This window comes from Schistocerca nitens, chromosome 2 (genome assembly GCF_023898315.1).
Source record: "Schistocerca nitens isolate TAMUIC-IGC-003100 chromosome 2, iqSchNite1.1, whole genome shotgun sequence".
NCBI lineage: Eukaryota > Metazoa > Arthropoda > Insecta > Orthoptera > Acrididae > Schistocerca > Schistocerca nitens.
In genome coordinates, this window is record NC_064615.1 from 871,446,936 (window position 1) to 871,735,293 (window position 288,358).

General features: G+C 39.2%; 1 protein-coding gene and 1 pseudogene across 1 annotated transcript; one reads left to right on the forward strand and one right to left on the reverse strand.

The window, feature by feature from the left end:
• Positions 1 to 673: 673 nt before the first annotated feature.
• LOC126237152 (uncharacterized) lies at positions 674 to 235,690 on the forward strand. The gene is made up of 11 exons (XM_049946997.1): positions 674 to 825; positions 42,949 to 42,988; positions 75,469 to 75,689; positions 83,321 to 83,531; positions 104,052 to 104,320; positions 126,965 to 127,088; positions 159,633 to 159,871; positions 164,678 to 164,834; positions 199,084 to 199,302; positions 215,512 to 215,739; positions 235,355 to 235,690. The coding sequence occupies exons 1-11, from the start codon at positions 745 to 747 to the stop codon at positions 235,585 to 235,587; spliced, it is 2,022 nt and encodes a 673-aa protein (XP_049802954.1). The 5' UTR covers positions 674 to 744; the 3' UTR covers positions 235,588 to 235,690.
• Positions 184,064 to 184,181, reverse strand: LOC126237841 (5S ribosomal RNA; annotated as a pseudogene).
• Positions 235,691 to 288,358: the final 52,668 nt, after the last annotated feature.

The window sequence follows — 288,358 nt, forward strand, 5'->3', positions numbered from 1 at the left end:
ACTTAAGTGAATTAATGACCTGTTGTCACTGGAATGTAAATTATTTTAGTTTTCCTTTTTTATTCACTGCTTAAAATCTATGTGACAATTCATACACATATGAAAATTAAGAAGTTGACATTTGGGAACAGAATTTATGGGATTTTCATTAAATTCAGATGTCTTCTCATGTTGCATGCCACTGGACTACTGCCTTGTTTCTTCCATCTGTTTCTGTAATATATGAATTGTTGATAGAAGTCATCTCACACACAATTTATAAAGGAAAACAAATTCCACTTTAGTGCTCTACTTACCAGTGACTAAAGTGTTCAATAATTAAGAGACACATCTGGAACTATTAAACTCAGTTCCCATTTCCTTGTTTTATCAACTGATTATTAACATTTTGTATAATCAGTTTCTTAACATCATTTTTCAGTTTTTATTTCCATCTTCCATTAATAAAACACTACACATTAATTTTTCTTTCTTGGTGCTGTGCATGATCTTGTATATCTCTTCATCTCATTTACAATTGCTGATAACATGAAGTGTTATTGAGTAACTTATCTTATGACTTTTATCACGACTGAAGTACTCATGTAATGCCCCATCTGTCAATCATTGTTTTATAAAATCCAAATGATAAAATATCTGTTATCTCTATGACTACATAAGTTGCACATATCTTTGAATAAAGCTCACATTGGATAGTTGCAGCATTTTGATTAACTGTTCCTTAAGGTATTTTTTCTTTTGCGTATGGTGAGACTTCAAAGCAGTATGAAGATTTTAGCAATTTTTGTAACAACTGTACTTCACTACTCCATGATTTTAGGATTTGTGAGTATACTTTGAAATTCACTTTGTCTTATTTTAATAGTAAGCTGAGCATTGTAACATCATTTTTCATGCTTCTGCAAACGTCACTCTCCTTACACGTAACTATCTCACAGCATTATGTTAAAAATCAATGTTTTTCAATAAATCTGCTGCTTATGTTATCCGGTTTTATCTTATGGATTAGATGTTACTTCTTGTAACACAATATGTCCATAATGTAAGCAGTCTTCTGTATTAACACCAATAACCTGCTGGACTTTGACCTAAAATATTTTGAATGATTGCTGATATTTTTCTGCGAAAGGAACTCTTCAATCTGATTTAATTCAGCTACATTCCATTACCAATATTTTACTTTTACTCTAAATCTACATCTACATACACACTCTGCAAACTGCTGTGAAGTGTATGGTAGAGGATACTTAGCATGGTGCCACATGTTAGAATTTTGTCCTATTCTATTTGCGTCGTGAGCATAGGAAGAATGACTGCTTAAATTCCTCTATGTTTCTTGAATTAGTATAATAGTGTCTTTTTTATCCCTAAGGGAATGATATGCAAGGCTGAAACATATGTCTGGATTCTTCACTTAACATGAGTTCTCAAAATTTTGTACTAGATTTTCAAGGGGTAACTGACATGAATCTTCAGGGAGCTGTCAGTTCAGGTTTTTCAACATTTCTATAACAATCTCCAATGAGCTAAACAAATATGTGGCCATTTGTGCCACACTTCTTTGTACACATTCAATATATACTGTTAGTCCTATTTGGTATTGTTCTCACACACATGAACAATAATCTAAGATCTAAGGAATCTGAGAGCTGTTCCCTTTGTAGAAGGGCTGCATTTTCTTAGTACCCTGCCAGAGAACCAAAGTGAGTCATCCACTTCATCCACAACTTCAACTGTATGCTCATTCCATTTCATAACCCCACAAATTGTTGCACACAGGTATTTGCATGAGTCAACTGATACCGTTTGTAATTCATAAATGCTGCAGTCATGTGATGCTGTGCTTTGCATTTTGTGAAGTACACTATTTCACATGTAGCCAGTCTTTGCACAGCTTTGAAATATTATCCAGATCTGAATGAATGTTAGTGTACTTTTCTTCAGACAGTACAGTACTTTATTGTAGATATCTGCAGCACAAGCAAAAAGCTTGAAGTCACTACTAATATCATCTTTCAGGTTATTGATACACAACATGAACAACAAAGGTTCCAAAACACTTCCTTGGGCCACCTGATGTAACTTCTTTTTCTGGAAATGACTCTCCACGTCAGATAACATATGTATCCTTCCTACCAAGAAATCCTGAATCAAGTCACAACTCTAGTTTGAGACCCCATATTGTCATATGTTTATTAATAAAAGTTGGAATGGTACCACATTAAATTCTTTTCAGGTGTCAAGAAATGCTACGTCCACATGATTGTCTTGATCCATGGATTTCAGAACATCATGAGAAAAAAGCATAAGTTTGGTTTTAAAGGATTAACACCAATCCTGTAAAACCAAACTTAAGAATCCATGCTGGTTGGCAGGGACAAAGCCAATACGTTTGAGAAACTTCATTATGTTTGAGTTCAGAATGTGTTCTAATATTCTACAACTGATGGATATCAATGAGACTGGACAGTCCTTTTGTGAATTACTTTTGCTAACCTCCTTGCACACAAGTGTGATCTGAGCTTTCTTTCACTCGCTGGGCACAGTTCTTTTGTTCTACGAATTTCCAGCTTTTTTATTTTTATTTTTAATTTTTTTTATTTATTAAAAATTGGTGTTTACTCACTGCAAGACAGGCATATCATCAAGCTTTGGGGTCTTCTTTAGATTTAGTGATTTTAGCTGTTTCTCAAGGCCACCAACACTAATATATATTTCACTCATTTTTTGCAGTGCTGCAAGAATTAACTGGGGCAATGTTCATGTGTTTTCCTTTGTAAAGGAACATTTGAAAATGGAGTTCAGATTTTCTGCATTTGCTTTGCTGCCCTTAATTTAAATTCTGTGCATCCATGAGTGTGTGAACACTAATTTTGGTATCACAAAAAACCTTTACATATGACCAAAATTTCTTTGGCTTTTGTAAGAGATCTTTTAAAAAATTCTTCATGTATTGCCCTCTTGACAGCTAAATTCATTTAATTCAGCATATCTCAATCAATGGTCATATATTTTGTTGTACACCTGTTGTGCAGAAGTTGCTATTTCTATAGAAATTTCTTTACGATAGCTGTATGCCATGGAGAGTCGGTACTATCATGAACTACTCTTCTAGGTACATGTATATCCAGTTTATGATCAACTATTCTATTGCATTTCAGTCACAATTCTTGTACATGCTTCTGCCCAGATGTTTAAGTCTGGAACTGACATGTGAATCTTCCTGCTTGTTTGACCTACTCTTTGTTCTTTAGTTATCATTGTTTCTATAATGGCTGCCTGGTCTCAGTTTCAGTAAGAGCATCCTCAGAGCAGCCAGGTCTTTTTATTGCCATTAGAGCGAGTATATTTCCATCATGAGTGGGCTTCTGAACTACTCTTATCTGGGGTAACATTGCCCCTTTGTATGTAACATTGGCCCAAAGTAAAATAAAGTTTCTGTCACACACAAGTGATACCTATATAAACAGATATCCATGTTTCTTCATGTAAACAATGGGTAGCAGCACTAACTATGTTGTTTATGCATTCATTATGCAGTTCAAAAATTTGCTACTACAACTGCTGTTGTTATGTGACAGGTCTTTTAGACGAAGCAGAACAGTGACGTTTGAGCTTTCATCTGCTCATCTGTCTTTTTATTTTTGGTTATGAATTTTTGTTATTGCTGCATTTGCTTTGACTTAGGTGTGAAACAAAAACTCTCTAATTCTTCATTTTGGCACATAGTAAAGTCTATATTTCCAATAGGGTAACATTGTCCTAAGTGGTCCTAACAATTTTAGGCTGAAGAGTTGGTTATTTTGTTACCTGCCAGGACGTATTCTAAAAATGTATTACTCTTTTAAACAGAATTATTTCCCAATACATTGATAATAGTTTCCTGTGCTACTAAATGAAATGGTTAATGGCCTAAGAGAGACCTTAGTACAAAACCTTATCTCCAGGTTTGAAAATCATAATACTGTCTCAATAAATAGGCAGAAGCTTCTAGAACACTTACCAGTCATCACAAATAAGGTTGATATGGTAGGAGAGGCAGTCTTAGAACTGCTAGAGAAAAAATAAGTGGGCATTTAACATCTTCAACTAATGCTAAGAAGGTGTATTACTGGGAGGATGTTGCACAAAATAAAACAACCCATAAAATCTCTTAAAGGAACCTATTTTCTGTTCCTGAACTGCACAGCTTTGTGTAATCATTTTTTGTTACAATTTAAATTCTGGTTTTATTTTGAAAGAACCTAATAAAAATAAAGTAATTAGAATTTTTTGCTGTTTATTTTATCTCTTTAAATCAAACAATGAAAAATCCAGGATGGAATGTAACAATATTATGAAAAGGAAAGTTGCTACTCACCATGTAGCAGAGATGCTGAGTTGCTGAATTGGTTTCAGTTGCCTGAGACTGCAGTCGTTTGTGTGAGTTGCGTTTGTGTGTGTGTGTGTGTGTGTGTGTGTGTGTGTGTGTGTGTCTATTGTTGACAAAGGCCTTAACAGGCGAAAGCTATAATTGTGAGTCTTTTTGTTGTGCCATCGTTTGAGTTATTTAACTCAGTTTCTGAAAATAAATAAAATACTGAGCTTTAGTAAATATATTATCATTTTTGGTTGGTTTAACATGGGCTCAGTACATTTTTAGCTTACTGTGAACAAATTTGAACATGTGGGGCAACGTTATCCCAAGGAAATTCATCCCAATTTTCTGAAAAATTGTTGCAGGTGTAAACAGTTTCCAAAATACGATAACATCAGATTGGTTCAGTCACACATGAGCTGCATCTACTAAAAACATTATGCTGCAGTTTACCAGCACTGTATCAACTAATCAAAGCTTAACATAACAAAGAAGATGGAACAGTGGGCTAATGTAACCTCAGACGATGGTATCCATGCTACGAAGTTTTCAGACAAGGCATTTAACAATGTTTCATTGGATGTCTTGCCACACTCACCATTTACAAAACTGTAATTATCCCATGGGATTCTTAGGTAATTGACATCTCCCCAATGAAGACAATGTGATTGGGATACAAACATACTAAGAAACTGCGGTTTTCTCTAAAGTTTTGCATGCTGGTGTGAGTCAAGTGATCATTAATAAGTTTCAGTTACAAGTTTATGCCCACCCCACCATGGATACAGAATCTTTATCAAATAATCTTGCATGCAGCTTAGTTTTTATGTTGGTGGATTTAAGTTTGCTGTCTACTGCAGCAAACACACTAACTCCATTTCCCATTAGGTTATCCCTCTTGGATTTAACAGTTTTTCTGTATCTAGTACTACATTGGCTCCATTGCAGTTTAGGACTGCTACTAACCCTGAGACTTCATTGTGAATGTTTCAGTGATTTAAATTCAATTGTTTCATCAGTGGAGTACACTTCTTTGAGTCTTATAGAACTGTTTTGGAGTTTCTTACAGCTGTCATTATTTTGACTGGATGGCGAGCTGCCTAAGATAAAAAGACCCTTGTTTATACTCCACCCTCAGTCAGCCAACTGAGTAGCAGCCTCTAACATGTAATGCACCCCTAATGTTCATCTTCAGCTGCTTTTTGAAACACTGCTGCTTTTTGAAGTCATTTTCCAATCTGACAGAATTACAGTGTCACCAGAAAAACTAAAAATGCTTTAATTGCTTCAATTGAAACCTTGATTCTCTTTCAAACTTTCTCCTTGTTTTCCTTCACAACTACTGCTTTTCAATGACATTTGCCATCTCTGATGGCATTGCAGTGGCATCAGCAAACTTAAAAATGTTTTAATTCCTTCATCCCAAACTCTAATTATCTTCCCAAAGTTCTTCTTGATTTCTTTCACAACTTTCTTAATGAGGAAATTACAGAAAGGCAGGAAATTAAGGATGGGAAATGTATAAACTGAAAGATCCAGTGGTTCTTAGGGTTTCAAAGGGAGCATTAGGCAACAACTGGTTGAAACAAAAGGAACACAGTACAATAGAAAACAAATGAGTAGCCTTGCAAAATGAAATATTGAAGGCAGCAGAGAATCAGATATGCAAAAAAACACAGCCAAATAAAAATTCTTAGATAGCAGTTGAGGTACTGAATTTAAATTGATAACAGAAGAAAGTATAAAAACGCAGCAAATGAAACAGACAAAAGGGAATACAGACATTTAAAAAGGGAGATTGGCCTAAAGTTCAGAAATGCAAAGCTGGAAGGCTAAATTAGTTACAATGTTGTCTCACCCCCTTCTCAGCCATTGCACCACTTTTATGTATATCAGCTCGTAACTAAAGTTTGGTTTCTATACCAACTGTGAATAACGGTTGGCTCCCTGTACCAAACCCTTGCTATTTTCAGAATCCCCCCAAGAACCATGGACCTTGCCATTGGTGGGGAGGCTTGCATGCCGCAGCGATACAGATGGCCGTACCATAGGTGCAACCACAACGGAGGGGTATCTGTTGAGAGGCCAGACAAACGTGTGGTTCCTGAAGAGGGGCAGCAGCCTTTTCAGTAGTTGCAGGAGCAACAGTCTGGATGATTGACTGATCTGGCCTTGTAACACTAGCCAAAATGGCCTTGCTGTGCTGGTACTGTGAATAGCTGAAAGCAAGGGGAAACTATGGCCGTAATTTTTCCTGAGGGCATACAGCTTTACTGTATGGTTAAATGATGATGGCGTCCTCTTGGGTAAAATATTCCGGAGGTAAAATAGTCCCCCATTCGGATCTCCGGGCGGGAACTACTCAAGAGGACATCGTTATCAGGAGAAAGAAAACTGGCGTTCTACAGATCAGAGCATGGAATGTCAGATCCCTTAATCGGGCAGGTAGGTTAGAAAATTTAAAAAGGGAAATGGATAGGTTGAAGTTAGATATAGTGGGAATTAGTGAAGTTCGGTGGCAGGAGGAACAAGACTTTTGGTCAGGTGAATACAGGGTTAAAAATACAAAATCAAATAGGGGTAATGCAGGAGTAGGTTTAATAATGAATAAAAAAAATAGGAGTGCAGGTAAACTGCTACCAACAGCATAGTGAACGCATTATTGTGGCCAAGATAGACACGAAGCACACGCCTACTACAGTAGTACAAGTTTAAATGCCAACTAGCTCTGCAGATGATGAAGAAATTGATGAAATGTATGATGACATGAAAGAAATTATTCAGGTAGTGAAGGGAGACGAAAATTTAATAGTCATGGGTGACTGGAATTCGGTAGTAGGAAAAGGGAGAGAAGGAAACGTAGTAGGTGAATATGGATTGGGGCTAAGAAATGAAAGAGGAAGCCGCCTGGTAGAATTTTGCACACAGCATAACTTAATCATAGCTAACACTTGGTTCAAGAATCATAAAAGAAGGTTGTATACATGGAAGAAGCCTGGTGATACTGATAGGTTTCAGATAGATTACATAATGGTAAGACAGAGATTTACGAACCAGGTTTTAAATTGTAAGACATTTCCGGAGGCAGATGTGGACTCTGACCACAATCTATTGGTTATGAACTGTAGATTAAAACTGAAGAAACTGCAAAAAGGTGGGAATTTAAGGAGATGGGACCTGGATAAACTGAAAGAACCAGAGGTTGTACTGAGTTTCAGGGAGAGCATAAGGGAACAACTGACAAGAATGGGGGAAAGAAATACAATAGAAGAAGAATGGGTAGATTTGAGGAATGAAATAGTGAAGGCAGCAGAGGATCAAGTAGGTAAAAAGATGATGGCTAGTAGAAATCCTTGGGTAACAGAAGAAATATTGAATTTAATTGATGAAGGGAGAAAATGTAAAAATGCAGTAAATCAAGCAGGCAAAAAGGAATACCAACGTCTCAAAAATGAGATCGACAGGAAGTGCAAAATGGCTAAGCAGGGATGGCTAGAGGAAAAATGTAAGGACATAGAGGCTTATCTCACTAGGGGTAAGATAGATAATGCCTACAGGAAAATTAAAGAGACCTTTGGAGAAAAGAGATCCGCTTGTATGAATATCATGGGCTCAGATGGAAACCCAGTTCTAAGCAAGGAAGGGAAAGCAGAAAGGTGGAAGGAGTATATAGAGGGTCTATACAAGGGCGATGTACTTGAGGACAATATTACGGAAATGGAAGAGGATGTAGATGAAGATGAAATAGGAGCTGCGATACTGCATGAATAGTTTGACAGAGCACTGAAAGACCTGAGTCGAAACAAGGCCCCAGGAGAAGACAACATTCCATTGGAAGCACAGATGGCTTTGGGAGAGCCAGTCCTGACAAAACTCTACCATCTGGTGAGCAAGATGTATGAGACAGGCGGAATACCCTCAGACTTTAAGAAGAATATAATAATTCCAATCCCAAAGAAAGCAGGTGTTGACAGATGTGAAAATTACCAAACTGTGAGTTTAATAAGTCACAGCTGCAAAATACTAATGCGATTTCTTTACAGACGAATGGAAAAACTGGTAGAAGCTGACCTCGGGGAAGATCAGTTTGGATTCCATAGAAATATTGGAACACGTGAGGCAATTACTGACCCTACGACTTATCTTAGAAAATACATAAAGCAAAGGCAAACCTACATTTCTAGCATTTGTAGACTTAGAGGAAGCTTTTGACAATGTTGACTGGAATACTCTCTTTCAAATTCTAAAGGTGGCAGGGGTAAAATACAGGGAGTGAAAGGCTATTTACAATTTGTACAGAAACCAGATGGCAGTTATAAGAGTCGAAGACCATGAAAGGAAAGCAGTGGTTGGTAAGGGAGTGAGACAGGGCTGTAACCTATCCCCAATGTTATTCAGTCTGTATATTGAGCAAGCAGTGAAGGAAACAAAGGAAAAATTCGGAGTAGGTATCAAAATCCATGGAGAAGAAATAAAAACTTTGAGGTTTGCCGACGACATTGTAATTTTGTCAGAGACAGCAAAGGACTTAGAAGAGCGGTTGAACGGAATGGATAGGGTCTTGAAAGGAGGATATAAGATGAACATCAACAAAAGCAAAACGAGGATAATGGAATGTAGTCGAATTAAGTCAGGTGATGCTGAGGGAATTAGATTAGGAAATGAGAAGCTAAAAGCAGTAAGTGAGTTTTCCTATTTGGGGAGCAAAATAATAATGAAGTAGAGAGGATATAAAATGTAGATTGGCAATGGTAAGGAAATCATTTCTGAAGAAGAGAAATTTGTTAACATCGAGTATAGATTTAAGTGTCAGGAAGTCTTTTATGAAAGTATTTATATGTAGTGTAGCCATGTATGGAAGTGAAAAATGGACAATAAGTAGTTTGGACAAGAAGAGAATAGAAGCTTTTGAAATGTGGTGCCACAGAAGAATGCTGAAGATTAGATGGGTAGATCGTTTAACTAATGAGGAGGTATTGAGTAGGATTGGGGAGAAGAGAAGTTTGTGGCACAACTTGACTAGAAGAAGGGATTGGTTGGTAGGACATGTTCTGAGGTATCAAGGGATCACCAATTTAGTATTGGAGGGCAGCGTGGAGGGTAAAAATCGTAGAAGGAGACCAAAAGATAAATACACTAAGCAGATACAGAAGGATGTAGGTTGCAGTAGGTACTGGGAGATGAAGAAGCTTGCGCAGGATAGATTAGCATGGAGAGCTGCATGAAACCAGTCTCAGGACTGAAGACCACAACAAACAAACAACATTTTCAGAATATCAAAAAGTGAAAAAGTGTGCTCCAGTTAACATTGTCAAAAGCTTTCTCTAAACTGACAAATGCTGCAAACATATGTTTGTTCTTCTTTAACCTATCCTCCAAGATAAATCATAGGGCCAGTATGCCTTGCTTATTCCTACATTTCTCTGGGATCCAAACTGATCCTTCCCAAGATCAGCCTTTACCAGCTTTTCCAATCAACTGTAAATAATCCATGTCTGTATTTAGCAATCATTGCTTATTAACCTGACAGTTCAGTAGTATTCACACCTGTCAGCACCAGACCCCTTTTGGAATTGGAATTATGACATTATTCTTGAAATCTGAGGGTACTTCATCTTGTTTCAAATATCTTGAACACCAGGTGGAACAGTTCTGTCATTGGTAGCTTGCCAAAGACTCTCAGAAACTGTGGTGATCAGCCCTCTATCAAATTCTACCTGATTATTGTATCTCCCACTTCATCTTTGTTTATATCCTTTTTCCTTGCTGAAATGCTGTCTTGAAGTTCATTTCCCTTGTATTGACCTTCTATATACACCTTTCACCTTTCCCTTCTTTGCACAGTACTGGTTATCCATCTGAACTCTCGATATTTATACAGTTACTTCTCTTTTCTAAAAAGGTCTCTTTAATTTTTCTATAAGTGGCAGCTATTTTCCTCGTAGTTTTACATGCTTCTACTACCTTGCAGTTATTGTCTAGGAACACCTGCATATTAGTTTTGCTTTTATTGTCAGTCTCATGTTTTGGATTTCTGTATTCCCTTTCGCCTGCTTTTTTTTATGTTTTTTTTTTCTTTTGTTGATTAAATTCAATTTCTCATGTGTTAGTTAACCATTTATATTGAGCCTTGTCTTCTGTCAGTTTGATGCTCTGCTGCCTTCTCCATTTTATCTCTCAGACATATCATTTGTCTTCCATCATATTGCTTTCTCCTCCTTCAGTCAGTTGTTGCTTTATACTTCCTTTGAAACTCTCAACAACTTGCGATTCATTCACTTTTTTGTGTCCTGGCTCCTTAATTCCCTACCATTCTGCAATTTCTTTAGTTTTAATCTACAGTTGATAGCAATACATTAAAGTCAGAGTCCATATCTGCCCCTGCAAATGTTTTGCAATTTAGAATCTGGTTTTCAAAAATTTATTTCTTGTCATTATAGAATCTGATGCGGACAGTGGAGGTTTGCTAAGAGAGATTAATAAAGCTGTGTATGAACTTATTTTATTAATTAAAATAACTGGCTTTCTTTATAAAGACTGACTTTTCACATGCAACAAGAACAATACAAAGAATACTACTACTGCAAAGAAGACACAGATAAACAGCTGTGCTTACATAACTAAACACATAAATAAACGCTATGCACTAGTGGTCAGAATATGAGCATAAATAAGAACAAGAACTGCAAACACACACAAATGCAACTACGCAAAACCTTTCTGACACTCCCACTGTTTAAATGATTGCATTTACCAATTAACAACTTTTAGCTTTGAGCACAAATATACAAATTTTTTATAGTTAATGTTTCAGTCAACAAATCAGCAAGTTGTTCTTTGATACACATATAAACAACTTCTCTCTCTTTATACTGCACTTTTTCACATAAGAAATGATAGTGTACATCTATATGTTTGGTCCGAATGAGATATTCAGGATTTTTTGACAACTTGATTGGACTCTGGTGGTCATTTTGTAACATAGTTGGTTCTTTACACTTGATTCCCAGGCCACCTCATAAATTTCTCAGCCAAACTGCATCCTTAGCAGCAGTAGCATCAGCTACATATTCAGATTCAGTTGCACTTAGAGCAACAACCTTTTGCCTCTGAGAAGTCCTGGTTACAGGACCACCAGCCAAAAGAAAATCAAATCCTGTTGTTGACTTTTGTGATGCAAGATCACCTGTGTAGTCAGCAGCAGAGAAACCAAACAGCTGCATTTTGCTAGCACTGTTTGAGTGCTCTGTACCATAATCTGGTGTTTCAATTAAGTACCTACAAATTCTTTTCACTGCTTGCCAATGTGCATAAGTATGGCTGTTCAAAAATATGCTCACACTGTTCACTGTGAATGAAATATCTGGTCAAGAGAAACTGACAAAGACATAAGAGATCCAACCGCTTCACGATACGGTACTTTTTCACCACTAAACTCTTCATCATTAGGTAATAGACTCACATGAGTATCAGCAGGAACACTTAAACCTTTTGCTTCAGACATTCCATTCAATTTCTCAAGCATTCTTCTCACATACTGGTGTTGACATAAAACATTTCTTTGCCACACAATTTCGCTCAATTTCCACTCCAACAAGCAACGACCTTCACTCACAGTGATTTGAAAGACTTCTTTTAGTGATGCAACAACTTTATGGATTGCTTCCGTTGACTTTGATGCAATAAGACCATTAGCTACAAATAATGCTAACAAGATACCATCATCACTGAATAAACAAGGATCAGCATCAGTTGCTTGAAACCTATAATGTGAAAGAAAGTCTATAAATTTCTTGCTCGAAAACCAAGGAGCTTGCTTAAGTCTGTACAGTGATTTCTCAAGTTTGCAAACTACAGGTTTCTGTGTTTGAACCACCATTCCCTCAGGTATATCCATGTAAACTTCTTCTTCAAGTTTTACATACAGAAATGCTGTGCGAACATTGAACTGTGACAATTGCCAAGAAAACTCTGAGTGAATCATATTGTATCACTGGTGAAAATGTCTCATTGTAGTTAACACCATAATCCTGTTTGAAACATCTTGTGCACAGCAGTGCTTTGTACCAAATAATCTTACCATCTGTGTCAAATAAAACCTTGAACACCCAATCTGAGTCAATAACTCTCTGGCTATTAGTTCTAGGAACTATCCTCCAGTTTTGTTGTCTTCATGAGCTTTCAGTTCTTCTTCAATTGCTTTGTTCCAGTGTTTTGAGTCAGGACCAGAAACTGATTCTTTGAAGCTGTGTGGATTATTATACTGAGCAAAACCAGCTTCATATCTTGCTGGTTTGTTGATAGCAGAACGATTGACAGCACTTTGGTAGGTTGGTCTTCAGTTTCCAGTTTAGCCCTATTTACATCATTTTGTGAAATGTCCATCTCTTTCTGTGCTTGCCCTTTTCCACCATTAATTTGCTTGTGCCAATCCATGATATCTTGTTCTTTGTCAGTCTTGAAGTTTAAGTATGTGTTATCAACTTCTTGTTGTGCAGACACCAAGCTGTTGCTAACCTCATTGAATGTGACATCCGATCTCAACTTGGTCCACATTTTGTGGGCTGTCTCACAAACCAACAGACCATGCATTTGTGTATTGTCTACTGATGTGGAAATCAGTAACATACCTTTTGCATTTTCTTTTGCCCATGCTTACAAGGCAGCATAGTTGTCTTCATTAGGTTGACCTTGAGTACCAATTACAACATTGAGAATTCTGTAAGCTTTTAAGATAGCAGTTATCTGGATTTTCCATATCTGATAATGTTTCGTGTCCAGCTTCTTGTTGTGCAGACGCCGAGCTGTTGCTAACCTCATTGAATGTGACATCCGATCTCAACTTGGTCCACATTTTGTGGGCTGTCTCACAAACCAACAGACCATGCATTTGTGTATTGTCTACTGATGTGGAAATCAGTAACATACCTTTTGCATTTTCTTTTGCCCATGCTTACAAGGCAGCATAGTTGTCTTCATTAGGTTGACCTTCTGTACACCTTTAAGATAGCAGTTATCTGGAATTTCCATATCTGATAATGTTTCGTGTCCAGCTTCGAGATGTATTATGAAGACACTTCAGCCATTAGAGATTCCTTCTCCCTTCTTTTCATCTGAACATGTCACAGTCAAGATAGGGAAAATTTACATCAAATAACAACTTTCCTCATGCAAACCAAGCAATGCCTGCACCCATAACCTGATGTGGATAGTGGAGGTTTACTAAGAGAGATTAATAAATCTGTGTATGAACTTACTTTATAACTTTTTATAACTGGCTTTCTTTACAATGGATGACTTTTCACATGCAGCAAGAACAATGCAAAGAATACTACTACTGCAGAGAAGACAAAGACAAACAGCTGTGCTCACATAATTAAACTCTAAGCACCAGTGGTCAGAATGTGAGCATAAACAAGAAAAAGAACTGCAAACACATGCAAATGCAATTATGCAAAACCTTTTCAACAGAATCTATCTGAATCTGACATTATCCTTGAAAACAATGTAGTTTAAATTGATTTGAAGAGTGGTTCAGATCACATATATTCTGACCAGATCTATTCAGACTGGGCAAAAGTTTAAGTTTGTCTATATTTCCAGTTTGACAATACCTACTGGATATTTCTGACTGGGCAGCGACAATTTCAATGTCTCAACATAGTCATATAGAATGTGTTCCACTTGCCATGAGATGCTTTCAGCTGTAAACAGAACCCGTACCCTCTACTGATAGCTTTTTTTAAGATCTACACCTACATCCATATTTGCAGTTTCTTAATCATGGTGGAGGTATGGCAGAAGGTATGTTCCATTGTTTCACATATTAGTCCTTCCCATTCCATACAAGTCTGGAGTCAAGGAAGAATGAATGCTTAAAAGCCACTTTGTGTGCTGTAATTAGAATAAATTTGCCTTTCTGGTCTCCATGGAAGTGACATATATGGGACTATATCATATTGCTAGATTCCTCACTTAATACTGACACTTGAAACTTTATAAATAGGCTCCTGTGGATAGGTGGCCTGTATCTTCAGTTGTCCGCCAGTTCAGCTTTTTCATTATTTCCATGGTTCTCTTTCATGTATCAAACAAATCTATGACCATTCATGCTGTCCTTCCTTGTATCCATTCAGCAACCCTATTTATTGTATGCACATAAAGCAAATATAACAGCCTTTGAACACACCTCTGAAGTTTTAGGAAGTTGATTTATGTAGGATCCAAACAGCAATGGATGCAATAGAGACTCTTATAGGGTTCATCATTTTATGTCTCTCTACTGCGAATTACCTTTTATTTCCATGTTGTGGTTTTTCAATGTGACAGCCTGCTTTCCACTTTCAGGAGGAGTACAGTTAATGCTGCAATGGTTTACTCAAATTTTAAATCCACACAATCATAGACACTGGTGAAGGCACAGAGTATATAAATAAAACAGTTTTGGTTATTTATCAATGTAAGGATTTTGTTTTTGAGATAAACAGCTTCCTCTGCAGAGAATCCCTGATTAAAACTAAACAGAGAGGCATTTAGTATCCTGTGGGGTGAAAACAAGGAAGTGTTCAATTGTAGTCCATTTTTTCAACATTTTTGAAGGCACTACAACAAGTGAAAATTATCTGTAATTGTAAGTCAATTTCTTTTCATTTTTAGTAGATCAGCATGACTATTGCATGCTTAAATCTGCCAAAAATATGTCTAGGTTGTTGAATGATGACTAAGATTACTCATAGTTAGTTCTGTTAAGTTGGCGTAGAAATTCTGTACTCTGTCAGAATAATTAACAATTACCAAAAGAATTGGCTCCTTTTAGCAGCATAATGATTTTGATCATAACTTGGATTTTACATTTTTGAAACATATTATTTTGGCCACATCTACTATTTAGGAACTTAATTTAATTCATATTATTACTGTTTTCATTTTTTGTTGTTTAAAAGCTCCTGATTGTTTTTTTTTCTGTACTCTCAATGACTTATTTTTTGAGCAAATTGTATCTATATCTCATTTCTGTTATGAGTAAAAAAGTGGACCATTTTAAAATTTTTTGTGGTAGTGGAGTTTACACTTTTGGATACAGTCTATCTTCAAAGTTAGGTAGCAATTTTTCCCTGGTGCAAGATGCCTTAATCACTTGACCCTGCTCCTATTTAATTATATAGCCTTGTACTAGTTTTGACCGTGTAATAGAAAATACTGAGATAGTGACCAAGGCTTTGAGCGAGGAGGGTCAGATGTTGATAATTGAGGGAGCAGGCAGTAGCCCAACTGAGAATATAGAATATAAAATTAACAGTGATTGTAATAAACTAGGCTTAGCATTTCCACTTATGAACGTGAGTTATGTTGAGGTTTTGTGGTAGCATCATCAATCCTGGATAAACTGAGCTGCCAGGTAAGAAAACCAGAAATTAGCCAGGTTGCTGCTGACATCAGGTGGCACTCACATCAGTTCTGTGGCAGTTGCTGCTCTTAGGACGTGGGAAATGGCCTTCACCTTAGCAGGAAGGGGAAAGGTAGATAGAAACAGTAGATGAACTGACAGCTGAAAATATAAGAGGGGGAAATGAGGAGAAAGGGAGACCGTCACCAGTGGTGGAATTCCTGTGATTACAGGTGTGAGAAGTGATACCTTTTTAGGGTCAATAATGCATTAAGATAGAAAGTTTTAAATGAGGTTGAGATGCACTAAAGAAACTTGTTTGAATTTACTCACTGTAATATGTCATAATCTTAGAGGACTAAAACCTGGTTAATGAATTTCTTGTATCTTCACCTGATCTAGACCATTAAAAGGAACATGTTTGTTTGTCTGAGCACCAAGTAAATTCAGTAATCCACATCTTAAACAAAGAAAACTATTTATTAAGAGTGTATATCTCTAGGGAAAATACAGAGAAGCACGGAGTCATCTTGTATGTAAAAAATAACATGAAGTTCATGCCCATTGAAACTAGTAATTTCCACTTACATCAACAACTGGAGGCATGTGCTTGTGAATTGCTGCTGTTGGAAAACTCATGTATGAGGGTTGATTGAAAAGTAATGCCTCTACCTTCATTACTTGGGTTTGGTTGGGAATATTGTAATAAAGCAAATGCAGAAATAATCCTTAGAATGTGATCTTTAATTACCAATATTCACTTTTCCACATAATCACCAGTCAATTGTATACATTTCTGCCAATGATGAATAAGTTTTCTGAAGCCTTCATGGAAGAAGTTGACACTGTTTCTGCAACCACAGTCTCACAGTTCTCTCAACATCTTCATCAGAAGCATAATGATGGCCCCGCAGGTTGTCTCTTGTCAAAATTGAATGGAGAAAGGCATCAATTTCATTCTCATAATGCAAGAGGAGTTCCTGGCAAATTTCAGGTACGTGCGCTTTTGTTTCAGGAGTCAGCATCTGGGGTACTTATCGTGCACAGATCTGATAGCCAAGGAAAGTGATAATGTGACCCATACGTTCTTGTGAAATGCTGATTGTGCTTGCAGTTTCTCTCTAAGTGATATGGCGATCATCCTGAATCAATCTGTCAACATTTTCTTATGAAACTCAGTAGTTGGTATCACAGGACATCCAACTCTTTGTTTTTCATGCAGATCAGATGTTCCCGCCTCAACATCTCTAAAGGCACTAACCCAATGATGCACAGTACTCACATCAACACAAATTCCTTAAACTTCTTTCATTCTCTGATGAATCTCCTTTGGGGTGACACCTTCTGCTGTCAAGAATTCAAAGACTGCATACTGCTTAAATCGCATTGACTGACCATCTGCACAGTGTTCCATACTTGACACTGTAACAAAACAACTGTTCAATGCTAAGACTTCCCACCAACTGGAGCTGTAGAGAAGAGGCTACAGAACAAGCCAGTCCCTGCCACATACCAATGCAGCCAAATGTTGAAGAGTTATGAAGGTGGAGGCATTATGTTTCAGCCAACCCTCATATAATTGTATAGGGCAAATGTTGGTGTGGGGACAGCAACCAGCCACAAATTTACTTTCTGTTCTTTCATTCAAAGGGTACTGTTACCAGTTTTGAATCGTTATGATTCATCTTCAGACGGTTTACACCCTTTCCTTATAACATGTGGTGCATTTTTTACAGATTAATTGTCATAAAATATAAATAATACATAATTATAAGCACACCACACACAGATGGTTGCTTAACAGATTTTCGTTGGATGTGACTTATGTGAAATGTCGGTTTGGAGTGTTTGTTTTCATAACATTCATTCAACAAATGTGGATACATTCCCACTGCATTCTTATTGTTGCACACTTAAATTTTTCTTACTGAACACTTTAGACTTGTCACTGAAAATATTTCTACTATGCACCACATGTTTTGAAACATACAAAGAGCTTACAAACATATGAATATCAAAGATGCTATGATATATTGTAACATTTGAAGACATTCTACATTTGGAAAAGGATCATATATTCACTTATGCAACTGAAATGCTTTTTACACTAGTACAGAGACATTGATTCTGTTACATTAATTATGAAGTTGTTCCTCCTTTTTTTAAAGTACTGTATAGGTAAAATAGTACATTATTTCATTGCATTTAGCATCATGAGGATTATAGTAACATATAAATTTGCTACTTGATCTGCAGATAGGCGTAGGAATATTATTTGCTTTTGAGGTTGGAAAATATTTTGGAAATTTTTCAGGAAAGGCGTGTTAGCTAACTCTGTTTGTTCATTAAGGATATAGTTTGGGGTGCTTTTTTGTGTATATGTATTTCTATTTCTTCTAATGTATTCATAGTGGCTCCTTTTTCTGCTAGATTTAAAATTTTTAAGTTGTTCTCAATGCTTCTCACTGAATGGTTAACTTCAGCAATATGGGCTGCAAATGCAGATTTGTTCAAGTTTCCATTTCTTAAAGCTCAGTGTGTTCTTTGTATCTAATTTCAAAGCATCTGCCTGTCTGTCTAATGTAGAATTTTGGGCATGTATCACATTTGATTTTGTTGCTGTCCCAACACCAACATCTGTCTTCAAATAACAGCCACGTTCTCCAACCATGTCATCATGTGACAAAATTGAATTGTATAGGGATTTTAAAAAGTAAATATATTTAAAAACAAAGATGATGTGACTTACCATACAAAAGCGCTGGCAGGTTGATAGAAACACATACATACACACAAAATTCTAGCTTTCGCAACCAATGGTTGCTTCGTCAAGAAAGAGGGAAGGAGAGGGAAAGACGAAAGGATGTGGGTTTTAAGGGAGATGGTAAGGAGTCATTCCAATCCCGGGAGCGGAAAGACTTACCTTAGGGGGAAAAAAGGACAGGTATACACTCGCACACACACACACATATCCATCCGCACATACACTGACATCTCTGCCCAAACTCTTTGTCTTTAAATATGTCTGCTTGTGTCTGTATATGTGTGGATGGATATGTGTGTGTGTGCGAGTGTATACCCGTCCTTTTTTCCCCCTAAGGTAAGTCTTTCCACTCCCGGGATTGGAATGACTCCTTACCATCTCCCTTAAAACCCACATCCTTTCGTCTTTCCCTCTCCTTCCCTCTTTCCTGACGAAGCAACCATTGGTTGCGAAAGCTATAATTTTGTGTGTATGTATGTGTTTGTTTGTGTTTCTATCGACCTGCCAGTGCTTTCGTATGGTAAGTCACATCATCTTTGTTTTTAAATATATTTTTCCCGCTTGGAATGTTTCTTTCTATTATATTCATATCATTGATTTTAAAAAGTAAATCTATCTCTATCCCTCTACTATACTCATATTTTAAAAAGTAAGTTACACATGTTGAGTGTCAGAAGAGATTATATATTCCTTGTTTCCTACAGACACAGATCTGTTATGGTATAGATAACAGGGGCATCACAGAATATGACTGAAATTGTGTGGCAATGTGCAACATACTCTGAAGTTGATGTACATGGGGCATTACAGGTCTGGTGGATAAAACACCTAAATTTCATACAGATTCACCATGAAATTCACCATATAATGCAATATTGTGCATGTTTGTAGTGAAATGGTACCAATAATTTGACCAAGGTTGCACAGACATGAGTGATGCTGATAAGGAAGTCCAGATTTTGCTCCAAGCAATTTCTGTCTTCTCTGCAAGTTGAAAGAACATTTGGTGGTGGTGGAGGAGGGGGGGGGGGGAGGGATTTCAACAACAAGGACATTCACATAGCAGTTCTTGAATTGCTCTATGACCAAGGAATGGCTTTCTGTTGTTGAGGAACTGAACAATTACAGGGACTTGGTGACAATAGAAAAATAGTTATCTACTTTTGTCACTTTGATGTGCAGTGTGGTATTCAATAAAGTCTATTTGGCATGCCAAAATGATGTGTACTTCACTTTTCAAAGTTCCCTTGTATTTTTGCGTGTACACTGATGAATTAAAGCATTACGAGAGTCACATTGAGAAACTTGGGCAGTGTACACAATGAAACAGCATCTTCACATCTTCAGAATGGGGAATAATCACTACAGATGTACAACAGGAACAGAATAGATGGAATTTCAGCAGACTTGTCTTACATTCCAGAACATCACATGGAAATCACTGAACCTGAACAGATTTGTCTTGATGGAAAAAAGGAACTATCATATTATGATAGAATCAATAAGAAGAACGTTGGAGTGACTATATATGCAAAAGATGGAGTTATGTCCCACACCCTTCAGATTCACTGTTGTTGTGTTGTATGGCTTTTTGAACACTGTACCACAACAGTTGATCAGCTTGTAGAACTGTTACTTGTAGTACTGGCAGTTTAAAGGCCAGCAGGATGAAGTATCTTATGTTTCATAAAACAGATAGAAACAGATTTAATAAACTTATGCAGACTTAAATGGAGAATCATTACTCGTAGAAACTTTAGTGTTAATTCCCTGTTAGGTAGTATTGACAGAGAGCACATAGAGTTGTAGATGTTCAGCTTTGGATTATTTGCCATAGGAAAGTTCCTTACTAGTATTGCAGTGCATAGTTCAACAGCTGCTGACAGTTTGTTTGTACATCCAACTGTCCATTGTGATTTAGCTGTGAGCCCAATGATCAGTGATTCATGGGAGCATGATGATCAGCTCTTGATAAAATATACTGGTTATTTTGGTATACATAACCAAAGAGAAGTATAATGTTGCAGAATCATAAATAATAACTCAGTCAAAGTGTTTACAGAGAAATCATGAGAAAAATGCTGGAAACACACTTATAAAACAGTATTACTGGAAAATTCAACTGTTTCTTAAAACATATTCCTACAGTGTTTTGAGTCTTGTTTTATTCTAAAACATAAGGCCAAAATTGAACAGAAGGAAGGTAATGGGTGGATATTTTCTGAAATTTGGGTAGCTTGTTCTGGGAAGAGATAACTTTATTTAGTTCAGAGGACAAACTGTAGTCCAGATTTCAAACTCCATTAGCACATGTGTTGTACAATCCTCCAGTCAGTCAGTAAAAAAGCAAAACTCATGTGCTGCACTCAAAAAATAAAACCAGCCAAACAGTCAAAGAAACTGTTTTAGAATACTGTTAAACAAGAAACACCAGACAGTGGCCTACATAAAATAGAGCCCACACAAAAGAGCTGTGCTAGAAGTAGCGACACTTTCAAACTTGGCTGCTAAATTCAATGACAGCTTCCTTGCAGTGGCAGCAAACACTGCAATACACTAATAAACAAACCCAGTACAGAAGCATTAGATATACTTGTGCAGACCATGCATATGCCATCAATAGGTATTATTTAATTATTGGTCCAAGAATCAGTTCCATACATTGTTTGTACATGTGATATAGGACAGTGGTAAACTTAGTTAGTTTACAATACAGTAGTCATTTTGACTACATTGTTGACATAATAAAAATGCATAATAATGTAGGTTGGTGTACTACATTGCTTCTACATGTGATAACAGCGGTTATTAAGTGAGATGACATGATAAGCACAATGTAAACTATATTATGAATTGACAATTAGTGAAATTTGGTAAATGACGTTTGCTTATTATGATGTTCCATAAACTCAGACAAAGAATAGAAGCAGTGGTCAAGCAAGAACTGTTTTAACTTTATTTTAAATGCATTTAATGTTGGTATGCATTTTAGGTAAGAAGGCATATGGTTATATAACATAGCTCCAGAATGATACACTCCTCTTTTGCATAAGTTTGTATTTACTGTGTTCCTTGGTAGGTTCATCTTCTGTCTAGTTTCATATGTGTGTATATCATAGTTGTGTTTTAAGAGATTTTCCTTTTTTAAGATGCTCCCTTTTGTGAAAATTAGTATTTCATATATATACAAGCAAGGCAGTGGCAATATTTTCAGAGTTTTGAAAAAGGGGTCTACAGAAATCATTACATTTAGCATTTTTTATCACCCTGATAATATTTTTATGCATTTTAAATGCTTTTGTAGTATTTGTGGAATTCCCTCAAAAAATTATTCCATACATAAGTAGTGAGTGTATACTCCAATGATAAATTGTCAGCACTGATGATCAGCTTGTATTTTGAGTGAGGATCCTAACAGCATATGCTAATGAATACAGTCTCTTATTTAAATTTTCAAAGTTTCAAAAATACAGCTTCTAAGGAAATTACAAATCAATCAGATCACTAAAAAGTAATAATTCAGCTTACTGTGATGCTATTTCAATTTGACTATTAAAATCTTGGCCAATGGCCTTACCGCGGTGGTAACACCGGTTCCCGTCAGATCACCAAAGTTAAGCGCTGTCGGGATGGGCTAAAATTTGGACTGGTGACCATCTAGTCTGCTGAGGGCTGTTGGCAAGCGGAGTGGACTCAGCCCATGTGAGACAAACTGAGGAGCTATGTGACTGTGAAGAAGCAGCTCTGGTCTCATAAACTGGTGTACGGCCGGCAGAGCGTTGTGCTGTCCACATGCGCCTCCATATGCACATCTAGTGACGCCTGTGGGCTAAGGATAACATGGCGACCAGTCAGTACCTTTGGGCCTTCCATCTACATCTACATCTACATTTATACTCCACAAGCCACCCAACGGTGTGTGGCGGAGGACACTTTACGTGCCACTGTCATTACCTCCCTTTCCTGTTCCAGTCGCGTATGGTTCGCGGAAAGAATGACTGTCTGAAAGCCTCCGTGCGCACTCTAATCTCTCTAATTTTACATTCATGATCACCTTGGGAGGTATAAGTAGGGGGAAGCAATATATTCGATACCTCATCCAGAAACGCACCCTCTCGAAACCTGGCGAGCAAGCTACACCGCGATGCAGAGCGCCTCTCTTGCAGAGTCTGCCACTTGAGTTTGTTAAACATCTCCGTAATGCTATCACGGTTACCAAATAACCCTGTGACGAAACGCACCACTCTTCTTTGGATCTTCTCTATCTCCTCCGTCAACCCGATCTGGTGTGGATCCCACACTGATGAGCACTACTCAAGTATAGGTCGAACGAGTGTTTAGTAAGCCACCTCCTTTGTTGATGGACTACATTTTGTAAGGACTCTCTCAATGAATCTCAACCTGGTACCCGCCTTACCAACAATTAATTTTATATGATCATTCCACTTCAAATTGTTCCGCACGCATACTCCCAGATATTTTACAGAAGTAACTGCTACCAGTGTTTGTTCTGCTATCATATAATCATACAATAAAGGATCCTTCTTTCTATGTATTCACAATACATTACATTTGTGTATGTTAAGGGTCAGTTGCCACTCCCTGCACCAAGTGCCTATCCGCTGCAGATCTTCCTGCATTTCGCTACAATTTTCTAATGCTGCAACTTCCCTGTATACTACAGCATCATACGCGAAAAGCCGCATGGAACTTCTGACACTATCTACTAGGTCATTTATATATATTGTGAAAAGCAATGGTCCCATAACACTCCCCTGTGGCACGTCAGAGGTTACTTTAATGTCTGTAGACGTCTCTCCATTGATAACAACATGCTGTGTTCTGTTTGCTAAAAACTCTTCAATCCAGCCACACAGCTGGTCTGATATTCCGTAGGCTCTTACTTTGTTTATCAGGTGACAGTGCGGAACTGTATTGAACGCCTTCTGGAAGTCAAGAAAAATAGCATCTACCTGGGAGCCTGTATCTAATATTTTCTGGGTCTCATGAACAAATAAAGCGAGTTGGGTCTCACACAATTGCTGTTTCCAGAATCCATGTTGATTGCTACATAGTAGATTCTGGGTTTCCAAAAACGACATGATACTCGAGCAAAAAACATGTTCTAAAATTCTACAACAGATCGACGTCAGAGATATAGGTCTATAGTTTTGCGCATCTGCTCGACGACCCTTCTTGAAGACTGGGACTACCTGTGCTCTTTTCCAATCATTTGGAACCTTCCGTTCCTCTAGAGACTTGCGGTACACGGCTGTTAGAAGGGGCCTGTTCGGTCAGACACCTTTTGGTGTCTGTATATGTGTGGATGGATATGTGTGTGTGTGCAAGTGTATACCCGTCCTTTTTTCCCCCTAAGGTAAGTCTTTCCACTCCCGGGATTGGAATGCGTCCTTACCCTCTCCCTTAAAACCCACATCCTCTCGTCTTTCCCTCTCCTTCCCTCTTTCCTGATGAGGCAACAATTTGCTGCGAAAGCTTGAATTTTGTGTGTATGTTTGTGTTTGTTTGTGTGTCTATCGACGTGCCAGCGCTTTCGATTGGTAAGTCACATCATCTTTGTTTTTAGATATATTTTTCTCATGTGGAATGTTTCCCTACTAACCAAATGAAAGTGCTGGCAGGTCGACAGACACACAAACAAACACAAACATACACACAAAATTCAAGCTTTTGCAACAAACTGTTGCATCATCAGGAAAGAGGGAAGGAGAGGGAAAGACGAAAGGATGTGGGTTTTAAGGGAGAGTGTAAGGAGTCATTCCAATCCCGGGAGCAGAAAGACTTACCTTACGGGGATTAAGGACGGGTATACACTCGCACACACACACATATCCATCCACACATATACAGACACAAGCAGACATATTTAAGATTAGATAAAAAAGCCTGTAGTGCCATACCTCAATAAGGAACTTGAAACTTTCAGCACAGGGCAGGAGCCTGTAGATGCACTCTAGCTCAAGTTTCAAATAATAGTTGACCATACACTGGATAGACATGTACCCAACAGAACAGTTCATAATGTGACAGAACCTTCATTATCTAGAGTCACTGTAAAGAAGCTTCTAAAGAAACATAGATTACTTCATAACAGGTGTAAAAGAAGGCATAGGGTTATTGATAGAGAGATACTGGATGAAACACATTTGGCTGTCAAGAGAGCGATGTTTGATGCCTTCAATAACTACACTACCAGGATAGTGTCAAGTGATCTTTCACAGAACTCATCAAATTCTCGTAGTATGTAAAGGCTGTTAGGGGCACCAAAGCTAGTGTCCAGGCCCTAGTCAATAAGACAGGAACTCAAATTGAGAATACTAAAGCAAAAGCTGAAATGCTTAACTCCATTTTCAAATGTTCCTTTACAAAGAAGAATTGCCCTAGTTTAATTCTTATAACTCTGAATAGAGGAATGAAATAAGTATTAGTGTCAGTGGTGTTGAGAAACAGCTGAAATTGTTAAAGTTGAACAAAGTTTCAGGACCCTATGGAATTCCTGACAGATTCTACACTGAAATCTGGCTTATATAGGCCTTCTTCTAATTATAATCATCATAGATCCCTCGAACAAAAAACCATGACCAGTTTGTGGAAAAAGGCACAGGTCACACCCATCTACAAGAAGGGTGGTAGAAGTGGTCAATAAAACTACTGTCCAGTGTGCTTGACATGAATTTGTTGTAGAATCTGAGAACATATTCTGAGCCCAAATATAATGAAGTATCTCAAACAAAATGATCTCCTTCATGCCAACCAGCATACATTGGAAAAACATCAATCACATGACACCCAACTCACACTTTTCTCAGATGACACATTGGAAGCTTTGGATCAAGGCAACTGGGTAGATGCAGTATTTCTTGATTTCTGAAGAACATTTGACTCACTACTGTACCTACACTTATTATCAAAAGTATGATCGTATGGGGTATCAAGTGAAATTTGTGACTGGCTTGAGGACTTTTTGGTATGGAGGACCTAGCATGTTATCTTGGATGGAGAGCCATCATCAGACATAGATGTAACTTCAGGTGTGCCCAACGAAGTGGCTGAGTCCCATGCTGTTCATGTTGTATATTAATAACCTTGTAAATAATATTAATAGTAACCTCAGACTTGTTGCAGGTGATGAAGTACTATGTGAAAGAAGCTACATAAATATTTAGTCAGATCTTGATAACATTTCAAGTGGTGCAAAGACTGGAAACATGCTTTAAATGTACAAAAATGTAAAATTTTGCACTTCACAAAATGAAAAAACATAGCATCCTCTGACCATTATATCAGTGTGTCACTGTTGGAATCAACCACCTCAGGCGAATACCTTGATGTAACACTTTGTAGGGATATGAAATGGAATGATGACAAAAGCTCAGTCAAGGGTAAAACAGGTGGTAGACTTCAGCTTATTGGTAGAATAATGGGAATGTGCAATAAGTCTACAATGGAGACTGCTTATAAATCACTTGAGAAACCAGTTCTAGAATATTGTTCAAGTGTGTTGGGCCAGTACCAGATAAGAGTAACAGGGGATATTGAACATAGACAGAGAAGAGCAGCATAAATGGACACAGGTTTGTTTGAACTCTGGGGGAGAGTCACAGAGATACTGAAGGAACTGAACTGGCAGACTTGAAGATAGACCTAAACTATCCTGAGAAAGCCTATTAACAAATTTTCAAGAACTGGCTTTAAATCATTATTCTAAGAATACACTTACATAGGGATCATGAGGAAATATTAGAATAATTACTTTACAGAGGCATTCAAACAATCATTTTTCTCATCCTCCATTCATGAATGGAACAGGAAGAAACCCTAATAACTGGTATGATGGGACACACCCTCTGCCATGCACCTCACGATGATTTGCAGAGTATGTATGTAAATGTAAGAAGACACAAAATTGCGACCTGTAATGCACTATGCAGACTCGCTTGTAAAAGACTTTTGGCTGCCTTATGATTGACCAAGGGCTGTCATAATTTATATTGCAAATTTTGAATGTTCCATAAGTCTGTTTTCAAATTTTCAAACTCAAGATCCAGTATTGTGGCTTGTATTGTAGTATACAGTCATAATCATGCACAGCCATTTGACTAAATTACAATTGCCTGATAGCAGTCAAAATCTATACAGTATGTTTCAGGTTTCTCAGAAGTCCATGAAGGAATTATCCCAATGGGACAGAAATCAATAGATGTGGAATACATATTAATAAAACAAATACAATTAAAATTTCATAAAACTTGTATGATTTATTCAAGAGAAAGAGCTTCACAAATTGAACAAGTCTATAACACACAGGTCCACCTCTGACCCTTATGCAAGCAGTTTTCAGCTTGGTATAGATTGATAGAGTTCCTGGAAGCCCTCCTGAGGGATATCATGTCACATTCTTTGGAACTGATGTGTTAGATCACCAAACTTCTGAGATGATTGGAGGGCCCTGCCTGTAATGCTCAAAACATTCTCAATTGGGAGAGACCCAGCAAACTTGCTGGTCAAGGTAAAGTTTGACATGCAAAAAAACAAGCAATAGAAACTTGTGCCATATGTGTGAGGACATTATCTTGGTGAAATGTTAGCCCAGGATCGCTGACCCTGAAGGGTAACGAAACACAGCAAGTTATGGACGTTTTGAGTGTTATGGGCAGGACCCTCCAACAAGGTGCAGTTTTTGATGTTATAACGCACCAGTTGAGCAGAATTTGTCACAGTATCCCTCTGGAGGACATCCAACAGCTATATCAATCAAGCCACAAGGGTGCCCATACTATAGTTTCTAAGGATTAGGTGGGGGAGTGAAATATTTTTAATATTTTGGAAGATGAACGGTGACTTGTTTCAACCCTGTTAAAAACCTGTGTAATACTGACGTTAAAACCATTTTTTTTTTTGGAGAAAAACACTTGATTATATTATCTTTTTGCTTCCCTTGACAGCCAGGGGGGACGGCGGCCCCCTCTTGTGCCCAGGTATGGGTGCCCTTGCTGAGCCAAATAATTGCTTGCATAAGGGCCATAGATGTACCAACACATTATTGACTTTCTCAGTTTCTGAAGCTCTTTCTCTTGAATAAATCATTCAATTTTTCTGAAATCTACTGATTTGTGTGCCACTGTCTCATGTGGATAGATCCTGCCTGTATTCCAGTATGCAGTCATAATCATGAACATCCATTTGGGTACATTACAATTGCCTGACAGCTGTCAAAATCTATACAGCATGTTTAAGGTTTTGCATTAATTCCATGAAGGAATTATCCCTATTGGACAGAAATCGATAGACATGATGTTCAAGTTAATAAAAACAGATGATTAAAATTTCAGAAAACTTGTATGATTTATTTGAGAGACAGAGCTTCACAAATTGAGCAAGTCTATAACATGCTGGCATGCTGGTCCACCTCTGGCCCTAATGGAAGCAGTTTTTGGCTTGGTATAGATTCACAGAGTTGATGGATATGTTCCTGATGGATGTTGTGCCAAATTGTGTGGAACTGACATGTTAGATCACAAAACTTCTGAGATGATTGGAGGTCCCACCTTTAGTGCTGAAAACATTCTCAATTGGAGAGAGACCCAGCAACTTTGCTGGCCGAGGTAAAGTTTGGCATGTGCAAAGACAGGCAAAACTCATGCCATATGTGGGAGGACGCTATCTTGCTGAAATGTAAGCCCAAAATGGCTTGCCTTGAAGGGCAACAAAACAGGGCACAGAATACCAAATCCTGGTATAAAATAAAATGGCACTGCAGGCAGTATGGTGGGCGATAGGTTGGTATCCTGCCACAGTCAGGGCATCTCCAGAGACATCTTGTGTGGAATCTCATTGGCTGGAGCACAGTTGTCTTCAGTGATGAGTCCTACTTTGAATTGAGCCCTAATGCCTGGTGAAAACATGTTTGGAAATGCCCTGGACAGTAGTGGGATACCGACCTTACTGCTGTCCGCTCTAAGACCCAACAACCAGGACTGATCATCTCGGGGGCCATTTCTTTTCACAGCTGGGCCCCGTATGTTGTCAAATGCAGCACCTTTACAGCACATTGGCACATCATCAATATTGTAAACCCCTTTTGATGATACAATGCACCAATTGGACAAACCTTGTCATGATATCCCTCTGGAGGATATTCAACAACTCCGTCAATCAATTCCAAGTCACAAGGGTGCCCATAATATAGTTTATAAGGAGTAAGGTGGGGGGAGCAAAGTGGGGGGTTTGAAACATTTTTCATGTTTTGGAATATGAATGGTGACTTTTAAGGAACCATAAAAAAATTCCAGTTTCAACCCTGTTAAAAACCTGTGTAATACTGACTTTTAAAACATTTTCATGGAGAAAAAAAACACTTGATTGCACTATCCTTTTCCTTTCCCTGAGAGCTAGCAATCTGCACAGACATGACAAGGAGAATGGCACTGTATGCTACTTCAGCTATTTAATCTCAACTCAGTTTATGCAAATTTTCAACTCAGTTAACTCAATTTTGTGTAAAGGTGAGTTGAACCATCACTGCAATTAATGAAAACAATAAGCAGTGTTTCCACACCTTGTGTCATAAGTTGTACTACTTACACATAATTTTATTTAATACAAATATTAATCTCAGTTTTGATAACATAAAGTATATAATTGATGATTACCTGCATTGTGCACATTACTGATTCTGTGGAAGCTCAAAAAACAGGTTTGTAATACCTGCACTGTTCACTTAGAGGTGGAGTTTGTTGTCTCCCTCCCCACTTGAAGGATTTTGAGTTTGTGAGTGCTGTAGCCAGCACACTGTATGGGCAAAGATGTGTGTGTGTGTGTGTGTGTGTGTGTGTGTGTGTGTGTTTATACTCTAGCTCAATAAAGTTTTATTCCTCTTCTATGTGTGCCTACTGATGATGACTCAAAGCTTCTCCAATTCAGTGTGTAGTGCCCTTTTGCACCTAAATTATACAGAGAATATTCAAATGCATATACAAAAATGTTCATTGCAAGTCTGAATGGGATTACGAACAATGAACATAGTTGCAAACAGATTGCAGATATTGACAGAAACAGTGGTGTAAAGAAAAACATATGAACATCGGATCACTGGGGATTGCACAATCAGTTGCCCACTTTGATCCCAGCACACATGAGAGATGTACCAAACAATAACAGCAGACAGCAGTTACTTTCCACGTATCCACCATAACTTTTGAAGCAATGTTACAGAATAATTTACATTAAGTTTTTCATGAACATCAAGTGTCTTATGTCTATGTGGGCAGTGTTCCAAAGCAATTTAATTTTCATTTAATACTGGTAGTCTTACAGTTTAACTGCAAATATTTACAGAATAGTTTTGCAATTCCAGTACATCTTTAATTTCAGGGCATCAAAGCCCTGATGAAGGATGTGGTTTAGTTGTTCCAATCAGGGGTGATATTGGGTAACATAGGGGACACTCCTTAATAGCTGGTTCTTGGGGGATGGTTGGAGGATTGTATGTGCATAGCGAAATGGCATGTGAGGTCTGTTTTTGGGCTAGGTCTGGGTGATAGTGCCTGACTGTGAAGGCCTCTGGGAGACCTTCAGCATAATGGGCAAGGAAGTTCTTGTCATTGCAGATATGACATCTCAAGGTGGGCCAGATGTATGGGAGGGATTTTTTGGCATGGCACGGATAGCAGCTGTTGAAAAGCAGGTCCTAAGGTGGGTTTAATGTGGGAGCCATCAGAGAGGAGGACTTAAACATCTGGGAGGTGACATGCTGGCTTTAGGGGGACCAGGTGAAGTAGATGGGACAGGAGGGTTTATGTTGTGAAGGAATGAGGATAGGGTGTCTTGGCCCTATGTCCAGGTCATGAAAATATCATCAATGAACCTCAACTAAACCAGGGGTTTGGGGTTTTGGGAGGCTCGGAAGATTTCCTCTAAATGCAACTTAAACAGGTTGGCATAGGAGGGTTCCATACAGTTGTCCATGGCTGTGCTGCAGATTTGTTTGTATACTTCCTTTCAAATGAGAAATGTTTGCCTGTTAGGATAAAGTTAGTAGGGTGCAAGAGGGTTGATCTAGGTTTGGAGTCTAAAGGACATTGACAAAGATAATGTTCAACAGTGGAAAGACCATGGGCATGATGGATGTTGGTGAACAAGGAAGTAGCACCAACAGTGACCAGAAGGAAACCAGGAGGTAAAGGGGTGGGAATGATGGAGAGTCAGAAAAGAAACTGGTTGGTATCTTTGACATGGGAGGCTATATTTTGGGCAACTGGTTGGAAGTGTTGGTCAAGAGGGCCAAAATTCCTTCAGTGTGGGAGCACAATAATCAGCTACAAAGGGCCATACAGGATTGTTGGGTTTGTACATTTTGGGAAGCATGTAGAAGGTGGTTTTTTGGGGTGTCATAGGGGGTGAAGAAGAAAGTGGATTCAAGGGAGAGGTTCTGGGAAGAACCTAAGGCAAGTTATGTTAAATTTCTGGGATGGGATCACTCTGGCAAAGTTTATAGATGGATGAGTCAGATAACTGGCAAAGGCCTTCCTCCAGGTAGTTGCTGCAGTTCTTAATGACAGTGGTGTAACCTTTGTTGCAGGTAGGATGATTAGGTCAGGATTTGCTTTGAGGCTGTGAATGGCTGTTCTTTCTCCCACTGAAAGTTGGTTTTCTCAGGAAGGGACCTGGGGAAGGACAGTGAGGCCATGTGTGAGCTATGGAATTCCTGGAAGAGGACCAGGGTGTAGTTAGATTGGGGGGGGGGGGGGGGAGGGGGAAGATCACGATCGGATTCTGGTGTGAACTGGAGGAGGTGGGGTTCAGTGATCATATTAGGGTGTCTTTGGGTGGAAGGATTAGTGGCAATGAAGTATTTCCATTGCACGGGTCGGAAGAAAGAGAGTAGGTCTTTGACAAGTCTAACATGGTTCAATTTGGCTGTATGGTTAAAGGTAGGGCCTTGTATAGGACTCAAACTTCCGTGGGTCTGAGGATTTTTGTGGAAAGGTTAACAACAGTGTTCTGGAATGTTTTCAGCTCTGAATTTAGTGGAGGGTTGATAGGAAGTTTTGAGGCTGCGGCAAGCTGAAAAGGTCAGCTAGGCAGAGTTTGGGAGCTATGAGGGGTTGACAAGAAGGAACACTGTGAATTGGATAGGTATTGGATAGTGGTGCACCAAGATGGTAGTAGGATGTCAACAGGTTGGTGGTGGTGTCTAGAATGCTCTTCCATGTGCTGGAGAGCAAGGGATTCAATATCAGTGCATATTTTCACTTTCTCTTCTCACTGACCTGTTTTTCTAAATCACAGACTTAAATGTAGCTCTTATGAATTCAGTGTCCATGTTGCATTGAGTTGCGGCACTTCTACATGCTCGCAGGGGTCCTACATGATATTAAGTAATTTGGCTCTTTAGTGCAGTTTTGCAGGTAAATTCTGTGACATTTGTGGATACTATATGTAAACTGTGTTGTAAACAGAGGTAACAGTAAAGAAGTAATAAAGTCAAATGTCAGACCTAATGCCGAAGGTTGAGTGCATGAACAGTGCAAATGTTGTAAGTGATAAAACTTTTTTGTTTTCACAATTTTGTGAGAGCTTCAGTGAGAAATAGTTTTGTAAAGGTTTGAAATAATGTGTCAACTTTGTTGGAAGTTGCCAAGTGCTCTCATTCTCAAATACCATACTGGATGAATGAAGTGAGTATATTTGCACACCAGCAGTTATGCTGCCTTAATACGAACAACTGTAATTCTTGTCTTATTGTGTTATGCTTTTAACATAATACCTCTTGATGAGTAGATTACAACATTTTAAAGTTTTAAATTTGGTGAATAATTATGTGAAATATTAAAAATCTAGCGTTTGTTGCCCCTACATTGCAACTTGAACCACGTTCCATGACAGCATTTCAGTAATATGGCTATAGGTGTGTGTGTGTGTGTGTGTGTGTGTGTGTGTGTGTGTGTGTGTGTGTGTGTGTGTGTGTGTGTGACATTTGTAAAGTTGCTGACTCCATCCACATCACATGTGAAATATTGACATTGGGATCTGTGGAGCTTTGAAATAACTAATTACAGTGCATAGAAATTTATTGCAAAATATGGTGCCTATTTAGACCTAGTTCTATAATGAATAAAAGAAAATGAGGGTTACATGAGTCTCCTCCCCCCACATTAAATATATTTCCCCTACCACATAATTATATTAGAGAAATGTTAGTATTATTTAAAACTGTTATCTAATTGATAGAGACAATAGGTTTCTAATAACCAGTGATATTCACAAACACAGTATCTTTAACAAAAATCTTCATTTCTCACACTGTTACTTTATTCAGCCAGAAGGAAACATTTCCCCTGAATTTCAAACCTTTTAACAAACTTCCTGAGGCAACCAATACAATCATAAATTTGCTTATCAAAATATCTTTAGAATCAAACACACACACAAAATTCAAGATTTCACAACCCACGGTTGCTGCATCAGGAAAGAGGGAAGGAGAGGGAACGATGAGAGGATGTGGGTTTTAAGGGAGAGGGTAAGGAGTCATTCCAATCCTGAGAGCGGAAAGACTTACCTTAGGGGGAAAAAAGGACAGGTATACACTCACTCACACACACACACACACACACACACACACACACACACACATATCCATCCGCACATATACAGACACAAGCAACATACATAAAGGCAAAGAGTTTGGGCAGAGATGTCAGTCGAGGTGGAAGTACAGAGGCAAAAATGTTGTTGAGTGACAGGTGAGGTATGAGTGGTGGAAACTTGAAATTAGTGGAGGTTGAGGCCTGGTGGGTAACGGAAAGGGAGGATATATTGAAGGGCAAGTTCCCATCTCCGGAGTTCTGATAGGTTGGTGTTAGTGGGAAGTATCCAGATAACCTGGACGGTGTAACAATGTGCCAAGATGTGCTGGCCGTGCACCAAGGCATGTTTAGCCACAGGGTGATCCTCATTACCAACAAACACTGTCTGCCTGTGTCCATTCATGTGAATGGACAGTTTGTTGCTGGTCATTCCCACTTAGAAAGCTTCACAGTGTAGGCAGGTCAGTTGGTAAACCCCGTGGGTGCTTTCACACGTGGCTCTGCCTTTGATCGTGTACACCTTCCGGGTTACAGGACTGGAGTAGGTGGTGGTGGGAGGGTGCATGGGACAGGTTTTACACTGGGGGCAGTTACAAGGGTAGGAGCCAGAGGGTAGGGAAGGTGGTTTGGGGATTTCATAGGGATGAACCAAGAGGTTACGAAGGTTAGGTGGATGGCGGAAAGACACTCTTGGTGGAGTGGGGAGGATTTCATGAAGGATGATCTCATTTCTGCTCCCGTGATTGGAATGACTCCTTACCCTCTCCCTTAAAACCCACATCCTCTCGTCTTTCCCTCTCCTTCCCTCTTTCCTGATGAAGCAACCGTGGGTTGTGAAAGCTTGAATTTTGTGTCTGTGTTTGTGTTTGTTTGTGTCTCTATCAACATACCAACGCTTTCGTTTGGTAAGTTACATCATCTTTGTTTTTAGATATATTTTTCCCACGTGGAATGTTTCCCCCTATTATATCTTTAGAATCATATTTACAATTTCTCATTTACAGAATACAAGGGCATCTTATATAATTCATTCCTGTTTAATTTTTTCTGTATCATTTATTTAAATGTAAATTTTAAGTTTTATATTAATTCAGAATTAAAGTAGATACTTAATACACATAGTTATTTAAAGTATTACTTATGAGAATCTGGTGCCTAATTCTAATGTATTGATTTATTCATTATCTATGGTATATAGTGATACTGTATGTGAAAACGACCACTAATAAATATTTATTGCTACACAACTGGGAATGTATGTAATAGGATTAAAAAGAAATTTTCAGATCTCAGCAGCATATGGGTATTGCATTAAAAGCAATGGCAGCATATGAATGTTAGTTCCAGACTGGGCCGCAAACCCAGATCCTCTGCTCCTGTAGAATGGTCGCATTAATCTCTTAGCCATTCGATATGCCTCCCATCCAGCCCAAATTCCCATGTGCCACATACTATGTAAGTTGTGCTCACTGTCCTTTATCCTCTTTTTTGCTCACAACTTTTCAGCCAAATCCCACAAGGCCTCAGACGATTGAATGAATCCATATAGGAGATATTTCACCATCAAAGTGCAGACATGTACATATTTATATGTGTGGTATTAGTTCTTTAGGATATGTTTGAAAGAACAGACAGATTTGTGTGATTCAACAGGTGTACCTGTAAAATGGAAGAGAAATTATCAGATCTGGGCTACCATGAGCACTGCAGGAAATGCAATCGCAGCATGTGAAAATTTGTGCCAGACTGGAGCTCAAACCTGGATGCTCTGCTTCGCTAGAAAGTTTGCCTTTAACCGCCTTGGTCATCTGAGCATGCCTCCCTCCCAGCTCAAATTTCTGCATGCTGCATACTAGAAATATTGTGTCCTCCATCCATTATTCGCTAGTTGCTCAGGTGAGTCCACAAGGGTTGAGACGAGTGAATGCACCCACACGGAAAATATCATTTTGCCATCAAAGTGCATATATGTACATATTTATATTGTGGTGTCTGTCCTTCAGATGTGTCTGAAAGAACAGCCAGCATTTGCATAATTCAGCAGCCATATCTGAAGAATGAAAGAGAAATATTCAGATCTCAGCTACATGTGGACATTGCATTAAATGCAACAGTGACATATGGAAATTTGTGCCAGATAGGACTCAAACCCAGTACAGTTGCTTAACTGCCTTAGCCATCTGAGCATGCCCCCCATCCAACCCAAACTCCCACATGCTGCACAGTAAAGATGTAGTGTTCTCTGTCCCTTAAACCTTATTTGCATGCAGTTGTTCAGCTAAGTCCCAGAAGGGTTCAGGCAAGTTAGTACATTAGCACGGAAGATATCATTTTGATGTCAAGGTGCATATATGTATATATTTATATTTCTGGTCTCTGCCCTTTTGGATAGCACAGCAACACCTATGTAAGATGGTACAGTGGAGAAGGCAATCGGCTCATATTCAGAAAGATGAAGGTTCAAATCCCTGTCCACCCATACAGAGTTCGGATTTCAGTGACTTTCTTTAATGCTTAATGTAGTTCCTTTGAAAGGGCGTAGCCAAATTCCTTCCCTATCCTTCACCAATTTGAACTTGCACTCTGTATCTAATACATTGTTGCCAGTGGAATGTTTGAACCTTAATTTTCCTTTTTTTCTTCTACTATGAATAGTCAGTGATGAATTTCTTCATTTAATTATTCTGCCACTAATTTTTGAACTTGTTTTATCTATGTTTGTCTCATTTTTCATTTACTTCTACAACATCAATCCTTACTTCTCAACACATCAATCTAAGATGGTTATCTAAAAAAGGAGTTACATTTTTCATCAACATTGTCTACTTTGTAAATCTATTCCCCACTTCTTACTGCTGGGCATGTTTGTCAACACTGTAACATCATGGTGAGATAAATCAGATACTACTTCTTTCATATTAAAATTGCAGAAGGTATTTGAGTCAAAGGGAAAATTATCAGTGGCTGCTGTGTTATGACATTCAGTCCTTATTCGCAAAATTACTATGATAAATAATGTGGAGCCAAACATTAACAACACTAGATCTCTTTGATCAACGCTGTCAGGCAGAAAGTAATACACAATCTACCTAATGTTATGGACAATCTCTCGAAAAGCTTAAAGGAACCACCCTTCATGTGGTGTCTAAACTGTCAGCACCACTCGTATGTGTATTTCCAAATCTAATGTTTGGCACCACTTAGTGAACTTAGTTTAATTATTTGTGTTTCCCATGGATCACAAATGCAAAACACTATGATGTGGAACATATCAGTTGTATAAATGCAGAGACTTGACAAAAATATGGAAACACCAAAAGCACAACACATTACCATGCCTACCATGGTGTAGGAAACCTATGGCATTCAAAACTGCTTCCAGTCATCTTGAAATGGTTAAATACAGGTCCTGTATGGTTTTCAAGGGAATCTTATACCATTCTTCCTGCAGAATAGTGTCAAAATGAGGTGATGATGATGGAAGTGGATAGTGATGCTGCACCGAACCATCCAAAGTAGATCATGAAGACTCAATAATATACACTCCTGGAAATTGAAATAAGAACACCGTGAATTCATTGTCCCAGGAAGGGGAAACTTTATTGACACATTCCTGGGGTCAGATACATCACATGATCACACTGACAGAACCACAGGCACATAGACACAGGCAACAGAGCATGCACAATGTCGGCACTAGTACAGTGTATATCCACCTTTCGCAGCAATGCAGGCTGCTATTCTCCCATGGAGATGATCGTAGAGATGCTGGATGTAGCCCTGTGGAACGGCTTGCCATGCCATTTCCACCTGGCACCTCAGTTGGACCAGCGTTCGTGCTGTACGTGCAGACCGCGTGAGACGACGCTTCATCCAGTCCCAAACATGCTCAATGGGGGACAGATCCGGAGATCTTGCTGGCCAGGGTAGTTGACTTACACCTTCTAGAGCACGTTGGGTGGCATGGGATACATGCGGACGTGCATTGTCCTGTTGGAACAGCAAGTTCCCTTGCCGGTCTAGGAATGGTAGAACGATGGGTTCGATGACGGTTTGGATGTACCGTGCACTATTCAGTGTCCCCTCGACGATCACCAGTGGTGTACGGCCAGTGTAGGAGATCGCTCCCCACACCATGATGCCGGGTGTTGGCCCTGAGTGCCTCGGACGTATGCAGTCCTGATTGTGGCGCTCACCTGCACGGTGCCAAACACGCATACGACCATCATTGGCACCATGGTAGAAGCGACTCTCATCGCTGAAGACGACACGTCTCCATTCGTCCCTCCATTCACGCCTGTCGCGACACCACTGGAGGCGGGCTGCACGATGTTGGGGCGTGAGTGGAAGACGGCCTAACGGTGTGCGGGACCGTAGCCCAGCTTCATGGAGACGGTTGCGAATGGTCCTCGCCGATACCCCAGGAGCAACAGTGTCCCTAATTTGCTGGGAAGTGGCGGTGCGGTCCCCTACGGCACTGCGTAGGATCCTACGGTCTTGGCGTGCATCCGTGCGTCGCTGCGGTCCGGTCCCAGGTCGACGGGCACGTGCACCTTCCGCCGACCACTGGCGACAACATCGATGTACTGTGGAGACCTCACGCCCCACGTGTTGAGCAATTCGGCGGTACGTCCACCCGGCCTCCCGCATGCCCACTATACGCCCTCGCTCAAAGTCCGTCAACTGCACATACGGTTCACGTCCACGCTGTCGCGGCATGCTACCAGTGTTAAAGACTGCGATGGAGCTCCGTATGCCACGGCAAACTGGCTGACACTGACGGTGGCGGTGCACAAATGCTGCGCAGCTAGCGCCATTCGACGGCCAACACCGCGGTTCCTGGTGTGTCCGCTGAGCCGTGCGTGTGATCATTGCTTGTACAGCCCTCTCGCAGTGTCCGGAGCAAGTATGGTGGGTCTGACACACCGGTGTCAATGTGTTCTTTTTTCCATTTCCAGGAGTGTAGATATCTGTTGACTGTGGTTGTCAGGGGAGACGTGACAATTCTACCTTGTACTCACACAATCACACCTGGAGGATGCAAGGTGTGTGGACAGGGGCCTTGACATCTTGCAACACAGCATCAGCATCACAAGTGGGAAACAAACATTGTGCACTGGGATGGGCATCATAAAATAAAATAGTCACATACACCCTGACAGTAATCCAACCTTGTAGAGCAACCATGGGGTCCATGCAGTACCATGAGAGACTGCCCATATCATCACTAAACCTGCAATATGTTTCACTCTTTTGAGAATAACTTGCCCAGACTTTGCAAACAATGTGAAAGAAGATTCATCCTACCAAATGACTTTCTTCCATTGCTCCATAGTCAAGGATTTTTGGCTTTTGCACTACATTTTTCAGTTAATGGGCATTTCTATCATTCAAAAGTGTGTTTGGAATTCCGTCTCACCCTCTTATTCCATGCTTATGGAGCTGCCTTGGTGTCTCTTTGATGCAGACAGGGTTCATGATATAACATTCAGTTCTGCAGTGACTTTTCAAGCTGTCATTTTCTTATTTTCTATCACAATCTGTCATGAGCACTTAACGCAAACTTTCATTCATGTTGTTACTTAGCAGATGATATTTCTCCACTTTCCCTGATGTGATATAAATCTTCCGTACAGTGCCTCTTGAAACACCAAACATTTTGACTCCCTCAGTTATGGAAGCACACACCATATGAGCAGCAAAATTTACCCACATTAAAATTCACTTAGCTCTGACTCAAAGTACTCACAACTACACAGAACACTGTTCTGAGCATGACTGACACTTGCAATTTATTCAGGACATTGCACAGGTGCCATGCATGATCAACAACAGCACAACTTTCAAGCACCTGCATTTATGTTCAAGCGTACTGCAGTGATGCACTGCAGTACATACATGCCCATAAGCTGTCTACTTCAACAGATATCAGCAGCAGAATTGGGACACAAGTGAAAGTGGACCCAAGAGCTGAAGTCTTTCTCCATCTTGCACTTCCTTGCAGCAGCTTGGAGTTTTTCCCAGAAAGGCATATAGCATAAAGCGCTCCCTGACAAGCATTTCTTACATGCCCAAATGCCATCTTCATTTAAATGAGATAACATTTTTCTGAGTGTTGATTCCACAGTGTTTTGTGTTAAAAGAATGAACATTTGTTGGCTTGCTGCAACAGTGCTCCTGATAGGTACATGTCAAATGAAGACAATGCTTGTGGGTCGATATCACACATTTTGACTGAACTGTAATTGCTGGTATCTGTGAGCTGTATTGCGAGCTAGTGTCAGAGTCCTTCATGTATTCTTGACACACACCATGTTTTGCAATTGACCTGTACACACTGCCAAGCAGCTTCATTTTAACAGCTTACTACATCCACCTCATGGAGTCCCTTGTATTAATGACTACAGCCTCATGGACCATATTACTCTTCCCAGGCGTATTATCAAAACAGTGCATATGTGCAACAGCATGGAATTTTCTTTTCATCAATGATAGTGAGAGTATTTAATCATACTGCCTTGCTCCCATTGTAATTATTATAAATTCATACATGGCTGTCCTTTAATCTGTGCTTTTCCTTTGTGTCTCGTGTGTGTTAAGGCATTAGTTAGTAAGTACACCCTCATGGATAGCACACCATTTCCTCACGTCTGTAGCAAGAGCATTTAATTATATTGTTTCTATCACATGTGATTAAGTTTAGAGTAAATTCATCCATGGTCACATCAACAACCTCGTCTAGTATTACGAACGATAGTGTTTTTGTTGTCACCATAACATTGCATGTGCTGAGTATGATTATTACTATGTGCTGATGTATATGTCTATGTTACAGAGACTGCCATGAATGTGAGTGCCTTGTTGATAGCCTTGTGTGTGATAAACGCTATTTACACCTCAAACTGCAAGCACCCACTCTACGTCACCCACCGTGACTTATTCATGGTTTGCATATGCCCTCTCTAAACCAATACAAACAGCCCCCTGAAATCATGTGTACATCGAAGGGTATTATGTCAAATGATATGGACACTTTCAAGCTAGTATCTAGTTTCACTTTGGTATGGACACCAGAACCAGGTGTACAATAGTTTCCATAAGGAGAGAAGTAGCATTTTTCTAAAACATCTGAATTTAGTACATTATCCTATGTAATTCTACTATATGTTATATATAGTTGTGTACAGTTCCAATAAGGGACCATCAAAACATTTCTGTGTCTTTTTATTTCACTCTGCAGACCCAGTGAACAGCACAAGTTGAGCTCATGTGTAGTGAAATAGTGAGGAATGTATTTCTCACAATATATTGCTCATAGTGTTAGCATATTTTTGTCCAACCCCTGTATAACACACCTGCTCAGTGAAAAGTGAGGAAACATACTGACAATTCACGTGATTGTCATAAGCTTTTTTCCCTGTCTTTTACAATTTTGACAATGACATGTCAGTTTGTCTCCAACCACATTTGTCTATTCAGTTTATTATTTATAAGTGATATTCTGACAAGTATAACAATTCTACTGATGTTTCACTTAAAATTTCACTTGCTCTGTTGATAATATATTCTTTTTTATTTATTTGTGTTTTGATGAAAGAAACTTAATTTGTCCTCTGTACAGTTTCTCTTTGCAAATAGGTTTTTTAACAGTAATCGTGGGTGCCCACAGAAGTTATTGCAATAGGGGACAAGATTCTATAATTTCTAGTTTTGGTGTAACTGATTCAGAAAGTTTGAAAATATGCAGTATCCCAAGAACTAAATTTTATGAGATGTACACAAAACTTACTGTATCTTAAACCATTGTTAGTTATCCATTTAATATGTTTAGGGCAGTTTACTTTGATACATAAATGAAGGACATCCTGTTATGAATATAGATGCCATTTTTTTATTCAGCAATCTGAAATTACGTTATTAAATCAAGATTATTCAATGTGTTATGAAATAAAGTTAGAAAATAGCAATATTTCTAAAATATTGGGTTCAAAATTAAAATTAAAAATCTGAAATAGAAGATTATGCTGCCTTGTTTCCATTGCGCTAGGAATACAAGCACCAGGGTGAAGCTCAATAAGGGCTGTATGAGAAAATGACAGAGAAAAGATCAGGAACTCTATTTTGGCACTGTTCAGTAAAGGTTTGCATCCATCTTGACTGCAGAACAGCACCACAACAGCCACAGCACCACAAAATCAGCATAATTTCCTGTGAACTGCATGAGAGAGACAGAGACAGAGACAGAGAGGGAGAGAGAGATAGAGAGAGAGAGAGAAGAGAGAGAGAGAGAGACAGAGAGGGATAGAGAGAGAGAGAGAATTTCAGGTATATAGTGACTGTATGTGAGGAGGGGGACAAATGCACTCTGCTGTTCCACACCCTTTTGGATTCGAATGACTTAAATTGACTTTGCCAAGCAGTTCTGTCTACCTGAAGAATTTACCCTGAAAAGCCTTAATAAACCTGCTGGAAACCACTAGAACAGATTGGACACAGCTTTTATTTGAAATGACAATGCTGGCCTTACCATTTAATCATGAGAATATTCTAGGTTTGAATATAATAAATTGCCTTGAGACAGAAAAGGCTCTGTCCACAAATCAATACACATTTAGAAGGCATCACTCATAAAAAAACAAAACTTGCCCTTTTCTCTCATGACAAGCAGCAAACCATAGATGAAGAGAAAGAGGCAGATTCCATGTTCCGAGATTCCCAGAAAGAATTTGATACAGTGTGCTGTTGCAGGCTATGGCTGAAGGTCTGAGCATATGGAATAGGTTCCCAGCTATGTGAATGGCTCTAAGATGTCTAAAGTAATAGAATCCAGCACATTGAACTTGATGATGAGTATTCATCAGAGACAAAGGTATCATCAGGAGTGCTCCAGCGAAATGTGATATTCTTGTTCTTGTTCTATTTATGCATAAATTTTGGGATGGGACATGGTGAGTAGCAATCTATAACTGTATGCTGATGGTAATGTCATATACAGGAAAGTATCATCATTGAGTAACTGTGGAAGAATACATGATGACTTAGAAACAATTTCTAATTAATGCGATGAATGGCAAATTGTAAAACATGTTAGTTAAAGCAAATGAGAAGGAAAAGAAATTCTGTTAATGTTCCAAAATAGTAATATAGGTGAGTTGCTTGACACAGTCAAGTCAATTAATTAACACTGCAAAAATAAAATGAAATGAAATGCTCATGTAAGGACAGTAATATGGAAGGTGAATGGTCAACTTCAATTTATTGACAGAATTTTAGGAAGGTGTAACTCACCTATAAAGGAGATCATGGATAGAGCACCAGTGCAATCCATTCTTGATTACTGCTCAAATGTTAAGGATCCACATGATGTCAGATTAAAGGAATACATTGAAAAAATTCAGAGGCATGCAGCCAGATTTACTACCAGTAGGTTCAATCAACAAGTGAGTATTACGGAGATACTTTGTGAACTCAAATACAAATACATGGAGGAAAGAGGATGTTCTTTTCATAAAAAAACTGTTGAGAAAATTTAGAGAACCAGCACTTGCAGCTGACTCCAGAACAATTCTACTACCATTGATGTACATTTTTCATAAGGATGACAAAGACAAGATAGTGAAATTAGGGCTTGTACAGAGGCCTATAAACAGTTGTTTCTCACTCACTCCATTTGCATGTGAAACAGGAAAGAAACTGACTAGTTGTGATGCAAGATACCCCCTGCAATGCATCATAGGATTGGTTTGTGAAGTGTGTATGTAGATGTAGATATAATTTATTTTCGACTAAAGAGAATAAAATTATATTCAGTATCATATTATTTTTGTTTCAGAATGGAAAGGAACTATCTTCTGATGATTATACAATCTCAGGTATGTAAATTAAATTAGCAATAATATTTTTATATCAACTGCTTTTCTCTTGTAATGCCTTGCATCAGCCTCTCATCTTCTGTCAGCTGCCCCCCCCCCCCCCACTCCCCCCCCCCCCCCCCAAATATTGATCTTTACATTTAACAATTGTGCTATATTTTTTGTAAAATCTCTATAAGTAGCCAATAAGTTTCGAGATATCTTTGACTTCCTACACTTTCTGCACTTAGGAATAGTTGTAGTAGTACTCAGGAGGTTCTAACTGAGAAAGAATGGAACTGAGGTGTGTGGACAGTGACAATTTAAAAGTAGCGGAGTGTGTTATTTGTATATTTCTGCGTGCAATTTTGTGTTAAGGAATAGTGATCATTAATATCTTGAGTTTAAATTAAAAATCTGGGCTTGGTAATAATTCAATATCATGATTGAATGTGATGTGAATGTGGAACTGTGAAATTATATCTACGGGGATTATGCTAGCTTCAATAATAACAGGTTAACTTAACAGTATTGTCATGTTTATTTCATGTAATCTGCTTCTTATAATGTAAGATCATTCAACATTCCCTTTCCTACACTTTTTACCTTGCTGAATTTTCCTCAGCAAAAGTTATTCATACTCATCGGATTTTAGTAATGTCACGATGCAATAAATCTTTATAGTTACTGTTTTGCTGTTTTCTTCAATTTGTTTATTATGGCACAAGTATGTTCATGATGCACCTTTATTACCAAGAGTCTCATAAAAGAAAAAGAAGAAATAGAAGTGCAAAACTGTATATGATGTGATAAAATATGTAGAGAAGAAAACCTAAGATGAAGATAAATTAAATAAAAATATATGGATCAATGAAACTGAGCACAACCTGGAAAGACATTTTCATGTATGATTTTAGCATGATGTTAAAAAGGGGACAAATGTATAGAGATTATAGAGTATTTGAAATAAGTGGTAAAATATGCATGAAGAAGCAGAAAAAAGTAAAGAAGCAGTAGCCCCTAGCTTTCTCTGATCACGGACAAAAGTAAACATTGGAAATATGTCAACCATTAAAGATACAAGGAGCTATGTATGACGATTCTGTTATTTTGCACATTCATACCAAATCCATTGTTTTAACAATTCTCACTGTTGAAGTACACTGAGGTGACAAAAGTCATGAGATATCTCCCAATATTGTGTCAGACCTCCTCTATGTCAATGATCTTATGTACAACAAGTATTGCCAAACTACCCTCCAATTTGCAGATGATACAAACTTCCTTATTAGTGGTAAAACAGAAGAAAAACTTAAAGACTCCGCTATCCAAACAATGAACAGTGTAGAACAGTGGTTCAGCTACAACAAGCTAATTATAAACAAAGAAAAGACAGTAGCACTGAATTTCTATAATGTAAAAGGAAGACACCACCCAAACATAGAAATAGAACTTAGGGACAGAGTTCTTGAAAGTGTTGACAGCACTAAACTTCTGGGACTCTGGCTCCAGAACAACACAAAATGGGAGGTACATATTGAATATTTGCAAAGAAAACTAAGCAATGTTGCAGCAAAGCCAGCCTGTTAAATGTATACTACTCCTATGTGCATTCTGTAATTAAATATGGCATAATCTTGTGGGGCAATACAACAACAAATATTAAACTTTTCAGGATGCAAAAGAGAATACTAAGAATTATTGAAGGGGTAAACAATACGAAATCGTGCAGACCCATATTCAAAAAACTGTCAGTTCTTCCTCTTCCTTGCATTTTTATCTATGAAACATCAGTTTTCATCAAACAACATATCGATAGACACCCAGATATCTTATTAAAAAATGAAGATATACATGCACACAATACAAGGCAAAAATCTGACCTTCATGTGAAACAGGTGAGAACATCATTGTGCCAAAAAGGCACACTACACACTGGGATAAAGATTTTCAATAATCTACCTAAACATATTAAATCAATAGGTAAACTCTGTAGTTTTAAGGCTGAAGTAAAGGCATATTTAATTGATCATTGCTTTTACAGTCTGACAGAATATATAAAAGCCAAACAACAAAAATAAAGATGCATTATTAATATTCTACTTTGTATGTTGCCTGTAATGTTTGTTGTATTTATGAATCTGTGCTAAATTACTTCAATATCTAGTCCTTAGGATTGCAATACAAACTGTATTTTATCTTGTAAATACCTAACCATGTCCAATATCCTTGTATATATTCTATACATATAGGATTTGAAGGACTAAATAAAATAATAAAAAAATAAAATAATAAAACTGAACGTGCAATAGATTTAAAAAGTCATTGGAAGTCCTCTGCAGCTATCCATAACTGAGAAAGTGTTGCCAGTGTAGGATTTTTTGTAAGGACTGATCTCTTGGTTATGTCCCAGAAATGTTTGATGGATTACCAAATCACTTGCTCAAACTGTCCAGAATGTTCTTAAACCCAGTGGTAAACAGTTGTGATCTGGTGACATGGTGCATTGGCATCCACAAAAAGTCCATTGTTTTTTGGGAGCATGAAGTCCATGAACGGCTGCAAATGGTCTCCAAGTAGCTGAACATAACAATTTGCAGTCAATGATGGCTGGACCAGAAAATCCAGCCCATTTCATGTAAAGACAGCCCACATCATTATGGAGAAACTACCAACTTGCACAGTGCCTTGTTGACAACTTGGATCCATGGCTTCATGGGGTCTGTGCTACACTCAGACCCTACTATCAGCTCTTACCAATTGAAATTGCAACTCATCTAAACAAGCTACAGTTTTCCAGTCTTCTACAGTTCAAACAATACGGTCACGAGCCCAATAGAGGTGCTGCAGGTGATGTCATGCTGTTAGCAAAGGCATTCATGTTGGTTGCCTGCTGCCATAGCTCATTAATGCCATATTTCACCACATTGTCCTAATGGATACATTTGTCATACATCCCACTTTGATTTCTGCAATTATTTCACAGTGTTACTTGTCTGATAGCACTGACAACTTTATGCAACTGTCGTTGCTCTTGGTCATTAAGTGAAGGCTATCAGCCACTTCATTGCACATAGTGAGAGGCAATGCCTGAAATTTGGTATCCTTGGCATGCTCTCAATACTGTTGATCTCAGAATATTGAATTCCCTAACAATTTTTGAAATGTAATGTCTCACGCATCTAGCTTCACTACTGCATTCACAGTCTGTTAATTCATGTCATATGGTCCTAATCCATTTGGAAACTTTTTCACTTGAATCGCCAGAGTATAAATGACAGCTCCATCAATGCACTGCCCTTTTATACCTTGTGTACATTGTACTACCACCACCTGTGTATGCAAACATCACTATCACATAACTTTGGCTCCTCAGTGTACAAGATCTGAACTTTGGTGCTTCCCATGCCTACTTTGAATGTGTGAGATTTGAACTTAATGGCAGCTCTGCTACTAAATGGATTAAGGCAAATTCTACTATGGAAACTAAAATGACATGGCATTAAAGACATTCTCCTACATTTAATGGTGTCTTTTCTTTACATGACCAAACAGAGGGAACAAATGGTGCAATGGGAATAAAACTAAATTAGGAATGGGGAATCCCACAAGGTTTGGTGATTCTATGTTTTATCTACATAAATGAATTACCTGGAACATTTGCGGAATCTTGAAAAACTGTAATATTTGCTGATGACACAAGGATACAGATAAAGGACTGAGACACATTCCTATCAGATATAACCAGGAGAACAACAAAACTGGCTTACAACAAGGTCACAGAAAACATCTTAAGTCTTAATGTTACAAAGACTCATGCAATTTCTAACAAAGCAAAATGATTCACAGGAAACAGATGTACAGATTCATTCATTTATTTATTGAGCATCCATTTTATCATATACACTCCTGGAAATGGAAAAAAGAACACATTGACACCGGTGTGTCAGACCCACCATACTTGCTCCGGACACTGCGAGAGGGCTGTACAAGCAATGATCACACGCACGGCACAGCGGACACACCAGGAACCGCGGTGTTGGCCGTCGAATAGCGCTAGCTGCGCAGCATTTGTGCACTGCCGCCATCAGTGTCAGCCAGTTTGCCGTGGCATACGGAGCTCCATCGCAGTCTTTAACACTGAGAGCATGCCGCGACAGCGTGGACGTGAACCGTATGTGCAGTTGACGGACTTTGAGCAAGGGCGTATAGTGGGCATGCGGGAGGCCGGGTGGACGTACCGCCGAATTGCTCAACATGTGGGGCGTGAGGTCTCCACAGTACATCGATGTTGTCGCCAGTGGTCGGCGGAAGGTGCACGTGCCCGTCGACCTGGGACCGGACCGCAGCGACACACGGATGCACGCCAAGACCGTAGGATCCTACGCAGTGCCGTAGGGGACCGCACCGCCACTTCCCAGCAAATTAGGGACACTGTTGCTCCTGGGGTATCGGCGAGGACCATTCGCAACCGTCTCCATGAAGCTGGCTACGGTCCCGCACACGGTTAGGCCGTCTTCCGCTCACGCCCCAACATCGTGCAGCCCGCCTCCAGTGGTGTCGCGACAGGCGTGAATGGAGGGACGAATGGAGACGTGTCGTCTTCAGCGATGAGAGTCGCTTCTGCCTTAGTGCCAATGATGGTCGTATGCGTGTTTGGCGCCGTGCAGGTGAGCGCCACAATCCGGACTGCATACGACCGAGGCACACAGGGCCAACACCCGGCATCATGGTGTGGGGAGCGATCTCCTACACTGGCCGTACACCAATGGTGATCGTCGAGGGGACACTGAATAGTGCACGGTACATCCAAACCGTCATCGAACCCATCGTTCTACCATTCCTAGACCGGCAAGGGAACTTGCTGTTCCAACAGGACAATGCACGTCCTCATGTATCCCGTGCCACCCAACGTGCTCTAGAAGGTGTAAGTCAACTACCCTGGCCAGCAAGATCTCCGGATCTGTCCCCCATTGAGCATGTTTGGGACTAGATGAAGCATCATCTCACGCGGTCTGCACGTCCAGCACGAACGCTGGTCCAACTGAGGCGCCAGGTGGAAATGGCATGGCAAGCCGTTCCACAGGACTACATCCAGCATCTCTACGATCGTCTCCATGGGAGTATAGCAGCCTGCATTGCTGCGAAAGGTGGATATACACTGTATTAGTGCCGACATTGTGCATGCTCTGTTGCCTGTGTCTATGTGCCTGTGCTTCTGTCAGTGTGATCATGTGATGTATCTGACCCCAGGAATGTGTCAATAAAGTTTCCCCTTCCTGGGACAATGAATTCACGGTGTTCTTATTTCAATTTCCAGGAGTGTACAATGATATAGGAGTTGTCATGTTACATTATATGAGTTTGTAATTATACAGTAAATTAATAACATAGGCCTTCGGTGGTAAAACATATATAAATATATATCTCATGCAGCGTATAGTAGATAATAACAAAACAAACACTAATTAATTATTTATAGTGCATACTATTACATACATTTGTTTTTCAGATATGACTTATCATTATCATTGACCACTCTAGTAGAGAATAACAGAACAAACAATAATTAATTAATTATAGTGTGTACAGGCAGACTATTTTCATACATTTGTTCAAATATGAATTATCATTATCATTGACCACTATGTCACTATGTTCTGAAAATCCATGTACTCTGTAACACTGTAAAAACATTATCTTAATAACATTTTTTAAGCTCTTTTTAAAAATGTAAGACTTTTCTATCTTTTTGATGCTTAAGGGAAGAGCATTAAAAAGGAATTTGGGGTGATATATTGCACTTTTGTGATATTGGGCTGTTTTGTGTGTTTCTCTGTGGAAATCATTCCTGTGTCTTGTTGGGTAGTCATGGCACTCACTATTTAAAGAAGAAAATTGGGGGTGAGATTTGAAAAAGCAGATACTTTCGTAGATATATAAAGATGGAAGTGACATTATTTGAAATTCTTTGAAAATTTCCCTGCAGGGCTCTCTTGGTGCAGCTCCTTCCATTATTCTTAATGCTCATTTTTGAATAATGAATGACCAGTTTGCCAGACTTGAATTACCCCAAAATAAGACACCATACCACAACAGACTATGCATAAGAGCATAATAAGCACATATTACTGTTTTTTCACTGCAGCATTTTTTTAGCATTCTGAGTATATAGCAGCATTTACTTAGCTTTTTATTGAGCATTTCAATATGTTTATCCCACTTTAGATGCTCATCTAACCAGATACCTAAAAATTTTGTGTTTGAAGTTTGTAAAATCTTCTGTTCACCAAGTTTCAAAACTATATTGGGCTTTACTTTATTCGATACATGGCTGAAATTCATCCATACTGTTTTTTTTTCTCATTTACAGATAAACAGTTATCTCTAAACCATTTTCCTGCTTCTTCTTCTGTTACTTCTACTTTGTGTTGCAAGTCAGTCTCATTTTGAGCTTTGGGTCCCAGCACCGAACCTTGTGGCACTCCACTACTAACTTTCTTATATTCTGAAAAGTAAGAGGTTCCTTCGTGAACTATTTCTACTTTCTGGTATCTGTCTGACCGGTATGATTTAAACCAGCCGCGAACAGTACTATGTACACCATAGCAATATAGTTTCTCAAGCAATAATTCATGATCAATAACATCAAATGCCTTTGATAAATCTAAAAACACCCCACAATTTACTTTGTAATGATCTATAGAGATCAGGAGAATTTTAGGAAATTATATACAGCTGTTTCAGTTGAACTATTTTTTCTGAAGCCATTTTGCTCACTGACTAATATTCTACTTGTGTTCAGGAATTATGCATTATTCTTTCAATAACTTTTGAGAAGCAGGATATCAAGGATATGGGTCTGAAGGTTTTTACGTCATTAGGATCACCATTTTTATATAATGGTTTTATTATTGACAGCTTTAGTTCTTTAGGGAAAGTGCCAGTGCTGAAAGAGGCATTAATTATGTCTACAAGGGACGAGCAATATTTATGCTGTGTTTAAGTACTTTATCTGGAATGCCATCAGTGCCACAAGACAATTTATTTTTTAGTTTGTTGATTGCATTCTGTACTTCTTGTACACTTACAGGGTATAAGAACATAGTTTGAGGATTTTTGCAGATTTTATGTTTAATCTTTGTTTGTCTTTGGGTTTTTATGAGGCTTTGTACAATACTTGCATAATGAAGGTTGAATATATTGGTAAACATAAAGGATCACTTATAGATAATGGGCACATACTAAATGAGGCTCCATGTGTGAAATTCCTAGACATCCAGATGGATAATAAAGTAAGGTTTCATCAGCACAGGGTTATGCAAAGCAAAAAGCTCAGTTCTATGTGATTTGCACTTAGAAATCTTCCCATTGTGTTGATATACAGACGGGATTAATTAATAAATTCATTTACTTGTCCTTTGTACTCCATAGATCCCATAAAGAAGAAGAATCTTCATTAATGTGCAATGTGTTGAGATATACATTACAAAAAAGAGAATTAAATCACAGATCATATCTGTATTCTGTATTAAGAATAAACTATTACTATACTGCTAGATGCTATTCATATTTGTGACAGCTATGGTTAAGCAAGTAAATTAGAAAGGAAGCTGCTGTTTTTTTTAAAAAAAAGAAAAAAAAAGAAAAAAAGAAAAAGCTGCTACCTCCTCAGTTGTACTAAACACCTTTTGTTTATCTCATTTTGGTAGCTGAAAATTTACTTGATTACAATGGTATTTTTCACAGAAAATTGTTACTTACAACTTTAAGTACTGAATCCTTTTTGCAGTACATTCTTACTTTGCTACATTTCCTGCTACGAGCCATGTAGTTAACAGAATTTTTCAGACTCTGAATCTAGATGCTCGAATGATCTTAGAAAGAGTGGTTCATGAGGTAAGTTTTCTTTTGAATTTGTTTGGATTTCCAAGTTCTTGCTTTCTGTTAGTTGAGAGCCCATCAAATATCCATGTGCCACATGATGTAACTCTACTCAGAATCTAGGAGAAAGAGGCCAATTCCAAGCGACAATTAGTTTTGTTTCTCATAATTTGATAGTCTAGGTAAAAGCAAATTTTTAGTAGCAGCAATTAAAAGCCTTTAAGGAGCAAGTGTATTGGGAAGTGAGTAATAGAATTCCAAGTTTGTTAAAATTGCTTTTAGAAAAGGCATGGTTGTCATCAGTATTTTTATTGCATGCTTCTGCTGAGTTAACACCTTATTTACTTAATGTGTGCAGCCTCTGGTGATAATTCTGTAAGACAACAACAAGTAAACATATGCAAACTAAGCAAACACTCTCACCTTCAGGTCAACACTGAGAGATGTAAAATGGAAATGAGCGTTTGGCGTCATTGGCTGGGAGGCCCCTTACAGGGCAGGTCCGGCCACCTTGGTGCAGGTCTTATTACATTCGACACCACATTGAGCAACCTACACACCGGATGGGTTGAAATGATGATGAAAACAACACAACACCCAGTCCCTGAGTGGAGAAAATCCCTGACCCAGCTGGGAATCGAACCTGGACCCGTTAGGACAGCAGTCCGTCACGCTGACCATTCAGCTATTGGGGTGGACAACACTGAGAGATGCTTCTATGGTTGAAACATGCTGAACTGCTCTGACTGATCAGTTTATCTGTGTTGATTCCTTATTAACTTTTTGTACAATTGGACCCAAAAGAACTTTACAGTGTAGCGTAGTTTTCTATTGATCATGATGGGAACTGTTGCGTGTGGTGACTTGCATAGAGAAGCAAAACTGTGAAAATAAATCTGTCAAAGCAGTTCCTCTACATTAGTATGAGATACTGAAGCTTGAGGCAGTCCAACTAGCTATTAGAGTGCCACAGTAGGTCAGTAGAACAAGTAAAAACAAAAAACATACAAAGGCAATATAAACTATGTCTGTAATGCCAAGAGAAAACTGTGAGAACATAGTCGCAAGTGATGCTGCATTTACTGGGACTGGGACTGTTATGGGGAGGTGTTGAAGGCATCTCCAGTGAGCAGGGGAGGGCGGCAGGGCTTGCATGCTCGAATGAATTCAGGGACTTTGCCATTGGTAGCATAGATAATGGCAGGGTCACCCAAGACAGAATGGTCCTGACAGAGAATTCAGATGCAATGTGTCCTACAACATAGGATAAGGAGGTCTTGAGAGGCACGGGGAAGCCAGCTTCCCTAAAGGAGTAAACCTCGTACAAATCCTGGTCCTCCAGGTTGTATATTGACCATGGGCTGATGATCCCATGTCAGAAAAGACATGCTGTTACATATCTCAAAGACAGGAACAACCATACTGATGATATGAGGAACAATTCATGCAAGGAAGGGGATAACACAAACAGAAAACTGACATACAGGGTGTCCCACTCAAACCTCCCTGATTTCAAGGACCCAGGAGAGAAAAACACAGTAGACATGACAATGAAAAATGCACCACATTATAGAGCATCTCATAGAATTTAATTCCCCCATCAGAAGTGCCAAGTATTGTCACCAGAGTACAGCATGGTCACATGAAGTGAAAATGGTGACTCGACAGCACCGTGCGCAAGCAGTAGTGTGGTTTTCAGAAACAAAATCACTGATTATTGTGCAAAGAAATTATCGTTGTATATATGAATGTGATCCACCTGATGTGAAAACAATTAAGGAATGGTATAGGAAGTTTCTGGCAACAGGAAGTATTCTGAAACATTCTGGCAGTGCACATTCCATAGTTTCAGAAGAGACAGTGGAGGATATCAGACAAACGTTTCTCAGAAGCCCATGTAAATCAATTCCTCAAGGATCTAAACAACTTGATGTACCTCAAACAACACTGCATTGTCTAGTTCACCAGCGTTTTTGTACGTGTGCTTACAAAGTCCAAATCCCACAACATCTGACACTGAACAACAAGCCACGCCAACAGCAATTTGCTGTGGATATGCTGCAGCGTATTGATATGGATGCCAGCTTCCTGGAAAGATGTTTATTCTCAGATGAGGCAACCTTTCATTTATCAGGAAGGGTTAATAGGCATGATGTTTGGATCTGGGGTTCACAAAATGTGCACGTTGTCATTGAACATGTTCGTGACAGCCCTAAACTAAACAACGTCTGGTGAGGGCTAATGCACGACAGGATTGTTGGACTGTTCTTCTTTGACGAACAAACAGTGAATGGGTCAGTGTATCTGGACAGTTTGTGTACCCTCAGATACAAGACATGCAACCCAACACCATTTTTCAGCAAGATGGAGCTCCATCACATTGGCCAATGGCTGTTGGCAAATTCCTGGATAGGAAATTTACCAGTTGTTGGATTGGACACGGAGGACCCATCGCCTGGCCACCAAGTTCACCTGACAATACACCACTTGATTTCTTCATTTTGGGGATTCGTGAAGGACCGCGTGTATGTGACCAAAGTGGGCAACACTCTTATTTTGCAACATCATATCACTAATGCAATTGCAACAAAAACAGAGGAAATGTTGCAAAGAACTTGGCAAGAAATTGAATATAGACTCAATATTCTTCATACTACAAATTGCTCACATGTAGGGGTGTATTGATGATAAATAAATAAATTCTTTGAGATGCTCTACAATGTGGTGCATTTTTCATTGTCGTATCTACAGTGGTTTTTTTTCCTGGGTCTTTGAAATCAGGGGGGTGTGTGTGGGACACCCTGTATATCAGCAGGAATCGGAATGTAATGAGAAGTAATTTTATTACCAAGAAGTTTAATATGTAACAAAACAAAACAAAAAATTGCAAATGAACTTACATCTTTCACCTACTTTTCTACATAGTCACCAATGTTTTCAACACATTTCTCCCATCACAGTACCAGTTTCAATATGCCCTCTTTGTAGAAGTCCATTTGGTCGGAGTAAGCCATCTATGAGCTACTGATTTCACCTCTGCATTTGTCACAAAGCATTGGCCAACCAGGAATTTCTTCTTGGGACCAACAGTTGAAAGTCCAATGGTGCAAGGTGTGATGGATGCAGGAGCACCTCCCACCCAAAGTTGGCAATTTTTTCACAAACACAAGCTGCAACATGTGGGTGAGCATTGTCATGTTTGACACCATCAGCATTAATGTTGTGGTGTTTGTCATGAAGGGCATGGCAGAAATTTACCAAAGTTTTAATAAAGGCTGCAGCATTGACAGTGGTCTTGTGTTGAGCAAAGTCCACAAATAACACACCATGCACAATCCAGATCACTGTCAGAAGCACTTTCCTAGCAGATTACATCACTTTGATTATTTTTCATACTGGGGAACCAATGTGTTTCCAATGCATAGAGGCCTGCTTGGTTTGGATATGTTGTGGTATGCCCATGACTTGTCATCAATGATGATTCCTTTCAGAAAGTCAGTACCTTCTGCGCTGTAATGTGTTAAGTGATCCAATCATGTAATCATTCACTCACCCTTATGGTTGTCTATCAGGTTCTTATGCACTCATTGAGCACTAGCTCAAAATTACTGCCTCCAACATTCTGCATGGTTGCAGCTGTTACTGGCTCTCCAGGGCATGGTAAATCACTAAGGTTCACACGGCTCACTTGGAAGAATGCACACCACCTGAAAACATTGTTATGGTTTCTACAGTCATCCACATATAGGTCATGTATGTCCCTGTGAATTCCACTCGGTTTATGCCCTTGGCCCACAAATATTGAAACACACTTTGTTGCTCTTCACAAGCAGATGATAGTAACATGCACACCATTTTTGTTTTGTAGTTCAGACTTCACTCACTGCACATGAAAACAAAATACCCTCTGTATCACAAACTTCAAACTATATTGTCACGAAATTTCAACATTCCAGTTGCAATACCAAGGAAGAAAAAAAATTATTTTGCGTTACTTTCCAATCCTACCTCATATTTGCTACCGGTACTTGAATGTGAGAACTTTGAACAAATCAGAAGCTCTACATAGATTCACACAAGAGATGTAGAAATACAGCATAGCAGTTGCAGCAGTTTAAGAGATCAGATGCATATCAAATGGTTTCCCAAGAAGTGGCAACTACACAATTCTGTATAGTGGAGGGAACAGTATTACAGTAGGTGGCAAAGGCTTTCTTGTAGACAATAAGCATAAAGCAGCAGTTCTGAATTTTAACGTTTAAATGAAAGGGTATGCGCTTTGTATGTGTGTATGCACCTACAGAAGGTGATGAGGACAAAGTGAAAGATGAATTTCATGGTTGATTAGAACAGGAATTAGAAGGTTTATCAAGGCAAGATATGAAGATAGTGTCAGAAGACTTCCGTACAAAAGTGGGAAAAGAAGAAGCCTTTAGAGAGATAGGAAAGGTAATCCTGCATGATACGTCAAATAAAAATGGACAAAGACTTATTGACTTTGCCATGAGCAGTGCAATGGTTGTGAAGAGTACATGGCTCCAGAGAAAGAACATAGGGAAAGCCACATGGAGCTCACAAGATTGTACCACTTTCAATCTAATCAACAGTGTGATAATTGACAGGAGACATGTGGCTGACATCCTTGAGGTTGATAGTTCTAGGGGAGTTGACTGTGACTCAGATCATTATATGATAAGAGTGAAATACAGACAACACATTTCAGTCTTTATATCCAGAGTAAAGTGGAAAGCTCCAAGAAGATACAACGTTTCCAAATTAAAAGAGAAGGGAATATCCAAATTGTACAACACAGAAGAAGTTGGAACTAAACAAAACCAGACCTTGGAAAGTGTCAAAGGGAGTATAATGAAAGATGTTCTACAAGACACTGTATAAGAAGTTTGAGGCTAAACAAAACCAGACCTTGGAAAGTGTCAAACAGAAATGGAGTATAATGAAAAATGCTCTACAAGACACTGTAGAAGAAGTTTTGGCTACAGAAGAAATGTTGGAAATGGCAGGAAGGTTTGTTGAAAATTGTAAAAAAGCAGCGACAGAGAGAAATGATGAAAGAGAGAAAATGATAAACAGGGCAACAAGAGCTAATACAAAATTAATGGAGGAAAGGAAAGAGGCAGACAGAATTTGTAAACAAAAGAAATAAGACTCACAGAAGAAGTGGGTTACAGGGCTAGAAGAATAATATAATGACAAAGAAGCAAGAAAATTCTACGAATGAGTTCATATTGTAGTCTACAGAGATGAAGAAGGAAATATTATGGCAGGAGAACAGATTCTTCACCAGTGGACTGAATTTCAGTGAACTGTTGAACACTACCACACAGATGGTAATACCAGAAGAAAATGGAATAGAGGATGACCAACCACAACACAATGATAGCCTAGATGAAATACCTGTACCCATACCATCAACAGAGGTAGTCATGTTGGCAATCAAAATCCTGAAGAATTGAAGAATAATAAGACTCCAGGGAATGATAATGTTTCAGCAGAGACGATAAAGGTTGGGGGTGAATATCTGATGAGGCTTGTCTACCTGCTGATCATTGAAACATGGGAAAAGAAGTGATGCCAGACCAGTGGAACTTGGCCATTATTTTTGCAGTTCACAAAAAAAGGGCAAAGCAAACAGTGGAAATTACTATAGCATGGCTTTACTCAGTATTGTCTACAAAGCATTAGCCAAAGTCTTTGCTATGAGACTTGCTCCAATTACAGAAGAGATACTTGGAGATTACCAGTGTGGTTTTTGACAGGGCAGAACAATGGCTGATCATATCTTCAACATGAGACAAATGTGTTATGAATATGATGTGGATGTTCATCAGCTCTTTGTAGATTCCAAACAAGCTTATGATAGCATTAAAAGGAAAAAGCTATATCGGACCATAATGCATATGGAATTTACACATAACCTAATCAGATTGGTGCAAATGACCCTCACCTGCACAAAATGCCACGGGAAAGTAGAAGGAAAACTCCCTAAGGAACTTAAAGTTAACCAAGAGTTATGACAAGGTCATGCATTATCCACATTATATTTAAACAAAGGGTTGGAGAGAATGATGAGAAGGCAGGTGATAAATAACCCAGGTGGCACTCTGACTGTATGAACCAAACCGTACCATATACCGATGATGTATGTATGCTGTCAAGAAGATTGTAGGGGCTGGAAGAAGCATTTGGCAGACTAGAAAAGGAGGCAGAAGAGCTGGGGCCTTGAGTAAATTACACCAAAACATAATATCTTTTTGCTTCCAGGAGAAACACTTCTATTAAAGAGAAATACATCGAGTTGAATTGGGCCCACTATGATAGATGTGCAAAGTTCCAGTACTTGGGGGCATTGGTAACTTATGATAACAGGATAAGTGAAGAAATAAAAGCAAGAATCGCTGCAGGAAAGTGATCTTACTGGGCCCTGATTAAGATTATTCAGTCATGTAGACTGAGTAGAAAATGTAAGGTGACTGTCTGCCGAACAGTTATAAGACTGGTGATAATGCAGGGCTCTGGAACATGGACAGTGGCTTTGGTAGAAGAGGAGTCCCTGAGATGATGGGAGAGGAACGTATTAAGGGACTGTTGTGGTTAATGATCAGTATCTTCATAAACAGATAGCAATTAATGATTTGGAGGGCTACACAGAACTCTAAAGCGACTCATCAGAGACAGTATTTTGCTAGTGCTCACTGGTACAACATGTGAATGTAATCTGAAGGTGCTGACATGGATACAGCTTAACCATTAGCTTCCCAGGTGTGGCCTCACAGACCACTAGCATTTATTGTTACTCCGTTACTAAAGCATGGAGGTGAAGCAGGAGATACAGTCGTGTCAAGTTGTTCTTCCCCAAAGCTGCTGTACTTCCTTTTGTCAGTAGTCACTTGAATGTGATGCAGACCAAACTATTATTGCTTCTTTCATGCTAGCTGTCTCTGAAATTGCACCTGAGACTTTGAGTTATGGATTCAGTAGCCAAGTCTTTGTCTGCTGATTCTGAGGATACTGTTTTAAAAAGGTTTGAGGACAGTGCAGGAAGTGAAGTCAGACTGAATAGTGACAACAAAATTGAAAGTGAACATAATTCAGAGTAGGAACAGTGTGAAAGTGAAGATAAATTTGTTTTGCCACTGAGAATTCCTTGAAAGAAAAAGGTGATCAAAGTGATGAAGACAGAAGTGTAGACACAGAATCTTTAGCTACAAGTTCTGCTACAAATATGTTTAGCTGAAACAAATATCACTGGTTGTCAAAGCCTCTTCCAATGATGGCCAATGGCATTATTTTTCCACATGTTGGACATAAGTGGGGTGAATGTGTTTGCTCTTCACAATTCCTATGAAGGCAATACTCAGCTGAGCCACTTTAATTGTTTGAAGAAGCTTGCAAACACATTGGTGACACCATAGAAAAAATGTGAATCAACAACTATCACATATCCTGTGAACTTTGTGCAACCATTCACCATGTTTTGGGTATAGCAGAACCAAGAGTAAAAGTCATTTTAGTTTTTTATGTATGTGGTTTTTTTATGTATGTGGCTAGGCTGGAAGCCCCACCTTGAGGGAGCCTGGCCACGTGGTGCAAGTCTTTCTTCACTTGATGTCACTCCAGTAACTTGGATGTCGATGCCAATGAAATGATGATGATGATGACAACACAACACCCAGTTCCTGAGCGGAGAAAATCTCTGACCCGGCCACTAATTGAACACAATCCCTTCCATGGCAATCCACCTCACTGAGTGTTCAGTTATGGAGGAGACCACCAGTCAATGAGAACACATGTAAATGGTAGTCATCAGATTTTGTGTTATGGGCAAAATGACAGAAGAAGTGAAACAATATTATGGCATCAAATTTTGTTTTAAGTCTGGAAATTCTCAACCTGAAACAATCTGCAAGTTTTGACAAGTGTTGGGGGACAAAGCAATGGATACCACATAAATAAAAGAGTGGTACAACTGCTTCATAGAAGGTTCCTCATCTGTGAAGAGTGAAGCACATTCAGTTATTACCTCATTATCTGCAAATAGGATTGTTATTGATCACATAAAGACCCTGGTGATGCAGGATACAACCAGAGAACTTGCAGACAGGGTTAAAATTAGTTCTGGATCCATTCATTTAATTTTAATGAAAATTTGGAGCTCATGAAGATCTCAGGAAAATTTGTGCCAAAGTTGCTAAATACTGAGCAGAAGCAACTTGTAATCTTCCTCCTCCTTCCTATGTTGTAGCTATTGTCCACAATGAGCAAAGTCTTTTCTGAAGATTTGAGAGGAGAAAGATTACAATAAACGTTTTGTTCGCTTATCTTTTCATGTTGATCTGGCTCCAATTCTTCTTGTCTAGGGGTCTGAAACTTTCTCATTTTAGGCCCTCATAGTTGAAATGATCTAAATAATTTTTAAGATTGTTGCTGCAGAATTTTTGTTTTTTTCATTAATTTATTTTGTTACATTTTAGTATATCACACAGTCTTTTGAATTTTCACATTAAGAAAGGCATAATTGCATTGTTCGCCAAAAATAGAAAAGTAGGTCTGATCACTTCAGAGGCATGCTTACTACTACTACTTCACTCTGCACTAATAACCATATTCCAAAGGGTTTACAATTTTTCTTGACAAATGAATTTCTGTTAGTTTCAATTATTATTTCATAAATGAATCCAGAAATAAACATAAAAACAGTACTAGATTGTGTAATTAATAATAGAAATTTTAAGTGTGCCAAATAATTCATAATTTCAAACGTTTCTAAAAAAATAATTTTAATTGTACATTCAGAACTAGTATTCGTTGTTTATAACATCCAAAATAATAACTCCTATTCATAAATTTTAGCTTGAAATATGAAATATTGTGTATAAAATTATATGAAATTTTTCAGAAAAACAGCTGAGATAATATTGACCCATCCAAAATTTGAAAAATATTACTTGTATTGACTACTACTGTTGAGGAAAAGTAGTACTAGAGGAGGATGTCCCATTACAAACTTTATTCGGAGACCATACAGGACATGTTGGATACCATTAACAGCAATCCCAACTTTCTTACCACAGTGATCACTCGTGATGATTCCTGAGTTTATGCGTATGACCCAGAAAAAAAGTTCCAATTGTCGCAATGGAAGCCTGCGGACCACCTTTTTCTCATCATGAATACACCCCAGAAGAATAATGCTTTGGCTCATCATTCTCAATTAATTCAGAGTTTTTGTACAAACACAACAAGGCTGTGGTTTGTAGGACTCCATATTCCCTGACGTGGCACTGAGTGGCTTTTGGTTTTTTCCTAAACTGAAAAATACTCTGAAAGGGATCAGATTTCAGAACATGGAAGATGCTATGCTGAATTTGATGGAGCAGCTGTGCAGCATACCAAAAGACACTTTCCAGTGATGCTTCCAGCAGTGACAGCAGCATTTGGAGAGATGTGTAAAAGCTGAAGGGGACTATTTGGGGGGGAGACTAGCAGCAGATAATTGTATCTGACTAAAGACTGATTTTATGAATAAATGTCAGATACTTTTTAAAGAAGTTTGCCTTACTTCTTTGTTACAAATTGTTAGTTATAATTTTAGACATCAATAATGTCACGTAGAAATATGCAAGTACTGGGAACTACATTGTTTATGTAATGTAAATCCTAAAATTTTCCATTAATTTGTCTGTTTATTAAACTAAAATTCATTAGAAATATAGGTCTATATTAAATTGCTTTATTGTCACAGACAAGTATTAAAGCCTGTAAAAAGTGTAAAAATTATTGTATCAAACTTAACAAACATTGTATAAGAGGTAAACATTTATTTATGTTTGTAAAAATGAAGAAATCTCTTGAAAATGAGGAAGTCTCTTGTGAAACTGTCTATAAGCAATAAAAACAACTGTGACTGATATTGTAATAAATAAATATATAATAGGAATTGCTGAGGAAACATGTATATGGTGGAGGCAGAGCCCTGAAAGAGTTGTTAATGGGATCTTCGCTATTGGCTTTTGACTGACTGTGCATTTTCAACTGTCACAATAAACAAAAGTAGGAGCATGTAGCATAATTTTACTTTATGAAAGACTCAGGATCATCTTGCTACCAAAGCAAAATACGCAAGTTTTATCTTTAAATTGCCTTCTTCATCACTGGCATGAGCTGTTAAAAATGTTATTTTATGCCATTACATTCACCCACTAAATTATTAATTTTGAAATATACTTTGATAGGGTAGTGATTTAAGATGATGGGATGCTGGACATATCTGATGCCACAATGATACATTGCTCCTTAAGAGGTCTGACAAAATCTTTGTTAGTTCTCACTCATGGTTGAGTAGGTTTAGACCAAGCGGAGAAATACAGTGTCAGTTATGACTGGTTTCAGGGATAAGTGTGACACGATTGGATTGCATGTTCTACTGCCACACAGATTCTGGCCCAGAACTCGCATAGATGCACAAGTGTCTTCATTATTGGTAGTGTCGAGCGTGCTGTGTGACACAACAGATGGATGGAGCAGAGTGAGGGCAGAATGATAAACTGGCACCCAGCTTCTTCTGTCATCATTAGTATGGTATACTAATGGGGTGGGGATGGGGATTTGTCGGGGACGGCCAGCTTGTGCCACACATCCCCCAATCAGACTACGGCTGTGGCTGCCTGGGATACTGCCCACATTGAGGCTGGCCCCTCACCCATGTTAGAGTGGGAGGTCGTCTCGAGGTGTGGCAGGGGCTGATAGACATTCCGGAGGACTGAACGGAAGGCCTCTCCAGTTTGTCTGACGAACCGGTTTCAGGCTCTGTTTCCAGCTGATACTGATCTTCGGCCAGACATGGCTGCTTGTCCTGTTCCAGAGGTTGCCCCTCAGTCTGCAAGATCCAGGCGATCGCAGAGGGTGGGCTTACTGGTAGTTGGGAGCTCCAACGTTAGGCACGTAATGGGGCCCCTTAGGGATATGGCAGCAAGAGAGGGAAGAAAACCAATGTGCACTCCGTGTACATACCAGGGGGAGTCATTCCAGATGTGGAAAAGGTCCTTCCAGATGCCATGAAGGGTACAGGGTGCACCCATCTGCAGGTGATCGCTCATGTTGGCACCAATGATGTGTGTTGCTATGGATCGGAGGAAATCCTCGCTGGCTTCCGGCGGCTATCTGATTTAGTGAAGACTGCCAGTCTTGCCAGCAGGATGAAAGCAGAGCTCATCATCTGTAGCATCGTCCACAGGACTGACTGCAGACCTTTGGTACAGAGCCGAGTGGAGGGTCTGAATCAGAGGCTGAGATGGTTCTGCGACCATGTGGGCTGCAGATTCCTCGACTTGCGCCATAGGGTGGTGGGGTTTTGGGTTCTGCTGGATAGGTCAGGAGTCCACTACACACAGCAGGCAGCTACACAGATAGCAGGGGTTGTGTGGTGTGGACTGGGTGGTTTTTTAGGTTAGATGGCCTCGGGCAAGTACAGAAAGGGCAACAGCCTCAAAGGGTGTGGGGCAAAGTCAGGACATGCGAGTACCAAGCAGCAATTGGTATTGTAATTGTAAACTGTCGAAGCTGCATTGGTAAAGTACTGGAACTTCAAGTGCTGATAGAAAGCACTGAAGCTGAAATTGTTATAGGCATGGAAAGGTGACTGAAGCCAAGGATAAATTCTGCCAAAATTTTTACAAAGGCACAGACGGTGTTTAGAAATGATAGATTGCATGCAACCGGTGGTGGCGTGTTTGTCACTGTTAGTAGTAGTTTATCCTGTAGTGAAGTAGAAGTGGATAGTTCCTGTGAATTATTATGGGTGGAGGTTATACTCTACAACCAAGCTCAGTTAATAATTGGCTCCTTTTACCGACCTCCCGACTCAGCAGCATTAGTGGCAGAACAACTGAGAGAAAGTTTGGAATACATTTCACATAAATTTTCTCAGCATGTTATAGTCTTAGGTGGAGATTTCAATTTACCAGATATAGACTGGGACACTCAGATGTTTAGGATGGGTGGTAGGGACAGAGCATCGAGTGACATTATACTGAGTGCACTATCCGAAAATTACCTCGAGCAGTTAAACAGAGAACTGACTCGTGGAGATAACATCTTGGACCTACTGGTAACAAACAGACCTGAACTTTCCGACTCTGTAAGCACAGAACAGCGAATCAGTGATCATAAGGCCGTTGCAGCATCCCTGAATATGGAAGTAAATAGGAATATAAAAAAAGGGAGGAAGGTTTATCTGTTTAGCAACAGTAATAGAAAGCAGATTTCAGACTACCTAACAGATCAAAATGAAAATTTTTGTTTGGACACTGCCAATGTTGAGTGTTTATGGAAAAAGTTCAAGGCAATCGTAAAATGCATTTTAGACAGGTACGTGCTGAGTAAAACTGTGAGGGATGGGAAAAACGAAATTAGGAAACTACTGCGAAAGTAAAGAGAGCTTCACTGCAAGTTTAAATGCAGCCAAAACCTCTCAGACAAACAGAAGCTAAAAAATGTCAAAGTTAGCGTAAGGAGGGCTATGAGTGAATCGTTTAGTGAATTCGAAAGTAAAATTCTATGTACCAACTTGACAGAAAATCCTAGGAAATTCTGGTCTTACGTTAAATCAGTAAGTGGCTCGAAGCAGCATATCCAGACACTCCGGGATGATGATGGATTTGAAACAGAGGATGACACACTTAAAGCTGAAATACTAAACACCTTTTTCCAAAGCTGTTTCACAGAGGAAGACCACACTGCAGTTCCTTCTCTAAATCCTCACACAAACAAAAAAATGGCTGACATTGAAATAAGTGTCCATTAAATTGAAAAGCAACTTGAATCACTCAACAGAGGTAAGTCCACTGGAGCTGATGGGATACCCATTCAATTCTACACGGAGTACGCAAAAGAACTTGCCCCCCTTCTAAGAGCCGTGTACTGCAAGTCTCTAGAGGAACCGAAGGTTCCAAATGATTGGAAAAGAGCACAGGTAGTCCCAGTCTTCAAGAAGGGTCGTCGAGCAGATGCGCAAAACTATAAACCTATATCCCTGACGTCGATCTGTTGTAGAATTTTAGAACATGTTTTTTGCTCATGTATCATGTTGATTCTGGAAACCCAGAATCTACTCTGTAGGAATCAATATGGGTTCTGGAAACTCACTTTATTTGTTCATGAGACCCAGAAAATATTAGATACAGGCTCCCAGGTAGACGCCATTTTCCTTGACTTCCAGAAGGCATTCGATACAGTTCCGCACTGTCGCCTGATAAACAAAGTAAGAGCCTATGGAATATCAGCCCAGCTGTGTGGCTGGATTGAAGAGTTTTTAGCAAACAGAACACAGCATGTTGTTCTCAATGGAGGGACGTCTACAGATGTTAGAGTAATAGAATACATAGAAAGAAGGATCCTTTATTGTATGATTATATGATAGCAGAACAAACACTGGTAGCAGTTACTTCTGTAAAATATCTGGGAGTATGCATGCGGAACGATTTGAAGTGGAATGATCATATAAAATTAATTGTTGGTAAGGCGGGTACCAGGTTGAGATTCATTGGGAGAGTCCTTAGAAAATGTAGTCCATCAACAAAGGAGGTGGCTTACAGTACACTCGTTCGACCTATACTTGAGTATTGCTCATCAGTGTGGGATCCGTACCAGGTCAGGTTGACAGAGGAGATAGAGGAGATCCAAAGAAGAGTGGCACGTTTCATCACAGTGTTATTTGGTAAGCGTGATAGCGTTACAGAGATGTTTAGCAAACTCAAGTCGCAGACTCTGCAAGAGAGGCACTCTGCATCACGGTGTAGCTTGCTGTCCAGGTTTCGAGAGGGTGAATTTCTGGATGACGTGTCGAATATATTGCTTCCCCCTACTTATACCTCCTGAGGAGATCATGAATGTAAAATTAGAGAGATTCGAGCACACACGGAGTCTTTCCGGCAGTCGTTCTTCCCGCGAACCATACGCGACTGGAACAGGAAAGGGAGGTAATGACAGTGGCACGTAAAGTGCCCTCCGCCACACACTGTTGGGTGGCTTGCGGAGTATAAATGTAGATGTAGATGTAGATGTAGATGTAGACCTCAGCCACATTTTTAATTGCACGAATACTGTTCAAATGTGGAACATCCCATGAATATTATACCCTTACAACAGAGTCACTTCAGCAAATGTACAATTTATGTCACCATGGATATAATTTCTCTTTATGGTTTAGATTACCATGGAATGATTATAATTTTTACCGTTATGTCATAAATGAATACATTTTTGATTGTGGGTGTGAGCTCCTTTTTTACTTGATACATGTACTAGGTATTACAAGCTCAGCTGAAAAAAACTCACTTGTCAAGCTGGTATTTTAACCTGTATTTTGTAAATAGTCTAACAGTGCTTGGAGGCTAAGCATTTGTTGCTTCCATGTAGGTCCTGTTACCTCATTATTATCTATATAACTATCACAATTACAGATGCCCCACATTACATGTTTGAGATATCTTTGGGGTATAATGTGGCCGTAGCTACTCCAAATAGGAAATATTTGTACTGAATGGCCTATTAAGAACAAGGAGCTTTGTTGACTCCATGCCTAAGAAATTGGTAAATATGCATCCATGAGATTGACTGTACAGAAAAATTGAGCCATAGCTAATTTTTGCCAGCATCTGCTTCTGTCATAGCATCTGATGAAGATCAACATTACGAGTTCAATAAAAAATGCCCACAACTTATTTCTTAGAACATATTTATTCTTTAGAGCTAAAATTTGGTGACCATATTAGTCAACATTTCTTTTACATTTACCACATTCCATAATTTCATTGCCTTATAGGAGAATGTGTTTCCTGTTGGTAAAAGTTCTTGTCTTTTTGTTGTAGCCACATTTTCACTGTGTGAATTACTGTCCCATATCCTTTAATCTTCATAACATGTCCCACATTGACAATTCATACAAGGCCCAAACTGATGGAAGTCTGAGGGCACCAAATCTGGACAGTAAGGTGAATGAGACAATAATGTCCAACCAAATTTGGTGATGCGTTTCCAGGTTCTGAGTCTTACGTATAGTTGTTCATTGTGATGCTGAAATATGATTTATTTTGGATTCTTGTCAGTCGGAACTTGTTGGAAATGATTATATTCAGACTTCAATGGTTGACCCTTTTGACAACAAATCCAAGAGGCTGAACCATCACTATCCCAAATTACTGTCATCATGACTTTACCAGCAGTGGGAACTGCCTCAATTTTTTTTCCTTTTTTGGTGCTTTCAGTTGCTCCCAGTCCAGTGACTGCCTTTTTGTTTCCAGCTCAATGTAATGCATGCAGGTTTCATTACCTGTAATGATCCATGACAGAAAGGCCTTTCCAGTGGCCTATAGCTGCTCCAACGGTTCAGATGAAATGCCTTTCCTTTGAATCTTGTGACATGTTGTAAGTGTTCATGACATCCACCTTGAGCATCCCTTTTACTATCTAAGTTCCTCAGTCATTGCACACCCATTTCTAATCTTCACCGAAAGTTGTAGAGACAGTTGTTGGGTTATGGTGTGCTGTTGTGCTGTCTGAACAGACAATGGCATCTGTGAAATTCACCATGTCAGCAGCAGTGGCTGTGACATGATGTCCTGAACATGGCTGATAATTTAGTTCAGTTTCTGCACTTCATAATACTTTAACTTTCTTTGCTCATCACCCAACAGTATTCCTCTGAACTACATCATTAACATACACTGCACACAAACATTTATGGATGTTTCTTTTTCTGTAACCCGAAACTGAATTACACCCCACTGCTTATTCTGAGTGTCTTGTGTAGATGCTATTTTGACGATACACTATGACTCTGTCATGTATTGGAATTGTTTGAAGCTATACAGATAAGCAGACAAAATATAAAATCTGACGCACCTAAAAGAACATTTTCCAAAGTACAGAAAAATAAACTGAAGGATACTGTCACTTTAAAATCACTGCATATGTGAAATGAACCAGTAGGCTTTCTAATAGTAACCAGTGATGTTACATACTGGCTATACAGTAGGGGTGTGATAACCCAAAATTCTTGGTGCCTTTGTAAATATATCTGAATGACTTCACACATAGCAAATGGAATCAGCCATGCTTGGCAGAACAGTGGCTGCATAATAGTGAATGGAATCAGCCATGCTTGACAGAAGAGTGGCTCCGCTGATAGTTTTAATGTAATGTTCACTATAAAATATTTTCTGTGCCCAAAAGATGGTTCAGATAACTACATTTGACCAGCACAAAGTTTTCATAATCAATTAATGGAATTTTTGCAGACATTAATGCTACTTTAACTAAAATAAATCAAGAGCATGTAGTCTGAATATTTTTGTTCCACTGGAGAACTAACTGTTGTTGTTGTTGTGGTCTTCAGTCCAGAAACTGGTTTGATGCAGCTCTCTAGGCTACTCTATCCTGTGCAAGCTTCTTCATCTCCCAGTACTTACTGCAACCTACATCCTTTTGAATCTGCTTAGTGTATTCATCTCTTGGTCTCCCTCTACAATTTTTACCCTCCACACTGCCCTCCAATGCTAAATTTGTGATCCCTTGATGCCTCAGAACATGTCCTACCAACCGGTCCCTTCTTCTTATTAAGTTGTGCCACAAACTCTTCTTCTCCCTAATTCTATTCAATACCTCCTCATTAGTTATGTGATCTACCCATCTAACCTTCAGCATTCTTCTGTAGCACCACATTTCAAAAGCTTCTATTCTCTTCTTGTCCAAACTATTTATCATCCATGTTTCACTTCCATACATGACTAAACTCCATACAAATACTTTCAGAAACGACTTCCGGACACTTAATTCTATCCTCGATGTTAACAAATTTCTCTTCTTCAGAAATGTTTTTCTTGCCATTGCCAGTCTACATTTTATATCCTCTCTACTTCGACCATCATCAGTTATTTTGCTCCCCAAATAGCAAAACTCCTTTACTACTTTAAGTGTCTCATTTCCTAATCTAATTCCCTCAGCATCACCCGACTTAATTCGACTACATTCCATTATCCTCGTTTTGCTTTTGTTGATGTTCATCTTATATCCTCCTTTCAAGACACTGTCAATTCCATTCAACTGCTCTTCCAAGTCCTTTGCTGTCTCTGACAGAATTACAATGTCATCGGAGAACCTCAAAGTTTTTATTTCTTCTCCATGGATTTTAATTCCTACTCTGAATTTTTCTTTTGTTTCCTTTACTGCTTGCTCAATATACAGATTGAATAACATCAGGGAGAGGCTACAACCCTGTCTCACTCTCTTCCCAACCACTGCTTCCCTTTCATGCCCCTCGACTCTTATAACTGCCATCTGGTTTCTGTACAAATTGTGAATAGCCTTTCACTCCCTGTATTTTACCCCTGCCACCTTTACAATTTGAAAGAGAGTATTCCAGTCAACATTGTCAAAAGCTTTCTCTAAATCTACAAATGCTAGAAATGTAGGTTTGCCTTTCCTTAATCTTTCTTCTAAGATAACTCGTAAGGTCAGTATTGCCTCACATGTTCCAACATTTCTATGGAATCCAAACTGATCTTCCCCGAGGTCGGCTTCTACCAGTTTTTCCATTCGTCTGTAAAGAATTTGCGTTAGTATTTTGCAGCTGTGACTCATTAAACTGATAGTTTGGTAATTTTCATATCTGTCAACACCTGCTTTCTTTGGGATTGGAATTATTGTATTCTTCTGGAAGTCTGAGGGTATTTCACCTGTCTCATACATCTTGCTCACCACATGGTAGAGTTTTGTCAGGACTGACTCTCCCAAGGCCATCAGTAGTTCTGATGGAATGGAGAACTAACTACTAGCACCATTAATGTGAGAGTTACTTGCTAGCAAATTACTGGACTCTTAATTTGTCATCTATATGATCTATATGGTACCTCTGATTACTATATGATAACATTGTCATCTCTGCTTTCTGAAGCTGAGGGGTGCTGATGAGATGGCATGGGTACCAGATAATCAGTGACACCATGTTCCCTGTGGCCATATGGGACTCTTTCTGCTAGCTGTTGAAAATTAGATGAATCATAGGCATGGTAGGAGTTCCATATGCTGGTGCTGAAAGTATAATGGTGCGACAGGCAGTGCAATGTTAATGGTCACTTGCTCAGGTACACATTGCCAAAGAGGCCTGATTTGTGGCATGGATTGCACTTTGCACCATAATATGTAAACTGGTAGCATTCATGTTTTGTATAGCATTCACCACATGATTTATTAACTTAAGGCAATGATGTGGAGGAGCAACTATGACACTGTCCTACATGCTGATGATGGTGAACTATATGCTACTACACTGAAACATCTACCAATGCAGGAGTGCCAAAATTATTGGTTCTTTATTCCATACTGACAGACTTAGAACTAATGAATCTAAGGATGATGACCATTATTATGTGTTGTAAGTTGATTGACAACATTGGCTACTGGACAGTCAGCAGATATCAATACTGTTTTCAAATATTTCCTAAGTGGAAGTGACAATTGCAAATGCCTAAAGTTTTTGTAAGACCTCAGCAAGTGAATAATCTGAAGATTCTAATGCTTTCATCTTAACTTTTTTGTCTTGTGTTAACTTGGCAATCAACATCATACAGGTACATTAGAGATTGTGCATTACACATTACCAGCTGAACAGAAAAAATTACACTGGCAGGATATGCCTTGCAATTCTGTGACTCATGTTGCACAAGCTGTTTAACAGTTGTTTGAATATGAACCTAGCAACTATAATATGAGTTTGCTGACTGTAATGTTACGTCAGCAAATCACAGAAAACAGAAAATTCTAATGCTCTGAGATCTACAAGAGGCCACAAATTTTGAATCAGTTCATATATAAATAACTATTGGAAAACATCAATAAAGCACACCAATAAACTGAGTTATGAATAACATTTGGCTTGAAAGAGAGTAATGAACATTGTAAACAACTCTCCTGTGTTTTCTAGGCTTCACTGAAAGTAGTAGAAGGCAGTGGCTATGGTGATTTACTACTGCTGTCTCACTGCCATTTCTTCTATCACTCATGTTAGAAAGACTTGTTTCTGGTGTCTTCCCTGGGGCAGTGTGAAACTGTGAAAGTCAGGAGCTGAATTGGTGAATCTGCTGTACCATGAGATGCAAAAGCTGTAGGATATTCAGCCAGCAGATAGAGTGACAAAGTAGATTGGCAGTAAAACCAAAAATAGATACAACCCCAAGTCATCATGTGCCAAGTCCATGGTAACAAGACACAGTTCCAAAAGTATAGGCCAAATAATAATGATGTGTCATTATAATGGTACTCTTATGGCACACAACCAGTAGTTTCATAGACAGACAGCAAGTTGAGTTGCATGTGACTTTAGAGGTGCAACTGGAGGCTGTACATTGATAGCACTGGCTTTCTAGAGGGTATCCCCAGCACACCCACAACTGGCACCTCACATAGATATGACATGAGGATAAATACTCATGTACAGATAAATTTTGTACTCCCAGTCAATATCAGCATTATAGGATACTAAGTATATAACTGTTAGTATCTACTTCTGGTGCTGGCAGATAAAATTTAATTGTTTGAAACTGCATAACATGAGACTTTGTGAGATTAAGACTTAAACTGTTGTCTGTGAACCATTCATTCAGAAATTATCTGAGCTGTGTCTGGTAAGGTTGAGGTTTGACCCTTGATTAGTATGTTTGTGTCATCAGCAAACATTACAGTCTTAAAACTGCCTTTTAAAGTTATGCAAGACCATTTATGTAGGTTAAGAACAAGAGTGGGTCCAGTACTGATCTTTATGCACTCATTTCTTTCACGAAATTAATACTCCATCATGTAAGAGGGCTGTCATTAGTGCATAACACTTTTGTGTTCCAATCAGAACTTTGTGTACTGGGGCACTACAAATGTTTTTGCATGGTCACAAAATACATCAAAAGGATAATTTTTCTTGTTTAGACCTGCTATCACTTCATTTGTGCAGTCTTGTATTGCTTTTGTGTGGGGAGTCCTTTACACAAAACAAACTGAGAGGCAGCTGACAAGTTCTACTCAGTGAAAAGAGTTCATATTGTATCATAGACCACACTCTCACATACTTTTTAAAATTCTGGAGTGAGTGAAATGGATATGTGATTAAAGATGGTTTGCTTAACGCTCTTTTTATAGATGCAAGTGTATGCAGTATCTTACTTCTGTTGGGAAATATACCCTGAGACATAGATTACAAAAATAGCTTCATCATAATCCCATCAATTCAGCACAAGACATTAATATTCTTCTAGAACCACCCTCATAGCCACTAGAATTTTTACTTTTTGTGATCTGGTGAATTCTATAATCTCCTCAGTGGCCTTATTTTTGAAGTTAATGTCTTCTGTTGGCACATTCAATGTTTTGTCAAGTAAAGCCAAGGCATCTGTATTTCATTTTTTATTAATGAGTGCAACATTTGCTTCTGCTGTAAGCAAACATTAATTTAATTTGGTGTGTAATGATTTGAAAAAGCTGCCATTTCAACCAGAGCTATTTTCTGGGATTTCAGTTTTGTTTTGATCACTATTTTTGTTCATTTCTTGTTGAATAATGTTCCAAATTGTTTTTGTCTTGTCCACATTGTTTGACCAAAGTGACTATGTATCACTTTTTTTAAAAAAAACTGGAGTATACTACAGAAATCCTGGTATGGAGTTTCAGTTCTTGAATACAGCTTGTTTTCTGGATGAAGTAGAGCTCTCTTTTCCTAACACAAAATACTTAAATTTCAAGTGTTATCCCTCCTTAAACATCTCTTGTATTCAATTTTACCTTTACTTGTTTTAGGGGAAAACAAGTCTCAAAGTGCTGAAGCAATATGTCTATGAAACAGCTAAATTTTGCATCTACACTAACAGCCTTATAAATTTCTGTGTAGTGATCAAATAAATAATTGACTATTTGTTTTTCATCTTCTCAGATGTTACAGCCAAAGTCAAAAAAGTATTTATTTTGTAGAAAAGAGCTGTAAGAATATTGTATGAAGCTGGTAACTGAACATTATACAGAAAAATTTTCATGGGGCAGAGATTCTTACTCTTATGTGCAATACATGTACTACTAATGGTATTTATGGTTAATAACAAGAGTGAATAGAAGATGAACTGTGTAATTTACAACCACAATACAAGAAGTAAAAATTATATCTCTTTAGACTATTTATCCCTCTCTATGGTTCAGAAAGAGTTTAATGCTCTAGTGCAAGAGTCTTTACCCATAGACACAAGGTCTGAGATTGAAAATCTTCAGACATTCAAAAAGAAAAGTAAAAGAATTCCTCCTTATTCCCTGCTTCAAGTCATAGAATTTTTTTTCAGGGATTTAAGCTCTACCCAACTCCAGTGCTTATATTAAACAGATATTACGCTGTCAGTATGTAGACAGCTGATCATGGTCAGTGTAAAGTACATAGCAAGCCATTAAAACTGCAACACTGTCGTGATTAAAACAGCAACACTATTGTGATAGCACGCAACAAATCTCAAACTGCCATTGCCATAAAGTTTTTTTCTTGGTTGCATATGAAAATTATTAAGATTTCAGCAAAATACATTTACATAATATATATAAAGAAAGATTATGTACTGAGTTTCACATTCAGAAATCACATTTCTGTATTGGCTGTTTGTGAGAAGACCATATTGTGCCTCAAGTAAGAAGGAGATCCATTTACCAGCAACTGTCAGAATTTGAAAACAGCAGGATGTGTCCCATGGTTTATTGTTCAGTGATATCACTGATGGCGTTGATTGTGAGTATGGAATTGTCTGATTCCGGGGGGGGGGGCGCATCATCAATGCCCACCAAGATCACAGGGGCCCTGCACAGCTTGAGCCTGAGAGAACAGACATACTGTCCACTTGACCATGCTGGATTCTATAATCACATCAGATATCTTGACTCAAGAAAAGAGCTTGTTTGCAGCAAGGCAAATATTCATACGGATAGTGTGACAACATCTAGAGCATCAAAGACTCCCAGAGCACAGTGAACATTGTTGCACCTTCCCGTGATGCAGCAGCACATAGAGCAACATTCGTGAGTGCAATGATAACATGGGACAGAGGAGTAGCATCAATTTTATTATTTCAAATGAGTCCCAGTCCTGTGTGTTGTGTTGTGATGTGTGTATCCATGTGTGGAGGTTCCAAGGAGAATGAATGTTGTCATGCTGCTGTTTTCATCATCATACACAGCGAGTACCTGGTGTGTATATATACACACCTAAAGATGAGCAGAAAATACTCCAACCATGTAGTGTTATGTTCAGTTAAATTTAAATAAATACAGGGTGCTCTAAAATTCCCCTTACAGCTACAGTGACATGTAGAATAAACTGAGTAGATAATATTTTGAATGAGAACCCATGTCGAGAAATGTATTGTTTCTGTGCTACAACCATTTGGAACCCTATTAGTAATGTGATCACTTTAATAAGTAATTTATTATGCATGACCCAGCACATCTTTTTTTTTTACAGTTCCACTTATTAATAACCAAATAATTACCTATGTACTCATTGATGTGTTCTCTTTAATGTGATGCAGTACAGCCTCTTCCGGTTCAGATGAGTGGTATCTCCTCAGAGCTCCCCAGTCGCACCTGCTGATGGTGAAGGCTTTCTTGAAGCCATTGCATAATTGTGGTGGAAAGGATATGTGATAGAGCAGGATGTTATGGACAAAGATCTTAAAAAAGGTGATGAGTAGCTCTTCCATTACCATGAGCATCACCACACAGAAGGATAATGTCAGTGTGTTCTGAAAAATGTGTACTCAACTGTGTTGCTCTAACACTCCTAGACACATGAATGAGGCTGAAGGCTTGAACCAAGTCATAGAGGTAGAAAAGATGACAAATGACATCAGCCAGTCCAACACAAGTACCCCTCACTGTGACTACGCTGTTGTACTGTTGCATAGCTACAAAGCAAACATGTTTTCAAAAGTCTATAGCATGGAAATGATATGTTTCCAGACATGGGTTCCAATTCAAAATATTGTCTACTCAGTTCCCTCTACAAGCCTTAGAAGTTTGTAAGGGGAATTTTAGAGCAGTCTGTATAAATGTAAATAGTAGCAGTTTATCACAAATAATTATTTCACACAGTCACAGTCCTTGCACTCAGCCAATGTGGTTACAGTTAATAAAGATAATACGAGTCTGCATGTTGCCTTTGCTGTTCTGACCTACCTTGATACAGAGGGTGTTTGACTGCTGCCCTATCTATCATTTTCTTCTGACCTTTCACCCATTGAAAACCTGTGATCGTAGATTGTAGGGAGAATGACAAGCCACCACTCATCAGCTAATGTATAGCTGTCATCCAAGCTCAGTTCAACTCTGTGCCCTGTGAGATTAGGGCCATTATTGTTGCCAGAAGTGGCAGCTTTGTGTATTAAATTTCACACCTGGTACACCACAAACCAATATCAAATTTAATAAGGTATTCTTCCTACTATGCTGTTTACGTACAATATGTAAATTTTGTTATTTGCTATCATTTTTGGTGATGTAATGGTCAGCAGTGTAAATGTTTTGTCTGCAGACTGGACAAAAACATCTGCTGAGTAACGTAAGGAGCAGCTTTTCCACAGTAGCAGCTTTTTTCCTAATATTCATATTAAAGTAATCTAGAAGTAAGTCTCTTTATTATGAGAGTGAGAAGTTTATTACTAGTCATAATTTGTTGTTAACCTCCAGTGGCTGATTCTGATTGTCAATGTATAGCTTGATTGCTCAGCATTGCTGCAGGCTTTCTTTTATGATGGGATTTATGGTATAAGATGTATGACAATGAATAAAAGAAAGATTTTGATAAATTCTGTACACAGGCAATGACTATCAACTGTGGTCTTGATCTCTTCAAGAGTTTCAGTTCTATGAATACAAAGGATAATAATATATAGAAACTCTGAATTAAAAAAAAAAACAAGTATTTAATATGAGTGTTAAGTGGATGAAGTTCATTTTAAATAATAGGAGCAGCAGTCCACCCAGCAGTAAAGGATATCTCAAACATTACAAACAAAAACCAGCATTACTACAAAAATAAATTAATAACTCTTTTTGTACAACAGTCAAATTTAGCAGATTCCTTACGATTCAGAAATCAAGTCTTTAGAAATTCTGTTGAGTTTCATCCCTCCAATTAATGTCATAAGAAATCTGCTCTTACAGCATGCATATTGATATTAATTAGTGCTGTATGGAAATATAGTTTATTTGTGGTGTTGTACATCCTTTGTGTTCTTTTTACTGGAAAGTTCTCCATTCTTAGATCTTCTGAACATAAACGATGTCATAAAGGTCTATTTATCTTCAAAATATCTCATAAATTGATCATAAAGTAAAACTTTGTATACTTCCATCATTTGCATGAAAAATCACAAATCTACAAGTAACAACATTTATGTAACATATTAAAGATACTTCATTATATACAGTTTTCCATTTGGAGCTGTACACAAAGAATATTAAGCTAGCTTTTGATTCCAATGCATTTTCTTCAGTTGTTTGTTATTCTATATTTTCTTTTACTTTAGGTGGACCAGCACATCCCTGTTTCAGAGAATGCAAAGAAAATGAAGATCCTATGATATGTCACTACAATTTTACTGTTAGCTTATTCACAACAATGAGCATACAATGTGGAGACTGCCCAGATGTTGAAGAAGACTGCAGCAAGCCTGGATGTATTACAGCTGGTGGTGCAGTGCGTTCTGTGTCAGTTGTTAACCAGCGCATACCAGGGCCTGCAATATTGGTAAAATTCCTGTAGAAACTCACTTACATAAGAAAGCTTCAAACATGTTATTTTCAGACTGGAATTTTGTAACTTTAAGGTAGAGATACAACCAAACAATCAATGTACCGAGCGAGGTGGCGCAGTGGTTAGCACACTGGACTCGCATTCGGAAGGACGATGGTTTAATCCCGCGTCTGGCCATCCTGATTGAGGTTTTCCGTGATTTCCCTAAATCGCTCCAGGCAAATGCCGGGATGGTTCCTTTGAAAGGGCACGGCCGACTTCCTTCCCCATCCTTCCCTAACCCTATGAGACCGATAACCTCGCTGTTTGGTCTCTTCCCCCAAACAACCAACCAACCAACCAATCAATGTACTGGAAGGTAATAAATACAGAAATGATCAAACAGTCTATCTACTGAGAGGTGATAAATACAGAAATGGCCTTTAGGCAGTAACTCTTAGCTTTCAGAGACATCTTCATGTGACAAAAGAGAGAAAAGGAATAGATTTCTTGCCTTATTCAAGCATTAAGAATCAAAGTTACTCACAACATAAAGCCAAAGATACATAGTAGTAAAAAAAAAAAGGATAAAGAGGAGTCTTGGATATGAGTAGTTGGCTTTGGTGAGTGACGTAAAAAACATGCAACAAATATCGTACGTATTATGTACAACTTGATGTCATATCAATGCAGATTTCTTCAATATAATGGGTAGAAACAGTGAGTAAAAAAGATTGACAACTTCACAAGACAAACACTTTGTATTATGAATATTCTAATTAAAGAAATACTTTTTAGAACAAAAAAGGAATCAAGTAGGCGCTATCGTAAAAACACACTCTGTTGCTATAATTGACATCAGAACATAAAATATGAAGTGGAAAGAAATGAAAAGGTCATTTCATTACGAATTTACAAATACTATAGATGAACTGTTGTGCACTAAATCAACTCTTAACCAAGAACTTACCTACCGGTATCTGTTGGAAATCCTGGAAACAACAAAAATAAAAAGTTACACGTTAATTTTCTCAAAATACAGCCCATGTAACTGAAAAAACATGCTACTAAATGAAAGAGCCAAAACTATCATATGAAAAAGCAAACTAAAAAACACGTACAGGCTCAGCTACTTTTCCAAAGTCTGCTACTGTTGATAATGACTCCCATGATTCTTCGAAATAATATTTGCTTCCCAAATAACTGTAGCTCATATTATACTCAGAAACAACAAAATATTTCTAATAAATAATTACTTGTAAACATATATCTAAAAACACAGATGATGTGACTTACCGAACGAAAGTGCTGGCAGGTCGATAGACACACAAACAAACACAAACATACACATGAAATTCAAGCTTTCGCAACAAGCTGTTGCCTCATCAGGAAAGAGGGAAGGAGAGGGAAAGACGAAAGGATGTGGGTTTTAAGGGAGAGGGTAAGGAGTCATTCCAATCCCGGGAGCGGAAAGACTTACCTTAGGGGGAAAAAAGGACAGGTATACACTCGCACACACACACATATCCATCCGCACATACACAGACACAAGCAGACATATTTAAAGACAAAGAGTTTGGGCAGAGATGTGTATGTTTGTGTTTGTTTGTGTGTCTATCGACCTGCCAGCACTTTCATTCGGTAAGTCACATCATCTGTGTTTTTAGATATATTTTTCCCACGTGGAATGTTTCCCTCTATTATATTAATTACTTGTAAACAGAATGATATTCGGGATTAACATCACAATGAACAAACTGATAATGTTAAATCCTTAGTATGTTCTCAGCCAATGACAACTGTACTCATTCGTAGATAATATCAGCTGCAATTTTCTACTAATAACCCATAATTGAACCACATAGTCCAAACAAACAGTAAAGCTGTACATACAAGTAGGATACTGTGAAGAGCACCATATAACATGACATATGATGCAGATCAACCAGGCACCATACACCCATGTTGCCATTTGTTTCCTTCAACACCTCAGTGAAATTTAACGTTACACCTGACACATATCTGTTGGTACACTACAGGTGAGTCTCTGCCAACATCTAGTTTTCTTGTCTTTAACAACAAACCATTGAATTATAACCTGACATAGACCTCAGGCTGCACTACAGATAAGCCTGGCACTACAGAAAGCTTTTCTGCTGTCATATTCATTGGCTTCTCCAACTCACAACCAAACTGTTGCATTTAAATCTCACCTAGACATTGGGCTACACTACAGATCAGTTTGTTGCCACAGAAATCTTTTCTGCTGTTAGATTTGTTGGCTTTGCCAACTCACAACCAAACTGTTGCATTCCAACCTAACCCAGACACAGATCAGTCTATCACCACAGAAATCTTTTCTGCTGCCAGATTTGTTGGCTTCACCAACTCACAACCAAACTGTTGAGTTCCAACCTACCCTAGACCCCAGATTATGCAACAGGTCAGTGTGTCACCACAGTCGCCTTTCCACTGCAAGATTCGTTGGCTTTGCTAATGCACATACAAATCATCACACTCCATCATAAACTAGATCTCCAGTTAAACCAACCCATTATTGTGACATTAAGCTGTTCTACTGACTCATGAGGTAATCACTCTCTTAGAAATTGTGATTTGTCGATTTCTGTAATAACACTCGATCCACCAACCTTGCCCCTTCTCATAATAAAATCCAAACAAATTCCCGGCAAAGCGAATTCCAGTCTATAATAGTTTTATGGTCCATTTCTGTTCCATGAGCTGCAATCCAAACAGGAATTCTTAAACAAAAAAAGTAAGAAAGTAATACAATACTTTTCATAGGAAACCTTGATTTCTCAAACCACATCCATCTAACAAACAGACTGCCACACACGATATTTGGCAGGGTGCCACATAAACAAATTACTTGCATGTTTCTTCGAAACCAAGGAAAATGTTGTATCGTTGCCACAAACACTAACTTGCAATAGCACCAAATCAAATTGTACTGTCTGGCGAAACTCATGACTTTCATTGGTTCCCTCAGTTCATCAGCCAATTTCACAATAGTGAAACAGACATGAGGAATATATTGTTCCCCATTCCACTAATTTCCATATCTTCAAAATCATGAGCAGAATTTGGCCCCACACTTGCCTTTGTATTTCATGATGCTAGTAATACATGAAAAGCAATTTCAGATCCCACACAAAGATTAACAAATAACTTTCTGTATAAACGAACAAGATTATGATCGATAGAATGTAAGGTACATTAGAGATTAAATTCAAAATGCACATCAAAACATGACATTACAGCAACCATTACATCACAGGTAAAAGCTGATGGTTAGTATTGAACATTCCTCTTGACCCAAATAGAAAAGAGGAACTGGGTTGCAGCATCCCTGAAAGAATTAAGAGATAGTCCTTCATGGACTAAATGTTATGCATAATATGGTCAGAGAATATAACTTCTAAGACAGCTTTTGTGGCAGGCTTGTTGCTCATACTCTTACAGATGTGAAGACTGTGTATCTGCCTTTTAGATGTTTGCCTTAAGACCTTATAGACATACATTTTGTCATGATTTACAAAAGAACAGAGTAATTGTTTTAGCATCATGTTTATTCTTTTTGAGGGGGGATGTTTACTGCATACAGTCAAAATCCTGACAAAATATTAACCAAAGAATGGATTTATCAAATTTTATGTGCGACTGAGGAAAAAGTTGAGCTAGAAAGCTCTTCTGCAAACGGCTTTTGAACATGCACTTTTTATTTGTGGAATCCAGGTAACACTGGTTTTATGAAATTTCTGGTCAAGAATTTGACTGAATTGTGGCCTTTTGGACTTTTCATCAAGACCGAGCGAGGTGGCGCAGTGGTTAGCACACTGGACTCGCATTCGGGAGGACAACGGTTCAATCCCGTCTCCGGCCATCCTGATTTAGGTTTTCCGTGGTTTCCCTAAATTGTTTCAGGCAAATGCCGGGATGGTTCCTTTGAAAGGGCACGGCCGATTTCCTTCCCCATCCTTCCCTAAACAGAGCTTGTGCTCCGTCTCTAATGACCTCGTTGTCGACAGGACGTTAAACACTACTAACCTAACAACTAACATTTTCATCAAGGTCCTAACACTTGTGGATTTTAAAGAAATGGTTGAAATAGGGCTCATAAGAGACCTTGATGCTAATTATGCTTCCTACAAATGGTGCAGAATTACCGCTTCAGAGACTTATTGTAGCTGTGTAAATTCCAGTGATTTCATCTGAAGTGGTCATCCATTTAAATCATACATGTGCTGAGGCTGGTCCTAGCCATGTGTAAAAGGAAGAAGAAGAAAGGTTTAATGTGCTTATGTGCAGTGAAGAAACACAGATACATCTGCTCTTGAACATTAATCTTTTTGTTGTTACAAGGAACTGATGAGGAACAGAAAACTGTCCCAGTGATGAAGATAATTTTCCACCACAAAGAGATTCTGGACTGACCAAGTACTTTAAAAAGAAAATTTAAGACAAATGCAGAGATGCATTTTGTCATGAGATACAAATCTTGGAAAGCCTTATTTACAAAAACAGAAGAACTTGTTAAGCATGAAAGAAGAAGAAAAAGCACGAGAGGAATGAAATGATGCTAAACCAAAAAGGAAAACAGAGAAAGAGAGATGTGAAGTGGAAGCAAAAGTGTTCTGTAGGTGACAATAGTGTCACCTACAATTATAAAGGAGTGATATGCTTTGAATCAGCCACTGGCAACCTTTGGTGACCCATAAGCCTGATTAACCTACTTACTTGAGCTCATGGGCTGCCTAGTCATGTGACAAAATAGCAGTGCTCTTGGTGCACAAAGTCAAAACTATTGCGTCTGTGACATTAATGTTTATGGGGTAAAGCCTCAATATGAAACACACTCTTTTCCCAATGTGCCACAACAGCAAATTGTGATTCAAAACATAGTTTTGAGAGTTAATTGTTTTTATGTGTATCTCATCTTCATATATACTGTTTAAATTTATTTACATATCATGAACATTGTGCCTTATGATGTTTTACAATAGCTGTTTTAAAAACTTCCATTGCAGAATTCTGCAACACTGTTAGTAAAGAAACAATGTTCACAACATGTAAATATATGTAAACAACTGAAACTGGGATGCCACGCATCTTGAAAAGGCAGCATGGAAAAATAGATGCTTATAAAAGCAACTGGCTGCAGCCAATTCTTTATAAATTACCTTCAGCTTCAACAGTTACAGTGTTATAATATGTCCATAATGCACAAGAACTATTTACTAGTGTTAATACCAGAAATAACAAAAAAAAAAAAAAAAAAAAAAAAAATACAGCAATGAGACGGGCAATGCCAGTCAACAAACAGATGGGAGTAACTTTGGAATTTTTGGCCACAGAAAGTTCATTTGAGTGCTGTTCAAATCCAGTGGCAGGGAAATTGAATAGTGCATGCATGGAGAAGCAAAACTTTTCACTGGTCTGTATCATGAGCTGCGAACCCGAGGCAAGCCAGTTGTTGGCAGAAATATGCAAAAATACATCCCGGGCAGAGTGCAATATGAGCGCCTCACAGGTCAGATTGAAACAAACTGCAAACTCGATCCAGCCTGTGGGCCACCAGTTGCTCATGCATGTTATGAATGTGTGAATGGTGTGGAACCAATAGATTTCAGTGTGCAATAAGCTGTTTCAAGAGAGGTATGTGCCAAAAATTCATAAAGTGCATATCCCCAATAAGATGATACCTTATGTTTGCCAACTGTGCTTGAAGTGTGCTTTTAGTTCATGTGGTAAAGATAATAGTGAGGCTTCCTCTGACTGCCTTAGTTATCACTGTGTGTTCTGGTGGACATAAGTAATGTTCATCATTCTTGTAGGAATTTCATTCATCATTTTGTGGTACATTCCATATAAGTTTTATGGCAGCATGTTCCAGAAGGTGCCAATGACTGTGTTGTCTTAATGACTGTAATTTTTAATTCTATATATTCAAACAATTTTAAAAAATAAAGTGAAAACAAAGAGAGATGATAAATCCAATTCTTATTTTACTAAAACTACGTGTATTCAGAACCCATGATACTGACTACTTCTAATGTCACAGTGTTAGTTGCAGTGTCAAGAGCATATATGAGGTGATGGAGAAAAATAATGAGGCTGACAACACTGTGAGCACTCTGGCAATGTTGTGTTGTTCTACTTTTGTAGACCAGTGTGCTCATCTCTTCCACATGCTCAGTCCAAATTTCAGCTCTGTAGAGTCTTCACATGAATTTTGAGAGTGCCATTAGTCAAGCTGTGTTTTCATTGTGTGGTACAAAAATGGAACAGAGAAATTTAGAGTAACATAATGCCATCAGGATTGTGTCAAACTTGGGAAATGCATGAGTGTGACCTTTAAAAAGCTGAGGCACACCTTTGGGGAACATTTCTTATTAAGAGCACAAGTTTTTCTCTGGCATAAATCATTTTTGGAAGGCCGAGATCACATTGAAGATTAACCTCACTCAGGGAGACCTTCAATTTCAAAAGCAGATGAAAATGTCAAACATATGTATGCTCTTGTTAGATCAGACTGATGTTTAACAATAAGATTGATAGGTGGCCTGTTAAATTTAAACACTTTCACCACATATCAAATTTTGTCCAAAGTTTTGCACATACAAAAGATTTGTACCAAAATAGTGCTGGAAAACCTCACAACTGAGCAGATGGACAGTTGATCTTCTTGAGTGGACTTCCAATGGCCGTGAATGGTTCAGTCATGTGATCACAGGTGATGAATCCTAGATTTTTTAGTATGATCCTGAGATAAAGTGGCAAAGTGAGGAATGGCACACTGAGACATCTCCTTGACTGAAAAAAGCTTGAATGAGCAAATCTAAAGCTCAAGACAATGCTGATTTTCTTTTATGACAGCAGGGGTATCATATGAGAAGAATTTGTTCCTCCAAGAAAAACTGTCGACAGAGTGTTTTACGAAGACATCCTTGAAAGGCTCAGGAAAATGGTGAATCAAGTTAGACTGGACACTGCTGACAAATGGATGCTGCACCATGACAACACCCCATACCACATAGCCTCTTCCATCAAAGAATATTTTACCTCAAAAGACATACCTGTTGTTCCACAGCCACCCTATTCACCTGGTCAGAGTCCTTGTGACTTTTTTCTTTTCCCAGAATTGAAAAATGTCATAAAAGGAGTCATTTTTGGACTCTGGAGAACATCTAAGACAATGTGACCAACATATTAAAGGCCCACGAATTGAACCCTTTGAGAGCTGTTACCAAGGCTGGGAATAATGATAAAAGGAACTACTTTGAAAGGGACAACAATGTTGTATAAAAAAAAGTACAATAAAATCTTTCGTGGATAAAAAACCATTCTTGTTGCTTTTCTCACATACCTAGTAAAAATGTGTCTTATCATTGCCAGCAACTATAGCGTCTACTTTGCTTGGTCATATTCTGACCTAGATTTTCTGTTGCTGTATTTACCTTACAGATTCAGAATTTGAACTGAGTTTTAAAGTAAGTTAATCTTTTCAGTAAATTTTGCCTCTAATTGTGTATTGAAATCCTATTTTTTTAAGAGATATCGATACAATATTTGAAAGTGCAATAATGATGTATGTATTGAATTTGACATTTTTTCCGTATTTTCAGGTATGCCATAATGACATTGTTGTAGTCAATGTCCTGAATTCTTTTGATAATGAGGGTTCTGTGATACATTGGCATGGTCTACGGCAACGTGGAAGACAATATATGGATGGTGTTCCTTACATCACACAATGTCCTATTCAGCCATATAATGAATTTCAATACAGTTTTAAGGCTGATGTTGCAGGAACTCATCTTTGGCATGCACACATAGGTAAATTATCATAAAATGTATAACAAGAATGGGAATTCCTTGATGGAACAGTATGTAAAATAAGGGAAAAGCAACCACTCATCTATAGCAGACTGATGTGTGGCACAGAGAAGTATGTAAGAGAAAACAGTATTCACACTAGCTTTCAAGCTGTTTCTCTTTTTCTATCAAAAATACTTGCATTCACACCAACAACTACACAGACATCCAATTACACATTCATGCCCTCAGTGATTATTGATTATTGAGAACAGTTGCCTGGGCAGGTGGAGGTGGATAGTGGATAGGGAGCATTGCATAAGGCAAGGAGGGGGTAGTGTGTAGTGTGAGGAAGATGTTTCAATGGATGACTCAGCAGCTGCACAGCAAGTTGAAAAGAGTTCAGGGAATAGAGCCTGTATGAGATAGCGGGGTGAAGGATGGGAGGGTGGAAGGAAGAGATGGAAAGAAGAGGGTTGTGGAGATGAAGTCTGAGACAGGAAAAAAGGGTGGGGTGGAAAAGGGGGAGGGAGGGAGAGGGAGGGGGGAGAGAGGAGGGAGAAAGAGAGAGAATATCCACATCTGGGGAGAGGGGGAGGGGGGAGTGGCAGAGTGGAGAGTGGTGGGAGAAGGCAATACATGATCTGGACAGGGAAGGAGTGGTGTTGACAGAAAAGAAAAGGAACAGGTATACTGAGACAGTGGAAAACAGGTTAGCTGAGAGTTAGGCCAGGAGGATAGTGAGAGGGCAGAATGAACTTTAGTGACAGTTTCCACCTTCACAGTCCAGAGAAACCTGTGATGAAAGGTAGTATCCAAATGGTCCACATAGTGAAGCAGTTGTTGAAATAATTTGTGTTGTGATGTGCAACATTTTTGGAACTGGATCATTAAGATCGCAGTTAGCTACAGTTTGGCAGTGGCCATTTGTGTGAGTAGACTGTTGGTTACATGGTATGTCCACATAGAATAGTCTACAGTACTTGCAGCATAACTGATATACAACATGGCTGCTTTCACATGTGGCTCTGCATTTTATTGGGAAGGGAATGACTATGACTGGAGCACAGTAGGATGTGGTGGATGACTGTGTGAGACAGGTCTTGCACCTTGATTGATCGTAAGGAAATGATCCACTGAATGCAGGACTGGGAGCAGGATTCAAACAGGGATGGGGAAGGATATTCTGTAGATTGGTTGGGTAGGAGTTTTTGGTAGAATATCCCCCATCTCAGTGCATGACAAGAGGTAGCCATACTCTGGTGAAATATGTTATTCAGTTTTCTAAGGCCATGGTGACAATGGGTGATCAGACGAGTGCCAATCAGTTGCTTGTTAATGGGTTTACTGGTGTCAGAGGAGAAGATAGCATGGGTATCTGTTTATGGATGAGCTGAATTGTCTGTCAATAAAGGCTCTGGTAAGGTTATCAGTATATTTCAACAACTCCTGCATTTCACTACAGATGCAGCATCCATGGGTGACAAGGCTGTAATGAAGAGACTTTGTGGAACAGATGACAGCCATCATAGTGGAGGTATTATTAGTGGTTGGTGCACTTGATATGACCATATGTATTTATGGAGCCATCTGAGAGGCAGAGATCAACATCTAGAAAGGTGGCTTATTGAGCTGAGAAGGACCAGTGAAGCAGATTTGGAAGTAAGTATTGAGGTTATGGAGGAATAATTGGAGAATGTCCCTGCCATGACTCCAGATCATGTAAATGTCATCACTGAATCAGAACCAGACAAGAGATTTTAGGTGTTGACTGCATAAGAAAGATTCTTCCAGATGCCCATAAATAAGTTGGTATTGGATGGTGCCATGCAAGTAGCCATGGTAGTACCAGACTTCTTTATAGTTTTGGCCTTCATATGTGAACTATTTGTGGGTCAGAATGTGGTTGGCCAGGAGGATTAGGAAGAGGTGGTGTGTTTGGTGTCAGGAGGGTGTGGAGAAAGTTGTGCTCCTTAACCACATGACCATGGGCATGGGGATGCTGGTTTATAAGAACAGCTCACCCACAGTGACAAACAAGTGGTCTGTTGATAATGGAACAGAACTGTGGAAAGGCAGTGAAGGAAGTATATTGTGTCTTGAAGATATGCTGTGAGATTACTGACAATAATTTGGAGATGTTCATCAACAGAGGCAGAGGTTCATGCTGTAGCAGAATTGTTCCCAGCTGCAATGGGACAAACAGTAGGGAAACGTGAGATTGGGTTTGTGGCGTTGGGGGAGATAATAGCTGATTTTTTTTTAATTTTTTTATTTTTCAGCATTCTTTATTTGAGAGACAATTTATGGTTTAATTGGTTTTTGAAGGATCATGTATTTATCACCAATGAACTGCAAAATGTATCACAAAGCTGAGTTATATTTCAGAGGGACAAAACATTACATTGTATATGATTAATGTAACTTGAAAGAAAAATATCTTTAGTATGAGAGCATGTGGTAATTCTAGTGTAAACTGCTAGGTGATACTGAAACAATAAATTTTGACAGGAAAAAGAGGCACTTTACATTAACACAATGAGGAGTCAAATTTATGGAAACCAATGTAGGGAGAGAGACCTTACATTAAAAAATGTGGCATATTATATTTATACAAAAACTAATTGAATTAAATAGAATTAGTAGACAAAGAGAGAGCACATTTATAGAAAGAAACACTGACTGAATACACATTTATACAAAGAAAGCATAAATTAAATGCACTGATAATTGGTAGTGATGATGAGTGGACTTTGTTTTGTCACATATTAAGTTTGAAGATGAGAAAAGACAAAATTACAGTTGAGGACATGAAATATGCTTTTAAATTGGGAGAGATGAAACACTTTCACTGATAAGTAAAGTACATCACTTTTGCTGGGTGTGGGAAGGTGGGAGGATTGTGGCAGCGACAGAGGGTGTGGGTGTTGTGATGGGTGCCAGCAGTCATGAGTTGCAGAAGGCAGCATGCAGTTGAATCTTCAATAAGTTCTGAAACATCTCCCAGTACTTCCTGTGCCATTTTGGGCTCTTATGCTCTTCCCACAAACCAATCAAGTAGCTCACTTTGTCTGCCTGTGGTTCAGTGAAAAGGGCGTGAGCTGTTGTCACGAGTGTCCACATTGTGGCAATCTGCTTTGGCATCAGAAAAGTTTTAGCAACAGGGACAGAGAGTGGCATGACTTACAAGGTTCAGTCATCAGTTCTACTAATATGGGCTACCATTCTTTTGCTGCTTTGCCTCCATGAAAGGTGGTGCTCTAACATGTCCTTTCACTGCAAGTTTGTAGTTCTCTGATTTTTGCAGGTTGATCTGTGCCATCTTTTCTTTTGTGGGTACAGTTTTTTGTACTACCTTGCACCACTAGTACTTGGCATAGGCTGGCATGGCATGTTCTGAGAACTCCTCCCAGACCTGTGGTCAATTGAGAACTCAAAGTTTTATCTCAGTTTTGCTTTTGCTAGTGTTCCCCCTTAGTGTGACATATTTTCCATGTTGACCTATGGTCTGGATTAGACACAGTGAGAAGTGTGTAGCTCTTTTCTTGTATCAGCTATTTGATGCACTGCAATTTAAAAGGGATGTGGCTGATGATGACAGGTGCTTCTTCTGACTGCAGTTGTTGTCCTCTGAGCAGGCTGCTCGCAAGGGCACCCACATGATGGTTTGTAGGGGTGAGAAGGGGGTGGGGCAGGAGGAGTGAGGGGTGAAAACCTTGTGATATGAAGAATTTATAATATTTTGGAAGATGAATGGCAACTTGTAAGTAGCTATAAAAAAGTTCCAGTTCCAATCCTGTCAAAAATCTGGATAATACTGACTTTCAAATAATTTTCTTGAAAGAAAAGCACCTGACTACATTATATTTCTTCCTGTCTCTGAGATGTGGCACAGCATCCCTTGCCCCCAGGTATGGTCACCCTTTGCTGCTCATTATGCAGGCTGCCCACACGACAATGAGCATTGTACCATAGTGCCACACAGCATGTCAGAAAATATAACATTGCTTTAGGGTATTAAAGATGCTCAGAAAACTTCAAAGTCAATTTTATCGAGAATTTTTTACAGTTGCATTGAACTACTTAGGTTAATTGATATTTGAGTTCTGAACTTCAGCTATGTACCATATATATAAAAAAACTACAAAAATCTGATTGATGTGTGGTCTCCTTGTTAGTCTGTATGCTGTATTAATAACAAATTAGTAAGCTGCATTAATAACAAGTGAGCACCTAGACATCTGTATGAGAGGTGTGTTTGTGTGAATGTATGTATGGTTTTTATTTCAGAAGAACTTTTTGTCAGAAATCTTAGAAGAGTAGCAGTAGTTTTATTGTGCCTGTCTTGATTCAACACCTCCTCTATGTGGTGGGTAGCAAACTGTCCTTTTCATACAGTTGTTGTTACAACACTCCTTAATTATTTGTCTTTGAAGCAGCCAAAATTTAACCTTGTAAATAAGAAGGAAAACTCCAAGTCTGGATAAAACTGCTGTTTTCTAAGTTTTTTAAACTTGAATTGGTAGCCTAACATTTATTTGATTAAACTGATGGTAATGAAAGTTTCTTCCATGATGATGGATATGTGAAACAGGATCTGCTTGCTTGCACACCTTTTACTTTTCCCTCCTTGGGGAAGTGTATAGAGGAGTTTATAGACTGTTGGCTTTTACACCACAATGTGTGTTGTGAGTGTGTGATTATCTTTGATTGCTTTGGCTGTCTGTGGATTGTTGTGGTGTTCTGGTGGATCTAGTACTTGCCTGAGGTTGGCGAGATGTTGGGTATTTTAAGGATTGAGGATTGGTATTAGGATTGGAGAGTTTTGGGATTTTTCTCTTTGACTTAGACATCGAAGATTGTCATGGGGCTTTTGTGCTTATCGTGGGAGATGTCATACTGACCTAAGGAGTGGATGAGGTTATTTCCAGATCTGGAAGTGCTCTCGTAGAAAGCCCTTGCCAGATCTTGGAATCTTTCTTTGAGGAGTGGGATTTCGGCAGCGGCGTGCAGATCACCGGTGGGGAATCCCATGGGTAGGTGCAATGCCCTCCTGAGGGAGCTGTTCTGCAGCCTCTGGAGTTTATCCAGATGCTGCTTCACCGCATATCCCCAGACAGGGCATGCATACTCCATTCCTAGCCATATAATGGCCTGATAGACGTTAAGTCCTACAGAGCAGGAAGGGAGCTGGTTGTGTTGAGGACTGGGTATAGGATGGACATTCTGGCGCAGACCTTCCTGTGGATCTTGTCTATATGGGGTTTCCACGTTAGTCTCAAATCCAAGGTTATGCTGAGATACTTGGAGGATTTGTGCCAGGGGGGGTTGGGATCCATGTAGGTGCAGGTGAAGGTGGGGGCAGGGGGGGGGGGGGTTGGGTGTTGAGGGCGTCCACGTCTCCTGAGTCTCCAGGTGATCAGCATAGCCTATGTCTTTTCAGGATTTATGGTGATGTGCCAGCAATGGGCCCAGGTTTCTGTGTTATCTAAAACCCTTTTTAGCCTATGAATGACCAGGTTCTTATTCGCATTACGAGTGTAAAAGGTGGTGTCGTCAGCGTATTGTGTGTGGGGGCCATGGGAGTGTCCGCAGTGTACAGACTGTACAAAACGGGCCCCAGGACTGATCCCTGTGGCATCCCAGCAGGAATATGCCTTTTGATGGAGGTGGCTATTTCTACCTTGACAGAGAAGGTTCTATTCATGAGATAGCTCTGGATTAACCTGGCTATGCTCCCAGGGAACCCCTGTGTGTACAACTTGCATAGTAGCCCTTTATGCCATACTGAGTCGAAGGCTTTGACTACATCAAGTAGCACCATCCCACAGTAGCCTCTGTGGTTGAAGCCCTCTTTGGCTGCTTCTTCCAGTCTCATGATCTGTTGTGGGGCGGAGTGCTTCTGTCGGAATCCGAATTGGAAATCTGGCAAAAGTCGCTCATTGGTGATGTGGTCTCATATGGGAATAAGCAGGAGACACTCATAGATCTTGCTGAGATTTGGTAAGAGGCTAATCAGCCTGTAGTGCGGCGGGAATAAAGTATCTTTCCCCGGTTTGTGTATCGTGACTACTTATGCGTGTTTCTAGTATGCTGGGAACTTGTGGGTACGAGTAATCTCGTTGAAGACATTCACGAGGTGTTCGATAGCCAAGGGCGGGAGATTTCTAACTAGCTGGTTGATTGCACTGTCGTGTCCTGGCGCCTTTTTTGTAGGGAGGGACCTAATTACTTTTGCCATGTCTTTGGTGGCGAGAAGTGGGAGTCCATCCTCTAGGTCCTCCTCAGCGTTGAGGCGGGAATAAAGTATCTTTCCCCGGTTTGTGTATCGTGACTACTTATGCATGTTTCTAGTATGCTGGGAACTTGTGGGTACGAGTAATCTCGTTGAAGACATTCACGAGGTGTTCGATAGCCAAGGGCGGGAGATTTCTAACTAGCTGGTTGATTGCACTGTCGTGTCCTGGCGCCTTTTTTGTAGGGATGGACCTAATTACTTTTGCCATGTCTTTGGTGGCGAGAAGTGGGAGTCCATCGTCTGGGTCCTCCTCAGCGTTGAGGAAGACAACCAGTTGACGACAGACAACCTCTTCATGTTATTCATCATGTGGTTCTGCCGCTTGAAACTTCTTCTCAAAGGTGTTGCCGAGGGTGTTGGCCTTTTCAGCAAGGCTGTAGGCCAGACCCCTCTCGCTGTGCAGTGGCGGCAACCTAGCACATCTTTTGGTAAATTGTTTGGTTGCTTGCCTTAGTGTGTGATCGTCTACTTTGAGGGCTGTGAAGCTGTTTTGGCATTGCTGGTTTCTGTGCTCATTGGACCTTCAGCTCTCTCTGTAGATGATTGAGCAGCCTCCTGGTGGTCTGATTTCTGGTGATCTTCCACTCTTTTGCCACTCTGTTCTTGTGACGGATTTGGGCTAGTAAGTGTTCCAGGAGTTGTACTTGTGGAGGCAGGCCATCCCTTTGTGGGAGAGTGGCATCCTTTGCTGCCAGCAAGATGGTTCCTGTTAGGTCTTGTAGCACTTGTTCTACTGTTTTGGCAGTAGGTGGCGGAATGTGAACAATATCAGAGGCGACAGTTTCTTGGTATTGCTCCCAGTCTGTACGTTTGTAGGACATCTGGTACCGTGGGAGTGCTACCCATTCTCCCACATCGACCTCTAAAATCACTGGGTTGTGATTGGAGGACATTCTGTTGATTGTCCTTGTGGCCACAAACCCTGCGATCCTCCTAGTGAGGGCTATGTCTAACACGTCGGGCCTACCTCCATTTTTTGGAAAACGTGTGGGCTCGACCGGACCCCATGTTTCGAAGTGGTGGTCGCGCGCTAGTCGTTGCAGTTCGACGCCTGCTCTGGAGGTTACCTAGAGTTCCAATCAGGGTGTTTGGCATTGAAGTCGCCCCCTATTATGAGTTTGCCTTCAATTTGCCCTAGAGCAGCTATGTCTCCCTCATCTATCTCATCTTGTTGGAGTTGGCAGATTGCAACAATTGTTAGGGGTCCGATGGCAGTGGTTACTTCTATGGCCACTGCTTCCATTTTATTGGTAGCTGATATGAATGCCTGGTGGTGGGAGATCCCTCTTTTTATGTATATGACCACTCCTCTGCCTTGGGTTGGCCTATCGTTACGGTAGCTAGGGTCTACAATCCGTTCATCACAAGAGTAAATCTGACGTTATTAAACACAAATGCTATGACTGGTCAGAAGCCAAAGCACACATACACTGGTGTTGTTATGCTCTTGGAAGTAGGTTCTATTTGTGTATTAGATATCTTATTACTAAATTACGTTAAATGGAACATTAAGATATTCAAATGTATTAACAGCCATCAACATTTTTCTTAATCATGCTTTAGCTATGTACTTTTTATTTCAAAAATTGAGTACAGTCACAGCCTCTGCAGCATTGTGCTCCGATTGTTGCACTGTTAATGTGCAGTATCAAAATGGCTGAGGTTGCTTTATGTTCCATAGTGAAACATGCACTTGGAACATGTGCCAAGAAATAAGCTGTTCTTAACATTTTTCATAAATTTATGAAGATAATCAGCTCTGAAGTTTTCACTGCGTGATATATAATGCAGTTGAGTATGAAATCCACCACGAACATGAGGTGCAGTTGGTAGTGCAATGGAATCTGAAATGGTATTCGTGTGTTGGTTCGAATCTCTCCAGTAGAATTCCAGGAATTTTTTATTACCTTTTCCTAGACCTCTCCTTTTCCTTCACCGTTCTTCCTTTCCCCTTCAACCCTTCTGCCTGAAGAAGGAGGCCAGTGGCTCCGAAAGCTTGCCAATCACAACAGTCTTTTATGCGTGCGTTCTGTCGCTGCTTGGTGAGTAGATTTTTTATCTATCCAATTATATAATTTATATCTAAAAACAAAGATGATGTGACTTACCAAACGAAAGTGCTGGCAGGTCGATAGACACACAAACAAACACAAACAAACACAAACATACACACAAAATTCTAGCTTTCGCAACCAACGGTTGCTTCGTCAGGAAAGAAGGAAGGAGAGGGAAAGTCGAAAGGATGTGGGTTTTAAGGGAGAGGGTAAGGAGTCATTCCAATCCCGGGAGCGGAAAGACTTACCTTAGGGGGAAAAAAGGACGGGTATACACTCGCACACACACACATATCCATCCACACATATACAGACACAAGCAGACATATTTAAAGACAAAGAGTTTGGGCAGAGATGTCAGTCGAGGCGGAAGTGCAGAGGCAAAGATGTTGTTGAATGACAGGTGAGGTATGAGTGGCGGAAAATTGAAATTAGCGGAGATTGAGGCCTGGTGGGTAACGGGAAGAGAGGATATATTGAAGAGCAAGTTCCCATCTCTGGAGTTCGGATAGGTTGGTGTTGGTGGGAAGTATCCAGATAACCCGGACGGTGTAACACTGTGCCAAGATGTGCTGGCCGTGCACCAAGGCATGTTTAGCCACAGGGTGATCCTCATTACCAACAAACACTGTCTGCCTGTGTCCATTCATGCGAATGGACAGTTTGTTGCTGGTCATTCCCACATAGAATGCGTCACAGTGTAGGCAGGTTAGTTGATAGATCACATGGGTGCTTTCACACGTGGCTCTGCCTTTGATCGTGTACACCTTCCGGGTTACAGGACTGGAGTAGGTGGTGGTGGGAGGGTGCATGGGACAGGTTTTATACTGGGGGCGATTACAAGGGTAGGAGCCAAAGGGTAGGGAAGGTGGTTTGGGGATTTCATAGGGATGAACTAACAGGTTACGAAGGTTAGGTGGACGGCGGAAAGACACTCTTGGTGGAGTGGGGAGGATTTCATGAAGGATGGATCTCATTTCAGGGCAGGATTTGAGGAAGTCGTATCCCTGCTGGAAAACCACATTCAGAGTCTGGTCCAGTCCCGGAAAGTATCCTGTCACAAGTGGGGCACTTTTGTGGTTCTTCTGTGGGAGGTTCTGGGTTTGAGGGGATGAGGAAGTGGCTGTGGTTATTTGCTTCTGTACCAGGTCGGGAGGGTAGTTACGGGATGCGAAAGCTGCTGTCAGGTTGTTGGTGTAATGGTTCAGGGATTCCGGACTAGAGCAGATTCATTTGCCATGAAGACCTAGGCTGTAGGGAAGGGACCGTTTGATGTGGAATGGGTGGTAGCTGTCATAATGGAGGTACTGTTGCTTATTGGTGGGTTTGATGTGGACAGACGTGTGAAGCTGGCCATTGGACAGATGGAGGTCAACGTCAAGGAAAGTGGCGTGGGATTTGGAGTAGGACCAGGTGAATCTGATGGAACCAAAGGAGTTGAGGTTGGAGAGGAAATTCTGGAGTTCTTCTTCACTGTGAGTCCAGATCATGAAGATGTCATCAATAAATCTGTACCAAACTTTGGGTTGGCAGGCCTGGGTAACCAAGAAGGCTTCCTCTAAGAGACCCATGAATTGGTTGGCATACGAGGGGGCCACCCTTTAATTGTTGGTAGTCTGGCCTTCAAAAGTGAAGAAGTTGTGGGTCAGGATGAAGCTGGCTAAGGTAATGAGGAAAGAGGTTTTAGGTAGGGTGGCAGGTGATCGGCGTGAAAGGAAATGCTCCATCACAGCAAGGCCCTGGATGCACAATGTCCTACTCTCGTACTCTGCTGGAAATATCACTTTGCCAGGAAGAAAAATGATCCTAATCCTATAACCAATTATATAATTTAATCAATAATTGATCATTTTTTGTTATATTGATATTGGTGCCATCATGTCTATTATTGTTCAAATATGGATTTGAGTTTTGTCACTGTTGCAAAAATATTAATTGTGTATATTAAGATTTTAGTTTAACTCAGGGCTGAACTGACAAACTGAGCAAAATGCTGTATTTTATTCACTTCAAATACTTAACACTTTTTCATTATTTACCATGATAGCATCACCCATCTATCACTATTTTAGATAAAGTTATTTAAAAACTAAACCATATAACTGTAATCCATGGGTCTTCAGCTTATTTAATCAGGGATAAAATCTAATGGCCAAAAGTACTACTCATCTATAATTTTAACTATTGTTTATAAAGTTTAATTAATTTTTCAAATATCTACTGCAAGAACCATATACTGCCAAAACATAACCATTGACACATATACTTTATCTGACTAGCAATAGACTCATAAATAAAACATAACTGTTTAACTCTATGCAATCAAATAGCACAATAGCAACTGGTGTAGACTTAGAAGAGACACAGGAGACTCTCATATGGGTAAATGAATGTAGATGTATAACACAGTTAATCACTTTAGCTGTCTGCCCTGTTAACTTAGTGTTCAGTACATTTGACTGCCATGCAGCAAGTCCAAGTTCAATTCCCGCCTGGGTCAGAGATTTACTCTGCTTGGTGATTGGGCATGGCACATGTGAGCATTTGCAAGTGCGCGCGCTTACACACACACACACACACACACACACACACACACACACACACAGGTGCGTGCCCACACACACATGCATGCACCTGTGCCTCTAAGTAATGCTAGCTGGACATACAAGGCAGGGATTGCAGTTCAGCAGTTTGGTTGATGGAGCAGAGGTGGGTAGCAGAAGAGGAAGGCTGGAGGCAGGAAGAATCATTGGGAGTGAATAACGAATAGCTCAGAGGGAGACACTGGTTTGCTGGCTACGAATGTGGCAGGGAGGGGTGGCAGGTACATGGGCTAGGCATGTGATGCTCAGTGCCAGAGCTGGTGGGGAGTAGTGCATAATGAAGGTGATGTGGATGATAGGACAGAGGAAGGGGAAACTGTTGGGTGGATGGTTTGGTGACAGCATGTTAATGGAGATTAAGGCCTCAGGGGTTATGGCAACAAAGGATGTATTGCAAGGACAACTCCCAGCTGTATAGTTCAGAAAAAGTGGTCGCAGAGCGGAGGACACAAATGGCGTGGGTTGTGAAGCAGCCATTGAAATTGAACATGTTGTGCCACCAGGTGGTCAGCTTTGTTCTTGGCCACAGTTTGATAGTGGCCTCTCATTCTGCCAGACAGTTTGTTGGTTGTCATACCAATATAAAAAGCTGTGCAGTGGCTGCAATAGAGTTGGTATATGACATGGCTGCTTTCACACAATTAATGATCTTAGTGAGGTTTACTCTTTTTTGCGTATGATTATCATGCTGCTTTATTCTTGTTACTTTTTTCATGATATCTTTTTCTTAACAATCTATGCAAAAAATATTTGCTGTTGTCTTCATTCCAAATAGGAAGCACAGAAATAGGAAAGCACATTTTTTTAACTGACATTAACAGATGTACTCAGATTTTTAATACTTATGTTGTTATTAAAGCCCTCTTTATACTGCTTCTGTCATATAATTGTGCTCCATATAATGTCCACAGTTAGTGTCAGTCTCCCATGTCAATTTTTTGCAGTCTTAATACTCCAAAGCAAAAAGATTTAAATATTGCACTATAATATTCAGTTTCACCTTCTGATTACACACCATTAAAAAGATATGGAAGCAAATGACAATATAAACACAATGTGCTTTCACACTTCACTCTAGATGAGGCACATCAAGCATATAGTAAACAGGTAGGAGCATATTTATTGCAGCCCAGTGTCATCCATCACAGCTGCAGGGGAAATGGAGACACTGGGTGGGATGAATGAGTCCCAGGGGCTGAAGTGGCAGTATCAGCTGCAGCAAACTATGGGATGTTTAATGTCTCATGAATACACAAATAGGGTGAGTTCTTGGTAATCATCACTTAAATGAAAATATTGAGAAAGACCAAATCTAAATGTTACTAATTAAAAAGTACAGATTTAAATTTTAGGATGCATATTGCAATTTGCTGGAAAACAGTGGAGGATGTGCAGTCCACTGCAATGAGCCACCCCCAGTATAGAGTTGTATAGTATTAGTGGTTATGAAGTGATGTGAGAATGAAGTAGAATGGCAAAAATTTCAATCACATCACATTGTCTTCAAATAAAAACGAAACCTTTGGAAAAATAGAGTATAAATACTAATTAACAGAGATGGCAACAGATTTAAGAGTGTGCTGAGATGAATAACAACAGAGTTGTGGAAGAAGTCATTATTTGGACTTGGATAGAATGACAGTGGAGTCATCAGCAAATATATAATTTCATACAGAAACATATATAAGTCTGAAACATAATGAAGTATGGAATGCTAGCAATTACAAATGTAACACTATAGTAATAACAGTACCATCTGAATCCTTCCCCCAAACACAAACTTCTATGAATTACATAAATGGGAGTTTCCCATGCTTCACACCCTACAATCCTATAATCCTCCTGGCCTCAATCTCTGCTAGACCCCCTACAATGTTCCCTTTTAAATATATGTGTGTTTAGAGTAAGATTTGTTGTTATCTTGCAGTTCTGAAATGCTGCACCTGTAAAATAACTTTCTTCATGGACTGTGTTGGCAGAACTCTACTGAACTTGTCACTGGTGCAGTTATTCTTGTGCTGAAGTCATAGAATCTTCGAGCAATTTCAAATTTCTATGAAGGAATAAAATGTACTTCTTTTTCACAAATATTTATATCGTATTCAATGTACAATCACTTATTGTAAGTCAGTGGTTAACAACAGGGAAATATTGTCCAAATACAAAATTTTAAGATCGTAGATTCGACTAATAACAAGACAGTTCTCTAAACATCTTCTGTTCTGCCATGACATCATTCATCATTGTCACAATGCATGCATTTATTCAATGGTCCAATGTGCTAGTCGGAACTGAGACACCAACTTCACATAAGTAATGCAATTCGTGGTAATAATGAGATCACAGTCCCGCTTTGAAGACACATGGTGTCCATCCACATAAGCATGCAAAACAGATCACAAAAACCCACAAAGAAGCTTTCCATTCTTAAATACCAAATTATTTTATGGTTTCATCTATTGCAGACATCATTTGTTGGCTATGTATACAAAGGGTTGCATATCACTCTGACAGAGTCATATGTTACACCATGTCCTGCCTCACAACCGCCTCTTTCCCCTTCCCCAAGACCCTGACTTCACTCATCTTGAACTCACACTCTCCTATCTGTAGTCTCCCTCTTCTTCTGTTGTATCTGCCCCTCATAATCTGATCCTCCAATCACTGTGCTCTGCCCACAACTCCTCCTGTCTGTGGCCAGAACAAGCTCACGAGTGCCACACTCTAGTCCAATTTGTTTTCTGTCTCTCCCTCTGAGTTAAGCCTCCTCTTGCTGCTCCCTGCCTCCTTTCTCTCCTCACATACTCTGTCCAGAACAACCTTTCGCCCAGTTGAGTTGCAGTGCTGGCTCAATGTAGCCAGCTGCAACAATAGCTGAAGAGTTGTATATTTGTTTGTGTGTACTCTATAGATCTGAAGAAGGCTTCATCTGAAAGCTAGCAATGTTCAGATTCTTGTTTAAGTGCATATTGATGACTCAGCATGTCAACAATTTAGTGTATTGTTACTTTGATTCATACATTATTTATATTATACCAGAGACTTTCCATTATTACACTGTAGCAGTTACAGTGGCTACAAAATCACTTATTGGATATAATTTCCTGATAAAATGTAATTTTCATTTTTATTTTGCTTGTTTAATGAACTGAATCATTTATTTTAAGTTTCTGCTACAGTGTTCACACCACTTTTGTTAAATAATTTTTGTTAGCTGTATTACACTCATTAGCAACTGAATTAGAAACACACGTTACCGTTACAGTTGCAACACCATAAAGGTACCATACAAAAAACCTCAGATTGGTATAAAGTGTACTACAAGCTTGAATATGCAAATGATAAGCATTACAGCACAACCATACAATGTTCGTAGGAGTTCTGCCATATACATTCTGTATATAAGGAAATATTATCCAACAGGTTTCTCATTGAGTAATCTCAATTAAAAGTTAGTTACAGTATTTGTGAGAAGATTGTGTTAAGTGTCATGTAAGAAGGATAAATGTCTACCAGCAAGTGTCAAACTTTGCAGCAGCAGAATTGTGAAGTGTTGAGAGCGCTGTTTATTAGTTCACGATGTTGCTGCTCACACAGGTTGGGATCTAATGACTGTTATGTGAATAAGGAAGTGAAGTATTCAGGAGGGCCATACTCAATGTCATTCAGGAGCTCTATAGCCAAGTCACACATGACTTTCATCCAAGAGGGTGATAGATTGTCCACCCAGTGGCACAGGATAATAAACTACTGCATGTACATTGAATCAGGAAATGGGCTCATTTGCAGCAAGATAAATATCCGTTGTCTGGAGCACAGCTGACTGTCAGCATGGAAACCACTATTCTGGCTTCCATTGACATGGCAGTAGGGAGAGAAGTACCAGCAGTCTTGTCATACATGACATGCTGGACACAACTCGTCTTTTCAGTCTTGGTTCTGTGTACAGCATTATAATGGATTTAGCCATGTGTGGAATCTCCAAGGAGAACGAATCCTGACAGATTTTATCCTGACAGTAACAATAAGATATGTAAAACCTTTTAAAAATACTACACAATTTCCATGTCAGTGTGTGTAAGTAAATGGTGTAAAATTGATGCTGAACTTTTTGATACCACTATAGCAGCAGTGTTTACCATTTGTACTACGCCATGTTTGGGAAGTTATTACTAATTTCACCCTCAGCGCCTGTACTGATATTCATGTCTCCATAGATTTTTTTTTTCCAGAGTTTCAGATTATTTGTTGAAGAAAGTTTCCAGATTACCACTAGGTGAACAGTATATGCACAGAAGAGTTAGCTTTTTATGGATGCCTAGCTTTGTTAGTTCAGCATCTGATAATTGAAAGAGTTTATCTACATTAACTGGTATAAAATGTGTGCCACTTCTGATATAAAGACATGGTTCTCCACCCTTTAAGGCAGTTCTGCAGCAACAACTTGTACTTTCATATTAAGAGTGGAAATGGAAAACTTTATAAATGCCAAATCCAACAATTGTCAGGTGAATTAAAAACAATGTATTTCTGTTTGTGCATGAATGATTTGTATCTAAAAAACCAGAGAAGGGATTCTGCTCAATGCAAAAAATAATGGGACAATTTAGAACATAAATACTTTAATAAGAATGTTGTAAGTGCCTTACCAGTAAACTGACTGGTCCTAGGTGCCAATAAGAAAATTTTTATAAGCTGACTCTTGCAAAGAAAAAAACACAACTGGCATCCATAAACAATGCTGCATATTTGCACAAATAGTGCTGTTGCCATCTTCAGATTATGGAATGTCAGAACTGGTATTCGCTGCTGGAGAGTACTTATCCAGGGCACCAATTCTGTGAATGTGTTCTGTCAGTCTTATGTTTATAATTACCTTCACCTTTAAATTTTCTCTTTCTGCACTTGTGCCACTCCTAGCAGTTGTGATCCTGTTATGCAGGGCCACTCATAACTATATTGAACTTTTTCACCATCTGCAGGAAAGTGCTGTGATAATGGAGGATTATGTTTGTTACCTACTAGTTACAAAATCATTTAACCACTTCTTTTCAAAATCCTTCTGTATTGAACAGACATCAAAATACTTTCAACATATCAATTAAATATTCACATTTAAGCTCTTAATAACAAAACTGATCAGACAGATCATTAGTAACCCAAAGTCAAGAAGTAAGTCAGTAATTAATTACATAATTCCACACAGTCTTATTTTGACCTCCTCTTCAATGGTGTCCATGGCAATGCCAAGTCATGACATCTAGGTGTAAATCGCTCCTTACTCACCAGTAAAATACTCACACTCCTTCATGCCTTGTAGCTGTACTGTGCTTGCATTTGCATTTTGTATCTGCATTTAAATAAAAAATGTGCCAACAGTGTGCAGTCTTTCCTGTACCACTACTACCAAAAATTAAGGTTTCTCCTTGACCATCTTCCATTGGCACAGTAGAAAGGAAGTTGGCCGTGTTGCTACCTTGACTAGCTACATGTACCGCCACAATGGCTCTTCATGATTATATCAGATTTTTTATTGTTTACATCAGTTCTTGGTCGATTTTTCTCAAAAACTAATGTAAACAACAAAAGATATAATATAAATGTATACAGTGATCTGAATATGAACATGTCAGTTTGAAACCGATAAAGGAACTATTTGTGTAAATAAATAGCAATGATAACAGTGGCTGGTTGCTATTTTCTTCTTTACAAGAATCAACTAGTGTTTTGTACACGATCACCATCTCAAAAATGCCAGTTTTGGACAAAACAACAGGAAGAAGCTTTTTGTTTCAAGTGCCACTGATACTGAGGTACTACATTTTATACAAGTACAGAAATGCAGCATTAGGTTTTTAACTAGTAGAACTATAGACAACAAAAACCATTACTCGTACCTTTTAAATTTTGAAACTGGAGAGGGAAGCACAGTCTGGCACAAAGGCCATGCACCATGTACTAATGTATGTTTTAAAGATTTCTCCATTGTTTGACATCTGGATCAAGTCTATGGACATGCTACAGAGTACCAAGACCATAATACCACTGAAAATGCTTTTTTGAAAAACAGAAACTTAGAACATTTTCCATTTCCACATTTAATATGACAATAGCACTATATGCTCTAATTCAGTGTCTCTACAATATTGCTGAGTATGCATACCACTGTGCTGTTTAAAGACTGCAATTCAGCTTCAAATAGGTGTCCCTTATTTTTAACAGACTGCATGTTTTGTTGAACAACAGATAATTCTGGGCAAAATTCTGTGGTGTTTGTCCTTATAATTTCTTTTTCACTCTGACAACTGGTGAGTGGACATCAGGTGTGATATTTTCTGTTGTATGTGTGCACAATGAAAAAAATTTCTTACCATTGAGATGAGTTTAAGGGAGGCCAGCCTCTTGCTATGATTTATCCAAAATAAAGCTAGTTGTCCTACCCATGACAACTGGCATTTGATCATGTGTGGCCCCATGCCCACCTGTTGAACTCCAACTAACTGACCTCATCAAACTCCCCTTACCAGTCTGCTTGAGGTGCAGACCATACCTAAAGTAACCCTGTCTCCTGATAGTCCCCACTGGAGCCAGTGCAGTGTGTGCCTGGTCAGCAGTCATCAGCATCATTTCCAGCTTCACACTGACTCACTCACTACACAGTACTGACAAGACAAGTCTGATCATGGCAGGGGAACAGTTCAACCATGCACAGATAGTTGCCACTGGTTTGGGAAGCTATCTTGCTCAGGTCCCTTTCCAAGCTGTTCCCTGTCCCACACATTATTATTGTATGATCTCCTTTTGTGAAATCCTTGCAAAAATACCTTAATCCCTCAATCATTTTATTCAACCTAGAACTTGGCTCGAAAATGCTGGTAAACTGTTAATCTTCCCTGAATTTGTCCTGCAATTGAGGGCCCATCCCTGCTGTAATGGCTACCTAGTGGTAGAACTCCCTTCTTCCTACTTCTTTTGGTATTACGAGGATTCCTACATATGGGCAGAGTCTGCTGCACATTTACTACTTCTGCACCATCCTGAGGCTCCTCTCCCCTCAATTCTGGCAGCTGGAACCTGTTACTTTTGTAAGCACACCAAAGTCTCAGACCATGTCTTCCTCTTCCTCCTCCTAGCCTTCCTACCACCTGCCAATTTCCAACCACCCCCTCACCACTGCCTTCCTGCATCTCACTAGTTCTTTCCTAGCTTGTTCTAAATGTGCCTGAAGGGCAGAGATCATCCTTTTTTGCTCCTCTATCAATCTATTCTTGACAGATACTGTATTTTGCTGTTTAAAGAGAGATATTCAGTAGTGATGTAGCCAGAGTTCTCCCCACTACATCCCCCCCCACCCCCCACCCCACCCCCTCCCACTCTTCCCAGTGAAACCATTTGCCGCAGCCCTGACAATATATCTCACTGCTCACTTCCCTTTGGCAACTCCCACACTTTTCATTCATTGTCAAACAAAATAACTTTGGAAAAGAAAAAACACAAAATACATCAAACTAAAGAATATTCAGAAATATATTATTTTTATTCTACTATAAAATTGCGTAAATTTGTGATAATGTGTTAACTTTGGAACAAATCTGAGTTCAGTAATGTTAAATGTAAGTAAGTAAACAAAGGGAATTGTATCGGTTGGTAAGAATGAGTGAAATTACTGCAGTGATTCCTATTCAAAATTTCTACAAAATGGCATTAAATAATCAAGGAACATGCACTTTATGTCAGAAGTCAGTAATCCTTCCAACAGATGTAAGTCTATAATGAATGTAGTGACAACAGACAGGACAACAGGCCACAGAAGGGCTATAAATTATCAGTCTCCAGTAGCAGGTATGTTTAATAGTCACTTCTTAAGTGTAGTAGAGAATGTAGGGACAAATAGTTCCAGAGAAAATCAGAGCAGTGTGTCTCACACACTTCTACTTCTGAAAGTGAGTAAATTACATATCTCAAAAATGAAAGCTTATCTGGATTTGATAGTGTTTCCAACAGAATATTAAAGACTTTTTCCCACACAATAAGTACTGTCTTTTCTGAAATGCACAATGCATCACTAACTCTGGGCATTTTTTCAGAAAGATTGTTATACCACTGTTAGACCTCTCAGAAGGGAAGGTGAGATGTGAGATGACAATAACCTTTGACCTGTTATACTACTAACATTTTCCTTCAAAATTTTTGAGAAGGTGGTTATATTAGAATAATGTTCCACCTGAGCAACAAGAATCTACTCAGTAAATATGGATTTCAGATGAGTTGCTCATGTGCGAATGCTACTTACATATTCACTTACCAAATTCTATAGGAATTAAACAAAAAAATAAAAATAGTGCTGGTTGGTATTTTCTGTGACCTCTCTAAGGCTTTGACTGCTTATTACGAAACTATCCTAGATAAACTGGTGTTTTATGGAATTGATGCTACAGCCAACCAACGGATACTGTCATATCTAAAAACAAAAAAAAAAAAAAACAAAAAAAAAAAAAAAAAAAAAAAAGAGAGAGAGAGAGAGAGAGAGAGAGAGAGAGAGAGAGAGAGAGAGAAGAAAGTTGTACTTAATAATTGAAGGAGGAGAGATTTTTCTGATTAGGGTCTTAGGTTGACTATTGTTTCTTGTGTATGTAAATGACCTTTCAGCTAAGAAACAAGTGAATTAGTTCTTTCTGCACAAGACACTGGTATTGTACTCAACCCAAACATACACACAGCAACAGAAGAAATGCTATATAATATTCAGAAAAGTATTATTGACTGGTTTTCTGTAAACAAGCTCAATCTCAATTTCAGAAAGATTCAACATATTCAGTTTCCACATCCAGAGGTGCTACACCAACTATAAATGAAACACAATGAAGAAGTAATAGATAGGGTGGAAACTTCAAAATTTTTAGGTGTCCATATTGATGAAAACTTAAACTGGGAAATGCACATTTTTGAATCCCTAAATCAACTTAGTTCAGCTACATTTTCACTTTGAATTATTGCAAATCTTGGAGGGAAGCAAATCAATAAGTTAATATATTTAGCATATTATCATTCAGTAATGTCATATGGAACAATGTTCTATGGTAACTTACCTCTTAAGGGAGAAAGTCTTCTTGTTCAAAAACATGCTGTAAGAATAATACATGGTGCTCATGCACTATCATCTTGTAGACATCTGTTCCTGTGAATGATGTAATAAACTATTAGCTGAAAAAATATGTAAATGAATTTGCCATTTTCCATACACAGTTGACAGTAAGAAGGTGTTGAATTTTTGTTATTGCTTCGTAGAACTTTCCTCAGGCAAACTAGAATAACATAATGAATTTTGCAATATATTTTGCTTCTTTGTTGGTACCTCAGTGCTTCTTGCCATCTGTGTTTTTAACCTTTATCTGTGTTTGTGATATCTGCATAAAATATCTCTAAATTATTCTGTGGACTCACAACTGTATGTGTTTTCGTATGTGAACACCCTAATGTCTTGATAGAAAGCAACTCGTTTTTAAATGTACAGTTTAGTTTACAGAGATACAAGTAAGACATTAAGATTGTGGTAAATCAAAATAAAACAATTTTTCTTTGACAGGTTTTGAAGAGGCTGATGGGCTCTTTGGAGCTATGGTTATTCGCCAACCTCCATCCAAAGAACTCAATAATTACACCTATGACTATGACCTACCAGAACACACAATTGTTGTTTGGCATTGGTTCAGTCAACCAACAAGGGATGTGGTTAAAACAGCACTGAATAGAAATGAAAGTGTTTTTGGAAATGGCTATATTATAAATGGAAAAGGAAATTTCCTTGATAATGAAAACTTCAGAATGCCAAGAGAGGTGTTTAATGTTTCACAGGTAAGCCAAAAACATTCCTTGCTTTTAGAAGTTGCCAATTCTCTAAACGCCATTTATGAAATCATACTAAAAGCTTCAAGTAGAGACTGTGGCAGGTTGATGACTGTTTTGTATGAGGGTCTTTCAATAATTAAAAATACAAATTGGTCTGGAGAAAAAATGTTTATTTTTGCAAAACAATACTTTTTATACTTTTCAACATAATCCTGTTGAACATTTATGCATTTGTTCCAACAGGCTACAGGCATTTTTAGTGTGGCTGCAAAGAACTCTTTATCTTGATGTTTGAACCAATTTCCCACAAACTTTTCATGTCCTTGTTGTCCTGGAACCTCTTCCCACATAATGCCACCTTCAGTGCACCAAACAAATGCAAATCATTAGGTGCTAAATCAGGACTGTAAGGTGAATGAGGCAGTACTTCCCAGTACATTTTGTCGATGGTATCATGGGTTAGTTGAGCAATATGAAGACGTGCATTGTCTTGCTGGAGAATCGTACCTCTCCTCTGAGATCCATGACGTCTCTCTCATGGCTGGCTTCACCTTGTTTAAAGGCAAATCCAAGTAGTATTAGCTGTTCATTTTGTGTTGCTCTTTGAGATAATCACAAAAAAACTGGACCTTCAGCATCTCAAAAATGTCATCATGACTTCCTGCTGATACTTGGGTTTTGTATGTTTTATTGTCGGGTGAGTTGGTGTGCTTCCACTCCATGCTTTGTCGTTTTGATTCTGGCTGACAATAGTGAACCCAAGTTTCATCACAAGTTAAAATTTTATTGAGGAAGTGCTCACCTTGTCTTTCATAATGTTCCTTTAGCTCCTGTGCACACTCTCAACCTTCTTTCTTTGTGTAGCCACGTCAACTCCTTTGGGACCCATCTTGCACGTTGTGCAGTACTTCAGCTTGTTACACATAATGTTATGAACTGTATCAGTACTAACTTGAACCTATCAACTATCATTTCCACAGTCACATGGCGATCAGCATGAATAATGTCATCAATTAAACTTTCAAGTGATGGAGTTGAAACCGCAATTGGTTGGCCAGAACGGTGTTCATCAGTCACTGAGTTGTGACTATTTTTAAACTGCTCTACCCACTTGTAAAAATTTGCATGATTCATACAACCTTCACGATAAACTTTAGACATTCTACAGTATATATTCACTGGTTTCTTGCCTTCAGCAAGTAAAAAACAAATAACAGAATGTTGTTCAACTAATGTGGGTGTTTCAAGCAGACTCGCCATCTTGAAATGTATTTTTGAGGTTATAAGCAAAACAATGTTCACACATCAGCTGATTAGGGTTCATCCCAGTGATGCCAACTTAAAGCCATAAAAGTACCAAACTTGCCCTACTAACATATTTTCCCCAGACCAATTTGTCTCTGTAATTATTGACTGTCCCTCATAATATGATGAGTTCAGAGGATAGAAATGAGACAGTAAAATAGGCAGTACTCCTAGAGCATGTGAGATTGTAATATTTCTAGCAGTACTATTAAAAGTGGCATTCAAATTGAATCTTTTTAGACATTCTAGAACCAAATAATGTCCTCTGAGGCTGTTTATTCATTGAAGTAAGTGAAGACTTTTATACTTCATGTGTTCCAACCAGCATCAAATCAGCCGGAAGCATAAAGCAGGTTTTGTTAAAGTAGACCGATGAGATGATTAATAATCCTTTTGCTACAGAAAAAGTATATATTGTAAAATTACACAGATAATGTCTTGAAATTATGGCAATAATGAAGAAAATAGCTTGAACAACTACAATGAAGTAAAAGTTATTTTAAAATACAGATATGCATCTGTTCTACTATCCACAATGGCCGTTTATATGTAAAATTCTGCATTTGTGTACAACTGATGTTTTGACTACTAATGAATCTAAATTCAACAGAAGCACACGCTGCTGAGAAGATAGTACAATGTGACAAAGTTGTGACCAGTAGATCACAAGAGGCATAAATGTGTTACTTGATGCAAAGATAAAGATTTGATGAAACAACATAGATTGTACTTAAGGAGTCATGTGTCCAAAACCAGAAATTTCCTTTTTACCCTAAATTCTTCCCTTATTCACCATTCTGAAGCACAATCTGCAAATTGAAGGTAATATACAGGGCTACTTCTCTTTAAGGGACAACTAAATGTAACATAATGTGTTACTTAGAAAACCTGCTTCTGTAACTAAATCACAAATTCTGATTTACTACAAACTGGTGGTGGATTATGCAAAAGACAATGACACTTTCTGAAAATTCTCAAAAATGCACATTTATTTGTGTCAATATGTAATGAAGTTCAAGGGTGATGTATTCATTGGCAGAACCGTGACACACAAATGCAGATTTTGCTACAAAATAAATTACATCTCCAAAACACTCGTACTGGTAACTTATGAAAATATAGTTTTGTAAGCTTCCAAAAATTCTCAAAATAACCTATTCCTCACATAATTGTACAATGAAATTAGCGAACAATTTTAGGCCTATTGTACTCAAAAATTTTAAAAGAACACAATTGAGTTTAGGCTGACAATTAACAATAATGGTACAAGTTTATAAGGGCACTCACAAATGTTAGAAATTTCACAATGTATCACAATGCAAACAAGTGTTGATACAGTCAATAAAAGATTATGCAGAATCAATGCGAATAGTAAAATATGTGAATCTAGAACTCTAAATCAGCACACAAACTTGTACACAAGATGACACAAAGGAAAATTCCTAAGTTGGCTTTTACCTATAAATGAATATGTGTATTGTGCATATTTTCCACCTAGCTGATTCTGTGCACTTCTACACTTGCATTCTGAAGAAGAACACTGGAGCATGAATTTATCTCGATCAAAATCACTAAAATATGCAGCACCAATGAAGTACACCTTTTGTCTGTTGCAGCTAACAATCGATAAGACTTTGCATCTTGAGCATATTTGACATGTGATGGAGATCCCCCACCCCTCCCCCAATAATTGATACACAATGCAGATAACCCCCTCCCCCCACCCCTACCCCCAAGTGCTAATGGTATCTTTGATGGAAGCACACATGGTGCCCAGATCGTGTGACAATAGGATTTGCTGCAGCCAGGGCGTCAGGGTCAGCATTTGATGTCGGTTATGGTTTGTCCATGAAGGGCAGTGGAGTGGCAGGTGATTCTGTCCTGTCTGTGGCTGGAGTATCAGACAATCACTAGCATCACTGTAGGCAGTGCCAAACAGAAGTTTAAGAAGGTCAACAAAGATTGTTGTTGGGGTAACCATGACATCAACCTTAAACGTTTTGTCATCTCTGCTGGGGGCTGGACATAGTCCATGATATGGTGGCTGAAGAGGCTTGCAGACAGCATTGTGGTGGAAAAAAAAGAAAAAAAAACTTGCTTACATTTGCTGAGTTCGGCAAAGACAAAAGGGTGGTGAGTCTGTAGGTCTCTCAACACAGTGGGTGGGAGCTGCTGTGAGGAACTCACTGGGAACTAGGTTTTGCTGCTGCCAGGGCGTTAGAGTCAGCATTTGATGTCCGTTATGGTTTGTCCATTAAGAGCAGTGGAGTGGCAGGTGATTCTGTCCTGTCTGTGGCTGGAGTTTCAGACGATCACTAGCATCACCATAGGGAGTGCCAAACACAAGTTTAAGAAGGTCAACAGAGATTGTTGTTGGGGTATCCAAGACATCAACCTTAAATGTTTTGTCATCTCTGCTGAGGGCTAGACATAGTCCATTATATGGTGACTGAAGAGGCTTACAGACAGCATTGTGGTGGAAAAAAAAGAAAAAAAACTTGCTTACATTTGCAGAGTTCAGCAAAGACAAAAGGGTGGTGAGTCTGTAGGTCTCTTGACACAGTGGGTGGGAGCTCCTGTGAGGAACTCACTGGGCACTCATATTGGTCAGCCATAGACGAGATCTGCTACTGTAGATTTCACATAATCCATGTTGGATGCACAGAGGCCCAGGAGGATGATCGGCTGTGTTTCCAACCAACACTGCAATTCGTGGCAGTGAAAGGGTACCTTCAACAATCAGTACAGACATTCCACTAAAACATTCAGAGCTGGGTGATAAGCTTTGTTTGCATCTCCTGCCTAACAGGGAGGATAGTGCTTCAAACAGGCAGGATTCAAATCGCCTTCTATGGCCAGTGGTAATGTGAAGGGGCACTCTGAAATGAGCAATCCATCCACAAAAGAATGTGGTTGCAACTGTTTTGGTGGCAATGTCAGTCTTGGGAAGACATCAGGCCAATGAGTGAATGGGCCAATGGCAGTTAGTCAGTAAATGTATCCTTCAGACGATGTTAAAGTCTGACAGTGGCCATAAGTACATAGTCAAATCACTGGTTAAGTGTGACAAATGTGCAAAGGGGTGCACTGACTGACACAGTGAATGATCTTGTTCTGCTGATAGGCCATGCACTGGTGCACAGTTGTCTCACAGTCTTTGCATATGATTGGCACACAAAAGTTCTGTTAAGCAAATTCATCATACATCAGACCCCTGGATGAGTCAAATCATGTAAGGATATGATTTTCTGTTGTTGGAAGTTAACAGTCACAAATGATCATGGCTATGACATGGAGACATCACAATACAACAGCATGCTTGATGGAGGTACTTGGACATAATGGAGCTGCAGACTAGATGGTTGTGCCAGTAAATATTGGAACTCATTGTTGGATTGCTGTGCCAAAGCACTTACTTCATAATCAACTGCACCTTTAATTGCTTCTGCATGAGACAGGCATTGGCTGGTACATTCATTTTCACTAACATTGACTATATGAGTCATAAATTGTTCGATATAGACTGGTGCAGTTGATATGGCAATGCTTTGTTAGGTTTCTGGCAGAAAGTGTACATCAGTGGCTTGTGGTCAGGGATGAGAGTAAAGTGTTGACCTTTAAGTACGTGATGGAACTTCTTGATTAAAGCATATGCTTCTACTTGTTGAAATGTGGCACCTATTGTTGTAACAGACATGTCAACCTTTAAGGTGAGTGGCGATTACGGGGAAAGGTGTGTTAACAACCCAGCCTCAGTAAGTTTTCACATTTTTGAAGGCCATCTCAGATTTACTTGTCCATAGTAGTCTGTCACTTGATCTTGGTGAGCCTTATAAAAGTGGGTGGCCAAGAGTTCATGGTTGCACATGAAACAGAAGTAGAAATTAGCAAAGCCAAGGAATCGTTGCAACTCACAGGCAGTAATATGCTATGGGAAGTTCGTTATAGCTTCTACTTTCTCCAGTGGTGGCCACATTCCTTGGGTGGAAGTGGACTTCTGGTGCATCAGAGATGCCATTTGACAGATTTATCGGTAATCAATGTGAACATAGGTGAGTAAAGATCTGGCATAAATGTTCCAGGTGTTCAGTTTTTGAAATGGACGTCATCAAAACATTATCAGTATAAACTTAACAGAAGTTGAGATCTCATGAAACTTCATCCATAAAATGCTGGAAGGTCTGCACAGCATTACATAGTCCAAAAGGCATTCCCATAAATTCAGAGAGACCAAATGGAGTACAGACAGCAGTTTTACCTCTGCCTTTTGGAACAAAAAGGTATTTAGTAAAATGTATGTAACAAATCTTATATGGAAAAGACATGCCTGCTGTGGATGTTGAATGCAAAGTGTTCAGTGTGCAGGGCCGGATAGCTATCAGTAATTGTTCTAACACTGAGCTGCCAGTGAGCATCACATGGACACCATCCAGTAACCTTCTTGGCATCTATGTATAGTGGTGAGGCCCAGCTACTGTTTGACAGGTGGCAGATTCCTTGCGCAAGCATAAAGGAAACTCTTGGGTGGAACCACCAAAGCTTCTTGGCTGAGGGCTATCAGCAGCAGTTTCTTGTTGAGCAGTGACATCATCGCTGGCAACTGGAATGCTGTGTTTCCAGACCAATGATGTATGTAGTGAGTTCAGCAATGTGTGCCTTTAGGGAATTGATAGTATTATCTGACTGTGAGCCAGTAACTGCTATACCTGTGGATAGATACATTTCTGCAATGTGGTCTACTGTTTGTGCAAGTGCATCAAAATCACTGGCACACAGTGAATGTCTTCTGTGCATTTGATGATAGGCACAATGGCCTCTGATACCCTCATTGATAGCGTTATCTCCTAGAGCCATAGCCAGTGCACCAAATGCGAGGGAGTGCGGTCACCAAACTCCTTGGTACCCACTAACTTCTCTAGACACTTTGCTTCAGACAGTGACAGGCAAGTGATAGGGCATTCTTGATGTTCAAGTGCTGGTCAGTGCTTGGTGGTAAAGCCAAAATGTCCTGCACTCTCATAGTCATGTCTTTGTTTAACAAAGTGATGGTGTAACTATACTTGGTGTACACCAAATTTGCTAGCACACATGGACTACACGGCTTTATAAACTATAAGACAGGATTTTACTGCTACAATGGTGGTGGTTTCACTGTGACCCAATTAATCAGCATACTCAGAGGCTTTTCAACAGTCAATAGTGGATCCAACATTGCAAAACTGTAATTCACTACAAAGACAGAGTGCAGTGTGGCTGGTGCTATTGTTTTATGCTTGACACTTGATGAGGAACTGTGGTTCAACATGCAGATGGCACATGGTGTGGCTGGCATGGTTGATTTGTGCTTGACATACAAAACTTCTGTATACTCTGGGGAACAACAAAAATGTTGCAGTTTGGGGTAAGTCAGCTTTATTGCAACATTTAGTAACCCAGCATGCAAAAGTGTAAAACAGTCTGAGAACATAAAGCACGAATCATTACAAGGAATGATTACAAAACCAAAGAATAAATGAATGTCAGCAATAATGTTGTTTAGCATAAACACTTTGGGCCTTGAGCATATTTGATACACAATGCACAATCACTACAATGCAAACATATATGTTAGTCAGCTTTGCCATACATGAATTTTGTCAAACTACTCATGTGTATGTTGCTAAGTGACATTTGTTGTGAAATCTGTATCACATTATAAGCATGCTGATCATTGTGGGTTAAGTGACAATAAATATGAATGAACTTGTGGTTATCACATATGGTTGGTCACTAATAACACATACTAAGTATTGTATATACATTTATTAAACACTGAGACAGAAATAACAAACACGGGAGAACACAAGTTGCGCGCTGAGAGGAGAAGACATAAAACAAAAGCAGTTCAAAGAAATAAGAGTCAACGATAGGGTACTCTGCACCAGCGATGCCACTGAGCCCCCCCCCCCCCCCTTTCCCCCCCAGTAGTGCAGAGCATGCCAGAGGGAAGCTTCATCACTCGAATTCATAATCTTCATGCCAGTGGCCAGCACGAGAAGTATGCGCATCAGAAATTGCGCTGCAAAAGTCCCGTGCGTCCAATGGTTGCACAGGCAGTGAGACATTGGTCAGCAGCATTAGGATGCAGGGTAACAGCATCGGGAGGCAGGTCGACAGTGTCAGGATGCAGGTCAGTTAGTGACCATGCCAGTTTCAGGAGATTAGCAGACACAGTCTGTGGTCGTCTTTGTAGGTGGATTTCAAACATATTCGTGACACGACATATCCCGCAGTGAGGGCCTGAATAAGGTGGCTGCAAGGCCGGTCACACTGTGTCATCGCGCAACATCACAAATTCACACGAGGCAAGGTCTTTGTGGATGAACACAGGTGGGGTGGAGTGAGGGCGTGGAAGGGGGTTTGGAGGTGTTCAACGTCCAAATGAAACCGTCCAACCAGAACAGGAAGATCCACGGTATTGGCTGCCGGTGAATCTTCCACGAATTCTGCGGGAAGGAGCAGGGGTTTGCTGTATAGAATCTGAGTGAGCGATGGGTGCAAGTCATCTTTATGGGATGAGTGAATGCCCAGCATGACCCAAGGGAGGGCCTCAGACCATAAGCCAATGTGGCACAGAAGTGCAGCCTCGAGAGTGCGGTGCCACCATTCGAACAGGCCGTTCACCTGTGGGTGGTAAGCTGTGGTGTGGAATTTGTCAACACCGCAGAGTTTGCAGTCGTGGAAAGAGGACAGACTCAAACTGTCATCCCTGATTGGTCATGAGAGAAAAGAGACAGCCAAAATGAGCAACCCATGCCGAGACAAAAGAGTAAGCGATGGTCTCAGCCATGATGTCAATAAGAGGGACTGCCTCAACTCAGTGGGTCACATGGTCGATGATCGGTAAGATGTATCTATAAGCCTTGGAAGGGGGGAGGGGGCCAACAATGTAGATGTGGACGTGCTGAAGGCAATTCTTTGGAAGATAAAACTTGCCCATTGAAGGTTGAACGTGCCTGCTGACCTTGCTGTGCTGGCATATAAGAATTTGCTACCCCATGTGTAGAAATGTTCAAATCACAGTTCTGGAACTTCATCTGCACGTCAAACCAACCAGAAGGTAGCTGCATAGATGAAGGGTAAACCACAACGTCTTTTACTGGATGATGGTTCACGATGTCATTAGGCAGCGTGCACTGTCCATGTTGTGGCTGTTGTTGTGCTGCTGCACTAGACGGTGGCCATGTTGAGCCGGTTAAGGTTAGCTGGCCGCCGATATGGCCGGGCTTAAATAATTGTTCACTTTTAACCAAATGCGCATTAGCTACACTTGACCACTTGTGGTCGCAACCACAAGTAATAGGGTGCATGGCACTGGCACAGAAACACACTGCTAGATCCAGTGTGGTGAGAATAACACGGCTGGCACATGAAGTTTGTTAGTGATGAAAACAAGCACAAAATAAATCGTGATCACATGATGATGCTGGGGTCACCATTGTGGGTGTCACGTATGGTTGGTCAGTAATAACACACACTAATAATCGTATATACATTTATTAAACACAGAGACAGAAAGAAGAAACATCGCAGAACACAAGTTGTGTGTCGAGAGAAGACATAGAACAAAAGCAGTTCAAAGAAATAAGAGTCAAAGATAGGGCACTCTGCACCAGAGACACCTCAAACTAAAAAGTAAAACTGACTGTGTTGTGTTGACCATTATTAACCTGAATCATCTAATAATATATCTAAAGAGGGCTGGGTTGATAATATTCCACAAGAGTTTTGAGGCATCAAACAGACTGGTAATACTTCAACTTCCCTGAAATCCATTTGTGCACTTCAGTGATAAATATGGGAAGAATGTGTGACAACAATCCAACTTCTGTTTTTGGAAACATGCCTTTTTAAGTGCTACATGTGTTTAAATATATTGTTTCAACTAAATCTGTAGCTTTCTGCCAAACAGTGCCTCACTGACAACTTTTGTGAAGATGGCAGTCATAATTTGTAATTTGTCTATTACACAGCACTGTTTCATTATCAATTTGCAATTTTGAAGTCTACAAATTCATTAACTTCCAAACATCTACTGTATACAAATTCATGGTCTTATAGATCAAAAAAACTTGAGGAGTGGCTGAGCAGACACACAAAATTATTTGTAGGTTGTTTTAGCCTTCTGATCTACCATTGTAGGCAGAAATTGAAGCAACAAACTTCAAGAATCTAGCCTCCCACAAAACAGAATAACTGAATTTACGGAATTAACAGAAACTAAAGTATTCCACTGTAAGGTACTGAGTACAGGAATTTCCAAATGGCATACATTGCACTGTTTAGCTCAGCTTATTGCTTGTTCGTAACTGACAAAAATAGCCAATTCTCTGTGATTTTCTTGCAAATTCTGATTACTTTCCTGTACACCTACTTCAAAACAATAAATTAATATTGAAGTTAAGTCAATAATATGTTAAGTTTGTTATTTTATGGAAGAATCTTTCATTGTGAGTATGAGTGAAGTTTGTTATTTTATGGATGCCTCTTTCCATTATAAGAACTTTCCTCCAAACTATGACATCAGTAAAGCTGGGCAGTGGTTGAAAATAAGGAGCTGCTCTGACGTAATGAACGTCTTTCAGTAACAGTAAGGAGTACTTTTTAGCAATCTTATATATCTTCTATTGATATGATGTGCATAACAGTGATGTATCAGTGTCTGAGGTAGTATAGTCAGTATTTACTTTCAACACTTAATGTACTCAATAAAAATGCATATACCAAAAATAAATGAATAAAAAAAACAGTACTCCTGCGTTTTAAACCTACAGATTCATTCTTCAAAGAGGATTTCAAGGAGTGCAGAAAATAATGACAGATCACTTGGACATTTCAATGTCAGTCAGGCCTCTTATATATGAGAGCGCTGACTGACATTATGTATATAATATATATAAGACCATAAGTTCATACGTTTTCTATCAGATACAAAAAATTGCTTGATAAAAATAGATCAGAAGCACATAACATTCTATTATACAATAGAAAAAGCAGTAATTAAGTTTGATTGATATAATGCATTTGCATTCTGCACATACCAGCTAAAAATCAGTGTTTTGGATACAAATATGTGACATTTCCACTTAGTCATCTATTATCTTTCTGAGTGTTAAGATGTATTTATAAGAATTGTTGTTGTACTTACTTTTAGCACAGACAGTTTACAGGGCACAAGCAGGAAAGATTGCCCTGACTCAGTTTCAGTGGCGAAATGTTCTCATTGTGGCCACTTCATTTCAACATCGCTGTAATGTAACAAGATGGCTTCGCTCTGGGACTCTGAAAAGTTTTACCCATTTTACTGCCCTATACAAAGTTGACATGCAACAGTTGTTTGTAGATAAGAATCTTCAGTGATTTAAATGTAAAACCAATACACATTGGTTTACGTAATCCTAATGGTCAAATGTTAACAATAAAGTATACTGATCAGTTACGTGCAGGTCATGGAAGAAAAATATTGTGTCATAGGAATCGTAAACAATGACTCAATCACAGTGTTTAATTAGAAATGGTGGGAACAAGCCTGAGAAGAGAAAATATAGATGAAATATTTAACTCTTTCTTACACATATTCCTACAACACTTCCAGTCTTGTTTGCCCCTAAAACATACAAGACCAAAATTAAAGAAAAGCAGGGACCAGAGCTCAATAATTCCTGTGATAAAAGTGTCTGTAGGACCTGACCATTGCTGATGCAACATATTTGAAAACATGACATTTTGGCAAAGAGTTTAGCGTCCCACAGGGAAAATACTGTCAATTTGCTCACTTTATTGTGAATAGTTGTATTGTGCACACACATTTCTTTGTATATCTGTGTTTAGTAATAAAGTGCACATTAATTGCATCTACTTGCATTCATCTACTTGCATTCATCTACTTGCATTGTGCTTCTTCCTGTGAGCATTCCAAGTTGGAATTCCCACAGTGGTGACGTATAATGAATAACAGAAGCTACTTCAACATAATAAGTGTATTTTGTAAGATTGTGTTTGCTTTGGCAAAGGAGCCATCTTTTTTTTTTTTTTTTTTGAGCCATCCCACAGTCACCACCTTTACGAACAACCTGGGCAAAATGGTGAATTGCACAGTGATTCCCATAATGTTTTATTCCACCCAGATCAGCCTACTTTGTATGTTAAACATGAAAGTGATGGTCTACCACATCGTACCATTGACTTGATGAACATGTGCATGAATAATGTGTAATGACTTTCAACCTCCTTGGCAATTTCATTGATGAGTTCAGACTTTCCTCACGCCAAAAAAGACAATATTCTGCCAGCTACTTCAGGTCTACACAGCATCACCTTGCGTGGTTTTATTGTTTCATCTGCACCTGGCATGGCACAGCCGAATTTGTTTGTAATCTCATGTGTGGCCAGCAGGCTGGGCCAGCTGAGAAATTTCTTGGAATGCCATCCACATTGTGTGTGCTCTCAGGGACCTCATCTGACACAGCTTCAGACCCTACTTCCCAGAACATCAATGTCAAACTTTCTGTGGAACATAAATAAAATTGAGTTTTCACCATAAAATACAACCCTTCCAACTGGAACACCCAGCAACATGGTTCACTGTCATTGACTACATATTACACAGCCATGGCATCTTTGATGATACTCCTAAGTTCATGGACCTATTAAGGAACAGCATGTTCACATCATCAGCATCATACAAGCACCTCCAGCTGATGGCAAATTCAATAGCATGAAGGGAGCTTTACTTGACTGCCTCACCAAGACACCAGAACAACTGTTGCAACAAGTAATTTACGAGGAAAGATTGGACCACACAACACTATATCAACTTTGGAGACATCTCTGTACAAAAAAACATCAACTTGACTCTCATTCCAGACAACACATTGTAGACAGAGTGACTCTTCAAACTGCTGCCTCATATTCAGTTGACAATGATCTTGCATGAAAGCAAAATGATGGAACATAAATTGGTCATGGCTGGGAGACTTTTCGCTTTTGTACAGCAATGACAATACGCTGATGTAACAGACAGTGTATACCAGGTGCAACATACTACCCGCAGTCATGATCAGCCAAGATAAGTGTATCTGTGACAGAGTACAGAATATGTGACCAGAACACAAAGAGAACAGTGACAGGTTTTAAGGTAAATACCTGCCAAAGTCCTTGAAATAGGCCAATAATTAATTTTTGTCTTTACCAGTATTTATTTTTAATTTCTTTACATTTTTGAAGGAGTATACATATGTTAGGTGCTCAAATATTTCAGAGCCTTAACTAAGCTTTTCTGCACTTAGATTCATTATTTGAGTCATTACTTTCAGTGTGGTGATTTGAATGATTCATCTACTTGTATTGGAAACCTTGTTAACAAAAAGACATGAATAACTGAACTTTTTACTACTGTATGCCTCTGCAGTTTTCATGTGAGCTAATATGTGTTTATAGACATAGTAACATCACTCATAAAGGAAACAAAAGAAAAATTCAGAGTAGGTCTTAAAAACCATGGAGAAGAAATAAAAACTTTGAAGTTCACTGATGACATTGTAATTCTGTCAGAGACAGCAGAGGACTTGGAAGAGCAGTTGAATGGAATGGACAGTGTCTTGAAAGGAGGATATAAGATGAACATCAACAAAAGCACAACTAGGATAATGGGACTAGGAACTCAGGTAGTGCTGAGGGAATTGGATTAGGAAATGAGACTCTTAAAGTAGTAAAGGAGTTTTGCTATTTGGGGAGCAAAATAACTGATGATGGCAATGGCAAAGAAAGCCTTTCTGAAGAAGAGAAATTTGTTAACATCGAGTATGGATTTAAGTGTCAGGAAGTCATTTCTGAAAGTATTTGTATGGAGTGTAACCCTGTATGGAAGTGAAACATGGACGATAAATAGTTTGGACAAGAAGAGAATAGAAGCTTTCGAAATGTGGTGCTACAGAAGAATGCTGAAGATTAGATGGGTAGATCACATAACTAATGAGGAGGTATTGAATAGAATTGGGTAGAAGAGGAGTTTGTGGCACAACTTGACTAGAAGGAGGGATCAGTTGGTAGGACATGTTCTGAGGCATCAAGGGATCACCAATTTAGTATTGGAGCGCAGTGTGGAGGGTAAAAATCATAGAGGGAGACCAAGAGATGAATACACTAAAAGATTCAGAAGGATGTAGGTTGCAGTAGGTACTGGGAGATGAAGCAGCTTGCACAGGATAGAGTAGCATGGAGAGCTGCATCAAACCAGTCTCTGGACTGAAGACTACAACAACAACAACAACATCAACACTCATTAGAAAGACTGGCATTCTGACTTTTCAGCAACTTATTTCAATTTATGTGATGCTAATTAACTTATGACAGAACCAAAATTTAATTTTGTGACTAGCTACATTTTCTATTGCAGATTTAGTGGCCCACATTTTATAAATAAGCTGACTACTTCACTAATTGATTTGACGAGCCATTAAGATTTTTGCATAGTTTTCAGAAAGACTCCTGTACCCATAACTGAGATTTTCCCAATGCAGTTGTGTAAAATGGTTTCATAAGCTTTTCTAATTTCCTGAAACACCACATATTTCAAAACCCAAGTAGCTGTTCATAATTATAGTCTGTACTAAGTAGAAAAACCTAACCTAGTCATTTTTAATATGCATATATAGTTTCTGAGATCATAATATATTCATACACCATTCTCTAAATAGTTGGACATCATCCAAAATCCTCAGTTTGCACTTGGGAAGAAAGTGTGTAACATTTGGGTGTAACTTTATTATGAGGGCCCTGCACATGGCAGCACACATGTAACACCTATTCATCAAAGGTATAAACATCATCTCATTTCATATACTGTAACTTTGAAAAGGTTTTTGGTTAGCATTCAGTTCATGCTAAACATTGATCTGGCATTACTTTAAAGTTATCATCTGTTTACTTTGTTTGAAGGTTTTGATGTCAACTAAATAATTTCTGTGCTTTGTTATCTGTCATCTTGCAACATACTGTGTCCAATAACTGTCTAATCCAGTACCAACTGTAGAATGTTCATCAGTCCAATGCCTTGTGTCATAGGAGAGTGTACTTGTCGACTTGCACAAAAACATTTGAGTGAAACCAAATTTAGTCATCATAGAGTTTGTAATAGTAATGAACACAGAAAAAAGTCATGTCACTGGGAAATCTGTGCAACGTACATAATTTGCATAATTCCCAAAAATCAATTTACAGCTATTCTACTTTGATCATTGAAATTCCAAGGGTTTAATGGACAAAGCAGCCAGGCACTAATGCTCCATAGATAGTGGCCATCATCTTTTAGTAGGTGCGGTAAAAGGGACTGAAGAGGAATAATGGGACAGAAAGACAGAAAAGAATGATAAGAAGGAAGAATGGGGCAGAAATATATAAAAGAATGATAAGATGTGAAAGCTGAAAGACGTGAAATGCAAAGAAGAATTTTAGAAAATAGGAGCAGTGTGCCAAGGGATGAAATGCAGTCAGTAGAGGAGGAATGGGGAAGGTTCATAACAGTGATGATGGAAGTAGCAGAAAATGTGTGTAGAAGAACCAGTGATAAGAAAAGGTTGAAAGAAACACCCTGGTAGAATAGTAGAGTAAAGGAGGAAGATGCAAAGATAAAGAATTTCATATATGGTTTCAGGAGAGCAGAGGAAGCAAGTACGGAATACACTGAGAAGAAGAAGATAGCCTAGTGAAAGATAACAGAACTGAACTGAATCAAAGAGTGGCCAAATATGATGGAATGTGACAGTGGAAACAGTAAGAAGGTACTTTATGGAATGATTAAGGGGAAGAAGAGAGGCACAATCATGGATGCTTGTAAGGGGGCATCATTTATGTATATGGAGAACAACAGCAGTCTCTATCATACTTCCCTGGGACACTGTTGATGATACCCTTGTCTCCAATGAACACTCATCATTTAGGACAACATACTGGCTTCTGCTACTTAAGAAGTCTTCAAGCCCCTCACATATATTTGAACTTATTCTATATGCTCATACCTTTGTTAACAGGCTGTAATGAGGTACCATGTTAAATGTTTTCCAGTAATCTAGAAATATGGAATCTACCTATTGCCTTTCATCCACAGTATGCTGTATATAATGTGAAAAAAGGGCAAGCTGAGTTTCGCACAAGTGATGCCTTCGATAACGGTGCAAATTTGTGGACATAAGCTTCTCGGCCTCAAGAAGGTATATTATATTCAAACTGAGAATATGTTCAAGGATTCTGGAGCAGGCAGAAACTAGGGATATTGGTCTGTAATTCCGCATTTCTGTTCCTGTACCCTTCTGATATACTGAAGTCACCTATGCCTTTTCCAGTTGCTTGGGGCTTTGAGTTGGGTGAGACATTCACAATAAATGCAAGCTAGGTATGGAGCCAGTGCTGTAGAATACCCTTTGTAAAATCAAACTGGGATTCCATCCGGACTTGCTGATTTATATGCTTTCAAATCTTTCAGGTGTTTCTCTACACCAGAGATTATTATTACTATGTTGTCCATACAGGAGTCTGTCTGATGGTCAATTGATGGTATGTTTGTATGATTCAGCTTTTATTTTGCTATCTTCAACTACCACACCAGACTGGTCAACAAGGGGCTGAACGGAAGCATTAGACCCGCTTAGTGATTATACATAAGAGCAGTATTTCTTCGGGTTCCCTGCCAAATTTTTTGCTACGGTGTGATGGTAGTAGTTGCAGTATGCTTCATGCATAGAAATTTTCACAGATGCATGAATCTCTACTAATCTTCGCTCATAGTCATGTGTGTTCCCTTTTGAAATCCTCAGAATCCTCCAAATTTCATTGCTAAATCATGGCGGACCATTTACATTCTTTATGCATTTATTAAGTGCATAACTCTGCAGACCATGATTTGCAATCTGCTCAAACGTTGCCCATTATTCCTCTACATTCATTCTACTGGAACTAAGTGATGCCAGTTCACTGTCTAAGTGAGATGCTAATAACTGCTTATCTGTTCTTTCTAGTAGAAACACTCACCTAGTCTTCTTGACTGATTTAATAACTTTTGTAATCATAGTTGCTATAATGACATCATGATCACTAATCCCTGTTCCCATACTGACATTTTTGATAGGGTCCTGTCTATTTGTAGCTACAAGGTCCAAGGTATTTCCATTGTGTGTGGGCTACTGAGCTAGCTGCTCAAGACAGTTTTCAGAAAACATGTTCAAAAGCATTTTGCAGTGTGCTTCGTTACAGGATCATTTAGTAATCACAAAAGTGTTACGGAGATTATGGATAAACTCCAGTGGAAGACTCTGCAAGAGAGACGCTCAGTAGCTCGGTACAGGCTTTTGTTGAAGTTTCGAGAACATACCTGCACCGAGGAGTCAAGCAGTATATTGCTCCCTCCTACATATATCTCGCAAAGAGACCATGAGGATAAAATCAGAGAGATTAGAGCTAACACAGAGGCGTACTGACAATCTTTCTTTCCACCAACAATATGAGACTGGAATAGAAGGGAGAACCAATAAAGGTACTCAAGGTACCCTCCACCACAAACCATCAGGTAGCTTGAGTACGGATGAAGAGTAGATGTAGATGCATGACCATCTGTCTGTACAATGAATCCATAGACATACCAGTCTTTATTCGGTAGGTTAAAGTCACATCCAGCTAGTACTGGATGATCTGTGTATTAACACGTTATTGACCATATGCTTTCTTTGGATGACTCTAGAACTGTCACAGCAGAATCGGGTGGTCATTTAAAACATCCAACAATTAACATGGTTTCACTTAAACCTGTTACATGTGACCTGATAACTTCACTGTCACACTCAACTTTGACCTCACTGGAGACGGTATTTTTGTCAACTGCAATGAATAATCCCCCTCCTATGGCCACCATTCTGTCTTTCTGATATACGTTCCATGATTCACAAAATATCTCAGACCTTTCCAATTCAGGTTTCAGTCAGTGACCTTTCCAATTCAGGTGTCAGCCAGCTCTCAGTCCCAAGAATAATTTCAGGGTGAGAACTTTCCTGATAGGGAGTAAATTGAGGAACTTTATTATGAATACTTAGACAGTTTACTGATAAAATTATGACTGTTAAAATGACTTTATTCTGAATGCCATTTGACTTCTCTTGTTGCATATCGACCGGCAAGTGTTCGTCAGAGCACTTAAACTACTGCCTAGCCTGAAAGAACCTCATGTGCACTCCACAAGTATTCTATTGTCTGAGTAGCTGCTTCCCTTGTGTAGTGCACCCCTGACCTATCAAGGGGAGTGATCCTCCATTCGGCTCTAAAGGAAAGGACCCTAATCAACTCTAGGAACAATGCTGCAAATTGCTTATGCCACCCATGCAAAGGCAACAATCTTCACCACCTCTACCAGCCATCTGTACAAACTGGGGATCACCTCAGAACCCATGTGACAAGCATCATTAGTGCTAACATGAGCCACAACTTGCAGATGACTACACCCTGCACACTTGATAGCTGTAGGCAAGGCTGTCTCCATATCTCAGATGAGACCCCCTGGCAGACATACCAAGTGCACATTGGCTTTCTTTCCAGTCCTGAACACTATCTGCTTATGGGGCTCCATAGCGCACCTAACATTGGAGCTCCCAAGAACTAGTAAACCTCTCCCTCTGTGTACCTGCTCAAACCCTGCTGACGGAGTGGCCACCTGTCCACTCACAGTGTGAATGGGTGAGGCCAGGCAACTGACCTCCACATTGGCCCTCCGCCTCGAGTAACATGAATGCGTTACTCACCCTGCTGTGATGGCCCCAGATCCACCACATCAGGTGCACTAGCAGGTGCCTCAAAAGCAGAACCCATAAGCAAAACAAGCAACAACTGAAGTGTCCCATGCAACTTGCCAGGTTCTCCGCCACTGCTACACCCTGAGGCAGCAGCCTGAAGGTGACTGACCATAGCCAAAAGCACATTCAGCTGTTCGTAGACTGTAGACAGCTCCTCCTGCATCTGCACACAGCATCCTAGCATGACTAGAAGAAGTAAAGTACAACAGCAGACAGAATTCTAGACATGCAACTTGCTACCTTGCTGATTTGTCACCAATAGACGCTGATGCATTAAAGAACTGTTCAGTAACTTCTGTGCTACAGGCTGAATGAATTTACACCTACAGAAATGTGAGATTAAACCACAAACAGAAAAAACACGTATGAAATTTAAAACATATGCTACAAAAAAACACAGAAAAAGATAAACATTTAACTTTCCATTGTGCAGTTCTACTCATATATCTGCCGAGAGCTGGAGCCAGACTCAGGAAAGATAAGCTTATGACAAGAGGAGTGCATACAATTTATTAAATATTTAACTGCTGAAGTTGGCACACTATCCTGGGCCAACAAGAAGTTCAGGTCAAAATGCAAGCTATGGAATGAAACACTGTTTTATGGGTCACATATACATTTTCATCAAAAAACATCAGAGACAACTACTTCAAAACTGGCACAAAACTGCTTCAAACTCATAAAATTCTGTATCAGGACTGTCTTATAAATGTTTCAGAAACTCATTCCAACTGTTACAAAACTAAATCATAAACTGGTCTGACACTGATTCTTATAGACATGAATAACACTCAAAAACTTTGTATACATTGTTATTATTATCACATTTAAAGGTTTATAATGAAAAATTATATTGTCAGGAAGTTTTGAGTGTGTCAGTAAGTTCTGCATAAAAGAATTTGGAATTGTTGAATATTAATTTTTTCCTACAAAAATTTGTAAAATTGTTTAAAAAAATTGGCTTTCAAAATTCACAAATTATAAGTAAACTATGTAAGTATTCTAGTTGCCTTCCTTTATGAACATCTGATACTGAAGTGTTATTAAGTCAGGCATAAAGATGTCTTTAAAATCAAGCCAAAGGTTGTGAAAGTTTGAAATATTTACGTTTTTAATGACTGACAATACTGTTTTAATTGTTTTCAAGAGATTTCTTTGGTGTGAATTTGTGTTTGTATGCAAAAATTACAGAATTGAATTTCTGCCTTCCTGGATTTGAAATTACTAAACTGGCTGTTCTGAAATATGTTTACACTGAATATCAAAGTGCATAAGTTTGTAATTTAGCATTTGAAATGAAATGATGCACTTTTTCATCTGCCAGTCATTAAATTACTTTAAATAGTATTGAACAATGATAAAAAGTTAAGTTTGACAGTGAGAAACATAATCACAAATGTAGAACACATAGTAAAAATACAATGTATCAAACATACACGTAAAAATAAATATTGCATAATTAACTTGAAAAGTGTAGCGTCTACTCTATATGACTTTGTGTCAGTTATTTCATTTTTAGAGGTATGACTTGTGTAATATCAGCTCACTCTACACTTGATAAGAAAAATTTTAAAATTTGAAACTAATGTTACAGTATATGGGGATTTGGCTAAAAAAAATGGCTCTGAGCACTATGGGACTTAACATCTATGGTCGTAAGTCCCCTAAAACTTAAAACTAATTAAACCTAACTAACCTAAGGACATCACACAACACCCAGTCATCATGAGGCAGAGAAATGGGGATTTCAACATAGAGTTGTCTGGCTCAGATAAGTCCAATTCAAAAACATTTATTATATTGTACTAACAATAGCACAATGCTAAGGAATACCCATTTGGACAATATTACAGTTAGTTTCTCAAGAGGCCTATAAATTGTTAGCATAGCAGATGAATGTATTGGAGATGCTCAATAAATACTTTATTACTGAAGTAAATGAATTAAGATGTAAAATTAACCAGTCAGAAACATCTGCAAATGATATACTTTCTGGTCAGCTTCCTAGAGGACATGAATTCCTTTGGGATCTTGTCACACACTTAGATACAGTTAATGCTATTTCAAAATTTTCTAAGTCAAAAAGCATGGACTGCTACACAACAGAAAGGATAATACCTCTTATTTGCAAACCATCTGGTTTTATGATGAATAAATGCCTTGAGTTTGGAGTTCTCCCCAACCAGTTCAAAATTTCAGAAGTTATATTTACATACAAAAAGGGGGAAAAGCATCTCTCTGAGAATTATAGGCCAGTGTATATTGTTACAATTTCCTCCAAAATATTTGAAGCAATTTTTCACATACAGCTCAGCAACTACTTGAAAAACGTAAGCTTCTTTGTAGTAGACAGCAAGATTTTCAAAAAGGAAAAAATACCACGTATTCAGTCTTTGAATTTATTACTCAGACATGATCTGCATTTGAAAATAAGAATACAGCATCTCTTGAGTTATGCAATTTGAGTAAGACTTTTGTCTGCATCCCCTATGATATCTTACTAGCCAAATGACAGTATAATGGCATATATAATACAGTATTAGAAATAATTAAGTCTTTTCTTAATATAAGGAGCCAATTTGTGTCAATTGAAAATAAGCGTACTTCCCTGAAGAAAGTCATATCTTGTCTGCCTCAAGGCTCTATTCTTGGGCTATTCTTCTTCACTGCTGCAATTAACAATCTGTCACATTATGTTCGGCTTCAGTGTTATCTGCCATGTGGATGACACAACTTTACTTGCCACAGATCAAGATAGGTTAAGGTTGTGCCAGAAATCACAGGACACACTCTCCTTAATACTAAACTGGATCGCATCTAATAAACTACTGTGCAATCCAGAGAAAACTCAACACCTGCTGCTGTACTAAATAAAGACATGGAAGCAAAATCTGTAAAACTGCTTGGAATACATATTGATTCCAAACCAAACTGGCAACCCCATATTAATCATGTCTGCAGAAAGATATCAAGGGTGTCCTATCTCATATGGAAATTGACTGATTTAGTGAGAAATGAATATTTCATGATAGCTTACTTCGAACTTTTTCAGTTTCATATATCCTACGGGCTGTTGTTATGGGGTTACTCCTGCCATGTCAGTGATATACTGTATTACTGAGTCAATAAAAGTTGCTGAGAATAATGTGTAAGGCTGGTACAAGAGAACACTGCTGCCCTTTTTTCACTAAGACCAAAATGATGACAGTGATAAATCTTTGTAACTATGTATCATTTATATATATAGCAGGTTTTGATACCGGAGAGAACATACATTGTCGTGATGCCAGAAATTAGATGAGTATTGATATTCCTAGACATAGTCTGACAAAAATGAGCAGTTAACACAAAGTGAACTTTTTGAAACTTTTTTCATTAATTGACACATTGAGTAATGAATACACCTTTCAATAATTTTAGAAGTAAGTTGTATAAATGGTAAATAAACAATCCATTCTGCAGTTTAAAAGAATTCTTGGACACTAGTAGTGTAGGATTTGAGTTTTAGGATCAGGATTATGATTCTGTACAACAGGTTAATATAAGATAAATTATTTGTACTTGCAATGTGAACAGTTATTAATGCAGCAATTGCTTTTGTATATAATGTGAAGCCCATTCTGCTACATGTGGTCAACGGCTAATGAAGAATCTGAATCTGAGCCTTGACTTAAAAGACGTTTCACTGTTATCTTTTGGCGAAATTGTGTGCTTAACATCACACAGCACATTTAATTTCAATATCCTATATACTTTTTCTGAAGCATTAATCGTATTACAATTAACAAATAATTTACCCAAAGTGGTAGGGTGAAAATAAAGAGCTGTATGAAATACTTACTGTAAACTACCTTTATTAGCAAAAGTCACATTTTTAAATTCCATCTATGTGTTTACATGTCTTCATTAGCTATTCCTCCTTCCTGTTACCTCATTCCATGCTTGCTGATTTTTTTCACTGACTAAAAATAAATAAGATGAACCTCCTTTGTTACCATTTTTATTTGAATTACAAGAAGATTATTTTCATTAAATACCAAACTAGCATCCATTCAAATTAATGAACATTTAATTTCTATTTTGAGGTGTTGTTTAGTGATGTCATATCTATGAAATGATAGTTTGCAATCTATTTCCATTATAGTCGTAACTTCCATTTTATGGATAATATTTTTGCATTTGCTCGTATTGTATTTTGTGCTGAATTAATTTATGTAGTTTTATGAAAAAGAGGATATATTTTCATTATAAAATTCTGCTTAAGTTCAACAGTCAAATCAATGAGTTGTTATCTTTATAGGTAATGAAAAACATGTGCGTCCAGAGCAGTGAGGGATTATATGAAAATAATGTATTTTAAAGTTTTCTTGCTTTCCTGGAAAATTTATAGTTATTAAGCCATCAAAATCAATGAATTTTATTTCTTTTAAGTATTTAGCAGATAAAACTGTTGTCTTCATCTCATTTTCAGGGTTACAGGTACCGCTTCCGGCTTATGTTCAATGCAGCTCTCTACTGCCCAGTTGAAGTATCAGTTGACAATCATAAACTATTGGTCATTGGCAGTGAAAGCTCATATTTTGAACCTATTGAAGGTACTGTATCATTACATTTAAGCTTAAATTTTTTTATTCTAAAGTTAATTTATATGGTGGAGCTCAAATTATAGTATTATATTTTCACCGCTTGACATTAAAATAGCAGAGCCATAAAGGTGGCATGAGTTGTTCTAAGTACTTGAATATATAACTGATCAGGATTACAGCACAACTGCAGATGCTGCAAATAATCCCATTCAGACCACTTTCTAAATTACCACTTCGACTAACATGCCCTATTTCTCCTTTATTTCAGTTACTGTTTTCTCAGTCACCCTGTTAAAATATCTTACTTTACACAGTTACAGTTCCTCCACTTACCTCTTTAGTTTCACTTGTGATATTTTACTTTTTTGTAACGTTTTATCTGTTAACAACAAAGTTATTTTTTTCAGTCAACCCTTTGGAACAGCCAAAGTTACTATATAAATTGTTCACATTATTTTTATTCTCAGAACAAGTGTTGTAATTTGTCATATAGTTATTCATTTAATGTGTCACATATTTTATTGGAGATAAATAGTTTTACATCATATTTTTCTGAAACTTTTTTTACCCATAGGCAGTTGGAATATGCGGGGAAACATTGGTGGTATGGTAGCACACCTGATAAGAAAAATACATGTGAACAAGCACAAATCCCAACAAATTATGAAATTATTTAAATGATTATGGTTTTAGTACTGGAAGTAATGATGTGGCATTGTAGTGAGGCTTTCCTAATGATTTTCAGTATAATGAGTCAAGAAACAATTGCCATTTACCTTTTAACTGCCATCCTGTTGTTCACTGTGAACAATACTGTAGGGAATACTAACGTTTTTTAAGAACAGATAGTTGAAAGTACATGTGGCAAGTGTATCATCTTGCAACTGTTGAAATTTCTGAAATTTTCTAAATTACAGAACATGCAAGAAAAAACAAACCAATAGAAATCTGAAGATTCTTACAATATAATCTTTTTTGAAATGTGATAATAGTGATTTTCAATGGAATGATTAACTCAAACATTTGTTGAACATTAGTTACATTTCACAAGACCCAGATCTTCATAACCATCGGTATCCTAAATTATAATTCAATGTCAAAATAATTTTGAAGATCACTGATAAATTTATTGATTTTTACTGAAAAATGACATGTAGCTTTTTCCAAGGGTACAGCTAGTTATTCTATCTACTATTGATGAAACAAATAGAAGTTCAGTTGTTGCATAAACTCATTTGTTTTGCAAGTTATGATCTTTATTTTTGTTCCCCTATTTCATATTTAACCCATATATATTCTTCAGACTGCTGAAATTGTCCACAAGAAGTGGAGCTCTTTAATCCACTCATCTCCCAGGGTACATTAAAAAATGATATCTGATGTGTTTTAGCGTCCTTTGTATTCAAATTTGCATCAACATATATTTTGGTAGTAGACTTACTTCTATCTGTCACTACATTGGGCCAGAGGTGTAACTTTCCTTTGACACATGCATCTTGCTTAGGGGTTATGATTTGGAAACTGGATGATCTATAGCATATGTGTAAATTTTAATGTATACATACTGCACTCTTTCCAGGGAATATTTCTGTGAAGTCTTCAACATTCTTGCTAAATCTAATTTATTGTTAATCTGGCATTGGTAGTTACTGCATATCTATACATAATTTAACTTGATAAATTTCATAAAGCTATTAGTGTCACTGATGCAGTTCTGCCTATTCCATACAATTTCTATTTCATTAACAACATCTTTGTTGTCACTGTAGTTTTCTGTCAGACTGGTTTGACAAAACTCCCTCTACTAGTCTATCCTCTTCATCTCTGCCAACCTACATCTATTTGAATGTGCTTACAAAAATCAAACAATGTCCTCCCACTATAATTTTTATCCCTCAGTTTCCTCCTACACCAGACTGACTATACCTCGATTCCCCAAGGTGTGTCCTGTCAAAGGATCCCTTCTTTTATATTTAAGTTGTGCCCTAAATTTATTTTACCCCAATCTGGTTCAGTGCCTTTTCATTTGTTATTAGATCTACCCATCCATTCTTCAACATTCTTCTGTAAAACCACTATTCAAAAACTTTAATTATGCTCTCATCCAAACAGTTTATCATCCATATTTCAGTTTCATGCAAGGCTGCTTTCTGTACAAATAGTTCCATAAATAGCTTCCAAACATTTAAATTCACATGTATATTTGACGTTAACAAATTTCTCTTTTCCTGAAATATTTTTCTTGCAATTACCAGTCTGCATTTTATATGCTCTCTATTTTGACTGTCATCTGTTATTTTGCTGCCCAAATAGCGAAACTCATTTACTACTTTTAGTGCATCATTTCCTTATATAATTCCTAAGCAACCCTAGATTTAAACTGACTACATTGCATTATCTTTGTCAAGCTCTGTACATTCCATTCAACTGATCTTCCAAGTTCTCTGAAGGAGTTATAGTGTTATCAGCAAATGATGAGCTTCTTATAAGGTTTCATGTTTTGCTGGCATTGATGACATGTAAGAGCAGTTCCCTTGGAGCTGAAATGTTCTGCCAAAATGACCCTTGATGTTTAAATTTCTTTGCCCTGACCTTTAATTTCCTTTTCAAATTGCTCTTTGGTTTCATTTATTCTTTCATTCATCATGTTCTGTAGATTCCAAGACATAAAAGAACTCTCATGTATTTTTCATGAGATAAACTGTATTAACAACAAACTACCACTATACTTAGTGGTGTGAGTAATGCTTATTCTAACTAAATTTAGTGATGCAATTTGGATAAAAATCTGGAACTTTAAAAAAAAGCTGCTGGCTCCTCAGTTACATACAAACATACGTACTTACGTACACACATACAAACACACATACATACATACATTAATCCTTGTTTCATAGATCCTTAGATCATAAATACGACATTTTGTAATGATGTGGAACATGTCACTTTAACCTTACCGTTCTTTACACAAAATAATTAATTAATTAATTAATTTTTCAAATGTTGGTTGGCTATCTGTCAGACTTTTAATGCTATTTTGCAAATGAACAAACATTTTTGTGGTAGCATAATTCAACCCTTTCTGTGCCAAGATGAGATTTAATCCAGAATAGTAATGATCACCCTTGTTTCTAGTGTTGTAGCTATGCACTTTGCTGTTATTTTTGAATTGGGGTGGGTTATTGACGACAAATTTCGTAAGTATGTATTGTAAAGGTACTGTAAATATCCCAAGTTCCTTAAATAAATCTCTGCAAGGTGATCTTGGGTGGTCTCCAGCTATTATTCTGATACTTTCTCTCTTAATGACAAATTGTCCCAAAATGTAACGCCATATGAAAGCAGTGAATAAAAATAGTCATAGTAGGCTAATTTACTGATATGTTTATCACCAAAATTTGCAAGAACCCTAATAGCATAATTAGCTGAACCTAACCGTTTCATCAGATCATCATTGGGTTTACTCCAGTCCAATTTCTCATCAATACACACACCCAGAAATTTTGAATATTCTGCTTTCACAACAGACTTCCATCCATAGTCTATATTTATCAATGGTGTTATGCCATTTATTGTACAGAATTGTATAAGTTGTGTTTTCTCAAAATTTAGTGAGCGTCCATTTGCTGAGAACCACTTAATAATTTTCTGAAAGACATTATTTACAATTTCCTCAGCTGATTCTTGTTTGTTGGGTGTGTTTATTATAATTGTATCATCAGCAAAAAGAGCTAGCTTTACATCTTCATGCATATAGAGTGGCAAGTCATTAATGTATATATTAAGAACAAAAAGGATCCAAGACTGAAAACTGAGGGACATCATTCTTGATACCTCCACAGTTAGAGGACTCTGCTGATTTTTGCAGGCTATCTGTACTGTTAATTTCAATGTTCTTCATTCTTCCAGTTAAATGTGAATTAAACCACTTGTGCACTGTCCCACTCATACCACAGTACTTTAGCTTATCTAGAAGAATCTCATGAGTCACACAATCAAAAGCCTTTGAGAGATCACAAAATATCCCAATTGGTGATATTTGGTTATTCAGTGCATTTTGTATTTGATCAGTGAAAGCATATATAGGATTTCCTATTGAAAATCCTTCCTGAAAACCAAACTGACATTTTGTTCGTACTTCATTTTTACAAATATGTGATGCTACTCTTGAATACACTACTTTTTCAAGAATTTTAGATAAAACTGTCAGAAGTGAGATTTGGACTATCTGGAAAAATGCCTTGTTTCAGTGAGCTACTACAAATATGGCTGAGAATCCTACTTATTTGTTGGGACAAGCTTTTAGTACTCTGTTGGAAATGCCATCAATTCCATGTGAGCTTTTACTTTTGAGTGAATTTATTATTTTCCTAATTTCATAGGAGAGGTGGGTTGAATTTCAATTTTATCAAATTGCATAGATATTGCTTCTTCCTTATAGTGCTTTGCATTTTCTAATGAATAACTGGAACCTATTTTCTCTACAACACATAAAAAAACGATAATTAAAAATGTTTTCTACTTCTGACTTCTTGATAACAGTGCACTGCTTTCCTGTACCATCTGATTAGGAAAATCAATAACTGATGTGAAATTGAAAGAATACAGTTTCCTGTGCCCTCAGTTGTCCTGTTTCCCTTTTAACAATATTCCAAATTGTTTTAATTTTATTGTCAGATGAGCTAATCTCAGACGCAAAGCACACACTTTTGGGCATTTTAATAAATTTTCTTAATACGGTGCAGTAGTTTTTATAATGTTTCACTGTTTTGGGATCATTACTCCTCCTAGCTATAAGATACATTTCCTTTTTCTGTTTACAAGATATTTTTATCTCTTTAGTAAGCCATGGCTTTTTGCATGGTTTCTTACAATTATATTTCACTGTTTTCTTAGGGAAACTGTTTTCAAATATACTCACAAAGGTATCATGAAATAGGTTAAATTTTAAATTAGCATCAGGTTCCCTGTACACCTCATCATAGTCTAACTGTTGTAAGCTTTCCCTAAAATTTTGAATTTTTAAATCGTTAACTGAATACAATATTTTGGAGGACTGTTTGGCATTACTGTATGGAGCTATATCATATACTGTAACTAGCTGTGCATCATGATCAGACAGACCATTCTTAACAGGAAAAGTTTTTATTTGATTAAATTTATCTTGGTCTACGAAAACATTATCTATCAGTGCACTGCTTTCCTGTACCACCTGATTAGGAAAATTAATAACTGATGTTAAATTGAAAGAACCAAGTAATACTTCAAGGTCAAGCTTTCTATTGGACTCTTTCAGAAAATCTACACTGAAATCCCCACAAACAATAATTTTCTTTTCTCTCTCTGACAAATAGCACAACAAAGGATCCAAGTTTTTCGAAAATAGTCGAAAATTTCCCAACGGAGACCTATACAAGGATATGATTATAAAAGTGCCATTATTTAGTTTAAGCTAACATGCACATGCTTCTATATGTTGCTCTATGCAAAAATTTTTAGTTTCCAAATTTTTCACACTGTAACAGATTTTAACAAATATGGCAACTTCTCCTCTCCCCATAGTGTCTCTATTTACATGTTCTGAAAGCTTATATCCACCTACATTTACCATTTCTATACCTGTGACTATATAATGTTCAGACATGCGTAGTACATCTATTCCACCCTCAGTTTCTAAATATTCCAAACAAACAAGAAGCTCATCTACTTTGTTTTTTAATCCCCTGATATTCTGATGCAATATACTAACATATTTTTCACTGTGGTTTTTTGAGAATCTTGTGACATGCTAATATTATTTTTCACTGTGCTGTTGTAGACTCTTGTGATATTTTAATATCTCTTGTACCTGCCTGTCTGAACTTCTCATTAAGCTTAACTTCAATCAATGTTGGATGATTGGACTTTGATCTTAGCCTAAAAAAGTACTCTCATGAGATTCAGTACCCCCACCCCCCAAAGATTTTGCCATCATCCCAGCCAGCTTACCCTTCCCTTTCCTGTTGAGATGCAAGTCTCGTCTTGTGAAGTCCCACCTACAAAATACCATCAACAGGAACCAAACCTATGCCTGACAAAGTAGCCACCCAAAGCAGCTGATATAGCTCCATATTAACCCTCCTGACAGAGCTGTTCAATTGGGTTCAATCATACCGCATGAAAGCAGAAACCAAGCCAACATTTGTATGGTTCATTGCAGATGCTATTTTTACCAAGTCCACCCACTATCACAACATAATCCTGCTTTGTGTATAGCCCATGTTTATCTCATGTTGATAGCTTAATATTTACTTCATTACATAGCTATTTTGCAAAGAAAATAGTTACCTACACCTGCAGATAGAGTGGCAAGAGTTATACAAATAGACAAACAAATCAAAAAGGTGAAACGGGTATATCTTCAAAAATGATGGTAAGTCACAGGTTCTTCGGGCTAATGAGTACCGTGTTGAAAAACCTCTTGATTACAGTCTCAGTATAGTGGACAAGAAACACTAAAGCTCAACTTTAGATTATTATCCACAGTAAAATTTCCTATGAGGAGTAAAGGACAATGCACAGCTATTGAGAGTTTGTCTTTAGACCTATCAACATTCAGTAATTTAGCTGCAAAACCGATATTCAGTGGTTTATCAGGTAATGGTGGACATTTAACAATAAAAGTTAGTGACCATTTAGATACAGATCATTGCAGGAAAGTACTGTATTGGTAATCATAAACAATGACTCAATTTCAGTGATTAGCGAGTAATTACGGTGAGAACACTGAAAAGAAATGTATAAAGTAAACAGTGTTCATGGAAAATGTAACTCTTTTTTAAACATATTCCTACAGTATATTGAGTCTTGATTTCTCCTAAACCAAACAGTGGCAAAACTGGATGGAAGCGTGGAGTTGACAAGTCCTGGGAATAAAATATCTTGTGCTAGGAAGAGAGAACCCTACAAATTTCTGAAAACGAGCAGTAGTCAAGATTTAAAACTTCATTACCACCAGTATTTTTGAATGATCCACTCTGTACAACATTCAAAAAATCTAATACTCTTAAGACTAAGACAAAAGCTATTTGGAATATTGACAATGATATGAAAAGGATAGATTGCTACTCACCATATAGCAGAGATTTTGAATCACAGACAGGCACAACAAAAAGACTACTAAACACACAAGCTTCTTGCCAGAAGGCCTTGATGTGAAATAAACACACACACACACACACACACATATATATATATATATATATATATATATATATATATATATATATATATATATATATATATATATATATATATATATATATTCACACAAATGCATGAACATTACCACAGTCTGTTGCTGCCAAGGCCAGTATTCTTTTTGTTGTGCCTGTCTACAACTCAACATCTCCACTATAAGGTGAGTAACACTGTTCTTTCCATAATATTGTCATTATTCCATCCTGGATTTTCCATCGTTCTGTGTGGAACGTTATTAAACAAGAAACCATTGGCAAAGTTGTTACATATATTAAGACAAAATACAAGTTCAATAACACTGAGACAAGCAGATTATTTGGCGATCAACATATAGAAATGTGTGCTTATGAATTAATGCTGAAAAATAGTTCACTTTTAACTGTAACTTTATGTAGTTGACCACTGGCTAATTTTTAAATGTTTGTGAGGAATTTGAATGACTTACTATGCTAACTGTCAGACAGCAGCAAGCAGTTAATAGTCTGTAGTGACATTAGTGCAGATTTTCTAAATGATTCTGATGGGAAAAATGATGTAGAATCTTTATTTGGATCCTACAATTGGATCTCAGTAATTAACTTTCCAAAATTGTTGGATAAAGAGAGTAGGACACTAACTAATAATGTTTTCTTTGGTGAAGCTCAAAGCAAGAAAATAACGGTTTTCCCAATAACAAATGTTCTCTCTGATTATGATGCACAGTTAGTTAAGATGAATGAAATAGTGCCTTAAGTAAATATACTCCTCACTGGAAATTTGTTAGAATAATTAATAACTCCAGGACAAATATTTTTAAGAACAGTTTCCAAGAATCACATGGGATTTATACTGTAACAATTTTTAACATAAAATTTAATATATTCCATGATAAATTCTCCTTGTTATTGGAAAATAATGTAGTTCATAAGATAATCAGAAAGGACACTAAACAGCCATGTAAAAAACCGTCAATCACTAGAATGATTAAAGTATCTTGTGGAAGGAAAAGGGAAATGTATCTGTTGGCAAGAAAAAATAGAGGTCCTGCAATTGTTGCACACTACAAAATCTACTCAAAATTACTTAGAAAGGTTATTAAAAAACAATGCACATGCACATAATGTCATAAATCAGTAATTCCAACAGTAGACTTATGGCTATATTTAATGTGGTGAAACGAGAGACAGGACAACCAACCACAGTACAAGATAACATCACTTTTGACCTGAGTGGAATGGCTATTAATTATGAATCACAGGCAGCAAATATATTTAATAATCATGTCTTAAATGCAGTAGAATATACAGGGTGGTCCCGAATTCATGGTACAAACTTTAATGGTAGGTACAGGACATTGTAACAAGGATTTATTGTATAGGAATGTATAGTCGCAGGTGACGCGGTGAGGCGTAAACAGGGGAAAGAGAAATGGAGTGATCGGTTGGTGTCACTGCCGGTAGAGGGCAGTAGATGAACATGATGTATCGCAGTAGGGACAAGCGCCATTCACAATTGTGCTGCCGTAGACGATGGGTGACTTTACGTATGCAGAAAAAGCAGACATGCATTACATGTACGGCCGTGCAAATGGTAACGCCAGAGCTGCGTTACGAATGTATCGCGCGGAGTATCCTAATCGACGAATGCCGGATCATAGAATTTTTCAACGGTTACATCGTCAACTTTGTGAAACAGGTACGTTCGACGTCAACAGACATGACGCTGGTCGATTAAGAGCTGTACGCACTCCACGACTGGAAGAACGCATCTTGAACATAGTGGCTGATAGACCCGAGTCAAGCACAAGAACTGTTGCGCGTGACGTACATGTGAGTCATCAGACTGTATGCAGAGTGTTAAATGAAAATCGCTTACACCCCTTCCATTTTCAAAAAGTACAAGCATTGAATCCGGCAGATTATCCTCTTCGCGTGAACTTCTGCCAGTGGTTGTTGCAGCAATGTGCGTTGCAGCCGGATTTCGTAGGTCATGTGCTATTTACAGATGAAGCGACATTTTCACGCGAGGGTGTCTTTAATGCGCACAATTCCCATGTGTGGGCAACAGATAATCCACATGCAACGCGTCCACATGCGTATCAACAACGTTTCGGTATTAATGTGTGGGCTGGTATTGTGAACGACTTTTTGATTGGGCCATACTTACTACCCACGCGACTCTGTGGCGAAAGCTATCTTATTTTTCTGCAAGAAGTGTTACCAGAACTGCTGCAAGATGTTCCGCTCGCCATTCGTAACCGCATGTGGTTTCAGCACGATGGAGCGCCAGCACACTTCAGCACTGCTGTACGGAATTACCTGAATGCCACGTTTGGTGCTAGATGGATTGGGCGTGGTGGACCAGTCCCTTGGCCACCCCGATCTCCTGATTTCTCTTGCCTCGATTACTTTTTATGGGGACATCTTAAGAGCCTTGTTTATGAGACTCCAGTTGACTCAGATGAGGATCTCGTTGCTCGCATATCTGTAGCTGCTGCAGGTGTGCGTGAAATACCAGGCATCTTTGAACGTGTACGCCAATCGCTGCACCGACGCTGTCAAGCATGTATCGCTCATGGTGGACGCAATTTTGAACACTTACTGTAAACATGACACTTGTCAACAACGATTTCAATAAAATCATTCGTTTTCCTTTCGGCCGTTATTTCCCCTGTTTACGCCTCACCGCGTCACCTGGGACTATACATTCCTATACAATATATCCTTGTTACAATGTCCTGCACCTACCATTAAAGTTTGTACCATGAATTCGGGACCACCCTGTATAGGGACAAACTGTTCAAGAGAAAAATCACAGCAGTATGCTGAAAAAGCAACTCATAAAATTCTGTCATATGAATTAAAGGTATTATATATTCCCCCCATGAACCATGACCTAGCTGTTGGTGGGGAGGCTTGCATTCCTCAGCGATACAGATAGCCATACCATAGGCGCAACCACAATGGAGGGGTATCTGTTGAGAGGCCAGACAAACGTGTGGTTCCTCAGGAGGGACAGCAGCTGTAGTGATCTGAGAATTTCTGTGAAAATCCTAGAACCACTCAGCCTTCCACCATCTCAAACACACAATATTCTAGATATGAGTGTGGGATGGTAGAATCCTACCTACTTCGTGTCACATGTTTGTGTGTGCAGGTTAAAATCAGTCATGGGAAGAAAGTAGACACAGCGGTCAAACGGCACCGACAAATACCTGTCGAGCAATAATTTCTGTCTTTGTTATACAAGCTTCATTTTTGAGTTGAGGCAAAGCATAATAATATTACAGGATCTCATTCTAATACTGATAGGATATTTACCTTTCCTCCATTTAGCTATTCCCTCTTTCCCTAAAAGAAATATGTCCTCTTGAATTACTTCTTGTTGTGATTCCTATTCATCATCTTCTAACACTGCTTGTTCTGTTCCTGAATCATGACCATTTTCATGTACACAAGCCTCATTCTCTCAGTCAACAGTAACACTGTCAGGATCTTCATCCTTCAATTCATGGAACCATTCCAGCCATACTTCAGGTGTACTATTAAACTCTGTCGTAGGTTTTGTTTATCTTTGACATTTATTCCACAAACTAAAAGTGTAGAGAATATTTACTTTTTGTAGTAAAGTATTCTGCCTTGAGATGACTGGGTGTTGTTGTGTCGTCTTCATCATCATCATTCATCCCCATTATGGTCAGAGGAAGGCAACGGCAAACCACCTCCATTAGGAGCTTGCCTAGTACAGCGGTGAGGGTCTCCCGCATCGTTCCCCTATGCTCTGTAAAGAAGCATGGACTTCATTTCCATTTTTTTCCATTCTAGATAAAAATTAAAGTAACTGTAGTTACTTTTGACATGCCTAAAATTATGCACATGAAATTCAGATTTAATCTAGGAAAGCAGTGAAGTAACATACACTTACTTCATTTCAGATTGTAGCAATAATTATCATGTGGATGAGCAGTTCTCAAAGGTAAAATGTTTCATAAACAATGCAACTACCCCTCGTATTTTCATGTCTGTCATTTTACAGTTCATGCTACACACAAATATAGTAACTGTTTTGTAATCCTCTTCAGAGAAGTTGTTTCAAAAGACAGAATTAGTAATTTGACCATAATTTTATTGTATAATCATTTTTGTACCATCATGGTCTACAAGCATTAAGATAGATGACTTTGTTCCATTAACTGACTGTGTAGAATCAAACCTTTCAGGGGTTTTATGAGAACTTGGTGGGTATGATATTGCTTTCATATTCAGTAAACCCTTCTAATATAAAAATCCTTAATAACCACAGAAGCCAAACAACGTGTGCATTGAGTGTTTAACATTAGCAATAGCTTGCATATTGTTGCTCTCAGTCTATTCAGTAGCTGCCAATAGAGGCTTCTCCACATCTCATCTGAATTTTCCAGAAAGCAGATCAAGTCTACAATGGACCTCCTTCCAAAACTATCTGCTATTTTCGTGAGGGGCACCATAATCTACCTAACATTGGAGCTACCAATAACAATCAATCCCTCCCTCTGTGTAAGTTTGGACCTTGCAAGATGGTCAATTCCAGTCCTAACATTTACTGCTTCAGTCATCATTTTGACAGTGGGTGACACTTCATATCTATTTCTAAAGTGTATGAGGCCAGCAGTATGAGCAGTATGTCCAGTACACACATATTCCATTCACCTAAAGGTCCACATCCTCACCATTGTCTACCATTTACCCTCTGGTTAGGATAAACCAGCTGTCAAGGTAACTCATAAAATATGGAAACTGTCTTTTATGTAAAATAGTACATTAAAGCACAAGGCTACATGGAATGACTGACCATTTCTTAATTTTTTTGTTTAAAAAGTCGCAACTTCCTCATAATGCCAGCTTATTACAGAAACAGTGTTTACTGACTGTAGCCTTACATTAACAGGCACATATTGTTTTAAAGCACAACACACTCACTTAAACAAAGCAATATGTTATTAGCTCATAAAACATTTGTAACCACATCTCTGAAAATATGTCTATTAAACAAACAGCAGATTTTCATTTCAATTAAACATCAACTTTTCAATGTCTTTCAAAAGCAATACTTTGGAGAGGTTCAGTTAGGATGTCAGCAAGGTGTACTTGAACTGGCATTGTTTTATGGTGAACTAGCCATGATTCAATTCATCAGTGCTGAAATGATGCTTCACATCACTGTGCTTGCTTCTTCTTGACATTGAACTTGATTTTATAATTTCTATTGCACTTCGGTTATCCACAAAAAGTGTTGTTTTGCTGTTTTTATTTAACAATTCTTCTATGAAAGTATTCAAAACCACCACCTCTTGACAACATTGAGTAGCAGACATGTATTCTGCCTCTATAATAGGTAGTGCAACTACACACTGTTTCTTGCAGTATTGGATCATTATTGTACAAAAACATATATCCTGTAGTGTTTTTTCTATCTTTCTTGTCACCTGCAAAATCTGCATCATAGTAAGTCATTTTTCTTGTTCTTGTTTTTCTGATGAGTAGAATATTTTATTCCCTGTCACTGAATTCAGATATCTTAAAGTTTTCCTCAGATTTTGAGTGTATGTGGGATCTGGATTAGTCATTGATCTGCTTTCATACCTCACTTCATATGCCAAGTGCAGTTTTGTTTTCCATGTTAAATACAATAAAATACATATCACATCACAGTATGGAACATCTGACTTTGCTCCATTGATTGAAGTTGGAGTTGTTTCAGTTTTTGATTTTTCCATTCTGTACCTTTTCACCACTTCTTTAGCACTTTTTCATGAGGAATATAAATACCTTGTTTTGATTTCACATCCATGATATATTTCTGGTTTTTCATCAGTTGTAATATCAAAATTTTTCTTCTGTTTTTTGCAGGAGATTTTTCATTTGACAGGTGTCATATCAAAATAGAATCCTGTCTTCAACATGTACAGTAAGACACAGTTTCTTCTCAGTATCTGATTTGAAAATACATTCGTCATATTGCAGGTGCATGAGTTTTCATTCTTAAGACTCTCACTTAGTTTCTTTTTCTTATTACATTGCAGAAGAGCTTGTTTCAATCGATATACTGCCTTTTTAAGCAGGCAAAATTTCGTGGGTGCTTTGTATCTATGTGGAATATCCATGAAAACTTGTCCTTTCAGATCACCATTAAAAAGTCCGCCCCCGGTGGCTGAGTGGTCAGCGTGACAGACTGTCAATCCTAAGGGCCCGGGTTCGATTCCCGGCTGTGTCGGAGATTTTCTCCGCTCAGGGACTGGGTGTTGTGTTGTCCTAATCATCATCATTTCATCCCCATCGACGCGCAAGTCACCGAAGTGGCGTCAAATCGAAAGACCTGCACCAGGCGAACGGTCTACCCGACGGGAGGCCCTAGCCACACGACATTTCATTTCATACCATTAAAAAAAGGCTGTTTTGACATCAGACGGCATAATTACCAAATTTTCTTGTGCAGCAAGTGCAAATAGGAATTTAGGGAATTTTTTTGTACAGCAAAAGTAAACAAATCTTTAAAATTCAATTTGTTTGATTCTACTGACATTGTCGTGCAACTAGCCTAGCTTTGTACTTTCCATTATTCTTTTTCTTGAAAATCCATTTTTCCTGTAATTATTTTTTTACATGTGCGGGGTCTTTATGAACCAGAGTCCATGTTTTATTTTTCTTCAATGATTCTTTCTCTTCACTTATAGAACTGAGCATGATATAATTGTCATATCTCTTTGGAAAATTTATTTGACATCTTGTATTCTTCTTCTGGAGTTTCTCTTCTGGTTAATTGTTTCTTTCTTCTTCTTTTTCAAAATCTTTTCTTTTTCTTCTTCATAGTCTTTTTTTCATTCTTGCTCTTCCAAAATTTGTTTCTCTGCAGTTGCATTTACTCCTTATTCTTTGCCGGCTGGAGTGGCTGAGCAGTTCTAGGCGCTACAGTCTGGAACCGCACGACCGCTACGGTTGCAGGTTCGAATCCTGCCTCGGGCATGGATGTTTGTGATGTCCTTAGGTTAGTTAGGTTTAAGTAGTTCTAAGTTCTAGGGGACTGATGAGCTTAGAAGTTAATTCCCATAGTGCTCAGAGCCATTTTAAACCTTATTCTTTGGTTTCCTCATTTTTGTCTCAACATATCTTGCTTCAGAAGATTTTCCAGTCTTAGGATTCCATATGACACAGCCATTGTCATATATTCTACATGGACAGTCATTCACCTCATACACTCAGTTGTTTTAAATACGCAAGTCATTCTATGAACACCACACATCCAAAAATACCCAATCTTGACAAATGTGGTTCTTCTTCCATGCCAAATTTGAGCTGGTATCACATCAACTGTTGCAGGACTGTAGTTATTCATTTTACCCTAAAGTCAAGAGTGATGATAAATGATAACAATGCAAGATACTTTTTTTTAACTTTGCACAAGAAATCGGTAATGAATATTACTCACTAGAAAAGCTAAAAATAATTTTTAGCTTTCATATAAGAGATCAGTAATGAATATTAGTTACCAGAAAAACTAAAAATAATCTAAAATATAAAGCCATCTCTCAACTCCATGGACTCATGTCAATTCCTTAACTGCCAATCTGTGTCTCCGATATGCCGCCACAGTAGCCCCTGCCTCTTTTGAGAATGGAATGGTGGGCAACTGGTTGTGTGACATTGCTCAGGGTAGAGCACAGTTGTACCATTTCCATATGGGAGTGTTATTACCAGCTGAGTCCTGAGTCTCTGTTAAAATGAGGTAACAACTGGCTACCACTGACCCCACTTTCTGCTTGCAGAATCTGAGGGCAAAGGGAATAGAGTTTTGGGGCATATCTTCCACCCTGCATGAGTGAACATACCTGTAAAATGTCTTGATGCTGTAAATGGAGATGGTGGCCAAAGTTGGTGAAAATGATATTGGCAGAGGCTCTTCTGCTTGTGTCTGTCAGACATATATCCGTGCTGGGCCAAAGAGCAGGGCGCCTGGTATGTACTGGTTGGTATGTTTAATTTTCCAACCTGCTTGAGTAATAATATCTGGTTTTGAATGTTGGTGAATTGTACCTTGAAGATGTTGCTGATGGGATTGCATTGTTGACAGACTGATTTGGTGAAGCTGTGGTGGTGTTCTCTGAGGGTTGTTTGTTTGGTGGGCCTTGCCTTGGAAAAGCCGCATGTGTCATCTCAGGAGACTGACATAAGTAGAGTTCACCCTCTCAGCAGACACTGATGTGGCTTGCCATCTTGCAGTATTATAACAGGGTGCACGCCATGTTGTAATACTCGATATGTCCCCATATATGGGAGACGCAGTGGTGGCTTGACTGCACCTACTCACAATCACAAGTGTGAACAGTTTTGGGGAGTTGTAACCTCCTGGCACTCTATGAGGTCTGCTGGGACATGAATTTGCTGTCTGTAAACTAGGTGAATTGGACTCAGATTGAAGTCTGCTTTAATAGCTGCTGTTAAGTGGATTGCTATGACAGGTAATGCATCAGTTCAGATAATGTTGTTGCACATGAGTGCTGCTTTGAGTGTTCCGCACACCCACTCCACTGTTGCATTACTCACAGGATGGAAGTTTGTAGTCTTGAGCTGGGAGATTCAATATATTTTTGTGAGTTTTGTAAAATGCAAGCAATCAAACTGACAGCCATGGTCCATGGCTGTTGGAACTCCATATCTGGTGATCCACATGTGAAAAAAATTCTTTACATCTACATGGATACTATGCAAACCACATTTAAGTGCCTGGCAGAGGGTTCATCAAACAATCTTCACAATTTTCTATTATTCCAACCTCGTATAGCACTCGGAAGGAACAAACACCTATGTCTCTCCATAAGAGCTCTTATTTCCCTTATTTTATCATGGTGATCATTTCTCCTTATGTAGGTTGGTGTCAACAAAACATTTTCACATTTGGAAGAGAAAATTGGTGATTGGAATTTTGTGAGAAAATTCTGTCGCCTTGAAAAACACCTTTCTTTTAATGATATCCAGTCCAAATCCTGTATCACTTCAGTGACACTCTCTCCCATATTTCATGATAATACAAAATGTGCTGCCCTTCTTTGAACTTTTTCAGTGTACTCCGTCAGTCCTATCTGGTAAGGATCCCACACCACGCAGCAGTCTAAAAGAGAATGGACAAGCATACTGCAGGCAGTCTCCTTAGTAGATCTGTTACATTTTCTAAGTGTCCTGCCAATAAAATGCAGTCTTTGGTTAGCCTTCCCCACAACATTTTCTATGTGTTCCTTCCAATTTAAGTTGTTCATAATTGTAATACCTAGGTATTTAGTTGAATTTACGCTCTTTAGATATGACTGATTTATTGTGTAATCAAAGTTTAATGAATTCCTTTTAGCACTCATGTGGATGACCTTTTCCAAATTGTTTTGAATTTGTTTTAATCTTCTGATGACTTTATTAGTCAATAAACGACAGTGTTATCTGCAAACAACCTAAGATGGGTGCTCAAATTGTTCCCCAAATCGTTTATATAGATAAGGAACAGCAAAGGGCCTACAACACTACCTTGGGGAACACTAGAAATTACTTCAGTTTTACTCGATGACTTTCTGTGAATTACTATGAACTGTGACCTCTCTGACAGGAAGTCACAAATCCAGTCACATAACTGAGACAATATTCCATAAGCATGCAATTTTACTACAAGCCGCTTGTGTGCTGCAGTATCAAAAGCCTTCCAGAAATCCAGAAATACGAAATGGATCTGAAATCCATTGCCAATAGCACTCAACACTTCATGTGAATAAAGAGCTAGTTGTGTTTCACATGAATGACAATTTCTAAACCCATGTTGACTGTGTGTCAATAGACCATTTTCTTCGAGGTAATTCATAATGTTCAAACACAATATATGTTCCAGAATCCTGATGCACATCAACATTAATGATATGGGCCTATAATTAAGAGAATTACTCCTACTACCTTTCTTGAATATTGGTGTGACCTGTGCAACTTTCCAGTCACTGGGATGATTGTTAAGTATGCAGCTAATGCATCAGCATACTTATGTTGGCTGCTGTTCTTGATTCAAATTCTGGAATATTTACTTTGTCTTCGTTTGTGAAGGCATTTTGGAAGGCTGTGTTTAGTAACTCTGCTTTGGCTGCACTGTCTTTAATGGTGTCTCCATTGTTACCACGCAGAGAAGGCATTGATTGTTTCTTGCCACTAACATACATCACATAAGACCAGAATCTCTTTGGATTTTCTGCCAGGTTTTGAGACAAAGTTTCATTGTGGAAACAGTTATAAGCATCTCACATTGAAGTCCATGCTAAATTTCAAACTTCTGTAAAAGATCGCCAATCTTGGGGATTTTGTGTCTGTTTAAATTTGGCATGTTTGTTTCATTGTTTCTGCAACAGTGTTCTTACCTGTTTTGTGTACCAAGGAGGATCAGCTCTGTCGTTTGTTAATTTATTTGGTATAAATCTCTCAATTGCTGTTGATACTATTTCTTTGAATTCTAGCCACATCTGGTCGACACTAATACCATTAATTTAGAAGGAGTGGAGATTATCTCTCAGAAAGGCATCCAGTGAATTTTTATCTGCTTTTTTGAATAAGTAAATTTTGCCAGAATGAGACTTTCACTCTGCAGTGGAGTGTGTGCTGATATGAAACTTCCTGGCAGATTAAAAGTTTCATATAAGTGCACACTCTGCTGCAGAATGAAAATCTCATTCTGGAAACATCCCCCAGGCTGTGGCTAAGCTATGTCTCTGCAATATCCTTTCTTCCAGGAGTGCTAGTTCTGCAAGGTTTGCAGAAGAGCTTCTGTGAAGTTTGGAAGGTAGAAGACGAGGTACTGGCAGAATTGAAGCTGTGAGGACAGGTCGTGAGTCATGCTTGGATAGCTCAGATGGTAGAGCACTTGCCCGCAAAGGCAAAGGTCCCGAGTTCGAGTCTCGGTCCGGCACACAGTTTTAATCTCTCAGGAAGTTTCAGGTATATTTTGGGTTTATTTTTGAAGGATTTGGGGGGTTACAATATTCAATCTTGCTATGACAACCCTGTGTTCACTAATCCCTGTATCCGTTTTGATGCTCATTATTAACTCAGGATTATTTGCTACTAAGAGGTCAAGTGTGTTTCCACAACTGTTTACTATTCGCATGGGCTCAGGAACTAACTGCTCAAAATAATTTTCAGAGAATGCGTTTAGCACAATTTCGGATGATGTTTTATGCATACCTCTGGAATTAAATGTGTTTTTTGCTGACATATCGAGGGTAATTTAAAGTGACCACCAACTATAATCATATGAGTTGAGCGCATGTTTGAAATCAAACTCAAGTTTTCTTTGAACCTTTCAGCAACTGTATCATCTGTATTGGGAGGTCAATAAAAGGATCCAATTATTATTTTATTCCTGTTGCCAACAATGACCTCTGCCCGTACTAACTCACAGGAACTATCTACTTGAATTTTGCGACAAAATAAACTACTTCTAACAGCAATAAACACACCACCGCCAACCCTGTTTAGCATATCCTTTCAGAACACTGTTAAGTTCTTCCCAAAAATTTCAGCTGAGCTTATCTCCAGCTTTAGCCAGCTTTCTGTGTCTATAACAATTTGAGCAGCAGTGCTTTTTATTAGCGCTTGGAGCTCTGGTATGTTCCCAACACAGCTACAACAATTTACAACTGTTATACCAATGGTTCCTGTATCTACGTTCTTCCTGTGTTCGGCCTGCACTCTTTGTGACTGAAGTTCTTCTTGTGTTTTCCCAAGACCCTCTAACCTAAAAAACTGCTCAGTCCACACCACACAGCCCCTGCTACCTGTGTAGCCACTTCCTGTGTATAGTGGACACCTGACCTATTCAGCAGAACCCGAAACCCAACCACTCTTTGGCACAAGTCGAGGAATCTGCAGCCTACATGGTCACACAACCATCTGAGCGACTGAGTCAGACCCTTCACTCGGCTCTGTACCAGAGGTCCACAATCCGTCCTGTTGACTACGCTGCAAATGGTCAGGTCTGCTTTCATCTTGCAAGCATGACCGGCAGCCTTACCACTTCTGTTAGCCGCTCGAAACCAAAGAGAATCTCTTCTGATCCAAAGTGACACATGTCGTTGGTACTAATGTGAGCAACCACCTGCTGTTGGCTGCACCCTGTGCTCTTCATGGCATCCAGGAGGATCCGTTCCACATCTGGAATGACTCCGTCCAGTATGCACACAGAATGCACATTGATTTTCTTTCCCTTCTTGGCAGTCATGTCCCTAAGGGGCCCCATAACGCTGCTAAGGTTGGAGCTCCCAACTATCAATAACCTCACCCTCTGTGATTGACCGGATCTTGTAGGCTGAGACGTTTCCTCTGAAACAGGACAGGTGACAGCATCTGGCTCAGTGACAGTGTCAGCCACAGACAGCACCTGGAACCTGTTTGTCAGACAAACCAGGGAGGCCTTACATGCGGCAGCCTGGGAAGTCTTATGCCACCTGCTATGCCCCAGGGCGATGTTCCACTCGACCACAGGTGAGGGGTCAATCTCAGTGCAAGCAGTAACTGGGCTGGCCACCAGCGAGGACCGATCAGAGGACTCAGACGTGCTGGATGTTCACTGTATTCCCACAGCCAACCCACAACAGTGGTGCCCATCCACTGCAGCCTACAGCTGTGTAACCAAAGCCATCATAGCCTGAAGCTGAGAATGAAGTGTCACCACCTCGGCTCTCATCTGCACACAACAATCGTACTCCCTGTCCATACAAAAGACCATGGAAAACTAAACTATGCAAATAAACCGACTATCAGCAAATGCTGCACAATTCTACTGTAGACCCTAATGAAAACACAGGAACTGTGTCTAATAAATTAGATTAATATGCAAAGATTCAAAAACCTAACTACCGAAGAACTCCTGTGAAACTAAATAATTTGCCTCTGATTAGGAACTTGTAATATGTCACAAAATCAGTTTACTTTCAGACGCAAATGAAAATGCAAGAACAGTGGCTATTAGGTATTAAATTAACACACAGAATCTCAAGAAACTAAACTATTAAAGCACACAGATGGTATTATAAAATTCGCTCCTAGTTAAGCACTCATAAAAGTCACAATATTGGTTACTTCCCTGTTGCTGCTTGTGTCCCAGCCGGCTACTGCTGCCTGATTGGCTGGGTGACTAATGACAACAAGCGGTCACTAGCTCTCAAAACAAACAAACAAACAAACAAATGACTATTGACTTGCGCTACGGAAATCTACTGTAGACCCTGACAAAAATGGAGGAACTATATCTAATAAATTAGATTAATACACAGAGATTCAAAAGCCTAACTACTGAGGCACTCAGGTTAAACCTAAATAATTTGCCCCTGATTAGGAACTTGGCCATCATCTCAGTTGAAATATTGGTAGTTGGTGTAGCTTTTGGCCGACAGGTAGAGCAGTCTGTTACCATCAACAATAACTTGCATCCAGTGGAGTAAGAGTGTGGCCCAATGATGCCCAGCTGCACATGCATAACTCTTGTAACTGGGGTAACTGTATCTCCAACAGATGTGAATGTATACTGACTGACTTTGTTCTGTTAGCAATGTAAAAATGCTCATGCTACCTGGCAGCACTGTTTATCAGCTCCTGGTCATGCAAAAAGCTGATTCACTGTGCTGCGTGTGGCAGCATGAACACCAGGGTGAGAAAGATCATGAACAGTGTGGAATATTTGCTCACACTGTGTCGCAAAAATGTATGGGCATGATTGATCTTGTGATGTATCATACAATAAGGCAACTTGCAATGCTAGAACAAAAATTTGCTTAAATGTGTAACAGTATTACCACTGTGTAAATAGTATCTGTAGTTCCGGGTCCGTGCACTGAACATCAACAATGTCTGGCCATGACGCTCCACTGATAGTATCACATGCCCATGAGAGGTAATCCATAACCATGGGTATTTCGTGAATGTCCATAGGAAGCTGTCCTATATACTCTAAATGTCTTATGCGGCAAGGTAAGCTTTGCTGAGTAATTCTCTGGTAAGTTACCAGGAGAGGTCAATGATCACTGAAGATGGTAAATGTTCCCATTTCAACTTTGCTGTAGAAGTATTTTATAACATTGTATGTTACCAGTAACTCTGTTTATTGCTGACCAAAGGGTTTGAGTGTGTGTAAGTTTATGAGGAAAACATTCTGATAGCTGCCAAGTTCCCAATATCCATTTTAACTCTACCCCACTGGCCATCTGGCTAGCATCTAATGTTAAAGATAATTGTGCAGAGTGACTTGAATGGAAGAGTAAAGTAGCCATTGCGAATGTGTCCTTAACTCTGCTAAAGGCTTCTGTCATCATTTGTCTTCATGGTACTGAGCATGTGCCAGTGGTGTATTTACCTTTAAAAACAGCATTGAGAGGGGCTTGGATTTGTACAACATTTGGCAAATGCCATCAGTAAAAGTTTATCATGCCTACAAAATGTCTTAATTCTTTATAAGTTTTTGACTGAGGCACCTTCAAAATTGCCTGAATGTGGTCTGGGAGTGGTTTGACAGCCTGTGCTGACACATAATCCCTAAAAATTTAATAGACAGCTTCTGTAATGTGCACTTGTTTGCATTTAGGAGAACACCTTACTGCTGGAGGTATATATATATATATAATAGAGGGAAACATTCCACATGGGAAAAATATATCTAAAAACAAAGATGATGAGTCTTACCAAACAAAAGCGCTGGCAGGTCGATAGACACACTAACAAACACAAACATACACACAAAATTCAAGCTTTCGCAACCAACGGTTGCTTCCTCAGGAAAGAGGGAAGGAGAGGGAAAGACAAAAGGATGTGGGTTTTAACGGAGAGGGTAAGGAGTCATTCCAATCCCGGGAGCGGAAAGACTGACCTTAGGGGGAGAAAAGGACAGGTAAACACATATCCATCTGCACATACACAGACACAAGCAGACATATGTAAAGGCAAAGGCAAAGCCTTGTGTCTGTATATGTGCGGACGGATATGTGTGTGCGCGAGTGTATACCTGTCCTTTTTTCCCCTTAGGTAAGTCTTTCTGCTCCTGGGATTGGAATGACTCCTTACCCTCTCCCTTAAATCCCAATGAAGTAACCGTTGGTTGCGAAAGCTTGAATTTTGTGTGTGGGTTTGTGTTCGTTTGTGTGTCTATCAACATACCAACACTTTCGTTTGGTTAGTTACAGCATCAGAGCAAGTTCCCATCTCTGGAGTTCGGATAGGTTGGTGATAGTGGGAAGTATCCAGATAACCCGGACGGTGTAACACTGTGCCAAGGGTTCCACGACCGTGGTACTTGATCGCCGGGAGTATGTGGCTGAGGGACTGTGTCAGCTTTCAGACAACACCACATACAAAGTTTGCCAAGGTAATCCCATTCCTGATGTCCAGGCAGAGCTTCAAGGAATCCTCAGAACCTTAGGCCCCCTACAAAACCTTTCACCTGGCTCCATCAACCTCCTGACCCCACTGACACCACGCACCCCTACCTTCTACCTTCTTCCTAAAATTCACAAACCCAATCATCCCGGCCGCCCCATTGTAGCTGGTTACCAAGCCCCCACAGAATGTATCTCTGCCTACGTAGATCAACACCTTCAATCCATTACATGCAGTCTCCCATCCTTCATCAAAGACACCAACCACTTTCTCGAATGCCTGGAATCCTTACCCAATCTGTTACCCCTGGAAACCGTGCTTGTAACCATTGATGCCACTTCCTTATACACAAATATTCCACACATCCAGAGCCTCGCTGCGATGGAGCACTTCTTTTCACGTCGATCACCTGCCACCCTACCTAAATCCTCTTTCCTCATTACCTTAGCCAGCTTCATCCTGACCCACAACTTCTTCACTTTTGAAGGCCAAACATACCAACAATTAAAGGGAAAAGCCATGGGTACCAGGATGGCCCCCTCATACGCCAACCTATTCATGGGTCACTTAGAGGAAGCCTTCTTGGTTACCCAGGCCTGCCAACCCAAAGTTTGGTACAGATTTATTGATGACATCTTCATGATCTGGACTCACAGTGAAGAAGAACTCAGAATTTCCTCTCCAACCTCAACTCCTTTGGTTTCATCAGATTCACCTAGTCCTACTCCAAATCCCATGCCACTTTCCTTGACATTGACCTCCACCTGTCCAATGGCCAGCTTCACACGTCCGTCCACATCAAACCCACCAACAAGCAACAGTACCTCCATTATGACAGCTGCCACCCATTCCACATCAAATGGTCCCTTCCCTACAGCCTAGGTCTTCGTGGCAAACGAATCTGCTCCAGTCCGGAATCCCTGAACCATTACACCAACAATCTGAAAACAGCTTTCGCATCCCGCAACTACCCTCCTGACCTGGTACAGAAGCAAATAACCAGAGCCACTTCCTCATCCCCTCAAGCCCAGAACCTCCCACAGAAGAACTACAAAAGTGCCCCACTTGTGACAGGATACTTTCCGGGACTGGATCAGACTCTGAATGTGGCTCTCCAGTAGGGATATGACTTCCTAAAATCCTTCCCTGAAATCAGATCCATCCTTCAAGAAATCCTCCCCACTCCACCAAGAGTGTCTTTCTGCCGTCCACCTAACCTTCGTAACCTCTTAGTTCATCCCTATGAAATCCCCAAACCACCTTCCCTACCCTGTGGCTCCTACCCTTGTAACTGCCCCCACTGTAAAACTTGTCCCATGCACCCTCCCACCACCACATACTCCAGTCCTGTAACCCGGAAGGTGTACACAATCAAAGGCAGAGCCACATGTGAAAGCACCCACGTGATTTACCAACTGACCTGCCTACACTGTGAAGCTTTCTATGTGGGAATGACCAGCAACAAACTGTCCATTCGCATGAATGGACACAGGCAGACAGTGTTTGTTGGTAATGAGGATCACCCTGTGGCTAAACATGCCTTGGTGCACGGCCAGCACATCTTGGCACAGTGTTACACTGTCCGGGTTATCTGGATACTTCCCACTAACACCAACCTGTCAGAACTCCGGAGATGGGAACTTGCCCTTCAGTACATCCTCTCTTCTCGTTATCCGCCAGGCCTCAACCTCCCCTAATTTCAAGTTGCCGCCGCTCATACCTCACCTGTCTTTCAACAACATCTTTGACTCTGTACTTCTGCCTCGACTGACATCTCTGCCGAAACTCTTTGCCTTTACAAATGTCTGCTTGTGTCTGTGTATGTACAGTTGGATATGGGTGTGTGTGTGAGTGTATACCTGTCCTTTTTTCCCCCTAAGGTAAGTCTTTCCACTCCCGGGATTGGAATGACTCCTTACCCTCTCGCTTAAAACCCACATCCTTTCGTCTTTCCCTCTCCTTCCCTCTTTCCTGATGAAGCAACCTTGGATTGTGAAAGCTTGAAATTTGGCGTGTGTGTTTGTGTGTTTTTTATTGTGTCTATCAGCGAACCATCACTTTATCGTTCGGCAAGTTACAGCATCTTTGTTTGTATATAAAAAATAGAGGGAAACATTCCACGTGGGAAAAAGGAGACAAGAGTAACTTCAGGTCTGCCCCAGGGCCGCGTAATAGGTCCTCTGCCTTTTATGATTTACATAAACAGTCTGGTTGATGGTATTGACAGTGGCCTTAGACTGTTTGCCGATGATGCTGTAGTCTACAGGAAAGTAGTATCACATGAAAGTTGTGAACAAATCAATGAGGATTTGCAGAAAATAAATGCGTGTTGTAATGACTGGCAGTTATCTCTCAGTATTAGTAAGTGTAACCTACTATGTATAACACGGTGAAAATCCCCATTAATATATGAGTACAAAATAAATGATCAGCCTTTTGAAGCGGTAACATCAGTCAAGTATCTGGTTGTGACTATTTGAAATGATCTCAAATGGAATGATCAGATTACACAAGTAACGGGTAAGGCGAACTCTAGATTGTGGTTTATTGGTGGAATCCTGAAGCGATGCAGTCCTTCAACAAAGGAAATAGCTTACAATATGTTAAATTGTCCAGTCTTAGAGTACTGTTCGTCTGTATGGGACCCTTACCAGTTGGGTCTGATTCAAGAGATTAAGAAGGTCCAAAGAAGAGTGGTAAGATTCATGACTGGTACATTTAGCCATCATGAGAGCATTACAAATCTCTTAGAAAGTTTGAAGTGAGGCAGACTTGCAGATAGACGATGCGCTAAACAGAAGGGGCTGCTCACTAAATTCCGAAATCCAATCTTCACCGAGGATGTAGAGTATATATTATTACCACCAACTTTCCAATCGCATAATGATCATCATTCAAAGATAAGGGAAATAAAAGCTCATACTGAGGCATTCAGACAGTCATTTTTCCCTCGCAAAATCCGCGAGTGGAACAGAGGGGGGGAAATATGACTTTGGCACGAATTGTGCCCTCCGCCACATACCGCTTGGTGGCTAGCAGAGTATATATGTAGATGTAGATGTAGATGTAGATGTAGATGTAGATGTAGATATTGTTAATTAAATTTTATGTCACTTCATACTATAATTTACCTTGCATTGATCATAAAGTCTGACTTCATAACTACTGCTGTGATATAAAGAAGCAATGTAGTACGTCAATTTATATTATTAAATACTTTGTTGTGTTGACCACATTGTCACAATGACTACTGTAATCATAAATTAATTATATTTGCCCATGCTCTTTATCATATATACATACAATGTGCTATAAGTGATTTATTGGACCAAACAACTAAATAGTCTTCCTTCTGTTTATGAGGTAAGTGTAGTCAAGACTCCAAAGCCCCACATTTTGATTGTGACTTCTGAATCAAACAATATGGCCCTTACTGTGTTCATGATAGTAGGATTTATTCTTACCATTCCATTCAGAATATCCTTTAATTGTGTAGTCAATCATTATACTTTACTTTTTACACAATTCCTTGAAAAAAAAAAGGACTTCTATACTTGCCTCCTTTGTCACAAGTGAGTTTTTCACTTACTTATTACTTGGTACAGTCTTCTGTTTCATCTGATGTGTGCAAAAGATAGATTTTCAAGAAATATGTATAATCATCAAGACACATCAAAGAACGTTCTTCACTGAGACAAGTTGGAGGGCATGTTTTACCATATGCGCCAATGTGAATAATCTCAAGAGGTCTAGTTGCTCTGAGTTTCTTCACCATAATATCTGTTCTGCAACAGGGCATGTCCTCTTCTATCACAATTTTGTTCACACCATCATAGAGTTCTGGTATTTTCTTCAAATACTTGTAACTTAGATGCCCTAGTTTTGTCATTGAATTGTTTTCTTCTTATATGTCATTAGTGCTTTCTTTCTTACAGAACATTTTGATGTCAATGATGTACAGTCAATTTTCTGGTGGTTGCCTTCCAAACTAATGTCTCCATCTTTCACAACATTCAAATTTTTCTTGTCAAGTATGGCCGCTCTCCCTTTTTTGCTAATGACATTTACTGACAATAAGTTTCTTGATAGTTCAAGGACATGTGACACATTTGTCAATAACATCTTTTGTGAGTTGATGTCACCAACAAGATAGAAAACACAAAATTTCCATTAGCAATCTTAATTTTTGTACCTTCACAGCTCTTCACATTTGACATAATTTCACTTTCATCTGACATGTGCTTATTACTTCCAATGTCTACAACAAACTTGGTATCTATTTTATCAATATTCCTTTCTTATTTTTCTGTGAATAACACTTCTGAAAGAAAAACTGTCTTTGGTACTAGTTTTGTATTCTGATGCTCCTCTTTGTAGTAACATTTCTCAGACCAGTAATTTGTGTTTTTGCGGTACTTAAATGGAGGCAGTACCTTTACTGCCCAAAACTCTCCCAGATGATATTTACCACCTGTAGAGCACTGTGTTTCTTTCTTGTTATCACAAAGTTTCTTTTTTCATGCAATAACACAGTGACCCAAACTTCCACATCCAAAGCACCTTACTGATTTCTCGATTTTTTTTATTCTGATCCTTTTACTTGTAGGCTGTAGCTTTTAATACAACATACATTTCTTCTATTTTTTCTTCATGTTATCTCTTCAGATTTAAGTCTTGATTTCAGGTTTTCCAAAGTTTTCTGCTCTTTGAAACTTCCTGGCAGATGAAAACTGTGTGCCCGACCGAGACTCGAACTCGGGAACTTTGCCTTTCGCGGGCAAGTGCTCTACCAACTGAGCTACCGAAGCACGACTCACGCCCGGTACCCACAGCTTCACTTCTGCCAGTATCTCGTCTCCTACCTTCCAAACTTTACAGAAGTTCTGCTCTTTGCTAGTAGAGTCACAAGCATTTCCAAATGTATTTTGCATTTCTTTAGATGTTTTACAGGCCTCATTGATTTTTATATTGACTGCCATGGTTCTCAAAATATAGTGTTTTGAAGGTAGGTCTTTTTTCCTCACTTTGATTTTTTTACATTTTCAGGTTTCTTGATATTGCCAGTAATAACCACTGAGGTCCTTGGCCATGAATATCACATTCATTTCCAAGTCCCATAATGGAAAACTTGCAGCATCTATTAATTTTGGCACAGCATTTAATGCCACGTGTTCTGCTGATTCAAATTCAAATGGCTCCAAGCACTATGGGACTTAACATCTGAGGTCATCAGTCCCCTAGACAGAACTACTTAAACCTAACTAACCAAAGGACATCACACACATCCATGCCTGAGGCAGGATTCGAACCTGCGACTGTAGCAGCTGCACAGTTCCAGACTGAAGTGCCTGGAACTGCTCGGCCACAGCAGCTGGTGTACTGCTGATGAAGCCATACTGAAACATATGATACACATATCTAATACAGAAAAGGTTGTCTTTTCACACTCGCGAATTACCACTTTTTTACTTCTCCAGATTCCCAGGTCTACTGCACCCATAAACAGTCAAGATAACTCATAAAATCTGGGAATTTTCTTTTACTTAAAATAGTACATTAAATCACAAGACTACAAGAAATTACTGACTTAATACTTTTTTTCAATAGCAACCAACATATTGCCAACTAATCACAGAAACAATGCATACCAACTGCAGTCTTAAATTAAGAGGACAATTTTGTTTTATTTACTTTGATCTTTTGTTTTAAATTGCAACTCCAGCCAACATAGCTTTTACCTGTTTGTGCTCTATTGCTAATTCTCTCTGTCTCTGTAAACAGCCTACACAGTCCCTGTTTATATTTTATTAGAAATAAAATCTAATTTGAATTTTAAGAGTATTTAAGAGGATCTTAAGCTGTCTAGAATGATAATCTAATGAATTGTGACAGTAACTATTAGTAAAGCTTGCTAGAACTATTGTACACTATAAGGATTCTTTCTTTCACTGGTGCCATGTCCCGTGTTGATGCAGGGTCAGCATTGTTAGGAACGGATGTGGCAAGGTTAGTGGAAAGGGGTGGCCGGATGCCTCCTGCCACCACTCCGTACCCCCTTGGGACGGAATTAAGGTACCCCTGCTGTCTACGTCTATTGTAATTCATGGAATAGTGCGAACGTATTCAGATGTCTGTGAGTTGTGTAACTGAGGCAGAACATGAGGACCAGCCCGGTATTCACCTAGCAGGATGTGGAAAACCGCCTAAAAACCACATCCAGGCTGGCCGGCACACCAACTGACGTTGGTAATCTGCTGTGCGGATTCGATCCAGGAACAGTGCGCCTACCCGAGTCCAGGAAGCAGCACATTAGCGCTCTTGGCTAACCTGGCGGGTCATTGTACACTATTAGAATTATATCAATACTAATAGTTCTAAAGGATGCAAATAATTAATAAGCAGTGCTCAATATACATATATACTGTTACAGTTCCTGTCCACATACAAACCTGTATGGAAATACCTAAACTAAATGGTCTATACTAACTAAGCACTGCTGCCAGCCACTGGTCCCTCTCAGATGGTAGCATTATTTTGAAACGTATGCTGTTGTGGCATATAAATTGTGGATTTGCAAGTTTTTTTTTTTTTTTTTTTTTTTTTTTTTTTTTTTTTTTTTTTTTTTAGGCTTCTCCATAGTTACATGTGAAGTATTTGCTAATGTCCAAAGATTGCCACTTTTTTGCTAAAGTGTGATCATCTAGACACAGTAATTAAAGGCTTTCGCTCTGCACAGTTTGTAATCTATTTCAGGAGCATCCATCTCCCTAATTTTTAACCATTCTTTATCATGAGGCTTTAGCCCTCTAATGATTTTGGATCCATACACTATGACTTTGCCATTCTTGAATACCATGTTCAACATAAGTGATACATTTTAGTTGTTTGTCTTTGAATGTCTAAGGAAGCAACTGATGGTCCATAGTAGATACTATGGTTCCTTCTTGGAAAGCAAGGCTCATTGTCAGCCATGAAATGATATGCTCAATACGATTACAAAAGCTGCTGCACAAGAAGCAGAGGTTTTAATGTGCACTGGGATATCAAAAGCCCACCAAGAATTTTCTGGAAACTTCAATTTTCTAATTGAAATATTTTACAAACTTCATGTTAATTTAGGCAACCCAAATATTCTTTCAATCAGAAAAATCAGGGCTTCAAAACTACACTCCTGGAAATTGAAATAAGAACACCGTGAATTCATTGTCCCAGGAAGGGGAAACTTTATTGACACATTCCTGGGGTCAGATACATCACATGATCACACTGACAGAACCACAGGCACATAGACACAGGCAACAGAGCATGCAGTGTATATCCACCTTTCGCAGCAATGCAGGCTGCTATTCTCCCATGGAGACGATCGTAGAGATGCTGGATGTAGTCCTGTGGAACGGCTTGCCATGCCATTTCCACCTGGTGCCTCAGTTGGACCAGCGTTCGTGCTGGACGTGCAGACCGCGTGAGACGACGCTTCATCCAGTCCCAAACATGCTCAATGGGGGACAGATCCGGAGATCTTGCTGGCCAGGGTAGTTGACTTACACCTTCTAGAGCACGTTGGGTGGCACGGGATACATGCGGACGTGCATTGTCCTGTTGGAACAGCAAGTTCCCTTGCCGGTCTAGGAATGGTAGAACGATGGGTTCGATGACGGTTTGGATGTACCGTGCACTATTCAGTGTCCCCTCAACGATCACCAGTGGTATACGGCCAGTGTAGGAGATCGCTTCCCACACCATGATGCCGGGTGTTGGCCCTGTGTGCCTCGGTCGTATGCAGTCCTGATTGTGGCGCTCACCTGCACGGCGCCAAACACGCATACGCCCATCATTGGCACCAAGGCAGAAGCGACTCTCATCGCTGAAGACGACACGTCTCCATTCGTCCCTCCATTCACGCCTGTCGTGACACCACTGGAGGCGGGCTGCATGATGTTGGGGCGTGAGCGGAAGACGGCCTAACGGTGTGCGGGACCGTAGCCCAGCTTCATGGAGACGGTTGCGAATGGTCCTCACCGATACCCCAGGAGCAACAGTGTCCCCAATTTGCTGGGAAGTGGCGGTGCGGTCCCCTACGGCACTGCGTAGGATCCTACGGTCTTGGCGTGCATCCGTGTGTCGCTGCGGTCCGGTCCCAGGTCGACGGGCACGTGTACCTTCCGCCGACCACTGGCGACAACATCGATGTACTGTGGAGACCTCACGCCCCACGTGTTGAGCAATTCGGCGGTACGTCCACCCGGCCTCCCGCATGCCCACTATACGCCCTCGCTCAAAGTCCGTCAATTGCACATACGGTTCACGTCCACGCTGTCGCGGCATGCTACCAGTGTTAAAGACTGCGATGGAGCTCCGTATGCCACGGAAAACTGGCTGACACTGACGGCAGCGGTGCACAAATGCTGCACAGCTAGCGCCATTCGACGGCCAACACCGCGGTTCCTGGTGTGTCCGCTGTGCCGTGCGTGTGATCATTGCTTGTACAGCCCTCTCGCAGTGTCCGGAGCAAGTATGGTGGGTCTGACACACCGGTGTCAATGTGTTCTTTTTTCCATTTCCAGGAGTGTATAACAGTGGAATTCTAAATAAATACAACTTTTTAAATAAGCAGTTTTTGTTGTAAGTGAGATGATCATTGCCAAGTGTTGAAAGAGGGCTTTCAGGTAAGACAGTCAGTCTTGAAGCAATCTGTTGTTAGTGGGTTTGAATTTTGAATAGCTCATCATTTTAGCAAATCATGAATTTCAAATAATTTATAAAGAAAATAGTTCCTTGACGCTAACTATACTCTTATACTCAGTGATCTTTTAACTCTGCAATGGATAATTAAGTTTAGTGAAACTGAGCACACAAAGTTCATGTACTCGTGTATGCATTAAGTTTATAACTGAAAAAATAAAGGAAAAATATTATTTGAAGAGTGGACTAACAACTAATGGCAGGTGCAGCTATTCTACCCTACAGCTCCACTTCCTGCACCCCCACCCCACTATATTTAAACTGTTTATAGTCCATGCATAACATAATGGCCCATAACACAAGTGCTACATCATTATGCTTAGAAGGCATCATTTCATTGTGTTATGACAGAAAAAATAATTGTTCTCTGATATTACTGATAAACATTTGTAATTAATGTATAGCTTTTAAGGAGCAGCTGCTTTTCAAGCATTACAACATCTTATGGTAGTAATATGCTTAGAGTGAATGTGATTAATTTTCTCAGCAATCTAACACAAAAGTACACCTTGTCCTGCTATCGTAGAGGAAATTTTAAGATAGAAACAAACAAAAATGAAGGAAGGCAACCATTCACCTGTAGCTGATTGAGGGGTTGTTCATATAACATGTAACAGCATGAAGATCATACTAGCTTTTGTGAATGTATGTACACACCCTCACACCCAATAACACAGATATTCAAACATACCTAAATGTATCCACCAATGATGACAGTAACACTGATTGTATATGAATTGCTGGGTGGATGCATTTTGGTGTCTGTCTTGTTGTGTGTATGTGAGAATGTACTTACACAAGATAAAGAGGTGTACTTAGAAGGTAGCAACATCTCTGTGCTTTTACATGTTGTTTTGCGTAACACATCACTGAGCTATATGTGAATTGTTGACTTTCTTTGTTTTTATAGCTTTGTCTTTCTTGTGATGTGATTTTCTTTCCACTTGACATATAATTTGGCCTCACATCCTGTTATGTGTTACGTATCTGTCACGGCAAGCGTTAACTTGTTAAGATTAACTTCAAAAGAACTTTAAACACACACACACACACACACACACACACACACACACACACACAGTGAGTGATTTTTACACTCCAGTATGTACTTTCTGCAACATAATATGATGTACTATATTACTGCTGTCACTAACGATTCTTTTGTTTGTTGCAGTGGACTCTTTTATAATAAATGGTGGTGAGCGTTATGATTTTGTGATTGAGGCTAATCAGGCACCAGGAAACTACTGGATGAGATTCCGTGGAATGGGAGATTGCCATAAAACTGAAGAATCTTCTGGCAAGACAGTTGAAGCTCATGCAGAGGCTGTACTACATTATGACGATGCAGCTGTGACCACAACACTACCTGATGGAATTCCTACTTATGAAGAAGGCTATGCCTCTGGAGTGGTTAGTTTCCTTTATCAACAGCATCATCGTTAGCATTATCAGCATCATTATTCTTGCTGAACAAGAAAAAATTAATGCTTACATTAAAAAAATTTGCTCTTAAAATACACTCGTGACTATATCTGCCTTAATTTCCATTCTGTTTGGATTCTTTCAAATGACAATGACAACTGTATACATCTGATATGTTACAAAGCTGCATATTTGTCTCTAGAAGTTGGGAAAGCACTAACACAGTGCTGTTGCTCCTCATCTGGCAGCTGTTTAGGAAAAATAACAAAAGTGACATTATGATAAAATGGGAAGGATATGAGTGTCAATTGCTTACTCACAGAATAATAAAAGCATTGAGCCATCAAGTGGCTCATAAACAAGACTGAGAATACATCTTGCTTTTTTGTTTTTGAAGTCTCTCTTTCACAGTCACAGCAGTTATATAAAGTCTTATTTGTACTTTAAATGAATTGCTTTATTTAAATGACCATCAGTATTCACTGTAAAAATTGAGATTTCATTTACAAATCAGTTTAATGAGATCACTAACAGTTCTCATGTTGAAAATTACTTATTTAGTAACTAGTCCCTCCTCCTCTCCCCTCCTACATTATTTCATGTGATCTCTTATACATAGGCACCTGATTTTTAACACACTACACTACAATAGATACAATATTTTCTTTTTTGCATCCTTTTATACATCCACATTCACTTTGTGGTTTCATGTACGTTGCTTCGACTGCACAGAATGCGATCATCTTTTGTTTTGTATTTGTGGCTGTAACAACTGCTAATCTATGATGGTAGTGGAGTAGATGGTTGTTAGTGGGTATGTCTGCCAGGTTTAGGCGATAATGTTCTTATGATGGCTGGAGGGAGGTTACTATTTATCCATTAGATGTTTTGGTTCTTTAGTAATTTTTGGTTACTGATGTTTGTTTGGTCATCAGCAAGAATTTTTTTTCTATGACTGCTTTCGAATTGGAAAGTTTTCTTGTAGTGATAGATATTTGTTCCTACTACCATCAGCTTCTTCTTTAGGAGTTCTTCAGCTGAACATGCTCAAGTTCAATGGCTGCTTCCCAACCCATGCCATCTGGTGTTTCCCTTTGGCACCAGCTTTTCTGAAGCACACAGATGAGAGGGATCCTTTGAACTAATGCCTTGCTCCCCCAGTCATCCTGGCCTCAGCCTCCACTACTCTACTGTCCCCACACCCTCTGTGCAACAGTTTCCCCTTCCTATGTCTTGTCACACTCTCCCAATCCATGCCTCCACAGTAACATCATTGTGCGCTGCTCCTCACCAGCTCCACTATCTACATGTCATTTGCCTAGCCTGTGCACCTACCACTACTTCTTCCTGCATTTCTAATCATAAAACCTCCTGCCTTCTTTCTCTTTAGCGCAAAAGTGTTGACGACTCAATGTTTATGCTACACGATGAGCAGTCTCCGTTACTCCTAAATTATTTACCTTCTGCCAGAATTTCCCTTACAATGTGCTAGTAATTTATCTCTGTTCTGATGATTTCCCATGCTGTTTTATATTTATTTAACAAATTAAGAATGTATTCGACATCAGATATGCACTTAGCTTTCTTAATTGCAAATTTATAATTATTTTTAAAAAGTATGTGAATGTCTTTATCCACTTAACCATGATGTAGCCTATCACACTATATGAGGGTTAAGATTCCTGTACTACACACATCAAAAAAAGTTTTGCATCACCTAAGTTCCAAAACTTGTACAAAAAATTGGAATAGAGATCAACATAAACACCATTTCCATCCTTTTTATTGCTCATGAAAACCACACATTGCATGTTGTACCGCCATACAGAGAGACCTCCAGAGGTGGTGGTCCAGATTGCTGTACACACCGGTACCTATAATACCCAGTAGCATGTCCTCTTGCATTGATGCATACCTGTATTTGTCATGGCATATTATCTGCATGTTCATCAAGGCATTGTTGGTCCAGATTGTCTTACTCCTCAATGGCGATTTAGCGTAGATCCCTCAGAGTGGTTGATGGGTCACGTCATCCATAAACAGCTCTTTTCAATCTATCCCAGGAATGTTCAATAGGGTTCATGTCTGGAGAACATGCTGGCACTCTAGTCAAGTGATGAAGTTATCCCGAAGGAAGTCATTTAGAAGATGTGCATGATAAGGGCGCGAATTCTCGTTCATGAAGAGAAATGCCTCGCCAATATGCTGCCTATATGGTTGCACTGTCGGTCAGAGGATGGCATTCACATATCATACAGCCATTATGGCACCTTCCATGACCACCAGCGGCATACATTGGCCCCACATAATGCCACCACAAAACAGCAGGGAAACTCCACCTTGCTGCACTTGCTGGATAGTGTGTCTAAAGTGTTTAGCCTAGCTGGGTTGCCTCCAAACACATCTCTGAAGATTGTCTGGTTGAAGGCATATGTGACACTCATCAGTGAAGAGAATGTGATGCGAATGTTGGGCCCATATCGTTGGGCCCATCTGCGTTGTGCTGCATGGTGTCGTGGTTGCACAGATGGACCTTGCCATGGATGTCGGGAGTGAAGATGCTTATCATGCAGCCTATTGCACACAGTTTGAGTCATAACACGACGTCCTGTAGCTGTCAGGGTTCCTCCTCCAAACCATAATCCGTAGGTAGTGGTCATCCACTGCAGTAATAGCCCTTGGGCAGCCTGAGCGAGGCATGGCATCGACAGTTCCAGTCTCTCTGTATCTCCTCCATGTTTGAACAACATCACTTTGAAACTTCCTGGCAGATAAAAAATGTGTGCCAGACCGAGACTCGAACTCGGGATCTTTGCCTTTCATGGGCAAGTGCTCTACCATCTGAGCTACCCAAGCACAACTCATGCCCCATCCTCACAGCTTTACTTCTGCCAGTATCTTGTCTCCTACCTTCCTAACTTTACAGAAGCTCTCCTGCGAACCTTGCAGAATTAGCACTCCTGAAAGAAACAATATTGCGGAGACATGGCTTAGCCACAGCCTGGGGAATGTTTCCAGAATGAGATTTTCATTCTGCTGCAGAGTGTGCGCTGATGTGAAACTTACTGGCAAATTAAACTGTGTGCCAGACCGAGACTCGAACTTGGGACCTTTGCCTTTCACGGGCAAGTGCTCTACCATCTGAGCTACCCAAGCACAATTCATGCCGTGTCCTCACAACTTTACTTCTGCCAGTACCTTGTCTCCTACCTTCCAAACTTTACAGAAGCTCTCCTGCGAGCCTTGCAGAATTAGCACTCCTGAAAGAAAGGATATTGCGGAGACATGGCTTAGCCACAGCCTGGGGAATGTTTCCAGAATGAGATTTTCAATCTGCACCGAAGTGTGCGCTGATGTGAAACTTCCTGGCAGATTAAAACTGTTTGCCGGACCAAGACTCAAACTGGTAGAGCACTTGCCCGCGAAAGGCAAAGGTCCCGAGTTCAAGTCTCGGTCCAGCACACAGTTTTAATCTGCCAGGAAGTTTCACATCAGTGCACACTCTGCTGTAGAGTCCAAATCTCATGCTGGAAACATCACTTTGGTTCGCTCTGAGACATCTCACTTCCCTTGTTGAGAGCCCTTCCTGGCAGAAAGTAACAATGTGGATGGTATCGAATCATGGTATTGATCATCTAGGCATGGTTGAACTACCAGACAACATGAGCCATGTACCTCCTTCCTGGTGGAATGACTGGAACTGATTGGCTGTCGGCCCCCCTCCATCTAATAGGTGCTGCTCATGCATAGTTGTATCCATCTTTTGGGTGGGTTTAGTGACATTGCTGAACAGTCAAAGGCACTGCGTCTGTGATACAATATCTACAGTCAATGTCTGTTTTCAGGAGTTCTGGGAACTAGGGTGATGCAAAACTTATTTTGATGTGTGTATTTTTATCTGCAGCAAGTGCATGAATTTTAGACTTTCTGATGTGGAAGAAGGGTTCTGATTGCTGTATTTCTTATAGCATTTATAACATATTTTTCCAAAGATTTCAGTTAGCACATTTAAGAATTTATGGGTTGACTAATTAGCTGTCACAGCATGTGTGACTGATTCATTTCAGTCTATTAATTTAATCTGGATTTTAGTTGGTTTAGCTTTTGTTCATTAATGAACCAAGTAACTCTTCCCTGATCAGCTAAATTACCCAGTTTCTGTCATATTGTTTAGAGGTGGCCTGAAAAACAGCTCTTTGTGATCAAAAATACTAGTTTAACTCTGTAAGAGTGTCTTATGTTTACCTAAAAGTTTCATTTTCTATTATACTGCTGTGCAGTGAACATTAGATTAGCATACATTATTAGTAAGGTGTTGTTATCCACAAAGAGAACATTACATGTTTGTCAGGGCCTTAAATGAACAAATGTTTATTACTGTTGAGAAAGCAATAATGAGTGAAAATGCAGTACATCATAAGAGTTTAGGACTGCAGGCAGATGACACCTACATTATGCAAGATGTTAATATAATCTGGCTGCAGTCCTTAAACCTCATGCAATACTTATTATGCCAGAAAAACTTGAAGAATCACAACTACAGTACAGCTAAAGCCTCAAAATTTGATTTTACGTGTAGCTTGTTTAAATCCATAATTACACAGTTAAATTTTAGGCTTTTATTTGTCTAAATCAATATATTACCATGTTTCAGTCTACAGTAACCTATTTTAATAGATATGGTTGAGTCTAAATCTCCATAGTGAACTAAAAAACAATTTCATATGGCAGCCTTATGAATAATATTTAAGTAACTCCTTAAGGATCAAGACTTATTTATTTTTAATTTTTCAGCTTTTCAACCCAGTTCAGGAAACTAAGCCTGATTATCTTGCAAACAGAACTATTATTAGAGTTTCTGATCTTACAAACATTGATACTGATTCTGCAATGAATGTTAGTGGAGATCCAGATAAAACAGTATACTTGGGCTTTGACTTCAAATCTTATGGTGAGTTTCAGTTATCTATTTCTATTACAGCAATGTAGATATGAAGAGTGCCATATTTTGTCAAAATTCCAAAATAATTCTAATCATATCTTCTCATTTAGACCCTTTCACAGTCATGAATTAAAGGAATCTGTGTTGGATTCATTTCTGATGTAGGCTAGTGAAAGCTCTTTACATCTGATTTCCTGAAATGCTTTAGATGAATATTTATCACAATGTAAAAGGGCAGATGGCTACTGACCATATACAGGAGGCACTGAATGACAGACAGGCACACTGAAAAAAGATTTCTAGATAATATTTAGCTATTGGACAAAGTCCTTCATCAGATGTAGGCAAAACAAAGTGCAACCACAACTGCAACTTACACACATATGGCCATAGTCATCTTCAGGTGCTAACATCTGACTGCAACTGTGTCTGAGGTGATCAGTGATTTTAACTGGAATGTGTAGTGGGATAGAGAAGATGTGTGGGGCAGGGAAGAGGGAGTGTGTGCAGATGGGATAATAGGCCACTAGGTGCAGCATCAGGTGGCAGTGGCAGGGGGGGGGGGGCAGAGAGAAGGGGTCAAAAGTAGAGAAGGGGAAATGACTATCAGGGCTGGAGTGGGAGCAGTGAAGGTAAGAGGAATGTGGTGGATAGTCAATAGTGGAAGTTGACATGAGGAAGGTTACTGGACGGAAGGATGTGTTGCAGGGAGAGTTCCTACCTGTGCAATTCAGAAAAACTGGTATTGGTGAGAGGAACCTGGATGGCAGTCTGAATTATTGTCACAAACAACAACTTGTCAGAAGAATTCTGCAATGAGCAAAATGAAGCAAGTAGATATTATAACTGTGTTTTCTCTAAATCCACGCACTAGTTCCAGAGAAGTTGTGAGATATTCTGAAATAAGTCTGATCCACATTTCGTTGACAAACAAATTCCATCCTTATCATATATCACTGCACTGGCTGAGTCAGGTTAAACATCATGGGCTGTTTAGTGTGAACATTTGCAGTGGATTATTAGGCTATGCAGTTGGGTTTCACTTCAATGAGGCAAACTCAGCATTAACAGATGCACACAATTTCTTACCAGAACAGGACTTACTTCCCTAGAGATGGTACCACTTGAAATACACAGAAGAGCCAAAGAAACTGGTACACATTCCTGATATTTTGAAGGGCCCCTGCAAGCACAAACACTGCCACAACATGACATGCCATGGACTCAACTAATGTCAGAAGTAGTGCTGGAGGGAATGGACCCCATGAATCATGCAGGGCTGTCCACAAATCTGTAAGAGTATGAGGGGGTGGAGATCTCAACATCACATTACAAGGCATCCCAGATAAGCTCAATAATGTTCATGTCTGGAGAGTTTGGTGGCCATCGGAAGTGTAGAAACTCAGAAGAGTGTTCCTGGAGGCATTCTGTAACAATTCTGGGCGTGTGGGGTGTTGCATTGTCCTGCTGGAATTGCCCAAGTCCCTCAGAATGCACAATGGACATGAATGGATGCAGCTGATCAGACAGGATGCTTACATATGTGTTACCTCTCAGAGTCACATCTAGACGTATCAGGGGTCCCATATCACTCCCACTGCACATGCCACACATCATTACAGATCCTCCACCAGCTTGAATAGTCCCCTGTTGACATGCAGGGTCCATGGATTTATACAGTTGTCTCCATACCTGTACCTGTCCACCTGCTCAATACAATTTGAAATGAGACTCATCTGACCAGGCAATATTTTTCCAGTCATCAATAGTACAATGTCGGTGTTGAGGGGCCCAGGAAAGGCATAATGCTTTGTGTCATGCAGTCATCAAGGATACGTGTGTGGGCCTTCAGCTCCAAAAGCCAATGTCGATGACATTTCGTTGAATGGTTCACATGCTGACACTTGCTGATGGCCCAGTATTGAAATCTGCAGCAATTTGCAGAAGGGTTGCACTTCTGTCATGCTGAATGATTCTCTTCAGTTGTCATTGGTCCTGTTCTTGTAGGATCTTTTTCTGGCAACAGTGATGTTGAAGATTTGATGTTTTATTGGATTCCTGATATTCACTGTACACTTGTGAAATGGTCATATCAAAAATCCCAACTTCATCACTACCTCGAAGATGCTATGTTCCATCGCTCATGCACCAACTATAACACTATGTTCAAACTCACTTAAATCTTGATAACCTGCCATTGTAGCAGCAGTAACTGATCTAACAACTGCACTAGAAAACTTGTTGTCTTATATCGGTGTTCCCAACCACAGCACTGTATTCTGAATGTTTACATATCTCTGTATTTGAATATGCATGCCTATACCAGTTTCTTTGGTACTTCAGTGTATAAAGATGTATGTGATACTAGTACACTGGGTGCCCAGTTCACTGCTCATCTAGCACTGCGCTACTCTCTGGATAGGATAAGGAGGCATTCAGATTATTTGTTTGTCATTGATGAAATACAGTGGAATAGGCCTTCTCAGTGATAGAAACTTAAAGTCGTAATCTGGATATTAAAATTGATGTTCACGTTACATGTACAAATAAAATTTCTTGTATACAGCTATAATCTTAAATATTAATGTCAGTATCATCCATATCCTAGAACTCTTTTATATTCTAACATTGTTTTTTTTGTCAACCGGTCATATAGTTTTATTTTGAATGTTTTAAATAACAACAAGAGAAACCTTATGAAAAATTTTGTGGACATTCACTTTATGGAAATTTCCTGTTAATGTTTGCCTGTGCTTTGGCATGTTAATTTGCACCTTAATCTGAGTATCATCTTTGTGAATTGTTTCCCTGATAACACATTCTTTAATGCTTCCTGACAAAGAGTACAAACTCACAGATATACAGATTCACAATTGTTAGTATCCTAAGCTTAGTAAAAACAGGGTGAGAGTACTCTTGTAGTCTATCCATTACCTGTACAAGGATGTCCTCACTAGCTACACATCCATTGAAACTTTGTGAAACACTGGTGGTGAGGACAATATACAACTAGTAATGTAGTCCACACAGAAAATTTGCAATTCAGATCCTTTACTTGCACTTAGACATTGGACAAACTACTGTTTTTTGAGTGCAGTAACCTAATACTGAAGAAATTATTCACAAAAGTTTGTGTGAGGCAAAGAAATAATTCACAGTCACAAATTAAAATTCTTAAATCACTGTCTTTTAGAACCAACATTCAAATAGTATGGGGATGATGTGTACAGGAATTACCATTTAAAAAAAAAAAAACACCCCCCCCCCCCCCCACACACACACACACAGTTTGATCTTAATGTTACCATCTGCATTAATTATTGTTGAAGTTTTACGCTGTAGATGAAACTATGAAACTAATTACAAGTTCACAGTCAGCCATTAAAAACAGTCCTGAATCAGGGATTAAACTCATGGGTACAAACTTTAGATATAACATAAAGTACATTTTCTTACTTGTAATGTACTCTACATTTTCTGCAGTACATTGTCCCACATTTAAGAGCATAGGTCTTGCTCCTTATAAACTCAATGAAGACTGACTTAAAATGGCTTACAACAACTTTCTTCTATAATTTTTCAACAATTAAAACTGCAGTTAGCTATTGGTATTTACTAGATTTTCATAAATTTCAATTAAAACTATACGTTTCTGAATTACTGAACACTGGAGGAATATTAATTTTGACAATGACAATAAGATAAAACAATATTTTCTGTTGAATTATGCTGGCTAGTTTGTCTAATAATGGGATTCCATTTCAGTAACAATGTTCCTACTAAGTGTCTTAATTATTCTAAAACTAAATGAGTGCAAACATTTCTATCATATTTTCATCATTGGTTGTATATAGTTATTTACATAGCTTTGTCATCTATGTTATCAAAAGTTTGGAAATCAGCTACATGTTTGCATTTGAACAATGATATTTTGTAATTAGCACAGTTTCTAGACACACTAGCTAGCTCATTATCTCCTGATAACAAAAGGTAATATGTAATAAATGTAAGTTGGATAAACCCTAAGTCAGTATTCAAAATTTTTAGGTGCTGTATACATGTCATATAAATGAACACCCACACACCCACCCAGCCACACACCCACCCAGCCACACACCCACACACACACACGCCTGTAAAGGATCCACCAGCTTTGTTACAGTCTACAGGACCAGCTTCTCATATTATACAGATAGTGTTTTTTTGTACTCAAAATATGTTACTGATTTGAGAAGAATGTCCCCATATGAGCAGGCCATACAATATGCAATTGAAGGAGTGTGAAATATGCCATGTTGGGACAATTATTACTGACCATATCTCATAGTTTCCAGGTGATATATCTTTACAGACTTGCCTGATATGCTCTTCCCAACTGAGTTTGGCATCAGTATGTATTCCTAGGAGTTTGGCATGTTTATTTTTTACACTCTTTAACAACACTAACATAAGATTTTGGGTTTTGTCTGAATTACAAACAAGTTTATTGGCTGCAAACTAATTTAACACAGGGTCAAGAGTTTCGTGGGTAAAATTATCAAGAGTTGGAATGCTGTGTTGCAAAGTAACTAAACATGTATCATCAGCATGGCAAATCACAGACTGTGATACACAGTGGGGCAGGTCATTGATAGCCACAACAAAAAAGAAGAGCCAAGAGCAGAGTCATGTGGAACACATCTACCAGTTTCTACTGAGGAGGAATGTCTGTTTCTAATTGAAACAAACTGTCTTCTGTTGTTCAGCTAGGAAGCAATTACTGATAATGTAGATTTGTAGAAGAGCTTCTGTGAAGTTTGGAAGGTAGGAGACAAGGCACTGGCAGAACTGAAGCTGTGAGGATGCGTCATGAGTCATGCTAGGATAGCTCAGATGGTAGTGCACTTGCCCGCGAAAGGCAAAGATCCCAAGTTCGAGTCTCGGTCCAGCACACAGTTTTAATCTGCCAGGAAGTTTCAATGTAGATTTGTGTACATCATAATATTCCAGTTTTATTGGTGATATGTTAAAAGGGATGCAGTCAAATACTTTACTTAAATCACATAATCCAAGTGATTACATCTTCTTATTTTTGAAAGCTATTAAAGTCTGATCAACAATTTTCAGAACAGCTGCAACAATATTTTTACCTGGCCAAAATCTATACTGATTGTTGCCAAGGAGGTCACGGTTTTCAAAATAATTACTTATTTATAAGTATATGAATTATTCAAATATTTTTGCTACTATTGCCACAACAGAAACTTGGTAGTAGTTCTGGGAGAGCTGTTTATCATCTTTTTGGAATACAGGGATAACTTGTGAGGAAATCTGGAGAAACTCTATGCTCTATACATTTATTACAAATAAACTTGATGTGTCATGGACTCAACAAGTAATTGGAAGCCCTTGCAGGAATATTGAGCCACACTGCCTCTACAGTTGTCTATAACTGCAAAAGTGTTACCGGTGCAGGATTTTGTGCATGAAGTGACCTCTTGATTATGTCCTATAAATGTTCAATGGGATTCATGTTGAGCAATATGGGTAGGCAAATCATTCACCTGAATTGTCCTGAATGGTTTTCAAACTAATCACGAACAATTTTGGCCCCATGGTAGGGTGAATTGTGATCCATAAAAATTCCATCATTGTTTGGGGACATGAAGTCCATGAACGGCTGCAAATGGTCTTCAAGTAGCCAAACATAATCATTTCCATCAATGATCAGTTCACTTGGACCAGATGATCCAGTCCATTCCATGTGAACACTGCTCACACCATTATGGAACCACCACCAGTTTGCACTGTGCCTAGTTGACGGTTTGGGTCCATGGCTTCCTAAGATCTGCATCACACTCAAAACCTACAAGTAGCTCTTACAGACTGAATTCTGGGACTCATCTGGCCAGGCCACGGGTTTCCAGTCATAAACGGTCCAAACAATATGGTCACAAGCCCAGAGAGGCACTGCAGGTAATGTTGTGCTGTTAGCAAATGCACTCGCATTGGTCGTCTGCTGCCGTAGCCCGTTAACACCATATTTCACTACACTGTCCTAATGGATATGTTCGTTGTACATCCCACATTGAATTCTGCTGTTATTTCACACGCTGTTGCTTGTCTGTTAGCACTGTCAATCCTACACAAACACCGCTGCTCTTGGTTGTCAAGTGGAGGCCATTGGCCACTGCGTTGTCCATGATGAGAAGCAATGTGTGAAATCTGGTATTCTTGGCACACTCTTGACAATGTGGTTCTTGGAATATTGAATTCCCTAATGATTTTCAAAATTGAATATCTGATTCCACATTCCAAGTCTGTTAATTCCCTTTGTGTGGCCATAACCATGTCAGAAACTTTTTCACATGAATCACGCAAGTACAAATGCAGCTCCACCAATGCATTGCCCTTTTATATCTCATGTATGTGACACTACCACCAACTGTATATATGCATATCGCTGTCCCATGACTTTCATTGCATCAGTGTGTACATTCCCTATGGTATGAGGATGTTTTCTCTAATTTCTCTCAATTCTTTTCTATACCAGTAATTTTTTGTATTTTTATATTTACTGAAGGAGCTAATTTATATTAATTAGGGATGCGAATACCATAAGCTTCCATATTTTAAAAAAATCACCAAAATTGCTTTCAGCTCTTCTTTTTATTTTTTTTAAAAAAAGGACCTCATGTACAGACTCCCAATTTGCGTTCAGTAAATAACATGAAGTGCTCACCTCTGACTTCTAACCAATGCCACACTAATTTCATTGAGATAGACTGGTTGCTTATGATAAAGTGTTAAAAGCAATGGAACACAACCTGAAAAAACTTCATCAGCCAGGTTAGCCATAGATTCCTCTCTGTGTAAATTAACAATAACATTGCCTAGACATGCACTATTATTAGGACACTTATTCATGAAATTTAAGTTTAAGGATCTTAAAATATTAAAAGAATGTTCTGAAGTCTTGTTGTTTTGAAGTTCCAATTTCAATATTAAAATATCCATAGATAACAACTTTTGTTTTAAACTTAATAAATCTCATAACCACTAACTGTTCAAAAAATACATTCATATCTCCATTTGGAGACCTATACAGGCTAATGATTATTATATTTTCTTCAGTTGATCTATGACAACTGAACTCAGCATTTATTTCTGAACAATATGGTGTAGTCATAATTTTGAAAATTTTTGACTGTGTTTGCCATAAATTCCAGCACCACATTTTTTTCTTTTGTCCCTATATATTATGTCAGCTACAACATATCCTTGAGAAACAAAACTATCAATTTGATTTTCTGTTAGCCAGTATTTCAGCACACATATTACATCTAAATACTTAATTCTACAAAAATAATCAAATTCTAATAGTTTATTTATTATACAACAGCACTGACTTGCAGCAATGTAAATATTTTATCACTGTTTTTTTTTCTCAAGTAAGTACTCATCTGCAGGTGGCATAGTCCTATAAAAATTACACACACTGTAATTGTCTAAGCTGGAACTGCTGGAATGTTTGCTTCTGCTAAAAAAAAAAAAAAAAACCACTACTGTTTCATCATATTGCAAGCTAAATTCTAGACACACATCACTTTTGTCTTTCAAAGGTATAACTTGCTTAACACCTCACTTCATGTTTAATTTCATATAAACTTTATCTGAGAATTGCAACTAACAAATAGCATTTCCCAGTCTGTTGATGTGGAAACCCTGTGCTGTATGAAATCATATCCCTAGTGTGCTTATATCAACGTTTGTTTCATTTTTAAATTCCTTCCATAAATTTTGCACAGTCTTACTCCTCTTTTCTACTTCTTTATTCACAGAGGACCAGTTATGTAGGTCATGATGATGGTGTACAGAGAAAATGATCAAATTCGTATTTCTGAATTTGTGAAACCTCTGTTTAAGGGAAATCATGAAATATTTTGCATTCCTCTTTGCTGCATTGTTTGCCCCAACAAGAAAGATGGAAATATCAAAACTGTTTAGACCTGAAATTTTTTCGTGACTGACTGCAGTTGCTGCCATAAATTTGGACCTGGTTTTATCATGCTGTTGATCTCATGTCTACATATACTTCGCAATTCAGAGCAATTACTCACCCTCGACTATCAGCATAACTTTTAATTTTATATTAACTTGTTACAGGAAGTTCTCTATTATTTGGTCTGTAATCACTACAGGTACCAGTGGTGTATTGTTTCACATTTCCAAGTCATTATTTTCATCAACAAGAGATGATGATACCTGAGGAAAATTTCTAATAGTAAGTAAATGAATACTGTTCACATTCATGTTATGTTGGTTATTTTTCCATAGTAAAGTGCTTTCCTATCTTATGTTGTTTTGCACCATCTTCAATCTTGCCAAGTGGTGACAGACTGTTCACAGCTTTGTGCAGTCCATATTAGAAATTATTTGAAAGTGACTGGGATTCACTAAATTTTTATGTACTACACTGTCTTTAACAGTTTTCACTTTGTGCCTGTTGTTTTTATACGACACTTTTGTCCACCATTCTCACTTGTTTGAACTATTTTGCAGAAAATTTGCTGAGTCTTGCTTTGATAGCAACAAAATTTTTTCTTCCTGGAGTTTTGAGATACCCATTTTTCATTCACCAATAACACATTACATACTTGAAAACATTCTTTCAGCTTCATAATTTCATCTTTACACTTTGTACACATATGCTTTTTCACTGCCCAATACACAATTTTTTGCAATGGCACATTGTGAACATTTACTGTGGCCACCATCTGTAACATTGTAAAGTATGTTACATATTTGCCAAAGTTAACCTGATTGGAATTCTTTTCACTGGAATAATTTCAAAGATAAACTCTATGCACAGTTTCTGCAGACTCCAAACCATTAAAACATTGCATTGTTGTCACAGTTTTCTGCCTATATGCCCTTGTACAAGTGACAGCAATGTGTATTGTGGCAGATAATGGGCACTTGAGCATTGTATTATGTTATTAAGGTGACTGTGATTTCCATTTTTGTTGTTGCTGCTATTATGTTATTACAATGTAAAATATGAAATAAAATTCATGATATTTATTTGTTCATGTTAGGTTATTATTTAAAAATCTTTATACCCCAAATTGAGAGTCCTTATGATGCATAGTCCTTGAGTAGTGCCTCAGTTTAAATCTTGCACTATAGCAATGGTGACTGATGTAAATATTAGCTGAATGGCATTGAGAAACAACTGAAATTGCTAAAATTGAACAGAACTCCAGGACCTGATAATTCATACCAGATTCTATACAGAATTTGTGGCTGATTTTGCTCCTCATTTAACCATATTATATCATAGGTTTCTATAACACACACAAAAAAAACTATGTCTAGTAGTTAAGAAGGGTAGCACAAGTGATGCAAGACAAATACCATCTCTTTAATATCCACCCATTGTGAAGTCTTGAAACATATTCTGAACTCAAATGCAATGAGGTATTTCGATCAGAATCACTCCCTTCATTCCAACCATTATGGATTCCAAACACATAGGTTATGGGAAACCCGACTTGCGCTTTTCTCACGTAACATCCTGAAAGCCATGGAGTGAGGTAAATAGGTAGGAGCATTATTTCTTGACTTCTGAAAAGGATTTGACTCAGTAAAATACCAATGCTTATTAATGTATGATCATATGGCTTATCAATTGAAACTGGTGTTGAGTTTGGTATCAAGAGGACGTTGGGAAACGTAGTGGCTCATGACGGTAAGACCAGGGGCACAGGGGCTGTTGGTGTACAAGGATGTCACATTCAACTTCGTCACTGTGTATGTGATATCATTGTACATCAACATCCCCCTTGCCCAAGGCCTTGTGGCCATGGAACACTACCTTTCCTAACATCCTCCTGTTATCAGACTCACCATTTCTTTCAAATCCTCATGCCAACCACATCCTGACTCAAAATAATTTCACTTTTGAATGCCAGATCTACCAACAAACCTATGATACTTCCATGGGTGCTAACATGGCACCATTCTATGCTAACTTATTTATGGGCCATATGAAATTATCGTTCTTGTCCAGCTAACACCTCAAACCTCTGTCTGGTTCAGATTCATTGATGACATTTTCATGGTCTGAACTCAAAAAAATGAGGACAACCTTTGCTCTTTCCTCTGTAACCTCATCACCTATCCTCAAATCTGTTTCAACTGGTCCTTCTCAACTCACTGAGCCACCATCCTGGATGTTGATCTCCACCTCTCAGATGGCTCCGTAAATACATCTGTCCATATCAAGAACATCAACCACCAACAGTACCAAAACTCTGACAGCTGTCACCCATTCCATGTCAAAAAGTCTTTACTTATAACCTTGTCATGCATGCATGCCACATCTGCAGTGAAAAGCAGGATATGTTGAAATATACCAATAATCTTACCAGAGCCTTTACTGATGGACAGTATCCTATCCAGCTCATCTATAAACAAGTCTCCCACGCAATATGCTCCTCTGACAACAGTAAACCTGTTAACCAACCACTAATCAGCACTCTTCTGATCACCTGGGGCTTGAAAAGATCAATCGCATCCCCCATCAGGGCTTCAACTACTTTCTGGCATGTCCTGGGATGAGGGATATCCACCCAAAATCCTACTCACTTGCCCACCCATCCTACCTACAGAATATTCTTATCCATTCCTTTTCCAGTTACTCCCAATCATGCACGTTATGGGTCATTCCCTTGTGATTGACCGAGGTGCAAGACCTGCCCATACACCCATTCACCACCTTCCACAACTGTCCAGTCACAAGCATTTCCTACCAAATAACAGGCAGGGCCACGTGTGAAAGCAGCCATGGTATATATCAGCTATGGTGCAATCACTGTAAAGCATTCTATATGGGCATGACTAGTAACCAACTGTCTTCTTGCATGAATGGCCACCACCAAACTGCGGCAATCACAAACCTGACCTTCCAGTTGCAAAACATGCTGCATGCCACAAGTGACATCAACAGCTGATTCACTCACTATGTGGGCCATTTTGATGCTCCCTTCAAGCACAGATTTCTCTGAACCTTGCAGATGGGAATTGTCTTTCCAATACATCCTGTGCTCTCGCAATGCCCTGAGCATAAATTTCCACTATCCTGTTCCCACTGCCTCACCTTGCCTTTTCCCTTCTCTATTCTGTCCACACCACTCCTTCTCTATTCAGATAACGCCCTGCCTTCTCCTGCCACTCTTACCCCCCCCCCTCCCACCATGCAGACATTCTCCATCTCCTTCCCCCCTCTCTCTTCTGTCTCTCCTCCCTTTCCCCCCTCTTCATCTGCAACTTTCTATCCTCCCCCCCCCCTCAATTTTCCCCCTCTCCCTCTTCCTACACATGTTCTTTTTGACATGTTGTATAGCCATGAAGTCATCTGTCCAAAGACCTTTCCCACTGTCACATTCTTGTATCCTTTCCTACCCTCTCCACACCTTCCATTTCAGCAGATGAGTGTCAGTAATTAGTCTTGCTGTAGCCATAAGAGTCAACATTTGTGCAGCTGTCTGGTTGAACTTGTGAATGTGTGTACTATAACTATGAAAAGAGCTGGTGTGCTTGAAAGCTAGTGTGAATGCTGTTTTCTGTTATGTGTTACTGTGTTCCGCCCATTAATTAAAACAACAACCACATTTTCTTCACAGGAAATGATGAAAGTTGTGGCTGAAGGCAACCAGGTAGATGCAGTATTTATTTATTTTCAAAAAGCATTTGACTCAGTACCACACCACTATGTGTTAATGAAACTGTGCCATGTGGACATCAAACAAAATATGTGGCTGAGTTGAGGATTTCTTGTTAGGGAGGACACAGCATGTTATCTTTGACAGAGATTTCTCAGTAGATATAGATGTAACTTCATGCATTCTCCAGTGAAGAGTGTTGGACCATTTCTGTTCATGCTGTATATTAGTGACTCAGCTGACAATACTAATAGTAATCTCAAAGTCTTTACAGATGATGTAGTTACCTAAAATAAAGTACTATCTGAAAAAAAGTGTATGAATGTGCAGTCAAGTCTTGATAATATTTCAAAGTGGTACAATAATTGGCAATTTGCTTTAAATGTTAAAAGATTTAAAATTTTGCACTTCACAAAACAAAAAGATTTAATATCCGATGACTGGGTATCAATGAGTCACAACTGGAAATGATTAAGTTGTACAAATGTGTGAGTGTAATAATTGTCAGGGATATGAAATGGAACAGTCACATAGGTTCAGATATAGGTAGAGCAGATGGCAGACTTCATATTATTACTAGTATATAGTGGAAAAAATCAGCACATGGAGACTGATTTATGTTAACGATCTGTGATACAGCCCATTATTCCTCAAGAACCAAAACTAGAGATGGGAGTGATTTTGGATGCTTGAGTCTGGAGAATTCAACATTGTAACTCACCACAAGGTGGTCCACTGGATTCAGGTTGGAATTCTGGGCACACAAGTCCATTCCAGGAATGTTATTGTCCACAAACCATTGCCTCACAGGTGTTGCTTTATGATAGGATGTACTATCATGTTGATAGAAATAATCATTGACCCCGAGCTGTTCCTCTACTGTAATTCAGTAGACAGTGCTGTAAAATGTGTTTACATTCTTCAAGATGTAGTGTTTACTTAAGTGCAATAAAAGTACCACACCCTAATCATGATAACACCTCTTTTCCATAACACCTCCCCCCTGATACTTCACTGTCAGCACTACACATGACGGCACATAATGTTCTCCAGGAATTTTCCAAATCAAAACCCTTCCATTGGACTGTCACAGGGTACAGCATGATTTTTTTACTCCAAATCACTTGTTTCCAGTCATCCACTATTCAGAGGCATTGCACTTTACACCACCTCAAATGTTGCTTAGCACTGACTACAGAAACATGTGGCTTATGAGGAGTTGCTCACCCATTGTACCCCATTCTTTGTAATTTCCTATGCACTGTCATTGTGCTAGCTGGATTGCTGTTATCATTGTCGAACTCAGGAGTGATTCCTTCCACTGATTTCATGTGACTGTTTTCACCCACCCTCCACAGTGCTTCACAGTCCCTGTCCATCAATACGTAAGATCTGCCTGGTCTTGAGTAGGTGTGGTCATTCCTTTACATTACATTTCATCAGCACTCAAATAGGGCAGTTTTAGAAGAGCTGAAATGTCTCTTATAAATTTATTACTCAGATGGAATCCAGTGACTAGACAAGGTTCGAAGACACTGAGCTGTCCTGACGAACCCATTCTTGCTGTTGATGCATCACTACTGACAACACAATACTTTCTGCCTGCTTTCTACCTACTTTTGTACCAGTGGATCCTCTTCTCATGGCATCTAGTGGTCAATTCCACATTATATAGATGTGTCAAGATATTTTTGATAAGGTACTGTAGTTCCTTTCCCAGGGGAAGAACAAGGATGGATTGGAGAAGGTTAGAAAGGAAATACAGGCTAATCATGACCCATATTGAGAGGATCCCACAAAGGTAGCTTCCTCTAATTGCAGGGTCTGAGTGACCAGCCTTTCTTTATTAACCTTCCCCAAACTGTCCCTCTCTTATTCCCAAGGAAGGAAACTAGGGCCGTGTATGTAATTTTACATGTGTCTATCAGCATTACTGACATTTGTTTTGAAGGTAAATACTGACCAGTAATTCTGTCTCACAGTTTTACAGTTTTCTCAAGAGAAATTTCCTTTTGATACATACAAATGGTACTCTAACACTTTGCCTAAAACTTTTGACTATTGGTACCACAAATGTTTGACCCTATACCATGCTATACCAAGCTGAGTAAATAATGTAAATGTTCATAAGTCAAACAATGGAAAATCCAGGGTGGAATGTAACAATATTATGAAAAGGATAGCTGCTACTCAGCAAGTAGTAGAGATGGACACAACAAAAAGACTGTCAGAAAATGAGCTTTAGGCCAACAAGGCAGTTGTCGAAAATAGACAACACACACACACACACACACACACACACACACACACACACACACACACACACACACACACACATGAAAATTGCAACTCACACAAACATGATCACAGTCTCTGCCAGCTGAAGCCAGACTGCGAGCAGCAGTGCAGGATGGGAGAGGCAACCGGGTGTGGGTAAGGAGGAGGATGGAGCGTGGAGAGGGAAGGATAGCAGGATAGGCCAGGGGGGAAGGGGGCAGTAAGATGAGGCGGCGAGAAGGTAAGGCAGCTAGGTGCAGTTGGGAGGTTAGACAGAGTGTGGAGGAGAGGGAATAGAGGAGAAGGACAGAAGTAAGAAGACTGGATGTGATGGTGGAATAGAGGGCTGCGAAATGCTGGAATGGGAATAGGGAAGGGGCTAGATGGGTAAGGACAATGGCTAATGGAGGTCAAGGCCAGGAGGTTTACAGGAACATAGAATACACTGCACGGAGAGTTCCCACCATTGCAATTCAGAAAAACTGATGTTGTTGGGAAGGATCCAGATGGCACAGGCTGTGAAGCAGTCATTGAAAAGAAGAACCTCATGTTGAGCAGCATGCTCACCAACAGAGTGGTCCAGTTGTTTCTTGGCCACAGTTCATCAGTGGCCATTCATAGGGACAGATAGCTTATTGGTTGTCATGCCCACGTAGAATGCAGCACAGTGGTTGCAGTTTAGCTTGTAGATCACATGACTGGTTTCACAGGTAGCCCTGGCTTTGGTAGGATAGGTGATGTTTGTGACCAGACTGGACCTGCATCCTCAGTTATTTGCTGAATGTATTCTAATCTCTGTTTTCCTCTACAGCTTTTGCACTCTTCAGCTCCATCTAGTCCCATGGAAGCCATTCCCTGATGTCTTAACAGATGTCCTATCATCATGTCCCTTCTCCTTGCCAGTGTTTCCCGCATTCTGTGCAGAACCTCCTCATTCCTTACCTTATCAGCCCACCTAATTTTCAACATTTGTCTGTAGAACCACATCTCAAATGCTTCGATTCTCTTCTGTTCTGGTTTTCCAGAGTCCACGTTTCACTGCCATACAAATGGTTCAAATGGCTCTGAGCACTATGGGACTCAACTTCTGGGGTCATCAGTCCGCTAGAACTTAGAACTACTTAAACCTAACTAACCTAAGGACATCACACACATCCATGCCTGAGGCAGGATTCGAACCTGCAACCGTAGCAGTCTCGCGGTTCCAGACTGTAGCGCCTAGAACCGCTCCGGCTGGCCACTGCCATACAATGCTGTGCTCCAAATGTACATTCTCAGACATTTATTCCTGAAATCAAGGGCCATGTTGATACTAGTAGACTTTTCCCAACCAGGAATGCCCTTGTTGCCAGGGCTAGTCTGCTTTCGATGTCCTCCTTGCTCCATCTCTCATTGATTATTTTGCTGCCTACATACAATTCTTCGTCTTAATCTACTTCATGAACATCAATCCTGATGTGACATTTCTTGCTGCTCACATTTCTGCTACTTCTCAGTACTTTCATCTTTCTCCAATTTACTCTCAATCCACGTTCTGTACTCATTGGACTGTTCATTCCATTCAGCAGATCATGTAATTCTTCACTTTCACTCAGCATAGCAATGTCATCAGTGAATTGTATCATTGCTATCCTTTCTCCTTTAATTTATTTCCACTCATGAACCTTCCTTTTATTGCCATCATTGCTTCTTCAGAGTACAGATTGAGCAGTAGAGGCAAAAGACTACATCACTGTCTTACACCATTTGTAATCTGAGCACTTCATTCTTGGTCATCCACTCTTATTATTCCCTCTTGGCTCTTTTACATATTGTATATTACCTATCTCTCCCTATAGCTTACCCCTATTTTCTCAGAATTTCAAACATCTTGCTCCATTTTACATCATCAAATGCCTTTTCCAGGTCAACAAATCCTGTGAATTTTCTTTAGTCTTGCTTCATGATGAAGAGAAAAGTGGACCCCCAAGATTTGTGACCGATGATCTTGTCGCTAAAGTTGATGAAACAATTCCTGAAAACCGTCCCTTCACAACCATCACTCAAAAGCTAGGCTACCACAAATTTTGTGCGCAATGGATGCCCAAAATGCTTACAGAGCACCATAAAGAACAGTGAATGGGGGCAACTTTGTCATTTCTGCAGACCTACCACAAACATGGTGATTCATTACTGGATCAAATCATAACTGGTGATGAGACTTGGGTGAAACACATTAATTGCAAGAAAAACTTATAGTCCACGAAGTGGAGGCACACAAAGTCCCCCCAAAAACCAAGAAAATGTTTGCAAACCTTGTCATCAAGGAAGTTGGTGACGACAGTCTTTTGGGATAGGCAAGGTATGCTTCTCATTAATTTTCTCAAATGTGGAGCAACCATACATTCTCCCCAGTACTGTCAAACTTTACACAGCCTTAGAAGAGCAGTTCAAAATAAACACCAAGGAAAGCTGAAATCCAAAATTTTGTTTTTACACTACAATGCCCGACCTCACATGGCAAACCACACTAAAGAACTCCTTAATTCATTCAAATGGGAAATTTTTCTTCATCCGCCCTACAGCCCCGATCTTACAGCAAGCAACTCCCACTTGTTTCCCAAGATGAAGAACTTGGTTGCAATGCAGCGCTTTGATGACGACGCAGAACTCCAGGTGGGTGTGACTCACTGTCTGAAGTCTCAGGCAGCAGAATTTTACGACAAAGGTCTTTCAAAGCTTGTCCACTGCTATGATAAGCACCTCAATGTGTTTGGTGACTATGTGGAAAAGTAGTATGTCAGTTGCTCTTTCAGATGTATATAATAAAATGTATTCCTTGTATTTAGTTTTTTTTAAAGCCAAAATGTTCCCTACTTTCTGAATAGCCCTCATACATGTATGTCATTCCATGCTGGTTCAAATGTATTCCAAATTTGATTACTGTGTTTGGTAAGTGGCAAATTGTTAGTCTCTTAGGAACCCATGACCAGATATTTTTGGTGGGTAAGATATCTAGAGAACACACTGGTCAGCACAAACAGTCAAACACCCTCTGTATTCTGGTAGATCAGAACAGCATGCCCAGCATGTTGGCTTTCATTATCTTGTTGAAAGATAGCGTCAGGAAGATCTAGAAAATGTGGCACAACCACGTGCATTAACTCATGAAAAATATAATGGGTGCTTTGCAAGTTATTTGGTATGTGAACCATAGGTGACTGTGATGGGTTACCAGTGGCTTCTCACACCACCAAACCATGTGCTGAACCTATATGCAGATGAATGTAATTTGGCAACATTCATTCTCCTCAGAGCCTCCACACACAGATGTTTCCACCTTGATGCTGTATGCAGAATGTGGAATCATATGGAAAAAGTGATATTGTGCCAGTCCTGTGTCTAATGTTGTTGTTAGGTATACCACTTTCAACACTTCTCTCTCTGTCGCCATGCCAAGAGAGTCTTAAAAATGGTTGTCCTGTTGATAGTGGCGGTCCAGTTCCTGTTGCATTGTCTATGTAAACACCTGTATTGTGACAAAGAAGCCTGTTTCCTAATTTAAGCTAAGTAATATGGCTGTATGATTCTGTGTAGCCAAGTTAACAATACGTCTGTTTCTTTGAGTGCTTGTACATGGGGTCACTGATGTCCTGTGAGCCACTGAATATAGCACTCCTGAACTCATAAGTTCTGTACTTGTGTGACAGTCATGTGATCCTGACCAATGTGAGCAGATTGTTCTCAATACATCCCAACGTCAATGTTTTCTATTGGCCACAGTTGCGATGCCAGCCCAGTTAATGTTGAAATCTCTCAAAATTGATCTCAGTGAGGATATTAATTATTCTCACTTTTACTGCTCCATGTCAAATGTGTTCATTGCTGATTTACTGTTTGTCATCCATACTTTGTGGCTTACAGTGATTTTGCAAGTTAAAGAAAGTTTGTTATGTACACTTGTAATAATTACTGCACTTGTATTACTTCATACATCAGTATTCAGTAGAATTTACTAAATATTATGTTACAGAACTAGTTTTTGCACTCATGAGGCAACATGTATGACACTCACAATGTCCTGTCATTGCCTGTGTTGAGACCTATGTCACCACTCCTGTTTGCAACATCATATGGCACCTGGCTTTTGACTATTCAATTCTGTGGCTGTTACTTGTTTCTATGCATTTTCTTCAATAGATTTTCATCTGTACTGTCCAGAACCTTCTTTGCACTTTGTACTTGTAATCTAATTTTACCATCTCTTCATAACTGCTATTTTGGTTTGATTTCTTATGCCATTCTTATAATTTATGTGAACTTCACTTTTACATTTTGAACTGATCTCTACCAGTCAATTGGATTCCTCAAAATGTTGTCCAACTTGAGCTTTCCACTGAAGCCACAACAAAGATTGGCCTCTATGCCACCGTATGGAGCAATCATTTCTCATTCACATAAAATTAAGAATTTTTGTTACCTCTCAAATGAAGCATCATTGTTGCATATGGCCCCACATTTCTTCATTTAATTATTTCTCATAATAACAAGAGGTAATGTATTTAGGTTAATTTATACACCTGTCCTTCCTGGTTTCAACAAAACAATAAACATTAAGCCATCAAACTGTCTTACTTATGTGCCTTAAGACACTCTCTCAAAGTAATATTCAGAAAACTCAGTTTCCAACAGTATAATACATTTATGCTAATCTTCTTGATTTAGAAGTCCTTCCAAAATTTTGAACTTTCTAACTACTTGAACTCTCAAGTTTCCTTGGCATGATTGATTGTGTGGTTCTGGATGTTCTGCCAAGTTGTTTCTATTTTCTGTACAATACTTCACTGACTGACCCAGCTGTCTTTTACAGATGCTGTGAGTATACATAACAGTGAAACTTGCAGCACCTGAAGAAGATAGCTGGGTTGGTCATTGAAATATTGTGAAAAAAATGGAAACAACAAATCGACAGATCACCTAAAATCACACTATTAATTTCTGATTATTACTTAAACTTCATATACAAGTTATTTGAAAAAAAAATCAGGTATTAATTAAACCCAAAATTGTCTAAAAGCACTCCATCTTCAGGCCACAAGTGGCCCATCGGAACCATCTGAACGCTATGTCATCCTCAGCTAATGATGCAGGCAGGAGGGGTGTGTAGTCAGCACACCACTCTCCCAGTCATTACAATGGTTTTCTGTGACCGGAGCCACTACTATTCGGTCGAGTAGCTCCTCAATTGGTATCACGAGTCTGAGTGCACCCAGAAAACGGCAACAGCGCTTGGCAGCCCGGATGGTCACCCATCTAAGTGTCAGCCACACCCGGCAGCGCTTAACTTCGGTGATCTGATGGGAACCGGTGTATCCACTGTGGCAAGGCCATTGCCCAAAAATGTCTAAAGCTTGATGTTAATTAGACTCAATACAATGTAGACATAAAATACAACAGGTATTGATTAGATCCAAGAAAAACTATCAAGATGGGTGTTAATGAAACCTACAAGCTATTGACGGTCTGCTTTTACTATAAACACAAAAGCACTGACAAAACCTAGGTATTAATTACATCTAATAAAAAATAGAAACGGTTGAAAGCAAGGGGAAACTACAGCCGTAATTTTTCCCGAGGGCATGCAGCTTTACTGTATGGTTAATGAAGATGGTTTCCTCTTGAGTAAAATATTCCGGAGGTAAAATAGTCCCCCATTCGGATCTCCGGGCGGGGACTACTCAGGAGGACGTTGTTATCAGGAGAAAGAAAACTGGCATTCTACGGATCAGAGCGTGGAATGTCAGATCCCTTAATCGGGCAGGTAGGTTAGAAAATTTAAAAAGGGAAATGGATAGGTTAAAGTTAGATATAGTGGGAATTAGTGAAGTTCGGTGGCAGGAGGAACAAGACTTTTGGTCAGGCGAATACAGGGTTATAAATACAAAGTCAAATAGGGGTAATGCAGGAGTAGGTTTAATAATGAATAAAAAAATAGGAATGCAGGTAAGCTACTACAAACAGCATGGTGAACGCATTATTGTGGCCAAGATAGACATGAAGCCCACTCCTACTACAGTCGTACAAGTTTATATGCCACCTAGCTCACCAGGTGATGAAGAAATTGAAGAAATGTATGATGAAATAAAAGAAATTATTCAGATAGTGAAGGGAGACGAAAATTTAATAGTCATGGGTGACTGGAATTAGGTAGTAGGAAAAGGGAGAGAAGGAAATGTAGTAGGTGAATATGGATTGGGGGTAAGAAGTGAAAGAGGAAGCCACCTGGTAGAATTTTGCACAGAGCACAACTTAATCATAGCTAACACTTGGTTCAAGAATCATAAAAGAAGGTTGTATACCTGGAAGAAGCCTGGAGATACTGACAGGTTTCAGATAGATTACATAATGGTAAGACAGAGATTTAGGAACCAGATTTTAAATTGTAAGACATTTCCAGGGGCAGATGTGGACTCTGACCACAATCTATTGGTTACGAACTGTAGATTAAAACTGAAGAAACTGCAAAAAGGTGGGAATTTAAGGAGATGGGACCTGGATAAACTGAAAGAACCAGAGGTTGTAGAGAGTTTCAGGGAGAGCATAAGGGAACAATTGACAGGAATGGGGGAAAGAAATACAGTAGAAGAAGAATGGGTAGCTCTGAGGGATGAAGTAGTGAAGGCAGCAGAGGATCAAGTAGGTAAAAAGACGAGGGCTAATAGAAATCCTTGGGTAACAGAAGAAATATTGAATTTAATTGATGAAAGGAGAAAATATAAAAATGCAGTAAATGAAGCAGGCAAAAGGGAATACAAACGTCTCAAAAATGAGATCGACAGAAAGTGCAAAATGGCTAAGCAGGGATGGCTAGAGGACAAATGTAAGGATGTAGAGGCTTATCTCACTAGGGGTAAGATAGATACTGTCTACAGGAAAATTAAAGAGACCTTTGGAGAGAAGAGAACCACTTGTATGAATATCAAGGGGTCAGATGAAAAACCCAGTTCTAAGCAAAGGAGGGAAAGCAGAAAGGTGGAAGGAGTATATAGAGGGACTATACAAGGGCAATGTTCTTGAGGACAATATAATGGAAATGGAAGAGGATGTAGATGAAGATGAAATGGGAGATACGATACTGCGTGAAGAGTTTGACAGAGCACTGAAAGACCTGAGTCGAAACAAGGCCCCGGGAGTAGACAACATTCCAGTAGAACTACTGACAGCCTTGAGAGAGCCAGTCCTGACAAAACTCTTCCATCTGGTGAGCAAGATGTATGAGACAGGTGAAATAACCTCAGACTTCAAGAATAATATAATAATTCCAATCCCAAAGAAAGCAGGTGTTGACAGATGTGAAAATTATCGAACTATCAGTTTAATAAGTCATGGCTGCAAAATACTAAAGCGAATTCTTTACAGATGAATGGAAAAACTAGTAGAAGCCGACCTCAGCGAAGATCAGTTTGGATTCCGTAGAAATATTGGAACACGTGAGGCAACACTGACCCTATGACTTATCTTAGAAGCTAGATTAAGGAAAGGCATATCTACATTTCTAGCATTTATAGACTTAGAGAAAGCTTTTGACAATGTTGACTGGAATACTCTCTTTCAAATTCTGAAGGTGGCAGGGGTAAAATACAGGGAGCGAAAGGCTATTTACAATTTGTATAGAAACCAGATGGCAGTTATAAGAGTCAAGGGACATGAAAGGGAAGCAGTGGTTGGGAAGGGAGTGAAGCAGGGTTGTAGCATCTCCCCGATGATATTCAATCTGTATATTGAGCAAGCAGTAAAGGCAACAAAAGAAAAATTCGGAGTAGGTATTAAAATCCATGGAGAAGAAATAAAAACTTTGAGGTTCGCCGATGACATTGTAATTCTGTCAGAGATAGCAAAGGACTTGGAAGAGCAGTTGAACGGAATGGACAGTGTCTTAAAGGGAGGATATAAGATGAACATCAACAAAAGCAAAACGAGGATAATGGAATGTAGTCAAATTAACTCGGGCGATGCTGAGGGAATTAGATTAGGAAATGAGACACTTAAAGTAGTAAAGTAGTTTTGCTATTTGGGGAGCAAAATAACTGATGATAGTCGAAGTAGAGAGGATATAAAATGTGAACACTTACTGATTTTACATAAAACAAAAACCTCTAAGTGTTTTTAGTTAGATTAGTTGACAAAATTTACTTTCAAGGTAACTGTACTCTTCTATTTCTATCATTGCTCTTCTTGCATTCACTTTTGTTTTGTTTATCTTTTGCTTGTCTGCTAGATTTTGACTTCCCTTGACTGTGATGAAGCTTTCTTTGTTTATGCAGCAATTTTCTAACATAACTATTAAACCTTACCCTTTCTGTCTCAACTTCTTCCTCTTCTATTCCAGATGTTGCAAAGTTTAGCTCTTTAACCAAACCACCTTTTTTGTCTTCTCTTCCTTCTGTTAAGACCCATTAGATTTTCTTGATTGCTGTTACTCTCCTCTCGGTTGTTCATATGTCATTTTCAGAGATAGATTCTACAGTGAAAGAAAAGAGCTTGCTGTTCAGATAACCAAGATGAAATAAAACTGCAATCTCCTTGGGAAGCCGTGTATACCACATACATGTTCACTTAAGCAGTGAACTCACAGAGCTGTTTTCCTTTATACTCATCGGCAGCTCTTGGTTTAGTGACTAACATTGCTGCCTCTGGATTATTGTGTCCCGGGTTTGATTCCCGGCTGGGTTGGGGATTTTCTCTGCCTGGGGACTGGGTGTTTGTGTTGTCCTCATCATTTTATCATCACCATCATCGTCATCATCATTTCTGAGAGTGGCTAGATTGGATTGTGTAAAACATGGGACTTCGTGCAAGTGCTGATGACTGCGCAATTGAGTGCCCCACAAACCAAACTTCATCATATCATCATCATCATCATCATCCTTTATGCTTATTGGGATCAGCCACTAACATCATTGTTAACTCTTTACTTTGTGGCATCCTTTCCTTCATAACAACTAATTTAGCACGTTTCTGTTCTTGATAATATTCTCTAAGACTCTTTATCTGCCGGCCGAAGTGGCCGTGCGGTTAAAGGCGCTGCAGTCTGGAACCGTAAGACTGCTATGGTCACAGGTTCGAATCCTGCCTCGGGCATGGATGTTTGTGATGTCCTTAGGTTAGTTAGGTTTAACTAGTTCTAAGTTCTAGGGGACTAATGACCTCAGCAGTTGAGTCCCATAGTGCTCAGAGCCATTTTGAACTCTTTATCCCCATATTGTTATTGAAGTCTTGTTATACGCCAATATATCCTACCTTTTATAAATGATATTAATCTTATCTTCCTCATTTTAACTAATGACCTATGTCCCATTTTGCTGTTTAATATTGGTACTTCATTTGCTGCATTCCCAGCAATGCTATACTCTTCCCATAATCATCATTAGAATTCTCATCTGATTCTATCTCATCTGACTCATTTCGAGTGTCATAATCACTGTCTATCTCATTCTGTTCTTGCCAGTTTCCTGTACTATTATGGCATAGTATTCATGTTCCTTTTCTACCACTTGCTCTGGAGAGTCATTTTCTAACTTTGTTTATTTCAGTTACTAATGAACTGATCTTCCCCCATGAACCATGGACCTTGCCGGTGGTGGGGAGGCTTGCGTGCCTCAGCGATACAGATGGCCGTACCGTAGGTGCAACCACAACGGAGGGGTATCTGTTGAGAGGCCAGACAAACATGTGGTTCCTGAAGAGGGGCAGCAGCCTTTTCAGTAGTTGCAGGGGCAACAGTCTGGATGATTGACTGATCTGGCCTTGTAACATTAACCAAAACGGCCTTGCTGTGCTGGTACTGCGAACGGCTGAAAGCAAGGGGAAACTACAGCCGTAATTTTTCCCGAGGACATGCAGCTTTACTGTATGATTAAATGATGATGGCGTCCTCTTGGGTAAAATATTCCGGAGGTAAAATAGTCCCCCATTCGGATCTCCGGGCGGGGACTACTCAAGAGGACGTCGTTATCAGGAGAAAGAAAACTGGCATTCTACGGATCAGAGCGTGGAATGTCAGATCCCTTAATCGGGCAGGTAGGTTAGAAAATTTAAAAAGGGAAATGGATAGGTTAAAGTTAGATATAGTGGGAATTAGTGAAGTTCGGTGGCAGGAGGAACAAGACTTTTGGTCAGGCGAATACAGGGTTATAAATACAAAGTCAAATAGGGGTAATGCAGGAGTAGGTTTAATAATGAATAAAAAAATAGGAATGCAGGTAAGCTACTACAAACAGCATGGTGAACGCATTATTGTGGCCAAGATAGACATGAAGCCCACTCCTACTACAGTCGTACAAGTTTATATGCCACCTAGCTCACCAGGTGATGAAGAAATTGAAGAAATGTATGATGAAATAAAAGAAATTATTCAGATAGTGAAGGGAGACGAAAATTTAATAGTCACGGGTGACTGGAATTAGGTAGTAGGAAAAGGGAGAGAAGGAAATGTAGTAGGTGAATATGGATTGGGCGGAAGAAATGAAAGAGGAAGCCGCCTTGTAGAATTTTGCGCAGAGCATAACTTAATCATAGCTAACACTTGGTTCAAGAATCATAAAAGAAGGTTGTATACCTGGAAGAAGCCTGGAGATACTGACAGGTTTCAGATAGATTACATAATGGTAAGACAGAGATTTAGGAACCAGATTTTAAATTGTAAGACATTTCCAGGGGCAGATGTGGACTCTGACCACAATCTATTGGTTACGAACTGTAGATTAAAACTGAAGAAACTGCAAAAAGGTGGGAATTTAAGGAGATGGGACCTGGATAAACTGAAAGAACCAGAGGTTGTAGAGAGTTTCAGGGAGAGCATAAGGGAACAATTGACAGGAATGGGGGAAAGAAATACAGTAGAAGAAGAATGGGTAGCTCTGAGGGATGAAGTAGTGAAGGCAGCAGAGGATCAAGTAGGTAAAAAGACGAGGGCTAATAGAAATCCTTGGGTAACAGAAGAAATATTGAATTTAATTGATGAAAGGAGAAAATATAAAAATGCAGTAAATGAAGCAGGCAAAAGGGAATACAAACGTCTCAAAAATGAGATCGACAGAAAGTGCAAAATGGCTAAGCAGGGATGGCTAGAGGACAAATGTAAGGATGTAGAGGCTTATCTCACTAGGGGTAAGATAGATACTGTCTACAGGAAAATTAAAGAGACCTTTGGAGAGAAGAGAACCACTTGTATGAATATCAAGGGGTCAGATGAAAAACCCAGTTCTAAGCAAAGGAGGGAAAGCAGAAAGGTGGAAGGAGTATATAGAGGGACTATACAAGGGCAATGTTCTTGAGGACAATATAATGGAAATGGAAGAGGATGTAGATGAAGATGAAATGGGAGATACGATACTGCGTGAAGAGTTTGACAGAGCACTGAAAGACCTGAGTCGAAACAAGGCCCCGGGAGTAGACAACATTCCAGTAGAACTACTGACAGCCTTGAGAGAGCCAGTCCTGACAAAACTCTTCCATCTGGTGAGCAAGATGTATGAGACAGGTGAAATAACCTCAGACTTCAAGAATAATATAATAATTCCAATCCCAAAGAAAGCAGGTGTTGACAGATGTGAAAATTATCGAACTATCAGTTTAATAAGTCATGGCTGCAAAATACTAAAGCGAATTCTTTACAGACGAATGGAAAAACTGGTAGAAGCGGACCTCGGGGAAGATCAGTTTGGATTCCGTAGAAATGTTGGAACACGTGAGGCAATACTAACCTTACGACTTATCTTAGAAGAAAGATTAAGAAAAGGCAAACCTACGTTTCTAGCATTTGTAGACTTAGAGGAAGCTTTTGACAACGTTAACTGGAATACTCTCTTTCAAATTCTGAAGGTAGCAGGGGTAAAATACAGGGAGCGAAAGGCTATTTACAATTTGTACAGAAACCAGATGGCAGTTATAAGAGTCGAGGGGCATGAAAGGGAAGCAGTGGTTGGGAAAGGAGTGAGACAGGGTTGTAGCCTCTCCCCGATGCTATTCAATCTGTATATTGAGCAAGCAGTAAATGAAACAAAAGAAAAATTCGGAGTAGGTATTAAAATTCATGGAGAAGAAGTAAAAACTTTGAGGTTCGCCGATGACATTGTAATTCTGTCAGAGACAGCAAAGGACTTGGAAGAGCAGTTGAACGGAATGGACAGTGTCTTGAAAGGAGGATATAAGATGAACATCAACAAAAGCAAAACGAGGATAATGGAATGTAGTCAAATTAAATCGGGTGATGCTGAGGGGATTAGATTAGGAAATGAGACACTTAAAGTAGTAAAGGAGTTTTGCTATTTAGGGAGTAAAATAACTGATGATGGTCGAAGTAGAGAGGATATAAAATGTAGACTGGCAATGGCAAGGAAATCGTTTCTGAAGAAGAGAAATTTGTTAACATCGAGTATAGATTTAAGTGTCAGGAAGTCGTTTCTGAAAGTATTTGTATGGAGTGTAGCCATGTATGGAAGTGAAACATGGACGATAACCAGTTTGGACAAGAAGAGAATAGAAGTTTTCGAAATGTGGTGCTACAGAAGAATGCTGAAGATAAGGTGGGTAGATCACGTAACTAATGAGGAGGTATTGAATAGGATTGGGGAGAAGAGAAGTTTGTGGCACAACTTGACTAGAAGAAGGGATCGGTTGGTAGGACATGTTTTGAGGCATCAAGGGATCACAGATTTAGCATTGGAGGGCAGCGTGGAGGGTAAAAATCGTAGAGGGAGACCAAGAGATCAATACACTAAGCAGATTCAGAAGGATGTAGGTTGCAGTAGGTACTGGGAGATGAAGAAGCATGCACAGGATAGAGTAGCATGGAGAGCTGCATCAAACCAGTCTCAGGACTGAAGACCACAACAACAACAAACATGAACTGATACATTAATCTGTCTCCCCCACATTAGGATCAATTTCCTTCACAATTAACATTATTTCTGAATCCAAATCTGTTTGCCGTGGCTCATGGGTCCTTCTTCAGGGAATATAAGCCAGTATTTAGAACATCATTTCTAATTTCAAAGATTCTGTCTTTATTTGCAGTTTTGATGCCAAAGATTCTCAGCTTGCTTGCAACAAACCTATTTCTGATTTAAGAGATTCTGAAATGATTATCATTTGTGATCTCAGAGAATCTGAGTATCATGTCTATGGACTTATTTCTGATTTCAGCTGTGTAAAGCATTGAAATAACGTCAACATGCCTGTTTTTCTACTTACCTTCCTTCTTGGGTTAGCATACTAAAATTTTCTTCCCTCATCTAGTTTCTTTTTTGTTTTGCCAGATTCTCCTGCTATTTCCCCCTGGCTTTCATCCATATAATCCTACTAGCAAACCCATCAACATTTCACATCTGATAAATATGTGTGGGAATTGGGAATTGTATATAATGGGTGAGTCACCTAACGTTACCGCTGGATATATTTCGTAAACCACATCAAATACTGACGAATCGATTCCACAGACCGAATGTGAGGAGAGGGGCTAGTGTAATTGGTTAATACAAACCATAAAAAAATGCACGGAAGTATGTTTTTTATCACAAACCTACCTTTTTTTAAATGGAACCCCGTTAGTTTTGTTAGCACATCTGAACATATAAACAAATACGTAATCAGTGCCGTTTGTTGCATTGTAAAATGTTAATTACATCCGGAGATATTGTAACCTAAAGTTGACGCTTGAGTACCACTCCTCCGCTGTTCGATCGTATGTATCGGAGAGCACCGAATTACGTAGGGATCCAAAGGGAACGGTGATGGAACTTAGGTACAGAAGAGACTGGAACAGCACATTACGTCCACATGCTAACTCCTTTTTATTGGTCTTTTTCACTGACGCACATGTACATTACCATGAGGGGTGAGGTACACGTACACACGTGGTTTCCGTTTTCAATTACGGAGTGGAATAGAGTGTGTCCCGACATGTCAGGCCAATAGATGTTCAATGTGGTGGCCATCATTTGCTGCACACAATTGCAATCTCTGGCGTAATGAATGTCGTACACGCCGCAGTACATCTGGTGTAATGTCGCCGCAGGCTGCCACAATACGTTGTTTCATATCCTCTGGGGTTGTAGGCACATCATGGTACACATTCTCCTTTAACGTACCCCACAGAAAGCAGTCCGGAAGTGTAAGATCAGGAGAACGGGCTGGCCAATTTATGCGTCCTCCACGTCCTATGAAACGCCCGTCGAACGTGTACCTCACCCCTCATGGCAATGTACATGTGCGTCAGTGAAAAAGACCAATAAAAAGGTGTTAGCATGTGGATGTAATGTGCTGTTCCAGTCTCTTCTGTACCTAAGGTCCATCACCATTCCCTTTGGATCCCTACGTAATTCAGTGCTCTCCGATTCACATGATCAAACAGCGGAGGAGTGGTACTCAAGCGTCAACTTTAGGTTACAATATTTCTGGATGTAATTAACATTTTACAATGCAACAAATGGCACTGGTTACGGATTTGTTTATATGTTCAGATGTGCTAACAAAACTAATGGGGTTCCATTTAAAAAAACGTAGGTTTGTGTTAAAAAACATACTTCCGTGCATTTTTTTATGGTTTGTATTAACCAATTACACTAGCCCCTCTCCTCACGTTCGGTCTGTGGAATCGATTCGTCAGTATTTGATGTGGTTTACGAAATATATCCTGTGGTAATGTTAGGTGACTCACCCTGTATATCCTTATCTCCTTTTCCCTCTCTCTCTGTCCATTTCATCTCCTCCTCTCTCTCTGACTGTGAGCTTTGTTTATTGTTATAGCAAAGATGCACTTGATTTGGAATTCAAGTCACTTAAAATCAATGGGTAAATTGTATATGGGATATAAAAGACCTCCCTTGCTTCTTCATCTGTGGGGATAGTAGCTTCAATGATATTATATCGCATAGTTGTAACCTGTGAATTGGTAGGATTACAAATTTTCTGATGATTTAGATTCAGTATTCTAGATGTAAACCAATAAGCCATAAATACAACTTTTCTCTCTCCTATTGAAGCAGATTATGAAAAGAAGACAACAAAACAGCACATTGTGTGTACAATTTATGTTTAAAATTGTATATAAAAAGAAAAATATGTACTGGACAAAAATATGTCTAATGTTCAATGATGCTGCTTTTGTAGTTAAAATTGACTGTGGGAAAAAAGATGAAACCATGTATTTTTACAGCACAGCATAATAAAAAACTGTGCACGGCAAAAATTGTAGCCTGTGTTCATCTGAAATTTTATTAGAGTGTCATGTAAAAATTTGATGTAAATGTGTCAAGAACTTTTGAAATTTTTGGAGAAGCATAGCCACTGTATATGGTAGATACATAAGAACTTTTTGAGGTTTTTGGTAACAGTGTTAAAAAATGAATTGTCTTTGTATCCTAGTACACAGAGTGGAGAAAAATTGAGTCACAAAATTTTAACCCTGGATAGCTGATGCTAGTAGGAACCAAAATTACTAACATTGAACAATGGAAAATCCAAGATGTAATATAACAATATCATGAGAAGGAAAGTTGCAACTCACCATATAGCAAAGATGCTGAGTCGCAGATAGACACAACAAAAGGATTTTCGCACTTAAAGATTTCGGCCAATGGCCTTTGTCAACAATAGCCACACAAACACAAACACACACTTATGCAAACGCAACTCACACACGACTGCAGGCTCAGGCAACCACACTGCCACTGCTACTTGTTTCAGTTGCCTGAGACTGAAACTAGCCACCATGTGCTCCGATTGGCTGCAACATGCGCTCTGATTGGCTGCGGGATTGCCCTGTTGCTGGATGCTCTGGATAATGCATGACTGTGAATGCTTTGCCTGCCAGGGATCACGATGTATCCTAGGCGGCCAGCACACTCACTGGTAGCACGCCAGTCTTCCACTCTGGGGGTCTGGAGGCGAATCCGCTGGGGTCCCGACACATCCATTGTAGTTTCATGATAAGATGTACCGGGAACAAACCCATCAACAGCTGTTAGTCTTTTACAAATTGTGTCAGCCCTGAAAAGGGCCTTTTTTTATAACTAGGACATTTTTACTTAAAGCAGGTGCTTGAACTTGCAACCCTCTGACATGACACAAGCTTTGTGATGTCAAACAGTGTTTTGCAGAACTCTTTGAAAGATTCCTGGCATTGCCCTGATGTGACTGGTGGCATGCTGAATGTGATCCATTAGTTCATCTTCATTTCTGGGTGGTTTGCATGCAGATAGGTGAACTAGAACCTTAAAGAGTCCGCACAGGAAAAAGTCCGGCGGCATGAGGTCTGGTGATCACGGGCGCCATGTCCTATGAGCACCTCTGCCAATTACCCAGCTGTCGAAGAGTTCATTTAAATATCCGCGTGCAGCTTGACTGCTATGTGCAGGCGCCCCATCATGCTGCAACCACATGCATAGCCATATGTCCAGGGGAACATCTTACAGCAAGCCGGGTAGAGTAATGTGAGGATTTCCCCTTGCCCAGTAATGAACGTTTCAAGCATTGTAAAGGTCATCTTGGTGGAAGGTGCACTTGTCAGTAAACAATGCAAAGGCGGAGAAGTCAGGATTTCATGCAACATGTCGTAAAAACCACAGGCAAAACCCTAGCCTGTACTCATATCCGCCACATGATTTAGGTCTTGGACAGGGTGGAAACTAAATGGATGCTGGCCTTCATTCCCCAAAGCCTCCCAGACTAACCGATGAGTGACCCACATGTCATGTCCAACCGCTCAAGTACTTGTCGTAGGTGCTTCCTTCAAACGCTCAAGAACACCCTCTTCATATGCAGCATCCCGTCATGCTCGAGGTCTTCCAGCATCCCCATGATAACCCACTAACAAGACTGTTTCACCAAGTTTTGGGTTCAGTTACTGTAAATGTTTATGGGTGTGGGTGGTGTCTTGCTGGGTACCATTCCTCTTACAACCCTCGAGCTTCATGAGCATTACCATTGGCTAGTCCATAAACAAAAACCATATCTCAATGTTCTTCAAATGAATACTGCACAGCCATGCTTACTGTATGACTAAATTGCAGGTGATGTGTGTGTGCTCCTAAGCAAAGCTTACACGTGAATACCTCTTATGTGAGCTGGTGACTAACAGCAAAACCTATTCGACATGTGTTCGTAGCACATTGGGGCTGTGGTGGGGTGAGGGACATTTGTATGTGTGAACCGACAACCATAGCGCTGCCCGTCAGCCAACAAATGGTAACAGGGCAATCCCACAGGCAACTGGAGCGTGTGGTGCAAAGTTTCCATAGTTTAAAAATGGTGCTTTGTCAACCTACAAAACATTGGTAATTTTGGTTCCTAATGGCATCAGCTATCCAGGGTTAAAATTTTGTGACACGACTTTTCTCCACCCTGTAGATTCGTCTTTTGTTTGTACTGAATCGTCTGCCCCTTGTTCTTCACTTACAGCCCTATGATCAATAGATTTCTGCTGTTTAGTATTTATATTGACCTCCTATCTATAGATATGTTTTAATCTGAAAATGTTGATGCACATAAGCCGTCTAACTACTAGACCCTCGTGCTGCATAAGTCGTTACTTGTAACACCTCCTGTGGCTTACACTAATTATTCCTTGTGTATCATACTTCATTCAGTGAAAACCAAGATGAGCAAGAGACAAACGTTTTGTCCTGTCAGATCACATAATCTGCAATGCATCAAATTGAACTAACTAGAAAATGCTATGAAATGAATCAATCAAGTAATTGATATGTTGTCACTTGTTTTGATTCTTTTTTGCATGAATATATGACTCTGTGTTTGTTCCATCAGTGTGGTCACCCTTGCCCAGGCCAGTCCCTGTTGTGGGTATATCTCTTGCCTGAGTGTTTATGGCTCCAATTTTATTTTCCTTCTCCATGAGCCCTTACCTAACTCCACTCTCCAATACACACATCATGTGTGAGTCCAGCGAACTCTCGGGGATATTTTGACCATCAAAATGTTAGTAACTCCAGTAGTCAAACAGCACTGTCACCATGCTCTACTTTGTGTCTGCATTCACCTTAGCATTCCCAATGCCAAAATTTCAATTCCCAAGCTCAGAGAGTTTGGGCCCATAGGTGCACAACTATATTACAATGCTTATGTTAAAACAAACTCCAGGATGACACAGTTGTCAAGGGCTTTCAAAAGTAGCGGTATTAGAGATGGCTTTTGTATTAGACACTGTATGAAGTTCAGTGACTACTGGTTTGTTAAACTACCTGCAGTTGTGAATGTTAAGTTAATTAGTTTTTACTATTCCTCCTCCAGAAGCTAATGTTCTCAGTATAGTCTCACTGGCACTGGACATTCATTTAGTGGGTAATCGCAGCTTGAAGATATCACAGTCAGCATCACACTGTGTTGACAGTGACAGCAGTTGGCATCACTCAGAATTTGTAGCTTTCATTGTTGATCTGTGTATTAGAAAGGGCTCTTAGCAGTTTTGGGGATTGAAAAACCTTTGAATATTCTTGAACAACACTGGACAAACGTTTATGGCAACAAAAACACAGTTTAAACATCTTGAATCAATTATACTGATTTCTTGATACAGTTTACCATCAATACAGAACAGAGATCAAATTACATGATGGAGCAAGCTGGCTTGGTACTGTTTACCGTCAATACAGAACCAATCTCTGTTGAATGACAGACATAATGTGGCAAGCTCCGTATTGTTTCCAGTGCACGTGTTTTCATGAATATTTGCTATTAATCACAGTTGGAGTACTAACCACAGTCAATGTTGAAATCACTCAAAATTGTTCTTGATCAGGATACTCATCATTTTCAATTTTGCCACTCTGCATCAGCATACACAGTCCCAACTCGTTGCTTGTCATTCATGCTTCACGGCATAGCAATTTGTCACAGGTTTAAGAAAGATTGTTGCCAACATTTCCAAGAATTATTGCAGATGTATCACTTTGTTCTTTGGTATTCGGTAGAATTTACCAAAGTCTAAACACCAGTGCCAATTTATGCATGTCTGACCCTCACTGTGTGCCATCCTCATCTCTCTGTTGAGCATGTAACTGCTTGCATTAACGACATCACATGGCACCTGTCTTTTGGCTGTTGAATTCTGTGGCCCTGTCTCTATTCTGTAGCTTTCCTCCTATAGATTTTGTTCTGTGCTGTTGAAATCTCTTTACAAACACTTATTTGGGCTAATTTTACCATATCTTTCTAAATGTCTTTTTGGTTTGATTCTTTCATACCCTTTTTGTAATTTCTGTGAACTTGACTTCTAAAGCTTGAGTTCCCCTATTCACCACTTGCACCAATCATTGGGCTTCCTCAAAATGTTTTCCCTCTTTGGCTTTCCACTGTCACAACAAAGATTAGCCATAGTATCACCATATGGTGCAATCGTTCATCATACATACAAAATTAAGAAAAATATTCTTCACTTCTCAAATGGATCAGGATCATTACAATCTACATTGATCCTTGTGCAATTTGAATATCAGCTGTTGTAATGGTCCAACACACTAAACAGGGCTGCGCTACATTTCCCTGCTCTTGCAGCGACACCTCCTTTTTCAATATTTTGGGTCTCTTCCTCCCATACCCTTTTACCTTTGGTCTCTTTTTACTTATCTAGAACCCATTGTCCATTCCTTATTCCTTAATATTCCCACCACACTACGTAGTGCTGTGCTACAACTCCCTGCACTTGCGGCAACACCCTCTTTCAAATATTTCCAGGAATTCCCATTATTGTTCTACATTGATCTTTTAATTTATAAGCATTAAAAACATGCTCTGGTATCTCTCTCACAGGAGCACCATGCTAACAATCAATGAATGACAGTGTACTAATCTGATAAACAGAGACAGGATTTACAAAATATCTGAGGGAAACTGAACAGTGGATCACATATTAAGAAATTATTTTGCTTTACGTCACTGACTGGGGAAGCTGGATCAACCAACTGGAATATACATGTTTTCATATTTAATACTGAAATTATTATATTGTTATTAATCAAAATATAAATAATGTAACATTATACTTATTATTTAATTTTGAGGTAACAATAATTCTACTTTTTGTGCTTTGGTTGCCTAAAACTTCAAATCCATTATGAAACTTACTCACTGTTACCTATTTTACTCTTGTGGGCATAAGGTACTATGCTTCTGTTGACTATTGAGCAACTTAAATCCACCTCATTAAACTGTGGATGTATTATGTAAATGTATATTTTGTGCCATGGAATTGCCATTATTTATATTACTTAATTTTACAGATTCATTGGAGATACCAGGCCCATATCCTCAAGTAAACAACGTTACATTCAAATATCCATCAGTACCTTTGCTGACGCAGAGAAACTTGATATCTTCTGAAATGTTCTGCCCAAATATACAAGCTGAGAGTAGTGACTGTTATGATGAATTCTGTAACTGCCCATATGTTATCGAATTTGATTTGGGTGACCTTGTGGAAATAGTGCTTGTAGATACAAGTGAGTACAGTATCCATTTTTTCCCTTATGAAAGAAGGTATGATTATGCTAATGCCTTTTAGATGTCAATGTTAAACACTACAAATTGTTGGTTAAAGAATGTAGCATTCCATTTCTACTCATCTTTTATGAAAAAAAAATTTATTTCAATCAGCTTTCATCTATTTTCTCTAAAGAAATTTTTATATCCAAGATTGTGTTCAAAATTGTTTTTATTGACTGATTTCAACAGATAAGACTATCTTCTTCAAATCTTTGAAAACTTTTTTGGTTGTATATCATGTTCCATTGTGTATTTATTACTTATCCCATGTTAACATCTTAGTGGAGAGTATGATGTGCATTCCACACAGGTTTGCCAAAAATAAAATTACAAACAGGTTTGTTCCAAGTAAAAATGTACACATCTAAACTGCACCTTGTGGTATTTTAGATGTCTACATATGTAGCACTCCTTTGATGCTCATCAGTAGCTAAAATCCACATATGCAGTAAAAGTGCACATTTATGCTGATTTTTACATTTAAATGATGAGTGAAGCACATTTTGGAACCTGCTCACTTGAAATACAGAGTACAACAGTTCTAGCAGAGAGCTGCACAATGCTGTCTCTCAAAATGACACTATGAAATTATACCGTGTTGTTTGAGAACTAGTTTTTCTTAAGGCCTCATGAAGGATAAAAATGGTAAACTTTTGCTCACAAAAAGAGATGAACAAGTTACCTGATGTACTTTAAAGAAACCTTAAACCTGCTCAACCCACACAATGCTTACAACAAGAGAGCCAAAAACACAAAAGCTATCATAAAAACAGGTCATATCGCAAAAGCAGCAACAGGCACAGCAATCATAGCACTTAAAATAATTAAGTCGCCTGGTTTGGATGAAATCTCAACCAAAATTCTGAAACATTGATATCCGGACTTAATTCATCACCTTTTTACTAAGCTGAGCAATATGTGTTGGTGAACAAGGGAAGTTTCAGAAGACTGGAGACATGGTATCATTGTTAAACTACCAAGGAAAGGAAATATAACCAAATGTACAAACTGGAGAGGTATCATGCTTCTCTCAGTGTCAGACAAGGTATTTTGCCTTGTCATTCTTAAAAGGATATAAGAAGCAGCAGACTTTTGGCTATGAGAAGAACAGGCTGGCTTCCAAAATGGAAAATCCTGCATTGAACAAATATTTGTTCTGTGAAATGGGACAGAACAATACATAGGATTGATCTGTATGCTTCCAATGCTTCCTGCTTCACTGCTACTACAACTCATTTCTTAGTAAAAGTGAAGATGCAAACCTAATTTGAGCAATGAACAGGTTTGCTCTGCACTTCTCCAGCACTGTAAACAACTGGAGCATAAAAGGAGGAGCATTATACTGCTTAAATATCAATGGAATAATACCTGAAGCTTATCTTGTAGGGCTACAAGATGCCATGGTGGGTATATAGCATGCAGCAAATGGGCACATTATTCTTTCTTCCATGTTTAAAAAACTCTCCACTCTCAACTACATAAAAGAAAGTCGTTACGTTGAGAACAGGAACAGTTATTGGAACCGATAAGGAAAGGATAAGTAACCTTGTCACTAACACAGATAACAATGGAATAATAGTATAAAAAAGTTCAATAGTCTCTCTTCTTAGGCATGGAATAAGCACACACATCAGTACCCCAGGCAGTGAGCATGACAACTTCTTTGACGTAATTTGGTGATCAGCTGATCGCACTGCGGAACATGTGATCTCCACCATCACCACATCAGCCCCCTGCACAGAAGCAGGGCATAGTCTGCCTCCATCAGCCCCGATACTGTCAAGAAATCTAGATGAAAAATTGATGTGCTGGCCCGACCACATGTGGCGAGACAGCTGAGGCACTGGTGGTTCATCAGATCGTGGTTTGATCGTAGAAGACAAGGAAGGTGGTTGGCTGGTTGTAGAAGGCACAGCTGTGTCAAAAGAGTCATCAAACACAAACACGGGCTTGACACTATCAATGGAGATGGCACTACATTTGTTCTTTAGAAGGATGTCCATTGTTTTAGCTGTAGAGGGAGGTACGTGATGAGGTCTGGTATATGGCAGTGCGAGATGTGCTTCAACTCCATCTTGTCGAAGTATGACGTGAGTGCTGTCTGTTAATTCTTCATGCACAAATAGAGGACGTGACTCATGGTGTGATGCTGGTTGAGGTCGCATTCTCTGAGTCGAGTTATTAATTCTGGTTGATGGAAAAGGTCTCCTGACAATGCTCTTGGCTCAACAATTTCCCCTGATAGACAAAATGTCTCTCCATAACCAAGCTCCACCGGTGATGCACCCAGTTCTGGCTTGTGTATTGTTCATAGGCCGAGAAGTACAAAGGGTAAGGTTGTGGTCCAATTCATATCCTAGCACATGAGTGCTGCTTTGAAGGATCAGTGCCAGTGCTCCACCATCCCATTGCTCATTGGGTGCTAGCTTGTGGTCAGATGCTGTCTTGCATCACATAATTTGCCTGCCTGCTCCAAAAGTTCAGATTCAAACTATTGTCCTCTATCACTTATTATGTGTAGTGGACAATCAAATTGTGCAACTCATTGTGCCATAAATGCTGCTGCCAGTGTCTCAGCAGAGGTTTATTAACCAAGATTGCTTCAGGCCCATGCGTGAGTTTATCAGTAATTGTTAATAGGTATCACTGTCCTTCTTATGGTGGCAGGGGTCCCACAGCGTCCAACTGAATGTGCGCAAATCTCTCAGTGACCTCCACCAAGTTGCCAAAGGGCACATGCATGTGACGTGTAACAACCTTGCTTCATTGGCATGCTATGTGAGAGCAGGCCCACTGCTGTCAGTCCATTTGGATACCTGGCCAAACATAACAGGAGGCAATGAGTTTCATCGATGCTCTGATGCCTGGGTGGCAGAGGCCGTGTAGGCCATGGAGAATCAATTTGTGTTGTCCCGCTGGCACATATGGGTGGTTCCTTCCCACAGAAGTCTCACAGTAGTCTCTTGTTTGCTTCAGGTACAGTGACAAGTTTGAGCTGCAGGCCAGTCTATGAAACATGCAGAAGCTTACAGAGCTCCTGATTGGTATGTTGAACGTCGCATAGGTGTGAAAGATCAACAGTCTCTGTGACTGCATTAACCTGTTCAAGGAGTCAGCCACCACATTATTGAGGCCTGTGACATATTGCATGTTGGTCAAGAATTGTGTTACGTATTCCAGCTGGCTAAATTGCCTTGGTGAACACTTGTCATTGTTTTGCCAGAAGGCATATGTGAGCAGCTTCTGATTAGTATACAGGGTGTTACAAAAAGGTACGGCCAAACTTTCAGGAAACATTCCTCACACACAAATAAAGAAAAGATGTTATGTGGACATGTGTCCGGAAACGCTTAATTTCCATGTTAGAGCTCATTTTAGTTTCGTCAATATGTACTGTACTTCCTCGATTCACCGCCATGATTTGATACGGGATACTCTACCTGTGCTGCTGGAACATGTGCCTTTACAAGTACAACACAACATGTGGTTCATGCGCGATGGAGTTCCTGCACATTTCAGTCAAAGTGTTCGTACGCTTCTCAACAACAGATTCGGTGACCGATGGATTGGTAGAGGCGGACCAATTCCATGACCTCCACGCTCTCCTGACCTCAACCCTCTTGACTTTCATTTATGGGGGCATTTGAAAGCTCTTGTCTACGCAACCCCGGTACCAAATGTAGAGACTCTTCGTGCTGGTATTGTGGACGGCTGCGATACAGTACGCCATTCTCCAGGGCTGCATCAGTGCATCAGGGATTCCATGCGATGGAGGGTGGATGCATGTATCCTCACTAACGGAGGACATTTTGAACATTTCCTTTAACAAAGTGTTTGAAGTCACGCTGGTACATTCTGTTGCTGTGTGTTTCCATTCCACGATTAATGTGATTTGAAGAGAAGTAATAAAAGGAGCTCTAACATGGAAAGTAAGCGTTTCCGGACACATGTCCACATAACATATTTTCTTTCTTTGTGTGTGAGGAATGTTTCCTGAAAGTTTGGCCGTACCTTTTTGTAACACCCTGTACATGGTGAAGGTTCTTGCTTCCAATTGGGTGTGGAAGTCCCTTACTGTTGCATACATGGTTAACAGCTCACAATTATATACACTCTATCTTTGCTGTGGTGGTGCCAGTTTATGCATAAAGAAGGCAAGAGGTTGCCATTTGTCACTGACATCTTGCTGAAGTGCTGCTCCTATTTCTATTTGACTGGCGTCTACAACTAATGCCAGGGGCACATATGTGGTAGTGTGTGCAAGGAGTGCAGCATCGGCAAGAGTCTTCTTGGCTTCCTCAGATGTGTTTCTCATTGTTGGGGTCCTTTGCAGTAATGCTTTGCCCTTCAGCCTGGGACCTGACAGCACAGCTGTAAGTTGTTCCTGAACTTCAGCGGCATGTTGTGGATGGCATCAATAAAAATTGAGCATGTGAAGGAATCTGCACAACTCTTTTGCTGTAGCTGATCATGGGATGTTTAACATGGCCTCAGCTTTCTTCAGTAGTGGGCAAGAGCCTTCTAATGAAATGTGATGTCTTACAAGAAAGTCACCTCCAGTTGTCCAAACATGTCCTTTGACATGTTTAGGATGATGCCATAAGTAGCAAGATGTTCAAAAACCTGAGTAAGGTGCTGCTGGTGTAATACTGGCATTTCTGAAAAGATGAGGATACCATCAATGTAAATGAAGAAATGTGGCAATCCTCATAGTACAGAATCAGTGAATTTCTGCCAGGTTTGTGCAGAATTCCTGAGATCAAAGGTCTTTCACATAAACCAAAAGGTGTAATTATTGCCAAAAGGTGTAATTATTGCCATCTTGGGAATGTCTTTCTCAGACATGGGGGAACATGTGTGTCCTGGTGTCTATAAATTAGGATGTAATGATGGTCAAATGACTCATATGAACAAACCAGTAGAATATTCAGAACTAGGTTTTATGAACATTTACTAACAAGGATAGCTCAGGTCCAATGGCAGTTTGCTTTTGCTGAGCACCTCAAGATTGATGGGCATTAACCTATTACACTTGACAATCTGTGGATCTTACACTACACTCATAAAGACAAAAAGCTAAGTTTCCTTGAAGAAATTAAAGCAGTTAAACATTCACATACCATAAAAGAACTGCTTTTCAACAATCAGTTGATCATCACTCAATATTGTCAGTTTTTAAAATGTTCACTTAGCTACATTTGCCTTCCTTTTATTTTATGGCTTTTGACTACTCTTTGATTGCCACAATGAACTTCTGTGTTTTTTACTGTTGTTTTTCTTAAATTTTTCGTTTGTATAGGCATAGTACACATCTAGTCAGGCAGGCTAGGAAAAAAATCGTACCTTCATAGTCTCGGATGTTATTGAATTTAGCATATGTTAAAATGAAGGACTAAGTAAGGAACACGTATCTTTTTGTTTTCTCTAAAATAATTTCTGTTCCGAGATATAGCCCTCCAAAGATGACTGCCCATACCATTTTGAAGATGCGAATTTTGGAAAAAATTTTAAAATGCTGTATCTCTGGAACAGTTCTAGATTTTTGGGGGTATTTTTATTTGAAAGATAGTTGCTTTATGATTACAAAGAAATCCTACATTTGGACTTGCCTGTCGAAGTTCTTTTACTATAGCGTTCTGAATTTTTTTATAATGTATGGAAAAAAAATTTTTTTCAAAAATGCCAATCCATAAAATTTTGATTTTTTTTTTTTCTACTGATTGGCAACCTATAATTCTACATTACCTGGAAAGGAGGGCTTCCACTTTTAGGTTAAACAGATTTTATAAACAACTGAAATTTTTGCCATACATAAAAACTGTTTTATTACCACATTATCACATAACAGGCTAACGAAAATCAAAACCTAGACTTACTTAACATAATTTTAGTTTTGCAAGATGAGTAAGAAACTCATTTTTTAAGCATTTTAAATGGTTCCAAAATGTATATGAAAGGTCCAAAGACTTAAAGTTTTCAATTTATAAAACTTCTGTGCACTCTGTTTTGTACTGAAATTAGCCAGTTAGTGAACTAAAAATTTGTTCCACTGCTTCATTATCTTCCTTTCATGTAGAGTGATGCCTTCCTGTTGAACCAATAGGAACTGGAACACAATCTTCAAAACATTATGAACAGGAAGTGAGCACTGATGATGTTGTTTCTGTCCTTCAGCCAGAAACCTATATCCAGCAGCTGGTCCATGTGGTAGCATAAAGTTCACTACAATTTCGTTTAACTCATAACTGGTGTTATAACCTCAGCAATCCACCAGTCACAGTCATACACACACACACCACAAACATCCCCCTTCTCAGGCTGTGAATCTGAATATTATCCTGTTGTTTCTGAGGTGTTAGCTGAACAAATGAAATTTCTTCTTTCTTGCTCTTTAAAGTGCATGCAATATGAGATCACCCATCAGTCTGAGTCAAAAAATGTGTCTTCTGAAATCCATTAACAGGAGTAGTTTGTTTGGACCATTCTTCTTTTTCCTGCTCATGGAATTCTTCGATTTCCTCTTTGGACAAAAGAATGAGGGCTGTGGGTGTGTAAGATTTCACAACTCTCGTAAAATCCTCAGCATTCTGAATTGCAGCTGTTTTTGGTCTGGAAAGATTATGTTTTGTAGCATGGTGCTTCAGCAGGCCACCTACATCATCACAAGGTCGCTTCCCGTGATCAGTAACGCTGTATGCCCAGTCAGTTGGCACAAGCAACTTACTCAATTCAAACAGCTGGTAACGATTTTTAAAATGACTAGGAGCACTATCAGAAATAATTATGATCTTCTCTGTCCTTGTTTGCAGTTGAAGAATTTTGCGCATTGCTAGCAAAGCATGTGCTGGGTCATGCCCTGTGTAATCACTTATAACTGTAGCACTTATGGTCTTGATTTGAAAATATGCCACTCCTGTAAAAATTGAAGCCTGGTCATTACTCCAATGATGCCCTTCTACTTCTTGTGGGAGAATTACAGAGCAGTTCTCAGCTAAATCACAGTGAAACACTAAACATAGTTCTTCAGCCTGTACACAACATTTCACTTCTGCAATGTGTTGCTGTTGCAATTTCTTCAGATGCTGGTGTGGTACTGCTTTCACCGACCATTTACCAAGTTCATTAAGGAAGCTGTCAATGACAACAATTTTCTTAATTAGTTTATTTTCCTCCCATGTCACATATGTAATTTCTGCAGAGTTATCTGCTATGTCTTCCAGGCCAAGTGTCTGTAAAGACAGTCCTCCCTTTCCTAGGCAGTCACCACATTCTTGAGACAAACAAGTCTCTTGCTTTATGTCACAGACTACTAACGACTTCACATGCCCAACCAAGGTGTCATATGTCACGTGCTCCAATAAGTTCTTCAGAGTTACCACACAAAGTTCAAAATTCGCACAGTACACACATAAACAGACATCTCTAGGTGGGTGTGAAGCTACCCACTTAGTTCGTAGTGCATAAAATTTTGATTTTCCAATATGTGAAGTTGTATAGTTGCTCTTATAAATTGCAAAAATTTTTTGATACTGCGATTCGTGTACCTCTTCACTTTCACAACTTTTTGACATTCAGCTATTACAGTTATAGCGTCTTTTTTGCTGGCACTCTGGCAAGAACAGTCCCATTTATCTTCTAGATAAAATGACTGCACTATTTGAACTTGAGCTGCTTCTACATCATGGCCATAATAGGGATCTGGTCTTCTAAAGAGTCCTTTTACAGACCTCACATTTCTTGATTTGTCTACCATGTACTTTGACACTGATGGAAAATTGTTCAAAATTGTTTTCTTTGAAAATGTCTCTTGAATAGTAGTTAAAACTTGCACATTTTCGCTGTAGGATGTACAATATTAAACATCTGAATTGATATCTGTGAAAAATTCCTGGCAAGAGGTGCAAGAGTGCTTTGGTTCATTTTCTTCTGAAGATGGAATTTCTACTTTGAAGAGTGTGATCAGTTTTTCTGTAGTGTATTCATCCATAACTTTAGCAATTTCTCTGTGCTTTCTTGATGCATAGAGCTTATGACTCGACTTCACTGACCATGGTTTCTTAACAGGACCAACGCCTACCCCAGTAGTTGGCTGATTCAGGGTATTTAATTTTTCCTCTATTGATGCAAAATCTGCATTATCTGCACCATGGGAGGCCTCACCTTGTTCAGATACTATCATTGTTGTTATTGTATCAAAACACAAAAAGTAGTCACTGGAAACATCTTCACTTTCAAACAGAGTCTTCAAATGGGAACACTTATTCCCAACATGTACGAAGTCTGTTTATTTGTTTGTCTTATATATCACTCTTTTTTGGATATGCAAATAGTCAGCACGTTTCACTCTCCTGTGGCCCCAGTCAGAAGACATTTCAAATAGTTCTTTTTGCAAAACACACTGCACCTGTGTCAACTGGCAAATTTCTCATGAAAACACAGAACTCCCTGGATGGTCTCAGATTTCTTAGAAGCCTCTTCAGTAAACAAATTAGCACTGAACAACTACAATACAGAAACCTGCAATGAACAACCATGACAAAGAAACTATCAAGAAACTACATCAAAGTGTAAGAAATATCTGCAACAATGAAAGCGAAAAAAAAAAACTGCAACAAAGACAATAGGATACACATTATAACAAAGAAATTAGTACGAAACAACTTCAGTGAAGACATACATTACCCTTGAGAGTTAAAAAAAATTATTTTTAAAATAAAACCTGTCCAACTTTAAAGTGGAAGCTCTCCTTTTCAGAGAATGTGGAACTATATGGTACTAATCAACAGAAAAAAATCCAAATTTTATGGATGGGCATTTAAAAAAAAAAAAAAAAAAAAATTCCATAAATTATAAAAAAAGTTCAGATTGCTATGGTAACAGGACTTTAATGGATAAGTTCAAATGGAGGATTTCTTTGTAATCATAAAGCAACTATCTTTCAGATAAAAAAAAACCAACAAAATACCTAGAACTGTTCCAGAGATACAGCATTTTAAAAAATTTTCCAAAATTTGCATCATCAAAATGGCATTCACAATGTCATAGTTGGAGGCCTATGTCTCAGGGCAGGATTTTTTTATTTATTTTTTTATTTTATTTATTTATTTTTTTTTATTTTTTTATTTTTATTTATTTATTTTTATTTATTTATTTTTTTTTTGGAGAAAACAAAAGAATAAGTGTTTCTTACTTACTACTGAATTTTAACTTATGCTAAACATATGCTATAAATTCAATGACATCCAAGACTATGAAGGTAACTCCCCTGCCTGAAGTGGTACAGATTTATATTATTAGCAACTTGGCTGAGTGCTGTTTTCTTGCTTACTTGTCCACCCATGTTACGGGCTTTGTATTTTAATTCTGAATTTTGCACTTTTTTTTATTTACTGTAATCCTAATTACAATTATTTTCCTACCAGATAATTATACCTATCTTATCTGATGGTTCATGTCAGTACATGCACTGTCCATTACTAATTCTACATCAACACTCTTTCTACGTACCCAAATTGCCCTTCAGTATATTTGTAATTCCTTTAAATTGTTAGAAAATTCCTTTAAAAATTTATGATTTTCATTGTTGTTCTTTATTATAACATTTGACTGTATCTTAAAAGCTGTAATTTCTATGTTACATATATCTGTGCCACCTAAGTGAAGTTTTCCCTTACTAAACTTCACATGGTGTACAGTCTCTCCTCCAGTTCAGTGGATATGTTTACATGTCTGCTTTGATGAAACTACTAATCTGTATACAGATGATGCCACATTTGTACAGATACGTAAGCATGGTCCTATTTCTGCAGTTCTACATCTGTGGCTACTGGTGTATTTAAAGTAAAGTTTACAGTTGGTGCTCTGGCTTCTTTGTGCTCTTTGCCCATTTTACCTATTACTTTCACACTTTCTTACTACTACATTCATCCCACAGGTCCATGCCCTATCTTGCATGGATGCTTATTTGCAGAATATTACGTAAATTTTCCTTTACAACATTTATTTCAATTACTTATTTCCTCCTTGCAGAGGTGCATGATACCTGCAGTGCTTCCTGGACTCGGGTAGGTGCACTGGCCCCAGATCAAATCTGCCCGGTGGACAATAAGGGCCGGTGTGCCGGCTAGCCTTGATGTGGTTTTTAGGCAGTTTTCCACAACCTGCTAGGTGAATACCAGGCTGGTCCCCACATTCCGCCTCAGTTACACGGCTCACTGACATCTGAACACATTCGCACTATTCCACGGATTACACTAGACGCAGACAGTTGGGGTACAATACTTCCGTACCAGGGAGTACGTGGTGGTGGCAGGAAGGGCATCCGGCCACCCCTTAACATTAACATGCTAAATCCAATTAACCACGGCCGAGCCTGCATAACCGTGGGACAAGGCTCAAGTGATAATTAGGTAGATAGATAGTAGAGGTGCATGATAGGATGATGCTCCATTCATTATTAATATCTTCCTTTTTCCCATTCATTGCAGATAATCTACTGATACTCCAAGAGAGTGAAACACATTATTAAATAATCATTATTTTCCTGTCAAGAATGTTTTGTTTTAGAAGTAGCTTGTAACAGATTCTGTGCCAGTCAGCCAGCGAAATGGAAAAGATGTTCTTATGGGAATTACTCTCCAAGTATATCCATAAAGCTTTGACTGTACTCTAACTTACTGATGGCCATATACACTATCTGATCAAAGGTATCCTGACACTCCTATGTAATGCAGAATTGACCACTTGGTGCTACAAGACGCAGACCCAGCAGTAGAGAAGCAATAACAGCAGAATGGATTGGTCAGAAGAGCACACTGACTCAAATGTGTACTAGTGTTTGAAAGTTACCTGAGCAACAAATCCATCCAGGACAGCCAATGTTGACTGTTCATGATATGATGTGATGTGGAAAAGCAAAGGAGCAACCATAGCTAAACCAAGACCAGGCAGACCTCATGTACTGATGGACAGGGACTGTCAAGGACCATGGGTGATTGTAGAAAATCTCATGAAATCAGAAGAAGGATTCACTTTTGAGTTTCAGAGTGCTACTAGCAGTCTAACTACCACAATAACTGTGTGAGGAGACTTAAAAGAATTGGGTACAATGATCAAGCAGATCCCTAAACGCCAAACATTTCTGTAGCTGATGCTAAGCATTGCTTGACATAGTGTAAAGAGTGTTATCTGTGGACAGTGAATGACTGGAATGAATTACCTGGGGTAATGAATCACACTATGCCTTGTATCAATCTGGTGGAAGGGTTTGGATTTGGTCAATGCTGAAGAACTTTACCTACCATCATGTGTAGTGCCAATAGTGAAGTGTGGAAGAGGGGTGTTACAGTATGGGGTATTTTTCGTGGTTAGAGTGTGGTCTCGTTATTGCACTTAAGAAAACACTAAATGCAGAAGGATATGAAGACATTTTACAGCACTGCATACTTTATGTAGTAGAGAAACAGTTTGGGTATGGTGACTGTATCAGCATGAGATTGCAACATGTCATAGAGCAGCATCTGCGAGGCAGTGGTTTGTGGACAATAACATTCATGTAATGGACTGGCTTGCCCAGAGGCCCAACATGACCCCAATGAAACACCTTTGAGATGAGTTAGCCTGTCAAATTCTCTCCACCACCCAGCATCACTACCTTCTCTGGATCCAGCTCTTGAGGCAGAATGGGCTGCCACTCCTCCTCAGATTCAGACGTGTCACTGAAAGTTACCCCAAAAGAGTTCAGGCCATTATAAAGGCAAAGGGTGGACATATCCTACATTAACGTCCACTAGTAGGCGTCCAAATACCTGTAATCTGATAGTGTATGCTTATGAGACCTAGAAAATGTCACTAAAATCAGCACACAAGCTCACTGTTTTTCACTAACAATTCTTGAAGCAAACTTTGAAAATCAGTTATTGTGACAGGATTCCAACTGATGAAAGTGTGAGATGAAGTGATCTATGCAGCCTACACAAAATTGTTGCTGAAAGAAGACTACAGCTTGTAAAGCAAACTCTATGCGTGACATATGGATGAATTCTTCTTTCGTTGTTGATATGGGGGAGGGGACCAAACAGCGAGGTCATTGGTCCCATCAGATTCGAGAAGGGTGGGAAGGAAATTGGCTGTGCCCTTTCAAAGTAACCATCCTGGCATGTACCTGAAGTGATTTAGGGAAGTCACAGAAAACCTAAATCAGGATGGCCGGACGCAGGTTTGAACCATTGTCATCCTGAATGTGAGTCCAATGTGCTAACCACTGCACCACCTCACTTGGTATGAATTCTTGATTGAGCACTGTTGTGGAAATCAGTTGAGGTATACAGAAGTAGAAATAGACCTTGTATCACTTGGAAATGGTCCTTTGTGAATGGTCTTCAATGCATGAAGATAAAATGGGAAGAAGCTGAAAACCTGGATGCCGATCAAGTTGGCTGGAGGAAACTTAATGCCAGAGATGCTACTTAGTGTGGCAGGAACTAAGTCTAAGCCTTTAGAAATCACTGAGTTAGACTGTGTAGCATTCATCAGCTGTAAACCTACCTGATACAAACTTATACGTAAGATCTTACAGGCAGCCCTTATAATCCAAAGAGCTCACAAGATCGCACTTGGAACTGAAGCCAGCACACTCCCCTATAAGTCTCTTAAGGGGAGCCGGAGGTGGTCAAATCCAAAAAATTACGATTTTTTTTTTTTTTTTTTTTTTTTGCTACCGAAAATTAATTGGAACATTCCTCTTTAATGTAAACTTTGAATTATTGTTCTACTCGCCCTAGAAGTGGAGTTATTACCATTTTCCCCACGCCTGCAGAGGAAATGGGCGGCCGCTGAATGTATCTAACACCCTCTCGTGACTTCCTGGCGAACTGCTTGGGATTTTCTCGGCCTGTTACGCATACAGCGCCTTATGTTACGCATACAGCGAGTGTGCAAGGGTTGGCTACATTGTTTTCTGTGACAAATGAAGCGCTAAGAGCGGGGAACATCGTCTCTTTGTTGTTTACCATTTCGAATTAGTTCAGTGTTGCGCCTGTTGTTGGTAGTATTATACTTCTTGTGTAAAGCGTTGTTCTGGTTACGATGCCACGTTTTAGTAACCGTGTGTATAAGGAGAGGAAGAACGTAGGGAAAAGAAAATTAACACTAATACCAAGTTGCGATACTACAATTACTGAAACAGTGCGTTCTTCTGCTAAGCAACACGTAGCCGGCCATAGCCCTGTGACATTTTCTAGCAAGAAGCTGACTGGTGGAAGTGACAGATTTCGTGAACATGTTAGTGACAGTGATGATATTAACGAGGTACTGAATATTGGATTATTATCTTCTGTGCTGAAAGAAAGTATTCTGTGCAAAATGTGTTCAAGTGTAGGAGTGGGACTAGAGATAACAAAGCACTATGGTTTAGCTTGTGAGATGAAGATAATCTGTGCATGTTGCAAGTATCAAGTGACTTTCTACAATTCACATGCCAGTATCTTTGGTGAAAATGGACAATCTAGAGTGTTTGATGTGAATGTTCGACTTGTGTATGGTCTTCAATCCATTGGAAAAGGGTCTGCTGCTGGTAAACTGTTTTGTGGTATTATGAACTTGCCATCGCCTCCAAGCAAATTTGGGTACTACTGCGAACTGGTGGGATCCTCTGTTGAAGATGTGGCTTCGAAAACCATGAAGGAAGCAGTGGAGGAATCTGTAGAAATGAACGGTGGTTCTAGGGATTTGGTAGTGGCATTAGATGGTTCCTGGCAAAAGAGGGGTCATAAATCCCTGAATGGGGTTGTAACTGCTACTTGCGGTGATAGTGCAAAAGTGATATATGTTGCAATATTATCAAAACATTGTAGGTGCAAAAATAAAATCAAAGGAGAACACCGTGGAACCTGTGAGGCATATTTTAGTGGATCAAGTGGAGCAATGGAAGTGGATGGAGTGAAACAAATTTTTGAACGTTCAGTTCCCAGATACAACGTTAGGTACAAATACTACCTTGGGGATGGTGACTCCAAAGGTTTCAAGACCGTAGAGGAACTGAAACCATATGGAAATGAATTTTTAGTTGAAAAGTTGGAATGCATTGGGCATGTGCAAAAGCGTATGGGTGCACGGCTTCGAAGGCTCAAACAAACTTTGGGTTCAAGTAAGTTCAGTGATGGAAAGACAATAGGAGGGAGAGGCAGGCTTACTGATGAGGTGATTGAACGTCTACAGAGATATTATGGGTATGCTATAAGGCAAAATACTAGTAATGTTAGTGACATGCGAAAAGCAGTGTGGGCATTGTTCCTTCATACTGCCTCTTCCAATGAATACCCTCAACACAGCCTGTGCCCAAAAGATTCCTGGTGCAAATATAATGCAAAAAAGGACTATGATCACAAACATGGTTTGCCAGCAGCTGTGATAAACGCAATAAAACCAATTTTTCATGACTTTGCACAGCCAGAATTGTTACACAAACGTCTACACGGAAAGACGCAGAATCCTAATGAGAGTGTAAACAATTTGATTGGGAAAGTGATTCCTAAAAGGATGTTTGTAAGCGTAAAAACACTGCACTTTGGCATTTATGATGCAATAGCAACCTACAGCCAAGGGAACAGTGTGAAGTGTGAAGTTCTGAAGGCACTAGGATTTACAGCTGGGGTGAACACTATACGAGCACTAAGAAATATTGACAGAGAAAGGATAAGAGGAGCAGAAAGAAGAGAAAGGCATATGAAGTATGATGGAACAACAGGCCAGAAAAGAAGACAGAAGAGGAAGCTTTTGGAGGATGAAGAAGAAGACCCTGATAATCCATCCTATAGTGCAGGAATGTATTGAGAAACTTTGATAGCTATCTCCCGTAAATTAGAATTTTTCGAATATAAGGAACATTTTCTCAAAATCCACTCAAGCTAGAGAGATGAAATTTTTACACAGCACTCCCAGTGGTCAATCTTACATTGTAACACAGCCATTTGACAATATGTTCAGTAGTTTCATTTCAGTTTAATTATAAAGCAATTATTTGTAAAAAAATTGGGTCATTAATAAAAAAAATAATTGGAAGGAAACTAGAAAAGATACTCCAAAATCCCTCTGTCATAACTGCAATACTAAACCACTCTATATGTAAAAAAAATTCAAATTTTTCTATTTGGTAGTTTATTCATAAATGTTCCTCAAACTTAGTGATTTTAACGTGGGCAGCATAGTCACCTCCGGCTCCCCTTAAATGCATTTTCATCAGTTGCAGCTGCAAGCAGGTAGACTACAGAATTACATTTATGGGAGACTATATTTCTCTGAATTCATTCCCCTAAAAGACAATGACAGTTAAGGGAAAAAAATATACAAATGTATGCAGCCAAGAAACTGATTTGCAATAACTCTCACATTACAAGTGGAAAATATCACTGTATGGAAACATCCTCATTTTAACTCTATTGATAATTGTGACAATACCAAGTTTGTACTGGTAATGGATACCTTCCCATCACTTCTAATAGTCACTCGTTTTTGGAAACTGCTTCGGCAGTTTGATTGTATTCACCACTCATGTATCTTCCTTAAAAGTACAATATTGAATTAGATACTGTCATACTCTATGATTTTGGTATCTTTGTTGCATCACTTTCTTGAAAATGTTATTGATATTATTCAAGTTTATGTTAAAATGAACATTTGAGATGATAATAATATTTCTATATTGAGCGGTTTCAGCTTATATACAAGTCATCTTCAGTTATGGCAGGTGCTGACAGCTCCTTGGATCTCTGGTACCATGACTGTACGTCATCCGAGGGCAGTCAGCACTTGCTCGTGTGCGTGCACACACACACACACACACACACACACACACACACACACACACAAATATCTGAAGATGGCTTGTGTAAGCCAAAACTGGTCAATAAAGAAATATTATTGTGATCTTGACTGTTCATTTTAATATAAATATAACAACAGGTCACTGTCCTCCATAGACTATGTTGGCAAAATTTATTATTAAAGTTTAGCATCCTCTAAATTTGGGCTTAAATAATGTATTCCCTATCAAAGTTATTGTATTAATTAATCTGCCTGCTATTTCATTATTAGAGTTACTTTTGCTGTCAGGCAGATCTTTTTTGGAACTGGCTGGATTGTTACCATTTCCTTTCCTCTTTTTAAAGGCGTCATCAGAGATCAAGACCATCCATTTCACATGCATGGTTATCATTTCCACGTGGTTGCTATGGAACCTCTAGAAGAAGAAGAAGGACCTGTGACAGTTGGTCGAGTAAAAGAAATGAATGACAATGGCGCAATACACAAGAATCTTGAAACAGCACCTCTTAAAGATACTATATCTGTTCCAATGAGAGGTTATACGGTCATTAGATTCATAGCAGACAATCCAGGTAAGACCACTTTTTTCCTTTTTTCCCTAAAACAGTATGCATATATTATATAAGTCTTGTGACACATAAGCTGTTAACAGTAAGATTATCCAATAAAATTCATCCTATTTCTTTTGAGTAACACATAATGTTCTTAATGAATATTATTATTCTACATAATTTTGAATGACAAGTTCTTTATGTGACACTACACAATAAGGGAACTTTATCTTGGCTGAAAAGCCCATTCCTAGAGTGAATAGTTAGGAGTAAATGCAATAATTCATTGACAGACTCACAAAAAAGAATGAAGACTTCACTGGCTTTCAAATCATGTGCACCTCCCCCCCCCACCCTCTCTCTCTGTCTCCCTCACTCTCTCTCTCTCTCTCTCTCTCTCTCTCTCTCTCTCTCTCTCTCTCTCCCTCACACACACACACACACACACACACACACACACACACACAGAGCTACATTGTGCTGGCTGAATATATAATGCCAGGACTGCATTACGGCAGGTTGATTGTGATGAGGGGTTGTGCTGGGTGGAGTGGGCAAGGGGAGAAAGGAGGCAGGAAGTGAAAGGAGGTTTGGAAAAGTGTGTCTCACAGGTTGGAGGGAGGCTACTAGTGTACAAGATAGGAATGTGGGAGAGAGAAGCAGCAGGTGGTTAGGATAGGAATGCGACAAGAGGGAACTGCAGCCAGTGAATTCATGCAACACACAGTGACAATGATGTGGACAGTACATTGAAGGATGGTAAAACATTTAAAAACTGTTTGTAGCATAGCCTATCATATCAAAGATAAGAACCACTTATTTCACTGGCTCTCATCCATCTTCACCCATTACCACTTAGATCACTGCTCATCACTATTGACATCACCTCCATATACATCAACACCCCCAATGCCCATGACCTTGCTGCTATTGAACACTACTGTCTTGATGTCCTTCCAACTCCAAGACCACTGTCTCATTCCTTATATATCTAACTAATAACATACTCACACAAAATTACTTTTCCTTTGAGGGGAAGATATATAAACAAATCTCACCATATGGGCTGGTTACCCATTGAGCATGCAATTGCAGTGATGATTATTGCCCTGCCCAGTATGCTGAATGCCTTCACAGACAGGTATTATCTCCCAAATACAGTCCGCTGACAGATTTACCCTGCCATATCCTCACACATCCCAAATCCTGCCATCAATCTCAAGAAGCAGCTGAGAAGGATCACCCCCTCTCCCCCCCCCCCCCCCTACCGAAAGAAAAGTGACCCAGTGTCATTCCAGACTGGGGCAACTGACTGATGTCTATTGCTTGGGCTTAGACTGTCCTGAAAATAGTGGATATCCTATCCATAATCCTTCCTACACCTCAGGAAGTGGTATTCTGCCACCCATCCAGCCTACAAAGTACACTCCTGGAAATTGAAATAAGAACACCGTGAATTCATTGTCCCAGGAAGGGGAAACTTTATTGACACATTCCTGGGGTCAGATACATCACACGATCACACTGACAGAACCACAGGCACATAGACACAGGCAACAGAGCATGCACAATGTCGGCACTAGTACAGTGTATATCCACCTTTCGCAGCAATGCAGGCTGCTATTCTCCCATGGAGACGATCGTAGAGATGCTGGATGTAGTCCTGTGGAACGGCTTGCCATGCCATTTCCACCTGGTGCCTCAGTTGGACCAGCGTTCGTGCTGGACGTGCAGACCGCGTGAGACGACGCTTCATCCAGTCCCAAACATGCTCAATGGGGGACAGATCCGGAGATCTTGCTGGCCAGGGTAGTTGACTTACACCTTCTAGAGCACATTGGGTGGCACGGGATACATGCGGATGTGCATTGTCCTGTTGGAACAGCAAGTTCCCTTGCCGGTCTAGGAATGGTAGAACGATGGGTTCGATGACGGTTTGGATGTACCGTGCACTATTCAGTGTCCCCTCGACGATCACCAGTGGTGTACGGCCAGTGTAGGAGATCGCTCCCCACACCATGATGCCGGGTGTTGGCCCTGTGTGCCTCGGTCGTATGCAGTCCTGATTGTGGCGCTCACCTGCACGGCGCCAAACACGCATACGACCATCATTGGCACCAAGGCAGAAGCGACTCTCATCGCTGAAGACCACACATCTCCATTCGTCCCTCCATTCACGCCTGTCGCGACACCACTGGAGGCGGGCTGCACGATGTTGGGGCGTGAGTGGAAGACGGCCTAACGGTGTGCGGGACCGTAGCCCAGCTTCATGGAGACGGTTGCGAATGGTCCTCGCCGATACCCCAGGAGCAACAGTGTCCCTAATTTGCTGGGAAGTGGCGGTGCGGTCCCCTGCGGCACTGCGTAGGATCCTACGGTCTTGGCGTGCATCCGTGCGTCGCTGTGGTCCGGTCCCAGGTCGACGGGCACATGCACCTTCCGCCGACCACTGGCGACAACATCGATGTACTGTGGAGACCTCACGCCCCACGTGTTGAGCAATTCAGCGGTACGTCCACCCGGCCTCCCGCATGCCCACTATACGCCCTCGCTCAAAGTCCGTCAACTGCACATACGGTTCACGTCCACGCTGTCGCGGCATGCTACCAGTGTTAAAGACTGCGATGGAGCTCCGTATGCCACGGCAAACTGGCTGACACTGACGGCGGCGGTGCACAAATGCTGCGCAGCTAGCGCCATTTGACGGCCAACACCGCGGTTCCTGGTGTGTCCGCTGTGCCGTGCGTGTGATCATTGCTTGTACAGCCCTCTCGCAGTGTCCGGAGCAAGTATGGTGGGTCTGACACACCGGTGTCAATGTGTTCTTTTTTCCATTTCCAGGAGTGTATTTCAGGTCATACCTAAGCCACTCCCACTCCCAGCCCCTTGCCACATTGCTCACATCCCTTGTATCATTGAGTTACTTAGTTGTTTGTAGTTCCTCAGTAGCAGACACAGAATGGCAGTCTCATAATCTGAAATTACTTTTATTGGCAGTTATTCAGTCTAATGATGAATTCAATGCCCTTGTGTTAAATTTTAAACAATTTCACATTTATTCATATTAGATATTTTCATTCAAATGATGACCAGAGTCTATGAATTAAAAGTTCTTTAAGTGTTATTCCTCTGGCAAATATGCTGCAGATTATTTTTTCTCCCCAATTCTGCTCAATACCTCAAACGTGCATGATCTGCCCACTTCATTTCCAGCCTTCTTCTGTAGCAACACATTTCTGAAGCATATATTTTCTTCTTGTCTGAACTGCTTATCATCCATATTTCACTTCTGTACAAGGCTAGATTTCAGGCAAATACCTCCAGAAAAGATTTCCTAACACTTAAATTTACACTCAATGGTAACAAGTTTCTGTTCTTCAGAAATGCTTTTTTTGCCATTGTCTGTCTACATTTTATATTCTCTCTACTTTGGCCATCATCGGTTATTTTACTGCCCATACACCAGTTCTCATCTACTTCTTTTAGTTCTCACTTTCTAATCTAATTCCGTCAGCATCACATTATTTACTTAGACTAGATTCCATTAGCCTTGTTTTGCTTTTGTTAATGTTCATCTTACAGCCTCCATTCAAGACACTGTCCAGTCGATTCAAATGCACTTCTAAGTCCTTTGCTGTCTCTGACAGAATAACCATGTCATCAGCAAATGCAAAGTTTTAATTTCTTCTCCCTGAACTTTAATTTACTTTCCAAATTTCTCCTTGCTTCCCTTCATAGCTTGCTCAATGTACAGACAGGCTACAACACTGTCCCACTCCCTTCTCAACCACTGCTTCCCTTTCACATCCTTTGACTCTCATAACTGCCATCTGCTTGTAAATAGCTTTTTCTCCCTGTATTTTAAACCTGCTGGCTTCAGAAATTTGAAGAGTGTATTCCAGCCAACATTGTCAAAAGCTTTTTGCAATTTACAAATGCTACAAGTGTAGGTTTCTCTTTCCTTACTGTATAATCTGAGATCTGTCATAGTACCAGTACTGCCTCATGTGTTCCAACATTTCTCCAAAACTAAAACTAATGTTCCCTAAGGTTGACTTCCAAGAGTTTTTCTGTTCTTATGCAAATAATTCATGTCAGTATTTTTTTGTTTTCCATCATTACTTAGTTGCTGCAGAATTTATGAAGATGTGTTCTGTCTATGCCACTAAATGAAAGGCAGTTTGCATTTTGCCATACGTGTTTTGCTTCTTTTACTTGTAAAGCATCTTCAGTGGCCTGTAATACATATTTCTTTTTAGATATATGATAAATGTATTATGTGGTAGTTACAGTATGTTACTATGCTACATTCTGTCATGTTCTTCTCATGTTTTTTAGATTAGAAACTTTTGTAGCACAAATATAGTGATGTTAAAATTATTGTTTGGTGTTACTTATGATTTGCAGTGTTGTTAGTCCATATGTGTGGTACTAGAGATGTGTTCATTCAGTCCTCATGCTCCAGCTGGCTGATTTCCAATGTTTTTCACCCACATTTATTATAACACATCACTTGCACTTTTTCATGAGTTCTTGATATACATATAGCTGCTTCTCTTTTTTCCAAAGCCCTCTTTAATGTTTGTATAGGTGGTATCTATTTTTCCATAGTTATACATACTTTTATAGACTTACATTTGTCCTCTAGCCACTTATTTTAACACTGTAGTAATCTGTTTCTACTGTGTTAAAATAATCCACTGATGACAGTTTTTATACAATTAATCCTACAATGTATTGTGTTCCTGTGTGCTCTAATGTGCCACAGGACTGAAAGAGCTGTTGAATGTAGTAAACATTAATATCTGTCATCTTAAACATGACTTTGCTTCTTGTGTGTATAGCTGATGCCAATTCCTTTTATCAGCTCTATAATAATATTACACAAGTCTGTAACCTCGAGGATAACTTCTGTAAACTCCAGATGATGTTCTCATTAACATAATACATAACATATACCTTTTGGCCAATCAGCTTTGTGTACTAGCAGTAAAGATTCTTGATTCTGATTTGAAGGTTCTTCTCATGTTTTGTGAAAAAATATCACGATTTTCATGCCCAAGTTGTATTTCTCTTTGCTAGTACTTAACTATGATTATATTATGGCTCTGTCTTCCAGAAACATTTACATGAGAAGAGTTACAATGGTCTCTTGAAATCTCAGAGATAAAACACACTGTGCTCTGGTCCCTATGAATGCTATTGGCAAAAAGACATACATGTATCCTCTAAAGAGAGATATTCAGATACATGCTGTATTACATGTGATGCAACTGAGTGAAAAGTACGGCCTTCACATCAGTTACATCATGTATGATGAACCCCATCTTCTGTCTCTATTAAATTCAGCAACATACGCATTGCGCATTGTTTCTTCTTATAGAAACATGGAAACCATGAAGTCAGCGTATTATGGTTACTTTCATGCATTTGGAATTATATTTTGGGGAAATCAGCCACTGGCTAAAAAAGTACTGTGTGTACAAAAAAGAGCCATAAGGATCATGTGTGGAGTCCATCCTAGAGCCACATCAGGAATCTTTTTAAGAAGCTTGAGATACTTACATCCACTGCGCAATTATTCTCGTTGATGTGCTTCATAAGGAAAGAAAAATCCATCTTTAAGCTGAATAGTGCATATCACAGTCACAATACTAGAAGGAAACATGATATCCACTATGAACAGCCAAATCTAAGTATGGTGCAGAAAGGAGTCCATTTCAGTGGCTGTAAGATTTTTAATGCCCTTCCTTCAAGAATTAAGTGTTTGGTAGATGATGATCTCCTGTAAAGATGGCGACGCATATAGATGTGGTAGTAAATCGGTCCATAAATTGCGAGTATTTAGCGTCAATAAGGCGCAAGTTATGCGACAAAATCGTATCAAGTGGCATTACAATTTGTTCAGTGTTGCATATTTGGTATCATTCGCAGTGCTTCGCGAAAATAAATCAAGAAAACATCTCGTGTACGTGTGGAACAAAGTGTAACGGACGTCTGGCAGCGAGTGAAATGTGCCGCGCAAATCGTGAAATCATAGTACTCGAATCACTGCAGAAAGAACTGAAAGCCACAAGAGAGCATGCTCTGTTGTTGGAAAACATTATTAAAAGTCTATCTGACCCATCACATAAAGAACTCGGTCAACTTCAAGAGTACTGTGAACCAAAGAAATGTGCAAAACCTAAATTTGTTTCCAGTTTATTTATTTATTTATTTATTTATTTGATTAGCCATCCGTAGACATTTTGCAATGTATGGATGTTGTCAGTTTGGATACAGTGATTTTTGCAGATACATTGACACTTTTATATGCATTTACAGAGTATACGAATACAATGACATTTATCACTTAAATTACATTCAAACAATTAAATATTCACTTATTGTTTAGAAACAGTGTTCCTGAAAATATAGTTTAAGGGTGCGTTAAAAGTTCCGTTAAGAAATCGATTTCAACATCTTATTACGGATTGTGAACTTAAAAATGTTGAAACAAGCAACTCACACCAAGCAAATGAATCAGAATCGGCGGACAGGAAATTTACAAAGCGCAATAAGTCAGTAAAACGTAACTGTCTCGATGTTGCAAACAAAGTGACTCCTAAAAACTTTAGTAGGCCTACAGTTTTGCTTGCTGACAGCCACGGAAGAGGAATTGCAGGAATTCTTCGTTTCCAGCAGGGTCTCAATGTGACAAGTGTTGTGAAACCTGGAGCAGGCCCAAAAGAAGTTTTGAAAAACTATAAAAACAATAATCACGTGACACAAAGTGAATGCATTGTAATATTGGGCGGTGCAAACGATGTATATAAGAATGAACTAATAGTAGCAAACAGAGCGCTAAGAGATGCGCTACATACAACAGTGGATCAAAAAGTTATTGTTGTAGGCATGCCACACAGACATGACCTTACTGAATCTTCTTGTGTGAACAGAGAAATCCAAAAAGCAAACAGGATGTATAAAATGATCTGCAAGACCACTTCAAATGCTTTTTTCCTCGGTATTGACGATCTTGAAAGACAGCACTTCACAACACATGGTATGCATTTAAATAAATGGGGCAAATCGCTGCTCAGTCAAAAGATCAAAATGGTAGTGGATATTGTTTCTCCTAGATGTAAGAAAAGTGATCCTATTCCACTACCACTGGTAAAGGACGCCTGCAAAGTATCTTCCCTATCATGTACTCCAGTTGCAGCAGTAACACAACATCAGGTATCACTGATTACAAAAGAATGTGCTGGGAGAGAGGAAGCTGTAACTACAGTTACAACAGGTAGAACACCTCATTCAGGAACTAAGATAACAGAAACAGCAAAAGTACCAACAGGTGATCCAGCTGTCCATTCTGCAGCAACATTTGAACTACCTACAGTGGGGACCCAGCCACTCAGATCATGCCATGAACAAGAAGACGCGAAGAGACCTCCAAGAGTAGAAGCAGTATCAAGTGTAGCGGGCAAACGGAAAACTGTACCTCCATTACGTCTAAATGATTTTTTAGTAGAAGGCAGCAAGGGGAAGAAGCCCATAAGATAAATAGTGCCAGAGATTTAATAGCCTCTCAGCAAAATAGTGCATCTGTAATGAAAGACAGGTTTGATTTTATAATCTGTTATCTTAACATTGAAGGAGTAAGGGATAAAGAATTTATTGTCAGTGACTTTGGATTAGAAAATAAGTTTGATATCTTTTGTTTAAGTGAACACTGGGCTAGTGAGAGTGAACTTACATTTATTAAATTTGATAGTTATATTTTAGCCAGTAGCTACTGCAGAAAATTGCATTTAAGAGGTGGTGTGGTAATATATGTTAACAAGTCGGTACATTCAATAGATTAGATCTAGATTTTCTGTGTGATGAATAGAACTTTGAAGCTGCTGGTATAGTAATAGACAGTTTTAAGTTAGTTGTAATTTCCCTGTACAGGTCACCTAAGGGTATAACCAATGTAGTTTTAGAAAAACTGGACCTGCTGTTACATGTACTTACAGATACTAGATGGATACGTTATGATATTGTGGTAGGTGGAGATGTGAATGCTGAATTCGATGTCACAACACAAAAACGTACTGTCACTGAACTCCAAAACCTACTAAGACAGTGCAACCTACATTCAGTCAATAACAAACCTACAAGAGAACATGCATGTCTTGACAATATTTTTGTAAATTTTAAAACAATAGAAGAATCATGTTTTTTGACAGTATTTCCATATTCTGATCATGATTCAGTATCTTTAAATTATACAAGTAGGTTCCCTCTTGATAAGAGTTATGTAAATAAGCTTGTCCCAGAAGTTGTGGTCACCAGACCAGTCACAGATGAGAAAATTGACAGGTTTCGTACGTCCCTTTCTTACAGAGATTGGTTTGGCCTGTGTTATGATGAGATACATTATACTCTAAGCAATTATCTGCCAGCAAAGGTACTATTTGATAGGTTTCTCAAAGCATTTTTGGGACACTTTAATGACTGCATACCAATAAAGAAATGCAAAGTAACTGACAGAGTCCTAAAAGCAAAAGTTCCAAATAGACAAAATACATAGTATACAAAACAGCTGTCTACTATGAAAAATCAAGTTATGTTGTTGTACAATATTTATACAAATCTGAAAACCAACCATGCTAAACTAGCCTATGTTAGATCTAGGAATGAGTACAAAAAAGCAATTGTGGAAGCCAAACAAGCACACAATCTCAGAAGTATTGAGAAATCCACCAATAAGTGCAAAGCAGCATGGACTCTAATAAATAGTGTCGCCAAAGATAAAAGAAGTGACAAAATTAGTATCTCTCCCCAGGAATTTAATGACTTTTTTATTAAATCAGTTGAGGAAGTAGGAAGTGCTATAATTAAACCTGAAATCAGCTCATCACAGTTACTGTCAAAAAATATTGCTAGGTCATCAACAAACGCAAGTATCTTCAATTTTTCTGAGGTCTCACCTGGTTTTGTGTTAAGAATAGTGAAGCAGTTAAGATCATCAGACAGTGTAGACATATATGACCTGTCTTGTAACATGCTTAAGAAAGTAATAGACTGTATAGTGTACCCCCTAACATATTGTATAAACAAGTGTATACTGGAGGGTTTTTTCCCTGATGAGCTTAAACTGTCTAGGGTAGTTCCAGTACATAAAAAAGGAGATAAAAATTCTGCCTCAAGTTACAGGCCAATATCCATAGTCCCAGTTTTCTCAAAAGTTCTAGAATGCATAATTTACCAACAATTATCTGTTTACTTTGATAACATAGGATTAATAAGTGGATCACAGTATGGCTTTAGGAAAAACCTGTCAACCATTGATGTCATAGACAACGTTGTTAAATACATCCATCAAGTATTTGAAGATAAATGCTTTGCTCAAGTGACTTTTTGTGACCTAAGCAAAGCCTTTGACTGTGTAGAACATACACTACTACTCGAAAAAATGGACTTTTATGGTGTTAAAGGTAACAGCCTTAAGCTATTAAGATCATATTTACAAAACCGTAAGCAAGCCGTCTGTGTTGGGAAAGAAATGTCCAGTATAGAACAAGTTGAGGTAGGTGTTCTGCAGGGATCCATGCTGGGCCCTTTCCTTTTCCTAATAATGATAAATGACCTGCCATCATTTATCAAATCCAGAACAGTACTCTATGCTGATGATACAACTATTCTGAACAGCAGTAATGATTTTAATAGCCTTAAAACATGTGTTACAGAGACAATTGAGCAAGCTTCACTCTGGTTTAAAGCAAATGGGTTCTTGCTTAATGAAAGCAAAACCCAGCAGATGGTATTGCAGGGCAAATATACATTGTTACAGCACTAGGACAAACAGCTCTAACTATAAGCCCTACCACAGACTGTCAAAATCAGTTAACAGTTATGAACTTATGGGCCACAAATTGTTTAACAAACTTCCACAAGGTATACAAAATTTACCAGAGCAACAATACAAACAAACACTTTATGACTGGTTAGTTGTAAACCCATTCTACAATGTAAAGGGTTTCATGACCTGTGATATTAAACTGTAAAGTTCTTAACAATTCTGTCCTTCTATAGCATGTACTGTACTGTATTGTATTATATGTATGACTTTGTCTATTTCTGTAATGGCTTAAAGACAATAAAATTATTATTATTATTATGTTTAAAAAAACCTTAAGGCAGTTCCTATTGCAAGGATCATTTTATACATTAGAAGAGTTCCTGAACTACAGTGTTTAAAATTTCTTGTATTGTAAATTGCAAATATATGCCCAAATTTGTGTTTGTAATACTGAATATTTTTATTGTAAACATATATTTTGCAATATTTATTTCTCTATAACACTTATTATTTTGTAATCTTTATCTATCTCTAAAATGTATGTTTGTAGTGGGACCTAAGTTACTGTTTACTGTTTTTTGTTTTGTAATCTCTATCTATCTCTAAAATGTATTTTTTTGTAGTGGGACCTAAGTTACTGTTTACTGTTTTTGTTTTGTTTTTTGTATTACCATAAATTCTGGCCATAAGCTTATAAAATTGACACGTTCCATATCCTGTGATAGTGTCACACATGGACCACCAGAACAAGAGATAAATAAATAAATAAATAATACTAATTATTCATAATCTGCATTTTATGCATTTAATAGCTTTTTCACCTAGGATTGACACATAAGAAAAAGGGAGAGAGTTCAGTCATAGAGAATTTATTTTCCTCTTCATTCTTAAATGTGTACCATAATTTATCTTGTTCCTCATTCCTGTCTGTCTTCTGAGGTGACAGTTTTTTTTACAAAAATTCCTGAATTTGAAGTTTTCTAAAATTTTTAACCATGTCTGCCCACTAGTATTCTATAGTTGTTCCTATTTCAATTATTTATAAAAAATGCTCTTCCAGTGTTCCAATTATTAAACATTCCTGTTTGTACAAGTTACACAGAGATGTCTTGTGGAATGCAACATAAGTTGTCAAAGTGAAAACAATATTCATTTTGACAGGGCAGCCATAAATAAGCATCAAATCATGTGGAATTTGATGAAATCTTGGGTTTCTAATAATCAAGACCGAACTATTAGTACCGACAAGCATAAATTTTTGGAAGGATAACGAAATGTGTTATAGTGGACATCTATCAAAGGAAGAGGTGTGTCACCTATAAACCTACATGTCATAGTAAAGAGCAAATAAAGGGCAGATAGGCTTCTGAGACCATAGGATTTAATACTGAGACAGGTTACTTAATATTTATTTAAGTGCTGCAAACATTAAATCAAATATTTGCTGTCGTAGTTCTTGCATTGCCATTACTCATCCAATGAAAGAGGCACTAAAATGGAGCTTAACACTGACTACAGATGAATGAGTATTAATTAATAAGAAAGTCAGAAAACTTTCTCACGAGTCTTTAGAGTGAAATTTATCTTCTGGATGCAAAGAAAAAAAGGACAAAAAGTGGAAGGATACCACCTTTTCCCTTTTAAAAATATAAAAATAAAAAACTAATCAAAGTGGTCACATACAGGTAGTGTGTTAGCTAATAAAAGAGTACAACATATGAAATTCAAGGGCTTCTAACATTAGTGAAATGCTACCACATTTTGGACAGTGTATGAAGTAGTAACAGAAGAGGGGAAACAGGGAATCATAGTATGTAACATAAACAACAGTGGGTTATTACTAGAATAGATACCATATGAAAAAAGAGATGCAATAAAAATTATATCAAAAGGAAAACAAGAGGATAAAAACAGAAACATTGTGTCAGAACTTAACATTCAATGATAAGAGATTTACAAGAAAAGCGCTTATTTGGGAAAAATTTTTAGAAGCAAAAAATAAAATTCCATCAGAGGAAATAATGTAGTAGACAAAAACAAGAGTAGGTAAAAAGTAATATGTAAATGTGCAGAAAGACTTAAAATAATAATCAAAGACCAAAATGACATAAGTGGTTATACAAAACATAGCACCTTATGATGTTGACTTTAAAAAGAGGTCATTATTATTTAAGTGTTGTTTTAATTAGCTACATTAATAGTTTACAATTTAATAGCTACAGAAGTTTAATTTTAGTGTATCTGCAGCTGCAACAATATTAACATATTTGTATGTGAAAGCAAAACCATACTCTATACATACAGATCATAAACCAATAACTTTTGCTTTTAGTACATACAAAGACAGCTGCTCCTCAATTCAGTCCCAACAGCTGGAGCTCATCAGCCAATTCACAACAGGTTTGAGGTACATTAGTGGAGCTATGAACATAGCAGCCAATATTTACTTATTTATTTTTTTGGCATTGGAGCCATCAAACATACTGTGGATTATGAGCAACTCACCAAAGCACACGCTACCCACAGCCGATTGCAGGACTATTTGCAAAACAGCTCTACAGGACTAAAATTTAGCACATATGGTCAGCAGGGGCAAAAGTTCTGATTTGGTGTGATGTGTGTCAAGCCAGACCAACCCCTTTTACACCTGACGGCCTCCACAAGATGTCTGATAGTGTGCATAAATTGACCCACCCCGCAAACACCGCAGCTGTAGAAAAATCTGAAGTGAACAATTTAGCACAAGAAAAGTGTAAGAAGTCACAGGTGTTTGGTAAAAGTGAAGAAATAGTTATTTACTCTAACAGTCATGAACGAAATCTCTGAGAAATATTTCGTTATGAACTCAACGTGAAAGCATGTGGCTTTGTTAAACCTGGGGCACCCATGAAGGAAGTTATCAAAAGTATCGACCAGGAATATTTAGAAAACAAAAACAAAAGTATTGTGTTGATTGGGGGAGCCAATGATGTTTATAGAAATGAACTAGCATCTGCTATCGGTAACCTGAAGCAAGTTTTACATTCTGCAAGAGAGAGCATCGTAATTGTAACTGGAATACCTCACAGACACAATCTGATGACTACTTCCTGCGTAAATTTCGAAATTAAAAGGGCAAACAGGCAGTTCCACAAGATCTGCAAAATGTACCCAAATGCACATTTTCTTAGTGTGGACTTACTTCAAAGGTGCAACTACAGAAAACATGGAATGCATCTGAACAGAAGTTGCAAGATAACAGTGTGCACAATACAGCCATCCCAATGATGTATCCAAAAACAGTCGAGCAGTTATCAGTATCAGTTGATTACCACTTCAAAAGCAATGGTACTGTAAATACAACTCCTGCTAACATGTCAACAGAGAGAACAGTGACAGAAGCAGTAGGTCTACCTGAAAAGGTGAAGTCAACAAAAGCTACATTAACAGGAGCATCAGTCCCAGCGATGACAGAATAATCCAGGCAGCCAATAGTATCACCAGCAACCACGAATGAGAAGACAACTACAACAGATAGAATGGTGTCAATGATTTTTTATGTGCAGGCCTGAAGAAGAAAAAGCCAATACCCTAAACAATGTCAAATGTTTACTACCACATGACTTTAGGCAGACTCCTCTGGAATCTCAGTCAAGAAATAACAGTACTGACAAAATAAAGAAGGTAGGGTTATCAATTTTTCATCAAAATGTGAGAAGCCTCCCTAACAAAATAGACCAATTGCTTATCAACATTAATGAGAAAGACTGTATAAATAATGTCCAGATATTGTGCTTCACTGAGCACCATGTTACTAGCAACTGCATCATGCCCTTTTTACCAAGTTACAACTTAGCAACCCAATACTGTAGAGTAAATAAAGAAATGGGGGGAGTGGCAACATATGTTAAGGAAAATTTTGATTACAAAGTAATTGACATTACAAAATACTGTATGGACCAACATTTTGAAGCATGTGCTACTGAAATAAAAACCAATCTCAATTCATTAATAGTCCTGGCTGTTTACAGGGCACCATCAGGAAACATAAAAATGCTTTTTAGTCTCATGGACCGGGTATTATCAGTTTTATTTTAAAAAACAAAGGATATTCCAGCCTTAGATGATTTTAATGTAGACTGTCTGACTGATAATAACAATAGAAGTAACTTCCAGAATGTGATGTCCACTAATAATCTGAATTCAGTAATCAATTTTCCCACTAGAATCACACCAGATTCCCAAACTATGATAGACAATGTATTTTTAAATGTAACTAGATACCAGAACATTAATGTAAACCAGGTTATAAATGGTCTCACAGACCATGATGGTCAATTAATCACTCTTTATAGCGTTAACAATATTGTTAAACTATCTCCCCAGTGGAAATGTATAAGAATAATGAACAAAGAGGCAAAAGAATCCTTCAACTGTAAGTTGCAGCTAATGGACTGGTCCTTTATTTACAACAGTTATAATGCTAATGACAAATTTAACTATTTTATAAATGATTTTTCTGCTTTTTCGAAGAATCTTTTCCAAAGAAATGAGCCAAAAATATTAATCCAAATTCTGTAAGTACGCCTTGGATCACAGAAGGTATTAAACAGTCATGCAGGACTAAGAGAGATATTTATGCTAAAATCAGAACAACTAATGATACACAAAAAAAGAATCATTATAGATTGTACTGCAAAATTTTAAAGAAAGTAATACACAAATCAAAAGCCCTTTTCTATAAAGAGAAAATAGATAAATCTAATAATAAAATGAAAACAATTTGGAACATTATAAAAAGTGTGACAAAGACAAAAACAAGTGACACAGATGACCTAAAAATCAGGCATGGGGGTAACTTAATAGAAAATCAAAAAAGTGTGGCTGAAATTTTTACCAAACATTTCCTGTCAGTAACACAACAAATTGGCTGTAGGCCATCTGTTGAGGAAGCTATGACTTTATGTCAGGATGCATACTCCAACATAATACCAGAAATGTATATTAATCCTATCACTGTAGAGGAAATTTAAACAGTCATCTGGTCTTTAAAGCGTAAGAACTCTGCAGGAGTAGATAATGTATCCAATAATTTATTGAAATTTTCATGTATATGGATTAGTGATATTCTGTGCCATATTTTTGATGCATCATTTCAACAAGGCATTTTTCCTGAAAGACTCAAGTGTGCCATTGTGAAGCCCCTACACAAGAAGGGTGATAGAGCTGTGCTCACTAACTACTGCCCTATTTCACTGTTAACAGCCTTCTCTAAAATTCTAGAAAAATTAATGCACAATAAAATTACTGAACACCTCATAATGAACAGACTTATCAACAAGAGCCAGTTTGGCTTTCAGAGGGGCTGTTCAACTGAGGATGCAGTGTATGCACTTACAAATGAAGTACTTGAATGTCTAAATGAGAAAAATTATAGGAATTGGTGTTTTCTGTGACTTATCAAAGGCATTTGATTGTGTAGATCACCACATTCTCAGGCAGAAAGCCAAACTACTTGAAATAAGGGGTGTCTCAGGTAACTGGCTGCAATCTTATCTTCAGGAAAGAAAGCAGAAAGTAATTTTAAACAGCTCAGATGAGTCAAGGGATACCTCCGCTGAGTCTGAATGGACTTCCATTAGTTGTGGTGTGTCTCAAGGCTCAATTCTGGGGCCACTGTTGTTTCTGATGATTATAAATGATTTACCACTGTCTGCAAGCCTGCCTTGCAAATTTACTCTTTTTGCTGACGATACCACCATCTTCATGAGTGGAAAATCAGATTTTAATTTCGAGGAGTCAGTTAACAACATACTCTCTGAAGTGATTAACTGGTTCAGTGTTAATGGTCTCTCTCTAAACTCAAGTAAGACAAATTTTATCCAGTTCCATACAAAAACAAAAAAGTGAGAGAAATAAATGTAACATGTGGAAATCAACCAATAGAAAGAATGGGTGTGTTTAAATTTCTTGGAGTACATATTGATAGCAAAATGAAATGGTCCTTCCATATACAACAAACCCTAAAAAAATTGAGCTCAGCTATGTATGCAATCAGAATGATGTCTTCCATTGGAGATTTAACGACTATTACGTCCACATATTATGGGTATTTTCACTCCGTTGTGTGTTACGGAATTATCTTCTGGGGAAATTTAGCTTTGGCAAAGAAAAGTTTTTTGGCCCAGAAAAGGGCTATTAGAATTATGTGCAGAGTACCCCCTAGGACATCATGCAGTAACCTTTTGAAAAAGCTGCAAATAATGACCACTGTATTCCAGTACATGTATTCGCTGATGTGTTTTGTAATTAAGAACCCTGCACAATTTCCATCAAATAGGAACTAACACAAATATAATACAAGAGGGAAAGAAAATCGTCATTGTGAAATTAAGAACCTGACAGTTGTTCAGAAAGGTGTCAAACAGTCAGGAACAAAAATTTTTAACCATCTCCCTGACCAGATAAAATTTTTAAGAGAAAATGAATCTCTTTTTAAAAGCAAAACTAAAGGAATATTTGTTAAATATGTCTGTTTATACATTAGAAGAGTTTTATGATGCAAAAAGGGAAATAGCATTTAGATAGAATTATCCATCTTGTTAACAAAGAAATGTGCTTGCAATTTTTCTCCAAATTAAAACATGAAATTTTGTATTTACACTCAAAAAAATATGCTGTTATATGTACAATATCTGTTTTTCCTCTAAACTTCATGTTAACTATATGCAGTTATGTAGAACATTTTTTATATATTTAATGATGACTGTTTTGTAACTTTTTGTATGTTTGTTGTTTTGTATGTTTGACTCGATCCACATCTCATGTGACGTGCTCACAATACGAGATCTACGGAACATGAAATAAATAAATATTTCTTTTAGGGTTACTAGTGTTGCTCTGAGAGTAGGTTTATGACATCATAAAGGCATCAGGGTTGTTCTTATCAGAATCGACAGCAAATCAATGCCGACAGTGATATTACAGGTATACATGCTGACGTTGCAAGCTGAAGATGAAGAGATAGAGAAAGTATATGAGGAGGACGTTGAAATTTTAATACAGTATGTAAAGGGAGATGAAAATCTAATAGTCATGCGGGACTGGAATGCAGTTGTAGGGGAAGGACTAGAAGAAAATGTTACAGGAGGATATGAGCTTGGGACAAGGAATGAGAGAGGAGAAAGGCTAATTGAGTTCTGTAACAAATTTCAATTAGTAATAGTGAATACTCTGTTCAAGAATCACAAGAGGAGGAAGTATACTTGGAAAAGGCCAAGTGACACAGAATAATTTCAGTTAGATTACGTCATGGTCAGACGAAATTTCGAAATCAGATACTGGATTTTAAGGCGTACTCAGATCACAATATAGTAGTGAAGAAGAGTAGTCTGAAGTTTAAGACATTAGTCAGGATGAATCAATACGCAAAGAAGTGGGATATGAAAGTACTAAGGAATAACAAGATATGCTTGAAGTTCTCTAAGGCTTTAGATACAGCAATAAGGAATACCTCAGTAGGCAGTACAGCTGAAGAGGAATGATCTCTAAAAAGGGCCATCACAGAAGTTGGAAAGAAAAACATAGGTACAAAGAAGATAACTGCGAAGAAACCATGGGTAACAGAAGAAATATTTCAGTTGATCAATGGGAGGAGGAAGTACAAAAATGCTCTGGCAAACTCAGGAATACACAAATACAAGTCGCTGAGGAATGAATAAATAGGGAGTGCAGGGAACCTACGATGAAATGGCTGCATGAAAAATGTGAAGTAATCAAATATGAAATGATCATCAGAAGGACAGACTGAGCATACAGCAATGTAAAAACAGCCTTTGGTGACATTAAAACTAAGGTTGGTAACATTAAGAGTGCAACAGGAATTCCACTGCTAAATGCAGTGGAGAGAGCAGATAGGTGGAAAGAATACATTCAAAGTGTCTATAAGGGGGAAGATTTGTCTGATGTGATGGAAGAAGAAATAGGAATCGATTTAGAAGAGATAAGGGATGCAGTATTAGAATCTGAATTCAAAAGATTTTTGGAGGACTTAACATCAAATAAGGCAAAAGGGATAGCTAACATTCCATCAGAATTTCTAAAATTATTGGGGGGGGGGAGGGGGTGGCAACAAAACGACTATTTACATTGGTGTGTAGTATGTATGTCTGGTAACATACCATCTGACTTTTGGAAAAATATCGTCCACACAATTCTGAAGACTGCAAGAGGTGGCAAGTGCAGAATTATCGCACTATTAGCTTAACAGCTCAAGCATCCAAGTTGTTGACAAGAATAATATACAGAAGAATGGAAAAGAAAACTGAGGGTGTGCTAGATGGTGGCTTTAGAACAGGTAAAGGCAGCAGAGAGGCAATTCTGACATTGCAGTTGATAATGGAAGCAAGACTAAAGAAAAATCCAGACATGTTCATAGATTAGTCATCCGGGAAAAAGCATTTGACAATCTAAAATGGTGCAAGATGTTCGAAATTCTGAGAAAAATATGGGTAAGCTATAGGGAGAGATGGGTAATAAAAATAAGTACAAAAGCCAAGAGGGAATAATAAGAGTGGACGATCGAGAACTAAGTGCTTGGATTAAAAAGGGTGTAAGACAGGGATGTAATCTTTCACCTCTACTGTTCAATATGTACATCAAAGAAGCAATGTTGGACAAAAAAAAAAAAAAAGGTTCGATAGTGGAATTAAAATTCAAGGTGAAAGGATACCAATGATAAGATTTGCTGATGACATTGCTATCCTTAGTGAAATTGAAGAAGAATTACATGATCTGCTGAATCAACTGATCAATCTAATGAGTACAGGATATGGATTGAGAGTAAATCAAAGAAAGACAAAAGTAACGAGAAGTACCAGAAATGAGAACAGCGAGAAACATAACACAAAGATTGATGGTAATAAAGTAGATGAAGTTACGAAATTCTGCTACTTCAGCAGTAAAATAACCAATGATGCACAGAGCAAGGAGGACATTAAAAGCACACTAGCAATGGCAAAAAGGGAATTCCTGGCCAAGAGAAGTCTACTAATATCAAACATAGGCCTTAGCTCGAGGAAGAAATTTCCAGGAATGTACGTCTAGAGCACAGCATTGTATGGTAGTGAAACATGGACTGTGGGAAAACCGGAACAGAAGAGGATTGAAGCATTTGAGATGTGGTGCTACAGACGAATGTTGAAAATTAAGTGGACTGATAAGGTAAGGAATGAGGAAATTTTGCGCAGAATCAGAGAGAAAAGGAATGTTTGGAAAACACTGACAAGGAGAAGGGACAGGATGATCTGTTAAGACATCAGGGAATGATTTCCATCATGCTAGAGGCAGCAGAAGGGTGCAAAAACTGTAGAGGAAGACAGAGATTGGAATACATTCAGCAAATAATTGAGGATGTAGGTTGCGAGTGTTACTCTGAGATGAAGAGGTTGGCACAGGAGAGAAATTCGTGGCAGGCCGTATCAAAGCATCCAGAAGACTGATGACCCAAAACAAAGTTCCAGTTACAGTGATGATCATACCCGTTGCTCTTTTGATTGTACAGCTGCTTCTTTGTATGTTACTCTGATGATTGTTATGTTGTCAGCCACCTACAGAATATAATATTAGTCACAAAGTGTTGTGTCATACAGAATGTTTACAGTGAAGCACAGCAAGTGAAGGCATGCTGTAAGCGAGAGGAAATACTCTGTGATTAATATTTAGTACACTATTCTGCAGAAAGAGGGATGAACTTCCGAGCTGGCGTGATTTTTGGATATTCAAATGTTGTAGCATAGAAACTTTATTTTTCCTTATTTTTGTTTTCAGGATACTGGTTCTTTCACTGTCATATATCAAATCATGCAGAACTTGGTATGGGTGTAGTACTGAAAGTTGGTGGGCATGATGAGATGGTATCAATTCCATCAGATTTTCCTCAGTGTGGAAACTGGAAGTGGACTTACCATGAAGAAGCTGCTGGATCAAGATCCTATGGAAGTTTACTGGCATTATTGCTTTGTTTGTCTCTCCTAGAAGTATATTACATAGGCATGGCATGATATTTTCTGCAGTTACTTTATTTCATTCTCAAAAAAACTACCATTACATGCAACTCTATTATTTCAGAAATTATTATATACAATAAATTTAAAAATTCTTGAATTCTGTTTTTTAAATGCTATAAATATTACTCTAAACTCTGAGATATTTAAGATGCTCCACTATGTTACAAATTCAGGATAAAAATATGTTCTCTAAATGAAGCATTTTTATCATATGATGTCATGTTGCTAGGCAAAAAATTGCAGTACTCTGAAGGGATCATCAGCTGAACAGAAAATAGATTGTTCTTGTGTCACATGATGATAGAAGTAAATGATTAAAGCTTTGAACCATTATAACAATATGAGTATTTTATGAAACTACCTTGAACACAAATTAAAATATCAGGATGAGACTGAAGAAATGAAGAAACTGACAACTAAATTGCTTCACCCACACAACCCCCCCCTCCCTCCCCCCAACCCCACCCCCACACACACACATATATACAGGCTGTTCCAGGCCTCTGTCCACCAAAAGTATGAACTATATTTAAGTTGAACTTGATTTGCCATTGAATACACAAAGTGGAATAGACTCTCTGGCACTAAATAAGATTTTTCTTCTCCGACAGGATTCTCATAAAAAAGGCAACTTTTACAAAGTATTTTTAAGCAAAAGGTCAATATTGCTCGTAACATGGAATTCATAGAATTGTTGTTTCAGTTACCAGCCATGATCCGTAGCTTTAAAAGTGCTGTTGCAGCAGCTTTGGCAATATCCATCTGAACTATTTATTCATGTCAAATGAATTCGCAATTGTGAATAAGGACTACCATCAGCTGTAGAACGGAATAACGACGATGAAAGTTTTTTTTTTTTTTTCGGACTGGGCCTCGAACCCAGATTCCGCACTTTTCGCAAGCAGTCATCTTACCATTTGGTTAACTGTGCACAACTCATAGCCACACCCAACCTTCCATATATTGTCAAGCATGGGTCTGGCTGTGAGTCGTGCAGGGATAGCCAAATTGTGAGGCAACCGCTCGCAAAGCGGGATATTTGGCTTTGGGTCCCTGTCCAGCACAAATTTCATTGTCGTCATTCCACTCTACAGCTGATGGTAGTCCTTATTCATAATTGCGAATTCATTTGATGTGTTACGTAAGGGCTGTGGTTGCCGCAGTGCTTGTTGCACATGCATACATGTCCAAAGTGTAAAGAAATTTAATAATCTTTTCTTATTGATACATGTGTAGATAATTAATCGACTCTCACACCAAAGATGCAGCTGAAAAGTATTTAACACTGATGGGCAAAAGAAGATTTACGCTCTTCGTTTATTAGTTATAGTAATAGTTACCTTTCGTTGTTCTCTTGTCCTGGTGATAAGACGTATAAACGAAGTGCTCTGTAATTTCAAGAGAAATTGTGCTGAATAATGACGGCAACTTCTGAAACAATATGATTTTCTCATTAACGATACCAGGGATCCGAGCTCCTGTAACTCTGGAAGATTATTATGATTTTAATTTTATATTGAGAATTTAGATGAAGGCAACGATCTTCACGACGGCGCTGCACCAGAACAGAGGTACGTGAATGTGTTCACCTCTTTCCCTTCGTGGTCGTGTCAGTTTAAATATTTAGGTCATACTTGCAGCGACATTCAGAACTTGCAATCTTTCATTTCACTTAATTACGAAGTCCGACTGTTTTCTTTCTCAGATGAATAAATGCAATTTAAACATAATTCTTTTTACCCAGGCCATGGGGAATGATAGTACTTTGAACGTACATGCCTCTATCCCAAACGTAAGTTTGCAAACAACTGAGCGTTTACCGATGTAACTATACTTGTGCCCATTTCCCTGACAGTACGGTATTAATTCTTATTTTTAACCACTCACTCGCGAATGTACGGTCCCTCTTATTTTGTGTAGTCAGTTGGGTGTATTCCTTATTAACGTTACTTTTAATATTCAGTGGCTTAGTTTCCACAATTGACCTTTGCCTCTGTCGTAACGGCGCTTCACGCGAAACATTTATTTCGCGACATTCATACTATCTCTCATTTCAAAATTATGACGGTGGATGACCAAGTTTTTAACAATTTAACAAGGCGGTTACAATGGCGACTGAGAGGCATACTTTTGTTTCAGAAAAAATTAGTACAAATTGTAAGTTGAAATATTTAAGTAATTTTTTCCAGCTTGGGACTATAATCAATTGTTTGTTACATTTTACGCCAACTGCGTACGAGACAAAAAATTTATTACCGAAATGAGCTCATAAAATTGACAATTATTTATCCCAAAAATTTGGAAAAGAAGGAAGGTTTGGAACATTAAACCTACTACCAAGAAACCCGGCCGCCAAAAGAATATACGTACGGTAAGAGCAACAGCACTACTATGCTTTTGATTGATCGTAAATGTGGGATAGAATTGCCTTTTTGCGAGACCCACTGCATAGCATGCATTGTTTTTTTTTTCAAAATTTCTTTTTTAGATATTTTTGAAGGTTTTGTTAATGTATTATACGTGAAAGTATCACAAGATGGCGGAAAATTTTTATTAGTTGCGTGCGGGATTCTGGATCGTCAGTCTGTTGTTTGAGCAGAGAGAAATTTTACTGCATTAATTTAAACAGACATCACTACGTCATATGTGATTTGTTTATGTGTGATTCGAATTACTGCAATAGTGAAGCTTGGTTGTACATTGACTAACGTGTACAAATAACGACGGTGGAACTTAGGTCTCGAACTAACACGATGGTTAGTTCATCGGACGACGAATCTGTTGCTCAGCTTTAATAAATCCTGAGGTAGAAAATGTACACGATAGTGATACCACGGTCGCAGTGGCTAGTGGTACTGTTTTGCAAGTGGCAGGCGATTACATGCCTACACTAGAAACCATACCAGGCTCTGCACTTACGCAGGTTCCAGCAGAGCCAAACTTATTAAAATTGTTCGAAGCTATGCAAACTGATCTGTTGACACAGTTTGGAAATCAGATAACCTCACGAATGACTACACAGATGAGCAGTTTAGAAACTGATGTAAAGTATCTAACAGAAATTCAAAACAACCTGACAAAACAGATAACACAGTTAACATCCGAAGTGGCAGATCAGGTGATTGAAGTAATGTCGGAAGATTTAAATAATATGAATCAGAAAATAGACAAATTAAAATCAACAGTAAAACATATACCTGTCCAAATAAGAAAACTAACTGAAGACTTTAATGCTATGCACTTACAACAAATAACACTTAACACGAAAATGGAGCAAGCTTTCACGCAAGTTAAAGAGGTAACTAAAAAACAGAAGGGGCAGTTTGATGAATTTTTGCAAGAGAAAGATATTCATATCAACCGCACTTTAGAAAAAGAATTACAGAAAGCTATAAATAACACAACGGAACAATTTACACTAAACAGAACACATCTGTTACAAAATTACAGACGGACATAGAGCATATTACCAGGCAACTTCATGGCATTAAGGCGCAACATAGAGACGCAGAAGAAGAGGAAGAACGTGGAAAGATGTATACAGGTAAGGACGACAGTGCACGTAGTGACTATCTCAGTGCCAAAGTTAATATGTACTCGCCTAACTACGAGGGGTACGGCAGTCAGCGACACCAGAATGTGAACGGGAAACAGAAAACAGAAGAACCAACTTTGTCGATTGTATGGCTTGAAGAGAGTCCTATAAAACATCGGTAATTTCAGATGTTTTTCTCTGAACGCAAATGAGTACATCCTATTACTTTTATCATCTCATTCAGGAATGTGTTGCCCAAGGCATGGTCCGAACAGCAAAAGATTCAGTATGTTACCGGATACATTGCAGGCAATGGTGCGCTGTTGGCGACCGAAATGTCTGAAACTTGCCAAGCATTAGAGCAAATCGAAAATCCTCTTCTTTCTAAGTAATGGTCACATTGTATGCAGGAACGATTAAGGAAATCGCTGTTCGCTCCGGAACAATACAATAAACTTTGGATCTTTACGAAACTACTTCGAAAAGTATCTACACAAATCGCGTTTCTGGAATGAACCAGTTTCACATACTGATGTTATACAGATTTTGAAAGCCAAATTGCCCATTAACATCGATGTAGAAGTTGTACAGGTATCTAAGAGCAATTTGAAGTATTTCTTATCGATCTAAGATTCCATAGATTTTATTTATAAAGACGTGATGCACAGCGGTAGACCTAACAGCCAAAATAGTTATCATAACGGTAGTGGAAATCAGTCTCTGACGTACCAAGGGAATACTGACTCAACAATGTTGAGCGCGCGACTGAGCCACGACCGGCTTTTGTCGATCCAGCCTCTGCAGCGCAAATGCAAAACCCGAATTCGGGAGCCAATTTTAATTCCAATTACAATTCTAATTACAACCAATGCTTTAAAAGAAAGAGGAAGAATGGTGATAGGAATTATTCTGGCAAAGGAAATCGAAACTGGAATAGGCAGGATGGTAGAAATCAGTGGGGAAATGCTTATAACCAGTGTCAACCACAGCAAAATAGCAATAAAAACTTAGTCAATCCCAGAATTATGCAATGGCAGTATGCTCAAACCAACCAACAGTTGCCGGCCGGGGTGGCCGAGCGGTTCTAGGCGCTACAGTCTGGAACCGCGCGACCGCTACGATCGCAGGTTAGAATCCTGCCTCGGGCATGGATGTGTGTGATGTCCTTAGGTTAGTTAGGTTTAAGTAGTTCTAAGTTCTAGGGAACTGATGACCTCAGAAGTTAAGTCCCATAGTGCTCAGAGCCAAAGAGATTGACAGCCACAAGGCCCTACCAACCTACCCTGTACTAAACTGAAGGATACTAGGTGTCATATGCGGTAAATCCAAGCTGATGAAAGCGCAAACCATTATCGAAGTGTAGAGTGAGTAGATCGTATTCCAGTCGATTTTCTTGATGATCGAAGGGTTGACAGCACAATGTATTTTCGCACTGAATTTCCTGAGGGAAAAGTGTGCTAAAATTTATTTAGAATCTGTGGAATGTCATCTGTTTATCAATGGTCAGAACTGTGTAATAAATTTAATAATGGTTAAAGGTAGGATTGGTAAGCCTTGTACAAACATACACATTTAAATCTTGAAGGTCAACGCGTTTCACTACCACGACTCCCAGAACAGTGGTGCCAACAAGTGGAGCGTGATGAAGCCGAAAATAAGGAAGAAGAGTGCTTAGAGATTTATCCGCAACAAAAAGAAGAACTTACAAGTTTATTGTTTAATTATGCATGTGTGTTCGATAAAAGACCCGGAGTTATTAGAACGTATCAGTACCACATGGATATTCGGCCCCATGACACGTTTTTCAAGAACACATATTCCATGCTAATGTCGCAAAGAGAGGCGGTAGCCCATGAGATAAAAAGAATGTTGTTTTGGAATATTATTGAGACGTCATTATCACCATGCTGCAGCCCGCTATTCGCTGTAAAAAAGGCAGATAACACAGTGAGGCTTGCCTAGGAAATTAACAAAATTATTGTCCCAGTAACCACCCGGTCTGAAAATTTAGAGGAACACTTAACAACGTTTTCATGGTGTGCAGTATCTGTCCAATGTTGATCTCCGGAGTTCTTACTGGCAGATCCCACTGTTATCTGAAGGCAGAAAGTATACAGTCTTTATTTTTGCAGGCAGGTCCTACCAGTAATGCGTTTTACCCTTTGGGTTGAACGTTAGTGCTGGAATTTTATATTATATATAAATTGTAGAAACAGTAACGTATGGAAGACTCTCTACTTTCCTAAAAAAAAAAAAGTGGAATATTGGTCAGTGAACAAAATGGCTTTCGAAAGAATAGATCAACTGAAACAGCTATATACAACTTTCTAAAACTTGTCCTAAATTCCGTTGATAACAATGAAGAAAATTATAGGGTCTTTTTAGATTTATCAAAGGCCTTTGACGTTATTGATCATAAACTACTGCTCGAAAAACTTAGTTGCTATGGAGTCCGTGGTACTGCTCATGAATGGTTTAAGTCATACTTATCTGGCAGATGCCAGAAAGTAGAAATAGTTCATGATGGAAAGTCATACTTTTCTGGTTATAAGGAAGTTAGTTATGGGGTGCCACAAGGTTCGGTGTTTGTGACCCCCGTTGTTCTTGATCTTTATGAATGACTTGCCAAACTATTTGACACAAGCTGATTGTGTACTTTTTGCTGATGATAAAAGTCTCTTTATTAAAGCTCAGAATGAGACTGACCTTAACAGTAAAATTGAAACAACAACAGTTGAAGTAAGTAAATGGTTCAGGGACAACAGTTTATTTGCGAATGAGAGAAAAACATTGTGGATGACTTACAGACAGTCTCAAATAATGTGAAGCCCAATATAACTGTGAAGCTAGGTCAACAGAATATACTAAAAAGGCCAAATACAAAATTCTTAGGAATTTGGTTAGATGAGCATCTAAAGTGGGACAAGCATATAGATGTGCTCAATAAAAAATTAAGTAAATGTTGCTATGTATTTAGAATGCTCAAAAATTGCTGCAGTGATCAAACAGTATTGTGTACATATTATGCATTTATACATAGTCTTTTGCGATATGGTGTCATATTTTGGGGCAATTCAAGTCAGGCAAAACGCTCTTTTATTATTCAAAAACGAGCGATAAGGATCATAAAAGGAGCTGCACCTAGAGATCCATGTAGGGAAATTTTCAAGGAATATAAAATCATGACTCTTCCATCCATTTACATCTATGAAAGTATGTGCTTTCTGAAGTCTCATCCCCAGTTTTCTTCTTTAAATAGTGAGTTCCATGACTATACAACAAGACAGAGTAATGACTTTCACAGAGAAGTGCATAAGAAAGCCCAGTACAACAAGAGTGTAATATACCACCTGAAAATTCTCTATAGTGCTCTTCCCTTAAAAATTAAAAGGATTCAGAAGCTGAGCAGTTTTAAAAGTGAACTCAAAAGAATGTTAATTAGAAATAGTTTCTACAGTGTTAGTGAATACATGAATTCTTCAGAAAGATAGCTTGCCTTCACCTATATTATAATTCACTCTTATACAAACTTGTGTCGTGGGGTAGATTCTTTTATGTACACACAAAAATTAATTAATTTGTCAATATAGAGTGTTATAATCATTGTTTCTTGTTGCTGTCCATTATACACAGAATACATGTAACTTATTTGTGTCCTATATTGTTACAAATTTATATCATGTAAGCTATAATTATTTTTGCCTATATATTTAATGCAGATTTGTTCACTGATATTTTTTACATAATATGTTGTTATTCATATTTTTTCTGTACGTAACACATGACAAATCCTGTATCATTGTACATGATAAAACGGGTGCTCAATAAATCAAATCAAATCATATCAAATCTTTATAACTGCACTTGATACTGTATTAGGGCCTGATCTAGACAAGCTCACTGTGTACATTGATGATATATTAAGCTCAACATCTACCTGGGATGAGCGTTTTTAGAACTATTACAGAGAATGTTACAGAGATTTTCGACAACCGGGGTATCAGCGAATCTTAAGAAACCAAAGTTTGTTAGGAAAAACATTAAATTTTTAGGTCATATAATTTCATCCGTTGGAATAAAGCCTGACCCTAAAATATTACTGGCGAATAAGAATTTCCCTGTACCTTGCACAAAATGGTAGCTAAAAGCGTTCATGGGTTTGTGTTTTTCTTCCGCCGTTTTGTACCTAATCAACTGCTAAATAGGCAGGCAGTGGATTTGGACACAACAGTGCCAAGCCGACTTTGATGAAATAAAACATGCTCTGGTTCAAATGGTTCAAATGGCTCTGAGCACTATGGGACTTAACTGCTGAGGTCATCAGTCCCCTAGAACTTAAGAACTACTTAAACCTAACTAACCTAAGCACATCACACACATCCATGCCCGAGGCAGGATTCGTACCTGCGACCGTAGCGGTCGCGCGGTTCCAGACTGTAGGGCCTAGAACCGCTCGGCCACACCGGCCGGCCATGCTCTGGTAAACTAGGTTTAGGTGCCTGCCTCTTTTAGACGACCGCAGGTGGGAGCACCGAAGATTTGAAAGAGATCAGTTTCGCTAGCAGGACGCTTACTGAATGTGAACGCAGGTACGCACCAAGAGAGTTGGAGGCTCTCTCTATTGTGTGGGCATTTAAGAAATTCCATTATTATCTCTCTGGTAAACATGTGCGAGTATACAGAGATCATCAAGCACTAAGTTTCTACTCACTTGTAGATTGTTAAACAATCAACATGCAAAGTGGACACTGTTCTTACAAGCCTACGATTTTGAAATTATACGCGCTGACGTCTTATCACGATTGCCTCAAGGTTTACCTGAATTCGAGGAATTGGTCCGAACAGGATACTGAGTTTAGGATTATGCTTATAAAGGACACTGAGTTTAGAAAATATTTTTTGGATATGTGCATGGGCGTACCCAGCGAGGGGCAGGGGTGGGGGCCAGCTGCCCCCCCCCCCCCTCCAGAAGATATTCGCAGTTTTTCACTAGGTTACTGTTTTATTTAATAAGAAATGCTGCATGTTTTCTCGGATTGTACAAGTACATTCTTGTATTTAAAATGTTTATTAAAAGCAGCTTTTCACTGGTTTACTGTTTTATTTAATAAGAAGTGCTGTATGTTGTCCCGAGTCCTTACTTCCCAAGACCTTACTGCCCCGCCTAGTTCAGATCCTGGGTACGCCCTTGGATATGTGTAATAACATGGCTAATCTGCAAGAGGAGTATCGGTGGTGGAAAAAAGTAAGGTTTCAGTTAAGCAATAATCCGCAGAAACATGTGCGCCAGCATTACCAACTGTATCACGATGTGTTACTTTATAGGAGAAACCCAGACAGCGATATGTGGTGTGTTTGTATTCCCAAAGTGTGTGAAGAAAATTTAATTTGGCACATTTATTTCGCTTGGGACACCAAGGTGCCCGCAAGTGGTGTAAGAAGTTAAATGTTTACTGCTATTTTCCTAATAGACACACCAGCAAGTTTTAGAAACCAGAACTGTGAAATAGTATTACATCCTCTACTGACAAAGAATATACTAGAACTAGTTTGTATTGATGCTACAGTACCCCTGCGCTTTGCCCGAAGTGGTGGTAAGTTCGTGATGGGCATACATGATGTATTTTCCAACACAAAATCTACAGCAGCTAATCCTATCGTCAAACGTATGCCAAACGACTACTTCCCCTCTGCTGGGGAACTTCAAGTGATTTTATCTGACAACTCAACTAATTTTACTTTCCAGGCTTGGAAACAATTTTTAATGGAGCAGCAGCTCCAGCAAATTTTGATATCCAAGTATAGCCCTTAATCGAACCCCATCGAAAGAATCTTACGTGAGCTAAATAGAGTCATGAGAACGTATGTAGCCGGTAAGCAATCAAAATGGATTGAGAACTTAACTGTCTTTGAACAGGTGGTAAACAATCTACCGATTTACGACACAACAGATACACCGTCGGATCTAATTCATAAGAAGAAGGAGGACTATGAGTGGGTAAATCCCACCCTGTCTGTTCCGACAGAAAAAGTAAATTTAGATGATTGGTGAGACAAGCGCTAGTTTATATTACAGAGAATGCCAATCGTGGGAAGAAAAATTTAGATAGGAAATTACATGCTGTATCAGATTTGTTATTAGACAGAAGATCTTGCTTAAAACTCACGGTAAATCATCTTTATTAGCTAAAAGAAACGCTAAGTGGCAAATTAAATATGCTGGCCCTTACGCCATTGTACATATTCCACACACGACGGATGTTACCTAATCGCATACCCTCACAACGGCAAAGTCAAAGGACTTTACGCACACTGAGGCTTAAAGAACTTTTACCATGTTTAGAATCACACGTTACTCTTGTTTATGCACATACATACACTATGTACTCTATAATAAGAGAAAGAAAATCTGGCCAAAGTAAGTTATGTTTATACCATGCAGCAAAGCGAACTGTCAGAGTAATACCAATTTTGTTTTCACCGCAAGTGAATGTGGACATGATACGTAATTACACTAGGACACACAGACAGAAATTAGTGACTAGTGAAATAAGCGCAGAATGTACTTGTAAGTTTTTGATTGAATGATATTTTTATAATGGTAGTTTTAGTTGTAAGTTAATGAATACAGGTACCTGGAGTGAAGAATTAGCCTGGTATTAAAATAAAGTTGTTGTAAGTTTTTTTCTCATTTGTGTATCAGGATAATAAGGATCTGGGTAAGTTATGTAAAAAATTCGGACTGCCTAAGGCACGGTATTAGTATATGGTTACACATGTCATTGTGCATATCGTAGTAACTTTAACGACGTATCCACTCCACTACGCAATTTCGATGCAACTTTGATTAGAACTGAATTTATTACAGTACATTTTATGAGGATGAATTGATTTCGTGCTGCTGAAGAAAGTCTCGCGCATAATCTACTATTTGCTCTGCTACCTAGCCTAAGTTATGTGCATCAAGAGATAATACTTATGATAGAGAATTAGTGTGAACTGGCAATGATACATTTATCTTTATCTGTATATGTGATGGGATAAGTACGCTAATTATGTACGATCTGTTAACCTGAAATAAGGTAAATACGACACCGTCTACAAATAAGTACAAGATAAGTTACAAACGCATTGTTTTTGGGGAAGGGGGGGGGGGGAGATACTAGCTAACATCGAGTCATACACAATTATTTACGGGTGGTACCCATCGAAATTCTACAAGACTTCATTCGGCGATAAAAAGCAGTAATGTTGTACAGACGTCACAATTATTTCAGGCAATGCTGTAAAGTTTATCACGAGCACTGGCTGCACAACACATACCGCTCATTGACGCCAGGGGAAACATGAGTTTTACGTAATCAAAACATGATATGATTACTATTGAAAAAATATGTACATTCTTCGATATTTTCTTATATTTATTATATTTAAATCAACATAGGTGGGAGATATTTTATGTGTGATGAGAGTTGAGAGGTGACAGAGGTCACGATGATTATTAATACATGCACATACGAGTGCAGCAAGAGGCAAACACGAGACATGTACGGTACTGACACGCACTCAAGCAGTCTAGTGCACAGTGACCAAGCTTCATTATTACAAATGTTATTCGTAATACTTGTCGGGTTATTCTTGTCTCTTTTGTATTTATACGTATGTGATGTCAGGTATTGAGATTTGTTCTATTTGTGTATCATGTGGTGCTTGTATCATGTGTTGTTACGTAGGTTTGGGTGACGTACACGTGAGATTCTTCCCCCCCCCCCCCCCCCCCCAGTAACTCGCAGGTAGCTACGGCACAGATTTTGCCTCATTTGGAGACAATTGCTCCCAGACTAATTGTTGCGTGTGTGATTACTTGTAACCGACGCATTATTGAGCGACGGCGTGATGCAGGAGGACAATTTGAATGGAAAGCAAAATCTGCCGTCAAATGGACGCTCACCATAGTGCACAGAGATGTAGAGACACGATTTCCTAGCCTACTAAATAAAGTCCTACCAGTACAGCTCATGATTTGCGTCCCACGTTACGAAAAAAAAAAACAACACCTATATTCATTGATCAGCACCTATATTTATGTATATGTTAGAGTTAAGTTAGACTAAGTACTAATGTCTGTGAATTTTATTTGTTACATGTTTATCTTGCCCGTGATGAGACACATATAAAACACAGAAAGGAGATATACTGGGACATTATCAAATAGATCCTGGTATAAAACAGGGAGGCAGTGGAGAGCGTAAGCAACTATAAGGAAGAATTTATCACATTTACCACTCCAAATACCCTTGCTAACCCTACAGCCTGGATCAGCACACCTAAATATACTACGTTCTTTGGTAGTTTTTTTATTTTTGTTTTTAGGAAAAAATGTAATTGTAGAATAACAGAAAAGACTTGTGAAATGTAATTTTGTTGTCAGCGTACTACTGAAAATGTTATTTGTACGCAGGAACAATGACGCTACAAACAAATCATAAAGATCTAAACTATGGATGTGTATAAAACGTAATGTAATATTCGTGTATTTTATGTAAAGGACGATGCAGTAATTTTTGTATGTAGTATGTAAGTTAATGTATTTTTTGTGTATCCTATCGTATATGTTTTCATTGCTAAAAGAACTATAAATGTGCAGTATACGAGTGAAACGAATGTTACAACAAGTCATTAGCTAAGTGCCAGGTCCCGCACCAGAACTATGTAAGCAAATTGGTGATGAGAAATCCCTTAAAAGACACGAACATTGTAATTCAAGTACGTGTGTAAAGGAGTGAAAGAACTACCAGTGAGTAAAGTGGATTGGCTCATTGCCCGTAATTTGACAGTTCTTCGGACAATTCGCCAAAGGGGGCAGTGTAAAGAAACAGTAATTATTTCTTATTGATAAATGTATAGAAAATTATTCGACGCTCATGCCAAAGATTCATTTGTTTTAGTAATATTTACGTTTCGTTGTTCTCATGTCCTGGTGATAAGACGTATAAACGAGTGCTCTGTAATTTCAAGTGAAATTGTGCTAAATAATGACAGCAAATTCTGAAACAATACTATTTTCTCTTTAGAGACCATGGTATAAATCTGGAAGATTATTATTCTTTCAGTTTTGTATTGAGAATTTAGATAGAGGCGACGTTGTTCACGACGGCACTGCTCAACAACAGAGGTACGTGAATGTGTTCATCTCTTTCCCTTCGTGGCCGCCAATGCCAATTTCCTTATTTAGGTCGTTTTTGCCGCTACATTCAGAACCTGCAACCTCTCTTTTCATTTAATTAAGAAGTCCGATTATTTTTATTTCTTTGATGAATAAATGCATTTTTGCCACAATTCTTTTTATTCAGGCCACAGGAAATGATAGAACGTACGTGCCTTTATCCCGATCGTAAGTTCGCATATAACTGTGTGTTTACCGACGTAACTACACATATGACCCATTTCCATTACAGTATTAATTCTTATTTTGAACCACTCACTCACGAATGTATGGTCTCTCTCATTTTGTGTAGTCAGTCGGGTGTATTCCTTAATAACGTTGCTTTTAATATTCAGTGGCTTAGCTTCCGCACTTGACCTCTGCCTCTGTCGCAGATATTTATTACGCGACATCATACTAACTCTCATTTCAAAATTACGACACCGGCTGATTAAGTTTTTAACAATTTAACAGGGTGGTTACAAAGGAGCTTTGCAACGTTATCAGAATGACACATACTCTGCAATATCGTATTGTACTTATTGTATATGTGTTCAGGATACAATTTATTGGCACTCATAAATCTGAACAATGAACATTTTAACACATATATGTTGCAAATAAACAAGACATTGAAACTTACAAATTGAAGCAAATTAATGCTAAGCACAATGTGTCTCTAATAAACAAAGAAGTACTCACTGTGTACTTTCTTGCATCATGGTGAAACAAAACTACTGCCAATGCCAAGTTAAGAGCACTTCTGGTGGCTGGCCTGTGAACTCACTGACAACTGTGAAACGCAGCAGGTGAAGGTTTTATTCATTATATCAGCCCCTTAGGGAGAAACTGAGTGACTTCCAAAGATCTTGCTGGAAAATGAACTTGACATCCAGAGCAGGTTCATCAGTCGGGTTATGAGTCTTGGGTCTAGTGAAGCAGGGGATACAACCCGTTGACCAATGACGTCATATATTACTCATAGATAGTAATGTCTTCACTTCGAGCCATAGATAATAAAACAGTTCTGTGTTCCGGATAAGCGGTATCATAGTACATTAAAATAACTGAATCTGATTTTAAAAACGATCGCTACATATTGCTGAAAATATTCTTCGTGTGCATTTATTAAATAAATTGGTTGTTTCTAATTCAATCGTTACTTAATTTCAATCTTAGTGGTATTGAGGTAATTTGGACTAGTAGTTTCTTATTTTAGAACAATTTTTAGTATCTCATTTTCGTTTGTAGGCATGGATTTATCTGATGATTTACGAGAGGCTATGGGCGAAGACGTGTTGGCCACGATTTGTTTTTTGCAAATGTATGGTCTCATTGTTGAGTATGTTCGATGTCGTGAGTGCGGCGAACATGTGCGCCTCACAAGTGTATCTCGTCGCCGTACTCACGACTTATTCTTATGGCGCTGCAGCAGAGATAGGTTGTGGCGATTCATTAGTAGGGGGACGTGGTTCGAAAACTCTAAGCTCGCCTTGACAGACATTATGAAAATCACTTACTGTTGGTGTTTGAGATATCCTGTGTGACTGTGTGCCCATGAATGTCGTGTGAGTAAGCGTCCAGTTGTGGATTGGTACTCTTCTCTTTTGACAAAAGGAAGTACAACAGGAGGAGGGGAGGGGGGGGGGTACCTCCGGTGGAATTATGGGTTTGGGGGAGCTGTAGTTTCAGGTCAGGAGGGTGACGATGTAGTGGTCAAAGTAGTACCCAGTCGAAGGAAAGAAGTTTCGGTCAGCTTAATTGAAGATCACGTCGCAGATGGTTCCATTGTAATTTCAGATGGGTTTTCTTCATACAGGGATTTAAAGGAAAGGGGTTGTCAGCATCTCGTAGTAAATCACAATATTGAGTTCAGATCATTATCCACAGTGGCTAGCACAAATAGCATAGAGGGTTACTGGTCAGCTGTGAAAACTCTTGTAGGGATATGGAAACGCCAGATTTACACACTTCAAAGTCTCCTAGACGAATATTCATGGAGACATAGTATTTCCCAAACATATTGCCCGTTTAAATGTGTTATTAAACTTGTTGGGCAAATGTACAGTCCGAAATATGTTAGCTAATTTCACATTAGGATGGGGGGAGGGGGGGTGAATGTGTGTGTCTGTGTGTGTGTGTGTGTTTGTGTGTGTGTGTGTTTTCGTAATGTTGTGTTTGTTGTGTATGTGGGTATGTGATTTTTGTTGATGTCTTTATAGGTGAGCTTCAGTTCTTTTAGGAAGTTCCCGTCCGGCAAGGTCACTTTTCCATTTTCTTCTTTTACTGCATTTGACTATTTTGACGTATTTCATTGTTGTATCACACCAATACGTATGTTTTCGTGTAGTCCAGTACGTAACAGAAATTTCGCAGCTGTCGTTCTTCTTTCGTTTCTCAGCACTAGTATCAGTACGGTTTTTTTCGAATCTGTATTAGCAATATTGAGGGCAAAACGGCCGACCACTACGTATTTGAAAAGAACGACAAATGTAACATTGATGAGATTTACCAATATATGTCAACTAGAGAGGAGGATACAAATGTTGTGTATAGCTATATAGCTCAAGTAAAGAATGGGATACTATCAGCGTCGAAGGCGAAAAAAAAGAAAAGAACTGTACCCCATAGTGAAGTATGGGATACAAATTGTATATATGTCGTCTTGTTGCCTCTTCACGTAGTTCAACTGAGGTACAGGTTGCAAATGTAACGTACGTCCATTTCCACGTTTTCGTTAGCAGTGTACATATATAGAGGTTAGCGGAAGTATGGGATATAAATATTATGTACATAGCTCCCTCTGCCATCGGTAGTAGACCTACTAACATCGGCGTAAGAACAGACGTTTAGTGATAGCAGAGCCGAAATAAACAATAGCTGTAAAATTTGTATCCTGTGCTTCATTTAGGGTTTAGTGAAGCAGGGGATACATAGTTCAGCTGAACAACAGAACACTAATGCTAGTGGAAACGAATAAATCGACGTCCGCCAAACTTGTATCCTGTACTGCACTTAAGCAATACAGTTCGAATGAGGTTCGAGATACAACTCATATATACACTACTGGCCATTAAAATTGCTACACCACGAAACTGACGTACTACAGATGCGAAATTTAACCGACAGGAAGAAGATGCTGTGATATGCAAATGATTAGCTTTTCAGAGCATTCACACAGGAGTGGCGCCGCTGGCGACACCTACAACGTGCTGACATGAGGAAAGTTTCCAACCGATTTCTCATACACAAACAGCAGTTGACCGCCGTTGCCTGGTGAAACGTTGTTGTGATACATCGTGTCAGGAGGAGAAATGCGTACCATCACGTTTCCGACTTTGATAAAGGTCGGATTGTAGCCTATCGCGATTGCGGTTTATCGTATCGGGACATTGCTGCTCGCTCTGGTCGAGGTCCAATGGCTGTTAGCAGAATATGGAATCGGTGGGTTCAGGAGGGTAATACGGAACGCCGTGCTGGATCCCAACGGCCTCGTATCACTAGCAGTCGAGATGACAGGCATGTTATCCACATGGCTGTAACGGATCGTGCAGCCACGTCTCGATCCCTGAGTCAACAGATGGGGACGTTTGCAAGACAACAACCATCAGCACGAACAGTTCGACGACGTTTGCAGTAGCATGGACTATAAACTCGGAGACCGTGGCTGCGGTTACCCTTGACGCTGCATCACAGACAGGAGCGCCTGCGATGGTGTACTCAATGACGAACCTGGGTGCACGAATGGCAAAACGTCATATTTTCGGATGAATCCAGGTTCTGTTTACAGCATCATGATGGTCGCATCCGTGTTTGGCGACATCGCGGTGAACGCACACTGGAAGCGTGTATTCGTCATCGCCATACTGACGTATAATCCGGCGTGATGGTTTGGGGTGCCATTGGTTACATGTCTCGGCCACCTCTTGTTCGCGTTGACGACACTTTGAACAGTGGACGTTACATTTCAGATGTGTTACAACCCGTGGCTCTACCCTTAATTCGATCCCCGCGAAACCCTACATTTTAGCAGGATAATGCACGACCGCATGTCCTTTACGGGCTTTTCTGGATACAGCAAATGTTCGACTGCTGCCCTGGCCAGGACATTCTCCAGATCTCTCACCGACTGAAAACGTCTGGTCAATGGTGGCCGAGCAACTGGCTCGTCACAATACGCCTGTCACTGCTCTTGATGAACTGTGGTATCGTGTTGAAGCTGCATGGGCAGCTGTACCTATACACGCCATTCAAGCTCTGTTTGACTCAATGCCCAGGCATATCAAGGCCCTTATTACGGCCAGAGGTGGTTGTTATGGGTACTGATTTCTCAGGATCTATGCACCCAAATTGCGTGAAAATGTAATCACATGTCAGTTCTAGTATAATATATTTGTCCAATGAATACCCGTTTATCATCTGCATTTCTTCTTGGTGTAGCAATTTTAATGGCCAGTAGTGTATGTGACGTGATGTATTCTATGCTACGAATATTTTCCATCCATTTTTTCCCTTTCATTTACCAGAGAAATAATACGATACAAACACGCGATATCCTTAACGTGAAAATACTACTGGCCTTTATATATGTCAACTATATTTTTCGCCTCTCATATTCCTTTGTTTCTGAACATTCTTGTCAGCTCTTTCATCTGTGTAGTAAATGCTCTCTGGCCAACACTGACATCATTGGTGAAAGCCGACGGGTTGTATCCCCTGCTTCACTAGACCATGAGTCTGTTCTGGATCGTAGTACTTGCGTTTCGGGCTGAGGCCAATTTTGAGGTACAAGTGTAGGTGGCTTTTCTGGAAATAAATATGTCTGTTTCACCCTGTCAATTGAGATAATAGTAGTTTCAACATTTAATAAAATATTCATTGTTGTTCATGCCTCTCTTTTGATCACCCTTTGGGAATGTGCACGGAGAATGTAGAGATGGTATGACACCGTCTGTATGTTACGTAACATACCTGCATGTTTGCAGGACATGATCTATGTAGGTAGGTGCCATTCCATGTCAAAGGGATTTGTATGGGTGAATGCATGCAATGCTGTTCCTAAGGCAACAAATGAAATGTGATGGGTCATGGTCCAGCAGCGGTACAGACCTCAGATCGATGAATTGGCCATGCAGTGAAAGTGTTTCACCAGATATGAGCTCCACCAATTTAAGTCTGGTTGGTAAAGCAGTGTGAAGGGCAAGTAAGACCATAGGTAATGCAGTTGTCCTGCTGGTGAGATGGCACGTTATTGCGTTGTTTAGAGAACGGTACTGTAAGCCACTTGTTACTGCACCTCTCCCACTACAGCCACGGCGCACATCTCATTCAAGTAGCACACCATTCAGCAGCTCCAGGCATTGCCACCACAGGCTGCCAACTATGAATGATGGTGCACTGGGTCCAGCCAGTCTCTCTTGTACAAGTTACTAAACAATTATGTTCTGTCTTTGTTATGCTCTCACACCATGATTGAAATAAAGTTTGTTGGTTTCTTATAACTGCATTTCCTAATGTGTTTGGAGTTGGAATAGATACCATCATTCAACCGTGCCATTGCTTACTGGGTAGTAACTGGTTGTCTGCTGATGGGAAGAGCCACAGACTTTGCTGAGTTGGTTAGATAGCTACGACTCAAATTAACATCCACTGTCCGTAGTAACCAGTGGACAAACGAAGCAAGGAACCCAGTTTGAAATTAAGGCAAAGGCAATACTCTCAACCTATACATTGTCAGCTGGTATAGCTTCCAGCAAACTGGTAAAATGGCCAGTGGCAGACAATAGATAATGTTGGCCATTGGTAGGAGGTAGTGGAGCCACAACATCAACATACACATTTACAAAGTGCATTGTTCCCTCTGGAAATTCTTCATTGGCTACATGCATATGACACGTTATTTTACTGCACTGATATTTAAGGCGTGCACATGCCCATTCATAACAATTTTACAGTCCAGGCCAGATAAAGTGTTTTGATTCCAGGTGGGTCGATGCTCTAACACCAGGATGGCATAAATTGTGGCAACTGTAAAAAGCACATCTACAGAAAGCAGGTGGCAGAAATGAGCAAGACCGTTCACTGGAGACATCAAAATGTAGTTTGATGTCAGAAACAGGAAAATCAGCAAGTTGTAATTGGAGGCTGGGTGATACGTCACACAGTTACTTCTAGAGTTCGTTATTAGATTCATGTGCCTTTGTGAGCTGAACAAAAGCAATAAAATTTGTCACACTGTTAACAGCGACAGACAGGTAGTGACCACATCATTATAATGGAAATGTGGCTGATATCAGTGTTGAATTGTACAATAAATTCTAGGTGACTGTGCTGCAACAACGTTCTGTCTGAAGGCATAGATAAGCGGCTTAAGACTGGGAACTATTGTAAATTCACTGACCTTCGATTGTGGTCAAAAGTTCATGATTACTTTGTACACACACAGAAGCTCATGATCTTGAGCACTGCATTTCCGTTGAGAAGTGGAGTGCTTGTTTGAGAGAAAGTCAAGTGATTGCTAACTACCACTGAGTCGCTGCTACCACATTGCACCATTAGCTGCCTGATTAGCATCAACTGTTAATAGAAGTGGTGTGCAAAGCAAACGTCGTATAAAGACAGTCAAATAAGCGAAATGGAATAATTGTAGAAGTCTTTGGAATGTCTTCATTCACCACAGGAATTTGTGATAAAGCCATTGCATGTTCCAGTACATTAAACATAGTTGCACCACTGAGAGCGTAATTGTAGTCCCTTGATGAAGCCAATGGATCTCTGTCCAGAACTGTTCTTGTATTCAGCACGTGACACTCACCACACAGGTGCCACATGGCGTCCTTTTTGGGTTCCAAGTAGAAGACTAAAGACCAAGGACTACAAGAAGAATGAATAATAACTTAGGCCTACCAGAGTGTTAGATTAACCTTTGACTTTGCGATCTCAAGACAATTGGGAGCTAAATATCTGGGACAACGTGAAACTGGTGGGCCATTGATAGTTTTGCCGGCTGGTGTGCCTTGCGGTTCTAGGCGCTTCAGTCTGGAACCGCGTGACCGCTACGGTCACAGGTTCGAATCCTGCCTCGGGAATGGATGTGTGTGATGTCCTTAGGTTAGTTAGGTTTAAGTAGTTCTAAGTTATAGGGGACTGATGACCACAGCTGTTAAGTCGCATAGTGCTCAGAGCCATTCGAACCATTTGATAGTTTTGGTAGAATGCAGTGTTGTAATGTATTCCCTCAGCAAGATGGGTGGTTGGGTTAGGGCTGGAAACTGGTCATGCAACTCAACGAATCTGCTTTCTGCTGCCTGTACTAGCTTGGCACTGTGAATTACTGTACTATGACATAATACAGCAGTAGGAAGGCTGGTGATACCATCAGTGAGCCACACATTTTCTACATCAGGTAGCAGACAGTAATATATCATGAAGTCAGTCCTGATTATAGGCACCATGACATCTGCAACAGCAAAATCTCAGATGAAGGCATGACACAGCCCCAAGCCCAGCTCAAAATATTAATGTAGGTAGCTATTAATCAGTTGTTACCAGCAGAAAGACGAACAAAGTTGGTAGGCAGCAGTTATACAGAAAAATCTGTGGAGAAAATGCACAAATCCAAGGCTGTATCCAAAAGGAATTTCCATCAGGTCTTCTGACCACTAATATAGAGATCCTAAGAGACTGTCCCACAATCACTTGCACCCATGTCTGACTGCCACTGTCATTTGGGTAGGTGCAAGGTTAGGTGCACTTGCACACCTGATCCTCAGATTTCACGATACCAAAACACCGCAGGTGACTGTTCTGTGTCACTTAGATCTCCCAAGTTATGTTTCAGAACGTCTGTGTGACGTTCTGCGGTAAACAATCTCTATCCTTGTTGTAACTGTGTCAAGCCAGCAGTTCACTCATTTGACTAGCAGAGTGTTCACCTTGTCTGCAGGCAATCACCATCTTTCCATGATGAGGTACTGTTACACAGTGCCTCTACAGTACAGTTGATGGCAATATTATTGCATCCTGAATCATGTTAGTCAGATCTGTGATGAGCCAAAGAGCATTTCTGCCTGAGTTGCTACTTTTATGTCTGGCTGTAACCTTAGCCAGAAGACAGCTACTCCAGAGAGTATGAAGTAATGTGTTGGATACAGTTCTCATAGATTTTACTGCACAGGTGCATGAGGTACAGCAATGACTTCCTTCTTCAGTCTTCTGGTGTTAACATTTGATGCCTGTGCTTCTCTTGTGATGAAGACTCAACTGATCTGCTCTGCTTTCAGTTTATCATGTGAATCTTCTGCAGGAGGTACTGTGATTATGTCTTCAACTTCAGCTGCACAGTGGTTGTCAATGTGATTGTCTACTAGAGCACTTATTAGTAGAACCTGTGTTTATTCCTTTGTAATGAAAACTATCTGCCACCTATGCAAAGCACAGCACTGGATTGTTAGGCCAGAATGGTCGTAATTACACTGAAAGTTGTGACACTTTCAGACCTTCAATGCTTACTTTGCATCTGGTACTATGGTGGATTGATATGCTCTCTGTTGTCAAAATGGTTCAGGTTACTCTCTTAACACAAAGCAGTGCAGTATAAATTCAGATGATCATAATTTTAATTGGGGAAGGGGGGGGGGGGGGGGGGAATGTTCCTTGGGACCAGCTTTGCAACAGTGACACCTTAACAACAGATAAATAGGATATATGTGACTGAGCAAAACTCAAGTAAGCCTCAATAGAATTAATTAAAGCCAATGAAAAGTGCTGAGAGCTTGTTTTGGACCATTCGTATCCACCCCTGGAAATGCATTAATGTTGAAGTACATGAACCTCCTATCCATCTACACCAGTGGTATCTCTGTGCCAAAGGAACCAATATGAATCCAACAAACAAATTGATCATCAGAAACGTAACCAACATTGCTTAATAGAATCCTTCTCGATAACTAGGCCTTATAAGTGAACTTACCTGGTTCTTCTTTTCTTGGTAGCATGAGAAGTTCATAGCCTCAAACTGAAAAACTGTATGGTTATTCTAACTACAGTCAGCAATAACAAAAACAACACCATGGATTTTTAGATTCAGTGGTAGGTGCATTTATTTTCCTGAACACACTACTGACTGATGAGCAGTACTTATCAATTAACAACACTTTCCTTATCATTTCCCATATAGCAATGTCGAAAACAAAAGTCATATTCTGTGGTAGCTCATGTAAATGGTTCATTACTGTTGTCTCTATTAGTTTTATATATACATAACATTACTTTATAATTCACTGAACTCACTTTCAACATAGTCTAAGCAATGGTCCAATAATTGAATTAACATGCTTAATGACAGTTAGCACAATTATCATACAAAACATTGTTCAGCATTGCTGACCCAACAGATCACAGTTTCTGTGCATACATGTCCTGTTATTCACAATATAAAAGTGGATTCCAACAGATAATTGCAAACTCTTTACATGGAGATGTTCACATGTTCAAAACTGCCCACAAGTTTTAAAATGCAAATGTATACTTATAGTTACCAAGTGTGCGAGGTACTTTCTTAGATAAGTGAGTGACACGGAGGTATTAGAACAGTGTTTGTGGTATGCAGACTGTAGGGTTTTGGGGTCAGATGTTGTAAAAAGACTGGTGTAATGATATTTTGTAATTTCACTTATTACATTATAATTTCTAAAATTACAGGATGAAAATTTATTATAGTAATGACACATAAGTTTCAACAAAAAATGGTTCAAATGGCTCTGAGCACTATGGGACTCAACTGCTGTGGTCATAAGTCCCCTAGAACTTAGAACTACTTAAACCTAACTAACCTAGGGACAGCACACAACACCCAGCCATCACAAGGCAGAGAAAATCCCTGACCCCGCCGGGAATCAAACCCGGGAACCCGGGTGTGGGAAGCGAGAACGCTACCGCATGACCACGAGATGCGGGCCAACAATAATTTGGTTTAACAAAATGGTAGCTAGTCAGAAAACTGTAAAAGTTCACAGTACTGTTTAATTAGCAAACTTTACAATTATGTGGTAGATTACCAACTTCCTTGTAAAATTGGCATGTTTGAATTTTTGCTAATTTCAGCAAATTCTTAATTAAAGGCCTAACTGCAGAATGAAGGGTGTTATCTGATTCAGGACAATTATACAGCTATAACATAAGGATAAGTCATTATTTAACATTGTTGCCAAAATCCCAAAAAATAGTTGGCTGCATTACCAAAAATTTTGAAATGTTCTTGGCCGATTTACTTAGTTGTTTTACATGATACTCTGATACTTTTCTTAATTTATGTACATAATATATAAAGGAAAAACACTGTTATCACAAATTTCAGGAAGTTCTTGATCAATTTACTTCAAATTTTTGAAACAGGTAAATTGTTTCTCTCATATACATTTTTGCTTCTTATATATATTTACCAACAAATATTATATGCAAAACAATGTGTTGATTTGGTTTCTTCCTTACCACCAGTTTTACAAAGAACAGGAAATGAGTATTTATGGCTTATTGGTTGATAATTAGAATACTGCTATGGAATCTGAATCGCCCAATACTTTGTAATCCTACCCATTCACAGATTAAAACTATATGAAATACTGCCACTGAAGCTATTGTCTTTACAGATACAACAATACCTTGTATACCAATGATCCCAACCAATTTACCCATACAGCTTAAGTGAGTTCATTTCCAATCAAGTTTAAGGTTTACAATAACAGTAAACATGCCTCAAGGTCCGATAGAGGGGTGAGAGGTCAAGGGTAGAGGGAAATAGACACAGAGAGGGGGAGAAACCATAGATTTACAAAGTCAGTGGGCTGGAGGGAGAAATGTATAGGATATGTATCAAATTCTCTAACATATTGAGGAATTGCAAAGCATTGCCATGTTCGCTAGTAACAGTATAATGTCTGTCCATATAGCTCTAGATTGGGTGATATCAGATTTTTTGTTTGTGCTGTGTGTATATCCACAGCTACAGTTTTTTCAGTGTTTATTATTAAGTCATTGTCATCAAAGTAACATGTTAGCCTGTCAGTGGTTTCTTTTATGTTTTTTTACAAGAGTTTCTTCTGAGTTTCCTGTGATTAGAACACTCGTATCATCAGCAAATTGAAATATTTTACTGCTGTCATTGCTTATGTTTAAGTCATTTACATAGAGTAAGAACAGAACAGGACCCATTACTGATCCTTGTGGCACTCCATATTTAACAGTCAGCAGCTTGGAATTACATTTTCTAATGACATTGTCCCTTTCTTGATCTATTTCCACATATTGTTCCCTGTTTTTAAGATAAGAGCTGAGCCAGTTGTTAGCTGTTCCCCTAACGCCAAGATTTTCTAGCTTGTGTAGCAATTTGTCATGATTTATGGTGTGAAATGCCTTTGACAAATCTAAAAATATGCCCATTGTAAGTTTTTTGTTGTCTAAAGCTATCGGTGCCTCTAATAAAAAGGGGTGAACTGCAGATTCGGTTGACTTATATAAATATTTTTGTTTTGTTTTTTATTATAGGGGATAATGTCATACCTTGAGGATAGTGTACCTAGGAACACATACTGTTTCCTGGACAGTGTTTTAGTCTAGTGAGCAATTTTCAAAACAGATGACAGAATGTGCACCATAGACTGCCATTAGCAGTTTATGATGTTTTCTTCTGTTTTTGTTGTTGTGAGACATGAAATTGCCTTTTTTGCAGCATTTGTAAATATTTTGAATTCTACTCATTCAAGTTTGTGTAACAAACCAAAGCTATTTGGAATATATTGTTAATTCTTCAGCTAAAGAATTTTAAGATGAGAAAAATTCTGCATATGGAACTGAAATGTGTGTTAGTTTCCAATAGCTGCTATTTCAAAATGCATTGAACTCATACCTGAGTTTTGGTAATACTTCTAGTTAATTTGATTTCATGTATCACTACTTTTATTTAGTAGAGTAGTAATATAACAGAAAGAGTCTTAAATACAGTATTCATAACATTAGGAAAAACTTTACTTTTATGGAGTAATTTTTGTAATTTCTGTAAAAGACTGCAGCACACATAAAGTGAGTGTTATCATTTAAAAATGGTATCATAAACTGCATGATATTTCTATTATAGAGGTAGATAAAAGTGAAAGTCTGACGTGTTCTATTGCACAACACTCTGCCCTAGATGTAATGCATAATGTTTACACAAAATTGCCAAATTCTTATCTACACGTTATTCTACTATACCTTATTATTCACAGTATAATAAACAGTCTGTCGATGACAACAGTGTAAATAGTTTATGTAGACATATTTTCTTTCATGGAATATTATAAATTTACAATACCTGTAAATCACACGCACTTTGGAATTCAAGCCAACTAATAACTGTTTGTCTTATGATTGACCTGACTTATTTGAAAGCCCTCATTTCCATTTTTCAAGCAAACATTGTACTTTTCCTGAAAACTTAATATTTAGGAAGTTACTCATTTTCATAATTTTCTGGAACATTTAGGCCTTGAAACATAACTGTTTCCAAAATCGAGTGTTACAGTTTCATAGCCCCAATTTTTCTGTTTCCAAAAATTGGTACTTTCATTAAAATAATAGGTTGGCTTATGAAATATCCACCTTATGTAAATAAACTTTCTAGGAAATTCTTGGCAAGCTTTGAAAATCCTAGTGTTACCCATGACAAAACACTACCTACAATTTTGCCAATTTCTGATTCTACAGCTAACAGTTAATCAAGATAAATTCACTACCTAAAACGGTTTGGTATGTTTTACTTTTACTGTTTATTATATTAAGATGTAAAATGTAATAGGTTTGTATTTTATTGTTTTTTTAATACCCATTATACACACATCCTTATATAGGAATGGCACTCAAAACCAGAGGCAGTCTGTATTCAGCAAGCATTATGTAATTCCTGTCAGTCATTGGCACTTGTTAACTCTGTAAAACCTCTCACAGTTGGTGTAGCTTATCAATGTTACGAAATTGATGTTAATACATTCAAGCTAGCTGATTTTTGAAACTGAATTTAGTGACAATAAATTGGAAGAGAGTGAAAATGTAAAGTTCAGCATTGTACACATTTATTCATTGACTGTTCACCACAACAAATAATCAAGGGAGGAAGGCTGAAGAAGGAAGTCTACAAGACTTATAAGGCATCAAACAGTCAGTAACATTTCAAGTTGTATGTAACTTTTCAAGTTGTATATAACAAGAGTTACAATCAAAAGATTTACTTGAATCTCTCAATACTGGAGGTACTATGTTCATGTTTTTGCAGTTGTACTTGATTAACAATTTCAAGGACATCAGTAGTAATGTACTTCCCCTTTCAGAAACTAAAGTGACTTGTGGGGAGAAGACCACACTTTTGAAAATAGTTACACGATTTGTGATTTATTATGAACTAAAATGTTTTAGGAATATCTAGAATAACAGAAGTAGGTCTGTATTTTGTGGGAGGTGCCTGTCATCTTCTTCAAATGCTAGTATGGCCTTAGAAGTTTTTAGTCACTCTGTTTAAACTCCAAATTCTTAGCACTTCATAAATATGGCAGAGTGTGTCTCCAAATAAAATCATTTTTTTCTTTGATATATGGTTAGATATTCTATGACAGTCTGCAGTTTTAGAGTTGAGCCACGTGTAATTAGCCGAGCGGTCTAAGGTGCTGCAGTCATGGACTGTGCGGCTGGTCCCGGTGGAGGTTCAAGTCCTCCCTCAGGCATGGGTGTGTGTGTTTGTCCTTAGGATAATTTAGGTTAAGTAGTGTGTAAGCTTAGGGACTGATGACCTTAGCAGTTAAGTCACATAAGATTTAACACATTTGAACATTTTTTAGGGTTGGAAAACTTCAGAACAGCTTTTATCACAACAATGGATGTGGCATACTACCTAGAGAGCTTTGCACCACAGAGATGTGCTGCACATCTATCTCAGTCTGTTTACTGAGTTCATAAAGTAATCATTCAAATCATGTGGCTGAAGTATTACATGTTTGTGTGGGTATGTGCTCATGTTTATTTGGAATGCTTCCAGTACATTGTTCACAAGACACTCTTTTAACTATTGTACTGTCACCCACAAAATTCAGCATTTATGCCTAGTCAGCCAGCTATTTTATCTCCTGGAAAATTCTTCTACATGAATATGTTGATATTTAAGTGTAAGGAGTTTAAAACATCGTTGATTGCAATGTGAACATTTCTAGTAACAGGTAGCAGACTAGCTTATATTTTAGTAGAATACTTTAAAATATGAGGAACGTTTATTTTAGTGCATTAATTTCTACTTTGATGGTATAGTAATGCATACTAGCAATTTTTGTAGCTTTTAGTTCATATAAACCCTAGGAGACAGTGGTTTCATTTATATAACCAATGTGGTTGCCAATGATATCCCTGTTTATCCCATCAGAATCTTATTTTACAACACTATAGACGCAATATGAACCTCAGAATAGCTTATACCTCCAGCTATCATGGCAAAAACAAATGACATTCACAATGTCTTTAGGAAACTGTGTTGATAAAGATTTTTTATCAGATTCTAACAACGTAGCAAAGTATAGATTGCTACATATCGCCACGCGGGGTAGCCGGGCAGTCTGAGGTGCCTTGTCATGGTCCACACTGCTCCCTCCGTTGGAGGATCAAATCCTCCCTCGGGCATGGGTGTGTGTGTTGTCCTTAGCGTAAGTTAAAGTTAGATTAAGTAGTGTGTAAGTTTAGGGTCTTGCTACTTATCGTAAAGATGACAAGTTAAGTTGCAAACAGTCACAGTTAAAAGACACTTACACATAAGCTTTCAGCCACAGCCTTCAACAGGACAAGGAAGAGAACACACACCGTTAAACGAGCACAACTCAGGTACATATGAGTGTGCTTGAGCTGTGCTTGTTTCTTTGAATTAATGGTATGTGTTTCTCTTTCTTGTTCTGACAAAAGCTGCGTCTGAAAGCTTCTGTGTAAGTGTCTTCTAATTGTACCGGTCCACAACTTGACATGCCATGTATTCAGTACATAGCAATCTATTTTTCCTATATTGTTAAGATTCCAACCTGGAGTTTTCATTGTTTGATTTTATTAGATTCTGACACTGCCATCAAACGTAACTTGCAAGTAATGCTTATCAGGCAAATGAATAGCTCATGTCTAAAGTCATTGTGAAAGTGAATGCTAACATTCAAGTAAACTATGGTGATGGTTTCTGGAGATTTTCTTGCCTTATGGTAGGCCTACTCAAAGATAAGAAGGAAAAAGCAGCACAGATTTTAACATTAATAATAAATGTGCTAATGACCTCTGTGTATACACTGTGGACAAAATCATCTGCAGTCTCTGACAAAGATCTGATAATGCAGTTGGAGCAATGACATTGATTGTATTCAAATGGTATAATCATTTCAGTCAGTTAATCTTTAGTTGCTTGTTTCACTGAGTGATGTACACAGTTTTCAGATTTTATTTATTTGTTTATTGCATATTACACGGATCCATAGAGTGATGTTAGACATAGTATGATTATTCAGATTTAATCATAATATGTTAATAATTCTACAGATAACCCCAATATAGGAACACAAAATAAACGAACTTCTAACAATGTAAAACAACTAATTTTATATGGATAAATACTAGCTTTCAGCATTAAAACACCATGTCACACAAATATAAGCAATGATGTATTAAAACAGTGTGCTATAAAACATAACAAAACGAAACAACTAGCAAAAATACAACTTTTTTACTCAAAATTGTGTGGTCACAATCTTCTTGGTTTCTGTCATCACACTTCCTCTTCTGGTTATCTCTACTCAACAGGATGCTTATTACCACTGATAGAATGGTGATGGAAAGAGGATGGGAGGGGAGAGAGACAGAGACAGAGAGAGGATACAAAAATACAAATGAGTAGCTTCTTTGATCTTTTTTATTTGAACTATTTTAATATTTAGGAAAATTCTTATGTTTAGGAATAATAATGCATCAAATTATTATTTAACTGAAAAAACTTTCAGTCATAGGTGCTGTGCTGTACAACTTTGACACATAAGTGCATAAAAGCTGTCTGTATTAATTTAAGTTTGAATAAATAAAATAAATGTAAGCGGGTTTCGTCAAAAATGACCTTCAGCATATTCTTTAGTGCTGTTGATATAAAGTTCCTAAATAACATTTATTTATTTTTAACTAGTGAGGCCTCTTCTATGTATTTCCTACTGTCGGATGTTTGTTGTGTGAAATGCAATCACCATTTATATGGATTGCATCAGTTAAATGACGTCAGTCTCTGTGTGTATTCAGGAGGTGAGGCATAACATCCCACTGGACAATTCAGTGTGAGAAACAGACTCTCTCATGACACTTATTCAGAATTCTGAAGATTTTGGAGACCAGCTGTTTGAACATTTTACTGAACTAGCGCTTGGGACAGTTACGTTAACCTCAAGGCAAATTTCTATGCAACAATCATTTGGGTTAATTACAGTTCTGTAATTGGTGAGCATGACTTGAATCATCCTCGAACAATGACTTTGACCTCTTGTACCACATGCATTAGGTACTGCCCAAAATTGCACTTTGAATGTAGTGAAGCCTCCTCGACAGAAGCAACACTAACCTATGTAAAAAGAAAACGCAGACTGTATAGGACTTCAGAAAATTCTGCTGAAGGAAGCAATGCACGAGCTCCAGGAGTGGGTTATGATCGCCAATTCACAATGTTGCAACAAGTGATACAAGGAAAAGATGAAACTGCTGCTCACGCAGTACTCTCCAGCACTCAACACTGAATATACATGGATACATCATCTACTCCACGACGGGTTGTCTTCACTCTGTCGCAAAATTTCTTCTTCACAGAATCTCTTCTTCCCAGAATCTCTTCTTTGCAGAATCTCTTCTTCACAGGATCTCTTCTTCAAAGGCGACAGTAATCAGAGTTTTCAAGTCTTACCTGTATTAGCAAAAGATGCCTGTTTCTGGCAAATTAATCTTATCAAGGAATCAATGTCTTGACATGGAAGAGGTCTCACACGTTTGATATATATCCCTTGCAAGTCATCTTGAAAATTAGCACGGGCTCATAAGAAACTTCGGATGTGCAGAACAGGTAACATATCTCTTGTTTAGAAGTCTCCCCAACAAAACAGCAAAGTGCAACAAGCGTGTCACCTCCAACAGCTGACATCAGCGACCACCTTTCCCAGTTCTAAATATGTTCGTCCTGGTACCTGAACAAGCAGTTTTGTAATAGTCTGTGCAATGCTCTACAGATGTAAATTTGTTGTTAAATTTGGGAACATGCCACATCCCAGTGTATTAGACCACTTCTTTGTATGTTTATGCACTGATATTGAACTGTGTGAGAATAACAAGGTAGGTGGCAGTTACAGTGAGTGCAGAGACGAGAAGTTGCCGGTCGACTGTAAGGAACCCACCAGCAGTGAACTGTAAGCTCGGCGTGAAAGCGACCTGCTCCAGGAACGTTTCCAGCAGAGCGGATTGCCAACCTCGAAGTGCTGCGGCTCTGATCAGGATGACGCAAGGGACTTCTGCCTCGTGTGATGTCACTGAACAGCTCAGCACCAGCACCATTAGCTTCCCAGTGTGGTACAGCAGCCAGAAGAGGGAGACACACATGGGCCACGTAAACAAGAAATGCTCTTCTTCACTGTCACAAATAATAAGTGTGAATATACCAGCTGAAACGTATATAGTGCCACTAATGGACAACGCAACATCGAAGAATATTATGAGCCCAAATTCTTTATCCAATAATTCCGCCGCCTCATGCAAGAAGAGATGTGCCTTTTGCATGCGATGAATATTTCTTCTTGTGTAAGGGTGTGGATGATGCCCGTACCCCATTATTGCAGCAAGGTGATTCGCTGGCATAGCTACTTCAAAAAGAACTTCGTTCAGTTTCCTAAACCTGGCCTTCAGTTGCAGTACACAGATTATGTACTTCATCGTTATCATGAAATCCATAAAAAGAATGTAAAAGTACGTACTAAACCCAAAGATGTAGTTGTAAACAGACTCATTCTGAAAGCGAATATGAGAAACCAAAAGTCCGGTAGCAAGTACAAAGACAGTTATGACAGCTATGATTATTCTTGCTATCCCAACGTTTTCAACCGGTTTTCTTTGTAGAATAACATCAAATTTTTTCAGAGCTAGAAAAAATAATGTAGAGAACTCACGTTCAAACAAAGTTCTTTTTGCAAGCGTAAATACTATTTTTGTTCTTATAGTCGTAAAAGCAAGAGCATGAGCCAGGAATCCAAATGTAGAGTTGTGAGGGAAAGAACGAGGAAAAATGAACAATTTCAGGATTAGAACAACGGAAAATAACACAAACCAAAAGCCAGCAATGCTAAATACATTCTTCCATGGGTGCCTTTTGCGTTGCAAACTTGAAATTTTTGGACCGTTATTTTCTTCTGCGGATGCGAGTCCAAACGCGTGCCATAGTGCGTGTAACCACTTCGCAGTTTTCATTTCTGTGCAAGACAGGCCATAGACCAGTAAGTACATAAACTAGCAGTCTTCAATGCAGTGAACGAATGCACATAATACACACAATTTACTCATAATACGCACCTTTAGCGCCTCTCTCAACGATGAGTATCGAACACGCATTGCAGCCTACAGTTTAAAAAAAGCTGATGACAATTATCTGCTGTGTGACATCCGACCTACTTCGTAATTCACGATCGAAATATTGCTGCCTAAAGGACTCTCAGCTTTGCTAGAAAAGAGGAGCCAATAAGAAAGTAAACATTTTTCGTAAATTCGTGTTTTCATTTATTAAAAAAACCCAAACGACAGTACGGTAGTACATTTGTCAGAGCAGATTAAGTTCCAACTTTAGAGCAATTTAAGGGACAGTGTTGATGGATACAAAACAGCACGCAAGATTACCGATGTGTATTTTAATAAGCTACATTTCTACGCACGTGTTAAATGTTCGCTGATTGGTACGCAATGCGCACACAATCTACAGTGAGCATTAACTGCAAGTTCTCTGTGAATCAATACACATCGTTCTCCTACAAGTCTCAAATTGTGCGACTTGTTTTGGGACGAAAGAGGAACGCTTCATATAAATAAATGCTCTATGATCACTATTTTACTGGATACAGCTGTCTGAAGCTGTGAGGCACGGAGAGAAAGTACATGGTGGTAATTTACCGTATCCAGTGGCGTAAATGACGAGCCCGAAATGTGGGGTCTAGAAATACGTCTTATTCAAAAGCGATAGTTACAAGCTTGTCGAGTAGTGTGTAAGTTTAGGGTCTTGCTACTTATCGTAAAGATGACAAGTTAAGTTACAAACAGTCACAGTTAAAAGACACTTACACATAAGCTTTCAGCCACAGCCTTCAACAGGACAAGGAAGAGAACACACACCGTTAAACGAGCACAACTCAGGTACATATGAGTGTGCTTGAGCTGTGCTTGTTTCTTTGAATTAATGGTATGTATTTCTCTTTCTTGTTCTGACAAAAGCTGCGTCTGAAAGCTTCTGTGTAAGTGTCTTCTAATTGTACCGGTCCACAACTTGACATGCCATGTATTCAGTACATAGCAATCTATTTTTCCTATATTGTTAAGATTCCAACCTGGAGTTTTCATTGTTTGATTTTATTAGATTCTGACACTGCCATCAAACGTAACTTGCAAGTAATGCTTATCAGGCAAATGAATAGCTCATGTCTAAAGTCATTGTGAAAGTGAATGCTAACATTCAAGTAAACTATGGTGATGGTTTCTGGAGATTTTCTTGCCTTATGGTAGGCCTACTCAAAGATAAGAAGGAAAAAGCAGCACAGATTTTAACATTAATAATAAATGTGCTAATGACCTCTGTGTATACACTGTGGACAAAATCAAGAAACAAAGTTGGAATTCACGAAGGACATCAAAAAGTTTGGAGAAGGGCAACTCCATTTTTAATATGACGAAATAGTGGAGACAGAGAGAGTGACGTGATAAGAGAGTTGGTGTAGCAATCATTAAGAAAAAAGTTTTCCGTTGTGATGACATCTTTTCACAGATTAACAATCATCAACTGTCTCCAAAAAAGTTCAAATGTGTGTGAAATCTTATGGGACTTAACTGCTAAGGTCATTAGCCCCTAAGCTTACACACTACTTAACCTAAATTATCCTAAGGACAAACACACACACCCATGCCTGAGGGAGGACTCTAACCTCCGCCGGGATCAGCCGCACAGTCCATAACTGTCTTCCCCAAATGCCAAAATATTTCGTCGACTCCTAACTATAAAGGAAGAAACAACCAGCGTGATAAAATAACAGAACTCAGAGCTCCCGCGGGAAGATTTAGACCATCATTGCATGGAGAACATCAACGTGTTCTAAGAAATTCCCTTCGGTACATTAATTCTGATTTTAATTTAGTGTTCCTTCTTACAAACAGGAGTTGGGTTGTTTGGGGGAAGAGACCAAACAGCGAGGTCATCGGTCTCATCGGATTAGGGAGGGACGGGGATGGAAGGAACCATCCCGGCATCTGCCTGGAGTGATTTAGGGAAATCGTGGTAAACGTAAGTCAGGATGGTCGGCAGGCAGGGGTGGCCAAGCTGTTCTGGGCGCTACAGTCTGGAACCGCGCGACCTCTACGGTCGCAGGTACGAATCCTGCCTCGGGCATGGATGTGTGTGATGTCCTTAGGTTAGTTAGGTTTAAGTAGTTCTAAGTTCTAGGGGACTGATGACCTCAGAAGTTAAGTCCCATAGTGCTCAGAGCCATTTGAACCAGGATGGCCGGACGAGGGATTGAACCGTCGTCCTCCCGAGTGCGAGTCCAGTGTGCTGACTGCACCAACTCGCTACAAACAGGACTAAAGGAGTTTAGGTAAGTTCTGTGTAAGATACCGTTTTCTCACTGGTGAAACGACGGAGATATTAAATGAACGTCATTCCCTTCTCAGGATGTTGATACGAGTGGCGTTCAAGAAGTAATGCAACACATTATTTTCTTGGCTAATTTCGGCTGGAAAAATGTGGAATTTGCTGTGGGATATTGAGGAATATTCCCGTTTCAGCGCCTGTAGTTTCATGAAGTTCCGATAGATGGCTGTGCTAAACGTAGTTTTCAAAATGACGTCTGTAACATTTTTTTCCCCCTTGATCGCGCAAAGTTGACACTCTGTGAGCTGACTTGTGAGATGGTTGTGACAATATCAAGATGGCGTCAGTAACAGCATTGTGTGATAGTTTCTCTCAAGAAAACAGTAATTCTAAAGTAATCATGTGTGTAATCTGTAATTCAAATGTGCAAAATGGTTTCAGACTTTGCTTAGAATCCCAAGTATGGATACATTCCGCGTGTGTGAGATTCATTAATGCAAAAACTGTGTTTTCATGTGAATGTGATCAGGGAAGTTGTAACGGATTTAACGCCATGTTAGTCGCTTACGCTACCGGACGTGAAATTAATGTGTTACAAAGTGTGTTGTATGAATTGCAAAGTGCTAAAAAAACAATAAAAGTCCTAAAAGCAAAGCTTCGTGAATGTGAATTGAATGGAGTATCATCACTTAACACAAACTCCGAAATCTACAGCACATCTATTCTTCCAAAAACGAGTGTAAATTGTAAAAAATACGAACTAAAAGCAACTAAAAAGATCGCTGTACAAAACAGATACAATGCTCTGGAAATATGTGACGAAATAAAATCTTGCGGAGAGAGAGTGGAAGCAGTAAGTGTCGTGAGAACTAAAAGTAAACAAGCCTCCGAAAAGTTCGTTACACCTAACATACAAGCAACTGTTAACAGAAACCCCGAGCGAAAACTTAACAACTCAGCCCATAATGTGCTCAAAACGATAAAATCTGTTAATAATATAATACATAGAGACTGTGAAAAGAAAGAAGATCGTATAATAGACTGCAAAACTTCGGAAGACTTGAGCACAACAAATAATGCTTTTACTGTACATATACTTGCCGACAGTCTCGGAAAAAGACTGGCAGAAACCCTATATAACTCAGGATGCAGTGTTACTAGCGTAATAAAACCTGATGCTCCACTGAAAGAGATCGTCAACAATTGCGAAAATCTGAGTATCAAGATAAAGAAAAATGATTGTGTTCTAATCCTAGGGGGCGGAGTAGACGTCCACTGCAATGATGTATTGTCAGCAAGACGAGCGCTAAGAGAGACGCTCGAAAAGCTCAAAAATGTACATGTGATGGTAACCAGCATTCCATACGATTTTTTTAAGAAATCTCGTGTTAACGAAGAAATAAAAAAAACTAACAGACTGCTTCACAAAATAACAAAGTGCTACCCAAATTCAACATTTGTCCAGCTAGATTTCAGAAAAAAACATTTCATAAACAGTGGAGATCTCCTAAATAGAGCAGGACAACTGTATGTCTGTGCTCAAATTATGAAAACAATAAATAATTTCAATGAACAACACAAACTGCCAGGTATCCTCACCATAGCAGTAACTGAGCAAATGGAAATTTGCAAGGAAACGTCTAAGATGAGAGAGATACCTAACATACTGGTACCAGTATCTGAAGGAGTGGTAGAATATGGGGTACCAGCAGAAATGTCAGGAACATCCAGCAGAGGTGAAGAGGAAACAATTTCTTCAGATGAGAAAGCCTACAAACCTAGTGTAAACTCATGTGCACCTGAAACCTCCAAGGATGGAGCTGTCAGCACATTCGACACACTTAATGCTTCATGCTCACTTGTAACTAGGACTGCAACCACACCAACAGCCAAGAAACATTCAATTAGATCCAGAAACTCATCAGCTGCTCTGCAGACATCTCAAAGGAAGAGCCTCAGGATAAGAAGAGCTGCTGTGCGTAGTGACTATTTTTTATGGGACCTTCGCAATTTGAAGAAGAAGAAAAGGCAGAATCTTTACAGTGTCAGCAACAAGAAAGTACAAAGGTAAATAGTGCAGCAAATCCACTACATGAAACTTTAACAGTTGTATACCAAAATGTGCAAGGACTAGAAAGTAAATTAGCTGAAATAGAAGTTCTATTAACTGACTATCTAAAAGACATTAATATACTATGCATAAGTGAGCACTGGGTAAAAGAAATGCAAGCGTCTAGCATAATTATTCCAAATTTTGAAATGATTAGCAAATTTTGTAGAATCAACCATAAAGGGGGTGGGACATGTATTTATGTTAGGACAGGGGTAGAATCAAAAGAAATTAAATGTAAACTACAATGCATAGAAAAAGATTTTGAATACAGTATATGTGAGCTAACCAAATTAAAAATTACTATTGTGTGTTTGTACCGATCACCACTGGGCAACTTTGCCAATTTTATGGAAAACCTTGAGGGACTGCTGAATGAACTTAAACATAATGTAATTGTTCTTGGTGATTTTAATGTTAACTTTAAGAATGATTGTAGTAAACAACAGCAACTGTGCAATCTCTTTTTGTGTCATAATATGATGGCAACTGTAAATGAAGTTACCAGATGTGGAAATATGTCTGAAACTATAATAGATCAAGTATTCATAAACAAGGACAAGTGTGAATATAACATTGAAGTAATTGACACTGGTTTCTCAGATCACAAGGGTATCAAATTGAGTTTAAATGTCACATCTTACAAGGACCCCGTTACCAATAACAATTACACAGAAAGGAGATTTATAAATGATGACAGCATAAGAATTTTTAATTACATTCTGGAAAATAACAACTGGGGTAGTGAATCAAGTGGTGATGTCAACAGAAAGTTTGACTCATTCCTTGAAAGCTACAAACACTGCTTCGATGTTGCCTTTCCTATAAAAAGAGTCAAAACTAAACATAAAACCAAAACATGGGTTACACAGGGGATTAGAAAGTCATCAGACACTCTCAGAAAGTTAAATAAATCAGCCAGGAAGAATGTAGTACTGAAAGCACATGTGAAATGTTATAGAAGCCTGTACAAGAAAGTAATAATTGCAGCTAAGAAGCTTGATAATGATACCTATATTGAGAAAGGTAACAACAAAATGAAGTCAACTTGGGAGGTAATAAATAAAAATATAGGTAGACACAAAAGAAAAGATAACAGCTTTGTCATTAAAAGTGGGGGTAAAACAGTTAAGGACCCACTTCAGATTGCCAACATATTTAATGAACATTTCACAAATATAGCCATAAATTTAATTAAAACTAAATGCAATTCCAATAGCAAGGTAAAAATCCCCATGAATGACATGACAATGTTCCTTTATCCAGTAACTGATTCAGAGGTACTAAATGCTATAAATAAGTTAAAAAATAAAATGTCATGTGGGTGTGATGGGATTCCTGACAAAGTCATTAAGCAAAGTGCAGGAAACATAGCCTCGCATCTCACTGAAATTATAAATGAATCTTTTAAGACAGGGGTGTTTCCATCAAAACTTAAAATGTCTACTATAAAGCCACTTTACAAGAATGGTGATAAATATGATGTTAGTAACTTTAGGCCTTTATCAATGTTGTCAGGTTTCTCAAAAATAATAGAAAGGATAATGTATCAGAGACTATACAAATTTCTTATTAAGAATAGAATATTGGTTAATGCGCAAAATGGTTTCCGTAAAAATAAATCAACTGAAACAGCTATCTTCAATTTTTTGCAACTTGTTCTAAATTCCATAAACAGAAAGGAATTAAATTGTGGATTGTTTTTAGACTTATCAAAGGCCTTTGATGTCATTGACCATAAGTTACTGCTTAGGAAGTTATATGCCTATGGGATACGTGGAGTTGCCCACAAATGGTTTGAATCATATCTGTCAGACAGGTATCAGAAGGTGGAGATAAGCCAGGCAGGTAGGACATATTCATCAAGATTCGAGAGAGTTTTGTATGGAGTACCCCAGGGATCTGTATTAGGGCCATTACTGTTTTTAATATTTATCAATGACCTACCAAGTCAACTATCTGAAGCAGAGGCAGTACTGTTTGCTGATGATACAAGTTTGTTTGTTAAAGCAAATAGTGAAGCTGACTTACAGGAAAAAGTCACATTAGCAACAGACGAAGCAGACACATGGTTTAATGAAAACAGACTCATTGTGAATGCCAAAAAAACAACATGGATCAACTTCAGACATATTACAAATAAAATAAAAACTAACCTTACAGTAGAACTGGGTAAGTGTAAGATTGAACAAGCATCATACACTAAATTCTTGGGAGTATGGTTTGATGAACACTTAAGATGGGAAAAGCATGTAATATCATTGAACAAAAAATTAAGTCAAACATGTTATATACTTAGAATGCTTAAAAGCTCATGTAATATTAAAACAGTGTTATGTGTTTATTTCTCATTCATGCACAGTTTATTAAGATACGGCATACAGTTTTGGGGGAACATCAGTCTAACAAAACACTCATTTAGACTACAAAAGAAGGCAGTCAGAATAATAAAAGGTATAGGATATAGAGACTCTTGTAGGCAAGCTTTCAAAGAATTAAAAATCATGACACTACCATCTTTATACATATATGAAAGCATATGTTTCTTAAAAGAACACGAGGAATTTTCTACATTAAACAGAGAATTTCACAACTACGAAACAAGGAATAGGAATGATTTCCACAGAGAAATTCATAAAACAGCTATGTATCACAAAAGTGTACTATACCAACCCAAAATCCTCTACAGTGCTCTCCCCAAAGAACTAAAAATAATACCAAAACTCTACATATTTAAAAGAGAATTAAAAAACATGTTATTGAGCAATAGTTTTTACAGTATTGAAGAGTTTATGAATTGTTGACAATAAAAGCGCAGTTAATATTTCCCTAACATAATAAATATGTGTAATTGCTCACATTTAAATACTTGCTGTTTCTATGAAAGTGTGAAACAGTGTTAATGGAAGAATGTAAATAATCTTTGATGTGAGAATCACTAACTTTTTTTTTTTTTTTTTTGTACATTGTTATCCTACTTGTATATTTTTATGTTAATGTTCTAAAAGTTCTATTAAAATTGTAATGTCTAAGTGACAAATTTTCATGTATATGTATTTTAAATTGTAATGTTTATTGACAAGTCCTATGTCATTTCGATGATGTATTACAAGGACGCTAATAAATTGAATTGAATTGAATTGAATCGAATGCATTTGATCGTCAGTGACAGCTTTCCCTCGCTGCCAACCTATTCTGAGGTCGCAGCAGAAAGCATTATAGGAATAATTCCAGTGTTATGTGTAATAATTAGGACTGAAGAAGTCTAACTTACTGACAAATCGCATTGCTACAAATTACGTAGTGTAATAGCTATGAAATCTCAATATAAAAGGTATTTAGGCGGATGTGATACCTGAAATAAAAGTTTACTAGTAATATTTTACTTATATTCTTCATATATACACAATATACAACGTGAAAATGAGACCCGCCAGGGTAGCCAAGTGCGCTAACGCGCTGCTTCCTTGACTCGGGTAGGCGCGCCGCGGATCGAATCCGCCTGGCGGATTAACGACTAGGGCCGGTGTACCGGCCAGCCTGGATGTGGTTTTTAGGTGGTTTTCCGCATCCCGCTAGGTGAATACCGGGCTGGTCCCCAAGTTCCGCCTCAGTTACACGTGTCGCAGACATTTGAAACACGTTCGCACTATTTCACGATTTACACTATATGCAGATTGCTGGGGTAGACTGATTCCATTCCAGGGGGTACAGGGTGGCGGCAGGAATTGCATACGGCCACCCCTACAATTAATTAACCTTGCCAAATCAGTTCTCACCACGCCGACCCTGCGATCGCTGCGGGGGGCTATGACGTAAGCGAAAGAAGAATACAACGTGAAAATGAAACAAAAAATGAACTCTGTATAAAGACATTCAAGTTCAGACACTCCAATAACATCGTCAGCTTTATATGAACTGGATTCTGACGATTCATTGGAGTCACCTGTGCCAACAATAAAATTGATGTTATCAACAACAACTTCCATTATACCATCTTTCGTCTAGTACTCCTTCCCCAATCATTCCGCCTTACGACAGTAACCTGCCCAGTCACCTCGAGTGACTGACATAAGGAAATCGTCCACAAGTTCACGGAGATTTTCCGCAAACATGTCTCCAGTGACATTTTGTTCCTTGAACGCTCTTTTTACTTTCACCCACGAAAGCTCGACTGCATCTAGGGTCAGTTGTAGGGCAGCAAGCGTATTAATCTGTGACCTTTGCTTATGGCCAACATGTCGACAGCATAGCACTTTTCGGCAGGCTTATGTAGCCGAATTAACGATTAAAGAGCTTCCTTCTCATGGTCTCGTCGCACTCGATGTTTTCGAGCATTTCCGTCTTTGAATCGTAATGTGTGGGAGGTTTGTCCAGCTGCCTACTGTGATAGGGCGCACTGTCCAACACAATAACTGAGGTAGGGGGAAGATTTGTTAATGCCATTTCTTCAGACTACCTTTCAAAGTTATCAGAGTTCATCTGGCCATGGTAATCTCCTTGGCTCGATCTGGCAAAGAACTTGAGCTCAGCTGCCCTCACAAAACTGTTCTTGGAACCAACAGTTGCTACTACTAATCTTTTGGAGGCTCTTTCCCAAGCTGTCACACTAACTATATCTCCGCTCTGACATCATTTGCCGCAAGTAAGATTGTTATCGAGCCAAGATTCGTCTAGATAGAATATATCGGTTTCTGCCTCCCTAACGGTTTTGATACCTTTGATCTCAAAACTGGCAACAGTTTCGTTATGCTGTGAACAACTTTCTGCATCGCATAAAAGTCTCTTATTGTGTCATGGCCGGCCGCGGTGGTCTCGCAGTTCTAGGCGCGCAGTCCGGAACCGTGCGACTGCTACGGTCGCAGGTTCGAATCCTGCCTCGGGCATGGATGTGTGTGATGTCCTTAGGTTAGTTAGGTTTAAGTAGTTCTAAGTTCTAGGGGACTTATGACCACAGCAGTTGAGTCCCATAGTGCTCAGAGCCATTTTTGAATTGTGTCATGAATGATACGCTTGTCAAACTTATCTAGTTCATTTTGAATGTTACTACGTCTCTGTTATACACTACTGGCCATTAAAATTGCTACACCAAGAAGACATGCAGATGATAAACGGGTATTCATTGGCCAAATACATTATACTAGAACCGACATGTGATTACATTTTCATGCAATTTGGGTGCATAGATCCTGAGAAATCAGTACCCAGAACAACCACCTCTGGCCGTAATAACGACCTTGATACGCCTGAGCATTGAGTTAAACAGAGCTTGGACGGCGTGTACAGGTACAGCTGTCCATGCTGCTTCAACACGATACCACAGTTCATCAAGAGTAGTGACTGGCGTATTGTGACGAGCCAGTTGCTCGCCCACCATTGACCAGAAGTTTTCAATTGGTGAGAGATCTGGAGAATGTGCTGGCCAGGGCAGCAGTCGAACATTTTCTGTATCCAGAAAGGCCCGTGCAGGACCTGCAACATGCGGTCATGCATTATCCTGCTGAAATGTAGGGTTTCGCAGGGATCGAACGAAGGGTAGAGCCACGGGTCGTAAAACATCTGAAATGTAACGTCCATTGTTCAAAGTGCCGTCAATGCGAACAAGAGGTGACCGAGACCTGTAACCAATGGCACCCCATACCATCACGCCGGATTATACGTCAGTATGGCGATGACGAATACACGCTTCCAATGTGCGTTCACCGCGATGTCGCTAAACACGGATGCGACCATCATGATGCTGTAAACAGAACCTGGATTCATCCGAAAAAATGACGTTTTGCCATTCGTGCACCCAGGTTCGTCATTGAGTACACCATCGCAGGCGCTCCTGTCTGTGATGCAGCGGCAAGGGTAACCCCAGCCGTGGTCTCCGAGCTGATAATCCATGCTGCTGCAAACGTCGTCGAACTGTTCGAGCAGATGGTTATTGTCTTGCAAACGTCCCCATCTGTTAACTCAGGGATCGAGACGTGGCTGCACGATCCGTTACAGCCATGTGGATAAGACGCCTGTTATCTCGACTGCTAGTGATACGAGGCCGTTGGGACCCAGCACGGCGTTCCGTATTACCCTCCTGAACCCACCGATTCCATATTCTGCTAACAGTCATCGGATCTCGACCAACGCGAGCAGCAATGTCGCGATACGATAAACCGCAATCGCGATAGGCTACAATCCGACCTTTATCATAGTCGGAAACGTGATGGTACGCATTTATCCTCCTTACACGAGGCATCACAACAACGTTTCACCAGGCAACGCCGGTGAAGTGCTGTTTGTGTATGAGAAATCGGCTGGAAACTTTCCTCATGTCAGCACGTTGTAGGTGTCGCCACCGGCGCCACCCCTGTGTGAATGCTGTGAAGAGCTAATCGTTTGCATATCACAGCATCTTCTTCCTGTCGGTTAAATTTCGCGTCTGTAGCACGTCATCTTCGTGGTGTAGAAATTTTAATGGCCAGTAGTGTAACTAGGAATAACGCAATAAATATATCACTGTTCTACGAAGAATTCCGTTGACATACTAAGCCTAGTGAACGCTGAAGTCCAAGTTCTAGCATAACATTCGGATTCTAAGTCTAGAGCGCAGCAGAATCAACATCGAACAGCAGGTTCACCACAGCGAAGCACTTCCGATTTGTGGAGTAGAAACACAGCACGATGATAACTGTGCATGCTTCCTATACTTGGTAGCATCCATGGACCGAACAGCTCGTGTCTGTACTATCGTCGCTCGGTAAAACGTTCGCAGCTGTTTCGGTCATCCTTTACTGGTGATGCTTCCACCATTATCTCGATCGGTAGGCACGACGAAGTTATCCATACATCTGGGATAGGTTGGTTTGTGCGTACCTGCCTGCACATCAATCATTGCAGATCTCTTGGCTATTACTTATTTCCAACGTGGTTATCACTTTGTACTCTCTCTCTCTCTCTCTCTCTCTCTCTCTCTCTCTCTCTCTCACTCACTCACTCTGCGCCGGCCGCTGTGGCCGAGAGGTTGTAGGCGCTTCAGTCCGGAACCGTGCTGCTGCTACGGTTGCAGGTTCGAATCCTGCCTCGGGCATGGATGTGTGTGAAGCCCTTAAGTTAGTTAGGTTTAAGTAGTTTCTAAGTCTAGGGGTCTAATGACCTCAAATGTTAAGTCCCATAGTGCTTAGAACCATATGAACCAATCTCTCTCTCTCTTTCTCTCTCACGCGCGCGCGCGCACACACACACACACTCACACGCACACACACTAAAATGTGGCGGGAAGAGTTATTTATACTGTGTTTCATGAGTTCAGTGATTCCCATTAATTTGTCGTTAACTGCAGCAAGACGTTCTGTGCCACGTTGTTGCTTAAATTATGTATGGATTAGGTCTACATAGAATATAAAAGACTACCTCCCTTTTCATATGTTTTATGGTCAATACATCTGAATTTTTACCAGATCTATCAGTCATCTGGTCTACACCATTCTTCTATGGCCTCATGTCTAAATTTTTATTTTGCTCGTAGAAACCCAAGTTACACGAGATAGATTCCTGTGCCACTATGGAGGGTGAGAATAAGATTGGCAGGAGAGACTAATTAATCCAGCTAACTGGGAATCAACAGCAAACAATTTAATTAATTACGCTTCCGATTCGCAGTCATCATTCCACATCAGTTTCATTTAAACCGGCGCCAGCCAGGTCCATAACAGGTCCCCTACGGGATATAAAGGATTATCACAACAGCCGTGACAGTCAGTTGCTCCGGACCCAGGTGATGGATGATTTTGTTCTAAGCTCGAAATTTTACTTGGGATTTATGAGGCAAGAAAACAGAGAATATTATATACAAGGATGTCATCGTTATAACTTTCACTCACTTAACTCTTCTTTTCATTGTAACACCTTTTTTTACTTGTGCCATTGTCCTGCAACGGCGCAGGGTCGGCATTGTTATTAATGGAGGTGTCATGGTTAATTTATGTGGTGGCCAGGTGCCCTTCATGTCACCACATCGTTACCCTCCCTGCCTCCTGGACGTAATGTGTATAGCCCATATGTCTGTGAGTACTGTTATTCATGTGAAAGTGAGTGAAAGTTTTCTAAATGACAAACTGCCTATTGGCTTCTGTCTCGGGTTCTTCGGCCGACGTTCATCTAATGATTTTTCTGACGTTTCGCCAGCACGAGTGGCTGGCATTGTCAAAGCTTCACCCTCCATTGCCGGTGGTGAACTGGAGGCGAGCACGAGGCCGCGGACTATATGTACCTGGCGCGCCAACGTCCGAGGGCTTCTCCGCGGTCATTTCCGGTGCGGTTCTCCCCTTGCTACCTGCGACGGTCGTTCGCTGCAGTACGGGCAGCCAGGATCCGTTTACCTTAAGGCTTTCCTCTTTCTTGTTGAAACTGTTCGCGTGTTTTTGTATTTCTACAGCTTCTCTGAACAAGCGCGTGTGATAGTGCTTCTCTACAGCTAGAACTTCCGTGTCGGCGAATTTTATTACGTGGTCGGTCCCATTCAGTGCGTGCTCTGCCACGGCCGATTTCTCCACCTGCCCCAACCTGCAATGTCGCTTGTGCTCTTTGATCCTGGTGTTAATTGATCGTCCAGTCATTCCGACATAAACTTTTCCGCATGTGCATGGTATACGGTATATTCCCGACCTTGCAAGTGGGTCTCTTTTCTCCTTCGCCGATCTAAGACACTCTTTGATCTTCCTTGTCGGTTTGAAAATCGCCAGTTCACCACCGGCAATGGAGGGTGAAGCTTTGACAATGCCAGCCACTCGTGCTGGCGAAACGTCAGAAAAATCATTAGATGAACGTCGGCCGAAGAACCCGAGACAGAAGCCAATAGGCAGTTTGTCAACAAGTGGCCACGAAAGCCTTAACAATTTAGTTTTCTAAATGTTTGTGAATCGCGGAAATGAGGCAGGACTTGAGTGCCAGCCCAGTATTCACCTAGTGGGATGTGGGACACCGCCTGAGAACCACATCCAGGCTGGCCGGCCCACCGACCCCCTCCTTAATCCACTGGGTGTATCCGATCTGGGGCCTCCCCATAGTGGAAGTGGCGCTTTAACACACATGTCACTCTCAACGGTGAATTCATTTCATTGTAACGTGAGAACCTATTTTATTGTGTTCACAAAATTATTTCAAATTAACAAAACTCAAAAGAAGAAAGAAAATAAGTGTTTAATGAAAGCACGCTCGAGTTGGTGGAAGATAAAGAAGCAACTATTCCATTGTGATTCTTGAGTTTCTCCCGACGTATTTGATAATCAAAATATCCACGGGTGTGCTACCGGTCTATAGTGTCCAACGGGCACAATATTTCGGCGATCATACATGTCGCCATCATCAGGTGAACTGACGGACTGAGCTCCTGTGAACGAGCCGGCACTGAGATCCGTACGCTATGGCTGCTCAGAGGGAACTGGGTTCGGTCGCGGCGGCGGCCGATTTAAATACCCTCCGCCCGCGGCGCGCTCCCTCCGCCGTCCGCGCATCGCGCCACGGTCGCGCGGTGGAACAGATTGCGACGGCGTCTGAGATGACGTCGGTGTGATGGCTCTGTCCGCCGTGGTCGTCACAACTATACGTTTGCTCGATTTACTCTTGATTAACCCGATCGCTGGTTCCCAAGCCTTGCTAAGATTATAGCCACAGTCACGGTTTATGAGGTCGTCATTGGTGCGAATTTCGATGGCCTCTCTAACAACGCTGTCCCAGTATCTCGACGTCTGTACCAGAATCCTCGTGCGGTCATACTCCATGGCGTGATTTTCCGACAAACAATGTTCAGGGACCGCCGACTTGCTCGGATACATCAGTCGAGTGTGCCTCTGGTGTTCACGGCATCGATCCTCGACGGTACGCATCGTCTGACCAATATACGACTTGCCACATTGACACGGAATCTGGTACACGCCGGCCTTTCTCAAACCGAGGTCATCACTCAACACCATGCCACTCAAATTGATGACAGTCTTGCACGGAACCTGCAGAGATGGTTTGTCAAGGAGACGTGAGAACTTAGCTGTTTGACGTCCCGTAGCCTTCTTATGGGCGGAATCAGCTGACACCCAGGTGACACCATCAATCCAATCCCAGGAACAAGAAGTGAACTTACTAGTTTGAGTAATTCCTGTGAGATAAACTCAAGGCTCCGGCGGGTGAATTGCACTCTCTCACGTACCAATGCGAGGCTGGCTCGTTTCTTGATTCTCTTAGCTGCTGCAGAATCGATGTGATGCATAACCTTAGCAAAATTTGGAACAACATTCTCGGAACGACATCTCTTTAGAAAGGCAAGAGTACTTAGCAAACGACATCTACGGTGGCGCAACTTTTCAAATTTCTTCATGCTGCGATACATCTCCTCCCCGTAAAGGTGTATGATGTGATTCTTGAGTTTCTCCCGGCGTATTTGATAATCAAAATATCCACGGGTGTGCTGCCAGTCTATAGTGTCCAACGGGCACAGTATTTCGGCGATCATACATGTCGCCATCATCAAGTGAACTGACGGACTGAGCTCCTGTGAACGTGCCGGCACGGAGATCCGTACGCTATCGAGCAAACGTATAGTTGTGACGACCACGGCGGACAGAGCCATCACATCGACGTCATCTCAGACGCCGTCGCAATCTGTTCCACCGCGCGACCGTGGCGCGGGGCGCGGACGGCGGAGGGAGCGCGCCGCGGGCGGAGGGTATTTAAATCGGCCGCCGCCGCGACCGAACCCAGTTCCCTCTGAGCAGCCATAGCGTACGGATCTCCGTGCCGGCACGTTCACAGGAGCTCAGTCCGTCAGTTCACCTGATGATGGCGACATGTATGATCGCCGAAATATTGTGCCCGTTGGACACTATAGACCGGCAGCACACCCGTGGATATTTTGATTAACTATTCCATTGTTAGCCTCATGCAACTCAGGGAAGCAACGGAAAGCCTAAAAAGCGGGATGGCTAAGGGGGGTGGGGGTGGGGGGGGGGGGACTGAAGCCTGTTCCATGCGAATATGTACCCAGGGACTTAACGCCTGCACCAAATCGCTCGCCGCAGGCACTGACTGTAATAGAAAGTGTTACACCAGGGGTCTCCAAACATTTTAGCCTAAGCGCCGCACTCGGTTTTCCACCGAGCACCAAGGCCTACCTGCAGTTTGTCAAAGCTTTCTTGTGGCCTGATACCCCAGTACCGCTGGGAACTTCTCGGTACAGTTCAGAAGTTTTTGTGGTACTTACCGCTATTGCCATTCTTTACTGAGTGGCACTGCAGTAGGCATTAAGCAGTGAACTGTTTTTTGTTTGACCTTGAGCTGTGTACTTAATTTCAGTTCAGTTACATTGGTACAAAGAAATACTATATAATTTTTTCATAATGCGGGGCCACAGTCACAATATATTTCTTTAAAGTCAGTACCGCCATTAGACTGTTGTTTATTTACAGTGTTACATTTACACTTACACAATCATGATTTCGGATTCAAAGTGCCATTATCAAGTGTTTTCTGAAAGCAGGTTTGACAATAACAGTGAAATACATAACAAGTGATATAATCGTATAACAATCCATATTTGTAATGTTTACTTACAAGTGTTACAAACTGCCTAGGATGGCTTTCATAGTGGTAGCTGATCCACTTGTTAACATTACTATGCCATTTTTACGTCATATAAATAAGATGTCACTACTATAACATGTAAATAAGATTTATAGCACCAAGATTACAGCCATATGTATCAATACCGCGGTGTACTCACGTCTGTAATTGTATCTCATGAATCATTAACAAATACTATGATATCCCCACTTTTTATATTATGTTAAATTTAAATGTGCTGTTTAACTTGGAATTTTTTGATTCTTTTATTTACTTAAATGCTTTTATGTACATGACATGTTTCACAAACCTGTGTTATTTGCACTTGTTCCTAAGTAATGTTCCAACACGTATAAACCAGGAAATTGTTTTTGAAATGATTATTCAAGACTGAAAAAATAGCACTAAACAGATTTTTTACGCGAAATAACGTACATTAAGCAGGTTAGTTTCTTACGTTTTTCTGCTCGTTGTGCTAATCATTCGTTATGGGATGTGCTCGATAAGCAAGGTTCGAAGGTAATAAAAAAATAAAATACGACGGGCCGGGTACCACGCATGTCTGGCCCATTACCGCGGGCCGGATTGATGGTGTTCGCGGGCCGGTAATGGCCCGCGGGGAGACCCCTGTGTTACACCATGAGCACCTTTTCCGCACACTGCCAAACTGATGCTCCAATATTTCTAGGCCTGTGGGATATGCTGATTAAAATTTCATCCTTATTAGAGATTATCTTAAGTACAAAAAAAGCCATTCCTATAGTTTGAGAATAGTATGAGTACATGTTGGTTGCTAGGCGTTTCTAACGTTACTGGAACTCTTCAAATGGAGACAGCAACACAGCATACTGAGAGGATGTGCACGTCCAGCATATCACCATCTTTCAAACTTGGGGAAAGGTTGAATCATTAGCATAAGGAACACTGAAGTATTATACCGACAGGTCGCACAGACAATTCGTTGTGGTGAAATTATTGGTGGCTAGATGGACTCAGTACAACAATGTGGAAAGAAGAGTGAAATACTACACCACGAGAAGGTAGTAGGATTTTTCATCTTGCTCTGACAAATAACAGCTGAAATCCAGGCAAAGGTTACAGGCAGAGTAACACTACGAATGGTCGGAAACAGATTACATGAAGCTGAACTGTGATCTCGAACTTCCGTGCATCATTTAACTACCGGAAATTGAGTTGTGATTTCGAAATTCCATGCGTCGTTTACAGCAGACACCGCACCACAGACAACATTCACCTGCATGATGTGGAGCCAGAGTTAACCGAGACGCTGAGTGCCATTCTGTGGTATTCACGATGAATCTGGCTTATGCTTGTGGGGACACCAATCTGTCCACAGACGACCTAATCGAAGGCCAGTGCAAGCCAGAAATCAGCGATTCCTTTAATTCCATTTTTTAAAACATTGTTTAAATTCATCTTTCGTGATGCATGACAGCGCCTTAGTCGTCTTTCCTCAGCAACATCGGCAAAGCGATTTCCTTCGGTGTCTCTTTTCATTCTCGAAAACAAAATAAAACAAAAATGTCGCACGGCGCAAGGTCGTGTGAGTATGTGGTTTAGGAAAAGGGGTACTATTTATGGTCAAGAACTGTCGTATAGACAGGGCTGTGTGAGCAGGGGCATTGTCACGATGGAAAAATCAGTCACCCTACTGTCACAAATCAGGCAACTTCCGCCTCACACTATTGCGCAGTCTTTTCAAAACTTCCAAGTAGAAATCCTGGGTGATTGTCTGACCCTGCGGAACAAATTCTAAATGAACGAATCCATTCACATAAAAAAAAAATCGACAGTCTTAATGTTCGATTTCATCTGACAAGCTCTCTTGGGGCGAGGCAGCCGGCCGCGGTGGCCGAGCGGTTCTAGGCGCTTCAGTCCGGAACTGCGCAACTGCTATGGTCACAGGTTCGAATCTTGTCTCGGGCATGGATGTGTGTGATGTCCTTGGGTTAGTTAGGTTTAAGTAGTTCTAAGTTCTAGGGGACTGATGACCTCAGATGTTTAGTCCTATAGTGCTCAGAGCCATTTGAACCATTTTTGGAGCGAGGCAAATTTGAAGTCTTCCGATGACTTGATTGTTCCTTTGATTCAGGATGGTAAGCAGAGCACCAAGATTCGTCGCCTGTGGTAATTTTCGAAAAAAAGTATGGATCATTTTGGGACTCTTCCTCCAAGGCACAGCATATTTCCATTCGACCTTGTTTTTGTTCGAAAGTCAGCAGTTGTGGCGCGAATTTGGCAGCCACCCTTTTCATTCCCAAATCTTCTGTAACAATTCACAGTACTAAACTCCAAGTCATTCCCGAGAGCTTCACAAATTCTTCAATGGTCCGCCGTCGATCTTCGTTGATGACTGCAAGAATGTTTTCAACATTTTAATGTGTTTGGTCCGTGGAAGGATAACCAGAACGAAGTTTGTCATCAATTGATATTTCATTATTTTTGAAATGGGAAAGCCACTCACACTTGAGTTTTCCATGTAGCGTTGTCCTTGTACGCCGTTTTTAAAATTTCAAGAGTTTCTGTTCCACTTTTTCCGAGCAAAAAGCAGAATTTCACCGCCGCTCGGTGTTCACGAAAATCAGCCATGACGACAACGACAATCACACAAAACATGTCACTATAAACACTGACGAAACTAGTCCTGACCTTCTTCAGCTACGGCACTCGGCTTGCTGACTCTGGAATGTTCGTTCTTTGTGGTACTAGCGGTAAAACGCGGTACTACAAAAGGTCTGCCCATAAAAAATCAGTTTGGTTCTTTTTGGCAGACCCTCGTATATCAACATGATTACTCTGAAATGTACACATCAGTGTTGGGCAATCAGTTCACAGCACCACTTTCAAATTATTTTCGACCCTTCCATCCTTGAATAGCGCATAGTTCATTTTTCACATGTGCTATTAGAGGATGGAATAGACGAGATATTTCTTGGTAGTGACAGTCTATGACAAAAAATTTGTCGGTTTTATCGAGGAAGAAAATTGATGACAAATTAATTGGGGGCAAAGAACTAAACAATCATTAAAATTTTGCAATGTGTTCTTTAGAAATATATGTAAAATTTGATAGTGTCTTTAGATATATGTGTCACTCCTCCCGTTTTTTGAGTGTTCTAAGTTTAAATATCTTCCACTTTCGATCTGCAGTAAATTAAACTGCATTGCTTAACTGGTAACCATTTGCTGGCTCTAATTTAATTACAACAGTATTGGTTTGTACACATTCTTCTGTTTTTATAAGCTGTTGATGTGTTAGATATCAATATACAGTGAAGAGTCAAAGAAACTGGTACACTGCCTACTATCGTGTAGGGCTCCTGCGAGCACGCAGAAGTGCCGTAACACGACGTGGCATTGACTCGACTAATGTCTGAAGTAGTACTGGAGGGAACCGACACCATGAATCCTGCAGGACTGTCCATAAATCCGTAAGAGTACGAGGGGATGGACATCTCTTCTGAACAACAGGTCGCAAGGCATCCCAGATATGCTCAATGATGTTCATGTCTGAGAGTTTGGTGGCCAGTGGAAGAGTTTAAAGCCAGAAGAGTGTTCCTGGAGCCACTCTGTAGCAATGCTGGACGTGTGGGATGTCGCACTGTCATGCCGGAGTTGCCCAACTCCGTCGAGATGCACAATGGACATGAATGGATGCAGGTGATCAGACAGGATGCTTACGTACGTGTCACCTGTCAGAGTCGTATCTAGACTTATCAGGGGTTCCATATCACTCCATCTGCATACGCCGCACACCATTACAGAGCCGCCATCAGCTTGAACTGTCCCCTACTAAGATGCAGGGTCCATGGATTCATGAGGTTGTCTCCATACCCGTACACGTCCATCCGCTGCATGCAATTTAAAACTAGACTCGTCCGACGGCTGCTGTGGCCGAGCGGTTCTAGGCGCTTCAGTCCAGAACCGCGCTGCTGCTACGGTCGCAGATTCGAATCCTGCCTCGGGCATGGATGTGTGTGATGTCCTTAGGATAGTTAGGTTTAAATAGTTCTAAGTCTAGGGGACTGATGACCTCAGATGTTAAGTCCCATAATGCTTAGAGCCATTTGAACCATTTTTGAGACTCGTCCGACCAGGCAATATGTTTCCAGTCATCAACAGACCAGTGTCGGTGTTGACGGGCCCAGGTGAGGCTTCGTGTCGTGCAGTCATCAAGAGTACACGAGTGGGCCTTCAGCTCCGAAAGCCCATAGTGATGATGTTTCGTTGAATGGTTTGCACGCTGCCACTTACACGATATCTAAATTGAACCAGAAGTAGCATGGCCCGCGTATCTTGCTATTCGTATTCGTAAATCAGGGTGTTGCAGAATGAGTTTTATGAATTTTACTAGTTTACGGACGGGAGGCCGCTTTAAGAACGTGCACCCACAAGTAGTTCATAGTTTGCCTTTTCAATATATTTACGTATTAGCTACTGGATCCCATCTCTTACCTTTCACTAATTATTAGAGTAAATTCTTTTCTGGATGGTCAGCTCCCACCTTTCCTTGTCCATTTCGAACGCTATTTGTGGGTGACTGCTGAATTTAGGCCATATCCATGGCCCCCAATCTTGTATTAACATCCATATGCAACAAAATATGTATACTCAATAATTGTACTTCACTTGTAAAAGTGTAATTTCGATTTATAATAAATTGTTGTCCTTCTAATCCGACTTTCAATGAAAATTGTTAACCACATTTATAGAGATGTCAATGAAATACTAGCATCGCAAAGCCCCCCGCTGAAAATACTCCTTTCGAGAAGGTAAAATTAATTGTAAATTCAATGAGTAGTTTTTGTTTGATCGTGTTTTTTCTTTTTCTTTTTTTCTTTCTTGCGCCAGGCCCTAATCCTTTCTGATGACCCGGCGACTCTTTTGTGTAGTTATCTGCATGAAATTCAACCCCAGTTCTCCCTTCTAGATAAGGGAAAGTCACACTGATATGGCAGCTGTGAGCAAAATCTACGTTATGTGATGAAAGGGGACGTCCTGCTATTCCCGATCCCTTTTAATGGGCAAGGCACCTCTTTTAACTTAATGCTGCCATTTTTACTATTCGAAAGGTATCTGAAGTGAGTGATCGTTCGACACGAAAATTAGTCTATTTTGCATATTTTCATTCGGTTATGTCGTATGGTATTTTATTTTGGGGTAACTCTTCCCATTCTAAAAGAATATTTTTGACTCAGAAACGGGCTGTTCGGGCAATAAGTGGTGTAAGTTCACGAACCTCTGGTCGACCCCTGTTCACGAGTCTGGGTATTTTGACATTGGCTCTCAGTATATATATATATATATATATATATATATATATATATATATATATATATATATATATTTCTCAATGTCATTTCTTGTTAACAATATTAGCTTATTCCCAAGACAAAG

What these genes read in the sequence shown, in the direction of transcription:
- LOC126237152 (XM_049946997.1), top strand. Translation starts at nt 745, where the DNA reads ATGGTGAGACTTCAAAGCAGTATGAAGATTTTAGCAATTTTTGTAACA. An exon ending in AAGGCTATGCCTCTGGAGTG is followed by an intron (nt 159,872 to 164,677) that starts GTTAGTTTCCTT and finishes TTAATTTTTCAG; the next exon opens with CTTTTCAACCCAGTTCAGGA. An exon ending in ATTCATAGCAGACAATCCAG is followed by an intron (nt 215,740 to 235,354) that starts GTAAGACCACTT and finishes TTTTGTTTTCAG; the next exon opens with GATACTGGTTCTTTCACTGT.